At 40.0% G+C, this 250,078-nt stretch overlaps 7 protein-coding genes across 14 annotated transcripts; 2 read left to right on the top strand and 5 right to left on the bottom strand.

Moving 5' to 3' along the window:
• Nucleotides 1-40,276: 40,276 nt before the first annotated feature.
• On the bottom strand, nt 40,277-99,736 carry EGF (epidermal growth factor). 3 transcript variants are annotated; one of them, XR_011697890.1, is made up of 26 exons: nt 99,113-99,736; nt 89,874-90,005; nt 86,148-86,347; nt 84,973-85,154; nt 81,013-81,243; nt 79,238-79,440; nt 75,817-75,942; nt 74,758-74,880; nt 72,759-72,881; nt 71,488-71,613; nt 70,379-70,515; nt 68,370-68,518; nt 66,672-66,776; nt 64,753-64,976; nt 61,736-61,903; nt 60,851-61,000; nt 60,279-60,425; nt 59,506-59,622; nt 58,373-58,498; nt 55,970-56,089; nt 53,924-54,074; nt 51,195-51,359; nt 47,631-47,733; nt 44,600-44,702; nt 42,129-43,110; nt 40,277-41,548 (listed from the first exon to the last, which is right to left on the bottom strand). XR_011697890.1 is itself a non-coding variant. In XM_071555997.1 (25 exons), exons 1-25 carry the CDS (start codon nt 99,237-99,239, stop codon nt 42,887-42,889), a joined length of 3,762 nt encoding a protein of 1,253 aa, XP_071412098.1. In that variant the 5' UTR covers nt 99,240-99,736; the 3' UTR covers nt 40,277-42,886. The 3 variants fall into 3 exon arrangements, 2 of the variants coding, with proteins under 2 accessions (XP_071412098.1, XP_071412099.1); XM_071555997.1 differs by having other exon boundaries at nt 40,277-43,110; XM_071555998.1 differs by having other exon boundaries at nt 40,277-43,110; nt 72,759-72,797.
• An 18,041-nt stretch (nt 99,737-117,777) lies between these two features.
• On the bottom strand, nt 117,778-130,101 carry LRIT3 (leucine rich repeat, Ig-like and transmembrane domains 3). The gene is made up of 4 exons (XM_071555130.1): nt 129,971-130,101; nt 128,309-128,787; nt 120,050-120,355; nt 117,778-119,332 (listed from the first exon to the last, which is right to left on the bottom strand). Exons 1-4 carry the CDS (start codon nt 130,084-130,086, stop codon nt 118,269-118,271), a joined length of 1,965 nt encoding a protein of 654 aa, XP_071411231.1. The 5' UTR covers nt 130,087-130,101; the 3' UTR covers nt 117,778-118,268.
• A 358-nt stretch (nt 130,102-130,459) lies between these two features.
• RRH (retinal pigment epithelium-derived rhodopsin homolog) lies at nt 130,460-142,707 on the bottom strand. The gene is made up of 7 exons (XM_071555129.1): nt 142,453-142,707; nt 137,731-137,921; nt 136,069-136,168; nt 135,220-135,373; nt 134,690-134,858; nt 132,486-132,664; nt 130,460-131,605 (listed from the first exon to the last, which is right to left on the bottom strand). The coding sequence occupies exons 1-7, from the start codon at nt 142,556-142,558 to the stop codon at nt 131,500-131,502; spliced, it is 1,005 nt and encodes a 334-aa protein (XP_071411230.1). The 5' UTR covers nt 142,559-142,707; the 3' UTR covers nt 130,460-131,499.
• A 4,667-nt stretch (nt 142,708-147,374) lies between these two features.
• GAR1 (GAR1 ribonucleoprotein) lies at nt 147,375-154,224 on the bottom strand. Of its 3 annotated transcripts, XM_071555996.1 has the most exons (7): nt 154,125-154,223; nt 152,600-152,784; nt 152,364-152,518; nt 150,913-150,972; nt 150,376-150,511; nt 148,280-148,384; nt 147,375-147,935 (listed from the first exon to the last, which is right to left on the bottom strand). In XM_071555996.1, the coding sequence occupies exons 2-7, from the start codon at nt 152,769-152,771 to the stop codon at nt 147,922-147,924; spliced, it is 642 nt and encodes a 213-aa protein (XP_071412097.1). In that variant the 5' UTR covers nt 152,772-152,784; nt 154,125-154,223; the 3' UTR covers nt 147,375-147,921. The 3 variants fall into 3 exon arrangements, with proteins under 3 accessions (XP_071412097.1, XP_071412095.1, XP_071412096.1); XM_071555994.1 differs by lacking the exons at nt 147,375-147,935; nt 148,280-148,384 and having other exon boundaries at nt 150,185-150,511; nt 154,125-154,224; XM_071555995.1 differs by lacking the exons at nt 147,375-147,935; nt 148,280-148,384; nt 154,125-154,223 and adding an exon at nt 152,985-154,098 and having other exon boundaries at nt 150,185-150,511.
• Nucleotides 154,225-154,647: 423 nt separating this feature from the next.
• On the top strand, nt 154,648-170,514 carry CFI (complement factor I). Of its 2 annotated transcripts, XM_071555992.1 has the most exons (12): nt 154,655-154,809; nt 156,379-156,697; nt 157,936-158,080; nt 159,383-159,561; nt 161,159-161,269; nt 162,794-162,910; nt 164,029-164,067; nt 164,565-164,668; nt 165,277-165,392; nt 166,126-166,403; nt 167,503-167,604; nt 169,551-170,514. In XM_071555992.1, the coding sequence occupies exons 1-12, from the start codon at nt 154,750-154,752 to the stop codon at nt 169,766-169,768; spliced, it is 1,788 nt and encodes a 595-aa protein (XP_071412093.1). In that variant the 5' UTR covers nt 154,655-154,749; the 3' UTR covers nt 169,769-170,514. The 2 variants fall into 2 exon arrangements, with proteins under 2 accessions (XP_071412094.1, XP_071412093.1); XM_071555993.1 differs by lacking the exon at nt 167,503-167,604 and having other exon boundaries at nt 154,648-154,809.
• Nucleotides 170,515-172,056: 1,542 nt separating this feature from the next.
• Nucleotides 172,057-191,912, top strand: PLA2G12A (phospholipase A2 group XIIA). 3 transcript variants are annotated; one of them, XM_071555988.1, is made up of 10 exons: nt 172,057-172,426; nt 174,358-174,434; nt 176,154-176,319; nt 183,467-183,508; nt 184,231-184,273; nt 186,297-186,443; nt 186,852-186,928; nt 187,361-187,536; nt 189,684-189,840; nt 190,462-191,912. In XM_071555988.1, exons 1-10 carry the CDS (start codon nt 172,177-172,179, stop codon nt 190,698-190,700), a joined length of 1,374 nt encoding a protein of 457 aa, XP_071412089.1. In that variant the 5' UTR covers nt 172,057-172,176; the 3' UTR covers nt 190,701-191,912. The 3 variants fall into 3 exon arrangements, with proteins under 3 accessions (XP_071412089.1, XP_071412092.1, XP_071412090.1); XM_071555989.1 differs by lacking the exons at nt 172,057-172,426; nt 174,358-174,434; nt 176,154-176,319 and adding an exon at nt 181,877-182,014; XM_071555991.1 differs by lacking the exons at nt 183,467-183,508; nt 184,231-184,273; nt 186,297-186,443; ... (2 more) ...; nt 189,684-189,840; nt 190,462-191,912 and adding an exon at nt 177,316-178,892 and having other exon boundaries at nt 172,061-172,426.
• Nucleotides 191,913-192,252: 340 nt separating this feature from the next.
• On the bottom strand, nt 192,253-243,761 carry MCUB (mitochondrial calcium uniporter dominant negative subunit beta). The gene is made up of 8 exons (XM_071555987.1): nt 243,475-243,761; nt 201,319-201,394; nt 200,885-201,055; nt 196,062-196,166; nt 195,689-195,849; nt 194,824-195,027; nt 193,396-193,512; nt 192,253-192,458 (listed from the first exon to the last, which is right to left on the bottom strand). Exons 1-8 carry the CDS (start codon nt 243,580-243,582, stop codon nt 192,381-192,383), a joined length of 1,020 nt encoding a protein of 339 aa, XP_071412088.1. The 5' UTR covers nt 243,583-243,761; the 3' UTR covers nt 192,253-192,380.
• Between the last annotated feature and the right edge of the window lie 6,317 nt (nt 243,762-250,078).

The raw sequence follows: 250,078 nt of genomic DNA, 5'->3' as shown, positions 1-250,078 counted from the left end.
AATCCTAGGTGTATTTTATTTTTCTCTCCTGGAAGTAAAATCCTGTGACATTTTAGCTGAAAGCAATGGTACCTCAGGGATCAATATTCACATGGTTTCAGGCAACAAAGGGCATAAGAGAGCAGCTATTGTGACAATGAAACAGCATTTGTAAGCAGTGTGAGATAAAACACATTAGTGCTGTAATATTTCTAGTAGTTGTAGTCTGTCGTGTACTTCAGAACCAGTAGCAGAAGCATAACATCTTTATATACAAATCATAAACACAGACATAATTTAAGTAATAAAGGCGGCTTTGATCAAGGAAGAAATCAAAGCAGATTTCAGACTATACCATGTAAGTTCAGGACTTGTTCCAGTGCCTGCTGAAAGTGAGATTGTTGGTGAGATGTGCAGTGACTTCAGGGAGCTTTGCTGCAGCCTGCTGGAACCCAGCTGTAGAGGGTGATGCAAGACCTAAATACCCTTGTTGTTTGCTTAGTTGTGACATGAACCACCTGAGGCATTACTCAGGCTCTGACATGGGTCTTCAGTCATATTTTCCAGCCTAGCATCAATGAGCTCTCTAAAAGCAGAATTGTCAGTGTGTTTCCACTGTTTTATTTCAATACATTTTCCATTCCATTTATTTTATTAAAAGCAAGCTAAAGGACAAGTCCCTGATCCTGCTATCATCAACACCCCATTGCAGTCCATGCAGTGATAGATGAGCACACAAACCTTTTGCTTACAGGGGTAAAGGCAGGACCAGGGCCTTGTTACTGACTTAATTTCTAGCAGCGCAAACATCACAGTGTAGGATTTGATTTCTTAAGTTAATTCAACCATACCAACACAAATAACATTGGATCTGCACATTAGTTTGACAGCTAAGGGGAACCACGGCCCTCCCCAGAACATCATAATGTAAAATGCTGCATGAGGAGGGGTTACAGTGTTATTTCCCAATGGGTATAAAGTAATATTGCCCTGCAAGAGTGTCCTTCCTGAGAAATCTCGTATCTGTCCTGTCCTGGACAGTTTCAAACAGGCCTGTCTGCTGAAAAAAAACCAGCTCTGATTGACTTATCTGCTTTCTCAGAAGGGCCACTACATGCTTTAGGCTTTTTGGAGCCTTAAAGCTTAAGGTAGATTTATATTCAGAAAAGAAACCAACCTTAAATATGTGTATTATAACTAGAAGAGAATAGTATGATAAATATCTTTATTTTACCATTTTCAAATGGCTATTTCATTACATAAAAGGAAGTTTTTATTTTTATTTTTTGGGGTATACTGATATTCCAAATAAAATTTTAACTTTTGGTTCTAAATAAAATCTGTCTCTGTGTTTTATTAATCCGTAACAGCCATTTCATTCTCTATACTGCCACCAAGTCAACTATTGAAAAAGAAGTGATTCTCCAGATATGAGACTACAGCATGACAACTGGGTCAATTCCCAGCAAAGCTGTACCAAAGTTTGTATTTTTGTGTACCACATAGAAGCATCATATGTTTTTTTCATGTGTGTGTCACGTGCATCTGTATGATAGGGTTGCAATATTATGCAGGTAATCAGTGCTTAAATATTCTGATTCTACATGCTTATACTTTGGAAGTCCTAATCTCTGTATCTCTGGCAAAAAGCAAAATCCCTGCCCACCATGGTACCTCTTGAACAGGGGGATCATGTGAACACAGCAGCCCTTGACAGTGAACCCAGCCAGGACTGTCATACTGCTCCTGATGGCACTGTCATTTCTGCATCAGCCATTTTCTGGACAACCTTGTGTCCATTGTTCCCTGAACATCCCTGTTAGCAATCCTTCTGCCTGCAGCACAACTTGTATAGACAAGTACCTCTGCTAAAGCAAGAGCATTTCATGGTTTGTTTTGCTCATACTGTTATTGTAGTTAAACCATAGCAGTCTAGAAAGAAAAAGCAAAGCTTTGATAAGGTGACTTGCATCTACTGCAGGACAAACCAAAATCCAAGGATGAACCCAAAGTGGAAACACCTCGGCTTCACTGAAACTCCACCACTCCCACCGTGGACAGGCTTAAAGCCCCACAACAGGTTTCTGAGCAAAGACAGCACAAGCTGGAGGCAGAAGGAGGAAGGTAAAGCAGAGTGGGAAGCCCACAGTGGGGATGCATGGGGTTGTGAGAGACCCTGGTGACCTCCCTGAGGTGGGGACTGGTTTGGGGAATCAGGCTAAAGAGCAGCCTGGAAGTAGAAAAGCAAGAATAGAGAATTGGATATATGTCCCAGGAACTGCTGCCTACCATCTTCAGTATTACCACAGGGACAGTGGAAGAACAAACGTAGCAAAGCAGAGGGAGATTTCCAAGGTAGGTGCAGCTCTGCTGTTGGGAAAAAAGTCTAATAACTGGGGAGAAAAGAGACAGAATGTGGGGAGTATGGGATTTTTTCAGGCTTATGGAAGAAACTGCATTTCTTTGGCTCCACTACCCACCTCTCTATGCTTCTGACAGCTATCTGTGACCCAGGCTAGAGGACAGCTATATTTAAGGTAGAAGTAGAGATGAAGCATGTAAATAAATCCTTCTTTTATTAAGATTCCAGTGAAAGCAAAGAAGTACAGCTTTTGTGGATGTACTGCTACACATTGCCCGTACCTTTGGCAAGGCTATGGATAGTGAGGGTCATTGTCTATGACCTTGTGCTAAAAATCCCCAGCAGAATTGGTCATCCTGACATCCCACAAAACAGGGGCTGTCAGAAGTATGGTATCAGGGTGAAAAACATTGCGTCATGCTTGTTCTTTAGCACTGTGTGGCCAGGTAGGTGTCCATTCCCACGTCACTCTAGCAGCACTGCATTGGTATCCCAGCAAGAAGAAATGTTTTCAGGTCCAGAGAAGATGTCAGGCATGAGTGACCTAAGCTGACCCCATGCAGGAACACAGCCATAGCAGCAGGGAGCAGCAGGGCCATAGCTTACACTCTCCTGCCAGTTTGTCCAGGGGAGTACAGCACAGCCTTACCGTCAGCGACACTTTGTCCCTTGTGTAGTGATTGCCTCAAAGACAAAGCTGCAACACCTCATACAGCTCACAGTTAAGGCCATGCAAGCAAACACAGATTCTACAGTGATGCTGAACTTGGCCAAGGAGTTTCTTCAGTGTTTGACACATTGCTTAATGTGAAAATGCTGAATAAATATTCTCTATCCATTCTCCTCCAAGCAGCTTGGTGACCTCTGTGCTTCCTCTGAGTAATTTGCCCACAAAACCCTGCCAGAAAAACCCACACAAATGCCTTCAGCTGTGCCTGCTCTGCCAGCTTCCAGCCCTTCAGGAGCCTAAGAGGTTGGCAGGAAGCAAACCCTTGCTACTGCTCTGTCAGAAGCTCACTGGAGAAGGCTTAAAAGGAGTTATTTATAATGACTTTCACAGCAAAGGACTAGGCTGTGTTGCCAAAATTATTGATATGGGGAAGACAAGTGAAGCCAGAAGAACTCTGCTGGGACACAGTGCTGTGTCTTACCTCTTCTGTAACCCACTCTTCACCTTTCCTCTCTGCTCTATGCAGCCCAAGGCCCTGCTGCTTCAAGGATTTTGATGGTCTGTCTGTTCAGCCCAGGCTGAGTTCCACTACTTTGCTTAACAGATTTGTCCTTGTTCCTGGGCTGGCTGCAGAGAAGGACTTTCCTGTCCACATGTGCAAGTACCAGCTCCAGTCCCCATTCTGCTGTTGCCAACTGCAATTTGCAATTCATTGCTCAAACCCTTTCTGCTGCTGTGGTCATTGTAATTCTTTGTGCCTCAGCAGTGCACCTCAGCTGCTGCCACCCAGCACTGCCAGCACCTCCACAGGGCAGATGACAAAGAAAAAATGGCTAAGCTTTCCACATCCTATTTTGCACCTCCAGTAGGAATGAAATTGCAGAGCATAGTGCCACCTGTTCAGATCAGACTGATTTAGGAATGTTAATGTGACTCACCATTAATTGAAATACTGCATTTCCATGTAAAATTATTAATGAAATGCCAGCACTTAACTATGTCAGCTGCAGTGTCAAATGATGCAGAAATTTAGCTTTACCTGTTAAAAATGAGCCATGTTGCTTCTTGTATATTTTACATCTAACTCATCTAACCATCGAAATGGTAGTAGGTAAAGTTATAAAAAGAAAAACCATAATAGAAAATACTAATTTTGGAATGTTATATAGAATAATTTACTTTTGCTAAAAGGACCTTAAGGGTCACCTATAAATAATTTTTTTCTAAAAATGCGTGTGTGTGTGTGTGTGTGTCAGTATTTTTTCCTTTACAATTTTACTAGAAATGCCAGGGATCCAAGGTGTGTTCAGTACAACACTGGCACTTGCATCCAAATGGTGGCACTAGAAGGCGAAGAGCATTTAAATCCTTTTTCCTAAATATTCATTAGACAATGAAATACAGTTGACAAAGGCTTTGCTGTTCACCTCATCTGCTTTCTCACTACAGCTTTTCTTTCAACATGGCTTATAAGATAAACTAAGCACACGTAGGCTGATGACCATTCAGGGTATCTATGTGTAAGACAGGTAAGATCAGGGCTGTCTGGGGGTGTGCTGTCTGCTTGGGAATGTTTTTTTCTGTTGTGTAATGGAGTCTGTGTCTAGGGAGATAAAAGTAGTTCAGGTCTGCTGTCACTGCAGAGGATTATGCATTTCATGAAGGCAATTCCATGCCATTTTAGTTTAATTCACAACTATTGATGTCCATAGAGTTTTAGGCTGGAAGGATGTTAAATCAAGCATAGTTCATAAAACTGTTGCTTCAGAAAGAGCTTTTGCAAGCCCTAATCAAATATCACCTCCTTTGTCCCATATCTGGCATCCAGTATGATGCAGGTGTGGGGCCTGAGCCCACATGCAAAAGTTAGAGAGAGCATCTGCAGATGTGCTGGGCTTGGCATCCTGCAGTTGTGAGAAATAGCCATCCCAGAGGTCCCTGGCCCTGTCTGTGGGCAGCAAGTCTCCCACTGAAAGGATGCCAGTGCTCCCAGGGAGCTTGGAGAAGACCTAGTCAGCCTTGGCTATTGGGCTGACCGCAAGATGCTGTCTGGGGCTACTCTTTGGGGGACTTTGCTCCTCAACTTGCCCTGTGCACCTGCTTTTTTAGGTTGGCAGAAGAGGACCTTGACCCACCCATGTGGAGTGCCTGAAGCTATTAGATGCAATTAATTGTGTGGCTGCTAATGGTGGTAGCATGTTGAGCATGGGATAGATTATCATATTCTTCACAGGGCCAATTTAAAACAGAAAAGGGCGGTACATCCAGGCAACTTGGCTTCTTACCTGCTGATTTTAGCTGATGAGACATTCAAGAGAAAACTGGGAAAACCTCAAAGACTCCAGCCATAGAGATCCCTGACATGCAACTTACACAGGACTTACACAGACTTAGCACTGGGTTGTTTTCTTCCATGCAGGTGTAAGCAGTTTTGACCTCCCTTGACTAAATGGCCCATTTCTGCTACTGTTGGAGCACTCTGGCACCCAGGAGCTGGTCACTTCCTGCACTGCCTTAACAAAATGTTACTTACTCCCTGCTCTGCAACCCCATGGTGTGGTGGTGAGTGAGGGAATGGGCTTTTATCTGAGCAAAGGAAATGATTCATTTGGAGCAGGGAAGGAGATAGCTGCTTTGTTAAAGCTGTGTACTGTCCTGAAGGGCAGCAGGAATGCCAGTGGCAGGTCCTGCACACTGCCTGTGAGACTGGTATAGGCTCCACGTCATAAGCAAAAAATGGCATAGCTCAGATAAAGAAAACTTGGCAAGGCAAAACTGCATGGGAGCCTCAGAAACAAAGACATCTCTGTCTCCTAACGTCATACAACACCACAGGGGGGACTGAGTGGAGGAACCAGCAAAAATTGGACAAGAAACAGAGCGATGCTAATGAGCTTGACGGTCTTATGCTGAGAAATCAAAGCACTACACTTCTGAAAAGTTAAACAACTTCAGATGTAAAACAGAAAGAAAGAGTTGCTGGTATTTGGAAGAGGACAAACTGATTGTTGTCATTATCCAGACAGACCTTCCTAAACCTGCCTTTATATAAAAATTTGTATAGACACTGCACACCTGACCAAAAGTCTGCCACAGCTTGGAAAACCAGCACATGCTGTGGTGTCCCTGGTGCTGTGCACTAGTACAGCCAGAGCCATCTGCTCACCCTCAAATCCCAAAAGGACTGATCAGCACCTGTCCTGGGCTCCTTGGCTGCCCAGGGCTGCTGGACATGCATCGCCCCTTGGCAGGGAGAAGTTTCCCATCTTTCAAAGGAGTGAACTTCAATTGTGTACAGCTTCAGTAAGTCCAAACTCTACAAGGTCTCTAGAAAATTTAATTGCTCCCAACTGTGTGGGGGTTTTTAATTTTTTTTCCACTTTCTCACACTCCTCTATGTATGATTGTGACAGTACAAGGCACCAGGAGCTAAGTTTGCAGCTCGAATTCTGTCAAAATCTAGAAAACTCATCAAAAGTATGTGCGCATTTGTTTCCATAAAATACTGATATTTTAAATGCAAAGGTCTCATAGGTGAATACTTATTTGATGTATAGAACTCTTTGAAGTTATTTTCTTAAAAGGTAGAAACTGAGGGTTTTTTTAAAGTCAGATTTTTAAAGGAACATGTAACTTTCATTATGAATAACAACTCACTGCTTGAAAGTATCCTATGCAAACTTTGAGCTTGCAGTGTTACAAGCCGTGCTGGGAAATGGCAACCAGCTATAAAGTAAGTTTACAGAATACAGTTTGGTTCCTATTGCTGCCTTGAAAAAGGGCTTATATAATTCTGTATGCAGCATGCACTTTCCAGTCCTTCATGAACCCATTCATCCAGTGGGAAAGTTCTCAGTAGTTAAAATACCACAGCATTGGTGAGATGCCTGCAGAGTGAAATATAGTATCAGACATCAACAAGTTGGTAATTCTGGACCTGTTATTTTCTAATTTTGAAGGTAAGCTATAATACTGGAAGCAAACTATTCTTCTCTCCTACTGATAAGCTTAATGCTACAGTATGGCAGACACTCCAGGTATCTACAAGATACCTTTGTTTCATCATTTGTTACTCCCTTTGTTGACATGCTCTATGCCTTTCACTGCTTCCAAAAGGTAAGACAATATTATCCATCATCTTTCATAATTCTTTACAAGGGCTGCAAGCGTGAAATTTCCAGTCCTGCTTGCTGTTTGGTTGAGCTATTCCGAGTTACACTTTCCTCCCTGTTCCTACTGACGTCCATGGCAGTAGTCATAAATTGTGCAAGAGTAGTACAAATAGTCCTTCTTTATTTCACAGAGACTGTTTATACTGTTAAGTAATGTATACCTTACAGGGATTACAACTCTGTAGAGGGAGGAGTAGTTAGAATAAAAAAGTCAAGTTAAACTATAAAACTTTAACTTTAGAAAGTAGCAATCATTAGAGTGACTCATCAGTTCTTTCTTTAAGTATCTTCTACATTTACAGCTTAAGCTGAGTACTGTTATAGTTATTATTAACTGGGAAGAGTTCCAAAACAAATACAATGAAAGATCCAGGAAAAATATTTTTGTATTTTAACTAAAGCTAATCTCTATATTGGTCATGTCAATGACCATGAATGGGAGCCAATGTTTTGGGGTTTTTTAAATAGATATCTCACCAGCGGGACTGTTACAAATCCTAAATTTGGAGTAATGGTTGCATCAGAACTTCTTGAACTTGTTTTCAAAGGCACAAAATTAAAATCTTGATGTCATAATTAGAGGGTAGTACATAATTATAGGATATCTGTGACTGACTCTCTAGGCATGAACCATCTTCTAATGAAGTGCTTACCACTCATTCTTTACTCATGTTGTACTTGATTATGGATGTCCTCACTTAGCCTGAAAGCTCTTCATTTGGAGACAAGCTAGAAGATGTGCACACTAAATGCCTTGAAGAACCTCTTCTGGTTTATGAGAGATCATGCTGGTATTACCAGTCTCTGCTCTGCAGTACAAAATTACCACAGTCCATGTGCAGATTGTCTACTGACCTGCCTTTCTCTGGTTCTTCCAGTCCTTCCCAAAATGGAGTTTGAGAAGTAAAGGCATTGTGCATGTTGCAATCTGCATATTCACGTGCTGAACAAAGGGAAGAGTAGGATCTACAAAGGCCTGCAAACCTAGATCTGAATTGTACTGGCTGACCAATGACTATTTGCTCTTCACAAGTTCCTTCTCTCCAGAGGTGGCATTTTGGGGAATGAGGGGGTATTTGACTTCCTTCCGCCAGATGGCCCTGGAAACCATAAAAACATTTTTTCTTCTTAAAGCTTTCTGGAATCTGACATTTCAGGAAAAGCACTTCACAGCTTTCATCAAAAGCTTGGATACTAAACTACTAGGTTTGAACTTAAAGGGAAACTTAGTTTTGTTCTTGTACTAACCTCTTTTCCAATTCAAAGAAAACTTTGAAAAAATTATCTTTGTTTAAAATTGAAGGGAAAAAAATCTCTTTTCCTGCATGGAACAATCTTCATTCCCATGAAGGAAGCCATCAAGTAGCTGCTTCTATTTCCTTGCCAAGGGAGAGCATGACTGAGTGAGAAGCTAACAAGTAGGGTGACAGATCTGTAGACAAAGACACTCACTTCAAATTCAAAGTGTGTGGAAAAAGTTTCCCTCCACAATTTTTTTTTTCTGAGTTGCTTTCAAGTAAGAAATATCAGGCCCTTCCCAGTATCAGCTTGCTTTTTGCCACACAATATGATGGTGAAACCTCTGTACCAGCCTCTCATTGCCTGCCAACAGTACATGGATTGGGTTGACTGGATAAGCAGGAAATATACTTGGAAAGCCTTGTTTCTTGCTGCCAAGGCAGTGTGTGCTGGGGAACTGTCCATTGCCTGCAAGCAGAGTCTGTGTCCCTGAGTCCCTGAGCAAAGAGGAGAAGAAGCAGCAGGAGCTGGGCATTTCACAGCCATGGGGACAGGCTGGAATAGCAGCCCTCAGTTTTAACAGCCAGTACTCTTTCTTCCTAGAAATACATTTTAATACTAAACTCTTATCTGAGAATGGAGAGTGCTGACTCTGAAATCACAGTGTGCCCAGGGTTTGGTATTGCAGCTCAGGAGAGGAGGAAGGAAGTGGTACAGCCAAACCCTGGAGGTAGTTACTTCAGAAGCATCAGGAGATCAGGGGGTGCAGGTAGAGGGGGAAATCAGTAGCCTGGGCAGGCCAGACTGAAAGGGGAGACCAACCAAGCCAGCGTTCAAACCTCTGGAGTAGGTATCAAGTAGGCTTTAATTTGCCTACCCTGGTGTAATTTCTTACTCTATCTCATGATACTCAAAGGATGGAGGAAACAACACTTCCTCAGGCCCCAGAAAGGCATTGTCATATGTTTGCATTTGTACAGGCTTTCAAGTATGTAAAGGGATAATCATGTGAAAAGTTAACCCTGGTGGAAGGAAACATGAGGATACTCATGGGGAACACAGCAGGGAGGAAGGGGTGTTTTCTCTTACATATTCCTTTTCTTCCTTCACATGTAAGTCTACTTGAGGTTTTCTGGATAGAATATGAAGGAAAGGAAAACAAACAAGTTTCCATCAGACAGACTGTGTTATGATGAATCTGTACTGGGGAGGGTGTGGATGAGACATAATTCTGAGCATGCGTCCAGAATGCAGCCATGGCATATGTTAGCTATGCAAACACTGGGAGAGAAAATGACTGGGACAGTACCTGACTGCTTAAAGCTGCATAGCTTCTAGAGGAAAAATACCTGTTTGACAACCCTCTCAGTCAGTCTAATATGGGGGGAAACCTCACATTCTGAAAAATTCCTGTTTTCTAGACAAGAGAGGTGAAATCAGGTGGGAATTAGGAAATGACTGCAAATAAGTGAATAACAAATATATATGTCAATACATACATGATTGGAAAAAGGTATCTCTCGGGCTTTCTTGAATCAACCCTGTATGTAGCCCTTAAGAGGAGCACAGTAGATATTTTGAGAGGGAAGGAATCTTTATGTTGTCTTACCATGAAAATTAAAAACGAAAACCAGCGGATGCTTCATGTTTGCAGTTCTGGACTCCAGATGGGCAGTGCAGGGTGGGCAACCCTGGGCTGCCAAGCACTGGGAATGGGCGCGACGTGAAGTATATACCTCAGTATTTGTGCTAGGAAGAGCCCATAGGCTTCCTTGCTTTCCTGTTGAAATAAGGGTTAGGCAAGCGGTGATGGAAGGAGTCACATGGGGCACCTGAGGGCAGTCCCCAGAGAAGGTGGGAAGTGCCCATCTAAGCTGCATCTCTCCATACCAGCACAGTGGCTCACAGGCAGTGCAAACACAGCCCTGCATCAGAAATAGGACCTGCTGTGGAGTCAGGCTGCACAGCATTCCCAGCGTCTGCCCAGCCAGTTGCTGAACAAAGCTGGGCCACAGCCTGACTCTGTTACAGCAGCACAGCTGGTTGCACCATGTCATACTGCGAAATAGGAGAGAAATCACAACAGTAATTTGGATACTCCATGGGACACCAACCTGAGTGCAGAAGTAACCTGCTAAAAGTAACATGTGTCTGAAAAGTGACTGCTGCCCTGTTTCTCTTTAGCACAAGTGAAAGGCTCCTGAATTTCCTAATCAGCCTGCTTCACTACCTAGCAAAACTTCATTTCCTTGAATAAAAGCTTACAGACTTCAAATTAAACAAAAAGTTATGTTCCTCCCGCTGCACTTTTCTTAATTGAGTTCTCAGACATTCTGCTGGGGAAAAAAAGGTTAAATAAACTGATTTTCCTCTCTAAATCTCTATGTAGCAGAACAAGGTAACAGGCACTGAATGTGACAAATCCAGAGAAAGGGAATGGGCTAAGTGGTGACCCAATGCTGCTTGTCCCACAGTTTCCCTAAGCACTTTTGATTTCCATTTTTTTACACACATTAAATTCTGCTGGATAGTTAAAATTTATTTCTTGGAAAACCAGAGAGAATTTATCGGTGACTCACTCAGTGTCCTGGTGGATCTGGTTTTCCTGGGTAGATGACATTCCTGCTCCCATAAAATATTTTGTATACAAAAGGGAAAGATTGTGCATGAAGAAGCTGTGAAGAAATCCTGTTCTGCTCACTGTCTCTTCAATCAGTGTACTGGAGATTTGTCTAAATGATGAGTAGTCTTCTCTTACCAATTCTGATATGAATCAAGCAGAGCAGGGTCTGGAAGCAGCATTTCCCACACCTCTGGGAAAGCCCTGCCCAACAGCTGTGCTGTCTCACTCCTACTCTCACCCTGTGTGGTCACACCTAGCAGCCCTGTGTTGCCTTTCTTTGACAGGTGGAGGAGACAGTGGGAGTACCATGAATTTCTCTCCACTCATGCCTGAGAAGATGGATCACCTGGCAGAGCTCTGGCAGTGGGAAGTGTCTCTAGTGACCCCAGGCAGCATCCTTGGCCCATTAAGGAAAAGGACAGTCTGATATGGATGCAAGCATAGGATACTTGCCCATAAGGGCATGGACAAAACCATTCTCCAGGGACAATCATGGCTTTGTGATTTCTTTGGCAGCATTCAGAGCCCTAGAGGGACACCTGCAAGCCAAGGTAACCTCTATCAGCTTAGAACTGACACCATGGTGAAACGTTCTCTCAGCTGATCTGCAGGTGTGTCAGAGTCAGGTGTCTATGATTCCTGCTAGGAATCGCTCCCACATGTTGTACCTTTCATCCTTGCTCCTGATGCCCAAGGGGTTTTTGTTCTGATTTTCACATTTTGTAGATTTAAGAACACAGTAGTTGTAGATTTTTAGAGGGTTAATATTTCTAACAGTTTAAGTTTAATGCCTTTCTATCACTACCCCTGTCCCAGAACAGGGAGCTCAAATTCCTTTAGTTAATTAATCTTGTTTAGACTCCTTTCCAAGGTAAAGAGCTGAAGGATATCAGAAGGCCTACAGAATGAAACATAAACACAGGCCAGAGTGACCCAAAAGCCAAGACTGAATGAACTCCAAGAGACCTTTGTGTGGCTGAAGAAGAGCTGATGAAGACAGAGGGTCTTGACGACCCCAGACCCAATTCCAGGGGGTTGGACCAGGGGTGGGACTGGGGTTGGACTGAGAAATGTGTAAAGCAATGATTGGAGGGATCTTATTATAAAAGCCATGGAAACAAGAACTGAGACACATGCATGTCATCCTGTATTCCTGTGGGCTGTAGGCCCTGTGTTATTAAAGGACCTTTACTTTTTATCTTACCCTACACTAACGTGGCTCGAAGTCCTGTTTTTGGGGGGAAGGGTCATTCACGGCATCACTCCCTTCTCACTCCTCTTGTCCATTGTCCCAGGCAAGCAGACCAAGAAGTGATTGCACATACATGTAGGTGGATCAACCCAGTGGTTCTCTTCTTTTGTCTGATGCATATAAATCATTTCAGACGTTACTTGTTCTTTTGAGTTAATCCTCCACATCTACAAAATATGAGCTAGCGTCAGGGGTTTCTCTACATTAAATGTGGTGTTTCTGTGATCTGTGGGAGAGTGCAGTAGAGTGCACATAAATAGTACCCGCCAGCCAGCAAGTCAGTGGGAACTGCTCACCCATTGCAAACGGGCAAAGAAGGCAGCAACCTGTTGAGAAGATTCAGAAAATTATATGAGGCAAAAAGCTTATTTTCTTTCCATTCACTAGGGACTAAGTGCTCCAGTGTCACCTTTTGTCTAGAAGGTTTTTTAAAGCATAACTTTGTGATATTTCATAGATCAATATTACATACAGCTGTTAATGAGGTCTTATGAAACTTTGTCCTTGAAAGAGCTGTCCAGAAAGTCAGCAGTCCAAAGGGACAGATTAGCCCTTAAGAAATGGTCAAGCCAAAAGGGGCCCAAAGCTCTGAAACTGTAACACTGCTCACCCAGAGGCAGGATAGATGCTCCGAGACTAGAATGAATGTGGAGATGGGCAGCGTGAGGAGCAAACAGAGGTTTTAACTAGAACTTGGTCTTCAGGTGAGCATGAGTTCATCTCACAGCAGGAAACCAGCTAGCTTTCCAGTGCTTCACATTGCTTTTCGTGGCAGAGAAGAGCAGTTATGCAATAATGTAAGGAATTTTATCAGGATTAACTAATTTTTTTCTGAATTGAGAGAGTAATCTTTGATCCTTCCTCTACAGAAAGGATCAGTACAAGCATGGTGATGTGTCTGCAGAGTAGCATGAATGGCTTACATTGCTATTAGGCAATATATCAGCCAAGAGACTAACCTCCTGAGAAGTTAAACACTTGATTTCTGAAGGTTTATGCTTTGCCACTAGAAGAACTGTCATAATCAATTTTTTTTGCTTCAATTCACAGTGCCAGGAGACCTTTCAGAATTTTCTTTCCTTCTCATTTTCCTTCTTCTCCTTTCTGAGAAGTCTTTGTTTGTCTCACACAGCTTGCAAAGTTGTTAAGGCCAGAACAAAGTAGAACAAATCAATCGTTTCTCCATCTTAAATGAGGTGATCAAACAAAGAATGAACATACACAATCAAAGTGAAGTGGATGCTCAGAGGTTTCAACAAGGCAGACTCTTGTTTGGGAATAGAAACCACTATTTTTCTGTCTTATGATGCAGTTATTAATTTTTCAGGAATCTGACATAAAGTATATTGAAAGAAATATATCTTTCCTAATGGCCTGACTACCACATGGAATTTCAGCAGCTGCATTAAAAAAAAAAAAACAAACCCAGAACCAAACCAAACTGAAACAAGATAACTCTCAAAAATCATCTGGTAATTTTCCAGTGGTCACCCCTGGCCAGTGACAGTGGCAGAATTTATATGGATTTTCAAAAGCAAGCTTTAGAGTATGGGATTAGGTCTCTTTACATTTTTTTAACATAATGGGCTCTCTTGTTTTTTCATACTGAGATTTATCCTGGAGGCAAAGGATTAAACCACTACCACAATTTAGATAGTGTGGGACTACTCCTGAAGAATAGGTTCCAATATTAAATAACCATGTATGGTCTTTGTGCATCACTGAATATTTACTATATTAAAAAAAACCATAATGAATAAAGCTCATTTACTTAGTCACGCCAGAAGTTTTGGAATTTTGTTACTTGTTATTGAACATGCCTGAGAAGGAAGTCAAAGTCTGAGTCAAAGAAAAGAAGCTGTGAGAAGCACTGTCAGATTTTAATTACTTGACCAAACTATGCTGTGATAACGTGTTATTCTTTGTGGCTGGGCTATAATTCATACCAGTATGGATTCCACTCTGTCTTGGGGAGTCAAATGCTTTAAAAAGTGCCAAAGAATCAAATTGCTCAAGGGTTTTTCCCAAGCAAGCACATTTCCTCTCAGTTCAGACATCATATCCTTTCTCCATTGTGTAAGAAGCTCACAAACTTAACCTGTATTGTCTGGTATAAATCCCTCTGCCTTGCACAATCCGGGGGTCCAAAGTCCCAGATAATTGCCTGGATTTTTTCATCAGTATATGGACCTCTTATGAAAATTTTTGTCAAACTGATAATAAATCCAATTCACAGAAATGTTGAGCACAAAATGGTCTCTCTGAGAGTTGCAGGGAGAGGTTCTCACAAAATGCAATTTCTACCTATCCATCAACTCTTAAACATTGCAGCAGTCATGTCCTTCCTACAATGCTCTTGGTACAACTTTAAGGATGCCCCACACTTTTCTCCTTCTTGTCCTCCTACTTGGTTGCTAAAATACATTTTTCTTAACACTTATCTGTTAATTTATACTTTCTTCTTTTTGAATGTTATTTGATAATATTCTATTTAAGATTGCAGAGCAAGTTGCAAAACAGTTCAAATTTAAAGGCTGCATTTACAACAAGAAAAAAACCAACAAAATCCACCCAGCCAGTACAAAAAAATTAACACAATTAAGATGGTGAGATGAGCCTGCCAGAACACTTACTGCTATATATGAGCAGTATACAGAAATCTTAGAAGATTAATAGCTTACAAACAGCAGCAGATTAAAATATACATCGCACAGGGACATACAAAGCCAGTGGAAGTCACATCTGGATTTCAACAGCTAGAGTCACTCCACAGTAGAAGCAACCTTAGCAGAACTTTCATTTCTCACTCTGCACCTGATACTATCTATATCAAACCTTCAACCATGATGGAAATACCTGAATATACTTTTTTTTTTTTGGGGGGGGGGGGGGGGCGGGGAGGGGGTTGGGACGTTTCACAACTCTCACATATACCTCTCCATGAAAGAAAATAGGAAGCTATCAGACTAGAGAGGGAGCTAGGAGCTGCTGTAAAGCATGATTTTGGGATGTATACATGAAATTTGAGGAAGGTAGTGTACCCACAGCGGGGCTGGCTGCAAGGAGTTGGGCTTAGTGGTCAAAAATAAGGTGGTAAGCTTCTGTTATTCACTGAGGCCCTGCTTTCACTAATGACCAATTTTTATTTCACGGAGTTTGAATTTTCCATGTGTAGTAAACCAACTTAACAATCAAACAAGACATTTCAGAGCCATAAATAAAGCATTTTCTATGTTATAGAGGGTCAATTACAGGTGCTGCATAAATATAATTCTAAAATATTTTGAAGTATTATAAAGCTTTCTCCAAGATCATATCACTACTGCAACATGTCATCAGTATGAGCTTATTTTATAGCAGTTATTGGAACACCCTATGATTTGGAAGGTGGAGTGACAACAGGGGAACATTTTGTTAACACACATATCAATACTGCACCAGCTGCCTTGAGATGACTGGTCCAGGCACAAATAAAAATGTGAAATGTCTTCTGCATCACAAATTTAATCTAATAAACCCTTCACTGTGTTTACACACTAAATGCTGTAATTGGATTCTGGTCAGACTGCTGTTTCCTGCTGCAGGAGTATTTGCACCTGGGTGTTGGCAACTGCACACACAAAGCTGTCTCTTGTCTGTGTAAAAGCCCCCTTTGGTGGACCAGCCTGGCATGTAAACAATACATAAAACCAGCAGATGGTCCCACATACTTCCCAGAAATGGACAGGTCAGTGAAGCAATTCTCCATCAGCTGTCCCTTCTGTGGAGAGCCCTTTTCCCGACTGATGCAATATGAGTCACAGAAGTGGTTTTCTAAAAGGCATCATGGTCTGATGAACACATACCTTTTCTATCCCATACATTATGTGAGCAGAAGGTCTTTTCTCCCAAGTGGGGAGGACTCCCAAGATTCAGGCTGTTTCCTGATGTCAGGCTGATGCCCAAGAAGGTCTCACCTGGTGAAGGGAGATGCCAGCCTCCAGGATATATCTTGTATTGCAAATAATTTTATCTTTGTGTAGGTGATCCTCCTAATACAGAGGAATGACTAAAACTAGGTGAGATGTCAGAAAGATGGAGTATAAAGGAGAACAAAACAGAACTGTCCCAGAGAGTTGAACAGGCTACTCTGACAGACTAAAATCACTCAACACCAGAGAAGTGCTACAGTAAACGTAAAGATTATGTGATGTTAAAGACTTGTTTACTCCATTCAGAGAGAGCTACAGAGAAATAAATCTGTAGCATTCCAGTTTCCTTGCTCTGATTAGATAAGTATTGTTCCCTTCGCTCCAGAGCAGCTGAAGACAAAGCAACTCCACAGCTGCATTTAGTATGTCTTCATGGCTATCTGATTCTTTAGACAAACTCCATCATCATGAGCTCCCTTCTTTCAGCTGGATCCCGACTCCAAGGAAAGGTTCCCGATTGCCCCTTCTCCGTACTGGTGTCACACCTAGAGTAAAAGCTGCACCTAGGGAGGACTCCTGTCCAGGTGCTCAGTAAGGCATTAGGACAACAGTTATTATGGCTTTTTTGAATGATCTGCTGCCCACAGCAAGAGTGACATTTAACATGCAAGCAGTGGAAGAGCTGTGGGTGCTTGCTGGAGAAAACTGGATGCCATTAACTACCAGACTTCATGGTACATTGAGTTATGCTATGCTGTCAGTGTGAATGTTCTTATCAGACACTTTTGCTTAAGCAGTTAATGATGGCACAAATCTATGAGTTCGGCATCTAGCCTGGCCATAGCCAACTCATTTACACAACCTGTGTGAGGTTCTTTCTGGTGGCTGGGGAGAGGGGGTTCGTGTTTCACAACTAACAAAATGGATTAGCTTCACCATGCAGTGTTTTATAGCACATGCTGAAAATGACATTTAGCACAAGCCATTAAGTGAGAGGCAGTGATGCAGCCACTCACTCTGCCTTGATGGAGACTAAACATGACAGCAACTCAAATAAACATGGGTGTTATCATTAGTTTGCAATAAATCTCCCCTACACATGGCTTGCCTTGTGACAGCATCTCACAAAGACAAAAGAGGAAGCATCCCCAATAAGCAAAGGGAAGAATAGGAGAGAAAAGTCCACAAACCATTGAAAGATGAGAGTAAAAAGCAGCTGAAACACATGACTGACGAGAAAGGAGCACTATAATTTTGTGATGACTTAAGTGAAAAATATGTGAGGCAAGGTATTTAAGGAAAGGCTTACAATTGTATTTTTGCAAATGGAGTAACTAGAATAGCAATAAATGTAATCAACGTTTTCAGTGCAGGTAAAAATTGAAGAGAGGCATCAAGATGTGGAAGAAGAGACAGGCATTAGTGTAGAAGAGGTGGCAGAGTTTCATGGAAGAACATCACAAGGTTGGAGGAGGAGCAATCCATACAGCTGTCCAAACTATTTGCTGTGAACTATCATACCTGGAAAGCAATAAAAATAAATAATGTTCCTTTCTTTTGAAAAGCGTGTTGTAAATCAATATATTAATCTGAGGCCTCAGTTGACTTACTGGCGTGTATTTCATGTGGGCAAACTGTGAGATGATGAGACTCAACTTTCTGCTTCAAGTATTCTTCTGTCATAGTGGGCAATAGTTACTTTCTCTTTTTGATTCCCCAACCTAGAAAATGAAAATAATAGTACTATCCTGCTTTAGCAGATTTTCTCAAGGACAAATGTTCTGAGGTTGCAAGAGCTCAGGTACAGTGGTGTCCTGAAAGAGACGAGCACAGAGCACTCCTACCAGGCCTTGTCCTCCAAACATGAACATCCTACCCCTCTGAATCAAAAGAAGAGGCACTGATTGCTGCTTTGCTATTGTAGTCACTGATTCTTCCTGATGGTCAGTCTCCGAACCCATGTGAAAATCAAACAGATCTGTAAAACCCACTTCAAAGTGTACTTTTAAAACTCAATGACTTTTTAAACAAGAAAACCCCACAAGTCTCAATCAGCAGTGTTAGCTAACACAATATTTCACAAGTTTCATCTTTAAATTCCTTGAAACAGAAGACAAAAGAAAAATCTGGTAGAAGAGGGTATGATCAAAGCTTTCACAACTATCTCCTTGACATCCAGAGGATTTGCTGAGGTCTGAAACAGTGCAGTTAACTTTACCCTTTTGTCTTCTCCTTCTCCCTATGTACTCTACAAATCTGGCCCTTTCTTCTCCTCTAGACAATTTCTTGCTTGGAGCAAAGCTGTGTCAAAGGAATCTCATCCCAAGTTACTATCTCATTTCAGCCATGTGGAAATAGCTCTTTTTCACTTCTGAGCTTTCACCTACTTGAATTTTAAACCTTACAGTTACTGCTCCGTGTAATTTTTGATCAGTTTAAATTTTGTTTTTCAACTGGAGCTGGAACAACTCATTCTCAACAAACAGCACATCCTATGATTTAAGAGTTTCTTTCCGTCTGCAGAATATCTGAGACCAATTGTAATTTCCTCAAAAATATTTTGCTTTCTACCACTGCCAAATGAATTATTTGGTTCCGTAAAACTCTAGTTGCAAACACCACCCTGCAAACATCTATGAAACTGTTCAATTTGCCAATTATTTCAATCAGTACATGTGTAATTATCTACCAAGTCAGTTTGTAAAGAAACACTTAATGTTCCATACTGAGGTTTGCTCAGCTATTATTGGTCATGACTGGGACTGGTTCCAGCCCTTGCCTGAGAGAGCAAAAATAACTGTATAGTTTAAACACATTTCTGTTTCACTGAATACTTTTGCATTTAGAGTTTGAATGTAGCTCCTCTCAGATATTTTCCAGATAAAGTTTTTTATCAGAGAACAGATGAAAGCAGACATAAAGCTAGCTGCCAAAATTCACTCAAATGTTAATTCATAGCAAACATTTTTGCAATACCAACTTTCAAATGTATGCCTATACACTCTCAGCCAGGAACAAGGCCTCCCATTGATTGTGACAAGGTCAAAAGCTTTATGATTAAATTACAGTGTTTATAGCACCCTCCTTCAGAGAGAATAGGAAGGCTTGTTAACAGGTTCATAAATCAAGGTGGAAAGATTAACCCAGTCATCCAGGTATATATGTCATTACTGAATATATATGTTTTTAGGACATGGTAAATAAATACTGTTACGTGCTGAATACAGACCAGAGTAATCTTTTTCCTGTATACTATGGAATATATAATAGATCCTGAAAACTTATCAGCATTCTACTTCAATATAGCTTTTATTCTTCTGAGTCAGATTAAACAGTTCCTGGATTCCTGATTATATCAAATAGTGAACAAAACTAACACTCGAAGAAACCAGCTCTCCGTGTTAGCATGCTGCAGAACTTGCCTTCACACTTATCTAAAGTGACAGCCCCTCTGGGTATACACTTGTTACTGTCTTTTACTTAAATGCTACAGCTTCTTTTCTTTAAATGTACTTACTTTTGAATGGACAACTAAACAACGACTGTTATATCCTAATTTAGTCCGTGTAAAACCTCACATCTAAAGGGGTTGGAAAATAAAATGAAAGGAGATGTTAACACTGAGTACAAATATCCAAAACCAAACTCCAGTACACAATTCTCTCACAAATAAAAACTACATGACATGCCTCCAATGGAGTTTAGAGCCCAGTTCCTGATCTCTCTGCAAGATACTCATTCTGAAATCCAGGGACACTGAACCCCTTGGCAATTTAAAAAGTTGGTTTTATCAGAGTTACAGTTAACTCCTGGTTGTCCATGGACAGATTATACAAGTTGCAGCTCAGTGGGGTCTTGTTTTCCCAAAAAAGTCTTTGGCCACCACACAGACCCTAGAATGAACCTTCAAAATTTCCTGCAAAAGGAAAGAACTTCTTTAAAAACCAAACTCCCCCAATCTCCCTTTTTTTTCACTCCAGTTTCATATTTCTGCATAGAAATCAAATCAGATCTTTATCTCTTCATCTTCACATCTGTCCCATTAAAACAATGGTTCTAGTTTCTATTCCTCTTGCATACAATTTATCAAATTTTTTGACAGTTGATAATCTGGGGAAAATATAACACAAAATAATTTGCTGTAGATACCTACTTTCCCAAAAAGGAAAAAAAATACTTACAAATTCCCTAACATATTCAGGGCTGTTGCTATGCATTTTCTCAAATACATAGCCATCACTGTCAAATTCTCCCAGCATGACACCAAAAGATTTGATATGAGCTTTGGGAGAAAACACTGCACAGGTTTTTAAGTGTATACAAATGAGTTCACAACCCTATTTAATGACACTGTCTGGCAGCAGTACAGGCTGGACTTTTAATAATACCTTATTTTACAGCTCTAAAGTGATGCCGTGAATGACCCTTCCCCCCAAAAACAGGACTTCGAGCCATGTTAGTGTAGGGTAAGATAAAAAGTAAAGGTCCTTTAATAACACAGGGCCTACAGCCCACAGGAATACAGGATGACATGCATGTGTCTCAGTTCTTGTTTCCATGGCTTTTATAATAAGATCCCTCCAATCATTGCTTTACACATTTCTCAGTCCAGCCCCAGTCCCACCCCTGGTCCAACCCCCTGGAATTGGGTCTGGGGTCGTCAAGACCCTCTGTCTTCATCAACTCTTCTTCCTCAGGCACACAAAGGTCTCTTGGAGTTCATTCAGTCTTGGCTTTTGGGTCACTCTGGCCTGTGTTTATGTTTCATTCTGTAGGCCTTCTGATATCCTTCAGCTCTTTACCTTGGAAAGGAGTCTAAACAAGATTAATTAACTAAAGGAATTTGAGCTCCCTGTTCTGGGACAGGGGTAGTGATAGAAAGGCATTAAACTTAAACTGTTAGAAATATTAACCTTCTAAAAATCTACAACTACTGTGTTCCTAAAATCTACAAAATGTGAAAATCAGAACAAAAACCCTTTCGGCATCAAAAGGAAAAATAAATTCCCTGGGTTTGCAACTTGCATTTGTGCATTTTGACATGATAGGAATACTTATTGGGGTAAATGAAAGAGAAAACAAGGGAGGAAACTGTATAGGTGTAAAATCAATGGGAAACTCACCTGAGATGTCACTATCTGTATAGTCATCCATCAGTCTGCTGTCTCAGAACAAGATTTCTCATGCTTGAGCTGTGTAGCAGATGCAAAAATTAGAGAGGTAACCCAGAAACTAGCAAGCAGGATCTAGAAAAGAAATAGATACCTTCTCAATAACAGTGGTTTACAAATGATTTTCATTCTGATTCACCAAGCTCATGGAAAACCACCTGCTGGAAGACAGCCTGTACCATTCCCTTGCCAAACCGTCCTCCATAGTCTGTGATTCTTCCATTCCACCCCTTGAAAAGATTCTACAAGCTGCTACTAAACTATCTGATTTTGCTCATGTTTTCATGATCTGAGGATCATATTGCCCTCATAATTCATGCAGGGACCTGGTGGACACTGTCACAGGATCTTTCTCTCCTGTGCACTTAGGTTTCCATCACTCAGCTACCAGGTGCCAAGCAGTAGAATGAGACGTGCAGGTCTCATTCAGCAATGGGGACAGGTTTGGCCAAGGCAAACAGGTGACCTGGAAGCAGGGAAGTGATCCCAGTTTAGACACAAGTCCCACTATTGTGAGTTACTTTTTTTCTACTATGTCAATTTGAGGAAGCCCTGGCCCAACCAGAAACAGCTGAGGGCAAGGAGAGGACAGAGGAGGGTTAATGCTGACATCATCCATGAGGGAGCTGCTGAGCCACTGGCATCAGAAGTCACCCAGCTTTAGTAAATGCAGCCACAGAGGAGATCTTGTTGTACAGGTGGAGGTAAGTGCCTTTCTGCACTCACAAAAATTACTCGCTCTCTCCATGCCTCAGGTGCCCTGTTCATGAAGACAAATAATGTTTCTCTCCAGCCAGAATTCATTCATGTCAGTGAACCACTTAAGAGTAAGGATGGAATAGTTTTCTCTATATGTGGCAAATAATAATATACACTGAGCCACCATTCCTTCAAGAAACACAACTGAAATGCTTTTAGCCATGTAGAGCAGCTTCTGCAGGATCTGTATACTTTCAGGAATTTCAGAAGGGCTCAGAAAGCAAAGGATATGAGCTGGCTCTGCTCCATTTATGTAAGTCTTGCTTTGTTAATTTTAGTCTCACTTTAGCTAGGCAAGTTATGTAATTTTTCCCAGCACTGGACATGTAATCCAAAATTTTACTGTCTGACTTAACAATAGCAGTCATTTTTGCCAGGAGTCCCTTTAAAATGAACACTCAAAGAAAACAGTAACCAGTAAATTAAAAGGGGATGTTAGACAACTCGTAATAATAATAAGCATTTTGTATCTCTTCATATGTTGAAAGAAACATTCACAATTACCCAATTAATCCCAGCTCCTTGGGATTCCCTTGTTCCACTGCACTGCCCAGCTCCACACCCAGCTGCATGGCTCAGCAGCCCATGCCAGCAAGAAAACTCAACCTTGCATCTGCTGGCCATCTGCCTCAAGCCCACCTGGACATCCATGGTATTCCATCAAGCCACATACCACCTTTCCCAGCAAGTTTTTCCAGGCACAGCTGCCTATGAGAAGCTGCCCCTCTCTGGGCTGCAAAGCAGCACTGTAGCAAAGCTCAGCAGCTTGCAGGACCCATAGAAAGGGCAAACCCTAGTCCAAGCCTCAGACTCAGCAAGCAGGGCAGAATGGGATTGTGTGACCCCAGTGCCCTACCCCCAATTTACAGCTGAGGATACTTCTGAGAGCCAAAACTGTGATGTGCCTCCATGTGTTCAAAGCAGTGGAGGAGTGCCTGGTTTCCTCCAAGTTGCCCAGGGCCTCTCTGTGGGATGAAAGATCCTTGAATCTGCAGCAAAGCATGATTTAAAATTCAGTCTCTGAGACCACCCACAGTCTTCCCAAGGCTTTTGCCACTCTAACCTACCACTAAACACAAAGTTTCATTTCCTAATGCAAAATACAATCGTAAAAAGGCTAAGCCAAACAAAGCTCAAGTGTCTTTTCCTCTCCTCTGTGGAGAGAGTTTCTCCCTTCTCTTGACAGACAACTTTGGGCAGCCAAGTGGTTTAATGCCAAGTGGTTTAATGGCTGTACCACAGGGACCATCCACATGGGAAGTGAAAGGAAAAGATTTTAGCTTAAATCTTGGCAAAGGAGATTTGTCATGCCAATTAAAATCTTGACAAATATGTCCTACGCTCTTCCCTTAGTCCTCCATTTCACTGCCAAATGCACATCACTCTGAAGCATTGCATAAAATATTAGTGCAAGTCACTGATCTCTGGTTGGGTCTCTGCATCGAATACACACATAGAGCTACAGATTTTTTTTTCTTTTAAACAGAAATAATTTCAATAACTGAATTGATAGTCTATCAGGATCAAGGGCCAAATTATCTTTGTTATTCACAGGATCAGGCCTTCGTGACACAATTTATGTTAATCAGTGATAAAGGTGCATGTTTTAATGAAAGAGATCAGTTAAAGTAGGAACAGCTTACCTGAGAACTCTAAAGATTTCTTCAATATGGGTCACCAGATCCCTGTTTCTTGAGTTAGAACACTGTGATATTTCACCTGCCTCTGCTTTAATCTTCACTTCTCCGAGGACACCGCCGTGTCGCGGGGGAGAAGCTTGCGTGCCCTTATGAGGTTGAGAGCTATGCTGGAGGTGGTTTGTGCCGCCGGTAGGGTCTCCCAAGCCAGACAGATCTCAGCTGAAGGGTCAGACAAAGTGTGTCCACAGACAGGATGGGCTCGCTAGCCGTCTGGCAACCATCCTAGGAGAAGGACAACTCCAACCCCAAACCCAGACAGATGGAGCTCGTTTAGCCCTGTAAGGCCATCCATCTAAGAGAAGGATACTCTAACCAAACCTACGTCCTGAGGTATTCGCTGTCACCGTCCAAGCTTGCTAGGCCATGTCAGATGAACCTTAGGAGTAAAGGGTGGGGCCAATTCTGCACACGCTGTGCCTCACCTAAAAAATCCATTGCGCAGGCTTGAAGGGTTCACCCGCATTGCAAAGCCCTGTAGCGACAGGTGAGGGTCGAAAACGGCAGGTGGAAGCCGCAGACCCAACCCTGCATGCAGGCGGTTCAGGATATGGGTCATTAGAGACTTGACCCCGGAGATGACAGTCTCTTGCGGCAGCATCCTGAATGACCAAGCAGCCTTTTCTAGGGACAGCACTGCTTGCTCCACACGGAGAGGGGCCTAGCAAAGGTGGCCTAAACAAAGCTCATCTCCACACCCAGTTGGATAACCGCGGCCAACCGGCATCTTTCATGCGGTCAGACTAAAACAAAGAGATTTCAAAAGCATACACCTGCCTGCAAAGGTGTGCTCAAACTAACACTTGCTCAAACTAACACTCGCATGTTGGAACATCAGAACCATGCTTGATACTGGGGATAGTGAACGTCCTGAGCATAATTCTGCTCTGATTGCCCACGAACAGTCACGGCTCAACATTGACATTGCTGCTCTCAGTGAAGTTCGTCTTCATGAGGAAGGCAGCCTTAAAGAACATGGTGCTGGCTACACACTCTACTGGTCAGGCAAACCCAAAACCGAAAGACACCTTTCAGGAGTTGGCTTCATGATTAAAAACTCCATTGCCTCCAAACTTGAAAATCTGCCGACAGGTCATTCCGATCGCATTATGTCCTTATGCCTCCCTCTACACAACAGCAACATGTTGTTCTTTTTAGCGTATATGCCCCAACTCTCCAAGCTGACCCAGTGGAAAAAGACAAATTCTACACAGACCTGCACCGCCTCACCCAAAATGTTCCTGCAGATGATAAGATCATAATCCTTGATGACTTCAACACCAGAGTAGGTAAGAATTCTGAAGCCTGGAAAGGAGTCCTGGGCAAGCATGGCGTTGGAAACTGCAACGACCACGGACGCCTCCTGCTAGAGTTTTGCGCAGAACGGCAGCTCACCATCACCAACACTATCTTTCAACAGAAAGACAGCCTGAAGACAACCTGGATGCATCCTCGATCCAAGCACTGGTACCTCATTGACTATATCTTAGTACAACAGAGAAATGTCAGTGATGTCCGTCATACTCGAGCGATGCTGAGTGCAGAATGTCAAACAGACCACCGCCTTGTGCGCTGCAAACTTAACCTCCACTTCAAGCCCAAACCTAAGAGAGGCGGCATTCCAAGGAGGAGGCTCCAAGTCAGCAATCTTCAAACAACCACAGTGAGAGACAACTTCCAGGGAAACCTTCAAACTAGACTTAAAGATAATCCCATAGATCCCTCTCCTGAAGCGCTTTGGCAACATATTAAAAGTTGCATCCTGCAGTCCTCTGAAGAGTCCCTAGGGTTCTCCTCCAAGAAAAACAAAGACTGGTTTGATGAGAACAATCAAGAGATCCAGGAATTGCTGAAGAAGAAGAGAACTGCTCACCAAGCACACCTTGCTCAGCCATCTTGCCATATAAAAAAAGCCACCTTTCATTTTGCATGCAGCAAGCTCCAACAGAAACTTCGAGACATCCAGAACAAATGGTGGCTCGACCTAGCAGAAAAGACACAACTACGCGCAGATTTGGGTGACCAAAGAGGATTCTATGAGGCCCTGAAAGCAGTGTACGGACCCACACACCAGGTTCAAAGCCCCCTACTCAGTGCAGATGGTCAACTGCTTCTAACCTCCATCCTGAACCGATGGTCTGAGCACTTTCAGACTCTCTTCAGTGCCAACCGTGTAGTCCAAGGCTCAGCAATTCAGCACATTATGCAACAACCGGTGAAACATGAATTGGATGCAGCCCCTACTATGGGAGAGATACTCAAGGCCATACAACAGGTGAAACCTGGCAAGGCAGCTGGGGTTGATGGAATTCCACCTGAAATCTGGAAGCATGGAGGTCAAGCACTCCATGCCAAATTCCACGAGCTTGTTGTGCGTTGCTGGGAACAAGGGGAACTACCACCAGATCTCCGTGACGCAGTCATCATCACCCTGTACAAGAAGAAAGGAGAAAAATCAGACTGCTCAAATTACCAAGGTATTACTTTGCTCTCCATTGCTGGTAAAATCCTTGCAAGAATACTTCTGAACAGATTAGTACCCACTATTGCAGAAGATCTTCTACCTGAAAGACAGTGTGGTTTCAGAGCCAATAGGAGCACCACCGACATGGTGTTTGTTCTCAGACAACTGCAAGAGAAGTGTAGGGAACAGAACAAAGGTCTCTATGTAACCTTCGTTGACCTCAACAAAGCTTTCGACACTGTGAGCAGAAAAGGCCTGTGGAAGATCCTGGAACGTTTAGGATGTCCCCCCAAGTTCCTCAAAATGATCATCCTGCTACATGAGGATCAGCGTGGACAAGTCAGATATGGCGATGCACTCTCTGAGCCCTTTCCAATAACCAATGGTGTGAAACAAGGTTGCGTTCTTGCACCAACTCTATTCACAATCTTCTTCAGCATGATGCTCCAAAGAGCCACAGCAGACCTCGATGAAGAAAACGGCATCTACATCCAATATCGTACCGATGGAAGCCTATTCAACCTAAGGCAACTGAAGGCCCACACCAAGACCCTGAATCACCTTGTCCGTGAACTGCTTTTTGCTGCTGATGCCGCCCTCATTGCTCACACAGAAGCAGCTCTGCAGTGCTTAACATCCTGCTTTGCAGAGGCTGCTGAGCCTTTTGGGCTGGAAGTCAGCCTGAAGAAGACGGAAGTTCTCTACCAACCTGCACCTCAAGAAGTCTTCCATCATCCTCACATCACCATAGGCAATTCAGAACTTAAGTCAGTCCAGCAGTTCACCTATCTGGGAAGCATCGTTTCCTCAGATGGTAAGATTGACAAAGAGATAGACAACAGGCTGGCAAAGGCATACAAAGCCTTTGGAAAACTCCATAAAAGAGTCTGGTCCAATAAACACCTGAAGAAAAGTACAAAGATTAGTGTCTACAGAGCCATTGTACTGTCTACTCTTTTATATGGGTCTGAATCCTGGGTCATCTACCACCACCACCTGCGGCTTCTCGAACGCTTCCATCAGCGCTGCCTCCGTTCAATCCTAAACATCCACTGGTCTGATTACGTGACCAATGTGTCTGTTCTTGAACAGGCAGGGGTCACCAGTATCGAGGCCATGCTGATGAGAACGCAGCTGCGCTGGGCAGGGCACATCTCCAGGATGGAGGATCACCGCCTTCCGAAGATTGTGCTCTATGGTGAACTCGCCACCGGCTGCCGCAAGAGAGGAGCCCCGAAGAAGAGATACAAGGACTCCCTGAAACAACACCTCAGCCTTGGCCATATTGACTGCCACCAATGGTCCACTCTGGCCTCCAATCAGGATTCATGGAGACACACCATTCACGACGCTGCTGCTTCCTTTGAGAATGCATGGAGAGTCAGTCTTGAGGAGAAAAGACAACGCAGAAAGAACAGTTCCTTGCCAATGTCACCTAGGGAGACGTTCCGCTGTGCCTTTTCTGACTGGACCTGCCTATCCCGTATCGGCCTTTTTAGCCAGCAGCACACTTGCAGCAAGCGTGGGTAGTGCCCTTCTCAAATCTTCGTTTGCGAAGCCTAGCCATGATGATGATGATGATGATGCTTTAATCTTCTAATAGTCAGTAGTACTGTGAGGTTTTGTGGTGGGAAATTGTCAATGTTTGGGCTTTTTAATTATATTTAAATAAACATTAACTGTATTAAAACCTAGGAATACCTGGAAAAGTTATTTAAATATCCTCATTCACAAACAACTCAAGCTGCACTAAATTCAGACCTTCAAATTAAACCTTGAAAGATTCTTGGAGTTTCAGTTCAGATGGCTCCATGACCTGTCCGGCAGAGCAGATCCCAAACTCAGAAGCAGAGTTTCTGCATACCAGAGTACACCACTTGCTGGCAGCGCCCCAGATACACTGCACATGCTAATTCAGAAGTGAGACCAAATCCTTAAGGTGCCCCAATCACAGAAGGATCAAATTGTGTCCCTTGGTTCATCTCTGGAAGAAATTACCATAGGTGAGTTACACCAACAGGTCTTGAATAGGTAGACTGAAGAAGACAACTGAGCACATAATTGAAATATTTTAACTGCTTTATACTCTTTTACGTACTAAAACCTTCTTTTCAAATTAGTGCTTATCCAAGCAGTTTCACCCCCTGCTCTATTTTTTTCCCCACACAAGTAGGAGAATACTTGGTTCAGATTACAGAAAAAAGTCTCATTTTCTCTTCACATTTTCATTTCTTGAGAGAGACTTTTTCTGAATGTGAAAATATGTAGCCTGGCTGTTTAGAAAAAGAAAATCATAGAATCACAGAATATACTGAGTCGGAACCAACTTTTGTTTTTCTTTTTCCCATTTGTCTTCTCAATAGGCCAACCAAAAGCCCTCAGCGTAAGATTCTACACCTGCCTGTAGCACCACTGAAGAAACTGCTGGCAGCACACGGAGTTAAACATCTGCATAAACCTCTGCAGGGCTGAGGACTGAGCCCTCTCTGGCTTCTAGTCTTCTACAGTTCAGCCTGACACTGACCATAGGAGGCAAGGTGAGTGATGAATGGAGGCTGACAGAAGCATCGTTGCACCACTCTGCTGGGAGCTGTGCACTGGTTTCAGCAGGATGCTCAGCCACTACCATGCAGAAGGCCCTCAGAGAGCTGTTTCTGCTGGCAAAGAGTCTCCCCACTGAATGACACTCTGTTCTTAACAGGGCCTCACATGTAACACTAGAAAGTGTTGTCAGCTCTTGCCTTGCTCAAAGCATTTCATGCCTCACACTTCCCTTCAGGATGTTTCTTACTCCTTGTCACTGGTGGTAGGTGCAGCCCCACCCCTCCAAGAGACTGTTTACCAGACATCATGGTGCAGTCTAGAGGAAAATCATGAAAAATTGATTTTTGTAGCTCAAAAACAGGTCTGTCCAACTAAAGCCTGATAGTAGATTTGCCTACTAGATCATGCAAGAGTTCTTCATTGCAAATGTATGTGCAATGAGTTGCAGTGGTCATGCCTGAAGGTACCATCCAGGTGTAACAGGTCCATATCTGGTTGACAGGACTTACCCACTTACAGCAAGTCTAAAAAAACACAGGGAAATTCAGCCTGCCTCTAGCCACACTTCATATGATCTATAGATACACATCATATGTAATTAATCGTGCTTACAAGAGCTTCATATTCATTACTCAGTGATATATAAAATATTTCTTTATCTATTAAATCTTCACTATCTGCAATTATTCCCCAAGGCACAATAGACAGTGAGTCAGCAGGCACAGATTTAATTATCAGCTTTTACTGTAAGATGATGATGTTTATTGATATCACTATCAGACAGACACTGAAATGAAGCAGATGTTAATCTGAGGTTAAGCTCCAGGAGGCGCCTAGCAGTCTGACCAAAGGGACTGATGTTCATCAGATAATAAAAGAGGAGACCTCCCTCCTTTCCTCCCTCCGTTTATCCAGAGGCCTGCACAGAGCTCACAGATATACAGCCTTGTTTTGCAAATTCCTCCTCGCACCATTTTCAACTTCCTCTAACAAGCAGCCTGCCCTTATTGCAAAACTTTCAGTCAGTTCTAGCAGACAGTTTAACCCACCATCCTGTTTTGCTTACACAGAAACTCTGTCACTGGGTTTGATTTATTTTTCTCCATCATGTCCTAAAGTGTGAGGCCAGAGAAGTTGAAAACAGAAGCGATATGATCACAAAGTTGATGTGACATCACAATTGTGAGCAGAAAGTCTCTTGCTGGTTTTCATCACACCAATGTCTGCCTTAGGTAAACCCATAGCAAGGTAGAACACTGCTCTCAAGTTCAAATGACACCAGGCAATGGAGAGGAACTTTCTGTGGGGAAGGAGAGGATGACAATACCAGCTTTCTATGTTTCTCAGAATGCCATCACTTTCTAGTGCTGAGAGCAATGATGTGACAACATATATACTAACAAAAAAAATGTTGGTACCTGACACTCACTGAAATATATTAACGTTTAACATGAAAACCTGAAAAAATTACCAGTAAGCTGGTGCAAATAATCATTCAGAAAAGTAATTTTCATAGGTCTTTCAGTGACACACTTTTTTCCTAACAAGAACATATCTGCAAGTTTCAGTGGAAGATGAGTGAAAAAAAGTACTTTCTAGAAAGACACTAGTTCTGCATCCTACAGCAACACCACACTTTGTATTTTTGTTGTTACCATTTGTGGATCAACTAGAGCTCTATTAAGCCATACCACATTGCAGCAGGATCCAGACTCTTCTGTTCTGCTTCCAGCCCAGCAGTGGCATGGTCCAGCCACATGCCCAACCTGCCACACTAAATGGGTGATCTTGCTCTGGCCTTGACTTGAGTAGCCATAGACAAGCCTCTGGGCACAGGACTGCGGGGCATGGCATAAGCAGGCTTTGCACGGTAGGGATGTCTCACATGCCCAAAGAGCTGTCTGTCTGTCTCAAGAGGTACAAACAAAGCAGAGGCACAGAAATCGATTGTTGACCAACATCAAAGAGCAGTTAAGGGGTGAACCTGGAACCAGAACAGAGAGTTGCTAGATTACATTGGTTCATGCAATGCCCCAGGTCATATTTGATCTGTTAAGGTCAAAGTCAGAGTTTGACATAACAAGGTCATCTCCTTGAGGTCCTTCTCTTACCATCACCCCAGCTTGATACTTGGATGCAGGACCCTCAAAGAGCTGACATTGGAGCATGTTTAAGATAATGTAAAAAGACTGCTTTAAATTACTAGGAAGAGAGATTTAGTACCCCTGGAGACTTGGCAAAGTTAATGAGATGGGGGAACAATGATCCTGTTTTTCAATTAAAAAGAGAAAAAGAAAGAGAGAGATCGACCTTTGGAATTTCAACATGCAAGAACAGATCATTTGCAAGAGAGTAACACTCAATCTCTGTGCCTAGCTGAGGGGAATTTGTGGTTTCATTTTAGGCCCTTTTGGACTGTTTTTCATGTCAAAATTACATATTTGTTATACTTTGTTGCTCTTCCAAGATTTACTGAAACAAAGGAAACATTTGAATGAGATTTGAGACAGCTTCTTTCTCACCTGTCAGGAAGGTAATCCCCAACCTTCAGATAAATGTGGGCATGCGGTTTCCAGTATTCTCACTCCATATGTCTTCACAAACACCAAATAGATCTAAAGTAAAAGGCTGTGGTTTTCCCCCCATAGATCAAAAGGTTACAGTGATGGACCTTGCCCAGGATGATCCAGACTTTCATTCATAATGCCTTCATTTGCACTCCCTTTGGAAATACAGACAGGCTGGCACAAAAATCAAGACTGAAGATACCAAGCCATTCCAGCACTACCAATCTCAGCTGTATCAGCAGTAACTGGAACAAATGCATAATGCCTTATTTAGGAATTGAACTTTACAGGTGAAGCACTGCAAGATTTTGACCACCAGAACTCTGAAATGAGGTAGACACTCCATGGTGGTGTTTTGTCCCAACTCTCATTGCTAAAGAAAAATGGTTTTTAATGTTTTGGGTCAACTCTCTTCCTTCAATATTTTGGAGTGAGCACTATAGAGAAAACACTGTAGCTCTAATATCTGCTGCCTATATGAAACCCTGTGGGCTTGAAATCTGCCTTCATGTACTCTTGTTCTTACTGGATTTGGGGAAATATCAATGAAAGCAGAGGGAGTGACTCCATCAAAACAGAAAGTAAAAAAAAGGTGGACATAGAAAGCCGGGTTTGCACCACACCACACCTCCAACCCCAATTAAAGGCAAGTTTAATCTGTGTATGTGTATAAGGAATTCTTGTCAGTACAGCTGTTTCAGTTACAAATCACGTCTCTTGGTACTCTGGCCACTGTCTGTACAGTATGTCCAGCCCTTGCCTTACCCCAGAGGCAACAGTTTCCTCTCCTATAAAATGTAATATAGGTGAAAACTTGAGGTACCAAGCTCAAGTAGCCCTAACACAACCAAAGCCTCCTTATTTCCTGTATGAGCTATTTGGTGTGGCACTGGCATGAATGGGTCTGTTGCACAAGCAACAGGTCAGGCATGGGAAACAGTAACTGGAATGACAGCTGCCCACTTGGCTCCACCACTTGGGCTAGGAGTGCATCTCTCAATACTTTGCTTTTCTTGCTACATGGCTGGATTCATTTCCAGAGCAAGGAAACAGAGGGGCTGGAAAAGAAACGGAAAAAAGAAAAATGCTTTACATGTGATTTTTCCATTGGAGAAGGATGTGGATGTGCAATTCATTCTTTCCAGGAAGGCAAATACTGAGCTAGACAAGATTTTCTTCAAAACATCATTGACACACCAATATATTAATATGTAATGTACCAAAACATTTAGTTGGTAACATAGGAAAGTCTGTATGACACACTGTGATGTTTCTTTCTGATGTAAATGGACAGAAGTTATACATAATGCAAAGCCCTAAATGCTGACAGACATTTGCAAGAATGTTTACATTTAATTTTCATAGCCTCAAGAAATCGATCTGTAAAGACTTCCCACAAGAGACTGCATTTGGCCATGAAATACTGTCCTGGGAGACTGTGTTTCTATCTTCCATCTGACACATTTTAAAGGGGGTATCAGCATATGGATTTGCACCTCAGCTGTGTCATTAGCAAAGAAATGCTATTATTTTAATATATTACACTGGGACATTTAAACATTGATATTGTGAGGTACTACTTTACAATTCCCATTAGATTTGTTGTAAAGCACACATTTATGAAACAAAATATTGGCATATTCACCCATAAAACTCTGTGTTATAACAGTACGGAGCATCTGGTTTTAATCAGAAGTCAGGAAATTCACTGTTCTAGCTGGAACTCCCTCCTTCCCTAAACTCACTGAGTTTAACTTCTGCAACTCAGATGTGAACAGGTTCTATAAAAGTCTCACTGCCACTACTGAAAGATAAGCACAACAGTCATTCAGGTTTGGAGTTAAGTGATGTTCAGAGACATTTCTACTTTTCTGGGTCTTTCTGATGGAGCAGCTTGAACAGCAGTAGTGAAGGAGGACAGAGACAACACAGAACATCACTGCTAATAGTCTATACAACGGCATTAGTGTTGTAAACCAGGCACATTTGAACTCACCTTTCAAATTTAATCTCTATCTGAAAATGGTTCAATACTTTTTAAGGATTTATTTGAATTAACTTAATGCTTCCTTTCTCTAAAAGTGCATTAGGGATTTTGCCAACTATACAATCAGGATTAAGCACCAAATTTTTTTTTAGTGTAAGTCTTTTCTAAATCATTTTGTTCTTGAATAAAGCAAAAATCCATAGGAAAAAAGAAAATAAACTAGTTTAATGCACATAAAGTGGTTGAATGAATGTTGTGTGAACAGTTTTAAATGCACTATTTAATAATTTTCAGTTGATCAGCTTACTAGTAAATAAATGGATTTTCATTTATGGAGGGGTTGTAAGTGTTCTACAATATATCTAGTATTCTCTCACTCATTTCAATCTTTGTTTTTGAGGCTTTTCTCTGCTCCTAAAGCTGAGTCATACCTTCAGCTACAAGTTTGATTAAAAATTGGGCCCCAAAGCCCTTCCCAAGAAAATAAATGTAGTATCAAAGTATAGGAAGAAAGTTGAACTAATGCAAACACTCTTAAAATCTAAAAACAAATTGAAAATTCTACAAAACCAGGTGCTCCAGCAGCTTTCACCAGATAGGTGGAAGGTTCTTTTCAGCTGTGATCCTGTACATTCATGGGACTCCTCTGAAGCTTGGCCAAACTCTTGTGATCTGCAAAGTTCTGCAAGGAAAAACTTCTCAGAAAATCTTGAAGAGGGAAAAAAAGTCCTAACTAAAAAATGCCCCCAACCCTCTGAACATCTCATACCCTGCAGGGCTCAAGCTGTAACTGGAAATCTTGCAGGTAATTAGTCAGTCTCTCAGTTTTTTTCAACACTGATTATAGATATTCATCAATAGGGAGACGCTACCTCAAGCTCACAATCACTTCTCTATCCAGCAGACAAGACAAATCATACACTCACAACTATATTTACCTCTTGGAGTTTTAAAGAAAAATGTGTCACACTGTTCAGAATACCAGTAGACAGATGTTACTTCCATCTAACATCTGAAACACTGAAGCAATTCACAACTGCTGTGTCCCTTTCACCAGATGGGACAGAAAATGTTACATTATTTCTGTGAAAATCTAAATTCCTTTCTGGGAAAGTGTCAATGGTTATTGCTTCTTAGCTGTGGTGGTTAAGAAGATGAAGGGTCTTCCTACATAAATCTCAGTGTTTCAATAGGGCTGGGTGGTCACTGCAAGATAGACAGTGTATGATAAGCAAACACAATTCAGTTAGGTAACCAACAAAACAGTGTCAACATTCAATCTAGATTCCCTGTTAGCTTGACTGCAACAGTGAGCATGTGTGTAAGGCACAGTCCAGCGTATATACATGTTGCAGGTTGGATCTCTCACCTCCCTTCCCTAACTGAACCTAACCCAGAGAGGTAGCTCAGACCTCATTCAACCACAGGCTGGGGCAAGAGTGAGGCTGTGCACCCTTGGGAAGAGTTTAGTTCCTCTGAACATTCCATTCAGCTTTGTGCTATTTCTTTTATTTATTCATTGTTTGTGAGTTTAATAACACAATCTATTAAATGTTTAATTCAAAATATGCTACTGTAAAGACAGAAACACACAAACATGCATACAAAGGAGCCTCAAAACATTGCACTAGAAATGGTAGTTTCAAACATAGAAATAACAGGGGGAAATATCTGTAAACAAGAATGTAAATTAATTTATGTCACGTGAGCTGTAGTCTAAATTTGTCTTCAGGAAAAGCTATTCTGATGAACCGTTGCCTTAAACCACAGTTTCTACATTCCCTCTGTCTCTTCTAGACCACTTACAGAATGAATAAGAAATTTCATTTTTATGATGAGAAGATTCAAAACCTGCCACCCCCTGTCATTTAAGATGCTTCCTGTCCTTGGGGACATTTGTTTGGCTTTTATGTATTTGAAGAAGCAGACTGTGGGTGGTTGTTATCTATGCACAGCACGCAGGGTAAATTCAAATGCCTGATGGTGTACCAAATACGACCCTTTGATTTTGCAGATGAGAAGCAGAGGGATACTACCCAAGTTGCAAAGCCATCTAAATGTAAAGCTGAATGACCTGTAATAGAACAATGGATGTTGGAAAAAATGTAGCCAAAATGAAACCAGAAGAAAAAATACATATTAAACTGGAAAAAGGTGAAATGTGAAATCTATCCCTTTTCTATAAACACATGTGGAAAGAATAACACCTAGCCTTTTCATTGTTGGCTTCCCCCTCCACCTTCTTTACATTCCAAGAGAAGATCTGCCAACTTTTGCCCATATCCGTTTCTCTTCTGTTGTTTGCCAGTATTAGTGCACTCCAGCACACATTCCTTCCTAAGACTTCAAAACGAGCCAATTGTTAGGTCTAACTGTTTAAAGAACCCAGCCACCCATCCCTGCTTTGCTTAGAGCAAGCTGGGTGGTACACAGCACACTCACATACCCCAGCTCACACGCCATGAGTTTGGCTGAAATCTCTAATTGCAAAGGCTCTTGAAGCAGACTTCACACTGCACACCTTGTGTTATTGTAGGACAGAAGATCTCGCACCAACACATTCCAGTGCTTCTAACGCTCCCTTTGTCCTAAAATATACACTGAGGCAAACATACCTGTGTTTTGCTTATTGAAGCTGCTGATGCAGAGCTGCAGTACTTCTGTTCTGTAAAGCGTTTCAACAATCTTTGATCTGGATCTGCTTATCATTACATGTATAAACACAGGGTGAATTCACCTCTACATAAAAAGATTAGCACAGTCTAACTTTTAAGATTTAAGATGGACTCTATGGCAAACAGGCTGTAGACAAAGGGCTGAGATTTACCAAAAATAAAGATGAATTAACACCAATAAAAAATTAATATTGAATAAGCTAGGGTATACAATGCTCATTCTTTTCAGATAATAGTGCAAGAATGGGGTAAGATTCAGATCTGACATAAAATATGCCAACATGTTGCTAAAACTGCATACACTTCAAACAGGTCTTAATCTGTCTCTGGAACAGAAAGAAATATAAATCACAATCAATTTAAATCAAAGTCCACTGATTTAAATGTTAGATTTGTTTATAAGGTAGACTTTCTATGATTATTTCTTTCAAAGATCAAAAAATACCCTGTCACACCAAGAGCTTTAGAATGTAGGCAACAATTGTTGTGCTACTCTCTTTCTTTCTTTCTTTCTTTCTTTCTTTCTTTCTTTCTTTCTTTCTTTCTTTCTTTCTTTCTTTCTTTCTTTCTTTCTTTCTTTCTTTCTTTCTTTCTTTCTTTCTTTCTTTCTTTCTTTCTTTCTTTCTTTCTTTCTTTCTTTCTTTCTTTCCATCTCTTTTTTCTTTTAGTTGAGAGAGTGGAGAAGCTTGCAATGATCTGCTGAGTTACTTGTCTGATGTCATCCCATGAGTAGTGGGGTGAGGAAGAGAACCAAGAGCTCTTGAGTGCTCACTACCACTCTCTAAGGCAGTAGCATCCTCAGCCACAAGCCCTGAGTTTATATTTTGAGGGAACATTTTATGGGATGCAGAAGAAGAGTAGTCAACCACTGGCTGGCTGAAGACTTTAGGTTTGGTTTATTATTACATTCAGCCACTAAGTAGGTCAGATCAAAATCCACCTACCTTAACATTTAATAGTGTTCAGTTCTGGGGCATGGTTCCCTCTCTATTACAAAAATGTGCTCATAATGTGTTTTGATGTTCTTCCTACAATTCATAGATTATTAGGTATGAGAAAAGACCTATTATGATTACAGCATATAATAAACAGTACTGGGTGCCATATATCTTTGTTTTCTGAAGGTGGCGTTTAGCACATTTTTGATTTAGGCAAATAAAACTCTCTTAGGTGTCAAAAACCATTGTATAGTGATTAAAGATGCCAACAAAGCCAAAAAATTGGCAGCTAATACCATGTTTAGGCTCTCATTTAGGAAATTTTGAAAAGTGTTACTTAAAAATAACTGCTGCTGACCATTGGAGAAATGAGGAAAGATACTATAATCTCATGCAATCCCAGTTTTGGTCTGTTCCCTTGACCTGGATTAACCTTTTTCCTTTTATCTGTATTTTAATTCCAAACACCTCACTTGAATGCGACTGTATCCACATCTGTGCTAAAAGCTTTAATGAGCAACACTAAGGTCAGCGGAAATGTTTGAACTTTATTATTATTTCATACAAATGCTATAGGGATCCTTGAATCCCCCATAATTATTAGAGGTTTTGGTCTCCAGTGAGAAGTTCAGCATCTGGCTGTAGTAGTTTATTGATTTTTTTAAAATGGTTGTCTTTCAAGAGCCATTTAAAATACATGTTTCTTCTTAACTTACTGTCTACAGGCACAGACACTGCACAGAACTGTGTCCAACTTTATTTTGCAAACAAGAAGTAAACTGCATAACGGCCTTTATAGTCTTAATGTAAATATTTCTATTTCTTTCTTGAGTGAAAAAGATAAATTTATACATAGCACACTTTCACTACTCTTATTATATTATTTAGTACTGTTAATAGACCAATGAAAAATCAGTTGGTCATTCTTTCAGTTTATTACATCACAATCAAATGTATTGTTTTGCAAAATCAATACTAACAAGGACCATGTCCATTTGAATGTGCACACTGTTCTGTAGACTGCATACAGCACATAAAACTTGTTAGCTTTAATCCATGGAAAGCCCATAGCAGCTAATTATTTTATAAATTGTTAAGTATTCTTTTCATTGTTTGTATCCCATTAATACCTAGGCAACTTGTTAATGGACCAGGACTCCAGCTGTTCTGTTCCAGTAGCTGCTCACATAAAGTGGGTAATTCCCTTACATGGTGGCTTTGACTTACTTTTAAAACCCACTTAAATCGGTTTGCATAGAGGCCATGTGGGTGAGGCCAATATTGCAACATGGACTGAAAATTGACTGTCAGGCAGGATCCCAAAACATATAATGGGTAAACAGTGAGGGTCAGACTGATAGGGACAGATTAGGGGTATCATGGGCACGATTATCTGTGAACTGAAGTTCCTGGAATGTATGTGGTATAAAACTGCGTACTAGAAAGGTAACAGTGTCGTGCAGCAGTGAGTGCGAGCAAAATCATGGGTCTAGGACTCAGACTTTCTTAAAATTAAACTTGGAGATTATACCCTGCCTTCTTACCTGGAAAATAGACAGCTGTCAGACTACGCGGTCTTGATGTTTGAAGTGTAGAAATTCCTTCTAGGCTTTGATTTAGCTTCAGCTTGCATCTAATGGAGTGGAAGAGCCATAGCCAGCCCCTCCAAAAAGAAAGTAGACAGGGAGAAGACAGTTTGATTGCAACAACTAGGCTTCAGGAGGAAGATGTGCTAGTGGCCAGGATCCCAGTACAAAAGGGCTTCTGCATTTTTATACATGATTATTGCAGTAGTTGCCTCAAAAGCCAAGTTCTAAAGTCTTGAAATTGCAGGATATTAAGGATCGCTGAGACTGGTTAAAAGGGACTAAGGCTTTTCACTGCTCTGAATCTAGTCCACTTCAGTACTGAAGGAGTGCCTGAAAGTTAATCCCATGATGAATGGTCTTCACAAAGTTGGCTGGTTCTGGTCCACATCAAAACTAGCATTAAACAGCAGTCTCAATAAAAGATCAGAGCCAACTTAGGCTATCACCCTTGCAGATTGTGTTTGGGGTGCATTCCTGGGGCTCTGGGGGAGGCTTCTAATGCCACTAATTTCTTTCCTTTTCACATGCAAAGAGATAAAGATGGCAAGTTATCAGAGAGTGAAGCAATAACACCAAGTGTGTCCTGAAGACTAATGGAACAGTGTAGGCATCACTTCGAAATAACATGAGATAAAATTACTCTCAATAAGACAAAAACACTATGTATGTTAGAAGACACAGGCTTCCCCTAATTAATCCCATTCTGAATAACTTTGTACTTTTTCCACAAAATTTTTTTAAAATATTTTCATTCTGAAAGAGATTAACAAGATGAAAAGTTTTTGCCTGAACAGATAAATCTCTGAAAAGCTGCAAGTTTCTGCAAAAGGAACTTAACATTAAATGTGTCATGCAGTTCTATGACCAGGAACTACTGCATTGCCTGTGTCCATTATGAATTAGAATTAATAATTCCTCACTTGCTTACAATTAAAATATGGCTTTAGAGAATTGAAATACAAATTTCAATAAAGTCAAGTTTTGCTAAACTAAACAAACTCCTTTTCTCCCTTACTCTTTAAAATTACCCATAGTTTTCTCACTTTGGACTTGTCAAGCTTTTCTCTCATTGTGTTTCTAAATTCCTCTTCTACAGCTTAATATAACACATGTTAATTTCATTATTAGAAGTCAGAGTACACCAATTTAAGGTCAATACTAAGTTTGTTATGTACCCAGAAATACTAACCATTCAAAAAGCTTTTTCAATGAAGAAAGTTTTGCCTTGAAACCTGAGGAACCTCCAGGATTCAACAATTTTACTTCAAGAGACCTGCATGTCAAGCCTGAGAATAACATCTTGGCAATCAGTTTGAAAATGTAGTGAAGACATGGTTAATAGTTCTATATAAATAAGCAGCAACATTCATAACAGTCATTTAAATGTTCATAAAATGGTTCATGGGAATGTATAACTATAATAATACAGAAAAACTTACCATATTCAAGCTTGGATCTACTTGTGAGCTGAAGCAGATAATATTCACTAGTGTAGATCCTCTGGGCAGAGAAGAGAACACCATCATACCTGCACATGCTGCACCAACACATTATACACTGTGGCTGTATGAAACCAGTGGATCTATCAACATACATGACATGGATTAACTGAAACCAGAGCTCTGCATTCTCTTCTCTTAAAACAAGAGGGACACCAGGAATTTTTTGTTTATTTGTTTTATTTTATAAATCAATAGCTTTATGAACTTACAAATAAACCAAATATATTATATTTGTGTTGAAATATCATTTCAAAGTTTTACACTAAAAATTATTTTTAGTTTAAAGCTAAGTTTAGGAAACATTTAAAACTCCAAACACTGTAATTACAAAAAACAGGTATCCCTATCTTGTTCTTTAAAGAATAGTATCAAATTTAAAATTAGATCCTTGGACTGAAGGAAAGCAAAGTAAACAAAAAAACAAGATAGAATAGTAATGTAATTTTTAAGGTTCTGAAACATCTTTATTTAGTCAAGGTTCAAAGTTACAAATCTTTATTTTCTTTGATTGGGGAAACTTCTGACTAAATGTTGACTGTCATTCAAAATACTACTTGGATTTTAAGCACAAAACCATACTTCACCGGGGAAATTCAGAGTGCAGGGATCAAAGCCTTTTTACTGTGTAGCTCTCATGGAAATAAAATGCTTTTCTGAATTGGGGCTTTTTTTTTTTACTCTCTTCCCATCAAAATACACCAGATCAGTAATGAACTGAAAGAGCAAGAAATCCAAACTAGATGCTTTTAACAATGTTAATTAAATTAAACTATATGCAGCTTAAAATCAATTGTACCAAATAGTAATGATTCAACACAGTGGTTGCCTGGTTCTGAACACAGTTTAGTATGCCAGCACTTCTCAACCATTTCCATGGAAGTACCCTTGTTGCCATTCACACAAGAGAATGAGTGAGTCTTCATTGCTATTAGTTCCACCTAACCTCTGGAAATGCCTATTTTCTAAGTTTATTCTGAATTCAGAACAAATGTGATTAGGAAACTGACTCAACAATTCAAAATGACAAGAAATCACTTTAGAAGATAAATAAGCAATAGCCCTCTACACAACAGAGCACTATCATTTTTGTAATTCTGACACTGTGGACTCAATGTTCTTACAGTTTACACCAACATAAATCGAACTAACTTCACAAAGTTTCTCAATGTGTAACTGTTTTAGCTAAGAGGTAAGGGCTTTTCAATACTCTTTCCCATATTGGCCTACAGAGCTGGTAAAAAACTTACAATATCCCATACCTTTCTGTCAGGATTCAAAAAGATCTCATAAAAGCAGAATAGTGAACACACGAATTAATAACATTTGCCACTATTATCCAGCTAATGAATTACAAGGAACATTAGTGATGGGCACTGTAGCAGAATTTAAAGGAAGTGTCCAATAGTTACAGCAGCAGGCTTCAAAGACAGGAGGACTGAGAGATCCCCTACAAGTAATAAAAACATCATTAGTAATTTAGCTGATTTCCAAGTATCTTCCAAAACATTCTGAAAAAGGCCTTAGGAGGTCAGGATAAGTGGTGAAAATCACTTGATGTCACAGAACATTCTGAGTAGGAAAGGACTCACAAGGATCATTTTGTCCAAACTCTTAAATGAATGGCCTGTAGAAGGATCAAACCCACAACCTGGGCCTTCTCAGCATCACACACTGAGTAACTGAGCTCATCTCATTATAAACAATTAAGCTACAACTCTGGATACAGGAGAGCTTTATAAGAGAGTTAGTTCTTAGTAAATAACTGGAGGGGAACTGTAGCTGTTAGAAAGCCAGTTACAAGAATAATTGGTTTAGTTTTCCAGTTGTTCCCTTGGATTTGACAGCCAGCATAGATCAGTTGACTGGAAGTCAGTCCAAACTGAGGTGTTCTGGGGGTTTTTGACCCACTCCTGTTCTTTTGCAACAGTAACTGGCTGCACTTCTGTGCTCACACTAAGTCCTATATAATGGACCAGGTTTTGGTGCCAGACACACTTCTGTGAGGCAAGGACAGCTCCAGCACGTACCTCTTCATGGGGCTGAAAGCAGACACAGACCCATCTCCTCAGTCCAGAAATAATCCTGTTATGCTCTGAAGGACCAGTGTAGACTGGGAAATAAAATGGAAGAATCTCCTCTCCCCTCAAATGTCACCCACCATCAATAACATATGCCCACAAATCATCTTCCAGCACACCAAGTCTAAAAAATTCAAGATCCATTTGGTACTTGCTCACAGAAGCAGATATAATAACAACTCAGGTGAAGTCCAAGAAGTTACCCTGGCCTGTCAGCAGCACTGGGGAAAGGCATACAGCATCCATGAACAGTATCTAGTAAAAACATTCATTTTGAACTGATTTTTCTGCATCTTCTTCCATTCCTGTTTTTCTGCAGCTGTCCTTGTGATCCATTTTCTAGGCAGTTTCTAGACTCCATGTGTCTGTGAAGACAACTTGACTACTACTCATAACAAGCTCCATTAGAAAATATTTATCACTGATAAATTGCCCACTTGTCTTTTTTTCCCTCAGTGTCCTTTTAGCAGGCAGTTAATGAAGTTAGCAGCAGTGATAATTTGTAGAGTACTCATTGCTAATGTGTTGCTCACAGTAACTCTTCCAAGCAGAGATGACAGGGAAGGAGTGGCAAGGATTCCTCTGGTTTGTTTTGAGTTCTGGGGTTTTTTTCTAAAGCAAATTTTAATGAAAATATGTTGTTTCAGTTTTGTGAGTTCCCATTCTCTGCTGACTTCCTCCTTTTCCCTCTCAAACCCAGGCTGCTTCTAGTCTGGCTGCATCAGCAGGCTGGCTGGGGCAAGATTGCAGGCCTCCCTTTCCAGCAGGAGCTTGGGATGGATGCTCCAGGGAACCTGGGGAGGGCCCTTCACCATTCCCATGGCTTGACAAGATTTCTCAGCAACAGAGACTTCTTTTTGATGTCCTTGTTCTATTTCCTCTTCTGCCAAAGTTTCTGCTGCTTTGTCATATGTTACAGGTTGTTCTTCCACTGGAGAAAAGACAGATCTGTGTTACTGAAAACCATTTGAGAAGAGTCAGAACAATTAAGCTGAAAGAAACATAATGGCAGCTTTGAGAGAAGAAAGCTATGAAAGAAAGCACAGAATCAGGTCCTGAAAAATTGCAATACCAACTCATGTCAAAAGAACAAAAAAACAGGCAAAGTCAAGAACTTGCTTCAGATTTTTAGAAATTACTTGTCCAAGGCAAATGTCATGGTTTTCTCTTTTAATACATAACAGGAAAAGGTATGCCCATAACAAGAAGACTACCCACCTGGCACAGTTAAAGTCCCTGCTTCAAAGGCAAAAGATCTTAGAATTATTCACTGACATGGTATGAGAATTTTCTTTACCATGTTAGAAATAATATCAGATTATTCACCAGTCTTGTTGTCTAAGGTTGTTGAAACACTTTTGCTAATTTTTTCAGGTAAAAATCAAACAGCTGTGATGGGAAATTTCTGTTCCAATATCTGCATGTGATAAAACTGTAAATGAAAACAGATTCTCATAATGGGAAACATCAGTCTTCCTTCGCTGGACAGTACATTTCTACACATGTTCACAATATTAGTCCAACTAAGTAGATGTGAGGCATATTGTCTACTGATGAATAAAATTACTACCCAATGCATGTTTAAGGACAGGATTGGCAATTTTGAAAATCTTGAAAGATGCCTGCCCATTCGAGTATCTTCAAACATTTGTCTTTACATGTTTCAAAGTGACTGAGGCAAATTAGCTTCTCTAGTAACTTCTGCAGTTAGGAAGAATATATGGTACATCAGACAAATGGTTAAGGATATCGGTCTTTCTCCATTAGTTATCACCATCTGAGCCATTAAGAGATTCAGGTGCCACTTGTAAGGCAATATTTTCTTAAAATTCAGAATTGTACGGCTGGTAACTTATGGGTCATGCAAGCCTGTTGCGTGCTTCATGCTGCCTGCTGCCTCTGGACCAAGGATGGGAGGCACATATCCTTCATTCATCTCATAATTTTTTAAGCACCAAACACTCCCCAGGCAATCAAATACCCTGTTTAATACAAAAAGAACTGCAGTGGCCGCCACCTGGACTACTCACACCTTTTCAGTTATCCTGCTTGAATGAATATGGACTGTCAAAGTACACTGTTCCATGGATATACATTACCCAATAGTATAATGAGCATAACCTCACTTGCAAACCTGTGAAGGTCTATATGGATGCAAAAATCCAATATTATTCTATCACAAGAAGCATCTGGCTTTTTCTGAGTGTTAAAGCACTATTTTAGTGTAGTTTCCAATGACTAATTTGCAAATTGAAGGACTGTGTGGTCTCTTAACAGCAGTACAAACACGGCATCTGTGGTACACAGCAGCTTTAAACAAGCCAGAAATAAAGTTTTGATTTCTCCATGTTCTTTATCAGCCACTACTCCTGCTGGTACAAGGTGAGAAGAGATCTAATACAGTAGGAAATCCTACTCACCAGATTCTGAAGGACAGGCAGGATGAGGATCTGTTGTCTCACACTCGATTAGATCAATGACTTTAGCCTCCAGAGAACTGTTACACTCCTTAACAACCGCAAACTGCAAATACATACAATATGCAGAAAATATGCAGAGCCCAAATTAATATAAAATTCATTGGTTTTCTGAAAACCAAGAGGCAAGCTGGAATGGCCATACACTTCAGAACAAGCAAAAAGGTCATCCTGGCTTCTGGGGTGCCCCTTCCCCTGCAGATAATTAAGCATTTGAGTTGATGACAGCCCTAGTCTTTCTTCAGAAAGCACACAGTCCCAGTCTAGCAAAGAACTATCAACTCTCTTGCCTTGCAAATCAGCATTTCCAGGTGCAAGAACAAAAGTGCGTGATAATCAACCCTCTCCATAGTACTGAGGGCCATTTTTAAAGTATTAAATAGTTCCACAGGAATCCAGACAGCAGGAAACAGTGTCAAAGACAGGGAAAGATGTAAGCCTCCCTTTCTGGCTCTTAACACCACCTGGGGCATGTGGTTCAGTCATCTCATAGCGACAGTGAAGTCTGAATATGAGACCCTCTGGAGGAACATGCTGAAAAGACCAGGGGGAAAACAGAAAAAACAGGGGTAGAGGAAAGCAATGTGAAGCACTGTGAAGAAACTGTACAGAGAGAAAGAGGAAAACCCAGTAAACAGGCGAGATTTAAAGAGCAGACACAAGGAAGAAGGGAAAACATCTGTAAATAAGATGTTTCAACAGAAGGACTGACAGATTCAGGGGTTCTGGTGGATAACTGGTGGATTTATGTGGATAGAGCACAGATGTAGCAGGTATGCCTTTTTAGGCATCAGTTCATTTACATAAAATCTGTAGGTTTACAGCTGCTAACCCACATGTGACAGACCCTCAGAGGAGATTCAGCTACACATAGATCTGCAAAATATGTTTGACTGTAAAAAGCAAAACACTTGGATGAAAAGTCGCAGAAAAGCACCAAAATCCAGGCATATGCAGAAGTTTATCAGTGCTTAAATATCAGGCTTACATACCTGTCCTGGCTTATGGCACTCTAATATGAACATGGAAGTTATATTTAGGCATACCCTCTGCTAAATGTACCCTCACCTGGCAGAACAGAAATAAACAGAAAAGTGAATGATACTTGGAAAATTTATAGATATGGTTTCAGTATCACAGTACCTAATGTTTGCTCTGTGTGACAGTACAAAAGTTTTTTATCCTCTATATTAACCTAGATAGGTAAGAACAAGAAAGACTTTGCACTCTCTCTCACCAGTCTCACAAGTGAGCAGCAGCACTGTGAACTACCAAAGGAGTAAAATTCATTTCACTCATGAGTTCTTTACAGTTACTGTATAAACATTATCCAATCCAAATATAAAGTCCTTTGTTAAGATCATTGATGTTGTGTAGATCAATAGCACCCAAAACCCTATCCTAGTACCTTAAGAGTTGAGAAATTATAGAGTTTTCTGTCCCGGATGTAGTATAATCTCTGTTTTAAGTAAAGCTCTCCAATCATTCACTTGAAATGAACAGTAGAAATGGACAACTTTCCTTCTTCAAGCAGTTTTTGGCAGCTCTACCATTTCTAACCTGAGTGCATGCAGGCATGAAGCCCTAGTGAACTTATTAATGGCTACATCAGCACAGAGAAAATCACATGTATGAAAACAGAGGAATCCATTACTGTGCAAGCAGTAATAATTAGCAAAGTGTCAGTGATTTCCCCTTCAAGTCTGCAACAAGCCATTTACAATAAATTACTTCATTAATGTATTTGGTGTCTCCCAGTGCATGTTGAAATGTAACACAAGCGTGTAATAGATGACTAGGTCGAATTTGGTTTTGTTGATTCAGTCCATTGCTTAGCTGTTTAAGTATCCCTATATTCAGCAAAAATGTCATTGGCAACTAGCATTCACTGCAGGGTCAACAGGAGGTGGGGGCACAGCTGATGGCCTGCAGACCTCCTAAGGCACTGCTCCCAGCAAATGTTTCTGCTTTTCCCAAACTGAGGTATTTTGCAAGCTGTGGATTTTGTCTCTGCTGTGAACAAACGATGGCATCACCATAATTCAGCACATTTGCTGTCCAGTATCTGGAGGAAAAGTGCTGAAAATAAAAGGTCCACAAGGGTATGCAGTTGACCAGCTAAGGAACAGTATGTCATAATCAGGGTCAAAGCAATTCAACACTACCGACATATGTTTGACAGTGTCTTTCAGAGGCTATCAACTCACAAATCCTGCCAGACACTCTATCTAAACCATTTGTGAGGCCGTTCTGAGAAAGGAGTCTCAGACTGGGCACAGAAGTGGCCACAGATGCCAGTTATGTCACTTGTCAATTTCAAGTGCCAATTGCAATCCCCCAGCAGTGTAGTGGCATTCTAATGCCAGTGAGAATCAGATCCTTAGACCAGATTTTATGGAGCCAAATGCAACCTCAAAAGTGACAAGAGAAACAGGCCTGTACAACCAGAGCATGGTGGCATTTTTACTTAAATCAATATAATATTAGTATTTCATATATCCTCCCAGACTGCCCAATAAAATCCTGTTTTTTCTCTACAAGGCAGAAGATTCTAATACAAGACATTTAATTTTATCAAACCCCAAAATAAAAGTTCAACATCTCATGTAGCGCAAACAATACTTGGATTCCAAGAAGCCATTTTTACAGAGGCCATACTTTCCTGTGAAAATAACTCTGTGATATGCCATGTCATCACATTGCCATTTCCTTAATTTAGAACACAGTTCCCCAACTGTTGTGTTCAAAGCTAACAATAACACTGGCTAATGGTTGCAATACATCCAGGCAGCTGTGAACTTTGAGGGATAACAATGAGGTAAGATGAACTGGGGTTCACAGCAAAGCACTTGATGACTCTAGCAGTTATTTAATGTATTTAAGATGTGAATTATTTGATGGATAATCCCAAGTGGATCCCTAACAGTCTTTGATCCTTCCTGATTCTCTCTCCACTCTACATTAATATAGTTACCAGAGGCTTGTTGCTAGTAGGTGTCACGTTCTCATTGTCAACACCGCTGCTGGCATCTCTTATCGCTTCTGCATAGAGATTCTTCTTATACAAATTTTGACTTCTGCACCAGAACAAAAGATGAAACAAATTATTTTGCTTTTGGAGGAACAGATGCTGGGGGGGTTTCACATATTATTCTTTCAGTATTTACAGAAGGGACATATATTTTGTTTCCTTTCAGTAGTTTGAAAGGGTACATTCCTTTTACCACGATTGCAATTTACCACACAGTGGTTAAAACAAACAGCTTGTCAGAAATAGAAGTCAGTAAGACGTGAACAAAAGCATGTTCCAATGTGCCATCTGTAAAGGATCATTCATTAGAATGAACAATAGGTCTCATAATTTTAACTAGACCCTTCCATTTTCTCATACTATTCTATTTATAATACGTTCCTCTTACAAAGACTTGTTTCAGCCAATACAATGAAGAGCATTTCTGGGTGAAGCTCAGAAATAAAATTCTAACTGTATTTTTGTACAATATTGGTAGTTACAATTATGAAGGTCACTTCTGTATTCATCTGCATCATTCATGAAAAGCAACCCTTTCAGACATTAATATGAAATAAACAGAAAGCCTCAACAAGCTTGGAACTAAGACCTTCCAGGAAAAATGCATTGACGAACAAAATTAGTGTAAGGGGGGAAAGCCACGAGTTCAATCTGGAGTTGGAAAAGGCATGAATAATCAGCTCTAAGTGGCTAGTTCAAAAATTGTTACTTTTGCAGTTAAACAGCAATCACTTACATGGCAGTATTAAAAGCCCATATAGGCCCAAACATAAAATTTTGGTTTACGCTGCTTGAGATCCAAATCAGTACATCATTATTCAGTTTGCGCACCTGTTTTTTTTCCTCCTAGGCATCAGCTAACAAAATTAATGTAACATTTTTCAAACTCTGGAAGTCTCAGGTTATAACATCCTTTTACTTGATCTACTTAAAAAAAATTCCTAGAAATGTACCAAAGAAAATAGGAATTTTCCTTTTATTTAAGAATTTTTCTTTTCTATAGCTTTTATATAGTAACTGGGAAAGGGCATACACCGTCATCATCATATGTTGCTCTCTTCACGAAAATACTGTGTAAATAAACTTTGATTTTAAATGGAAATATGAAAGGCCTGTTTCTACCATTGACATTCTGCAAGATTCTCTATAACGTATTTCTGTCTATTCAAACATTAAAACAAAGTAATTGTCTCCAGTAGAGGATAAAACAGGCGCTGCTAATATAAAATCAAACAGATGTCAGGTCTGAGAATATATCCACTGAGCAGAATGCTGAGAAATAAGGCAAATTAGTCCATTTTCTCTTTTCCTGACATTGTGCCAAGGCTGCTGCTCATGTTTTGCCATTCAGGTTCTGCATTGCAGCTCACAGTGCTTACAAAACTCAAGCCTGTTACTCAAGAGTTATAAAATCCATTGCATAGAGCTCACATACGGGCCCAGTCCTCAGCAGGATGCCTGGCTCAAGAGGATCACTAGTTCTGCATCTTATTACTGTAGAGTGCCCAGAGTGACAGATGTCAGAAAGACTTGGTGGGCACAGGTATCTTCATGTTCAACTGAGCACAAGCAGATGAGGCAATGAAATCTAGTTGACCAAGCATGGGCATGTGACAAAGAATTTCTCAATCCTAATTGCAGTCCTTCTGTCATTTGAGGTGCAGGAATTGTCAGTGTTAAATCTACGATTTTTTTTTTCCCTGTGAAAAATAATTTTTTCCTTGCTTCCCAAGGAAGATAAAAAGCTTGGCATATTATACAATCAGACTACATAAACCTAATATTAAGAATAACACAGTGCTCTTCAGCAGGTGACAGTCATTGAACAAAACAACACAATACTTCAGTAAAGCTTGGCCTTCAGTTCACACATCTTTCAGATTGGCAGGCGCAGACCTTCAGCTTCATCTCCTTCAATTAAAAAGAGATAGGCATCTCCATTTACAGGGGAAGGAACAGGACTACTGCTGACTTAATCAGTACATTTCAAAATACAGTAGATTATGTGGAAAAGTGTTATAGCAATTTCAACCCAAATACTGATTTTCAGGCTCCAGTTAAATAGGGATTTTAGATCAGTGGTTTAATTTTGATCTAGTTATGCTCGTAATAGCTGCAGTTCAAGTTCACTCAAGCATGTAATTGAAAACTTGTTGTTGTTGTAAATAGTTATATTGATCAAAAGCATTTGGCAAGAAAGAAACACAAACCAGGAAGAAATGACAAAAGAGAGAGGAAGGGAAGAAATCCAGTATCTTTGGAGCTTAAAAGAAGTCATATCCTAGTTATTTTTTATGACAAAATATATGAAATATAAGGGAAATATAAGAATCTCACTTTTTTTTTATTCTGTATGCATCCACTGATTAAAATCTGAATCCCAGATTATGAGAACAAACAAGACTGCTCTTAGCTTTAATTCTGGACCTCTATCACTAGTTAATTGAAAATAAGAAACACTGGCAGTTTCTCTACTGTTATGGAATAAATATGCCAAGAACCATCAAATAAAAATGAAAAATATTAGTTTCCATGGTCAACTTCTTTTGTCACTAAACATTTCATGTTTAGGAAAGTCTAATTTGAAAATTGATTTAAAGCACAAACAAAAATCCTGCAGCAGAGGGCAGGTCAACATGCAGCAGGAGACTCTTGATTTGGCTGCTGTCTGGCTTTTTGTATGTCTACTTTTAAATATAAATATGCCTTTAAACAAGCCTCTGAGAACAGCTGCCTGCCAAGGTCATGGCCAAAAGACTCTAACTTATTAAATGCTTTATGCTTTCCAGTCTAAGAAGCATTGATGACATTTAATTTCACATCAGACTGGGTTCTTAAATAGTGAGTGTAGGGATTCTTTTTGCCACAAGAAGAATCTGAAACCTGCACAATTCGTTACAGCCATGGAAAATGCCAGGGAGTACTTTTACAACAGATGGGCTTAGGCTCACATCACTGATTTTACTCTTTCTACTGCCAGGAAAACTGCTTTCATGTTCATTGCTAGAACCATCACTGTGGCAGTTTGTTTTGTAAGGTTACTAGGCTGCTTTTCTCAATGGGAAGGAAACTTTCAGGTGCCACGCTACACTGAAAGGGAAACAAAAACAAACTAAAGGGATAGGTAGCAGTGAAGAGCCAAACCCCATCAAGAAAATTTCAGGCATCTAGAGCCCTTAAGGGAAACCAGGGAGGAAGCAAATAACATTCTCCTGAAGTCTCTCATCAATACAAATGATGGCTCCTCTGCAAACCTAATAAGTCCTGTTCCTCTTCCTTCCAGGTACATGTTGCTCACTAAAACGAACATGAGTTTTGCAATTCTGTCAGACCTTTTTGCATTATTCATAGAATCAAAAACTGAAAAGCAAAATAATAGCAAGGATGATAAGGCAATTTCCATCAGCTGAGGAACAGCTCACATCCTTCACCATGAGCACTCTCTGAAAGTCAGCAGTAACTCAGTGCCTATGCCACAGAATCACAGCACATGTTTGGAAGCAGTACCTGTGGCAGTAGGCAGCCAGGAACCCCAGCAGCAGCAGAAGGACCAGCACTGCTATGCACACGGAGATGGTGATGTTCCGCATCTTGGCCCTCTCAGCATGCTGCTGCTCCCACCACTCCAGGTCGCTGAACTGGCACCGCTCCCCCACGTAGCCCGTCACACAGCTGGCAAAGGAAGGGAGCACACTTTGCAACTGGTAGCAGAGGAAAAACCCCACACCATCACTTCAGTTGCCTTGCGTATTGATTTACCATTGGCAACTGCTACAGAAATATCCAGTTTAATATAGTAGTGGCAAAGACAAAAGTACTTTAAAGGAATCCTATAGGATTATATAGTGAGATTATGATTTTCAGATTCCACTGGGTAAAAAGTAGGAAAAAATAACTTTCTCTTAAATCCTGCTGTGTGGTTAGTGTTTCCCTAAGATTTTCCATTTAACTGCTTCCAGCATCAAGCTTCCCTTTCTTTCAAGTAGGCAATATAGGACTTATATTTTCAGAGTGATCTGGTTAAGGAAATTGAATTTTAATCTGAATATTTATTTTAAAATAAAAGGTGAATGAAAGTGTTTTTAAAAAACTCTCACACTGGTTAGAAATATCCTCAAAACCTAGTTTTACTACAAGCTTCTTCTGTAGGCAGTGTTTGTTTATTTGTTTGGTTTTACCACTGTAAACAGCACAGAAATAACAACGCATGAAACCCTCAAATCAAAATTACTAGAAAGTGAGAAATACATCACAAAGAATCCCAGCCTAGTTTTACTGTGTGAGATGAGACATATAAATAATAAATGGAAAAAAATGAGGAGTCTGTTCAATCCATAACAATCTTTCAGCAACATAGGTTCAACTTCTCACAATTCTTACTAGCCTAATTTACTTAAGTCCAAGAGCTAGTCAAATAAGCAAAGAAGTAGGATTTGACCAGCAGCAGCTTTTACATAATGTTCTGAAATCATTTTAGCAGCAGTCATTATTAAATCAGGCACATTCTGTCGCAGTTCAGAGTGTATACATGCAGGAAGGCAGAAAAAATGCTGGTTTTAACGTTAGATCACAATGACTTTCAAACAAGCTGAAATATCTACTTTCTAGTGAAATATCTTTTATTAATTTAAATGTGAATCACATTTGGTACGTAATTTTTGCTAGATATTTTGGCTAGATAACATTTTTGCATTACTTCGTATTACTAGTTAATGTACTAGAGCCTACATGAATGAATGCTGCCATCTAGTGGGAATTCATCAAGGTCAGAAGCCAGCAAGGTACACACACAGACCCTGGCCCTCAAGAGCACAGCTAAGCATGGTTCCTCCTTAGTTTTTTTAACTGCTTCCACTTCAAGAACTGAATAAAACGTACATTTAGATTCTTATTATGCACTAACAGCTAACAAACAAAAGAAAAAATGTGTGATCCAATTTGAAAGTTGTGCAGTTTTAGACTCTTTAGTTTCAAAAGGAGAAACTCTATGAGGTAAAAAAAGACAAGAGTTTTCAACACCTCTAAAATGTACAACAAAAATTCACAACAAATACCAGAGGTGACTAGGAGCCCATCTCCTGTGATGTCTTCACCTAAGGGCTTTGCTGAACTTAGGAAAGTCGTGCCACAAAGCATCTACTTCATTCCCTTGTATGTATATGAGATACATTCTTCTCATATTTCTTCAGATACAGAGGTCTATAGGCAAGGAAGACCACTCATATTTGAAAATAAAAAAGCCTAGGATGTGACATTGCTTGCAGTGAGGGGAAGACCTGGGGGGCATGGTAAGTCAAAAAAACCATTCAGCATAAAGCTTGCTCTCCTCACTCCAGTTATACCAGGACCACATGAATAACCAAGGCATAGAGGGAGATTTGCCTCCTATGGGACAGCATCCACCCCTGCACAGGTCCTCACTTGTCAGCTGAGGTCTCAGGGGAGCAGACAGGTATTTGTCCCACTGTAAACATTTTTATGCTTGATTTTGAAGAAAGATACAGCACCGATTCAAATACAGTCAAGTTACAGACTTGAACTCCAGCATTAAAAGTTTTGAAGAAGTGATTGCCCCATGGGACTAGGCTGCCACATTGACCAGGCCAAGGCTGACTTTGCAGAGATGAGATTCTCCTTGCTTTTATCACCTGCATTTGGGGAACCCAGAATTAGGTTTCATAAAAGTACTGAGGGGGGAAGTAAGTCTCATTGCTGCTCTCCCTGTTTATAAGAGGGCCATTATGTTGTATCCTTTCTGCCAGGGACCAAGACTCTGCAAACTGTAAGGGAAGATACTGACACTGGAATCTCTGGGCTCAATCAGAGCGGACAAGTCAGAGCTGTCCTCTTCCACCCCATTGAATGCTACACATGAACAGCAAGACCAACAGGGAGGTACAAGCCAGCACAGTATATACAGGAGAGACAGCAAGCACCTCTTTTATAAAGCCATGAGCATTAAGTCATTTAACAACTTACCTCCCATTTCCAACGCAAAGAATCAAAGGCTTAGGAAACAAATCCAATCCTACTATTAATTGAAATGGGTGTGAACAAAGTGGCTACATACTGAAAAGTACAGCAATCACAGAAAACAGGAGAGTCTAATTCTAATTGCTATCGTGAGTGATGAACAGATACTTTATGGACAAACTCTTCACTGCCTGCACTTAATTAAGGGTAGCACCAAATGCGTGCCATTCATTAGCACAGAAAACAAAGATTTCTGTACTTACTTGCAGGCATAGTCTTGTAGATCAGACACATAGTTGCACACTCCACCATGAAGGCAATATGACTCATATGAAGGAGGGCATCCTACAATACCCCTTTGCACAGCATGTGTAGAGTATTCATTGCTGACAGCAGTTGGGGGAACAGTAGATTCTGAAACAGAGAATTTCACAAAGACATCTCGAACCTTTGGCCACAAGGGCAGCAAAAGAGTTCCAGAACTTCAAGGTAAGAAAGTAGGTAAAAATATCTAATTTCTATTAATGACTTGTGTTTTACCTTTTTGGTTATGTTATCAAATTTAGGCACACAGAAACTTAGATCAAATTATTAAATTTATTTTATTTTAGATTTGCAATGAAAGAGCCGCAGACTAAATTCTGTATGTTTAGATGTGTGAGTACAGCTCTGAAGAAAAGCTACACCAATGGTCTAGTTGGTTACATTTAAATGATTTTTGCTGCTTATGCAGCTTTGAGGTATGGTAAATCTCTACCATGCATGAAGTACCAGAGTCAGAGGTACAGGTGAAGGGTGACTGTATTTCATGCCCTTGGATCACGGACTCAGAAGTTTTCACATACAACTTGTCATTCTTATGCAGATTACTTCTAGACTGTTGCCATCCAGTTGATTACATCTGTGTGATGGCTGATTACATTTTTTATTATTTCAGGCTAGCTCAGGTACAGATAACAACATCAGTGGGGAAGCAGGGAACTCAGTTCTCCAAAGGGTTCTGTAGCCTGCTCTGAATTGCACACGCTGTCACCTACACAGCTTACCAAACTAGCTGGTTTTAAACACAGCACTATATGTCTGCACACCATGACCTAGAGCGCAGACATGCCCTTACAGAAAATGAGTGTTTTCTTGCCTACATTGATGATATATCAAATCTATAGGACAGAATAAAACAGCTACATGGCAAAGAATTTCTAACAGTATGGCTTAGAAGAAACACACCTATTTGCTTTCATACTATTATGGGATCAGTTTTATGAATCACACAAGTTTTATTGCATCATGACCTTCAATGACATTTGTTTTTTAAAATTTCATTTGCAGGAGAACTGCCATGGCAAAGAGCCTGAATGGAAAGGATGAGTGGACCCCAGGTGTGCGTGCATTCTGCAAAGGAAATTGCATCTTGCTGTAAGAGCCAAAACTGTAAGAATAGTGTATTAAGACCCAAGAAGACATGGGATCAGAATGACAGATGAGGGACCTAGAAAGCATTACTTCCAAGTCATTAATCATTTAAAATCATCATTTTCTGAGTGACACCTGAAACTACTGAAAGTTTAAGTAACTGAAAAGGCGTTCTATGTAAGAAAGCCATAATTTCCTTCTGTGACAGTCCCAGTGCTCCTCCATCATCAGACAGTCACTTATCTGAAGTAAAATTCACCCTGACCAAGGGAGTTGACACAGAGCAAGACAATGAGTTGCTTAGCTCCACATTTTCTGAGAATGCTGCTGCCACATTGAGGCACTGAAATGAGGGTCAGATAGTCACTAGTACTGAAACTTTAGCAACTCTCTTTAGAAAGTCTGATTGCTGATTTACTGAAGAGTTTCAGAGCCCTTTAGAAAAATTAGTAACTGAATCTGAAAGACAAGCTTTTTCTGAAGAATCAAATGAGACTTAAATTATGTGCAGTTTCTGTGCTAACCTTCTGCAGAAGGAAGAAAGGCACAGAAAGTTTGAAAAATGACACAGGTTGAAATTACCTCCAAAAATGTTACTTCGAAGGAGCATTTACTTCTGTTGTTGATTGTAAAGGCCAGTAGATAGATTGTTACACTTAAACAGTAAAAATTAGCACTGGATATCTTAATGCAGGTATTTCCAAACTAAACTCAGATCTAGTCTCCTTAGTCCACCTCAAAACAGCCTTCTCCTAAAGCAATGCTAAATGGATCCACAATCTGGTCAGTATGTCATCATATAGGGATACCTTAGTTTCCTGGTACAACAATTTATCTAAGAACACAGTTCTTAATGAAGGGTCACATCATTTTATTTGCTCACTCCGTTTACTCACTGCAGTTGATGCCAGTTCCTGAAGCATGATCAGCACACGAGCAAGTGAAGTGTCCTTCTGTATTTGTGCAGGTCATGTTCTCTCCACAGGTGTGGGACCCCATCTTACACTCATCAATATCTGTCACCCAAACAGTCTGCAGTTAGAAGAATGAAATGACTCAGAGCATCGGTTAAAAGGGCAGCAGTTGCAGCATGGCAGTCCCCTGGCAGTGGGGAAAAGCACCAACTTCCCTCTGCAAATATGCCTTCATGGAGAACCAAGCGGAAACGTAACCAGTGTAGCAAGTGATCACAGCCTCACCAGCCTCTCAGAGCATGCTATGATGCTGCAGAGGCTCTCCACTTGAAGAAGGAAGGAAAACCTTTCTTGTGAAATGTAATAAGTACAATAGAGTTGAAGAGAAGGCTTATTTGTACCAGATATATTCTCCTGGCATCACTAGCCATAGCTTGTACCTTGGTATTCTTGCAGTAGCACAGCACAAGGGTTTGGGAGTGAGGAGCTGCCCACCCCGGTACCACTCACATAGTTCGGCCTAAACAAAAATTTTAGGCAGAAGGAAAGGGTCTGGAAACCTACAGATTTACTCAGTTTGTGCAAACACTTCAATCCAAATTACTATGAAGAGGTTCCCTGATTACAAGTTTTCAGGCTCATATATACCTCTCAACCTCTTCTGCTGCACACCCTCTCCTTGCCTCCATGCTTTCTCTAGCAAAGCCCAGGGCAGCAGCTCCTGCCAGGCTGGCACCTGCCAGGCTGGTTCCTAAGTGTCCAAGCACCCTCTTCAAAGATAGAACCTTTGAAAGGGTTCACATACCAGAGTTTATCAGCTTCTGATTCATTTTATTAACTGTCAGTAGAATACATGCACCAGATCTACTTTGGGGAATCACAGATGTACTACCCCAGTTTTTGTGAAATGATAGCTTAAACCACTGGGAAATTTTCTACAGTAAAAGTAACAGGATATGGCTCAAAACTGTATAGGAAAAGCATTTTTAAAAGCAAGAAGAATGAGGAACAAAACTGTTGCAGCATATTTCAAGAAATGTGCTTTCAACAACACAACATGAACTCATCTTGTGTTATCGCAGTGTACTGACGCATTCCTGGACACTGTTCATTCATGCAGGCATCTAAAACTGAAGTACCAAATCACTTATCAGTTTCTGGGTTTCATAGTACACTTCAAGGAATCAAACACAAAATTAGTTCCAATTCTGTTTACATCATAATAATATTGCATCTTTAATAAAATGCTCTGAATCTTACTATTTTATGAACTTCAAGAAGATTGTTTTTCAACCATAGCGAAAGACACCACAATCCTTCTAGCTGAGCAACTATATCACAGACCATAAGTGGCCAGGGCTGCCTGAGGACATGCCTTCTGTGTGGTGCTGGGACAGCAAGAGGAGTCTGTCACTTCTGTGTGCACTTCCATCTGCACTTTCAAACATCCTCAAAGACATGACTTTTGTCTCTGACCATTGCAGGCAAAAGACCTTATTGAATCTTTTGCCTCTGATACTTTCTACACTCTTCCCATAATAATGATACTGTTTTTCATTTTTTAGTCTTCCTAATCAGTATTGAAGAATCAAAGTCCAGCAAAGATTATGTAAGAATTGGTTTAAATTTAATGGCTTTGAATTAGGCTATAAAGGAAAAAAAAAAAAAAAAAAAAAAAGAAAAGGAAAAAAGAGAAGCCAAGACACTCATAAAGCTCTGAACCAACTGTGTGCTAATCAAACACTGGAGAGAAAACGCTTCCTGTTCATATTTACTGCTAAAATGGATTAAGAATTAAGAGATGTAAAAGAATGAACTAGAGACCTGGCAGAGCCTGCTGGGAAAATCAGTGGGTCTGATTATTAACAAGATTCTAAATGTACTCAAGTTGTCAGTGTCACACCTTGAACCTCATGCCTATTAAACAGCCCTGAAATTATTTGATGAGTATTATGACACACTCAATACCTGCTTTCGTTTATATTCATGGCAACGATTTCCAATAAAGCTCTACTGCTTCACTTCCACTTCCCTCCTCCCCTTCACTTTTCCTCTCTTTGCTCTATAGTTACTATAAAGAGTGCAAACACTGAGAGGAGATATTCACTGACAACTACAGGCTTTGCATATTGATCAGTTGCTGAGGTTGCCACACTTCAAACAGGGATGAAAGAATCAAAAAGGCAGAAATGATAAATGTCAGCTATCTGAAGAAGTCACTGTTGGGATCCATGCACCTACCAGATTGTTCAAAATGAAACAGAACAGCTCAGCTGACAGCTTCCCAGCTTGTTCGAAGGCTAGCCCAAATCATAAGATACATCTCTTGCTCATTCATACTGCCCAGCCTTCCAGACAGAGCACAGCCCTGATGTGTGTCCATACCATAGCAATGGACTCCATCTCCAGTGTAGCCCTCCAGGCATTTACAGACGTAGCCTCCTTCTGTATTGATGCAGCTCGACACATTTCGATCACAGCGGTCCATATTTACAACACACTCATCAACATCTGTGAGACAAAACAAGAAGACAGGATACAGGGGCAATGAAACCATCAAGTGAATCGATTAAAAGAAATATCTACATCATGAATCTCCCTCAGACTGTGCTGTCACTTGTCATTTGTGCACCTGAAGAAAATCGAAAGAGAAGGACTTTGTGCTCTTTTTTGGTATGAAATTTGAGGGGGTTGTTCTAAAGATCCTAAGACAGTCAAGCAGGTACTACCAACTGGAGATATAAAGGCTTCACAAATACCACTTGCTTCAAAAAAAAAACCTCTTTGGAGGAAATGATCCAATTCCAAACAAAGCCTTACATTAAAGAATCATAGAATCCTTTAGGTTGGAAAAGACTTGTAAGGTCATTGAGAAACTCTGTTTTGTGAAAGAACACATAGGCTTACAAATTTTTTTCCCTTTCTACAGCAACATAGATTCCTCTAGTATTCATGCTTAACCACAAAATCATATTTTTCTTTCTGTTTTTATCACTGTCCTCTCCTGGACTTTATGAGAGAACAAAGTTCTTCCATTTATGCTGCATGTAAGTCCAAAAATTTTAAGACCACCATGAGCAATGTGTTGTATGGTTGTTAGTCTCTTTCTAGTGCTGGAAGGAAAAAGGAGCAGCAATTTTATATAAATATTACATCAGGTATACTAATTTTTAAGAGATTCCTTAATACAAACTTCTAAATTATACATCAACTATCATGCCTACGGATCAAGCTTTTATAATCAGGCAATTTTTACAAATAAATACATGATACTTTTATTCCTATTTATTTCCATTATTTCTTTTTATTATTATTAGGATTAACACTCCTTACTCAGGGAAAAATAAGGCATATGACAGGCATTTCATCTCACATGCTCTCTGTTCATCATCCCTTTCATAGTATTGACCTTTCTGTCATGGCTCACACAGCAGAGATGCCAATGTGAAAGAAGATAGATTTCCTTCCTCTCCCACAGTTGATAGCTTTCCAAAAGTTATATTAATGTCTTTTTTTACCATAGCATGCATTCCCCTTCCTGGTAAATCCTTTCAAACACTGGCATACGGCACCATCTTCCAGCAAAATACACTCTGCATTGACATAACATTCTAGTGCAGTGCAGTCATCTTGATCTGTAGCATAGACAAAGTGAAACAAGCAAAAAAAAAAAAGCTAGATATATTTGGAAAGATCAAAAGAAGTACCGCATATGTTTTAAAGAAAAAACCATACTAAACCTCAAACTAAACTAAGACAGCAAAAACATACAGTCAAGGTTCAAAACTTAGCTCTCCAGGATTATTGATGACAAACCAACACAATCGTTAGGGCTGTTCCCTTTGTCTAGATAGAGTTGACATGTCATGTAGTAGCAGGATTTCTGAATACTGTATTCAAAATCTAGTAAAATTTAATGATGTAGTGTCATCAAACATATATAGAATTCAATGGTTTTACTTCAGTTTTGTCCAGAGAAACTTAATAGACTTAAAAAATCTAAAGGAGAGACTTTCCCAAGTGTTCCAACTTAGAAATGTTTGTTCTCTAAGTCAAGATAATATTATCAGGTTTTTTTGACATAACAAAGGAATGTGGAAACAAAGAAAGAAAAAGCAATCCTACCTGGTATAACTCCATAGACCCAACTTCTTGTAAGAAAGTTAAGATCATGAATGCCACCAGTTTTTACACTGAGCCTTTCTCCATTTAAGGTCTATGATTTCTTTTTTTCTATAAACCTGTTCAGAGCATTACAGTAAATATAAGGAAGACAACCATCAGATTCTACCTGATACCATGATTTCAGCCATCAAAAAAATTATTTTCCGCTTTTCCCCACTATCCATATCGTTAAAAATCCCACTGCTCTGTGTGCTCTGGAACATGATCTCTGGTGGTGGCATTGGCACTATCTCCTTGTGCACAGAGACACTTCCTGAAAAAGACAAGGAAAAAAGCAATGTAGACTATTTAAATCTACTGAAGCAGCCTTCTGATTTCCCATCACTTGTCTTCTTTCCAATAATCTTGGTGGTTTCCTTTTAAAATAAACATCAGTGTTGTCCCAGTCTGGTCTGTTTCTGATCTCAAATTATTCCTAAAGCCACTCACTGGTGGGTTTTCTCAAATACAAACAAGAAGGAATGGGACACATTGCTCATAATACTTGTCAGCACTGCACACTTCTCTTTCGCTGCTAAAAAGCCAAGATAAAAAATTATAGTGGTCAGACAACATGTTATTGTCCCAGGATAACACCCCATCACTCCTCATGTTAGAGCAAGGTGAATTTTTTCAATGCTATCTCTGAGAATCTTCAAAAGTTTGAGAATGGTCTTTTTTGGAACTGGAGAATTGTACCTTCTGTTGAGTTGGAAGAATCCAGAGCATAACAGGTTTTTGCATCTTGAGTTTTCCCAAATCCTGGATGGCATTTGCAATGGACAATTCCAAAATTATTTTCACAGATCTGATCACAGCCTCCATTCTCATAAAGGCAAGGATTTGCCCCTAATGCAGAAAAACAGGAAACTTAACAAGCTGCTTCTTCAGTCAACATCTCCATTTAGCTGTGCAGAGTTGGAAAAAGAAAAAGGACTGACAAAAACTGGAGCATTTTTAAAAATTTTTTTATATAACAGCAGATGCATATAGTAAAGCACAGACATTACTACTTAGCCTCTGGCAGGTAATCAGATTCACATACTCTGTATCTATGTATCATATTTTTTATTATTTCATTTATTATTTCTCCTTTAATATTCAGAAATGTAACGTTTCCTGAAAGAACATTACAAGAGCATAGGGAACCTGTGATTACCTTCTCTCAGTCCTGGTCTACTGAATTACTTTTTTCTGCTTACAGAAGGGTTGTTTCCAATAGAAAACCAAATTATTTGATCCAAAACTAATAAATCTTAGAAAATCTTTGTCTATGTAATTTGTTATTATTAGTGTGCGTGAGGAATGCCAATAAAGTAGGATAATAGGAGTTTAAAGACTGGTAGGCCTGTGGCAATTGACCAACATCTATTCTTGGGCATGAACATAAATTGACAAAATCTGTTAGCATTCCTGGGACACAAGCCCAGATGATGCTTTCAAGAAATGCCAATCTGATTATGCAAGGCTCTTTTAAAGCCTGTTTCTGAGAAGATAACCCTCTTCCCAAGGACATCTATTCTATTGATATTAGTGAACAAGAGGAGGCTGGAAGGGAATGACTGCTTAGTTTTTGCAGTATACCTGGTTTCGCCAAAGGATGAACTACAACCATTGATGAGGGTCTCAGCATGCTGCCTCGGAGACGTACCCTGTTTAGGCCGGTCTTCTTGTCCACCCTCATTAGTGATGGCCTAGCCCAGTCAGAAAACCACAGGTGGTCCTCAAACACCATTACAGCAAAAGGGTGGCCTACAAAAACATTAGATTTATCATTTCCACCTCTGTAGAACATACACAAGAAAACATGTAAACAAAAGCATTATCTGCACATAAGTCAACTTCTAACACAGGGACATAGCCATAGCCAGTTCTCCACTCCGTTTTCTCATGGGGAGGGATAAGTGCTCATGAATGATGGCCCATGGGCACATGTTACTTATGCTCTTGGCAAAGGAGGCTATGACACTTGCCTGGCTCTGTACAGTCTCTAAACTTCTAGTAACCTCCAAGCAGACCAAAATCTGTCAATAAGTGGCCCAGCACAGAGCACATAACAAGGAGGAGAGGAGTTCATGCCATTTGCCATCAGGCATAAATGTACTTACACAGTGTAGCCTGGGAGCTACAGTCACTGTAGCCACAGACTCAAAGCAGCACCCCAAAGTCAAGTGTGTGTCTCTGCAAGTGCCAAAAGTACAGACAAGGACAGTACAGTGGTCCACATGTGCATATGGTCAGCTAACAGTAACAGCTAACACAAACCACAGGAGTCAATAGATCATCCAGGTAGCTTCCTCTCTTTCCACTAATGACAACAGGATTCTAGACAACAGTTTCGACCAGGTATCTAACGCATAATGAGCAGTAGGTATGAGAAATTCCATTCCCAGTTCAGAGTACAGGAACTTTTCCTTGGTACCACAACATTATCTGCACGAGGAAAATTCAAATCCCTAGTTTTCATTCTGGAGATAAGCTCAGCAATTCAGAATCCAAAGGACACTTTCATATGTAACAGCAGACTCTTTTTAGTATCTCTTTCATGATAGAAAATGATCATTAGTACACTTAGAAATCTCCTGCTTTCAAACTAGCGTTTGGGCAAGCTTTTTGCAATGGAAGGTAAGAACACATGCTGTTCTTCCATGGATGTCCACCCAGTTTCAGAGTTGTTGTTTCCTAGCTTAAGCAGGTTTGCTTTGTGCTGGTCCTTACTCACAGTCTGAATGTGGACCACACTATATCACTGCAGTCTGAGTCCCTCTGAAAGGTGTGTTTTGTAGGCATGAGGTTTTTATGATCTTTGTTTTTGATGTAGACCTCATCTAGATGATGTTTAATTTTGGTAATGAAATTGGGATCCCAAAATGCATTAGTTAAAAAAAAATTAAAATAAAAAAAAATCAAAACTAAGCAAACAGGCCAACAAAACAACAGATACATTAGAACTCTGAGGAAGGATTATGTGTTGGTATATCTTAAATACACCTCACAATAAAATGAAAAAACCTCACTCCTATATAAAAAAATTTCGAAGACACTGTTTAAGTGTTCTTTTGTTTTAAGTAGAAGAGTATATTGTTGGCACTTTATTACCTCCACTGAGCCATGCTTAATCACTAGTGTTGGTTCTTAGCTTTTTTTTCCTTTAAATTTGAGCAATTAGCCCAAGATCTAGATACTGTCCCCACCCAAACATTTGCTCACAGTTTTAGGACCAATAGATTGCACTATCCACAAACAGAACCCCGCTTTGACCAGCATTTTCTTAACCTCTCAATTTATAAATATGTTTAGGATTAAGACTAGAAGCACAGCGTCAATCAATGGAGATAGCAAGAACAAAAAAATGAATAACCACATGAACATTTCCCAGAACAATGCAACCCCAAAACGTTGCATAAAAGTAAGGAAGGGTTGTGTTGTTCATTGTCTTGGGCAGGTGCTTACAGACTGTTTTACTCACAGCTGAAAACGAGGTTAGCAGAAGAGCAGAAATAATTTATCTATTTGGCATACTGTTCTACTGAATGAGCACTCAGTATAGGAGCGCTAGAGGGAGCTGCTGTAATAAAAAACCACTACACGGCAGAATGCCTGTGATGAGGTGCCACTTTTCCTTCCTCCAGTTGCCCAAGAACACAAGCTGAATTCTGGTCTCACCAATAGCATTAGTGAAACATCAGGATATCAAGCCTCTCTGCCTCTCTAAATTCATACCTCTACGGGCCTTCAATTCTTTCACTTCTTTGCACAAGCGTATTGATGTCCTTTTCTCCTATAACAGCCGTATCACTGCTCCAAGCCATCCTCTTTTCTCATAGCCTGTGTTTCTACAGTGCTCCTGGCTTTCCTCTGCTTTCTCCCTGTAAGACATTGTCTCATTCCTTGTGGAGGAATAAAGTGAAACTTTGTCCAGGCTTCAAGGTCCTACTTTGCAGAGCAGTTGCAAAGTGGAGCACACAGCAGAATATGTGCAGCAGGGGAAAGAGGAGGAGTCTGGAAAGTCACTCTGCCGAGGCCTTTTGATGTCTCCTGAACTGGAAAACACTGACTCCTCAAAGACCTCACTCTGTTCACCTTCAAAGCCATAACAACTACCGGCATACTGTATAAGTAATTTTTCCATTTGGTATCCTGTGTGTTTAGAACTATTCCAGTGTTCAACAGTGCAGATGCAGGTTTGCTGCTCAAGGACCTTAACAACAAAGATTAATTCTCTTTCAGTTTATGTCAAAATAACTCACTGATACAATAAACACAGCAAAACCTGAACTAAACAAAGCACCAATGCATGAAACAAGGAAACCATGTTTTTAACTTTTTCCTTATTTTCTGTGTAGGCAGAGAAGCCCTCTGTGCAATGCAAAGTGACTGATTGGTGAAAACAGAGAGGGTTAGAAAGACTACTTCTGCTAACATGAATAAAAGTCAGCTGGGTCACAGAATGAAGAACTAAAGTGAGACCATTAACCTCAACACAGTGTTGCACAGGATGAACAACACAGCTGTTGGACAGTAATTCACATACACATATGCAGGTACATACACACACTTTGGCAAGCAGCAGTAGGTAGTTATCAACCCCAAAACCTCACCTACATCATTCTGTGCAAGAATTCGACGACCAGAACCATCCAGATTTGCGCTCTCAAGCACTGACTGCTTAGCATCACACCAGTACACTCTGTCAGATAAGTAGTCAAGAGCTATTCCACTGGGCCACACCAGACCAGTGCTGGCTATAACCTGGCGATCGATGCCTTCTAATGAAGAGCTGTCAATCCGGGGATTGACCCCCATGTCAGTCCAGAATAATCTCCTTTAGAAAACAAAATGAATACAGGAAATCAGTAAGTAAATGTTTGTCCTCCTCTCCATGGAGTTCTTTCAAAGCAGAAAGGTCAGATCAGAGCAATACAGCCCTGAGCCACAGGAGAAAAAGTGCACACTTCAAGCAAACATATTGGCTTCTGGTCTTTTCACATATGCCATAAGACTCCAGGTGATTACACTGGGACTTTATTCAGAATCCTCACTGTTCACTGGCATGAAACCTTTGAAAAACAACTCCTTGCCTATGCGAACTGCCAGCTCTTTATATCTGCTTTTTGATTTTCCATGACAGCTGATAGTGGTTTCGCAAACCCAGACAGCAGAAGACAAAGTATTAGCCAGCCCCTTGTCTAAACAATGGTGTAATAATACACAAATGGAACCAAAATTATCCACTGCCCATGGAAAACAATCAAAAGTACACAGGTTATTTTGTTTCTAAAAAATAAACCAGTATATTTTCATCTTTTAATAAAATCACGATTCTGAAGGTCTACCTGTTGAGTCCTGTATGTTAGTCACTGAGTGCTGGCTGGTTTTCAATGAACAGACAATGCTAGACGGCATCTTAAAATGGGAATACCAAATACACAAATTACTTCTGAAGTCTGGGCTCCAGCCTTCCAGGCATAAGTTGCCTCTCTCAAATTTACTGAAATAACCCATAGATTCGTTTAGCTTTATTTATCAAAGTATCCAATGCAGGGATGAGTATTTTCAATAGTCTTAATTGTGTTTCAGATCCCTTTCAATATCTACAACTATGGACATTGCTATAATGTCTTTTCATTCTTTCACTATTAACTTTCAATAAAGGAAGATTTTAGTGATGTTTCCTCTTCCCTTCCCCCTTGCACTCTTTGCAATCTCCCAGAACCCACCTGTTCTACAAAGTTTTCCTATCACTTTCAATCTCTATCAATCTCAATCACTTTCAATCTCTATTGAAAGACTCTTTCAGGTCTTTTATGTCCAGAGGGAAGCTAACAAAACACGTCCCCCAACTTTGTTTCATTCCTTGATTTATAAGTACTTAGTTTTAGCAGGATATGAACAAAAAAAAAATTAAAAAACTCCAAACATGCAGATTAAAAATGCTCCTACTACAGAGATATTGACTGAAATCCATGGCACTTTGCCATTGATTAAAATAAACAGAATTTCATCATGAGTTTAAACACCCAGAACTCGTGCGCTCATCTCAACACTAGTTAAGAAGATATAAGGAGCATTTAAACCAACAAACCTTAACAACAGTAGATTAGGTTTAGTTTCCTCAGAAACTGAACCATGGCCAAAGAACTCCTTTGTAAGCACTACTTATTAAAAGTGACTACCTTCTTTGCACTGATAGCTATGGAAACACTGAAGTTTGTAGTGTGGTGCTTTCAAACTGTCAGAATGACTTCAGATGCTCACGCTTTTCTTTAGCTTAAACTGCTTACAATATCATTAATGCTTCTGGTATTTTCTTTTAAATATGTATGAGAAATGAACACGTCCCAGCTCACCAAAGAAACCCAGCAATAAAACATTGCAGTCCACACAACTCTGCAAGGCAGTGACTAAACTAGCAGAAGACTAATGCACGTTTTGACTGCCAAAAAGGCAGGGCTGGCATGCTCATTTTTAAAAGGGGGCCCGAAGTATTACATGATTAACTGCATTTTTCACTTCTTACTGAGCAAACGGGTGAATGGCAATCCCTCGGGGCTGGGAGGTATCCTCCCAGATGATCATTTTCCTTTGCATTCCATTCAGATTGCTCCTTTCGATGCATCCCTTCCTGCAACACACAGACCACTGTTAAGTCCTCCTTTCTAGCTTTTTAATTACCTTCTCAGGTCAAATGTACTAAGATTTTGCATCACTTTAGTTTAGCTGTAATAAATAAATTTTAAATGACAGGAAATAATCCTGCTGATATGGGGAGTCTAGTTGTTTTATCAACCAGTAATTCATGCTACAGCCTCATTATTTGGTCTATGGCATGATGATAAAGAACCTGCTGCTCTGCAGAAGACATTAAGTTCTCCTTCTTTGCGCAAATAATGAGTTGAAAAGTATATTCACTAATAGACAAATGTTGGCTCTAAAGGGAGTCAGGAGGAAAACCAGCTCCTAGCTGAATGCCATTATCAAATGTATAAAGAATTTTTTAAAATAGTACTTTTACATAGCATTTTTCATCCAGAAGTCACCAATCATTTTACATATTATATCTATTGCAGAAAAGAATGAGGCTAAGGTTCTCAGGATCACTCACAAAATCTACAGCTGAGTCAAGTATAGAATCTACATTACCAGTCTTCCAATTCATCTTTTTTTCCAGAAAACTGATTTTATTGTTTCAGTCTTCACCTTGCCAAACAATTATCAGCCTCTACCAAAAACCAAGCCTACTGCCTTCCATGCCTATCTGAATCTTCAAAAAAAGGCCACACAGAGATAGAAAGAGAAATATATTCCTTGAAATGTGGAATACAAACAGCTGAATACAGTGAGTGAAAAGAAAGTGGCAGATTCCATTGCTCATTTTGCCCCTGGACTCTTGTCTTACAAACACCATGATTAGCCGTCTCACAATACTGGCATATTTCTAGAGGAGCACAATCACATAGACAAGATTGTACCTGTTAGCAAGGAAGTGGACTAGGAGCTTATGTCTAAGGGAGAAGAAGGGTGATCTGAACATTCAAAATTACTTTCTATTGACTAATGAATTGTAGATCATACTGGTCATATTGAAACATTATGAGCACTCTTCAAGGAGTCTTCATTGTGTGTTTTGATCTGACACTGCCTTTTTACCAAAAGTCAGTTTTGTGCCTCTCTGAATGTAAGTTTAGGTATCAGCTGAAATGTGAAATCATATTGTCATTCCTTTTATCAGAGGTAATTGACAAGAACTGTCCAATAGCTTAAAGGGGCATGATTCTAGCTGCCAACAACAACTGACTTCTGCCCAAGATGTACTCAATAGAGTAATTTTTTTATATGTAAAAATACACCTATCTCTCTACATATACACATATAGTGTATGTATAAAAAAAGAGCGTAAACATATATATTCACATGCATATGGGCACATACATACATGTATATATACAGTACGTGCTTTACATTCCTTGCAACTGAGTCCAAATCTGTGTTTCTTGGAAAGACAAAGATTAAAATACAATAGCAGACTCAAAGTGAACTTTCAGCATTTCAGTTTTAAAGAACCTTACAGCTGTATATACTAGAGATTACAACTACCCAATCAGAATGTGAAGCACTACTGAATTAGAGTGATATCTCAGCTATTTCTGTATCACCGGTCATTTATTCCAAATATTTTATGGCATGCTTCAACATAAATGCACTGTGCAGCATGTACCCTCTGTCTGTCCAATACAATTTACGGTTAATCCAGTCCACAGCAAGGCCTTCGGGTGTATCTACAGCTTCAGGAATAACTTTTTCACGATTTGAGCCATCCAGATTAGCTCGTTCTATCCATTTCAAGGCAGTGTGAGCAAAGTAAATCTGTAAATAAATAACAGGCAAGATGTTATTAGTTCCCATCTCACTTTCTATTCTACTTTCCTTGTCTAGTAGTTCCACTTCTAAAACAACTTTTTCATCTTTCAAGTTCCCTAAACTGCTTATTCACAAAAAGCTGCACAGGTAACCTGTGATCCCTGATCAAATAAAAAGGCACTTATCCTTCAACCAGGATGACTTCTACAGGCAGATTGTGCTTAGCTGTAAATCCTGGCTGCCCTATATACAGCCCTCTGAATATCCTATGGGTTTGCTTCAGCGAGCAGCTACCTCACATGAAGCACAGCTGAGGAAGTAAAAAGAAGCATGTTTTTATTTCACTGGCTGTTCATGTTAAAATGGCAGAAGTAGAGAGAAGATAGTAGCAGTCTATGTGTATCAAGGAGCTGGGAAGGGAAAAAGGACTTATTTAAATTCCTCCTATATTTTACTCTCTTTCAGCCCGAAATTAACTTAATATTTTAGCAAGTATCTATTCTAATATATCCAGGAGAGGCTTTTTAGTTTTGAGTCAAAAGAAAAGTTCTCTGTTGGTGAGAAAACTAGGTTTGTGGTTTCCAAGGATGAGGAAAATAATTTGTCTTGTATTCAATACCCCAAGGAAGCTGTACACTGTATGGCAGAACCATATGAGAAACGATGCTGCAGCTTTCTTTGGAAATGATAACAGCAAAACAAATAACTTTGTTTTGATGCTAACCACGAGGCCAAAAAAACAGAGGGAGCGTGTAGCATTAAACCAGCTGGATCAATACCATGGGAGCACAAAGGGATGCTTCCTTGCCACTCAGCTCTGTGCTGAGCAGACCAGGACTTCTGCATGTCCCCTCACCTCTGTATTGCCCACCCCAATGCCATGCCGAGCTCCCACAGGATGGGAGCACAGGTGCACAACCAGTGTCACTGGCACAGCTGATTTACACTCGGCACAGCACAGAACAACTGCTAGTTCTTCAGCAGGGCCCTATTTCAGGAGCAAGTGGCAATGTTCCAGAAGTGTCTGAAATGCTCCTCCTGTAAGTGCAGGTCTGGGTTGTTTAGCTGTGTCCATCTGGGCCTTGAGATACTTCCAACAAAACTGAGTTCATTATCAACTTTCACTGTACCAACCAGTATTTCTTTGTAACATTTTACATGTTAACAAGTCTCACTATAGGAAAATACAACTATCTGCCACGGAAGGTTTAGCAAAGCATAGCTGAACTCCTATTCTTCCCAACTCTGCAGGCAAGGACTAGAGCAATAGGATGCAGCCACAAAAACAGCTCTTTCTGCAGAGAGGACTCCTGTTTCCCAATAGTTTCTTGTACATGAGGAATATATTTTGTCAAAGCAACAAATTTAGTGAGTATTAAGCAGTTTTGCTCACTAATATCAGGACATGGGAAGTAATTCTTGTTGAGATTGGTCCTACATTTAGTAGGGATTGTGGGCTTTACCTGTACAGAAAAAAAAAGATACTATTGCTTTTACTGCTACAGAGTGAAAGAACCCCCACAATATATTTCCAGAAAACAACACTGCAATCTTAATGGAGAAAACTTATCAATCACACAAAAGTTCTTTGAAATCGAAATCATGCCTAGACTGAAATTAAAAATCAAAATTCTCTGTAAATTATCATTGTCAATGTACAAAGCTTATTCAATAAGTAAGTAAAGGATGAAACTCTTCAACTAGTGTTTGTCAGCCTGTACCAGTTGTGCTCCTAGGCAGGCAACATAACAACAAACAGCACTACGTGTAATCCAGATCATTGACAGCAGAAAGGTTAAGGCACATGAAAGCTCAATCCATTTGTCCTTGCAACACTTCAAAATCCTCTCGTTTTTAATGCCTTACCTTATTTTCCACTGGGTCAGAGTCCAGTGCTAAGACTATTCCCATCTGCCAGTCAAGTAAACTTGTATAATCTGTTCCATCAAAACTGATCTGGCGGATATCTTGGCCATTTGCAAATAATAAAAATGGCTTAGGACCTGTTGATGAAAATTTGCCGTTATGTTAATTGCACTAGGTTCACAGTGATCTCTAACTTGCATTGCTGCCTACCTAGTGTTGTAAGTAAGCAATAGTAAAAGATAAAATGAGGAACAGAAGCACAAAGAAATTATGGCAATTTTCTTAATTCCACATGCCTCAGAAATTAAAGATAAAAGTGAATATAAGTTTTCAACATCAGCCTCAAAATTTTTGATAAAGGCAACAACTAGCCCCAATGTATTTCACTCTGAATGACTTAATCTCAAGTTAATCATCTCTCTGCATTTCATAGCATCATAATAAATGCCAGAACACTTGATTTTTGCATGTGAGAAGTCTTTCAAACTAAAATCAAGAAAAATGCTGTCCTCCAAAAAAATAAAGCTTTTGCTTTATTCCTGAAACAAATCACAAACTTCTCTTTCCTTCTCTCTGCTTATACCTGGCTGTTCACCAAGGTGTGCCCTTCTGTCAGAGGAAACAAAAGGGTCTGAAACCCAAATGCGCACATTGAATACCTAGGCTTTCTGGGGTCAATGGGGAAGAAGTATCTTTGTAGGGAAAGTCCTTCAATAGTCCTTCAGACTATTCCCTATCCTCTTCTCCAAAAATAGGGACCTCAGCCCCAGGTCTGTAACACTGGGCAGAAACTATGCCCACATTTATATGAAGGCACAAAATCCTGTATAGTGCAGGATGGACCTCTGTCACATGGGAGCCCAGAGAGAAATGTTGAAGCTGGATCATAGACTGAACCTTCTGTGAGGTGACTGAACCAAATACTGGTGCTTGTTCTGGCTTATTTCCAAAATAGGTTATCTTTCCTAACAACTACTACTTCCCAAGTTTCCTTCCAAGTAACCTAAACCAGTGCAAAAAGGGATCCCAGTTGTGCCATCACTTTAAAGGACTCAAAAAAGTGGTTTTGTTTTATTGGCAGAAATATGCAGGCATACCAAGACACCAACCTATGGCTGTGCAGTGCTTTCTGTCTCGCTGAAGCTTATATCCAGGATAACAAGCACACTCCCAGGAGAATGGGCTTAAAGAAGAGCATATCTGACTGCAGCCACCATTATCTGGAGATGTACAACCTTAAACAGAGCATTTGTAAAATTTTACTGTTCCGTTCTAAAAAAAAATAAAATACAACACAATCAGAGGTATAAGAGAATGATTCACTCTGCTCAGGATTACTACGGTGCAAATCATCTCAGTGATTGGTAGATTTACCAAAAGGCCTCCTGCTAAAAGCAGAAGGTGAGCGAAGTGAAAACAAATTAGTAGAAACTTGTTATGGAGTTTTTCCTGAAAATTTACAACACAAGATAGGAGGTGGGAGGATGAGACACATGAAAAGAGAGGTCTTCCATGTGTTCATTATTTCAGAGAACTCTTCTCCCATGCAAATCTCATCTCATCTACAACAGAGTAATACATTTTATCAAACTATGCACACCATGCAAAGAAACAGCAAATTAAAGCAATTCTCTTCTCAGAATTTAATCAGGCTAGGATGACAAATTGTTATTTTCTAATACAACAAACCAAGATTTCATATAAAAACAAACAATTCTTATTCTTTCTATTATATTCACAATGCCAACCTGAGCTTACTCAGTGGAGTGTCCCTAGAAAAACAGAAATAGTGACTAAATCTATGTATATAGTACAGTCCACGATACAAAATGGATTAAAAGGAAAAGGGGATTTTTTTCAAGCTGTAAGGCTGGCAGTAATGGAGCTATCTTGATGCCTGAGACTGAAAAGATACAGGTGAAAAGCTATAGTCCCCTGAATGTGGAAAATTGCTGGAATGGGGAATGACAGATTCATGAGTGTCGCAGCTTCAAGTATTCTAACGACAAAAATTCTATTTTGGGGTAAGTTAGAATGTCTCTGAACCTGGGCTGTGTAATATCAATAAATTTGTCTTCAGATTTCACCCAAGCCTTAACTTTGTACATATATTTCCCGTTATACATAAATTTTAGATGTCTCTTGCAACAAAAACCCATGACACGCCTTGATCTGTTAAAATAAAAGTCTATTAAAAAAATGAAGCTGAATATTGCTCATCTCAGCACTCAAAGCACCTGACATTCTATTGCCTTCTATCTTGTACAATCATTTACAGCTGTGCAAAATGAGTGTAAAATGCCTTCATTCACTTCTGGTTCTCAGTGCCAAGAATGATCAAAGTCTGGCATTCACTCCTGCTAGAAAAAATGTTACTTACCAGTGCATGCTTTGCCATCTGCCTTGAGTATAGATCCTTCTGGACAAAAGCAAACAGGGCCTTTAGATGTTTGAAGGCAACCATGACTACAGTCAGTGTTGTTACTTTTACAGGAAATTAGCTCTACAGTAATTTAAAGAGGAAAAAAATCTTAAATTATTATAAAAATAAATGAAATATATAAATAAAGTGTTATCTTGTGAGTACAACACATCTGCAGTCTTTCTGACATTTGTTTTGCCTTGTTTCTCTTTTTCCAAGAGTTTTTTCCACATACTCTCCTAATTATAGCATAGGAGAAAGTCAAAACTTCTGAGTCCTGAAGCCATTATATTATTAGCCTTAAATTTTCCAAAATGCTATGCAGAAGTGTTGTCAAAATATAATTCTTTCTTACCTTTCATCAAAAATAAATCAGTTTTAGAAAAATACAAGAAATTTATACTGCACAAATAAGTATAAAACACAGACTGAGGAAAAACTGCTTTCATACTACTCCAAATGTAACAGGCAGGAGAGGAACCTTCCTGAAACAAAACTATGTCTCTTACTGTCAATTTTAGAAGCTGTACAGCCAAACCATCTGAGAACCTGGCAATAGCTTTCCTTTACTTTCCATTAGAATTGTTGCAGTACCAACATTTTTTCAGTATTTCTTTTATGCAATTTCATAGGAAATGCTTCTTTCACCTTCCGTGTTGCAGTGCTCCAGCTCTTTATCCCAATTCTAGTACCATATGACAATACCAGCTGGAAGACTGGAACTAATGCAAGTTTCCCACAGCTGCTTCTTTGAATCAGCCGCATACACTGGCTTAAAAGATGCATACCTGTTGCAAATATTGCTTCTCCAGGGCAACTGCAAACTGGACTGGACTGTTCTAGCTGCTTAAGCACAGAGAATAGGGTCAAGAAACTGATCCTGAGCTCTTTCTGACCAGAGTTTGTGGCAACAGATGAAGAGCCTTGTAAATAACTTGGAGAACAAAGCATCAAAATCTCTCTCACTCTCCCCCTTTGCTCTCTCAAATTGCATAGTGGTGGTACATCTTGCCTTGTGCTGTAGCAGTTAAGGAGTTACACTGTCCGGGTTGCACCTCTAGCCTGTGTTACAAAAACTATCTCGTTTGAGCCACTCAAAACGTAGCCATATAGATTAAGTTGGTCATCCAACATACGACTGAGTTGCACAGTGTCTAAGTGTTATTTTGGACACAAAAGGATATCCCACCTCCCACTAACTTCTGGCTACAGCACTCTCACACATTTTCTGTCACAGCTGGCTGCCTTCTGCCTTCTGATTCAATATACCCGAGGTCCTGATCCTGCCATGATTGGTGTGCACTGGCACTCCTATTTGAAGCTTATACCAGTGTTTTATTTCCAAAGAAACAAGATAGAAGGACATTTGTCTATGAGTAAGTTTCACTTCAAAAGTGACTGGGAATATCCTAAGACCTAAAAACTTGGATGCTTTTCACACTTTATGTTCTAGACTTACTTTAGAAAAGCCTAATTCATTTTTAGGCTGTGTATACACATTTAATTCCATTAATGTCATACACATTAGCAATGCTATCAGCACTGATCTGAAAAGAAAAACAATGATCCTGTAAGCTGATGATTCAGAGACTGGGAGAATTCTTATGCAGGATAGTCACAGTGAGTCAAATTCAGAAACCATATTTGAAAAGATGTAACTGTTTATCCACCTGGAATGTGTCTCAGAGCCTAATGTGAGCAAAGAGGCAAAGAGGTCTCTCTAGAGACTTGACTTTTTTTTTCCTCCTGAAGTGGCCTATATGATTACTCACGTGTAACTTACACTTCCTTAAACATGATATCTGAAATTGGTTCACTCAGTTTAAGCTGATCCTACTTACATAATAAGGGATCGGAAGTGAGCAACGCAACGCACAAAACATTCAGCACTTCCAGTGTTAAATGAGGACTCTCTCCAATATGATGCTACAAGTGTTTCTGTATTACAGCCCCTTACCATGACATGTTTTCCTATCAGGCAGCAGAACAAAACCTCTCGGGCAGGTGCAGTAGTAGGAACCAGGGATGTTCACACAGCCCAAAGTACAGCCATGATTCCAGAAGCCACATTCATTAATATCTGCCAAAAGAAACACTTACTGTGTCAGAATAACATCAACCAGTGTGGAGGAATAGATTAATGAAACAAAGAAACAGTCTCCATTCATTTTACAAAACTATGTTTTTCTTAATAAATTATAAAAAAGTGAGTTTGCAGACCTCATTTAAATCAGTGTTAAAAAACTTCCAGCAAAACATACTCAGGCTGCACATGTCCAGTAGAGGTGCCTAGAGGACTTTCAAAAATACTCATTTCCATACAGATTTCAGTGCCATTTAAATCCTGTGTGCATCCAAAAAAATCACATTGAACATCTTCAGACAAAAAATCTTTTAAAAATTCTGGCTTCAACATGATTTAAGTAGATATCTCAAAATGCAGAAGTGTATTAGAATTCAAAATTCAGAAAGCAATCCTCAAATTTCCCAAGAACTGGAATGCTGCTGCTCAGGCAGGTTTGTAAATCCTATAAGCTAGAAATCTTGATCTGGTCATGCATTGAAAAAAATGCTTTAAAAAGTATTATTTTGTCTATTACTAATAGTAATTTTATATTTTTAATAAAAAAATCCAGAATAAAACATTTACAAGCTTGTTAAGAATTTCTATCTTTTTTGAAAGTAGTAATCATCTTGTGGGATTGTTTAATGTTTCACCTTTGGTGACAAATCTGTTTTCATTTTTATTTAAAAATTAAATTAGGAGACATAGACATGTCTATTTATCTGAAGCTGCTTTACCAACTCAGGCTAAGACCAAAATTTCTTACCTATGACACATTCATAGGTCTCTTTTTAGACTATTGCAGAACCTGGAAGGACACAAAACTTACATGGCACAGCTGGAATTTTTAAAACCTCATAGTGTTTTTTCATTCTCAATATAAAAAGTAAAAGAACATAAGAATTTTCTTTCATCTGATGGAATAAAGCTGAAGAGGGATTCACAAATTACCTTCACAAAACTGTTTATTTCGACTTAAAATAAAGCCACTAGAACATTTACACCGATGCATCCTTGAGTCTGGCCTGCAGATTCTTCTTCTGCACTTTTCTTTGTTCAAATCACAGATTCCTTTTTCTGGAAGACCAAATACAGTGTAAGTGTAACAAAGTTCTTACTATGTCAACCTTCATTAGAAGGATGATCAGAGACGTATTTTCTTCTCAACATCTTCTTGCTTAACCCAAGGAACTTCTTATTAATGGAAAATAACTTCTATTATTTTCTTTTGGTAAAATCAGACCAAAAGATCACTGCAAAAATAAAGTACTTGGAAGAGAGAGTAGGTCTGTGCAAACGCCCATTTCCAGCTCTGTGTCAGCACATGCAGATCTAGAGAGAGGCTGAAGTAAGGGATGGGTTGGCTTGGGTTCATACCTATAGTGACTATGAAAGAGAAAACTGCATAGCAGGATTCATACACCACCAGTCCTGCACATTTTACTCTGTTTTACCGAGTATATTTTACTCTGTAAAACACTCAGAAATAAGAGAGTGACAGACAGAGTGTACACATGCAAAATAAGAGAGAGAGGAGAGATTTTTAAAAGACAGCATATGAAGACTGAGAATTATTATCACATTATAACTCACATTATTTAACAAAAAGAATGGCTAGACAGATCATAATGACCGTATGTCTCATTTGGACAAAATGTAGTAACTTAGTCTAGAGAATCCTTGTACTGGAGTGGATCTGTGAGAAATATAAATGTTATAAATGCTGAACTTAGATTTAAAACTCAGAATCTTTCTGATGTCCAAGAAGATATGCTCAAAGTTTCTTCAAAGGAAGCAGAAAAGAAGTACCCAAGAGATCCTCATAAGCCTCTCTACTTCTGCTTCACAGGAAAAGCTGCTCAAGTATACTTTTTGATGTGAAAGAAATGTACTGAATACCATTATAGTGTTAGAAAAGATACCTTAAAGAATTCCAGAGGCAATCTTTAAGTTTTTAAGACATTAGGATATTATATGAGCCATTAATAAAAGTGTGACACTGCTATACTAAAGTTCTGTGGGTTACAGCAAATCCATAGCTGAATTAATGCTCTTTATTTCCCAGTCCATGGAAGTTGTTTGAAAGAGAAAGGGAAGAGAGGACATGAGGAATTTTAAGTAGCAAAGTTAATAATTCAAATTGCAGTAAAAAAAATCAAATCATGACAGTTGCACACTTCCCATCAGTTCCCCTTTCATCTGAAGGAACACACTAGTTATCTGCTTTAAAAAGGGCTTGATAATTCACAGCTGACACTACATTGCAGCATATGTCTCTTAGCTTGTACAGAGCATCCAATTAGTCTAGGTATGCTTTTATCTCCAGGTTTCTCTGTTGTAAGATCAGCTATAAATCTCATTTGAACTCCAGGCTCATTAGTCCTCCTTTCATCCCCTTTCTTGCACTGGATAAGCCAAGCAATGTACATACAAAGTCCAAAAGGTTCATTTGGATTCAGTCTATTAAGCCTCTTCCTACTCCATCACTTCCCAGACATCTTTACAAGTTATTTAGAATTTAAAGAAGGGCTTATGGTTGACAACACTTACTGTCATACAAAAAATCACTAAACATATGGGAAATATAGGGGTATATACTGCAAGGCATTTGAAAACACTGGTATACATATTTTACATATATATTTATATATATATGTGTGTGTGTGTGTGTGTGTTTGTTTCATATTTTAATAACAGTGAGGAAAGCCTTTTTCCAGTGGAAAGATAAGTATCAGAAAGGACAATGCACTGCTGGAAGAAGTGGAGTTAATCTTCTGAGAGAAGAATAAAAGCTAAGTGCCCATAGTCAATGAAAATTTTCATTAAAATTATGCTGCACATTCTTGTGGAGAGGACATGTAACACAACAGACAATCCCTGAGGTTCAAGACACCACTAGCATGAACTACCTTTCTCAGTCACTGTGTCTTCCTCTCCATCTTCATGTGTAGGTAAGCATTGTGACAAATACCCGAGGAGACCTCATAAGACCTTTTGAATCTCAGTGTAACAACCCTGAGATATGTGGACATGCCACTGTCTGCACCACAAACATATCCTACCCTAGTTACTCTCTGTGAGAGTACCAAATGTGTCAGTCAAAGAAAGTGCTTCCATTTGCCAGGATGACTGTTTTCCTCAGTAAGCACACCATAGGATATTGTGTCTGAATAGACACTCCCCCTTCTTATAAGTGTAAGCTTGATTTCCATGAACACCCGGTCTTCTGCATCACAACAGCTTTTTGCACTAAAACCAAAGCATTTGAATGGGAAAGTTTCTTTGAAGATTTTGATTTTTCCACTCAGATCAGTCTTCAGAAAGGTACCATATGAAGCTGTTGGGTGGCATGCAGAAAGACAAAGCCTATTTTACAGTAGATATTTAGAAATAGTTCAGGAGAGATATTTACAGTAACATTTTTGCTCAAACAAACACTACATTCTCCCCATGTCTTTATATCACTTATAACTCTGGGAACCCCTGGGAACCCATTGCCATTCTTCCCTTTGGAGTCCTGCAACCATTGCTCAACACAGAAATGCCTTTATCCTGTTCTTTGGTTGTTCTTATCCAAGCAAAACTGGTGACAAAAGCTATTTAATTAAAGCAAGAATGCTCTGTCTGCTTTCCAGAGACCAGAAAAAGGGATGTTATTTCCCTTGGACATCACCCACTTCCTCCTGCCTCAGCAGGAATCCTCAAGGAGGGTGAGCTATTGATAGTCAACTACCTCCATTTTTGGATCCACAGTGAAAGGCAGCAAGATGACCAACTCAGACTGCGGGGTGCAACTGATATCAATTAAAGAGACTTGATGCTCTTATTCCATAGCTATTATGGCAGCTTCAAGTCTTTCTAAGACAGGCTGACTCTTAATTGAGCCATTTCACAGCAAAGCTGAGACACCCACAGTATCATTTGTAGGACATAGTTTGTGCTAAAGTCGTTCCATGCCGTAATAATCAGAGGTATTTAGATGCACATTAGACTAAAACTTCCAGAATGAAGCAGACATTTGATGAAGATAACGTAGATGGAGAATTAAAAAGCTGTATGCTTTGTGCATTTAGCAGGAAATGGTAAAAACATCTTTGTATAAACTAAGTAATGAGAAGAAGAAAGTCACATTTATCTACATGTGTGTTTAGATCAATGAAATAAGCAGTTGATGTTTGGCACACCTCTAGCCTGATGCTTAGCTCAATTTACAGACACAAGTAGAACTGTGGATCACTGAAATTAAAGGAAACTTTGTCGTTAACTTCACTGAGTCCTGGAATTTTGCCAAAGAAAAATATTACTGTAGAGAATCAGAGTGCATGGCATTATTATTTTCACACATACAACTGTACCATTACATTTTACTTACCCAAATCCTGAGAAACAGTTCTTGCGCCTGGTTGTTTAAATGGATGTACTATTTTTATCTCCACTGGTGGAAAAAATGATGGCTTCAGGCTAATTGTGACCACAACTTTTCCAGTGTATTTGTTGGCTCTCCATATCATGCCAGATTTCAACTCTGAGTAGTACAGGTGCTCAGCAAAGAGAGACATACCAAGCAATTGATGTCTACAAGAGTAGATAAAACAAAGTGGCACATTACCTGATCCCCATATATTTACTCACCTGAACATTTTCTGAGCACCTAGCTCAGTCAGTTTCAATGTAAATAACTTTTCTTTGTATTCTTATACATAGATTGTGTGTGTGTGTGTGTAATGTGTGTACATATATACAGTATTATCTTCTACATATGAGAATCAGATGAGGTTTGGGGATATTACAAAAATAATTCAGTGCTAATAATCCTGTAAATTTGCAAGAAATAAACACAAAATGGATAACATACATTTCTCACAAGTTTTACGAACTATTGTTCAGGACTGACTCAATTGGAAGAGAAAGCTTGGGTAGCATCCTGCTTCTGGTGATCCCAGCAACTAAAATAGACACTGGCTTTGTTGCAGGATGTAGGTCAGCTAAATTCCACCATTTCCCAATATCCAGTGCCTGCTCTGACAATCCTGACTGTCCAAGGAAATCAAGGTGGAAATGAAGATATAGGAGTAGGGCATTCCTAAAATCCGTCTTCTGCTGCTTCTCCTACTGCTGGAATGTAGTTTTCATTACCTGATCAGTTATAACAGCTAGCAGGAACAACAAAAGGGCCCAGTTTTAAATAAAAGAAAGCAGAAAAGATACTGAAAGAAGTAATTTTATCTTCCACTTTCCAGCATGTAATCCAGGTGGAAAACAGAATCCGCACCATCCAGGCTAAAGGGAAAGTGTTGATGCCCTAGTGAACAGTAGCCAATTCGACAGAGAGGGGAGAAGGGGAAAAGGGTAAGAAAAAATCCAGTGTGATGGCTGGCAGTGTAGGGAGAAACCAGCTTTGTGTTCATCATATGCAAATGGCATGCAGCATATTTAAAACAGCAGGCCAGTGAAATCCAGCCATACTGACAGACGCTGCAGTGACACAGGGTAACCTTTTCCCAAGCACCTCACTGAACACATGACCAGCACAGAGCATCTATATCCCTGCACAGCACAAAGGCCAGAAGCACATTGGTCTAACAGCCCTCTCAGGAGCCATGCTGAGCCCTGGCATTGGGGATCAGAGGCAGACAATTCTCTTGCACAAGACAGTTTTCAATACATCTGCTGTTGCTTGCTGGAGAGTCTGAGCACAGAGCTGAGCCTCCCCACCCAGCAGCTGAGAATGACAACAGGCTTAGAGGAGGCAGGGAAAAGGCCTGATCTAGTTCAGTCTCCTGAGCACAGCTCAGACACCTGAGCTTACCCACTGTAACCTTGGATAAATCATTTAATCTCTGCTTTTGACTCCTCTAGCTGCAGAAAAAGGCCACTGATAAACACTTGGACAGGATTTCTAAGGAGTTAGTTATCATTTGCTCAAAGCTTGGAAGACGGAGAGTACTGAGTGGCAGTATTATCTTTACAATAGTGATATTTTTCCATTTCCCTGTCACTAATTTTAGATTTACAGTTTCAGGCTATTTGCACTACACTTCATACTCCTCATGTTATGAACTAACAATGAAAGGGAGAACGAGGAAGAGACCTTAATGGCATCCCTGAAATGAGTGGTTTATTTCCGGCAAGCTGAGGAAAACTCACCGGAGAGAATTTTTGAGCAAGCGAACAGCTCCACCATCATAATTGCATGATCCAATATGGGAAATCTCTTTCTGGGGGTTGTGTTGGATCCAGTAGAGTCTTGTGTCAACCAAATCTAGTGAGATGGCCTTTATTTTTTCTGTGGTTCTTAAAATGTTTATTGTATCACTTCCACCGATGAACACTTGGTGTATGCTGGAAATTGTACCATCTGAAGACCAAAATAAAAGCCTGGAGGCAAGAACAGGCATGTTAAGAAAACAAAACAAAAAACCACAAAAGCCCACAATAAACAAATCTACATTTTCTACATTTACAAAACAACATCCCTGCTATACACTCCATGTTTAGTTCTGGATACAAAATTTCTCAGTATGGTACTAGAGCTACTAGTACTACTAGAATTCTCTCATGTAGGTCAAGCAGGAATCAGCCCAGCTTAACCACAAAGCGCTATTGTCTGCCTCGGCTTTGTTCAACCATGCAGTCACACAAGGAAACTGTAATATCCTTTCAAATCTATGGGGAACACCTGCAAACTTGAGGAAAGGCAGATATTTAAGGCACATCTGCATTGCTCTTTGCCTCTGGGAAGGTATCTCCAGAATTTCTGCTTGAACACACCATTTAAGCTCTTAACTTAAAAACACCATTTCTATTGTTGCCCTTATTTTTATCTTCCTGCTGGTTATAGCAACCAGATTATGCTGTTATTAAATTAAGACACAGGCAAAATACAGCTCCAATACTCAAACCAGTTATGCACTGAAGCTAATTGTATGTCAAGATATTCATGGATCAGAACCCAGATTGACTGATGTGATTAAGGGTAACAGCAGCTCTTCCAAAATAGCAAGTTATTCCTAATTCATGTGTATTTTATTTTTTAATGTTTGGGTTTAGATTCTTTCCTTGGGTTTCTTATGGACAAAAATTCCAAGAAACATAATTGTTTTGACCTATCATCAGAACACTTCAGGATTTATATGTACAAAACAATGTAGCATAAAATCACCTTTACTGCACTTATGTTAACAATTTTTTTAAGACCCCAAATGTATTCGATCTCATTGGCAAGGGGCTATACCAAGCCAGTAGAAAGAATTAGCCTCTGCCTCACAGTTTTTCCTCACTGTTACACAGTCTGTAGTAATGACAGGTATTAGTTTATAGGTGAAAACATGTTTCCAGAAGGACAGTCCAATTTTGTTATGCCATTTTAAAGGTTATTAATATTTGCTTCCATTTCTCTAGCACCTGTTGTTTAAGAACTGTCTCTACTCTGAAAGTTAGGACAAACATGAGGATTCACTTTTTACATATAAGGGAAACCAAGAAAGCAAGATACAATCTCTATGCATGGGTTTTGCAAATCAGTGTAGGGATAGGATATGTTATGAACAAATAAAAAGACAGAAGAAAAGATTACAAAACACTTGAGTAATTTTCAGTCTTTATTGCATTTGCCCTCTATTTTTCTTTAGACTTAATCCCTAATTTTTGTCATTTCTAAACACCATTGAAAATGTAAAGCAATCTACAGCAATAGTTATATTATTGCTCCTAAAAACATCCTATCACTGCTAATATCCAGACATATATTTCAAGAAAAACTCTCTTATTAGGGTATAACATTGACCTTCATTGCTTAAGAGTTGCACATGTTTGGAGAAAAACATTGTTAATATCAGATTTAGTCCATGTTTATTCCTGTGCATGTAAACATACTGGGCATTTTCTTTCCATTCACAGTAAAAATAGAGCCTTCAGTAGTTTTCATACAAGCAAATTGCCAAAAGGCATAAAAAGTATATTACCATTCTTGGAGTCTACTTCCCTTATAGTTTGTTACTGGCTTATTGGCCTCCTTGTAAGCACGTGAGTACAGTACTTATACAAGGACAAGCACACCCAGGTGAATATCCACACTTGAGTCTCCCCACACTTTCACATACATTCAACAGATACATCCCTATAATGTTATTTGTAACATGTGTTTCAATTACATTTGAGAGTGGGTTTGAGGAGTTGTGAATATTTCCAAGAGGGATAAATGCTACATTAAAAAGTAAATCAGAGGGAAAAAAATACACAGGCTGATGTCCAGGCCTTAAACCCCACTCAAATGGCAAGACTCTGAAGAATATTAGCAATGCTACTATTATCAGAAGATTTTTTTCATGTACAAATGTGGTGGCCTTAATATTAAAATAGTTTCACGTATTGATGAGCAAATTCAATGCAAATCAAAAGTGGCAGCAAAAACATGCTTTTGCTGCACAGAACAGAATCATCTCAAAGTCTCCTCAAAACCTTTATATTTGCAACTTCAATGTAAAGAGAAATTAGCATGGAGAGACCGCTGTGATGATTCATGCTGATAACCCTTAAGAACCCAGGACTCATGTGGGCATGGTTCTCAATGCAAATGACTTGAAGCTGAAAGGAGCATCTTTATGAGAGCCAAACTACTAGTGATTCTAAGTAGAAACAGTAGATTCAGAACCAATATTCAGAGCATCTGATAAACAGACAAGTGAAACAGGAGCAAAACTGTAAGTTTAGACTCTTTTTTTTTCAGAAAACATACTGATTTATATTCTAAATGTGCCAGGTTTGGAGTGCAATTTATAGGCATCATTCCCCTTGCTTCTCCAGCACTGCTTTACTGCACAGAAACTTTGCTATCTTTGAGAAAGGACCAACAACGCCTCTTTTCCCTCATCTCCTATCAGCGATACAATTTTCCCCAATGACCAAGAAGTATAGACTCTGCATTAGACCTTGGTGGGCTTTTCACACACATTTGTAGTTATCTCTTATATGTTTATCAAGCTTTTGCCCTTGTTTGTCAAAGTTCAAGGAGGTATTGGACTATAGATGATACACTGGGCACAGACTAGCCCAGCAGCCATGCATCTCATGGGCACCAGTGATGCATCCAGGAGCAGTCAAGTGTTACAGGGCCCTGGGCGTGGTGATAAAGGTCTCTGCACTGCAGGCAGTATTTTCATCAAGACTTTTTGCAAGAACATGTTGTGACAGAACAAGGGAGAATGACTTTAAACTGAAGGAAAGTAGATTTAGATTGAATATTTAGGAAGAAATTCTTTACTCAGTGGATGATGAGGAACCGGAACATGTTGCCCAGAGAAGCTGTGGATGCCCCATCCTGGAAGTATTCAAGACCAAGTTGGATGGGACTTTGATTAGTCTGCTCTAGTGGAAGGTTCCTTGCCTATGGCAGGTGGATTGAACTAGATGATTTTTTTCATCCCCTTCCAATCCATTTCTATGATTCCATTGTCCTGGGTTTAGTTAAGCCTAGATTTAGGCTTTGATTTTTAGACCAGGCCTTGAATGATTAGCTGACAGCTGATTCTACTGGCCAGTGGTATTCCATACCATATTCTGACATCATCTCAAGTATAAAGGAATGGGGAGGAGGAGCTTCTGTCTCTTTCTGATCATGTCTGCAGTACTAGGAGGACGTGCTGCTGCTGTTCTGCTGAGATTAGGTCTCACTGCCACCCCACCACTATGTTATCTTGAGAAGTAAACATTTTGTTGTCAGTTTTTCTCCTCTCTTGCTGAGTGTCTCTTGGGAGGTGTCTTTTGGGGTGTTTTGTGTCTGGGGTAGTGGAGTCTGTATTATTGGGTAGGCGACTAAGTGTGGACTTATTGTTGTTTGTTCTTACATTTATATATATGTGTTATATTATAGTTTGCTTTTAATTTTCCCTTTTTCGTGTAAATATATATCCCAGTTTCTGTTTCAAGTTTAAGTTTCCAAGTCTTTTTCCCTTTTTCCTTGGCAGTGGGAGGAGAGAGGCTACACTGCTTTAGTTGAATACTTGGTATTTTGCCAAGCTTTCAAACCAAAACATCATGAAACCACAATCATAGTATTTTACATATTTGGAGTCCATTTCAATGAAATTACTGATTCATTTAAAATACCTTTGTTCAGCATCAATGGCAATCCTTGTGAGATGACTAACACCTCTTAGAAGAACTCTGCGTTTCTTCCCATTCATGTCTGTTGCTTCTATTGTTCCTTTCTGTCTATTGGCCCAAAGAATGTCTTGATTTATCCAGTCAATAGCAAATCCTGAAATGCCTTTGTCTATATAACACAGTCTCTGTAAACAAAAACAAACAAACAAACAAACAAAAAGAGTTAGTTGACAAGTGGCATTCTAATGATTACTCCTAACTTGCCTTTCATAACAGGGAAGAGAATGTCAGACCAAAACTTTCTGTTTCATTCCTTTGCCTGCTTCATTTCCTGTCAGACCTGTAGCTATTTCTTTTTCTTATTCTTTCATCACTTCCATTTGATCTTTGTACTTACACATACTCCCTCTGAACTGAATGACTGAACTCCTGCAGAAGGAGAAACTGTTTTGCACAAGACTAATCTTTTAGCTACTATATTTTGCATTTGACACACTATGAAGCACCCAAACCTGTGCTCTTACAGATGCAAGATTCCTAACAGACTGCTGCTGGTATCTGATCCTTAAAAATCAGTGAAAATACATCAGTGAAGACTCCTCATGGGTACATGAACACCAGCAATCTCTCTCAAACTAAACAAGGCCCTTATAGCATTAAAGTTCAGCCACAGCAGACTGTCTGCCCTTCTTAATCAGCCAGATGCAATGAACTGCACAGCCTTTCTGGAACAAAGGATGAAGTGCTAAAAGAAGCATTTACGCAACCATAGAAACCAGTAAAAGGTTTGAGAAAGAAAATTAGTAGGAATTGAAGCACATTCTTCTCATAGCTTTTATGTCAGCTTGTGTTACCATAATCTGGAACTCAAAGTTCCATAATGCCAGAGATTAATTTAAAACTGATAGAAACATTAATGTCTACAAAGCTTTAGCCCGTCTGAATTTCCCCTCCTTCATTCTTAACTCTCCTTCACTTGATCCACAGAAAATACTGAATGTACTAAATGTGAATGCCAGTAAAACAGCCTAGGCTCTGGATCAGAAGTATTACAACAGCAAAAATAAAGTGCTAATCAATGGACACTAAAGGCAGAATTGTACCTAAAGAGCAGATGGTTTCCATAGAGGGTTTTCCACCCATTAACTTGGAGAATTTCAGAGAACTGAGTACTCTACCTCTCGTTTTGTGCCATTCAGGTGAATTCTTTGAAGTAGTCTCCTTTCAGAGTCTACCCAATACACTTTCTCTTCTATATAATGAAAATCCGTAAGCGTTGATGGACCAGTATCAGCAACCAATCTTTCATGATTGGTCCCTTCAGTGTCAATTCTAAAGATGGCATTTCCATGACTAAAAAGTAGGAATGGTGCAGGGTCTGGTATGGAGAAAACAAAAAGAGACAAATTAATTGATAAGAATTGCATTTTTGCTGCATTAAGTTCTCACCAGTAATACACTACTCAGAGAGAAACTTCAGGATCAAACTATCTCATATATTTTGATAATAACTTTCTAGGTGTGTCACAAAGAACCAATAAGGTAAAAATGCAGTGGTTCTTTCACATTTAATGCTGAAAATTAGGTAAAAAATCTCAGTTAGGAAACTGACACTGCAATGGTTGTTACTCCTAATCCCAAATCCTACAGCTTAGTCAGAGGTCAGAACAACCACTACATACTTGCCAGCTGGGGCTGGAAGAATTTTATCATGGATGAGTCTCAAAGTGGAAGACCACTTCAAACTACTGTGCTATAGCAAGATTTTATCACACAGAGGTGGCCTGGAGTCTCACTTTAGCTATCCAAAAAGGGTAATTAAAGATCCCAAGACAAGGCAAAGGAAGAAGCTAGAGACTGTGGAGATTTCTTTTGCTGCACAGGAGTGAAGGAAAACAATAGACCTGTACTTAAAACTCCTACAGCTCAACAGCATCAACTTCTTCCAGACAAAAACTGTATTCATACTGAGTGAAGGCTAAGAATGTATTAGTAACTTAACATAAAATATGTTAAAACAAAAGATGCCCCAATTATTCTACAAACCCTCAAACACCAATTAAAGTTCAAAGTGATGAGCAACTAGGGTGGTCCCAATACCCTTGATGTATCCTTAAGCTAGTTGATATGTATAGAAATACAATTAGTAGGCCATAATAATTAGTGCTGCTATTTACACTACTCCAGTTTTGTCAAGTCCTTAGTTATTTGTAAGGTAACACCACAGAGCAGGGTTAAGGTTGCCCAAGGAACATTAATGCATTTTCAAACCACAAGGTTTTTTCATCTAGGAAATTGAATATTATGGATGTTTGCAAAGTGTGTGGCAGAGGAAAGGAGCTTTAATGTTGGCAGAAACCTTTTAGCCTTCATTTCAAAGAGAAACATGGGTTTGTTGTTTTTTGGTTGGTTTATGTGTATATATATATATGTGTATATATATATAAATATATATATATAAATATATATATATGTGTATATATATACACACACACATACATATTTGGGAGTATCAAATCTAGTCTTTAATTTGCCACTAAAAAACATTCAAAGAATAAATTCCATTGTGGTAGTAATGGCAGATCTATAACATGGTTGCCTAAACAACAGATCATGGCATACAAGTAGTGGTCTGAACAAGAGACTTTGAAATGCAATTATTGATGTAGATACAACCGAATTACAGCTTTCAAGTCTGTGTAATCACTTGATGAATTAAACTTTCTACAATGTAGAAGTAACTCTCCATTTATCCAGGATGGATGTCATCAAAGATGTGCTATCACCAGTTTTCTTGCAACAAACTTTGGAAAATTAAACTGCTTTTATCGACAAGGTTCACATCTATTTTAATTAAATATCTTTACTATTATCATGAAGCCCAAGGATTTAAACTCAACAAGCAGAACTTCCACAAATTTTAGACAGATGTTCTGCCTTCATCATCGCCTTCATCATAGTTGCAAGGTTGTTTGATTCAACTCCTTTCAAAGCAGAGGAATTTTGATTTCCTCATGGGAAGAAAGTTCTGACGAGTACTCAGGTTGTAATTTTCTTTCATCCACAGGGAAGATGATCAGCATATTGTTTCTATACTAACAGCCTGGTTTGTATCTCAAGTTTTAAAGCTATCACCCAATTTTAGCAACTGCTTCTAGGATTTTAATGACTCCCTTCTTCTGCTGCTATTTGCACTGAGCAATACCCTGTGAGCATATTTGAATTATGAAGACTTGCTTCACGTAAATGGTCAATGAATGGTGAAGCATGGTAAGGTTGAATTATCTAGGGAATTTGACAGCTGTACTGCCTGCATTTTTGTCATTCAGTTGACCAAGAGCATTTACACCTTTGGTTTTCTCCTTTCCATTCTCTGAATTTCCTATCAGGTGCCTGTGAATGAGGACTGTAGGTGGAACAGGAACTGATTTTTTTTTTAATTGCAGAGGCACCTGTCAGATTTAGAACTTCATTTTTTCAAGGACTTAATGACCAGATAATTTCTACACTAAAGAGCCACCTGTCTTGAAAACATGAGGGTATTTCAGCTGGTGTATTCCCCAGAAGGGTTTATACCTAGCATAAGGACTCCTCATCCATTATGGTAGTTCCATCAGTCACTTTCTACAGTTGCTATAAACATTAGTAATAATATGTTAAAAAGTTGAAGTCCTCCAATATGAAGGACTTGTCCTTTGAAAGATACCTGTGCACAAATAGCACAGTTAACAAACATGTTTGTTTTCACTTCAGAAGTGAAGAGTTCACAAAAGATCTGATATTTTTAAAAAGGAAATTTCTCTTTAATGGACTAGAGATGCTTAGGCAGGACTATAAAAAATCTAGTTTGAGTCTTTGTGAGTCACACATAGCTGATAATTATGATGATTCTAGGGGCTGACTGAAGTAATTGTGTTGGTGGCAATTTGGGAGCTATACAGAATACTTTTGGTTATGTTCATGGTCCCGAAGGCTACATGAACAGGGACTCAAGTCCATCTCCTACTTCTCAGACCAGAAATATGCCTTATGACATTCCATCTCTGCAGTAGCAAGAATCACAGGTAAATATTAGTGAAAAAAAGAAAACCTTAGACTCTAGATCAGAAGGGAGCTGTGGCATATTCCACACATGAACCAAAGCCAGGCATTCAGGAAAACAAAGTAGAGAGATGAGAGGAGAACTTCAGAGTAGTCCCACCACATTATATTGATGAGTTAAGCCAATCAATAAAACATAGCTAGATTTTTTTACCAGGGGTAACATCAGTTGAGGACAAAAATGAAGGTTATTTAAAGGCCATAACTGTGAATATTTTCCTCTTAGGAGAGCTAAAAACTTTGAAATATAAATGCATCTTCCACATTTAAAAATAAATTTATACACTCAGGAAGGAGCAAGGGAGAGAAATAACTCACAGTAGCACTAATGTTTTCTAAGACACTGCCAATGGATGAAACCAAAATTAAGGACTTCCTGCTTACAACTTCATAGCACTGTCACTAAACATACTGGAAAGACATCAAAGCAAAGGCAAAGATAGCAAAACCTTGTGTACTGCCACATCTTCCCAGAAGTAGTAAGTACGGGATAAGAGACTTTGCAGTTCTGAGCATGCAGAGAAGGCTAAACAGAAAGTAATTATTTAGTTTTATTTGTTTGTTTTCATATTTTCATTTATCTTTCCACCACCATACTTTCCATTCTTCACCATCACTCTTCTGTGGCACTTACTGTTGGCCTTACCACTTACCCACAGAGTAGAAGAAGCAGTTTTTTTGCCAATGAACAGCACCTCAGTCAGTATCCAGTAGGGACCAGCAGGCATGGCTCATTTTGAAAAATAATGCTAATTAAATCTCTAAAGCTCTTTTTCAGTGATCAAAAAGTAAAATGACCTTACCATTCACATAGCAAGACCGTTTGTCAATATCCAAAGAGTAGCCAGGTAAGCAGGAGCAGATGTAGGATCCTGGAATATTGATACAGGTTTGGCCACAGGTTCCCAAACCACCTTCAAGGCACTCATCGATATCTGAAACAGGTATTTGAAAAAGATCAGGAAAATTAAGCTAGCAAAAGCAGCATGAGTAAGGAGAAAGAATACCTTTGACATAGTTATCTAATAATAAATTGGTCACAAAATTTAATATTCTGTCATTAAAAAAATGAGATGAGGATGGCTGTATTCCACCATGCATTGGTTTCAGGATTATTGTTTTGTCCATTGTCATACTCACAGTGATTTTGGAGGGTGTTGGGGGTTTTTTTGTTGTTTTCTTTGACTGTCCAGGGAAATCACCCTTCTCTCTGATGGCTGGAAACTCTGGTCTCTAATTGCCCAAACACAGGGAACACACTTGTCTTGATTTGTGTTATTATTTGCTATGCAAATGCTGCTTGCAGCTGCTTCCTTCTATCTTTATCCCTTTATCAACAATAATAATTTTGCCAACAAATTAACAGACTTTGCAAAGCAACAAACAGACTGCCACAGCACTTGAGTTCAATGTTGAGCTCATTTTGGTTTGAGTCAAATCTCAAACACACACACAAAACACTGAAACTCCCACTGTATTCTGACAGCAACCAACCCAAACCAAAGCAACAAGCAAACTAATTAGAAACTTGGCTTTTAACAGGCAGATTAAGCTAGATCCTTCAGAAATTAAAAGATATTTGATGTATTTATGGTGTTTTATCAGGGTTGAGGCAGTAACTATTAATTAAGTCCTAAATTAAGAAATTTATTTTTAATAAAAAGTATTACCACTAAGGAGCACTGAGGGGGAAAGAACACTAAGGGGAAAAGAAATTAATCCATGGCAGTACCATGGATAATTGTCCCACAAAACAGAGATAAATTTGAGTGCCTGCTGAAAACAAATGCATCTGATAGAAACTTCCCAAGATACTTGACATCTGGCAGCACAATATGTTGGTGTATTTCTTGTATACTTTCTTTCTTCAGCTACTGTGAAGGTTGCTCTAAGGAGCAGCTTTTTTCTTCCCTAAGTTCTATTAGATATCAGTGGCTTTTGTTCTGGGTTTTATCATCTGACTTTGCACATGCAGGAATAAAGGAATCAACACATTTTGTTTTAGAGAGACACCTTTGATTAAGTCACCAAGGGACATTGATTCATAAGCAGAACTAGGTCTGTGAGTGCTATATGAGGATTCCCTTAGTTTAAAGAAGGGCAGAAATGGCACCTTAACTACAATGAACAGAAATTAAGCCACTCATCAACGACGCAAGAAAATTTCTTAGTAACTTAGGGAGAACTAAGCAACCAGATCTGATATTGCATGGTTTTGGGGACCTGTATCCTTTAACTACTTTAAGAAACTATATCTAGCAGAAGTGTTTAGGAGTTTCTTCTGTGTCAGGTATCAAAGTTGTTCAAAAAGAATGTCAAGACTTTGTAGTCATTTAATGTGTCTGAACAGACTAGGGAAAGTTTCATATTGTTTTGAGTTTTCCCACAACTTTATGTTCCAAATAGCAGATGAACTAATTTGACAATGTATGAAACGTAATCAGAGCACATGCAACTGATTTCGATTTAACAAATTACAAAGATAAAACAGAAGAATTTTAAGCAATGTAATTTCACAAAGTATTCTAACACACAATTTTCTTCAATCAATCAGCTTTCAGGAGCGTATTTTCCCCTCAAGTACTAGGATTGTACATTCCATTCTCCACAGCATTAAAGGAGTAACTCCTCCAAATCCACTCTCAAAAAGTCTGACTGCCTTAGAAGTGTTAATGGGCTACAGAAACTGTGAGGTCCAGGTCATCATTTTAAAACTAGATACTCCTGGCTAACATTGCCTGGATATTATTAACACTAAAGGGCTCTTTCATAGCCCATATGGGAGGGCTTTAGTGATCCCAGCTCATTGTCCAGGTGCTGTCAGTGTCAGATATGAAAACTGTTTGTTTCACTCTGTCTGAGCTCCAGTTTTCCAGTCAAGTACCTGACTGACTAAGCTGTACCTGATCTAGTCACCAGTACTGCAGCAGGGGCAAGACTGTGTTGATAAAGACTACAATGTAGTTTCTGTTAGTCAATATACTTCTATGACAATAGGAGCTTTTAAATGAACTTGATGTTATTCCTCTGTGCACATCACAAATATGGGTGATAGAGACAACTGTGTAGATGTGAGATTGCTAAAGAGAGAGGTTGTTTGATTAAGCAATGTGAAGCACTGCTGAGCTATTATTCAATCACAATAAAGAGTACATTAAATAAGACTGAAAAAGACAGACTTGACCTACAGATTGTATATGGAACTGCTTTCTCTGAGAAGGATCTGTGTTCATACTGGACAGAAAGCTGACCATTAACATGGGCAAGAAAATTTGAATCACAACACATATAAGCACAGGAAAAATTATTGACTGTGGGGGAGAAAATTTACTTCTGTATATGGAAGTGCTCAGACTCTATTGGCATGCTGTTTGTATTTCTCAGATATACGTTATTAAAGGACCCCAAAAAATTAGAAGGTGTGTACAAAAATGACAAAAAACCTGATTTGAAGGTGAAGAAAAGTGTCTTTCTGTGAGACACTTAAAGAGCTCAGAACGCTTAGAATATCAGAAAGAAATTTGGAAGAAGGATAAATTACCATAAATAAATATCTTCACAAAAAAATTCTAAAGGATAATATAATCTTTTTAGGAACAATTTAACAAGGACTGATGGCTCATAACTGAAACCAGGGAATTTAAATTTAGACATTAAATTCACATTTTAACGAGAAGAGTGATTCACTAAGGGAACTAGCTACCAAGGAAAACTCTGAAGGCATGGAAAACATCACAGGATATTCTGAAGTCAGGATCAGACTGAGAAGACATTCTTTAACCAAGCACAGTGTTACTGAGCTACATACCAAGGTATCAGAACAATGACCTTTTATTTACAAGATGGATTTTCCTGCTTTATATGAGTTTACAAAACTGACACTCCAAGAAAAAGCATGTTCACTGATCTGGCTACAAGAATTTACACTGTCTCCCCAGTAATTGTCCTTGAAGAGAAGATTTCAAGGTTATCAACCTGTCCAATTTCATCATTACCAAAACTCACATAATAAAGCAAATACTACACATACTGAAAAGCAAGCCATCCCTCCAGCTGAAGAACAGCTATCATGGAAGAATAACAGCTCAATAGAAAACATGGGGCATGGTAGCAGGCCAGTCACCAGAGAACGCCGCTTCAAGCAGTAAACAGAAAGAGCCAAGAGACAAAATGCTGTTCTGAAATGTGCCTCAGTGCTGTGAATGTTTGGCTTTTATGCTATTAACTAGGGAAGAGGATCCTATGTTTGATATCCTTTCTTCTTTGCTTAAAATGTAAACAAACAAAAAAACACAAATAAAATTTCAAAACAAATCAACCAACCAAAAAAACCAAAACCAAAACCAAAAACCAACAAACAAAAAACACAAAACAAGACCAAAAAAGCTGTTTCTGAAGGTTTAGGAGAACTCAATCACAAAACCATCCATCAGGTGTAACTAGCAGTGCCTTTATCTGCATTTTAGTGCCAAAGAAAAGTATGGAATTGCATCCTGCTGTAGCTGTTTTACGTGTCCTGGCAACCACATCCCCCAGTGGGAACTTTACCCTGTGAAAGAAATCGGCTTAGTGAACACAAAAGCTGTCTGCAGTGCCCTGACAGCCAGCCTTGAAAGGAAGAAAGAGGTTCTGCTCAGTTCTCAAAGAGTTCTTTATGCAAAAAATGCCTTGAGAATCAGCAAAAACCATGAATCATGTCATCACGATGTTGGCAGCTCTCAATGACTTTGCATACAAATATACTACTTTATTGAGAGTCCTGAGAAAGGCTCCGGCTGCAGAAGGTTGAAGCATTAGTATGCCTGGCAAGGATACAGAGAAACCTCAGTGAGCCAGAACTTGCATTTCATTATGGCCCCAAATGCATACATTATATACATAAAGTGTATGTGTAAATACATCCACTCAAATAACCTCACATGAATTTAGTTCCTGTTGAGTTGGACTGAGGTTTAATTCATTTTGCTCTGTGTGGCCAGCACCATGATCTTTTCAACAAGGTTGAAAGTGAATTTTCATCCGGGTGACAAAGAAAGTAGCCCATCCCTCTTACCTGTTTTGTTTAAAGCATATAGCTCAAAGAACAGAAAATCACTAGAAATGGAAAAAGATACTCCAGCTTTTAGGAGGTCATAATATATAGATGATGCACAGCTCAATATCTTTTCTCCACAGTTTTAAATGAGGTTTAAGATACAACTTGATCACTAACAATTTTTGAGAGGATAGAGGTGGTGAAGTGCTCATATACTACGGTAAGAAATTCAGTATGAATATAATAAGGTGGTAATCAGCTCCTGGACTCTTCCAGTCCAGAGTCACAAAGATAATCATACCACAGATATGACAGGAAGACCAAGCATATGATTTATCAAGTATAAAATAGAATCAAATTCAGAATTCAAATACAATTTAGAAACACCTGCAGACATCTCCAAGAGAAAGGGCAAAAAAGATCTCCAGGAACCACCATATCTTCTTTCTTTTTTTTCTTTTTACTTTCTAGACTCAGATCTCAAGTGTTTGCTCAACTAGAATGGAAAAAAAATTGGGTTAATCTTCCAAATAAATTCTATGTGTAAATTAGTAACTACCAAACGGACTTCTATTTCCCAGATCATGCAACTTTCAACATACTATTATTGACTTGTCTTTCAAAGATAAAGCTGATGAGGCATCATCAAACACTGTTGTACAGCTCTCTTTAAAGTCAGATTTGAAATTAGATACTCGAAAGTAGTCAGTTTTGTTTTAAAACACAACACAAAATTAATAACTGCTATTTTCCACTGAACAAAATATTAGTTATTGGCCCTGGAGTCTGTCCCTTAGCTCTCTTCAGGATTAAGAGTCATGTGATGTGTCATGCCATTTCTGTCCTTTCGTGTACATATTTGCCTCTTATTTTGAATTAAGTTTTTACAGCTGAAGATAGTATTTGTCCACATTTAGCTGCATCCAATTTTCAGATAATTCAGTGTGAATCTTCTCATGAATAGGACTCGGTGTTCAGACCCAGGTTCATGAATTCCTGAATACCATTTGGTAAAAATATTTGCAAGCATCTTTCCCCAGGGTAGTATTAAAGGAAGTGAACTATCTGAAAAACAGCTACTGAAAACGGAAAAAAACACACCTCAACAGCAGCTCTTCTGAAATACAGAGGGAAACAGTAGCATCTTACCAGGTTTATCCCTGTCACAACAGGGGTAGAAAAAACAGTTCCCCATTTCATTGGCTTTTACAGCTCCTTATGAGCTGCTTGCAAAGAAAGAAAGGGGAGCTGTGAATTAATAAGGTTTTGGTATTTGCTATTTATCAGAATACCAAGAAGTTTTAACATCATGTCTTCAGAAGCCTGTATGGAGCAAAGTGAAGCCAGGATTTAACTAATTAGGGTGTATTTGAAGTTGTAAACCAGAGTAACAACTTAATATTTCTCATCTCCAGTGCTCCGTGGCAGGAGAGAGGTGAAGAGTAAGAAAGAAAGAGGAAAGCTTGAGACACAGGAAGAAGTATCTGACCAAAAGAGCTGACCTAGATAGCTACAGTTGTCACCTTCAATTGCAGGCTCTAGCTCTGTAGGAATGTGCAGCATGTTAATCCTGAAGAACTGACAAGGGCTGAGCAGTTAATGTCGGGATCTGGTAGAGATGTGCAGAGTTTAAGAACTTATGATTGGGCAAAAATTTCAATAATGTTTTGTTTTGCCTTCTTCTAAGATTTTTACAATACTGTTGGCATTTTAAAAAATAGCTATTTTTCTTCACTTTTAAAATATACATAGTGAGTATTTAATGTCAGCCCTGAAACCAAAGTACACCTCTAGTCTTGCAGTATCCAGAAGATAATATATTTACCTGGGGTAGCCCAAGTCTAACAGGCATTAGTATATAATCTAGAATTGATAATGCAAGGAGCTGCTCTAGGGCCTTTTTAAGATAAAAAATGTCATGTGGAAAACTTTTTTGATCTTGAGTAGGGAAAGCATCTATACACCATAAAAGAATAAAAAATACTGCTATTAAAGTGGTATTTCAGGAGGGCACAGGCAACAGGTTTCAACAGGCACAAGCCCATTCCCTGGTGTACCATCTATGGTACAAATATTGTCAAATATGTTGGAAATCAAAGCTTTCCCAGAACCAGCTATGCACATGTTTTTTTCTTTGTAGGGTCCTTTGTAGGCCAGATCATTTTTCTTTAGAGGTAGAAGGATCTATGTTTTTACTGGGATCTAAGCAGATGAGTTATCTAAAGGTGACTGAGTCCCCAGTCCTGATATCAGCTTAAAATAAATGATTAATTCAAAATGGCAAGGTCAAAAATTGCAGAAATGCTTCCAATTATACCATAACTTGTCAATGAATTGATGCATTCATTCATTAGACTAGTTTTGTTCTGATCTTGTGATGTCTTCTCCCATACTTTCTCTCCTATAAGCCTTGCTGTTGTAGGACACGCTCCCCCTGAAAGGCCTCTCCTCTCCTGATATACCAAGTCTGGATTCAAATAATCTCTCTTAAAATAACTGTATAAAATTATGTGAGACATTTAGGCTTAGATTTCATTATACTTCCACAGGATGAGGAGGTCTTTGATATTTGAATATCCACAGAAATCAAAGGAACTAATTAAGAAATGAGCTATTTAGCAATGTAAGAAGAGCACAACCAATGTAAGAAGAGCACAACCAAGACCTTCATCTGTAGTGGCAGTGTGGAAAGCAAATTGAGAAAAGGCTACACACTTTCTAGTAAGTCACGTGTAACAGAGAGCAGACACCTTAATGCAGGGTAGTCCTTATGGCTGGCAGGTTGCCCCCACAGTCATAGATGATTAAAAATATTTTACAATGGGTATCTCTATTACAGCTCACCAAGAATGGTTGCCAAACCACGATTCAGCTTGCTGTCATTGTTCACAGGTCAGTGCTATGAGTCACGTCTCCCACTTACCACTTTGATCTCCGGGATTCCCTTCAAAGCCTGCCTCCAGCTTCCTATCACTTGCTTTCACTGCACCCTCTGTCTCACATAATTATTGAACTAGAATGCCATACATCCGGTCTTCTGGTCAGAATACCAGTGGTGTATCCAGTACACAGAGGAAAGGGGAAATCCCTTACACCAAAGCCTCCTTCAGTCTTATATCTCATGTCAAGATTTCACCTTTGTTTAATCCCCTGTAATTCAGTGGTTTGTAATTGAAAAGTTACCCTAGCACATCTCATTTTTCACTTATTCTGTGTCATATGGAATTGTTCAGAGTATGCCATAGTAACATTATCTTTATATGCAGATTTCTGCTATTACTATTCCTTGGAGACCTTGCTGAGCTTCAGACCAGTCTGTTTTGGCGTTTTACCTAGACTCCTCTGTTCACACAGCAGGTAATTTTCAACAGAAAAGGCAAAATTCAGGGCAGGCTATGTCTTTATTAATGCAAGAGCAATTGTATCAATATGCAAAATCTGTCCACTGAAATAAAAAAATATGTCTTTGAAGCCTTTTTCGTGTTAATATTTAGAGTGCATTTTTGACTCATGAAACAACAGCCAAGCAATCCTCTTCATCTCAGTGGGATTCTCCTGTTATACATGACCTCTTAATCGAGCAATTGCGTAATGAAGAATTCATAAATAATGAACATCCTAATTAGCTGTTGGAAGTAAAGTACATATTAGCAAATAGTATCATGTAAAAGAGAGGCTGTGTAAAGTGAAACAGTTGCTAACGATACAGCATACACACTGCCTGTATTTCAGATTGAGGTTATGGAAAACCAGGTCCAGTCTGATCCCATGGACTTGAATGGCCACCCACAACAGAGAGGGTAGATGCTTTTCCACAGGAACATCCTCTGGTTTAGGTTTGCCTAAAGGAAATCCAGTTTGTGCATTTTGAGAGTGTTTTTCAATGTGAAGCAAGCGTAGTAAGAGGTGGTAATATGGAGACTAATTTCAGAAGTATACTTCTTATTTGAATTGAAGCATCAGGGTGGAAGCACCACAGGTGTGTTTGGCTCTCAGATAAACCTTCATTCAGGTTTATAATTTGTACACAAAAAATGCCTAGCTTCTCCTCTCTCAATATGACAGCATTTAATATGCATTCTTCCATTTTCTGCTTAGGAGATAGTATTTCTTGGCAGAATGCACAGAGAAGGCACCTGTTATTACATCACTAGAATCATGACAAGAACTGTCAGAGTCTCTGAAGCCCAAAGAATCCAAGGCAAAAGCATTAACTCCAAGTATTAGGTCTGTTTGTTTGAATCCCTACAGAGCATTTCCTCATCTCCTTACTGCAAAGCCCATGACATCATTGGCTCTGTATTTCTTTAAAAAATTGGACCTCAAGGTAGCATGGGAGAGAAAAGAGTTTTGTCATTCTTTGCCTTGCACTTTGTGAAGAATAGGAACCTGCATTTTACATGCTCCAAATCACTGGAGGTGATTATAGCAATATTAGTGCCATGCATTTCTCCCAGACTTCAATACTACAGAACAAGCACACCTGAAACCCATGCATTGTATGAGACCTATTAGCATAAGCACACACATCTACATGCACTGATTAGCATAGAAAGAATATTTTTAAAGTTATCTAAATTATGCTAATACATAATCATTAAAATACTCTTTCTATATGCACATAGAAATAAAAAAAACACATCTGTACACAAATTTTGCATATATAGAAGCATGAATTCATGCATGCCTATGTACTGAAACTATGGAGACACTAAAGCTATGGCAAAGAGTTTTGGTAACTAAAGAAGAGTTCAGATCTCTTAATGATCATATCAAAATTTATCCTGTTTTCGAATAGTTAAACTGACAGACAAGTGCTGATCTCTGAAAAAAGAAATAAAATGCATTCTTTTCATTTTGAGAAGCAACAGATATTAAGAAGCTGATTTATCAGTTCTGCCAGTACAACACAAAAACAATCTGTAAAAAAACCCTTTGAGAATTATAAAGTTAAATTAAGAAAATACAAATGCAGTTTTCTTTATCTGAGAATATTTAGGAACTTACCTATACAAGCAGAGTTTTCAGGATTAAATCTGTATCCATTAGGACAGTTCCAGTGCTGCAGAGCTGAGAGGCTGACAAAACCAATTTTAAAAACCACTGGCAAAAAAGCAACAAGGAAGGGAAACATAATCTTGAGGGTTTTTTTGAGCTTCCACTAGAGAAAAACTAGCTTATATTGAGTCATATCCAGGACAAGATGAGCACATGTAATCCAAAACGGTTTCTGCAATCTCCCACTTTACACTCAGACATCTTATCACAATTCCAAGTTTTATCTTTGCCTTGCTTTTCTTGTCACTTTAAACCTTACTGTGTCTGACTACAACCTTGAAGAAATTCCTGGGAGATTTCTTCCCCACACAGATCAGGGCTTTTTTTCTCTCTCTCTTTTGTTTCTTTTTTTTTTCTTCTTTTGGAAGCCAAGTACGAAATGCCTGACACTCCTGCCACAAATTTAACACAGTTTAAAAGCAATGCTAGCAAGGATCACTACAAATTTCCTCGCAACAAGCAAAGCTGCCATTTAAATCTTAAAAGCAGAGAATTTGGAAAACTCTTCACTACAGCACTGAGTGCAGTGCAGGGAGCAAGATCTCCAGGTACTTTCCTTCTTCAAAACGCAGTTGCTCTTTACATTCAAACTTGGACGGACTCCTCTTTTCTTTTTAAAGCTCAGCTTGCCCCACCTCTTCTCTTTTTAGTACCACTTGAGTGAACCCTGTGTTTGCAAATAGTAATGTGGTCAGTTCCTTACTACAGGGAACTGAGCCAGCATGCAGATAGCCAGCCACCCATTATAAATACAGCCTCTTTAGAAAAGCAACCCCTCCTGCTTGAGAAGTACCTGCAGCTTTCCAGCTAAGTATTTTTCCTCAGAGACTGTAGGCAGGTTTATATTATTCTTGTTCAATCATTATTAGTTGCATTCATTTTAATATCATCATGTGTTTTACCACCAGAAACAAATTTTGTCATGCAAAAAGGGAAGGGAGAAAAATCTTTCTGGTTTCTCTATTTCAACTGGAAATTCAAATCGGCTTAAAGTCAAGTTCAAATCTAGGGTATGTGTTTGTAGTTCCGAAATTGAAATCGTCTCCCTTAGGTCTGAATTTGGCCCTTGTGTATTTTCAGGAAAATACACCTGCTGTCAGAGACTGGGGCAACATGTTCTGAGCCTGCATATCTCACAGATATTGCAGTCATTTATAGGTACCCCAGTGCAGCACAAGGCTACTGTTGGGATGCAATGCCCTTTTATACCTGTTCTACTGAACTATAAAAACTAGACAAATTCCAAGTGCATCAAGCTCACAATGCTTCATTATTGAAAAAAATATCCCCTTTTTCCCAGTCCACCACCCAGAGTACCAAAGCTCTGGAACTCAAGCATAAGTTTGTGCTTATAAGGTTTGCTGAATTTTGAACCCACTGAGATATAAGCAGGTGTTTAAATGGTTGACTGCACCAGGCTTTGTTGAGCTTAACTACTGTGAGGCATTCTGGTTCTGTCACTTTTTTCTTTCCTTTAATTTTTTTAATTTTATTTTTGCAGTGTTGTGCAGAATAAATACTAACACAACATCTGGATATAGCAGCAGCATCACATGGTAACCTACAGCTGTATGAGTTCCATCTATGGGAATTCTCCCCCTCCCCTTCTTTTCACTCCCCATATTTGTCTGAATCGATAAGAGTCTAGACTTGCACTGTCAGAAAATAGAAAGCATGAAATTGGGACACTCTCCATTAAAAGTAACTGTTTCTTGATGATTCTGTCCAGGTGCAGGCACATTCAGGTTGCTCAATCTTCACTGCTGCAGCTAATGCAACTCATTAAATCCAGACTGACAAATGGCAGCCACATTTCCATATACTCTGTTCAGAACATAGTCTCTATCCCACGTGCTATAAAATACAATAACAGTAATGTAAATTATGCAGAGCCAGGCTCATGCCAAACAGCATTTGCTCCTCCAAATAGTCTCCTGGAATATAAAAGGGCAAACAATGTAAAAGCACAATATAATGCCATCCCATCTAGGATTACAGGATCCTGCCCAGGAACTGTGGTATGTTCCACATGAACCTCTTTTACTGATTCTGCAGCCGTTGGTTCCTCCTCACGCAATTTTCTTCACTGTTCAAGCCAGGAGCAGGCAACCTAAACAGTTTAAAAGGAATGTGTCACTTCTTTGTGAGCCACCAGCAGAGTGTTTGCCAGACCATGAGGGTGGCCGTCAAAGCACAACCCTGACCTGTTCCAGGGGGGACTCAGACAAACTCACTGAAGAAGACAAAATGAATAAGGTCTGCCTTTCCTTTTAAAACCCAGAAACAATTTATTTCTGACTCACATTCTTTTAGTCTCTCATTTACATACATTGTCTTTTCTGAACATCTCCCTCAATCTTCCCCCTGCTCTATTTCCCTTTCTTCTTGCCTTTGCACAAAATAGAGTCCAAGGCACATCCCAGTGTCTTTTTCTTTTTTTTTCCCTTTAAAATAAAAATTAATGTCTGACATGCCAATACCACAACTATCTTTTCTGAAAGCAGGGATCTCTTCACTTCAGTCAGGTAAAGAGTAGTTAATAAAGTCATTAATTTTACCATCCTAGAAGTATAGGAATGGCTTAAAAATAGGAAGAAAAATCTCTTGATGGAGGGATTAATTTTTTTCCCCTCAAAAACCAAACATAAGTCAGAATAGAACTAGCTATCACACTCATAATATGATATGATATATATGATATGATATAAGATGTATGATATGATATAGGCCTAAGGATGTAAGTATCCATTTGAAAGTGGATAGAATGAATCACATCCCCTTATACCAAACCAGAGATTTTTCAACAAGTTGTTCAGCATCCCATACACAACAATTCCTTTTACACCTGAAGTCATTTAGCATTTGAGAAGTTGTTCAAATATATTTCTACAAAGTAAACTATTGTGCTCACCTACAGGTATTAAGAAAAGCAATTTACATTAGTCTGGAACTCATATGACAAAATAGTCAAAAATAACACAGCAGTCTCATTTGTAGGGCTCACTGTTGAATCGGTACAAAAGAATTACCCCAGTTCATCAAATGTGAAGAACTTAGTTGAATTTGACTTGCTGACTCAAAAGACTGATGAACTAACAATAAATAAACACTTTATTCCTTTCTCTTGGATTTACCATTATCTTGGCTGGCTTAGGAAGGTTTTCTTTGCCAAAGTAGGTAAAGACCAGCTAGAGATTTAAATGGAGGGGATCTTCTTCCCTACCTTGGCAAGCAGCTGCTGTTAACTAGTTCAAGTACAGTACATTCTGGCTGTTTCTACACTTTGAAGGAAACAGAGCCCTTCCAAAGTTTCCCAGGGCTTTCAATATCTATATTACAATAATTAGCACATTGTTTAAATAATATATTGTTTTTTATTCTTGCTTACTACACATTACATTAGTTTGTCAGCCCTTGGACTTTTTCTGTCAGCCTCTGAAAGGCTAATTCTGGCCTTAGGCATGTCCTAAGCTGTTTAAAGTTATATTTTACAGTCATCATAATCCAAATGACCACCAACACAGGTTAAATATTAAAAGTGAAAGTTCAGCGATATAACAAGGGAAATGTGCAGTGTCTGTCTCTAGTACAAATAGCACAGAGCAGCGAACAACACTCAGACCCCACAAAACAGCTTCCACAACCACTCTGATGGTCCCAAGACATTTGCCAGCCCCTGGGACAACATGCTCATGTACGCGTCATTCTGTCAGAAAAGGTATTGCAATAAAACTTGGGATTTCTGATGGCCCTCAAGAAAAAGCACCCAACATGCCTTACACCTACCTGCTGCAGCATGATCTCAGGGTCAGCATGGGGATGTCTGACTGATCACCATACCTTCTCTGACATGACAGTGCTTGATTCAGTACTGTCAACATCATTGCAGCAGGTTCAGCCTGCATCATCTATAATTCTGACAAAAGGGACATTATCCAATACCAAACTGCCTGTCAGATATAGCAGGGGGAGGTAGAGCATGAGACAGTGGCATAATCCAGTGATCTCCCAAAGACAGGAATGCTTGAAACCTTCTGCTGAGGTATGATGTCCATTCTGGCTCTGTCCTCAAGCATGTTACACATCACTTCTACAGTCTGGAGATGATACTTGGTTGGCAGAATGTTTTAGTTTAATGTACTAGTAAAACTAATGGAAGATCGGGGCTTTAAATCATGAAAACGTTTTGAAAACCAAGTGTTACCATAAGCAATCTCTTTCCAGTTGTCTGTTTCACAGCGGCAATTACAACAAACATCTGCTGGGTGGGGGGTTGGTAGTTTGAGTCCCATACTTTTTTCTACTATGGTCACAATTTTTTTCCTACTGCAAAACTGATTTTTAGTGAAAAAAAGGACAAAAAATATCCACGTTTAAACTATACTGTTAATTATAGGCAATACTACCTTTTAAAACAGTGTTACATTTAATATTTTAACAGGCACTTTTCACCAGCTGCTATAGAGTTCATACTTATTTCATCAGCTAGACCACACTAGAATCCACAGAAGGATCCAGAAAGAAAGTTAAATATGCAACCTCTTGTATCCAGATAGCCAGAACAAGAGTGAAAAATTCTGGGATAGCCACATAGCACATTATTGACTTATGACATTTATCGATGTTACATGACTGCATCAGATCTCTATGTTAACAGACATAAAGGAGTAGTTAAAATAGTATGTTGACAGTGAGTTGGCTCTCTGAAGAGGAGATAAAACAGAGGATAAAGCAAGTCATTTGTTACAATGAATGAGATATATGCAGCTTGCTATGTGAGAACATTTAATAAAGGATCGTACAGGGATGGCATGACTTCACTATCAGGGTCAAAAAATGTATCCTCCCTGTGTTTTTTCACTGTTTCCATCCCATGGAATGGGATGCTGTTGCCCAAAGAATCCTGTTTCCCCCACAGCAAAATGATTTCTAGTGCATGTATTAGAACAGCTGTTCTAGGAGATCTCTCAGAACAAAGGTACTGGCTAAAATCTGATTGCACTTGGTTTTAGAATTCCTGAGCACTCACCATTTACATTGATATCAGTAAGAGATTAGGAATTTATCTGTTAGTCCATAGATTCTTATTCGAAGTCCACCTATCACAGATATTGCTACTTTTACTTTTTTAATCCCATTAGTTTTGGTCCAGGAAGGTGAATAATTAAAATTACTTTTTCAATCAACTTTTTTCTCCTCATTACAAACCTTTTCAGGTCATTCATTCTTCTCGAGACTTTGATGCTCTTTAGAAAATGAACACCAGGGAACACTTTATGGTTTTGTTTCATGACTGCTTTGCTTGGCTATGTGGAAGAGAATAACTGTATTTACCAATCCAATTAATTTTGTCCAATTAACCCCATTTCACCTGGTGCATCTATTACACCAGTCTGGCATACCTACAGAAATACGTATCTGCATAAGCTTACATCCGTTTATCACATCTCCAAGACAGAATCAAACAAGATGGACAATAAATAGGAATAGAAGAAACAGCCATTGTTATAGTCTGTTTTCCACAGCAAAAGCATCTGAGGTGAACTGAAAAGACTGGAATTACCAGAGATGTTGTCAGTGCCCAGTACTGAGCTCCTGAAAGCAGGCTGCAGGATGCTCCCAGTTCCTGCCAGATTCAAATACTCTGAAGGAGGCCATGATCTCCTGAGCACATTGCAAGCCACATTCTCTTCATGGAAGTTTATTATTTTCCTGTGCATGGCCATGCAGCTGAAGTCAGAAGGATTTGTCACGGAATTGGTGGGCAACTAAGAGCATATGTAATAAAATACACTGCTAACTGTTGGAAATGTTTATTTTCCTACAATTTGTTGAACAGATTTGAGAGATCTCCAGAAGCAACTTTGTCCTGATTAATATGCATTTGAGCATTGAGCATCTCCTGAAGAATTTGCTCAGAACCTACTGAAAGTAAGCTTGCACTGCAAGTGCAAGATTTTGATCTGATGTCACTTTTGGTGTGAGAATTTTACAGGTGCAGTACAGAACTAAAGCAAAACAATGTATGAGAGTCGGATCCCACCCACAGTGACAACAGGAGTCCTGCGTGTGGATTTCTTAGACCATATCAGGAAGCAGTTGGCACAGAACGTGGCAAGTGATCAGCAAGGGGCTCTGCCACGGAGGAGGCAGCTTGACCTGACACCACCTTAGAAAGCCTCACAGCTGCAGGCAGTGCAATGCCAGAGCCTATCACAGCCCCAAATGCCGCTGTGAGTGATATCCCAGAACTTGGCATCCAAATCCTGCAGCTACCAAACACACCCTGCTTGAGGCCACAGCTGTCAATTCTCCATCTAAACAGGGACAGGGATAGAAGAGCAGAGGAGAAAAGGGCAGTTGTACCAAGCACAAGCAATAACCCACATTATAATTAGCTTTTAGATAATGGTTCTGTACTTCAAAGTTTTGAACTGATACCCATTGTGCTGGTGAATATGGAGGCTCTGGAGTTCTGTAAAACACTGCTGCTCTACAGGAATCCTCTGAGATGACCTGCAGGAGTCAGAAACTATATTATTCCTATGATAGTTTTGAAGAAAACAAAACGGCCTAGCAAAGGGTTGGTCTTAGGGATTGATTGAGCAAGTAATAAGCACTGCATTAAGCATTAAGGATGAGGGAAAATCACTTTGTAGCAGTGCAGTATATAAGTGGTTGTATAACCAACAAACAAACAGCAAGCAAAGTGCTCACTAATGCTCTCGTACATTCTTAAAGAATGTCTCCTTGCCTTCATGTAACAAGTGATGTCTGCCCAGCCAAAAGGTGAAGGAACAGATCTCTGGAAGATTACAGATACCTCCTTTGGAGTCGCCAGCAGGTATTGGCTGGCTTGGCCTTTGCCTTACACTAGGCTGGGCAAAGTAAAAGTGAAATCAGTCACAGTGCAAAATAAAATGCCTATGAAAACACAGACAAATCCTGTGGATGCTATAACCATATGCACAGTGTATTAAAACATTTCTTCATTCCATCTACATCCCTGCCACAGGTGTCCTGCATGATCTTGGCAAACAGTGCAAAAGGACGAATACTTCCTTAGCTTGAAGGAGAGTTACCTAATTTAATAGCTGTTACAAAGTGCACTCAGACTCCTGGATGTAAGCTCGTATTCAAAATTGCAAAATAGTTGTTAATTTATTCCTGCTAGGATCACATAGAGAGAACAAATTAGGCTGCAAAACAGGAGGAAGAAAAGAAAATTAATTTGGATTTGTACATTGCTTATATTGGAAACAAAACTCCAATCTTCTTCCCAAGTGATGCTGCAAAGGACTGGAAACTTTTAAAAATCATTTGTTATTCTCAAAATGCATGTTTACTTCTATACGGATAAAAGAGAGCATTTCTGAGGCTCACTGCCCCATGCACTATATGAAAAATGCTTCACAATCTCAGGTCACTTCACAAGTTACCAAAATAAAATCACGATATTGATGAAGACAGTAGCTAATCTGAAATCACCATCTATAAGATGTCCCCCAACTTATTACATTAAAAAATCGAGTATAATGTTACAACTGGGCATTAGGACAAAATTCTAAAAAGAAGCATCCACCTAAATCCTCTTCAGCAATGCCCATAGGAGAGGGTTTGTTGCCCCTCTTGGGCAGTGCTTTGAAAATTAGCCAGAGGTGCCCAGTTTTCCAAAATGAAATAAGACTCTAGTAAGTGGAGAGGGGCACAGGAAATCTATTCTGAGAGTCTGCAAGTGCTTCCCAATGGTAAAGAGACTTCTCCATTTGCATGTTTGCGTTTGATTGCCCTATTTAGAACTGGGCTGGCAGGCAAGGCAGAACGTGTCATAAGAAGAGAACTAGCCACCTAAAATATCTGGAGCAAACAGTAAAATTCTAACACAATCTATATATCTCTAGAGACTTACAGAAGGACTTACCTTATGTATGTCAGCACAGAAGTCAAAGACTTCTCAATGGCTTCTCAGTGGTCACGACCACTCATTGCTGCAAAACATACAGATCAAGGGCAGGGACTCTCCTCAAATGTTGCTGGATCACAGGCTTATCTTCACATTACAGGATGAAATACCCAGGGTAACAGGTCTTGGCTCCCAGACATGAAGGAGAAACTGATCCTGAGCTCACTGAAGTCAATATCAAACTCCCATGGACTACATTAAAAACATGGGACCAGGTCTATCTTATGGAAATGACAGATTCTTGTCTTAACAATCAAAACAGCTTAAATATGTGCATTTCTTTTTTTATCCCACAGAAATCAAAAGAGATTAGGTGCTTTTGAAAGAGACATCTCTATCATATGCTCCCCAGGGCCTGCTTAAGTATTTTTTTAAATATATATAACTTTCACCTGATACTATGAAATAAGAGAAAAATTAAAAAGTATTTCTAAGATTTTAGAAAATATTTGTAAACATAACAGCATAATAAGAGGACAACTTGATTAAGGCTTCAGGATATGGTTTTCATGCCATGCCCTTTTATACCTGCTCCAAACACAAGTTGTCACTGTGTGAGCATATGACATGGACATTTCTTTCCTCAATCTAAAGTCTACAGGAGGTTCCAGGAGCAAACATTAATTAGAAATTGACATCAGATTTCCTTTTCCTCTACTGCCAAGAACAGGCATCTGCCTACTATTATCAATAAGCATTTAAGGCTGAATGGTTTGCCTGTACTGCTGCATGGCTACATGCTACAGTTGCACCCACAACAAATAAATGACAACATTCATTTTTCACATCGCTCTGGTTTTGCCAGGACCCATCAGATTAAACCTGTTGTATAGTTTAGACAAACGTGCAGACAGAAAAATACTGCCATGCCTTCACTTCATGTGTTCAATATAGATCGATTTACTAAGAAAACTTACTTCTGAAGTTGTCAGGATTTCTCCTGACTAACCCACTGGACTATTCATAAAAGTAATGTAGTCATTATTCAGTAGCTTAGGGAAAAAATAAGAAAAAATCTTTTTGATGCAGCAAAGCTCTTGGTAGTCAGCACTCAGGCAATGTGGTTAGGGCTTGAAGTAACACTCTTGAGACTGGAGTGCTGAACCCAAAGCATTTTTCTGTGACCAGTTGAATTGCAGAGTTACTGAGAAGCATCATTTCTACAAAACTAGAAAATGTAGTCAGCCAACACCAAAGAAGAAATTGGCAAGCTATGTTGCGAATGGCAGTCACTTTTTCTTTCTGCAGCATCATTCCTTGGGCAGGGTATATGTCAAGTTCTGTGAGTGGTGACTTCATGGCAGCTGGCAGGGCTGTATCTCATAAACTCCTGAACTTTGAGGATGGTGGACCTGCTATGAAACTCCTACAGGGAAACGAAAAGCTCCCTTCTCTTGCACGAAAGTGCTAGGCAGAACACAGGTCCCTGAAGGCTATTGAGGCCAATTCAAAAAATCACAGATAGTTTTCATTTGTCTATGGTCATCAATCGTTATTTACACACACCGGATTCATACAGTGACAAAAGGAGACCATTCAGTTGCATCTCCACAGGCTCCTTTGCCATGCTGAAAACCTTAATCATCTATGGTCTCCTCAAGAGACAGTCATTCATTCTTACAGACTTTTCTGCTATAATATTTTTGGAGAGGTTCAAAACATGTTAGTAAAGGGCGCTTTTTCTATTACTATTTTATCAATGCCTCAAGTGGCTTCTGATCTACCTGTCATATTTCTGAAATTATCAAGATGTGGAAGCATCTGCTGAATCTCTCACATGTCCCAGGCTCTCTCCAGACTCCCTCGCTATTTATGCATACTTATTCTTGGTGTCTGAACACTGCCTGAAACAACGTGTGACAGGATTCATCTCACTGTAACCAGAGTACCATCCCACCAACTCTTGAGCTATTGGCATTTGCTGAAATGACTGTGGGCTCAGAAACTGTCAAATGTCAGCTCCCAGGATGTGGTCAATAAATCATTTAGAGCATCTTTTCTAAACCTATTCCTGTGTTTTATCCCCAGCCCACACAAGGTTGGCATCATACAGTTCATAAAGAGCATGGCCTTTCGTGGAATTTACTCCAGACATAGAGGAAGAAATCTCATCATTTCAGTTATATTTTTAGGTGGTGACATTTGACTTCAACTTCCTCCAGGCCTGTCCCCCTGCCCTTTTGATGAATCACAAGTTATTTGCACTGTACTGGGCTTCCTATGGTTAAAGTTTTTTCAACCCACTCTGCCCAGAACTTACTATAACTGGGAAGAATCAGAAAGATATGCAAGGATACGTTTTGAGTATGACAGAGACAATAAAATGATATCACCAACATAGCTTAATTCTCTCTTCTGTTTCAGTATTCTACTCAGTAAGACTGAAAATCATTCAGGCAGCACTGTTCAGGTTCATTCCAACTATCTTTCTAACTGGCAGCTGTCATCAAATACTGTTCTAGCTCTTCCCACTTAATATGTGGCCCAGCTAATTTTTACAGTTCAGTGGGTCTCCACTGATGGCAAAGGTGTCAATATCACAGCTTCTTTCCTGTGTAGACTCATTAGAGTCAGAAAGCCAATCTCTTCTTCTGCTTCAGTCTAAGTCTAGGTTTTTTCCCATCCACAACTCTTGTTGCAAAGCAGTTACCTCAGCTTCTGAATTAATAGAAAATAAAATTTAAAAAAGCATGTACAACAATACAGTCGTTTCTCCCCCAGACCAGATTTCTCTAAATCCTACTGCAAATCTCTCCTGGATCCATTATTGGAACTGGTGAATTGTCACTATTCTTTCTGCTTGCAGTTCTTGCCCACAATTTTATAAGCCAAACAATTGTAAAAGAGGTCCTTCCACTCAGGGAACTGTGTAGTGTTCAGCACAGTATTTTTATTCTTTACTTAATCTTACTTGTATGTTTTCTGTAGGAATTTCTCCTTTGCTTCTTCTATATTCACCTCCACCACAGCCTTTTTGTTAGTTTAGAATCTGTGTTTGATCAGGTGCCAAGTTAGTGCTCTCTTTCAAGGCAGGCTTGCACATAGAGAATTATAGTAAAAATTATTTCATGTTCCAGCCACCAAACTATCATTTATATGTTGTGCTTGTAGAGAGCACCTTTCTAAATGTTTATCTGCTGATTCTGGGCTTTTCTAGTCTTTCATTTAGAAAAGAGCAATTGTTTAACCATTATTCCTTTTTTTGGCATAATTTTTTTGCTGATGACTCTTTAAAAGAACTTTCATGACCATTTTTCTGGTTTCTTTATGAAGGTCAATGAGCTCTAAGAATCACCATTTTTCCTCTCATATAATTTGATTCACATTTCATTTCTACATGAATCTTCAGTAAGTGAGAAATTGAAAACATAATCACCTTGTGACAGGACAAACTTTTCTCTGTATCAATTCACATTCAGGCAATCTCTAGTTAAGCCATTGTCAAAGACACAAGAAAATGTCACTTTTTTCCTATCAATGAATAAAGGACTTTATTAGTTACCTCTCCGCATGAAGTCCCTGTTACAGTTTGAAAAAAATAGTTCATATAACTACTGGACATAATGTCTATTCAATCATTGTGCCTGACCAGAACAAGGACCGTTATTTTTCTGCCTTGAGAAAAGCGTTGCTGCCATTGTTTCTGCTGCGGATTACCCTATTCAGAGGGAATGTCTGCTCCTCTGTCAAAGAGTAAAGAATGCACAGGCCAGCTAAGGAACAAATAAACAGCACTTTTGTGCATGAAACTGTGCCTCCACCATTCTAGAGAGTTCCTCTCTTAATGTTGAGAAGTTATTTAGCACAATCTTCTAACAAAAAATGCTATGCTCAGATTTAAGGCTGAACTCCAAATGATTGACACAAAACTCCAGGAACTGAGTGCTTTGGTGATATTGCGGCAATCCAGACACAACAGCAAACACCACAATTGCAAGGTGCAGTGCTTAAGTTCATGTGGAAGGTAAATCCCACAGGGGAAAGGGGGCAATATAAGAGTATGGCAAGCAGACAGTTATAGAGCATGACAAATTAAGTTCAGAATATCACTTTCTCTGATCTTCATCCATGAAGTATGATGCTCAGAACAAGCAGGAGTGTTATGATTCCTGTTTTCACATTCCTGTTTCAACAGGAATGAAATCAGTCCACCATGTCACTTCTATATTAGAGAACAAGAAACACCAAGCAGTATTCTTTTTTAAACTGATCAGTGAGAAACCAGAACAGGTCACCCAAGACCTGAGCGCATGCTCTGGGAAAATATCCACAGATAATGCCATTTAAGTGCAATCTGAAGCTAGCAATATGCTGCGGGATTAGTCTAATATTGAAGAAGGCTCTATCCAAAGTCAAGTAAGGATAAATTTAAAATACGAAGAAAAAAGAAAAGTAATATTAAAAGAAGAATTAGTATTGTTCTGAATTTAGTTTGCCATACTCTATAGCTGGCTGATCTTAAAGACAAGGGACTGGGCTATGAAACAAAAAACATAATTAGTACAAGTTATTTTTGGAGGCTAAAGGTTTAGCCAAATATTAGCAGGATAAAATTCAAGACACGTGACTCAGAAGCCCATCTGACCAGCCCATGGCATTAGATTTCAGCATCATTAATTAAATCAGGTTCTTAGAGAAAAAGGTACTTACCAGTATTGGATTTAATTTTCTTTTCCTTTGACAAGGGTGTCATTGTTTTAGAGAATGGAAAATACAAAGCAGACTATACATACTGCTCCTATTTTCAAAAAAAATATTGAACTGGAAAGAATAAGTGAGAAAGAATCAAGCAAGAACATGATCTGGAGATTATTTTATGAATTTAGTTTTTGAAGAATTAGAAAATTTGTTTGAGGATGCTAAAGGTTTCCTATGACTGTGTGCCTAAATGAATGAAAAGACTAAAAATATATCAACAAAGCACTTGTTTACTTGACTGAGCAAGCAATCTACTGAATTTAAATTATACTTGCACTGAATCTACTAGTAATTGCCATTTTGGATTGTTCTTACTTTCCAACTAGTCCAGTAGCATTCTCAGGTACTAGCAGCCCATATCAGAGGCCTTAGAAGAAAGTGCTCAAACTCTGCCTGAGGCAACAACCCTGTGATGCTGTGAATGACCCTTCCCCCCAAAAACAGGACTTCGAGCCATGTTAGTGTAGGGTAAGATAAAAAGTAAAGGTCCTTTAATAACACAGGGCCTACAGCCCACAGGAATACAGGATGACATGCATGTGTCTCAGTTCTTGTTTCCATGGCTTTTATAATAAGATCCCTCCAATCATTGCTTTACACATTTCTCAGTCCAGCCCCAGTCCCACCCCTGGTCCAACCCCCCAGAATTGGGTCTGGGGTCGTCAAAACCCTCTGTCTTCATCAACTCTTCTTCCTCAGGCACACAAAGATCTCTTGGAGCTCATCCAATTCTGGCTTTTGGGTCACTCTAACCTGTGTTTATGTTTCATTCTGTAGGCCTTCTGATATCCTTCAGCTCTTTACCTTGGAAAGGAGTCTAAACAAGATTAATTAACTAAAGGAATTTGAGCTCCCTGTTCTGGGACAGGGGTAGTGATAGAAAGGCATTAAACTGTTAGAAATATTAACCCTCTAAAAATCTACAACTACTGTGTTCCTAAAATCTACAAAATGTGAAAATCAGAACAAAAACCCCTTTGGCATCACCTGGAATACTCTGTTCTTGCACTTAATACTCATACACACACACACACACACACACACACACACACACACACACACACACACACACACATAAAGCTCCTTTCTCCTGCATTAGAGTAGCACAACACATTCCATTTTAGGCTTCTCCAGGCATAAGCACTTCACCAAGTCCTCTCTCGGTCACCCAAGTCATCCCCATAAAAGAACATACTTAAAACAAAAGAAAAGAAAACAAAAGAAAAGAAACCACATCTCTGCCAAATATTTGACTCCTTAAAATGGTGTGCCAAATATTTGATTGCTCATCATGTTTTAGAATAAAGTATTTTCTTGTCAGAGCATCTTCTACAAAATATAGATATCCATACAGTCTCAATAAACTGGTATCCCACTAGTATGAGATATTAGTTATAGTTGTTTGTACAGTTAGCTTCTTTCATAATACTCTTAAGCCAATCAAGTGTTTTTTCAAAAATACCACACCTGAAGTTAGAACAAATATACTTAAAATATATCAGGTGCTACTGAACTTGCTGCAATAATTTGAGCAATTGCACATTCTTTCTAAACACAAGGTTATGATGTCACTTTATAAAAAGTGGAAAATTGGAAGAAAGTGCTGGGTATTTACTTCTATACTGGGAAATATTATATCCTTTTGTTCATAGCTGCTTTCCGCCTTTTTGATTGAAAAGCTTCCTATCTTGAACACTGTTGAATAATACTGATATGTAAAAAAAAAAAAATTCTCCTTGCTACAGGCTTTCAGACTGATATTTCAGCTTGATTTTGCCACTGTTAAGCAAGGGATTCTTTCAGACACATAAAAATGACACAACAATCATGCCTCCACTCTGAAGGGAACTTTGATCCTTTGAAATTCAGAGGAAAAAATTTTCAGTGATTCATACAGAAAAGAGAAAGCATCTATTCTATCGAAAACTCCTCATTCTCAACAAAGGAAAGTGACAGTACTAACCTGGAGCTTCTGTGGCTTTCTGCACCTAGCACAAAGTAACGAATTCTGTGAGAGAAGGCATCCAGGCCAGCATGTTTCCGGTCTACACCCAGTTAAATAATTTTAAAAAGGTTCACTTTGAAAACTTATCTGTGGCCATGATGGAAATTCAAGTTGGTCTACCTCCTAGCCACAAATCTAATCACAGAATCATAGAATCATAGAACCAATTGGGTAGGAAAAGACCTCGGAGATCATCGAGTCCAACCCTTGGTCCAACTCCAGTCCATTTACAAGATCATGGCACTCAAGTGCCATGTCCAATCTCCGTTTAAAAATCTCCAGGGACGGTGAATCCACCACCTCTCTGGGCAGACCATTCCAATGCCTGAGCAGTCTCTCTGGAAAGATTTTTTTTCTGATCTCCAACTTAAATTTCCCCTGGCAGAGCTTGAGCTCGTGCCCCCTTGTCCTATTGCTGAGTGCCTGGGAGAAGAGACCAACCCCCACTTGGCTAGAACTTCCCTTCAGGTAGTTATAGACAGTGATGAGGTCACCCCTGAGCCTCCTCTTCTCCAGACTAAACAACCCCAGCTCCCTCAGCCTCTCCCCATAGGACTTGTGCTCCAGTCCCTTCACCAGCCTTGTTGCTCTTCTCTGGAGCCGCTCCAGCCCCTCAATATCTTTCCTGAACTGAGGGGCCTAAAACTGAACACAATACTCAAGGTGTGGCCTCACCAATGCAGAGTACAGGGGAAGGATCACTTCCCTGGTCCTGCTGGCCATGCTATGAATTGGTTCTTTTTAAAAGAAAATTATAGATCATGAAGGATGCTTGTACAATGTTATATCTAGGTTTCACAGTCTAGACAGAATTGTTGCTGATACATACCCCTCTCTTTCTTGCAATACATTCATAAGCTACTTGCTTCCCCTTTTTCAGTTTAAAGGCAATGTCCTCCAAAAAGCTCTCACAACTCTCACTGGTACACATGCAGACTTTAAGACCATCTTCAAGTACATTTTTCAAATTCCCGTGGTGCCTTTGTTCCTCACTCCAATTTTATAGCTGCCCTCACCTTGTCAAAGCTGGGCAGGTGTAGAGCTCCAGACAATGCAATAACCTGGCTGTATCTTCATCCATCCTTTTATAGATAACTGTCTGCAGATGCCCCAGCACCCTTGCCATGTAAGTAGCAGAACTGCAAGAAAAAGACTTTGTGGCATACAGTCCCACCATTGTCTAGGATATTACCCTTCTGTTCTTTCCCAGTTTCCTTTTTGTATTCTTATTTCTTTTCAGATTTCTTCTTGTCCCCATAGCTACACCCATCACATATTGTCTGAAGTTATAAACAAAGAGAAAAGGGTCAGGCAAAGACAGTGTATTGTATAAAACCAATTTATTTTCACATCAAAACAACTTCTATTTTAATTATTTATTTGAAAAGTAATGAGTTTAAAATGTCCTTTGTTTAGCCTCTTAGATAGTCCAAGTCTGAATGGTTTTGCTATTACAGACATATTCATAGTACACATGAAAGAGTTTTCTCTCTCAATTGTCTGCCTGAGAAAAGTATGAGAATCTGATGATAGTGCAAGGAATACAAAGTCCACTCTGAGCAATGGTAAGGACTAAAATAGATGCAGGGATGCCTTAAGTTTGGCTTAGTAAGTGCACATTGAAGCCAAGATTATGGTTAAGTATGTTAAGTACTAAGGCCCACTAAAGCCCTAAGTAAAAGTGAGGTCTGTTTAGAATTCAGCTCACACTGATCACCATTTCATTAGCCATCCCCATCCACTGAAGGTAACACAAAAAGAGGTCTAACCTTTCTGGTGAAATGCAGGATGAACTGAGCTAACAAAGTGCAAAATATATGAAAGGCGATATATAAACATTGGTTAAATCCTCTCCAAATTCTCCTACCAGGCAAATAAAGATTATAGTCATCATTATTCATAGTGATGACAAAACCTATCACACAATGATTCCACCATTAAGAATTGACAGTATAAAAAATTACATTTGTTAGCAAAATTATTTCTTCAGCTCTTTAATTAAACCCATCCTGTGTGATGCAGCGTACATGCCTTTATTGTGTGATTTGGCCTTTGTATCAAATTCCTGTCACAATTCCCCAGCAAGTTTGCTGTTTTGACATGAGGTACAGAAGCACATATGGGTTATGTAAGTCTTCTGTCTCAAGGACTGTGGAAAAAACATCTCTCATGTTTTCTTGAAAGAATATGCTCTATATAATAAACTATGTCTCTGATACACTGATAGCCCATGTGGCCAGAGATTAATTTCTAGCTTCAGGACATGCTAATTCCACCAGGATTAGTCAAACCAAAAGGTTTAACATTCACAAGTGAGCTCTCTCAAAAAACTGTGCACCATCTCAATTCAATATATTGATGTATCACCTACAAGGCAGGTGATAGTACCTTTGAACTCCAGAACTAGATTCAAGTTTCTTGCAGAGCTTTGAAATGTGAAATCAAATATTCTCCAGGAATTAAAAGATAAATGTTAACACAATGGCTTTCCTTATAACAACAAACATGGTGTTTTTAATTGGAAACACCTTCAACAACCTCCATCAGCTATACTATGTGTAAGGAAAAGAGAAGGCAAATATTTAAACACTTCAGGTTCAGTTAAAATCTTAGTTTATCATTAACTGCTTGTAAGGTGAACCTTGATTTGACACAAAAAGAATCTGCTTTTCCTAAAAAAATCCTAAAATAAAAAAAACAAAACTAACAAACAAACAAAACCCAAAGTATAACATTACACTTAAAAAACAAAACCATTTTCACTGCAGCCAAAATTATCCATGGAAAATGAAGAAAGATTGATTTATAACCACACACACTAGCACCACAGAAAGGAACAGCAAGGTTCATTCTAAGCAGGTTAGCTAATTTTTCACTTTTGAACATTTCATTGTTTCCTTACTACAGATTCCAAAGTCTCAAATACTAATTCTATTAGTCCTGGTCATTGAATACAATTGCGTAGATACTATGGAGATTTTTCAATGTGTTCATTTCCTGACATGATTTTATGTTGGAGGCTTTTGGACAAAGTGTTTTTGTCTCACCAGCCTATGCCTTACAAGATAAGCTCATCAGCATTCCAGCAGATAAAATTTAACCCTACACTAGTGACACTGAAAAACACTAATATTTTGCAGCTGAAAAACTAAGCTTTGGTTTGTAGCTTTGAGTAATATATCTCCCTCTAGAAAACAATTCCCAATTTCCTAGCAAAACAAACAGTTCTTCTAGGCATAGAAAGGTCCAAGAAAACAGCACAGTTGTAATTTTTAGGAAAAACTGTGGTTCACAATTCATACATACTTCTAACTATATCTGAACCTAAAACAATAAAAGGTCTGTTATTTACTTCAGGCATTAAAAAAGTAGCCTCAGAAAAGACAAATCATTGCTATCATTAATAGGCTACTCTGAAATCATTATTCCTATTAAATCCTGATTTTTAAACTTTAGGAACCATGCTCACAATTAATTGTGAGCTCATTGAACCTCACATCCAACATGACCTGAGGACAAAGCCTCCACTTACGCTATCTCAAAATATGTTATATTACTGCAGTGCAGTACATAATATTGTGCAATATCTGTGTAACATGTAGACATATAAGAGTGTATGTTGCATTACACAGTACCACAAAATTCTCTGTACTGAGATTTCTGAAATTGAGGTATATAGACAGACACATCCAAGTAAATTCTAAGGCTGAGATTTTGTAGTAAGATCATTTATGTAAAATAACATTATTATCTAGTGTCTCTCCCAGAGTTACTCACAATATCTTACCTGAGTTTAAGAATACTAGTGAAGTTTCTTTGACCTTTGCTATAGCATCTGCAAGATGATAATATGATGTGTATTGTGCCTCTCAAGGGCCCATAAGCTGTGGATACCTAGCTTCAGTCTTGACTGGCCTGGTAACATCTTCCATCCAAAATACCATACAAACAGAGCTGTATGATGTCTCAAAGCACAAGCTGATGTAAGAAGAAAACCTGTATTTTCAAACAAAGTTTTGACCATGACACAAGTAGTTTAAAATGTTTGCCTGTTACTTTTAAGTGTATGATTTTCATGAAGACTGTGATTTATGTTTGATACGTGCAACTAGGTCATCATATGATAAAACACGATTAAACAACATTTTAATAAAAACAAAAAATAGAATATTTTTAACCACAGAACCATTTCAAAACTGTATTTATCTTTTGAAGAATATCATGCCTTCACATTCAAGGTCACAAACATAAAGAAAACAAACAGGAAACATTTTTCTTCTATTCTCCCTCCTACCCACCACCCTACTCATCCAGTAGACTGTATTACATCAGATAATATATTCTGACCCCAACCTAGTATCAACCTGTTTCCAGATGCAGTATCATTGTTTTGGATTAATTTCACCTATTGTTTATTCCATTTCCACCCTCACCCACGTTCAACACAGATACTCTGACCTAGAACCCTCACTTTTGAAAGTCATTTGAGAATCCATGCTTGACCTAGAGCAAAGGAGAAGTCTTTCTGACTCATCTGTGTACCTTCGTGCCCAGAGCTGCTCTCCTGCACTCACTGTTCGAGGCTTCAGAGATAGTGTTTCAAATTTCACATAGGTCTCTCTTGCAAGGTCAGCTTCCTTTGCAGTTTTTGGTTTCATATGAAGTTTTAAAACTTTGTAAAGTAAAAAAAATATCAAAGGTAAAACAACCACACATGCTGCACTGCTGGCCACTATCAGAATAGAAAACTGAGAGCTGTTTTCATCACTTAACCCATCAGTGGAGAAAATAACGCACTGTTCTTTTGTAGGTGGCACACCTTTGGGCGAGACACATGCCATATATTGAGTACTAGGTTCCAAACCATCAATTGTGACTTTGTTTTTGTTAGAATCAGTGCTCAGAGGCAACATCTCTTTCTCACCATATTTGGAGTATAACACAGTCACTGCAGAGTTGCTTGTGGCATTGATGGTTTTCCAAGTTAAGGTCACTCTTTCATCAGTTTCACTGATCACTCTTAGGTTCTTCACAGTAACATTTTGCTCAGGCATACCTGCTGTATTCAATGGAGTGTCCTCACTTTTCTTGCTTATCTCCCCAATCTGTTTTTTGTTTCCATTTGTCACTGCCTTTGAACTTCTCTTTCCATCGAACATGGGCCTGAATTGCTTCTTGTCAGTATATGTGATGCTCGTGGATCTTTCACTGCTAACCAGAGCTGTTGTGGTTGGTGTGGTGGAAAGAGGTGTGGTTGTCATCCCTGGTTCCTGCTTGGAGTCCTCCTGAGTTGTATTCTGCCTCTCAGCCTCTTGCTTCCTTCCATACTTCTGTGGTGACACAGTTGTAGTAACTACACCAACCACTGTGACAGTAACAGCAGCTTCCGACATTCCTGCCAAGTTCTTGGCTTTACATCTGTATTCTCCTGCATCCTTGTACGAAATTCCTGTCAAGCTTATTATGGACCATCTGACACCCTCTCCAGGACTTTCTTGAATTACTACAGGAAAATGTAAAGAGTAAAACATCATGAATGGGAACTAAAGAGAAAATAAACATTATTAGACTACTTCTTCCTTTAAATTCTTTCTGCCAAAAGCAATCGCATATATTAAACTTCTAAAAATGAAACACAAGCAAAAAAAACCCACAACAACGAAAACCCCAAAACCAAATCAAATCAAACTCCCAACACAAACTATAGAATTCTCTGCCATATTATATTATTAAATAAAAGTGCTCAGCTTGGTTCAAAGTGAAAATGAATGTCTAGAGTAATTACAATGTAATTTTCATGAATTTGGAAAATCTTATGTTTATAATGCTGAGATTTCACTGGCTCAGTTATGGCCTCACTGGCTTTTTTGACATGAACATTTTGTAATGAAACAGAGAGTCCAGCAACAAATTCTCCTTTCTGCTTTACAGCTTCTGAGTTAGGGTTCAACTAACCCAGCCTCAATTTTCCTTTATCCTTCCCCTGCTTCATTCATTTCTCCCTTCCACACACATTGTTCTTATTACAGACCACATCCAGAATTACAAGTCTGTTTGACCTGTCAAAACCAAGAACTAGACAAAGAATTTCATAACAGTAGTTGCACAGATACAATTGCCAGCTTGATGCAATATAAGGTTCATTGTTACTTATTACAGTGGATCTCAAAGCACAGGCAACCCAAGAACTTTAGGTTTTCCCATAAAAGAGCAATTATACCTGTATAGTTCACTGGTATATTGTCTGACCTAGTCCAAGTAAGCTGCGGTGTTGGGTACCCAGTTGCATCACAGCGTAGCAGAACATTGCTTCCCAGAGGGGAAGTGATTTTTGTTGCTGACGTCATCACAGATGGTTTCAGACATTGCTCTAACTCAGCTCTCTGGAATAAGATTCCCGCCAGGCTCTCAGGTCCACTACATGAAATCAATGGATCAAGAAGTACAACTGAGTTGTCCACAATTTTGGAAAATTCAATTAGCTTTGAAATGCGACAGTCACAGAACCATGGGTTGTCCTGAAAACCTGAAGCGGAGAGGGAAGAGGGGAAAGAAAAAAAATGTTGTCAGGAAATATATGGATATTGGGATCGCAGTATGATGCATGACTACTGCCAAATACAATCAAGGACAACTGTGGACCTATTCCAAGTTAATCTTTTGTCTTTCCATTTGTCTTTTTTTTCAGCTGATTGGTGGGGGAGTATTTTCAGAGGTGAGGGAGTACAGTATGAATGTTCATTAAGCTAGACATTTTCTTTACAGAAGTTTACAGGAGCATAGTAATGTACTGGCACTACCTTTGCTTAACTTTGCTATTTTTTTAGGCAAAAACACTTTGAAAAGAAGGCTTAAGACTGATGATACATTTTAACCTGCCTGTGCCTTCTGGAAAGACATCTTTTCAGGTCTATTTTATCCTATCACTCTCCTCTGCACTTGGTCCTTCTTTAGGCTCTTACAGCTTGATCTTCTCTGACCCTTTTTTCAATGCTTGCAGAGAACATGATAATTTAAGGGTTCAGAGTTTATACCACCATTTCTGCCCATTGAAAAAAAATAAGAAAAAGGATAAAGGCTAAGGAGGAAAGGTTTTTGGCCAATAAAATTCTTATCTGGCTCTGAACTATAGCAATATTGTTAGAAGTTTCCTTCAGTCTAGTACATCCTCTGAAATACATTCAAAAAGAATAGTAAAAGAGTAGAAAATAGGAAGGAAAACAAAAACCCCTTACGACTACAATATTTTTATGATGGCACACAAGAATGCTATCTCTCTTCTATCAAAGGCAATAACATTTTCTTCTTGATTCCAGTCTTTGAATGAGATGCTTCTCCATCTTTGTGAACTTACTGTGATGAAAGAGAATAGCCATTTCTGAGGAATATCAGTCTAAATCCTCAGTTGGTATTGATTACTCCACTATGTTGACCTTCACAGAGCAACAGTGGCTTCACCAGGTAAAATACCATACAGTATATCACTCACGAGTTCAAATACTTTCTCATTTGGCTTATACTTTTGGGTATACGTTTCTCATTGGTTTTGAGTACACAAAAATAAACAAAACTTACAGTCTGAAACAAGGGATAGTATGCAAGAACCATTCACTATTGAATTTACTGATGAGCACAGTAGGCAAGTCAAACCAATATTAAAGGGGAAAAAAGGCCTGAAACACCTGCTAATATTGTTCAGTGTGTATTGTTAAGAATTATGAAAACAGCTAATGGAAAAATATTTTGTTGTGTTTTTTCTGGAAAAAACCTAAAGATGAAAGAATACATGGATAATTAACTACTGCTTCCTTTTATCGCCAGACCAAGATTAGGTTATTTTAAGCACAATGGTAGTGATTGGTTAAAACTGTGGTAAACCCAAATTAATCCCCACTCTTTAAAAGAAGACTTGACCTGAAGAGATTCCGTGACTTTGACATCACAATCCAATTTCACCTCTGCTAGACAGAAGAGATTTTACATCTATTCACTACTTATTGCTTGCTGGAAGAGAAGAAGAAATCAAGAAAAAGGAAACTGTATCAGTATCAGCTTCCTTAAAAAAAAATTTAAAAACTCACTGTGAATGTCACACATATATTTACAAGGAAAAGAGCTACCATTCAAGTGTTTTCCATATCTAGCTGGTTTTGCTTATAAAAATGCTACTCAATTAAGCACATATATGTAGCTATTTGTGCTCATCTTTTCAATTAGAGGAGCTTTGTAGGTAGAGACAATACTCCTGAAATACTCCTCTTTTTTTAATACTGAATTACTTATAAGGAGGTCGATTTTCCTCACTATGTTAGGAAATAGAACATATGAGCATTTGAGAACTAAACTCCCCTAAAGAATATGAGGAAAAGGAAGATTCCCTTGAAACAAGGCCTCAAGTGCCAGAGTTCCTCCATAATACTGTTAAAACGCATGTGAACTCCTGGCATGCCTCCTGTGCTATCTAGAGGACAAAAGCAGAGGACAGCTGTGCTCAAGCAGGGAGCAGTGCCAGGAGCTCTGGGTCTACAGGGTTAACCAAGACAGATCTGCAGCATCAGCAGAGCTCCTGTCCCACATACTAGGCAGTGAGTCTCCCTTACATTGAACACCACTAAAAATATTTCTTTTGTCACCTTTCTGCAGCCTACAAACTTTGCTGTAGGAAAGGAAGAGGTTTATTATTGTTTCTAACCTACTTGAAGCAGTCAAAAGGCACAATTGAAATAGAATCATTGAATGATTTATGTTAGAAAAGACCTTTAAGACCATCAAGTCCAACCATTAACCCACTATTGCCAAGTCCAGCACAAACCATGTCTTTAAGAGCCACGTTTACATGTCTTTTAAATACTTCCACGGTTGGTGATTCCACCACTTCCCTGACCATCCTTTCAGTGAAGAAACTTTGCCTAATATTTATACACACATGGATTTCATATTCTCCCAGTGTTCTGAAATTGTTACAGTAAGTATCAGAAACTGACAAAATAAAGGGGATGAAGCAAAGACAAACTCTCCTTAGACTGGATGGCTGGTTAGTCCAGTCTGAGACACAGGTTTGATCATCTCAGGCCATTCTGAATTCCTGGTTTCAACTTCAGGGTAAAGCTGTAGTCCCAGAAGGCTCTGTACTTCTGGATGCAGTGTAAAGAGAGAGTTATATCAGTTAGCTAGCTCACGTCCCCCATCCATCGTGCTTCCCAGTGTAACTGACTGAAGAGGCAGGACTTACATAAATATAGATAATATACCCAGCTACAGGATTTCCACCATGGCCTCCATGGCACATCCCATCTATTTACTTAGGTCTTGCCAATATTTAGCAGTATTCACGTTATTTTCAGCCATTGTAAATCATCAAGTCATGTGAATTTCCAAAATGAAAAGATGAAAGTACTATTGAGTTGGAAGTAAGGATAAAACACTGACATTTATTATACTTCAGTTAGATACTGAAGAGAACAGAAATGTGAATTTAAACCTAGTTTCCAAGCTACAAGAGACATTCTGAAATTTAACAGCTTGTGTTTACAAGATGTTAAAAGTGAGACCAAACATGTGAAAGAATAAAGAAAAGGTTAAAAAAGGGATAAAACCCAAAAAATTAGAAAATAATATGGAGCTTTAATAAAGGAATGAGATGGTATCCCCTCAGGAAACAATTTCTTAAGAAGCATAAATAAAAAATAAGTCTTCAGTGGCAGGTGTATCTGAAGTTTTTATAAACCCTGAATTATTTTGTAGAAATATTAGGGCAGCTTGTTGATCTGAGAAAGAAATACTAGCCAAGGCAAAATAAACATTGATAAATATTCATGCATTGCACTATACCAATGCAGTGTTATTTTTACATTAAATATTTATTATAAATTGCTCTTAAAATCTTTCTTTTTCTAGATTTAGCATATTTTATATATACTATTTAGAAATTTTATATATACTCACACATTTATATGTATGCTTGCATGCACAATGGCAAATATATATATGTGTGTGTCTATGCATGCACATTTTTGTAGTCTTCTTAGTAAGCAGTGTTTCCTCATGCTGTGTCAATATGGACTTTAGCATTTGGAATAGCTATGAGCAAAATTTCCTGTGTCAATCAGTAACCAGACTCAGACCATAACTTGTGTAACTGCTTTTCCACTGCTGCAAAATGGCCAGATGTAAAATATTCAAGTTTTGGGCTGCTAGAAATTTTCACCACAGCTTGGGCCAATGAAACCAAGGCTCTTTCCAACTGAAGCTACAAATTTTGATCCATGGTTCTAAACAGTAAAGTCCATGCCCAACACTGTATTGCAGTGTTTTCTATACAGGACAATTGCTAAGGAGTATATTCAGGAAAAGCAGTATCTATCCAGTGGCCCAGCTGAGAACCTGAGGGACCTGCAGCATCCCGAATTTTTGGCACTTCTACATGCAACAGAGGCAAGATCTCATCTAACTGCCACTCTATCAAATCCTGGATTCCTCTGTTCCTCACAGTGACTCATTAGAGATCACAACACAGAAAATGCTACTGCCATCATTCTTGCCAGAAATTTCAATCCCTGTACAGCAGCCAGTGCTGAAGCTTTTCAGTGATTTGGATCAAAGTATTAGGCTATGGCTCCAGAGGTAACCAAGAGAGAGCCAAAAGAACTCACTCACTGGCCCCTCAATCACTTGCATTGCTTATCTGTCGACTCCCTCCACAGCTTTGTTTTGAGCTGTTCCAAAACCCATTTTCCAAGACAAAGCCAGACGTGGCTCCAGGGACAGTTTGCACTCCAAGGTTTGCTCCCTGAATGGCATATGGAAGAGACCACACACACCAAGGATGACTCTCTCCATCCTGTTGTTGCCCCCAGTGTAAGTGCAGCAGGTTTTGCACCTCCAAACTACTCTGCATGCCAATCACCTCTTAAGACACACAACATATCCCTGCTATTTTATATTACAAGAGCACAGTTGTATGCTTTGCAATGCAATTCTCACAATACTTCAGGCAAGTCAGAGGGATGGAAAAGCACCCCTGACTCACAGAACTACATTTTAGAGTCCCTGCAGCATCCTGTAGAGTCTGGAGAGAACCAAGGGGTAAGTATTACAAAGCGTGGAACAGACAGTCAGCTTTAAAGCGGGCTGGCCCTAAACTGTGTGGATGAGAGCCAGAGTGGGCCACTTGGCCATAGGGCCAGGAATAATTCCCTATCCCTCTTTCATTTAACATAGTGAACACACAGAGGAGCATCATACAGACAGAGGTTGTTAAAAATCCAAACCTCTTAGTACAGAGATTATGAAGTGGAATAAGGAGATGCTAACATAACAGTCCTCTGGCAAAAGTAGTCTTTGGCTCCTCCAAGAGTCCTTGAGGTAAACATGAGGAACTTGAACTTTCTCTTACCTGCAACTTTCTTGATGCTCTGTCAAGACACTGAAGACAAAATTACCTGTTGGTGTTAAAAAGTATATATGCACAAACACTTGGTGGGAATTTGGGGGCTTTGCTGGTGTTGATCTTGTCAACGAAACACAAGAGGCAACCTTGTTTTGCCAGAAACAGAAGACAAGACAGCTCAAGCTATAATTGCTGATACTAATTAAAATCTGGCTGCTGTTCCCCTGACTAGACAAAAACAGTATTTATTTGCTCTGGGTTCCATCTTCTACCAGAGTTCTGGCTGCAGTTATCATTCCAAGCAGGTACATAGGTCAGGCTAAATACTCCCACAGAGAACAGGTGAAGTACACAGTACAATCTCGAGCATCAAAGCATGCAATTGTAGGTGTCACATTTCATGAGAAACCTTTTTTTCTAAAACCTAAAGGAGTCCAAATGGAGACAATAGCTATGGTAGAAAATGGGAAACACACCCCATCTCTACCCCCTCCAAAAAAAAAACACTAAAAAAAACGTCACTAACCAAAAAAAAACTCAAAGGCTTCACATTATATTAGCAGCTGGTGAAAGAAATGGTGTGATTAGTTAGGAAGGCAAACAGGGAAGGAAAACATGAAAGATTACTATGAGAGATGGTCATTAGTTTTTCTGTATGTCCATCTCCTGTAGGACAAGGGGTAATCAGCTTAGTTTGCAGTAAGGGAGATTGAGGTTAGATACTAAGAGAAACTTTCTCACTATCCTGATAAATAAGCTCTGGAGGAGGTTACCACAAAAGGCTCAGGGATGGTCTGGCCACAGGCTTTAAGAACAGCACTGACTACCACAAGGGCTCAGGTCCTCTGGATTTGCATCCTAGCAGGCTAGATCTTTCCTGATCATATACCTTATCTTTACCTCCAGCTCAGGGGAGGAGAAACCTATGGGATACATTTCTTCTCCCTCAGGCTCCAGCAAGACCCATAGAGACAGGAGTCTCAGAAACAAGCCAACATCTCCTTGGAGATGGTTGGAGCATTATAGTGACATCTCAACTCTTAAGTCGCATTTCTACCCTGATAGTTTCTATCAAACATTCATTCCTGAAAAACAACTGCTTTGTAACAGTGTGCCAACAGTGCCAGTTAGTGTGAGTGCTGTAGCTACGACTTGCAATATACAAAATAAAACTAAGTATTTGTCAAAATAACCCATGACATAAACAGCATTGTACTTTCTAATTTCCAGAGGAAGGGGATTTTCTTATTCACTACAGAGTTTCTTATGTACAAGCACTGTCTGTCTGCATTGGGGTATATTCATCTGAAAGCTGTGATGTCAAGGACAAAAAAATTCAGCTAATTAATTCACAGCTTACCTTCAGTACATTTATTTAACACAACACAATGAAATTACTACCTGGCATTTCGCATTCTCAGATACAAATCTGTAATGGCTACACAGAGCCTTCCTTAGCATCTAACATTAAAAAAAGAGAGAAGCAAGGTGCTGTTTAAACTCAACGTGTGCGCCCCTCTGGAGACCTGTATTAAAACCCAGTTGCAATTAGTAACAGAAAACGGTCCAAAGGTTACATCCCAGGTCTCTGGAGAACTCCATGCTGGCAGCAGAGGGTTTTCCAGGACTAGAGGAGGCTGGCAAAGTGCCTGCACCAAGGAAGGTTGCAGATGGTTGCCAGGGGTGAGGAGAGGAGAAGAGCGAAGTGTGTGTGTGGTTTTAAGATTTTTGGTGCTTATTTTTTGGGTTGGTTTGTGGGCGTTTGGTTTTGTTTTGTTGGTTTTTAAGTGGTGAGGGCTGTGTATGACAAGGAAACCAATTAACCCCTGGAACTTCCACATGAGATCATGAGGAGATTAGATCTAGCACAGTCAGCTCCTACTTTACAGCCTCCTGTAGCCTTCAGTGTGGGGACAGGGAAAGGAGTACGGAGATGGACTTACTTTTACAGTTTTTTCTTTTCTTTTTTTTTTAAATCCTGAATAAATGAAGACCCTTTAATACTGCAAACCTACAATTACCATGCATATGAAGGAGTTGTTCTGCCTACTTGCATATATTTTTACTTATATAAAATTGCATCTGAATTGGAGTTTCAAACTGCATCTTCCACTGTGAAACAAAGCAGCTGAACAAATGAACACTGAATAGTGAGGGTTTAGATCAAGAAATTGGAAATACTTGGCAGTACAAGATAGGGCAGATATTTACTAGTGCTTACAGAACTACTGCAGTAGAGACAGACAGCTGGTTTTCCTCTCTTCCACTTGCTACCCCACAAAAATCTCAAAATATGCACTTATATGTTAACAGTGACAGAAAAGAACACTAGTGATAGACTTGTTCCAGGCAAGTTCTGAGACTGCAGAAGAGGAAAGGGTTCCTCCAAGACTAGGAAGTAGAGAGAAAGTGTAAGATAAAACACAATCAGTCTGACCAAATTATTCTTATACACTTGCCTTAAACACAACAAAAAGTAGTGTGGAGTTGTAGGGATCATTTTCCTCATCTCTCTCATATCCGACATGTAAATTGGGAAAAACTTTAGGATGATCAGTCAGCTTTAGAACAATGGAAGGTCAATAGGGGTCCTGGAGAGAGCAGAGTTGCCCTTTTTTGAGCCAGCAACACTATCTGCAGCGTGTGTCACAGGACAGGCTTTGTATGAGCATCAGCTCTAGCTGCTTGCTTGGGTTGTGAGCCACTGGAAAAAACAGTGGCCAGTGGACATGCTTTCAGTTGCAAACACATACAGAGATGAGGGAAATGTCACTGGAAACACAATGTAAGCCCTACATTTACATGGTTACTGAATACTCCCTGTGTCCTGCATTCCTGTAAATGGGATTCTCTTAGCTTGTACTTCAGTTTTATAATCTTGAGATAACAACATACATGGAGGTCAAGATCTTCATTTTATGGTTTTCTGTCACCACAAGAAAACAAATAAATAATCACAGAGCAAACCAGAAAACTGACCTGGATACAACCCACTCTCCTGAATCCCAGGCTGGTCCCCTACATGCTCTCATTTTCAATTTTATGTTTAGATACATTTTAATAAGGAATAAAAGAGGCTGTTTAACATACCCAAAATGACTCTCTGTGTCACCAGAATGTCCGTGTTCTTAGACAGGCCAGTTCCTGAGAAGGGGGGCCAAATGTCCATCAGGTCTGATGGCAAGGTGGTGAGCTTGTTGCTGGATATGTCCAGGTAGGTGAGATTCCTCAGGTACCGACCAGCATCAGCGGGAATGCTGGTCACTTTATTGTTGTGTAAATCAAGGGTCCGCAAGTTGGGCATCTCTGCCAGGGATTCCCAAGGGAAAGTCGAGAGCAGATTGCCATCCAGTCGTAACTCATGCAGTAGTTTCAAGTTATAGAAGCTGCTGATATCAATGTTGGCTACACAGTTGTAAGTTACCCACAGGTATTTGAGATCTACTAGGTAGTAAAAGGCTTCAGTTGGAATCCTTCGTATGACAGTTTTCTCTATACGAAGTTTTACAGTATCCACAGGAACATTCACAGGGATTTCATACATGTCAGGATCATTACAGAGTACAGACCTAGCATCAGGGAAAAAGTAGGGGAAAAAAGAGAGATACTTTCATTTATGTATCAGAAATTTGAATTTCAGATTTAAATGCAATGCTATTACTTTCTGCAACACTACTATCAGATAAAATAACAGGGAAATCAAGAGCAATTCTCTGCATTTAAAAATTGAACATACTCCACAAACATGGAGCCTCTAAAGTGAAAAAGAACATAAATTATCCTTTCACATGAAATCTAGATTTGCTTTATTCTAAAGCATGTAAGCATCATCCTCAAGCAATCCCTCACTCTATTGACAACTGAAAAACAGAAGCCATTGTATAAGGAATAACGCATGTATGTGCCTCAAACTGCATGCCACCTAATTTATTAAAATTCAGAATATGAGATTACTAACCTCATTTTTCTGTATGATGAAGTATGGAGTATTTTCTATACTTACCTTTCAGAATAGAATAGAAATTCAAAACACACCAAAACATATTGCCCTCTTTCTGATGTCTGCATAATTACTTGCTTTATAGACATGCTAGGGACTACCTGCTCCCATTGATTTCAGTGAAATGGGATTTCTCAGCATTTTCAGGAATCACTGTGTTTTCATTTCTTTGGGGTATATTATTTGCACATACGAGCTTGAAGATTCCCCTGCCCTCCATAAATCTATCTATAATTTTCTCCCCTTTTTATCTAGATTCTTCCTCTCTGTTACTTTTTCCTCACGCAGCTGTATACCAGATAGGCTGTGACAATAAGTAGCAATGACAAAGAGTATCTCCTAAAATTGACATGACAATACCAGGTCACTGCATTTCAAATTAACCCCCTTTTTATCAAAAGTAATATTATCTACTGCAAACTAAAAAAAAAATAAGAAACTAGTGCATTTTATTTAAACCCAAAACACCTAACTACTTTGTAGAAATATAAAGGACAAGCAGGAAAATCACGGAACAGAAAGAAACTGCACTCTGCAAAAAATGAAGATTTAGAAAAGCTATTTGCTAAGTGCAAAGCCATAATGACCATCTGCTCCTATTAAGGAATGCTGCTAGCCATAGAACCAGTGTAAAACATGCATTTATTTAAACTATGCTAGAATTGATTTGCAATGTATGAGAATGTTATCTCCAATTTCTTTAACCCTTTTCCTTATAAATTGCTCTGTATGACAAACAATAAAATATTTACCTTGTTCCAGTGCCATCACTTCTGCCATGGTAAACGCAAGTGCATTGTGAAGGACAAAACCCAAGAACTTCTTCAAAAAAGCTCATTAGGAGGCAGAAGTACATAAAGAGATACATGGCTTCCTCCTAGCAGAACTGATATGAAAAAATTTGAAAACTTTATTCCTAGACACTCATGTGCAGGGTGCTATGAATGTGAATGTAGACATCCATTTAGTAACAGCAGATTACAACAGATTAGCCGAGATCTGTAGTTGCTTAACCTTCAAATGTATCCTGAATGGGATCAGTTAAACCACCTCATTCCTTATTCTGTCAGAACACACTCTGCTTCAAATCACATCCAGCATGTTCAAGGCTATTTTAATATGCAGCTTGTAGACCTAATGTGTAATAAAATATCTCTTTTCTTCTATTAGGAGGCAGTGCATTAATTATTGTCTATAAAGCGTTCCAAGGTTCATGAAGGAATTCTAGTACACCATGAGAATATTGTGTGGCATTTTCTTTAATACGAAAAATTACAAATTAATAAGAAGCCTAGATTCCAGAGCTTTCAAAGAATCCTGTAAAAACAAGTTTTTGCCAAAAATACAGATATATTTTAAATAAGTTACACACTGCAAAGCCAAACTTCAGATGCACACATACATAATAATAGAAGCTAGAGCTATACAGTCATCTTTTTCATTCTGAATAAATCCATTGCTCATATTGCCAAAGGTATTCTTGAAAATTACACATCAGACCTATATAACTAAAAGAGTGACTTAAAAGGGATGAGGTATTACCATAAATATTTACTCAGTTTTATGTGCCTCCCAAGTGTGAAGCTTTAGGGTACATTTTGTCTCATTTTCAGGATTTGCTGTGCAATCACAATCACTAGAAATGTACTACTAACAAAAGAAAAAAAACTGTCTTTCACGCAAATTTATGTGGCTCTCTGAGTAAAAATTTTAAAAATACTTTAAATATCCTGAAACTCCTTCAAAACCCTAAAAGCTGTTAAAAGATTCCATAGAGTTTGGCTAGATATTTTGACATCCTAACATATTCACAGAACTTTGCAAAGCATATCAACATGGACACTTGGTATACAAATATACAGCCATAGGGAGAATCCAGAATATTTCAAGTCTGGAAAACTTTCAAGGGAAGTTGGTGGAAAGTAATTCATGAAAGGAATTACAAATGTAAAATCTAGGGTTACTGAAGCTAAGCACCTCCTGTTTCAGTCTCTCCCTTCCCCTTTGTCACCTTGTCCAACCCTGTAAGAGTCACAGTGGCCACTTCACCAGCCTTTTTTGTTTGGGACAGACATATTGGTCCAATAATCCTCTCTCAAAAACTAAAGTCTTAGTGGATTTTGTCTTTCTGTATTCTTATCTAAAAGATTACTGTGACTAACACAAAACAGCTGTCTGGGGCAGATTTTTATTCCAAAAATTAATCATCCAAAAGACAAATTAACTTTAACCCAGATTTCACTCCTTTCCATGTAATATTTGCAGGAAAGTGAAAGGAGTTTTACGATGTCAGTGCACTTTGAGATACACTCATGGGCAAAGCATTGTTTATAGTTATCTCCTGTCTTGTCTGACATCGCACCATTGCCAGGATCGCTCTCCGAAACCTGCAAAGGACAAGAAAGGGCAAAAAGAATGATCATTAGCAGCAGAACCAAATACAAAGAAAGACTTGGTAAGATGGCCTTAGCTACTACAATAGTCTTCAATTTTAGTAAAATTAACTTAATAAAAAAGTGTATTTGGAATTTAAGAGTCTGGGTCTTTTTCACTGCCATGTACAGGAAATGTACAGTTAATTTCAGTGTTTCTTGTACAATAGGGATCACAACAGCTTTTGCTTATCCCAGAAGAGGGTACAGCCACAACAAAGATGAACTTACAGAATGGGAAAACCCCAGGTGTTTTTTCATTGATTTAGCAGGATCAGGAAAGTTCACCTAGACAGAGATCACAGGCTCTGCTTGAAGGTTGGTAGCAAAACCCAGTTCTCAGCCAGAGGCACTGGCTTGATTAGAGCATATGTTATGCTTGCTCAAATTGGAATAGGCTTAACTTACTTACTTTAATGAAAAAAGTCAATCCACCCAAATCAGTCAGAATATGATACGTCCCAAATCAAACAAGAAAGTCTACACAAGTAACGTCACTAAGTCACACATATTTTGGACCCAGTCATTAAAACCAGTCTACTACTGATGCAACCCAAATTTCATTATGAATCCCCTTGAGAAAAGCAAAGGGACTTTCAAAACTCTTACAAAAGCCATGTTAGTATGTTCTCAAAAATATTTATTAATTCAGTATGTTCTGATGATAATCAAAACATTTTATTTTAGACTTCCCTTTCCAAAAGGTCATATTTAATAAATTAACAGTGGCTTGCCCTTTGCTTTTCACTGATCAGTTTGTTATATTTTACAGATGATCCTTTTATAGTCAGATGATATGCTAAAATCATGAAGTAGGCTGGTTAGGTACACTCACTTTTTGTTTGCAACAACATAAATGCAGGGATTATAAAATGTGGAAGATTTTGCGAATAGAGGAGCTATGATGGCCATTACAGGAGAAATTTTCTTTGGGTCTCCAAAGGAAGACCATAAACACACAACAGAATACGGAGACCATGCCACCAAGAACATTACAATCATCACAACAGACATCTGTAAAACAAGAGGAACATAGCCAGTATTACCTCAAGATGAAGACCTCATAACAAATGCATATGCACCTGTGTGAAAATAGAGCTATCCTGAATGAAACAATATATGAACAAGCACATCTGACACATTTTAACAGTTACAATGAAATCTCATTGGGGGATTTAATTGCACACCTCACTGCCATGTATCTGGCATACTGTCATTTCATTACATACAATCTTCCTTGGGAAGTCAGCACTACTGATTATGTTAAACATCTCCATCAGCAGTTTAAATGACCAGAGAGAACTTCACACAAGAATCATGACCTCCATACCAGGTCACTCTGGGATGTTATTACAAACAATAAACACAGAGAGAATAATCTAAGTCAAATGTTTTATTATGCTGTGGATAAAAACATTTCATAAGGCTTAATTATGGTACAGATAAATAAAAGAAAGTAGATGTTTTAGGACATATACTGAAGGAACCCAGAAGTGTCTGCTTGGTTTAGTGAAGTATGACAGCCATGTTCAAGTATCACACAGAGGAGATACCTGAGCAGTTCTGTTTTCTCTGCGTGCCTGTCAGAAAGAACAACTGGGGCGTGTTGGGGCTCACACCCCAGAACACACCGTGTCACAGCTAGACCAGAATAGTGACAAACTGAGGGTAGTGGGAAGGCAGGAGAGGTATTAACTGAGGTGGACTTTTCTGGCTTTTATTATGGACATGAATCAGTAATGGAAACTGGAATGGAAATCTAGAATTAATCAAGAGGACAAAACAATCCACTAGAAAACCAAACAAAACTGCAGGGCTCTTTTTACGTACAGGATTCCCTAGTGCTGTTTACCTAAACCCTTATTCAGTCTTTCAGTGATGAACAAAATGAGAAACAAGTAAACAACTAGCTTTTATGAGCTGCTATAGACCATAACCAACAAACAAGCAGTGACTTTCTTACAGAAGACTCCTTTTTAAATACAAATGCAATACTCATTGATAATAATGTTAGAAAGAACCCTTTCATTTAGAAGTTTGGTGCATAGAAAGTTTAGAAGATGCTAATTTGTGAAAAGCAAGTAGTCCAAGTCTAAAGAGGGATACTGCTTAACTCCAAAGCTTTAATCTTTTTTTCTTTTTAAATATACCTTAGTGTCTTCAGCCACAAAACAGGAACAATGCATTTTCTTCACAAACACAGGTCTAAATTTTGACCTGAATCCTGTTTCAAGCATTTTGAAAGTTCTTCGTAAAAGCAAAATGCTCAAATTCTTTTTAGGTGAAAATACTATTTTCAGAATTTAGCAATGAGAAAGTTTTCCAAGGAATGTTAAGTTTGCAGTGACAAGTAATTCAAAAACATAGGTACATACTCTTCTGTCCAGTTCTCTCTCATTTTTTCATCATGCCCAACCATCAATCACATTTTTACACAAAATCAAAGAAGCTAGCAAACTTCAAGATTGCTCAAGGACTTTTAAACCTTAAAAGAATGTCAACCTTCCAGGCAAGATATATCCTTTTATGCCATAACTCACATTTGCTACTGTTTACATAAGAAAGAGATAAGCTCCACAGAGTGAAAAGAACAAGGGATTGGAATCACACAGCTTGGATGCTGGAAATGCACTTTCATTCCTAGGCCACAAGTTCAAATCAGAATTGACCATTCTATTCCAGACCCGACACACCTGTGAACTGAGCAGAAAGCCTAAGGACTCTGCAGACAGGGAGTAAAAGCTCTCCTAAGGTACCTCTGAGATATACTTCTAGGTAATTACAGAGGGCAAAGGCAAGGAAAATTCACGATGCTTCTAGCCTTCAAAGTAACTATTCTAGAAAGAGCATCAGAGCACAAATAAAGAATCTAGTGTTAAAAGCCATGCTAGTGTTCACCAAGGCTCAATTTCAGTTAGTATCTAGTACAAATGAAAAGGAGGAATGTAGGAAACAGAAATGCTTAAAAGGCTGCACTGTTCCTTTGCTGCAAGGACTTTAACACGAAACACTTTTAAAACAAAACACGCACTCATTTACCTTTGTCACATCTACTTGGTCAGACCAATCTATGTTAATGCTCTCCAGGCAGTTACTGCTGGCATATTGTTTCATTGTCCGTGAAACATTGTAATAACAGTAAAACATGACTGTTAAGGGCACAACAAAATTAACAGCAATTACACTCATTGTGTAGGAAACAAAGGACCTGATAAGACAGAAAAACAAAACAGAGTAACTTACAAATAGCCATCCAGGAAAAGTTACTAAAGAATTTGGTATTTTGATTTGATTATGAAATTTTATAACAAGCTTTTAAATAATAAGAAAAATTTTCTTTAGCTTCAATTTTTTTTATTAGCAACTACAAGTCTTGCCATTTTGAAGCATGGCTCAATTCCTATGGTTTTTTCTTGACTTGCCATATATTATTTCCATTATCTTAAATAATTTTTAAAAATTAGGCGTCATATTTCAGAAAGCAGGTATGCTTATATGGTGGTGAATTAAATAATCTTAGACTTCAATGAGACAGCAAAGTTAAAAGAAAGGGTGAGGGGGAATCTTACACATCGTTTTTCCTCCAATTTACTGTGCACGTTGCACCAGTGGGATCCGGAGCGTAGCTAGCCCAGCCTACAGTAGGCATGGAAGCCCAAAAGACTGCATTTAGCCAAGCAGCAAGGATTAGAGTGGCATAGCTTCGGGTAGTCATTCTTCTTCCTGCAGCCAAGCACATACAATCACAAATGGTTGTCATCTATTGCTCCTTTCCAGTGTCAAACTGGACTGACAAGTGGCTTCCAGCAAGCACAAAATGGGTTAATAATGACCTCTTCAAATGTTTAAGCTCCCAAACACTGTAGCATACCTGTTTCATACTGCTGAAGGACATCTCAATCTTTCCAGCCTTTTAAAGCCACTTAAATACCATTACCCATTCTAACTCTCAGCATAGAGGCAACATCTGATCCTGACCCCATGCCAAAAAATTATGCAACAGTGCATTCAAGTACCTCCTTGGAAGACTGCAGGGGGAGGAATTAACTGTTGCAATACAGCTGAGACAGAGGAGAGAAAAACACCCCGTGTGGTGCTTACACAACACTAGAGCACACCTGCTCCACAGAGATCAAAGCCTCCCTGGGCTTCTGTAGGTGGATGTGGCCCTCTAAAGACTGAAAACAGCCGTGAAAATACAACTTAAAAACAGAGTAACAGCCTAATTGTGATTTTTTTGCTGTCACAAGTCATACTATCCGTACCAACTAGATAATTTACTTAACAAAATACTGCAGGTTCAAATTATGCCCAGCACTGTAATAATGGAGTCATTCGTGAGAAAACAATACAATCAAATCAGACTTTTATTTCTTAGAAGCCCAACAGGGAATGACTTTTGGCTATAAGTACAGTACCTATATCAGGCCTGCAGATTGTCAGATAACGATCAACTGCAACAACAGTGAGCAAACCAATACTCGCCATTCCAAAAAAGATATTTAAGGCAGCATAGATCTGGAATTAAAACAAACAAACAAGAAAGTCCTTGCTGAGAAATCTTTCGAAGGTAAAAGCACAAATTTGTATACTGAATCAAAGGCACTACAACACATCACATTGAGCCAGAGCTCTCTTCCATAAGCAAGGCCTTGAAGGCATTAATTCAGTGCAGACAATTCAAAGCTGGTTCATTAAAAATTAAACATTTCAAAAGCAACCTGCTTGTGTGCACATCAAAAATCCTGAAGGCATAAGCCTCAAAATCAATGAGATTCAGAGTTTAGAAGGGTTCATTTCATCTTTTCAATATATGTTAAGGAAACCTGAAGATCATTTGCTTCACCAAAAAGTAACAGCTTTAGCAAATGTGAGGCTCTGAATTATCAGTCTTTCATCTGTTGTACAACTACACTTATCTCACAGATATGGCACACTGATTTACCCCCTCAGCCTCCATTCTTATGTGTGTCGGATTTATTGCACAGATGCCGGAATTCCAGCATGCTCCAAATGCATTTGCCCCATCCTCCCATGGGAAGCCTGACCAGGAAGGATGACTGGGAGGGCTGTGTTACCACTGGCACCCCAGAAATACAGAGCCCTGAGCCAGACCACATGCCACTAGCAGTTATAATAGAATCACAGGACATTCAGCCATCTCAGATCACAGGGTTCATTTGATTTATGCTGACATGAGTTGTGCTTCAAGTGATCTTAACTCTCAAAGCATTGGTAGCAAGATTTCACATTGACATGAACACACTACAAGTCAGTTCAGATCCAAATATGTTAAAAGTGAAGTTTCCTGTCAAACAGTGACTGCATTTTGAGCTTGAAGCAACTGCCTACTGAGGCAAGTCATGGTGGATTGTTATAAGCATCCATTATGTAAAGGTCCAAAACGTATGGTGTTGCTAATGTTTGCCTTGAGACATATTGTCAGCATATGCCTTCATATTACTACTCATCTTCCTGGACACTTAAGCCAAACAGTCTATCAATAATGTAAATTTAAATCACAGCAGATAGTGAGCAAAGGGCACCCTCTCTCTGCTATGAAAGTATAATTTTTCAGTCAAGACAGCTAATAAAACTAGGCTAAGTCTTTAATGGAAACCAATAGCCTTGCAGGCCTTCATTTTGGATATCCTAATAGTCCTATCCAAAAGAACATGTATTTGCCAAGGAGAACTCATTAAGATCCTTTAAATCATCATCCAAACATTAGCTATATTCAAAGTCTTGTAAGTATCAAGTAAGTCATCAAATATGCATGTGCTACTATAACAATCTTCATTTGGGGATTTCATTTTGTAAGCCTTCTTAGAGCTGTTTTAAAATCTCTAGCTGATGGATACAAGGCCCCTATTTTAATGTTTGCAGATTATAAGTTTAAAGTGAAATTCATATGAAATACTCTCTCCAGAAATTGATGACATTACAGAACATCAGAACATCAGTCAAATTCTGCATCTTCATCTTATTGCTTAAAAGAGCTAATACCAAGTAGAGCTACTACTTATTTATCAGTTTGCTTTTAAGTGCTCAAAATTTTCTCTCTCATAGAATTGCAATACCTGGCATCCAGTATATCCAAATTTCCAGCTTCCATTCAGGTCTGAGGCAGCAGACATGGGGTAACCAATGCCACTAACACCAATGTCAGTAAAAGCCAAGTTGATAATAATTGCATTAGTTGCTGTCCGAAGCTCTTTGTACTTAACAAAGATGCCTAACACAACAATGTTACTGAAAATGCTTATCACTCCTGTAAAAACAGAAAAAGGGAAACTTTACAAAAGATACACATCAGCCAGCAATACACATGCCGAAGAAAATGCAGCCTATTGTAATACGTAAGTCCCAAACAGGCAAGTAAGTCAAGTGCAATTTTGCAAGAAGAAAAGACACCTGAAAAGGAGAGAAAAGTTTTTCCCATTAGGAAACTTTCACTTGGATTCAGTAAGCACCAACACTGGAGCATTTGCCACACCTGGGACTTCTGATGCAATGACAACCCTAGCAGAAATTCAAATGCATCTAGGATTACATTTCAAACACTCTGGCCATCAAGTATAGTGCTGACTTCCATGCTAAAAAATAATACAGTTGGTGATATGCAGAAAAAAAAAAAAGAAGTGGGGGGGGGAAAATATGCACCTTATCTAGCAGAAGGCCCTGGCATCACCTGAGGTCTTCCATTCTCAACAGATAGTTTTCACTGTGCATTCAGACAATAATCCTGGGCAAAAAGAATATAGAAACTTTGACTTTGGTATCACTGTACCAGCCAGACTAACTCCTCCCTTTGTTCATTTGGTCCCAAAGCTTCGCCAGACTCAGAGTTGCCTCAGGTTGCTGTAAACTGTATTTTGTAAGCCTTGCCAAGCAGTCTGGATGATTCACACAATGAACCACAGCGGCTTGATGGGGCCCGCACCAGGTACTGCCTCCTGGCAAGCCCTAGGACCATATCATAGCCATGGGAAAAGTCCAGCTCTGCACTGAATTTGCTCCTGCCTCACTAATCTGTGTATTTTCAAACATTTTTGGCCTGGCTTAACTCAAACTGTGTCTGTAATCTATCATTAGGCAACACAAGAAACAGTCAGGAGTCAAAGAGCTGTAATAAAATGAAAGCTAAAATTATCCTCTCTTCATGTTCAATCCCTCAAATTTGCTTTGGATTTAATCCTCTTCGAGGTGCCCAAGACATGCTTCAGAACTCTGAGCATCAGGAAGCTTCTTCTGAACCCAGTGACCTATATTAAAATCTCCACATCCTCCTTTTCTCCTGCCATTCTCCCTTCCTAGCCTACTGCATGATTCTGGGAGTGAGTTTATATGGCATTCCCAAAGACCAATTTTTTTATTGTTGTGGTTTTATACCCTTCAGAGCCCAGCCTCTTGTGGAGGTATCCAGGTATCCAGGTATCTCATCCTCTAAAATTTTACTAACACACTATTAATACAAGCTTTAATAAACAGTAAGGTTAAAAACTCACCTTGCACCTCAGCAGAGACAGACCCACAGCCCTTACCAATACAATGACAATTCAAACATGTTCAAGCAAATGCAGACATTAAAAAAATAACTTGCAGAGAAATTAAAGAAATTCTCTCATCATATTCAGTAATTTTAAAATCAAGTGAGGAAACATTATAACTAACTCTTGGCTCTCTCTCTTTTAAAATCACCAAGCATGCCTGTTCTCAGGTGCTGGTCTCCTGCTGAAGGTCCAACATCTATGGGCCACACAGATGCCATGAGCTATCATATTCACCATCCCTAGAGATTTTAAAACGCAGATTGGACGTGGCGCTGAGTGCCATGATCTAGTAAATGGACTAGAGTTGAACCAAGGGTTGGACTCCATGATCTCGGAGGTCTTTTCCAACCCAATCAATTCTATGATTCTATGATTCTATATCATATATCCACACATTTCAGGAATGACACTGTGATGATCCTAAAATTAACCAAAACAAGTAGCTGAGGATTTGATCTGAAATGAACACCACAGTAAAAAACACTTGCAGTGACAGTTCTGCCAGCTCTCCTATTGACAGATAGTATGTCATCTCTTGTGAGAGAGGTAGCAAAGAGGAATTCCAGTTTATAAAATAGTACAGGCTTCTTATGAGGTATTCTTTAATAGATACTACAGCTATCAAGAATGAAATTACACATTCAACAGGACTGTAAACACGTCCTCAGTGTGAAGGAAAGATCCTGCTAGACAAACTTAATGATTCAGAGTCCAGTCTTAAAATTAAGAAGCGGAAGGGAATCAAGCTAAATCAAAATAGGGAAGAAAAAGTGGAACTTGCTAAGCCTATATTAATTTAAAATGTTAGCATCACTAATACAGATTAATAATAGGGGGAAAATGCTTTGAGGAGCAAAATATAAGACCGGAGATGGATTCCATCTTGAACAAAGTGAGAAAAGATCATGTAGATATAAGAAATGCCACCTTCTCTGTTTCTGAGGATCAGGTCAAGTAGCTGAACAAAGTTTTTGCAGGCAGCAGTTAAGCAGTGCCCTTAGAAAGGCAATGAAGCTGGTGCAAGAACAGGAGCACAAGTCTTAGGAGCGGTGGAGGGAGCTGGGGGTTTTTTAGTCTGGAGAAAAGGAAGCTCAGGGGGTACCTTATTGGTTTCTACAACTGTATGAAAGGAGGTTGTAGCCGGGGTAGGCTGGCCTCTTCTCCCAGGTAACAAATGATAGGGTGAGAGGAAATAGCCTCAAGTTGCATCGGGGAAGAGTCATTTTGGATATTAGGAAAAATTTCTCCACTGAAAGCGTTATCACATGCTGCAACTGGCTGCCCAGGGAAGAGGTTGAGCCACCACCCCTTGGAGCCATTTAAAAGATGTGTAGATGCAGTGCTTAGGGACACTGTTTAGTTTGGACTTGCAAGGTAATAGCATCAAAACAATGAAGGTAAGGTCCATGTATAACATGGACATAATTTACTTTCCTAGTTAGCATTTTTAAATGATACAGAGCATTTCAGCACTGTAAGCAGAGAGATACTGCTTCCTGCAGCCTGCGTATCCCTGCTGTCATCACAAAAATTCATGCACTGACCACTGCAGAGTGCAATATTTTAAAATTACTTCCTTCTCAGAAAACAAGAGAGAAGCGTTCAAACCTTTTAAAAAGCAGCATAATGAAGAACACTGTACCCAGACTTCATTCCTTTTCCTAGACATCTGCTTATTAACACGGCTTAAATTTTCCAGATGTGAGATTTGCTGCTATATGGCATTTGCAAAGCAATCATACTTGCAAATATATTATAGACCTTACTGTCAAAAACATTTCTTATTAAGGAAGTCAAGTGAAATATTTACTAGACTATCCCAATTTAAAAACACAAAACAAACAAACAAACAAACAAAAAACCCAGCAAAGTACTCCAATATTTTTGTTTGGATTTTTTTAAGACATTTCATTTCCATGTAAGATTAAGAAAGAAGAGCTGGGTTGATTCTGGCTAATTTGATTGATACCCTATGATTACCTATGATAGCTTTGATCCCTACACCAGATGGTCAAAGCTATCTGAAAAAAATCATATTATATACAATATAATCAGTTTTAATCAAAATATTACAGGCATCATACTTGCAGCACCTAATAGATCCAGTTATCTGCAAATAGTGTGACCGTACTGCAGAATACATTTAGCCTTTCAATACTTGACCACTGGAAAAATCAGCTTCTTAAAAAAAGTCTACTGATCTGTGTAGCTGTTCTACAAATTTCTCTAAAGACTTGAAATAAATTATTGTCTTTGCAACTAAAAATAGCCTCTTTACTAGAACAGCAATTTGATACTCCCCACTTCAGACAGATATGCTAAATAAAATGTGACCATCAGCAATACCATTTCATATAAATGTAAAGTAAAGTAATATTTTAAAGTATTTTAAAATCTAACTACAACATAGAAAATTTATGGCACAGTCTATGAATAAAGTATTGATAAACTGATTTGATTTGGTGCAATAAAGATACAGAAGGCCTATTTTCAAACACAGTAGTTTTCAGGTTTGGGTTAGGTGGATATTTCATTGCTATAGCACTCAGTGCTTCAGTCAAGCACAACTGAAGCAGTTGTGGTCACACAATGAGAAAATTTTTAAGGGGAAAAAAATAATTCTGTAATCTCTCAGGTTTAGCCAAAGACCACTGAAGTCACAGGGGGGAAACAGGATGTCAAGCCTTATAGCATGCTTTTCTAATGTGTCATTGGTGAAAAATACAGCTGCAACTGGAGTCTGCTCTTCTCTGATTAATGACCAGCTCCCTCCCTCTAAATCACATTCCAACCCTTCCCCTTACATCCCCCTAACAGACACCCACTCACATGCTCAGACTACACATATATTACTACAAACATGTGGCCCAGGAGAAATCTCAAGATAGGTTCAAGCACATCACAGAAAAATGCAAGATGTGACAGCTATGCCCTATTTTTATCTCTTTTGCAATCTGGCAGAAACTAATTCTCACTCTCTTCTATAATTATGTATCAACAAAATATATTTTTGAGAGACAATGCTGCCTTCCAATATAGAGCAGAAGACTTAGATGTTTCTGCACACTTCAGATGTTTCTGCATATTTCAGTCAGGCAGTTGATTGCTAACTTGTCAGTAAATATGGAGAAAAGCCATCAGACAGTTGTCTAATACAAAATGAAATACCATTGCTGTTACTATACAAAATGAGCATTCAGATTTACAAGGTCTACTTTAAAAAGTTATGCAATTTGCCGATGCCCATACCTGCTGTTATTAAGTAAGCTGCAACTATGTTGTGCTCCATCTGTGTAAAGGCTGAATGAGCTTCATTGTCACTTTCTGAGGAATTGGATGAGTCATTCCAATGCATTTTCGACAAAAGACTGTCGTCTATTCTCTGCAATAATTCATCAAGACGACTAAACACGACAAAACCCTGTCAGGCAAATTCTTTCATTATTCAACAGACTCATTGAACAATTAAAAGAAGGGGGGTTGGGCAGAGTTCCCCCACCACTGACAGCTTCCAAGCACAATTTAATTGGACTACAGTGGAAAGAAGTTTACCCTCCCAATCTATGCAGGAGATTGTTAATTAAAACAAAGAGCAGCACAGAACTGAAAACATTTCCAACAGTGTGCTTAATTTTCATTCTTACTGCTAAAGAGATTAACTGTCACATGCCCCCAGACTTTTTTCCTCAAACCTCTTGTGCAATGCTTTGGAAACCTCAACAAAAGTTGACTCAGTTCAGCTGATCATCAGCCTGGCTTGGAACTAATTCCCACCATCACAGAAAGCGGAAAAAACTGCAGTACAACATGAAGACACAAATGCCAATTTCTTTAAAAAGCAAGATATGTTCACTCTAAAGCCCATTTCTTCAAATCTTTAAAGACCTACTTCTTCAAAATTCTTTGATTTAAACTCTCAAGCTGACACAGACACAAGAAAAACACATTCCAGTAAGTGAAGCATGACTCAGAAAACTCCATTGCTACATTTCTAAAGTAGCCTGCTCTGCAGAAATGATTGTTGAATACGCCTGACGAGCCTGAACACTCTCTCTCTCCTAAACCCAATGCATGTAAACTTTGAGTAAATTTTCTAAGACACGTTACTAGGCAGAAAATTACTGGGCATTTTCCAAAGGTCTGAGCAGCAGAAGCTCACGTGTGCCTCTCTTCACTGATGAGGTACCAGCACATCACAGTAAAGGCCTTTTAAAAAATTCTCCATATTGGCTGCAATAAATCCCTGCGCAAAGAGTTTGTATCTAGTATCAGAAGGCAGCTGCTTCCCATTAGTCCTGCTTCACAGTTTTTGCCTCCAGTTAGTATTCATACTGGGTATAAAAGTGACAAGGATGAGCAACCAGTATTCTTCAGTTGTATGTGATTCACAGGCAGCTCAGGCAGGTCCCAGACTCAGGCTGTCTCCTGAGCAGCAATAAGGGTGCAGTGACACAGGCAATATTGAGGAATACAGTCATCCCATAATGAAGTATACCAGAAGAACTCTCCCTTCCCCAACCTGTCAAACACTCATAGAGCATTCCCTTCCACTCCTCAGCTCTCCAAAACAGCCACCCTCCATCTTTCATCCACTTGAATATTAAAGAAAGAAAATTTTTATATAAAACTTGTGCAGTCACATAATTTGTCATTATTACTATACACAATGATGAGTCACAGTTCTACCAGGAAACATTTGCTTTAATGCCCCAAATCTACACTCACTCTTACAGCTTTCATGGTACTTCTATTATACAGTATTTTTCCTGTCAGAAGAGGATTAGGCAGGATCAGAGTGGGAGAGTTCTAAAAGATGATTTGTTCAGCAATGAAGCCACTTCCTTAGTGCACTACAGTCCTGCCTCAAAAGATAAAAGCATAGTGATAATTTGATATCTCTGCTTTCCTCCTCTGACAGTTTGGCAAGATTTTCAGAAGTACCTCTGATCTTGCAATTTCCACAGAAGTCAGACTTTGCAATGCTGAATGTCTCAGAAAAGCAAAGCATTACTATTTATATTCAGATAGGATTCCAGACATAGTTAACAAGACCATAGACATTTTATACTTGTTGATTAAAACACAACTTTCTAATATGTGCAGTCCATCCTATGTACCATCACATTGTCTCTCTTTTCTCAAATTAGACTAATTTTACAGCAACTGGAATTGAGAGAAAAAAAGGGCTCTCTAAGGTGCTTTGCACAACTGCATATAACTGCACTAGTATGTAAGTGACAGTCCAGCATTGCTTCAGGCAAATGTCCATAGCTGTGAGTTAGTGCCAGAGAGAATCTTTTCTGTTCCAGAATGGTCAGTGCTTCAGATTTACATTAAAATACCCCAATTATTTTCTGCACTTCATCCAGTTTCTCTGACCAAGTAACACAGCACATCTATCCCAGCAACTGCAGAAAACACAACATGAATAAACATCCCTCCAAGAAGGAATGCAGAGGCACTAAAGTCATTCTCAATGGGAAACAACTTCAGCTTTATAAAACACCTTCATGCATTACTCTGTTTAACAGATCCCAAATAGAATACAAATTTTTGGTGTGGAAGGAATAAAAGGCTCCAGATCTTCCAAATACTTTTAAGCAATCAGATCCTAGTGATTTACCAGCCACCATTTTAAAAATTAGCTGAAAACAAGACCCTATGCCTGGGTCAAACACTGCCATGGCCAACACATTCAATTGCAAGCACATTTTGAAAACTGGACTCGGTCACTGGATGCTCTGCCTCTGCCAACAGTGAGCACGTGCAGCCACTGGCAAGTGAAGGAGGACACAGGTAGGTGACACCACTACAGCTGTGTCCTGGGTAGGGAGCCAAGCACTGTGGGGTGCACAGAAGCCTGCCTGAGCTTCAGAGGAGTATTGCAGGACAGCAACTCTCTTAGTGCTGCTGGAGATGGCGGGTGAGTAGCTACTTAGACACCCCAGCTATTTGTCCCAAAGGCTGCCGCTGAGGGGAAATTCAGGGAAACCAAACAGTCATCAAGAACCTACACCACCACTAAGAGCTGACCCCCACTCTCCTCACTTCAGACTGCACTGTGACTTTTCTTCCCCAGACATTACCACTTCTGCTAACACACCTGCTTCTGCCAGGCTGCCAGTGAGCTCCCTTTCCTATTCTGTGCAGAAGCAGCCTAGGATAACTGTAAGCACTTATGTAAAACTGAAAGATTCCCCTTACTAGGATCAGGAGCACATGATAGAGTCCTAGATAGGATTAGAGTAAAAAGTTCAAGACAGAGTGAAAGGTGTCATATAAAATTAGAGAACCTGTATTTTAGTTCAATACAGCATTACACTGCAGACAAGACCTCCCATTTTAATTTTTTTAAGAGACTGAATTTTCATCTATTACAGTTAGCACCTTACACTAGGAGGGCAGGGTCCCATTATAGTACAGAGGGGACAAGGCCGAACAGGGACTGGATGTGCCTTCCAAACACCTTCCCAGAATGGAGAAGCAAAAAGGCATCATCATATGGCAAACTCATCCAGACAGATTCCTCATACTCACACCCAATCACTGAGGACATTCTTATATCCTAGTATCCTACAACCTCCACAATGGGTATTGCTCTTTAGCCACTCTGCACACAGATGTCAAAGCCTTTGCTTCAGCCTTGCAATGCTCCAAGCTGACTCACTGCTCCATCTGCTGAGAGACTCAAAGCAGCTTGCAGCTGTCCTGAGCTGCAAGGCGGCACTGCCTGCAACCACATCAGTTGTCACACCATGCAATTCAACAGTGACGGCAGGAGTCTTCTGACACTCTAGGAAAAAGTGTGTTCCTAAAGCATGCAGGAAGAATAGCAAAAGCAGAGCATGGATTTGGGTGTAAGAGTGAGGATTGTGTTACATTAGTCTTCCAAAGTCAGATAAGTAAGGAAACATCTGAGTCAGTGACTCACAAGTAGCTGCTGAAGCATCAGTGAATACAGAACAGCAGCGGATGCAGCTACAAATATGACAGAAGTACCAACAATTGCAGTTGCACTTGGTCTGTATGGTTCAAATGCAATGTGGTGCATCCAAAATGCAACAACTTACATAGGATTTTGTCCAGTTAAAGGGCAGTCAAAGCCCTAAGTCACTTAGGCCTAGCAATGCATAGCAACAACAGCCTGAGTTCTGGATTTAACTGACCTGGCTAAAGCTAAGTCTGTAGCAATACCACAAAAATAACTAGAATCCCCCACTTTCTGAAAGTGCTGTATCTAAGCACTAGACTTTTTTCTCACAAAAGCAGATGTAGCAGAAATTCAATGTTTGTGGTTTTCTTTTTTTTAAGATGAGCAACATATTTCTCTATTATCTTATGCAGCATCAGTTCACACTTAAGTGAATTCTTTAATATTTTTTCCACCTTGTTTCAAGTTTTGTTCCAGAGATTAATAAAACTAATTGTCACACTTGTTAAAATTACCAGTAACTGTCCAATCCCAGTGCTGAAAAATTACCTGTTTCTTTTTGTTACGCAGAGGGCTAATAGAATTCATCTGCCTGTTACTGCATTCATCAATTAAAAGGTGTAACAGTACGATCAGTTCTGAAATGTATTATTTTCACATGGAAAAAGTTGTTCAAAATACCTGCACATACCTTACTCTGTAGATCTCTTTTCAAAGGTGCTTGGTAGGAGAGTCAGTGAAGGGACTCTTGGCTCCAGATGAAGTTCAGTTGATTCTACATTTTACCTCCTACTTTATTTCCAAAGTCTAAGAGTAGAGGCACCCTGCTCTCCTCCATCCTTAGGAAGAGACAGTCACCAGCTTTTCAACAATACTCATAATGCATCCATTTAAAGAGACCAAAGACTCACACTGATTTTTTCATGCGTTTTAAGCAATACATAACCCAAAGAACTGTGTGCGGAGGAAGCCAGTGACAGGCTATTTAATCTTAGCTCTATGCAAGTTCAGAGCACCACAAAGATGCAGTGCCAGGACATCAAAACCTCAAGAGAAACAGACTAAGGGAGTATGCAGGGACAGTTAAAAACCCTTAGCATTTTAGTATCAGTGTAGTTAGATACAATTATGTCACTCAATTGTAGTACTAACCTTGCCTTATTCATTAGACAGCAGCTGCCAAGAACATATCAATGCCTTTGGCTTTCATCGAGATTTATACAGAAAATTTCACAAAATATACTTTGCTATCTTTTCATTTATACATTATGTATTTTTAAAAAAAAAATCTATTAACACAAAATTTTCAAGTTTAGTTTATAAAAAAAAAGATTTACAAAGGTTGTTTAAATGGCATGTCCATTTCAGAGCAACCCAGAGGATTGAATATAAAAGGAGGATGAGAATTAGGGATCAGTCAACACACGTAACAGGTTCACACTGATGAATGTGCATGTAGTGAACCTGGAAGGTCTTCTTTCAATTGACAATTGTTTACTCCAAACTCCATCATGAAGTCAAGCATTGACTATGCTGCTTGTCAGAAACAAACAGTTAAAGAATAACATCGAATCCTGGTTTAATTTGAAAAGTTTGCATGTATTCTGAGCGGTCTTCAGTATTTTGGCTGGGGCTACACGCCTTGTGTGTTGATCAACAGTCACTAGCAGTAAAAATAATTGTCATTTTAAGCTTCAAGTTCTTTATAAAAACTTTTTCGGGGTCCTGGTTTTTCCCTTCTGCAGATGACATGGTAAGACTGCGGGGAGATACTCATGGCTCCGTTTTTAATGTCCTCTTCCTATTTTAAAAGGAAAGAAAAATACAGCAAACAGTTCACATCTTAGTTGCATTTAAAGCAAATTAATTATATACATAAAGCTGAATGAGCTGATAAAACAAAATAATTTATCATCATTATCTGTTCTCACAGACCTTTCTGAATGCAAAAAATTAACACGTTCTTACAAACAAATCAAAAAATGCAGAATACTGTGCTTTAAACGGTGGGATTCACAGAGACGTTTTGTGTAAAACTATAAATACCCACAATACATTAGAAATCACAACATTCTGTTTAATATTTATAAGCCTCAGAAATCAGGAGCCATTCTTATTACTGAATGGTAAAAACCAAACACTCACCCCGAAAGCCTCCTCCACCACCTCTTCCTCCTCTGAATCCTCCTCCTCCACCTCTGCCTCCTCTGAATCCTCCTCCTCTTCCTCCTCTTCCTCCTCCAAATCCTCCTAAACATGAGAAAGAAATTACCCTCTGAGTAGCACACAGATTCTTTGTTATGGATAACAATTTATTTCACTGACAGCTTCTGAAAGGAAACGAACAACAACAAACACAGAAAGTTTCAGCTGCTGAACACTTACTGTCAATTACTACTTCTTTCCTGGGACCATCTGCAGCATTTCCTTAATATCTGATACACCATATCCAAAATACTAAAGACACTAACAGAACTCCACAATTAACTTCTTTCACAAGAGCACAAAATTAATTACCTATATTAACTAGTAATTGATTACAATTATTAATAATTATTATTTATTAATTTAAAATCAACAGAGCATTAAAGCAAACAAACCAAACCACTCTGCAACAGTTGTGCCTTGCTGCAAAGGGGCAGGATAGGGAGAAGAGGCAAGAAACTGCCACGTAAGAAAAAACTGACTACAGGTTTAATTGAGGTATAAATACATCACAGATTATGTTCAAAAAGCAGTGGATGAGATTTACCAGGACATTGACCTCTCGCTCTCAAACATTGTATTTCAAGTATTTTCATATCCAGACTGCATTTTTAGAACATAAAGATATAAAGCTATTAGAGTGTCCAAGGGAGGGTTATGAAGATGGTGAAGGGTCTTGAGGGGAAGCCGTATGAGGAGCAGCTGAGGGCACTTGGTCTGTTCAGCCCGGAGAAGAGGAGGCTGAGGGGAGACCTCACTGCTGCCCACAGCTTCCTCAGAAAGGGAAGAGGAGAGGCACAAGACCCAAGGGAATGGCCTGAAGCTGTGTCAGGGGAGGTTTAGGTTGCATATTAGGAAAAGGTTCTTCACCCAGAGGCTGGTTGGGCACTGGAACAGGCTCCCCATGGAAGTGGTCACAGCACCAGGACTGACAGAGTTTAAGAAGCGTTTGGACAATGCTCTCGAGCAACATGGTGTGACTCTTGGGGTTATCCTGTGCAGGGCCAGGAGCTGGACTTTGATGATCCCTGTGGGTGCTTTCCAACTCAAGATATTCCACTTGATGCCAAAGGGTTTTTTGATTTTTGATTTTCACATTTTGTAGATTTTAGGAACACAGCAACTGTAACAAATGTAGATGTCATGTGCTAATATTATGGCAGCCTAAGTTCATTGTTTATACATCCTAACCCTTAGCATTTATCAGTAAGCTCAAATTCTCTTAGCTGCTTAGTCTCTTTTTCAAGGTAAAGAGCTGAATGCTATCAGAAAGGCCTACAGAACGAAACATAAACACAGGTCAGAGTGACCCAGAAGTCAGAACTGGAAGAGCTCCAAGAGACCTTTGTGTGCCCAAGGAAGAGGAGCTGAGGAAGACAGAGGGTCTCGACAACCCCAGACCCAATTCCAGGGGGTGGAACAAGGGTGGAACTGGGGCTGGACTGAGAAATGTGTAAAGCAATGATTGGAGGGATCTTATTATAAAAGCCATGGAAACTAAAACTGGAGAGCACATGCATGTCATCATGTATTCCTGTGGGTCGTAGGCCTGTGATATTAAAGGACCTTTACTTTTTATCTTACTCTACACTAATGCGGCTCAGAGTCCTGCTTTGGGGGGGGGGCTCTCATGGCAACACACCATTCTATGATTCTAAACATACTAAAAGTATAGATGTCAATGACAGTTTTGAGTATGTATTATCTACAAACTTTTGCAACCAGTTTGCTTAGTAGTCACGCTTTGTCATTGTTAGAAATCAGCCTTCTCTCCTTCCCTATGCTATGGAGTTGTTATTTAGCTACCTACAGAAGCCTAGGCCTTCCCAATGGAAAGATATCGCTGTCTTTTCTAGTAAGTCAAACAGAAACATGAATAACATTTTTCTTTGCAATACAGCTGTTGATACTAAAGTACTCAACAGCAGCTTGAAAACACAAAACACTACTACAAATACCCCACAAACTAAAAAAATCCCACCTGTGCCACCCCAAGTAACTCCAACATTCTGCAGTTTCCAATCCTGGGATCTTACCTCTACCACCGCCTCTTCCTCCCCCACGTCCTCCCCCACGTCCTCCTCTACCACCTCCTCTGGGAGCACCTTTTTCTCCAGGGGGTCTTGGCAAAAATCTCTGAAGAGGTAGCAGCTTTGCTGGATCAATGTAAAACTGTAGGAAGAGAGTTCCATTAGGCTCTCAAAACACCAAGACTACAATGCACATTAATATCTCCCTTTACAAATATCCACAATTTTTCTTACCCCTTTATGTCAAATTTTCCTCTGTAAATAGCCAAATAAAGAAAGCACAGAATACATAAATGACAGAGTTCTAAAGTTACTACAATATAGATATTTGTGTGATTTTTATATCTTTTCTTGTGGGGCAGGAAGGAGGAACAACAAAGCAGATACAAAATTGAAAAGGAAGAGGAAATGAATGCCTATGTTTACAAAGGCAAATCAGCTTTTGAAGTTATTTAAAATAAAGCTTTTCCTATTTGCAGACATAAGACCAGATTTGTCTAACTGCTGACATACAACAAAGTGCTGTTATTGAGATTGGCTGACCTTTTGCAGTTTTTTAAATGAGGTGGCTCTCATGTTCTCGGACAGTTTCACTGAAAAATACTAACAGTTTCTTTAAGGAGCATAGCAGTAAAAAAACATTAGAAATTGTGATTTTGACTGTTACACATTAGGTACATTCAGACATTTTCTAAATTACTATTTTATATATTAATCTAAACCATCCCAATTGCAATTGAAATATTTTCATCATTACAAATACGGTGTTTTGTGGTAAGATAATTTTTTCCTTCTATGTTTTAAGGCATAAGAAAGAACACAGCAGCACAAAGAGTACATAAAACATAATAAAGAAACAAATCAGCATAGCAAGTGATGAACCCTTTAACCCCAGGGTGACCTCAAGGCTTATCTGGAATAATTCACATGCTGCTGCCACTGCTGGATGCCTGGCTGTGGGAAGGTAAGAGCCAGCAGGGACTGCTGGACCAACCACATGCCCAGCCTCATCCTACAGGGAACTGGTAGACACTCTCTGTAATCCCACACAAAGTTTTGTACAAATCCTCTGGCTCTCCAATATGCAAGGACTTTGGGATGCAGTTCCCAATATCAAAAAGAGCTGCTGGCCAACACTGCTTAATTAAAAGTCAAGATTAAATGGGGAAGCAAGAAGTTGCAAAATCCAGCAACATACTTGCTTCATATGCTATTGCAGGAAGAAAACAGGTCTTTGCAATTCAAGTAATTCTGATACAAAAAGTAAATCTGTAAGTTGATAGATCCAGAGCACAGAAGTGCTCTAAAACCTGCACATTTTACTTCACATTTAATGTGGGAGAGAAAGATGCATTTAGCTGGTGACTGATGCCCAACCAACCAACACAGGCTGTCTTACTGCCATGTCACAGGATTACTACCCCACTTTTCTCACGGATTCTGTCAATCTGGCAGTGAAAACTGAATGGAACTAGTGCCTGTGTCAATAAGCTTTTTTGCCAGAGGACCTCCTAGCACAAGCCCACTTTTAGTAATAAAGTGGACAATGAGCAATAGGGCATCCTAGTATAAACTCACTTTATAATTAAATAATGAGCTGGGCTATGACCAAGGTCCCATGATATAGAGAAAAAAACCAACACCCTTGATCCTACTCTACCATGGGTGAACAACCTATAGCAGAAAATGTGGTCAGTTAGCTAGAAAAAGTAAACACTTGAGCCACCATGGATCGAAAACAATGTCCCAGTACTGCTACAGAGTGAAAACCTCTGCCTGACCAAAGTATTCTGTCATATCAAAAAGGCTTTAAGACAGGCCCTTAATGTGAATGAAGCACCCATTGACACCAACAGGTGCAGCCAGACTTGTGTCTGTTCACGTATAACTGGTAGTCAAGGCTTGAACTATTTTAAAATCCTTCAGAAATGCCATTTAATATCCAATTAGCTCTTAAAAACTAATACTGTACATCACACGTTTTTGAAGGATACAAAATCTCTCAGCTGTCCGAAGATTTCATCCACTTTGCCAATCTGTTCCTTATTATCCAAGTACACTGGGGCATTGAAATAAGGCACCTTGTTTTCTTCTGTTTTACATTTACAAACAATGTCCTCTTCACAGGGATGCATGAACTCTCCCAACACTGAAACAGAGAACAAACAAGCTAAAAATCTGGAGCAGTCATTCTAAATTAAATAAACACCCCCCTCTCCATGCAACTTACAAACGACCCTTTCCGGAGGGCCCTGGTCATATCCGCCTCTGTTGAAGCCTCCTCTTCCACCTCCCCGTCCAAAGCCACCTCGTCCACCACGATTAAAGCCACCTCTGTCACCACCACCTCCTCCACGGTTGAAGCCACCTCCTCTTCCTCCTCCTCTGCCACGAAAAGACATTCTCTACTGCCTCCTAAATTGTGGACAAAAATCAGTTGTTTGAGATGCAAAAGATATCTCACATTTGATTTGCTGTACAAATTTGAGTCTCCTGTCAGCCCTGTGTGTTAATTTAATGGTTAGTCCTTTTCAATCCTCACTAAAAACATGCTGTGGTTTTAGTCCATGAAAAATCAAGTTTACAACTAAGATGTAATACCTGCAAATACCCACCTGCACAAACAGACTAGCAGTGATCAACACGTTTTTCACTTGTCCATATGAGGGTTGAACCTGACACTTTACAGCCCAAGAGAAGACTGTGCAGCTCTACAGCCCCACAAAGGAGTGGGACAGAGTGAGAACATTATAGAATCATAGAATGGTTTGAGTTGGGAGGAACCTTCAAGATCATCCAGTTCCAAGCCCAATTTCCACTAAACCAGGTTGCTCAGGGCCGCATCCAACCTGATCTTGAACACCTCCTGGGCTGGGGCAGCCACAACTTCTCTGGGCAACCTGTTCCAGTGCCTCTCCACCCCCATAGGAAAGAATCTCTTCCTAGTATCTAAGCTAAACCTGGCTTCTTTCAGTATAAAGCCATTTCTCCTTCTCCCAACCCTACATGCCCTTGTCAAAAGTCCCTCTCCAGCTCTGTTGTAGCCTGCTTCAGACACTAGAAAAGTGCTATAAGGTCTCCCCGAAGCCTTCACTTCTCCAGGCTGAACAAACCCAACTCTGTCAGCCTGTTTTCAAAGGAGAGGGCTTCAGCCCTCTGAACATCTTGGTGACCTCCTCTGGACCAGCTCCTAAAGCTCCGTCTTTCCTGCGCTGGGCTCCCCAGAGCTGGAAGGAGCACTTCAGGTGAGGTGTCACAAGAGCAGAGCAGCAGAGCTGGGTCCCCTCTCTCGCCCTGCTGGCCACGTTGCTTCTGGTGCAGCCCAGGACGCACAATGAGGTGTCTGGGCTGTGCGTGCACATTGCCGGGCCACGTCCAGCCGCTCACCCACCAGTACCCCAAGTCCTTCCCGGCAGGGCCGCTCTCCCTGTGTCCATCGCCCTGTGCCAATCGCCCCAGCCCTTCCGCTCGGCCCCGTTAAACCCCGACAAGTTCCCACAGGTCCTCCCGCTCGGGCTCGTCCGCATCGGGCGGCGCCTCTCGGGGCTCTCGGGACGCGAGTGCGGGGCCTCCTGGCGGAATTCGCCGAGGAAGGGGTGCCCGGTGGACACACGGACGGACGGACGGACGGACGGAGAGACAGAGGGACGGACGGATGGACAGGCAGACGGACACGAGGACAGACACACGGACGGGCAGACGGACACACGGACAGACACAGGGTAGGCGCCCGCGGGGCCCGGACCGGGCCGTACCTGCACGTGCGCGCCGCCCCCGCCGGGAAAACGCCCGCGCTGCCGCAAACGGCGCTGCTGCCGTAAATGAAGCCGCCCCGATCGGCTGCCCGACACTGTCGCAGGAGGAGAGCGCGCGCCGAACTCTCGGGAGTTGCGGCACCAGAGCCGGGCCGGGAGTCGGGAACGGGCATGGACACGGACGTGGACACGGGCACGGGCAGGGCCAGGGACACGGACAGGGCCATGGACACGGAGGCTCCGCACAGGCCCCGCACACGGCAGCATTTTCCTCCAGTGGTTTGGCGGAGATGGAGCCGCAATCGGAACCGCCGCGATGTTCCCATCATACTCCGCTGGCCAAATAAATGTGTCTCCTTAATGGGTGCTTCCTTTTAATCATTTACTTCAAGCGCTTTGCTTTTGTTACCTCATCGTGCACTTGGGATAAAACCAGTTGAAGCGGGGCGGGATCTTTGGGAGGGATCAGATTTATCAGGCAATAGTTGAGGCTCCTGCACTTCATTTCTAAGTGCACTTCGAAATATTTTACTTATGGTTAAAAATTAAACACAGCCCTAACAGCTGACATTCAAAAGAATCCCAGCCAGAGATATTTGTCTACACAGGGAGATAAAATTTCATCATGGGAATGCTCCCAGTTTGCTTGGTTTTCTTGTCTCTCTTTTGTCTTTGTGGATCAGAGGTAAGGCGTGTTTTATCATGGTAGCAGTAATTTATTAAAAAGAAAAAAGTTTAAAATAGTTTGTTGTTACTAAAGCAAAACCAGGTTTTTTTAATGTTTCCTTTTATAGTATTTGTGTTACATACATTTGTTTTAGCCAGCATGAAAGTTTGAAGCTTGTTTCATGTATTGATCCTATCTGGGGCTTGTGCTACAGACTTCTGCAAAAGATTTTAATCACGATCCTATCCTAAATCAGATTTGCGAGCATGGCTGACCACATAAAGGTGCTGCAATTTTCTCTGCCCCTCCTTTTTGAGAAACAAGATTGCAGTCCTGTGACAGGGCAGTGTGGTGCATCCTGCGCCAGGAAGGTTTGCTGCGGGTTGGCTTCTGGCAGAGGTGTCCTGGAAAGCTGATCCCAGCTGAGCATTCAGCAGGACCCAAGTCTTTTATCCAAGAGATAAAAGTCAGCACTTGTTGTTCCTGTTCAGGAGAAACATCAAGCACAATATGGTAGTTATGCCAAGCCGGATCTGGCTCACACTTGGGATTCTACTGACCAGAGAATACCGGGAAGAATTTGGTAGGATTATACAACCATTAAATGGAGGGTTGTCGGATTAAATTCTGCCCCAACAACATCCTCACTGACTTTACTATGGCCAGGATTTCTTCATGAGAACTTTAAACTTCAGCTCTCTTGTCTCAGTTGACACAGTCAAAGCTGGTAAATCACATTTGAGGACTAACTTTTCTCTCCTATTTTTACACAGAGTCCACCCATATAATATTTTTCATGTTTCATCATTCATCCCACCCACAGATCTTAGTGAACAAAAGCACTCAGCCAGCAGCAAAGTCACCAGAGAGCTGCACAAACACAGGTGCAGAGCCACTCACCCAGAGGCTGTCGGAGGGAGGGCTGGAGTCTGTACTTGCAGCAACCACACTGCAAACCCACTGCTGTGCAAGATACAGGAAAAGAGCTGATAAAGAAAGGCATTTATTTCATTTTCAAATTTCTTTACGATACCTGTTGCTTGGAAGTCACACAGTGAAACAAATAATTAGTTATAGATTTATTTGCTTCTAAGTAGTTCATAAATATTTATAGATGACATTTAAAACCAAAGTCAACCAAACCAATAAAAAAGTCTTAGAAAAAACTTCAAATTGCTATTTTTTTATTTTTCTGGTGTTTAAATCCCCCTATGTTTTAATCTGTTTACAGTCCCATTGGTGGGATGTGTTATAAACCAGTGGCTTAAAAAATGTTTATAATTTGCTGTGTGCCTCAGCTGATGTTTGAAGACTGAAGAGTATAAAGTTTGTGGGAGACCAGTAAGAGCAAAGATCACATCAGGTAAATGATCCAAAAAGGGGGAAAAAAAGCTCAGAAAAACTGAGAAAGATGAGATGGCCAAAACCAAGGGGATAAACACTATAAGTGATATTCAGTAACTCTGTGGTTGTTAGATAGGGAAAGGCTTATGAATGAACACTTTGTTGAGGGATCTACAAAACTCCTGGTACAGTCCCTAATCTTACTCCCCCTCCCCCCCCCCCCTTTTTTTTTGTGCCTTGCAGAATGCAGCATCTAATGCTGAAGAAACCCAGATTCAGCAGGTTGAACCTAGTCAGCCAGCTGAGCAAAACCCATACCTCATAGGAGAATGCTTGAGCAACCAATACACCCACAAGTCCTGTAAGAAAGTTTTTTGTCACCCATGGGAACGATGCGTGGAGGGGAAATGCCTTTGCAAGCTTCCCTACCAGTGCCCAAAGAATGGCTCTTCAGTTTGTTCTACCAATGGAAAGAACTTCCGTACTTACTGTCAGCTGAAGAGCTATGAGTGTCAACAACCCAACGCAAAGTTTCTGCACAAGGGAAAATGCATGTCTGAAGGTATTAACACCTCCTTTCCCAAAATTTATCAGACACTGGTTGTTAGAAAGACTCTTCATTTTCTTGCACTAGTAACAACATGATGCAGAAAATGAAAAGTCATTGAAAATGGGCACTATCTGTTGATTTTAGTAAAAAATAAAGTGATTGACAGGCCCTGGTCACCCTGCTGCTGATAGGTTGCTCGAATCATCAGGTAGAAAGGGAAGAAACAGACACAGGCAAGAGCCCAAAGGTGTCCAAGCAGTGGGAGGGGCCTTCTGTGAACAGTAGCAGAGTGTATCTTTCGAGAGGGACAAACCTCAGAGGAGTAAGCCTCCAAGAAATGGAGTCAAGCTGCTGAGGTGTGTGTGGGAGTGCATGGAGGCAGGTTAGTCACATTCACCTAAGTCATCTTTGCGCTGTGGATTTCATCAAAACAGAAAGCGATTGTCCATCAAACCAGCAATGGTTTGTACAATGACAAGCAGGTGTTTGTACTCACCTGCTTTTTATGCTGCCCCAAGCTGTTTTGCTGGCTCAACATCTGTCTGAGTACAGGGAGAAGTGGCTCCTGTGAACTGGACAGGTGCCTCTTTTAGCAGAGGCAGATGCTGTTCCTATCCATCTTCCAGACCCAACTCCACTGAACTCAGCAGAAGCAGCAAGCCAGCCCAGGGCTCTCCTGCCCCGTGTCTGTCCCACTATCATCACTCCCTTTCCTCACAGAAGGAGCAGCTCAGCCCATCACCTTCAGGGTGGCAAAACTTGATTCTGCCTATTCCACTGAAAAGGTCTGGAAAATCTCCATGTGTTCCTGGTGCACTCTCTATACAGCTTCACTATGTTAAGCCGAAGACTTTAGCTCCACTGTACACAGCAGACATTTTGATACACAGGTAGTAGAAGCAGGATCTGATCATCTTACTTCAAGTGTTATTGGTTGGTTATCAAAAGTCGCCTAATAAAGGTCATTACATTAAAATGCAGCCTGTCCTCAGTAGACCTCCAGGTACTCTTATGTGTCCATTATCCTCATTTGTCCTTAAACTGGTATATTTTGAAAAAATAGCAGGCTCAAAGACACAAGGCCAATCTTCAGAAAAGTCACAAATAATACCTGAAGCTTCTGATTCCAAATCTACTTTTCTTTCCATATGAACTTTGGCTGTAAATACAAAATTAGTCATGATTTGGTTTTGTGCTGTATTTCCGCTACATGCTTCTATATAACATGATATTATTTGGGGTTTTTTTAGAAACATTTTCAGTCTCCCTGGATCATGGAGATTCAAGCTTGCTTCAAGTAAAACCTGTGAATCAAAAGGAAAACAGTTTTGTATGTGCCAGTGAATGGACTATGAACGAAGCAAATGTGGCTTGCAAGGACCTTGGCTTTGAATTGTAAGTTTGGGGAATTTATCTCTGGATAACTGCAAGGGATCTGAAAAAGTAATAATGCTTATAGAATTGTCAGTCACACTCAGCCAGCAGTTAGGACAGAAACTCATGAGCAATATATTGATTCCAATATTCTGATAAAAATTCTTAAATTGACACCTCAGAGTGAAAACCAAAACACAGAATTCTGTGTTCTATTACAGGTTCCAACTGTACAAACCATAATTGTTTTACTTATTAAATAAAGCTGAAGACCAGTGTGTTCTCTCAGGTCTGTGTAAGGGAAAATACATGGATCCCCAAGTAGCTCTGAGCAATCATCTGTCTGCAGAGAAGGATTTCTCAGGCTGGCTGACAACAGGTACAGCTGTTTTGCCACTTGCACCAGCCAGATTAACAAGAACCAGAACATGTGGGTTTTTTCCTTCACCCCTTGCCCCTGCTGCCACTTCTTCCTTTGCCCCAGGGAAGGCTGAAGCCACACACAGCTTGTTCTTTTTTCTGTGACCACACTAATGACCTGAGTTACATATTCAGCTCCTTATAAAGAATCAAATCTATATTCTGTACATAATATTTTTACATCTGTATAACTAATTAACTTAGTCAGGTAGAGCTGCCTCCCCAACCCTACCTGAAGGCTAAAACTGCTATTGCAGTACCTTAAATTGTCTCTTCTAGATAAGAAGTGAGTATTTCCTAGTCCTGATCAGAATCTCTTTAGAGAAGGATTTGCCCTAGGACAGAGCACTCAGTCCTGGAGTCTCATTGACAGCATCTCTAGTTCCTTATTTACTCAATCCATATTCCTGTAAGGAAGGGGACACATACACTAGTGGGTGGATACTGCTGAGGTAAAACCACAAAGGTAACATTTACTAATCCCAGCCTTGCAGTGGCCTGAGCTTCCTCAGTATGCACTGGTTTTGGATGACACCAAGAATATTTGGCCCCATGCAAGATGGTTTCCCATCTATGACTCACCTGTGTCCACAAAGAGATATCTGAGCTTACAAGTTTTGCAACTTAAGGAAACTTTTCTATCCATCATGGTACACAGTGACTGTCATAGAGGTATATATGGATTTGGGGACGGTTCTAACCTGCAAAAATTAGGACTTTTTCTTCCAAAGTAAACATTTCCTATTTACCACTAGACAACTCTGTGGGAAGTCTGCTTTTTTTCTTAGGCATGACCAAAGTTCTTTAACAATGAGGAAAATAATATAAGTTCTAAACAATAAAAGCAGTGGGCAATCCATTGTGAAATTATTTAATTTGTTATTATTATTTGTATCTTCACAGAGGTGCGGAATATTACCAAGCCACTTCCAACATCACAGGATTGGCCTTAAATTCATTGCACTGTCTGCAAATAACTTGCAGGGGCCTAGAGACAAGTCTTGCTGAATGTCACATAGAGATGAAATCAAGAGATAGTAATGACGGACTTGTTAGCCTCCAGTGCCATGAAAATATCAGAGGTTAGTAGGTTTTTTTAGTTTAATATCTATTTGGAGTTCTTAAATTTTAAGTTTGTTTTAAATAATGAGGACCTAGTTTGCTGAACTCTCAGCCACAGCAAACCTGCAATGAAACCTTTTGATTTTTTTAAATAATGATTTTGCTGTCCATAAGACAATAGAGACAATCCTAAATTAAGACAGTCTTGAGTTTATGAGTTTGGAAATCACTGTTGCTCCTAAAATATTTTACATGTATTTCATCCATGGCTCTGTTTGTTCTCCCATCCCTTCCAAGGGTACCAAGATATATTCTACCCCACAAGTCTTATCACTCCCAGTTTAACTGCTGAGAAGACAGGTGACAACATCCTACTCACTGTTTTCTCCATGAGGGAGATCAGTTAGCACATGAGTAACACTGCAGCTAGACAAGCATGACTATAGTGGAACTGCTGGTATCTTCTGGGGAGTTTCAGGATTCCTCAGTTTCTCATTGATAAAAGGAAAATCAAGGACTTGTTTTGAATTCTAGCAGCTTTTCATTTTCTGTAGTAAGCTTTCTTTGGATCTGATGAATATTAGTCTTAGATACTGCTGGTTAGAAGAGCTATGAATTGTCTCAGGGTCTTTTTACAGAAGTAGTTATTTACATACTCTGATGAATTCTTTCTAGAGGGGTAACATCCATCATCTTAATCACTTGAATCATCTCTGGTTTAGTCCTTGCCTAGAAGAAATTAAATTCCCTTTTGCCAGGCTACTGCAAGTCAGAGGAGAAAAATCAGTGGTAATGCCAAAACCTTGACCAGAAGGCAATCAAGATGTGCTGGTTTAAAGGCGAACCAGCAAGGGAAATGAACTCACCACGAGAGAGATTATAAGTCAGAGCTAAAATTTAATGATAACATTACAATAAAAACACTGACACAAAAGGGAAATTGCTTTCAACTCACAAAACCCCAGCAGTATAACCCAGTGTCCTGGGGCACAAACCCAAGGGGGTTTGTTAGCCCTTGTGCTGAGACCCCTGTGGCTCCCCCAAGTCCAGAGCAAAAAGAAATGAAAAACCTGTTGGTGCAGGCGAGGGCTGTGGTCTGGGTGAGAGCGGTGATCTCCTCCTGTCGAGGTCCTGCTGCTCCTCTGGATCCAACGAGAAGTTACCAAAGTCTTCTTACCCACCACTTAGGTACCCTCAGGGAGCACCCAGTCCCTCCCCCTGGGTGGGGACTCACACAATGGGTGATTAACTCTGGGAGCCAGGGGGTATTGAAATGTTGATGGCCCATTTGCAGCTCCGCCCCCTCAGGCTGGGTGTGAAGATGATAATGACTCCCTGGGCAGCTGCTGCTAATGGCCCATTGTCCTTGGGGAATGAATAGAGGGGGTAGAATACACAGCTTTGATCACCCCCACACAATGTCAACTGGTCCCTCCTGCTCAACTAGGACACAAGACAATAAAAAAAGATTTCTGTTTAGGTGATTGGGCCCCAGCATGCCTACTGTTGAAAGGCCAAACTGCTGACAGAATAAAATATGCAGGCAGAGTGTTTCCTTAGGCAATTGTGAACCTATAGTCAATTCCCCACTAACTTCATTTTCATCTTGCTGCACAGCTTGTTCAGATAGTGAGTTTCACTGTGTCAACAAGAAGTGCATTTCTCTGACTAAAACCTGTGATGGAATCAATGACTGTGGAGACCTAAGTGATGAACTGTGCTGTAGAGGTAATACTTTCCTTTCTCAGGTGTTTCAAAATCATTTCAGCAGAAAACCACAACCAAAGAATTTTTACAGTGGCAGCTAAAGTCTCTTTTCCAATAAATCCCTACATTAAAGCAATCAAACCATAGTTTACGTATAGGCAAGTGCAAAAAAAAGCAGGCATAATATACTTTTTTGAAGCAGACAAGTGATCTCTGAGAATCTGGATATCCTCAGAGGATGAGAAAATACAATGAAATTATTTAGGAGGCTGTTAAACATTGATACAAAAAAATGAGCCATGTTGAAATGAAAATGTATTTTTAGTTGTGAAAAATCAATAGTAATTAAACAATGACACTGTTTTTCAAATGAACTAACCTTAAACCAAAGTAAGATCTCTCTTAAATTTTTTACTAATGCAAGATTATCTTTAGAATATCTGTGAACAGTTCCCATCACATTGCTTGTTCATTGAGCAGTCATTCTTTCAGTATCTGCAATTCCAGCTGTAAAAATGCTGATTAGAAACATGAAGTGGATCTAGCATGACCCAAATGCAGGAGAATACTTTCGAAATTTTGGTTTCAGATGCCAAAGAGTAATGTGGGTTACAAATGCCATCATTATCCCTCCGTAACCTTAATTTTGTAGTTTTGCAGTTTTAAGTAAATCTGATAATTGTGGAAACACAGTCACAGGCATCTTAGGAAAAAAGTGATAAATACCTGTGATTTCATATATTTTGATGACATTTATTCAGATTCCACTTGACAAAAAACAGGCTGAAAGTGATGATTCCTGGAATCAAAAGGAGTGTCTCAACTGATTTCAGAGGTCATTGGATCACACTGGGATAACTGGATACTTTTAGAGAACTACCTGATCTTCTATTAGACACATATATCCTTAAATAGTAGATTGACATGAGAGTTTACAATAGCTCAAAAACCTCTGTCATAAATTCAAGCACTGCTTTGCTTTCAAAGTGATCCCAAAAATTAAAAGGAAGAGGGTTCTCAGCTTTGTAACACTTATTCATGTGAGCAACAATTTTAGAAGGACTAAGTTATTACATCCAGTATCTTCCTAACAGGATTCTTGGTTCCTAACCCTGCATTTGGGCATTTAGCTCACTCAACCAAAAGCCAGCTGGGTCTCTGATTTGGGATTTGGCACACAAGCATCATCAGTTCCTAATGAGATGATCAGTAATGCTGGCAAATTTGGAGGTTCTTTGGCCAAGGTTGAGCGTGGGCATGTGTTCTGGATGCAACTGGTGTGGAATGACCGCAAGTCTAGAAGAACAATACTGAAGTGGTAACAGAGATCCACATTTTTTAAGTTTTAAAACTTCAAGATTATAAACTAAGGAGAGCCAAGTACTCAGTTTGTTCACATGTACAGAGCCTGCTTTTGTGATCTATTTATGAGCAGCCAAGTCCCCTGCAACATGGATATTATCTGATGTTTATATTTTAAAAAAGCTCTCTGACTATGTGAGGTTGCCGAATCATATTTACATTTGTAATTCTCCTGTGTTACAGAATGCAGAGACAACAGTTTCCACTGTCGGTCAAATATCTGTATTCCAAATAAGAATGTCTGCAACAAAGAAATTGACTGCCTCACAGGAGAGGATGAAGCTCGAGTTCTCTGTGCAGGTTTCCTTTCTACTCAATTACAACTTGAGATTACACAATGCATATTATTAAATTATTTATCTGATTGGCAGAACCAAGATGCATGCAAGAATTAGTCTTCCCAATGTTATATATAGTAGGAAGAAAACGTTATGTAATTTTCTTCCTTTTCCTTCTACAAAAGAATAGCGTGAAAACTAAAGGAAGTAAGAAACAGATGATGTTTTGGGAGCCTTAAGGCAGATTATGTCTTTTGTTTACATGGCCATCTATCAAACTGGTATTCCCTATTTATGAAGAAAATGTAGAGAGGGCAAGCAGGAATATATTTTTCACAGATGAGGAATTCAATTAGTTTGTCAGTATAATAATTTGTCTGTGCTGTTCCCCTCTCTGTTGACAAGACTTTGCTTTGTTTTGAAATTAGGATAGTTTTCTTTGCTCTGATAAAAGACAAAGTCTAAAGCTAAAAAAGTAAACACTACCAGTAAATGGTAATTAGTACAGGTAAACTGAACTCTAAATGTAAACATTGCTGTCAGTGATATGAGAACAAATACAATTCTCAGCTCCTGTTCAGGAACTGAATTTAATGGGCACTATTTTGAATAAAAGCTGGCAAACTATATTCAGGGAGTATTTAATTTACATCTCATGTTGAATACCCTCCCAATACCCTCCCTTACCTTGTAAAAGGAGGCACATACTACACAACAGCTTAATCTAAACTGGGGAAAAAAACCCCAGACCTGTTAACATTCCTTTGGTTTCAGAAAGCTTCAAAAGGAGAAGGAGGAGGAATTTCTGTTGTTTCCTGGTGGAGGAGAATGGGATATTACTTTAGAGATGAAAAACAAAAAAAAAGGCTGTTTCTCAGGGTTTCCTTGCAGAAGGGCTCCCTAGGCTTGGAAAGTAAAACAAATGTCATGGAGTTGCAAATTAGTATCTGCTATTGTAGCTCGCTTGTAGGCTGAGGCACCAAACAGTGCCTGGCAGAAAAGGAAACAGCAGGCACCAGGCTTGAGAGTATTGCTCTCCATGTGAAGCAGTATGCCCTTATGCATTTAAAACCTGGTACACAAACATATATTCAAGTAAATATTTGCCAATAAATTTAGTATTTTTTTATTCTACTACAGGCAAAGAAAAAGGTGCTGAAAATGACAGTATGGATGAAGGTAAGTGTAACTAGCTCTCCAAAAACAACAGCATACCCTCTTATTAGTGACTTTCTAGCTACCAGCCAGCTGGTCGGAGCCAGAACACTCAGACACTTGGACTTTGCGATTTAGTAATATGGACTCTGGGGATTACTATTTGTCTCGCTTTTCACCAATTTCAAGAACACCATAATAATTCATCCTGGCTGATGACCCACGTGTGCATGTTTTGGCAAGTGGTGGAGGTAAACTCTCAGCAAATGTAGGGGAACAGCTTTAAAATTATTTGCTTGAATGCAAGCAGCATTGGAAAATGAAGAGAAGTAATGTCATGCTAAGACATGAGCAATTTTCAAAGCAAAAACAGATGCCAAAATTTTTGGTCTTTGCTTTCCTGCTATTTCAGCTGCTGCCATATTCACAGCACTCAAATTTTCAAAATAAAGATAAACGTGTCTCCAAATAGAGAGAATGTATACCTGAATTCTGAGGTACATTTTTCCTTTTTGTTAAAGAAAGAAAAATGATAAAGACACTTCTTTCCCAAGTGCACTGCGGTGTTACAAATCACCCATTAACTCGACGGAAAAGAATCGTAGGTGGAAAGATTGCAAAAAAGGTAAAAAAGTAAACTTACTAGATATGTTCATCATTGATTTAAATGTTCATTATTTGCTTTCTGTTAAACTTATAAAAATAACAAAATCAGCTACAACGTTTATTTCATGTTTTGCAGCAGTATTGGAATCACAGTGAATTAAAAGTAAAGAGAAGCACAATTTTTATAAAGTAAAATATGGAGGTGCAAAATTGAGCATTGTACACACTGAAAATTACTCAGATAAACACTTAATTAATTAGAAAGAACAATTATGGCAAAATGGAATTAAAATTTGCATCTTTGAAATAGAATACAGCAGAAATGCTGAACTTGATCCAACCAGATCAGATCCTGTATCTGTTTCTCTGGCTAAAAGGGGTTTCCTGACTGAAAGCCGAAGAGGAGACTGCACAAAGTCAGAAGATAGAATAAAATTACTGAATTTTATTATATATACTCTTTATATCTGATGGAGCCCAATTCACAACTTCTGAACAACAAATCTTTAATTTACAATGAGACATAGTCAAGAAGATGAGGTAATATCAAGAGATTTGTTTCCCTTTATGCACTAAAATAGTACAATTATAATGACTTCTCATTATTTGTGTTTGCTGTTTAAACAGGGTGAATTCCCTTGGCAAGTGGCAATTAAAGACACCAGCAATGAAGGTACAACAGTGTACTGTGGAGGGGTTTATATTGGTGGCTGTTGGGTTCTGACTGCTGCACACTGTGTCAGGTAAACACAACAAGCTATGAAATTATTTTCTTATTGCAAGGCAGAAAGATTGAATTGGATATTATTGTGCTTCTCAGCTACCTGTTTGCTAATTTCTATTTGTCTGTTGAGTAGAAAAATTTAAAACACTGACTCACTCACATTAACGATGAGGAAGATTCAGAGAATATTTTGACAGTGAATAGAAAGATGAAAAAGTAACGATAAGTTTGAGAGACATGGCATACTTCAGTCAGATGGCAAGCACGCAGGAAAGGTTCAATGTAACGACTCTGCCTGAAATGAAATAAAAAAGACCTCCTCTCTTCCCCATCTCTACCTTGGGGAAGTTCAGGATCTGTTCCCTGAGAATGTCCCTGGGGTCATACATTCCCCAGAACAAGCTGGAGCAAGCAGGGAAGATTTGCCAGTCCCATCTCACTCTTTTTTCAAAGCAGCATAAATAACTGGTTTCCTCTTTGTCACAGCATGAAACACAGAGCCTGGGTTTTAACAATTTTTTCTGTATTAGTTGCAGTGCTCAGCATGGGTCATCTGTCTTGAATTTTCTGTACTTCAGAAAAACATGAACAACATCAAGTCCAGAAACAAAATATATGTATATTACATGAATTTTTATTCTAGAGAAACTTTGATAAAATGCAGAAGTTTACAGCTAGTAGTTTAAACTAGTTGAAATGTACAGATCTTGTGTTTAATATCAAAATGTATTTTATTTCACTGTTTTTTCCAGGGCAAATCGAGTCCATCTCTACCGTGTCTGGGTTGGACTGTTGAATGCAATACAGTATGACAGAGAGACACATACTGTAAGACTAAAACAAGTGATAATTCATGAAAATTACAATGCAACAACTTATGAAAATGACATTGCTCTGCTGGAGCTGAGTGGTTCTGGGAATGGAGAATGCACCCTGGACCACAACATCATACCTGCCTGTATCCCCTGGTCAGAGTACATGTTCAAGACTGGTGACACATGCAAGGTTTCTGGATGGGGACTAGAAAAAGGTAATTGCTTTAGTGCTTGCCACAAAATGTACTATTTGTATCACTCCTTTTCGAATTGTGGTGATCTTTAATTTTGAAAAGGCTGAAGAATAATTGTGCACAAAGCACTCGGAAGAGTACAGAAAACATTTGGTGTGGTTCAGCATTGAGCTATTATCACTGTTTCTGTACTGCTTCCTCTGCTGTTTCAGCCACTTAGTAAATTGATATGGTGCACACCCCTGGAGGAAAACTATCCTGATGATAAGAAATTTTTCTTTTATCCATCTAACATTTATATTAGGTTTGGAGACCTGTTAAGGATATTATCAAGCAGCAGCTTACACGGGCCCATAGTCACAGCTTGTCCTCTGTCCCAAGAGGATCTGAGCTGCAGCCAAATTACCAAACTCAGCACATCCTGTCTCAACCATGTTTGAGTTTAGCCCAGAGCACTTGCACACAGACAGATAAGCCAAATGTAATCACACTTGGAAAGATTTGGGAAGCGTTTGTTCTGTATCACAGTGCTGCAGCCTGGTGTTGGAGCTACCACATTCTGGTTGAGAGGTTTCTCCTGTCCATACTGAGTAGCAGCCCCAGCTGGGAATTGCAGGTAAAGAGACAGAGAACAAACCAGAGCATCTCCTTATACTTGTGGATACATAGTTCACCAGTATTTTCAGTAACAGCTACACTCACCCCAAAAAGACAGAGCCAAATTGGAAAAAAGGTAACAAGGATGAATCACTGCCACATGTCCATTATTTCACAGAAAACAATATACCAATCTCCAAGTGTCTAACAATCCTCAATATGGAAAACACAAGAAAAAAAACCTTAGAAAGACATGGAAATGGAAAGGATGAAAATGTCACAAATTGAAACTACTGTAGTTAACACTGTAATTAAACCAGTGTGCTTTTATTTTGAATATATGGCCAATGTGCTGCAATTCATATGGGGTAAATGTTACTGGCAGTTTAAGGTTTCTTGTTTATAATATTGAGTATAATATTCTGTAAATAATTATATATATGCTTTTCAATGTATTATATTAAATGTATCTAATATTTGCTACCATTTTAAACTTAGAAAATTTTATTATTTTCTTTTCTAGATTATGCCAAACAATTTATTCTCAAGTGGGGAAACGTTAATTTATTTCAGAATTGCTCTGAATTGTATCCAGGACGTTTTTTTAAAAAAATGGCATGTGCAGGCAAGCATCAATTTTCTTACTATAATCTCTGTACCATCAAATTCATAGTTTAGAAGATCAGACATTATGGCTGGGAATCTTCTAGACTTAGGAAAGACAAAAAAACAATTACCACAGTATCACTATGGGCAAAATGCTATGGCACCCACCATTACATACCTATTTCTAAACAGAGTTCAGATGACAGTATGACAAGTTTCTATGATTATGTGAACAAATTCCTGCATGTAATTTATGTTTTCTAGACACACAATCAGTTTACAGTGCTCTGAACTTCCCACCTTTACTACATTTGATTCTGATTCAGCAACATATTTCAGCAAATGCTTGTCCTAGAGAACATGAGTAGCCCCACTGAGTAGAATTTAATTATTCATCTGTTTAGACATTTGCCTCGACCACACTGCACCCTCGGAAAATACAATTAACTTTTCAAAGTTAGATTAGTCTGGCCAGAAAACTGGTTGTCACTCCCAGTATTAAAATAAGGATTTTCAATACACGTATTTTGCTTCTCAAGTAATGAAACGTATTGCCAAATACATGACTACGAGAGCAATGAGTATTCAACTTACAAGCCAGATAGTTACAAATGTTTGTTAAATCAAAAAGTTAAGGGAATATATAAAGAAATCACTTAACAAGAAAATAAAAAACAGATATAAAAGCCAAATAATTTATGATAAACTCAGCAGGACACCTGTAAGATACTGGGTTAATTACTGTGCAAGTTTCATAACAAGTTTTGCATTTACTGTGTAAGTTTCTTTTTCTTCAATGCATTTCAAGTGATCATACTTTATCAGGAGAGGACAAAGGCAGTATCACATAGGACAAATTCAGAAACGGAGTATCTGGGGTTAGCTTCCCCTCCCTGATGCAAACACAAACTTTGTAATTCAGGACAAGTATCCAGAGTAGTTAATTACACAAGCAAATATTAATTAAACTGTATAAAGGCAATGAAATCTTGTTTTATAGGATTAGTAATCCCAACTCTGCAAAGTTCACATAACTCTTTCTCAGGAATGTAGAGATTCAAGAAAGAGGTTCCATTTTTAGTAACCTGGAAACTCATGCTTAGTGTGGGCTCCTTCATACTAAGACAGTCAACCAAGCAGAAAAGTGTATAAGGGAGTTAGAAATTATTAAACTTTTACTGAGTCTGTAGGAAAAAGCATAAATCATATTCTAGCTCTGTAGCAGCCTTTGTTTATATCACATCTTTTTGATTTTTTCACAAGCACTGTATTTGCTGAATTGCAAACAAGTAGGTTTGTGAACACTGAAACATAAAGAGCACTGGATCCTACACACTTGTGCCTCAGAGCTGCTATCTGATGTTGTAAAAGGTCCACACTGAGACAGACCTTGCAGTGAAGGGCACTTACAGACAGCTGCTCTCTCCCTCTCATCCCAGGATTCATGTGCTCTCCTTCTTCTACCTGCCTACCTATTTTCATAAAGTGGGTAAAGAAAATAGTTGTACACATAAAACTGGACCATGAACGACTGAGTAGAGAGGACCCCAAAGGCAGACATGGAGGAGTACACATATTACAGTATCTTCACTTCTGCAAAATCAACCTACAAATGTTTTTACCTTTCCCCTCCAGCTTTCGTTCCATTTTTATGGGCTACTTATTACGACACAATAGGCAATGTGGCTCAATTCTTCTCATTTGCACAAGATAAAACAAGACTCACATGACTGACAACAAAGCAAGTGAGGAGAACTTGGACCAGCCACAAGTATAAAGAGACCCAGCACTTAAAAAGAAATGAGAAGTAATAGACTGAAGAGGTTCAGAACCTCCCTTACTGGTGACCATTAGGCAAACATCTGTCAGGAAGCAACACGGACCTGAAAAATCTCATGAGCTCTGCTTTGTGTTCTAGCTTGCATATGAACTTATTTTTGCTTTTTAATTCCTCTTCTGCTTCAGGTACTTACGACGGTTCCACAGACAGTTGCAAAGGTGATTCAGGAGGACCCTTGGTCTGTTTTGACGCAGAAAACGTGGCGTATGTCTGGGGCATTGTGAGCTGGGGTGAGAACTGTGGGGAGCCTGGTCACCCTGGCGTGTACACACAAGTTGCCAGCTATTATGACTGGATTAGCCACCATGTGACAAGGAGTCTCATTGCACGGTACAACATCTGAGCTTATGTTCAATACTTCCTTCATATCACCCACGCAGAAACAAACACCAGTCCTTTTTCACAATCAGCAGTCATGCAACTTAGCAACAATTACTACAAATCTTTAAAGAATATATTTTGAAAATCCTTAACATTCTATGAATACCATAATTTTGCAGAACCTGTAGGAAAAGAATTCTACGGACATGAGTACACAGCAAAAGTCTCTAATAAAGCCAGGATATTAAAGTATCTTTTTCTTGTTATTTTGGATTCTTTTCCACTTTTCAGGTTGCATTTCAATTGCCATTGTTTATTTAGCTAAAATAGGCAGCCATTCTGGAAGCAGTGGCTGGAAAATGACTACACTGGCCTTATATGAACTTCACAGAAAGGACAGCAACCAGAACAGTTTAAAGGACTTACATCATAGTGAGGTCTAAGTCACTAGAAACCCTCAGGGTGCTGCCTTGCTTGGTAGTTGATTCTCTAGGCTTATTGTGGAAGTAGAATTCAGACCATCTATTAATCAACAGATTGACTATCACCATGGGATTTGTAGTAATGCAAGAATTACTCAAATATTAAATCTGCTTTTTGGTAGTTTTTTCAGTTACAAACTCAGACAATTTGATCATCTGATCATCTAGCTTGGGACAATTTTTGTAGCTCTGCATTTTATTAATTTAACAGCTGGACACAAACAACAAAGTAATTTTAAAAATTAAATCTTCAACCTAAATAAAACTGTTGCTAATCAATACTAAAGTAAGGTTGTGAATTGCTTCTCTTCTCACACACACACACGCACATGCACACATCCTCACCAAGGTTTGCTATTTAGAAGAGTATTTAAGTATATTCCTACACAGGAATTATTTTGTTGAATTCGGGTTTTGGTAACGTAATTATAGAAAAAATGTGGACAGGTGTACAAAGAGCTCCCTCTTTCGTTTCACTTAATTAACTTCTGCAAATAACTTTTCCCATCAATTTCTTCAGTTAACTACAAATAATATTAAAAGCTGAGGCTGAAAATAAATAAAAAACCCCAATCAATAGAGTATTTATCTTTATACTCTGCCTGTTGATCTGAAAGTCTCTTGGTCTTCTTTCCATTTCCTGTTCTTCTTTATATTAACTTTTGCCCTGAAGCCAAGTATTACTATTTTCTGAGGGATTCTGCACATCCTAAATCAGTTTTCATTACAAAAATTAAAACAATTTCCACATGGTTCCACTTCAGCTCATCTGTAAAGCACCTAAAATTAAAATAAAATGTTAATTAAAAAGAAATCCACAAAACCAAACAGGATGTATGGCAAGCAAGTTCATTTTGGTCTGGTTTTTATCTTCAGTAAATCAAGACTGGACTTTTAATGTTTAATAGATATACTTTCTTTTACTCTGTTTTACAACCTCATCTTGCACTTTTCATTATGTTACCAGAAACTGAATCACTTGCATGTGTAAATGTCACCAGATCAGTTTCCTTCACACTGAACATCATGAAATTAGGTTAAAATTTTAAGTCTTCCATCATATACTCCTTTGCCCTTTTTCCCTTCTTCTTCAAAATGCACGTGCTTCCCAAAGGGCCATGTTTTTCTGGCTGTTTTAATGCAGGTCCTCCCCGGGAATGTGATGGAGAGAGCGCAGTGTGAGGGTCTGGGCATGCTCCTGCCGCAAGCGGCGTGTGATCCAAGCCCCGACGAGGCTCGCACAAAACCTTCCATTCAGCCCTACAGACACAGAGACACAATGGCTGGCTCAAAAATCAGCCTTTCTGCTTCTCCTCCAAAACGCAGAATCACAGAATCAAGTAGGTTGGAAAAGAGCGCTGAGTCCACCCAGTCCAAACTATGACTGATACCACACCAACTAGAACATTTCTCTTACCCCGCCACCAGCTGCCTGGGAGAAGAGACCAAATCCCACCTGGCTACAAGCGCCTTTCAGGTGCCTATAGGGAATGATAAGCTACCCTCTCCGCCTCCCCTTCCCCAGGCTGAACACCCCCCGCTCCCTCAGCTGCTCCTCACAGGACATGCACACCAGACCCTTCACCCGCTTCACTGCCCTTCTCCGGACGAGTATTGCTGTCTCTTTCATGTGTAGCAACGCCAAGTTCTCCACTTCTAGCACAAGCATCAAGTAAAGGTTTTCCCAACTAGCAGACTCCTGCAGTTCCGCTTCGCCACAGCACCTGCCAGGTCCCTGCTCAGCTGGGCAGGTTCGAGACATGTCCCCGCCCCGCACAGAGGACAACGTGACCTCCCTCTGCGGCAGCGCCGAGGGCGCGGGCCGGGCGGGGCAGCCCCAGCCCCTCCCCGCGGCCGGGAGGGGCCGGCGGTGGCGATGACGGCGGCGATGGCGGCGGGCTGGGCCAGCCGGGCGGCCGAGGCGGCCTAGCGGGTGGACGGGGGCGGCATGGCCCTTGTCCTGCTGCCGGGGCCGCCGCTGCTGCTGCCGCCGCTGCTGCTGCCGCCGCTGCTGCTGGTGCTGGCGGGCGGCGGGGCCTGGCGGCCCGCGCGGGGCCAGGAGGCGCCGCACAGCCCCGACTGGCGCATGACGCTGAAGACGATCCGCAACGGAGTGCACAAGATCGACGTGTTCCTCAACGCGGCGCTCGACCTGCTGGGCGGCGAGGACGGGCTGTGCCGGTACAAGTGCAGCGACGGTGAGCGCAGGGCACGGGAGGCACAGGGAGCTTCCCGGGCCGGGGAGGCAGCGCTCCCGCCGGGAACGGTGCCGGGCAGGGCAGCGGCGCTGCCGCGGGGAAGCCTCGCCAGCCACTCGTACCGGTGTCTGTACGTACAAATACATCAGCTTCAGCAAGCACGTTCTTACGCGTGTGTGTATGTTTAATAGGCAGTTAAATGTCACCTGACACCCGATCCCGTCAGATCTCGGGAGCTAAGCAGGTTCAGTCCCGGTTTAGTACTTGGGTGGGAGACCTCCTGGCAATACCGGGGACTGTAGGTTCCTGGTCTTGAGGACTTCACTGTCACTGTCCAAGCTCGCTCGGCCGTGGCAGATGAACTTTAGGAGTTAAACGGTGGGGCCAGTTCTGTGCACGCTGTGCCTTACCTAAAAGATCCACTGCGCAGGCTGGAAGGGCACACCCACCTGGGGAGAGCCCTGCCCAAATCTTCCTTCGCGAAGCCCAGCCATGATAATGATATATCTTTAAATACATGCGTAACATGTATATAACATATATACACATAAGCAGTTCTCTCAGTGTGATTTTTAAATAGCGACGTTTGCCTTTGACTGATTGTCAAATGCGTAGCTGATGTGCACAGTAGTAAAACCCTGGAGGGGAAAGAATTGCTCCCTCCCAGCTGGTTATTTACAAGTACTCCTGAACATTTCACTTTGGAACAGAAAAGCATAAATCTGAGCAGTGGAATTTGTTGCTTCACAGCCTTGTTTAAATAACAGCTTTTGATGGCAGCCACCTTTGCCAGCGGAAGGAATGCATCCTCCTGTCTGTCAATCTTGCTGCTACCAGCAGAGGACATCCGTGCTTCTTCCCTGCGTTTTGACTTCCTAGTTTACCTAAAATCTAATCTAGGCAGCTCAAATTGGCATGACCTGATAGATTATTATTATTGTTAAGATATTAGACTACTAGTACTATATTAGACTATTGTTATTAGGATAACCCTGCTTGAGCAGGAAAATTGACCAGCCACTGTGGTCCCTTCCAGCCTGACCCATTCCATGATAACCTGCCTGGAGGTGGCTCCTCAGCCATCCCTGTCCCAAGTGCCATCTGGGAAATGCTCCAGAAAGGGGGTTTCTTGCCAGGCTTTTCAGTGGTGCTCCCAAAGTTGGAGGCTTACCATGGCCTGCATCCACTGAATTGCCTCATGCCCATTTAAATGTGTTGGATTATTTGTTAAGTCAAGAAATTGGTTTGGTGCTGGCACCCTGGCTGGTTCCACAAGAGTGGTCAGGACAGCGTGACATTTCCTGCTGAACCATAATATGCACCTTTCAAATGTGTTTTTTCTTCTCCATTACTTTGAATTGTCACCTTAGTTTGTTTCCAATATCAAAACAAGTTGGAGGGTAGTTTTTCAAATTAACTCCCCAGTTTTCCTTAACTTTGGATGCAGAATTCCTTGGCTTACTGAACTAGTGAGTATTTAGGGAGACATGACTTTAACAGTCTCTACTCATTTAAATTCTATTAACATTACAGCTATAGAAATAAAAACAGTGTTTCATTCCAGTTAATATTAAAGGTTAAGCTAAAAAAATCACAGCACTACTGTTGATTGCATATAAACTATTGAAATATTAATGACGTTACACTAAAGTACTCTGTCCTGTAATATAATCCTACATATTGCATACTTAACTGACACAGCAATTTTAGTAACTCAAGTATTTTTTTTTTTTAAACTTGTGAAACTAACATTGACACTCGTGATTTGTAATTTTGAAAGGATTATTGATATGCAGGTGCCTGAATATATGTTTAAGTTAAAAATATGAGTGATAGTGTCTTACCCTCTACAAATGCCAGTGGTGAGTTTTGACAGTACAAAAATTCTAAGCAAAAAGCCTGTTTGAGACATGATAAACCACCTTTTTCAGGATCAAAGCCCATTCCTCGCTATGGATATAAACCATCACCACCAAATGGCTGTGGATCCCCTCTATTTGGAGTTCAGGTAAGTATTTCCATTTTGGGGCTTCTTTGTCTGTCTTTCATACACCAGCTTTCCTCAGTGTAATGATTTTTTTCCCTCCCCCATTCTAAGAATGAGACAGCATCGATATACAATGTCCGTGCTCTCATCAGCTCCAACACATGCTCTAGTAGCAACATTTGGAAAATGTTAGTATTGTTAACAAACATAGTGTAAATATTTTCAAACAAAATGTAATGTTGATGATTAATTTCTCATTTTGTTTATGTTTGGCTTAGTGTTTTGTTCATTACAATCTTGAAAGCCTTGAATAACCACAACCGTGAGAGTCAAGGGTTTGGCTCTGACTCTTGCTGTCCTTACTGACACTAATCCTTTTTCCTTAATGCTAGAAAGAAAATGAAAGTTAGCTTATTGTCCTGGTTTTGGCTGGGATAGAGTTAATTTTGTTCTTTGTAGATGGTGTGCAGTGCTGGTTTTAGGGATCACAATGAGAACAGTGTTGATAACACACTGGTGGTTTTGGCTCTTGCTCAGTAGTGCTTACCTTAAGCCAAGGACTCCGCAGTTTCCTGTTGTCTGGCAGTGAGGAGTTGCATAAAAAGCTGGGAGGGAGCACAGCCAGAACAACTAACCTGAACTGGCCAAAGGGATATTCCACACCACAGAACATTATGCTCAGTATGTAAACTTGGGGGATTGGCCAGGGTGGGCTGATCCCAGCTGGGGACAGGCTGGGCATCAGTCAGTAAGTCTTGAGCAACTGTATGGTGCATCACTTATCTGTCTTGGGTTTTATTTCTCCTATCTCCTTTTCATCATCATCATTACTATTAATACTATATTTTACTTTGTTTCAGTTATTAAACTGTCCTTATCTCAACCCCCAAGTGTTTTTTTCTGAATCTCCTCCCCATCTCACTGGAGGCAGTGGAGAGGAGGGAGGAAGAGCAAGCAAGCCACTGTGTGGTACAGTTGCTGGCTGGGGTTAAACCATAACACTTACGTACAGTGTCTGGGTGGGATGGAGTTACCTTCCCTCATAGCAGGCTGCATGGCACCATGTTTGGGATTTTGGGCTAAAACAGTGCTGATGGTTTTGACTGTTGCTGAACAGTGATTGCACAGCTTAGGGACTTTCTCTTTTGCCCCCACTCTGCCCATCCACCACCCCAGAGCATAGGCTGGGGCTGGGCAAGTTGTTGGGAGGGGACAGCTGGGGCAGCTGACACAAATTGAACAGAGGATATTCTATACTACATAGTGGTGCTCAGCAATAAAAACTGGAGTAGTGGGAGAAGATGGGATGGGGATGGTGGTAGATCCTGTGTATGGCTTCTGTGGAGGCTGTTGCTCAGAGACTGGCTTGGCATCCCCTTTACTTGTGAGATGTGATGAATGATTGCTTTTGTGCTGCTTGTTTTGGGACATATTTTTCTTGTTCTATTCATCTATTAAACTCTTTATCTCAACCCACATGTTTTCTTGCTTTTGCTCTTCCTATTTTCCCCTCCATTCCATGAGATGGGGCAGGGGGTGTGCAAGCATCTCTCTGGGTGCTTCGATGCTGACTAGGTCAAACCACCACACCTTACCAGAGGTGAACAGCAAAATAGATAAGTGAATGACAGCTGGATTGATTGCAGTAGTTCTTAATTTCTGTTACAGTCTATTCATAGGCTGTATCTTTCTTAAGTGGAATACCAATGGACTACCTCTGTGTGTGTGTTTTCTTCACAGTTTGACATCGGTATCCCTTCAATGACAAAGTGCTGCAATCAACATGACAGATGCTACGATACTTGTAACAATAAGAAAAATGACTGTGATGAGCAGTTTCAGTCCTGCCTCTCAAAAATTTGCAGAGATGTGCAGAAAACACTTGGAATCTCAGAGAGTGTCCAGGGTAAGTGTGAAAAAGCCTTTGTGCTGGGCAGTAAGTCCCTATTTTCATAAGCTGATGCTGTTACTGAAAGAAGCCTTGTTCTGTCCCTCTGCTGTGCAGCCCAGACACTTGTACTGACATCAATGACCCAGCATAGGAAAATGATCGGGGTTAAAACTTACCGTCAGTTAAGGTTAGTTTTAACTTTAGGGTAAAAAATAATGCTTCCCATTTAGGAGTGAGAATATGGGAATACAGCTTAAGCAAAATTGATGTATAATTCTTATATTTACTCTAACGTAGCTGAACAACTATTCTGCTGGGTGATTTCTACATATGATTGCTAGTAAGCTGTAGGAAAATATGGAATCATTTCGAATCATTTTCTTTTATGATTAGAATAATAACACAGTCATAGTGCAAGTAGTTCATGCTGTCCCATAGTGAATAAATGTTAGGTTCCTTAGTAACAGGCCGTGTGATACTCCTTCTGGTTGTTGGCCTGCATCTCATGGACACATGACATAACCACATTTTAACTTAGACAATGTCACTTTCACAGTAAGTAGTCCCACTGACAGCAGTGAGTTTTTAGAACGAGCCTGTGTTTGAACTTCCCAAATTCATTTAACTGCAATCGCATTAGTCCTTAGAGTCAAAACTGCTGAGTATTTGTTCTGTTCTGTTGAGCCAATGTTAAAAAATTGAAACATCTTCATAAACTGGGATGCAAAGAGTGAAGGCATAAACCAGGTCTTTCATCTTTCCAAGGCTCAGTATGTTTCTAATACAGGTGACATTCCGTATGCACTGAATATTCTTGTTTGGCGTATGAAAACTGTTTATTCAAAAGTTACATGACTCTGTATTGGTTCAGTCTTTTGTTTGACAATCTGTTTGCTATGCCCAGAGAAGATTGCTTCTTTCTTAAGTCATTCTCATTTTGCCAGAGTTATTTCTGTTAGTTTCATATTCCATTCAAAGAGTACTTTTAACTGAACTCTTCTTTGCTTGCAGCTTGTGAATCAGCTGTTCAGCTGTTGTTTGATGCAGTTATACATTTAGGATGTAAACCATACCTGGATAGCCAGAGAGCTGCATGTATGTGTCATTATGAGGGTAAGACAGATCTCTGAAAGAAGACTTGGAGATCTCACGTTGCAGAATACAGTCGAAAATTCAGCTGAAATGAAGCAAGTCTTTGGTTACAAAGCCTTATGCTTTTCAGACAGTCATATATTAAACACTGACCTGAATACACTGATTTGAAAATCACTACGATACTCTTATTAATGTAAAAAAGAGACAAATATTTCTCTTCCATTTTATGACAGAAACTTGGAAACTGAAATTAGTTTCCTTTGGCATAAGTCTGCTCAGGGCATGTTACTGTACAACACTACAATACTAGTATACAACAATACTAGTGCCATTTTAAAGAAAACTCCATAATGGGGATGTCAGAGGCACTGAAGAGTTATATTGAATTCTCAGATGATTTTTAATATAGATTAAATTTTACATTTACTAGATGCACCTAATGGATCCAACAGGAGAGTGTTTTGTGTGCATCAACATGACATCTTAAATAGCCTGTACTTCCATGTTTCTGGTACCATTGCCTTCAGTTCTCTCTGATACATCCTGTCCTTCGGGTTTGTTTTTATAAAAACAACCAAAATACCCCAAGCCCATATACACCTGCACTACAGATTTCTACCTGATTCTGTATCAGCCTTATTTCTGCAGCACTTTACAGAAAGAGTATGTTAGTCCTTACAAGGCTTGACCAGTAAAATGAACAGTTTGCAACCTAAGGATATGTTTCTGATTAGACAAAATGGTGAAATGTAGTTTCTATGTTATTTTAAAAAATTTGTCAAATGTCTATTTTTAAATAAAATATTTTTGTTGTGTATTATGTGCACAGAAGGAATGTAATGTTTAGACTTGTTGATTTATATTTGTCTTGTGGCACAAATGTATTCATCTTTGTTTTCATTTAGTACATTGTGATGAAAACTAAAAGCAAGTTCCAGAGTTAAGATCAGTATGCCCAACAAACGTTTTTATTTAAGATGTCCTCTATGAGGCAGAAAGATATTTCAGCCTATATTTTTGTCATCTGTTCCCATGACCTCTGTGAGGCTGAGCAACATCTGGGCCTGTACTGCTGTCATCTGTTCCCTCTCTGACTTCTCTAGCTAAAATCACCTGATATCTGAATTATTTGGGGTTTGGTCTCTCTACTCAGTTTGCATTGCTTATCTACAGGTGTCAGTCCTTATTCAAGTTCTGCATGAGGTCCTCTATTATAAACATACTGATTGGCTTTCACACTGCCCTGATTCTGCTTTAGATATCCACAGGAGAGGAATGAAAATTAAAATACTGCATCTGTGAACAGAGAATAGAAACCATGCTAAATGCATAAAATTTACTGGACTCATGAACTATAATGTGATTTCTTCTTTGGAAGGACTTTTATGTTTTTTCTTTATCTGCTGTATTTTTGGTTTATTTGTCACTGGACCTTGTAGTACATAACATTGAATCTAAGTGCCTGATTAAAAAGTTCCTGCTACAGTTCTTCAGCCATGCTTCAGGGTTTCTTTTCTTATTTGTGGATATGAAATAGCACTGCAAGAGAAGTATTACTATAGTTTTTCAAAACTGTGCTTGATGAACTTGTGGCTCCTCCAAATTTGGTAAATTTGGTATCTTCTACCATAGAATTGAAACAACTGTGAATTACCCTGGAATTCCACAGTTGTAACCCTAAAAATGTTTTAACACCAAAGCAGGGAATGATAACGAATGACATTGCTTGTTTAAAATGAGAAAAGTACCACAATGAGTCCAAAATGCAATCATTCAATTAGATAGCTATTGAGTTCAGTACAGATGGGCTTAAACCAGATCCTTAAATAAACACGTCCTGGTTTTGGACAGGATAGATTTCATTTTCTTCCTAGTACCTGGTGCAGTGCTGTGTTTTGGATGTAGTGTGAGAACAATGTGGATAAACACACTGATGCTTTAGTTGTTGCTTACCTTAAGTCCAGAACTTTTCATTTTCCCATGCTCTGCCAGTGAGGAGGTGCACAAGAAGTTGGGAGGAAGCATGGCCGAGACTGCTGACCCACCCTGGCCAAAGGGATATTCCACACTATAGAGCATCATGCTCAGTGTATAAATGGGGGGCAAGTTTGTATTTTGATCAGCTAGGAAGCATTGATTGCTGCTTGGGAACTGGCTGGGCATTAGTTAGTGGATGGTAAGCAGTTGTATGTAGCGTGTGACTTGTCTGTCTTGGGGTTTGTTACTCTCTATCCTTTACACTTTTATTATTTTTATTTATTATTTCAGTTATTAAAGTGTTCTTACCTAAGCCCATGAGTTCTACTTTTTCTGATTCTCCTCTCCATCGTATGTGTATGCATACATGTGTACTTAGTTGTAGCAGGGTTTAATTCATGACAGCACAGAAAATCTTTACTGTTGGAAGGAGCTGGGTTTTCATAGAATCATAGAATCGATTGGGTTGGAAAAGACCTCCAAGATCATCAAGTCCAACCCTTGGTCCAGCTGCAGTCCATTTACTAGATAATGGCACTCAGTGCCATGTCCAATCTCAGTTTAAAAACCTCCAGGGATGTTCCCTTCTGTATTGACCTGTAATTATACCATGAAAGCATTCCCGAGTTTCCTTCAAATTATGTGTAACTCTCAAAAGAGCTTTAATACTGCTGGATAGCACTTTGATAGTTCTGCTTGCAAACCACAGGAAACATTTCACATTTTCCAAGGAGTCCTTGCTTTGTGCAAGCTTCTTCTGTAGCAGAAATTCTTGATTGTAGTTACCTGCAAATTATACAAATTATGCAGACCACAGCCTTGAAATGAAGGCTATCTATCACCTCCAAGATTAATCATACCATTTGAGAACTTACATATTTTTTATATGTGTGTGTTTTTATATATACGCATGTTACATACAAACATATGGAAAAGATTTAATGCCTATCCTGGTTTTGGCTGGGGTAGGTAATTTTTTTCCTAGCAGCAGATACAATGTGGGTTTGGATTTAGATTGAGAATAATTATAAGACACAGCTCCTCATACTGCCCTGCCAGCAAGGAGGCTGGAAATACACAAGATGTTGGAAGGCAACTCAGGACAGCTCTGGCTGGGCATCCATCAGTGGAGGGTGAGCACAAACAAACTTCCTTCTTCAGACTGCAGTTCTAATTCAATCCATAATGCTTTCTCCAAAAAATACCCACTTACGGTGAAGCAACAATCTGAAAGCATTTCAAAATGTGTATAGGCACATATATCAAAAAGCTATCTTATAACGCACACCAGTCAAACACTACCTTAGGCTTCATATGCTGCAGTCAAGTTCCTGATGACTCGTGAACACAGTGGCTGACTGCTGAGTATACTCTAAGCCTCAAGCAAAACAAAGCTGAGAAAATGTTTGTCTTGTTAGGATCTAAGCAAAGTGTTGGACTGAAGAACGTGGCTGATAGGAGTTCAAACTGCTGAACACAAAGCTCTTTCAAAGTTCTGGATACACAGCTGCTACTTCACAAAGGATTCTCTAGAGTGAGCTGAGAGGGCTGGGATAAGCAGTTGCAAAAAAAGATGAATCTGCTTGATAGGAGCCTTAAATACTACACAGTGGAAGATGCAAAACTCTTCTGATAGTATCATGTTCTAACTAAAGTAAACACAAAGACAATTGAATCAACAGTTTTACTTTGATCCAGCTGCCTACTTGGCAGGCTGAAGGTAACCAGTCCAAACAAGGGGGAAACCAAGGAAAGGTAACTGGAAATACCCATGGCTCCCTTAACCAAAATGGAGACATCTTGTGTAAAAGATTTACCCGTGCAAGATGCCTGTGCAAAACGAGACGAAATGGACTGGGTAAAAATCCTTAAAATCCCACTTTAAATCTGCCTGGTTTTGTGCTGGTGGCAATCTTGTAGCAATCTCTGAGTATTCACATCCGAATTTATCCTAGAGCCTACCGAGAAACAGGCTGGGTAGAAAATTCAGATCCCTCCAACTGTACAAATCTGTAAAGCTCTTACATAGAAGAAAGTCTTTTTGTCATTGGCTTTAGTTTAGAAACTTGTTTCTCACACAATCGACCCAGCGAACAGTAAGTGCTGTATGATGGACAGACTGGCGATAGCAGCACTTGCTAAGGCACCTCGGCACTCTCTTCTACACCTTGTCACTCTCCTCCCAGTTGTGCAATCGTCGAAGAGGACTGATGCAATAGAGACCATGCATTTTGAGGAGGAGGAGGAGTCTTACAAGAAAGGAGGCTTACAGTAAGGGGGCTTTGAGGGCAGCTTTGAAAAACCTCAAGCTAGTAAATACAGGAGCTTCTCACCACGTTTCAGAACGATGATTTTGTGTATCGCGATGCAGTTACTCACACACGGTCGGTGATGAACACAAGTAAGGCAGGGCACACTTTTTCACACATCACCCTTCGGCTGTGTCCGCCCCGCGGCCCCACGGCACTTCCCGGTTCCCGGCGGCGGCCAGAGCGAAGGGCGACAAACGCCCGCCCCGAGGGGGCGGTCCGGGCACGGCACGGCAAGGCAAGGGAGAGCTCGGCTCGGCTCAGCTCAGCGGCAGCCGCGTTGCCTTTGTTCGCCGTCATGTCGGGCTCGGAGCGGCGGCCGCCGGCAGGTGCGGGGGCGGTGGGGAAGGCGGCGCGGTGGGTGCGGGTCCCCGCGGGGCAGGATGCGCAGTGGATGCGGGATCCCGGCGGAGGGGCAGGATGCGCTGCTTGCGAGGGGCAGCGGGGAGAGGGTCCTGCGAGGGCCGGAGGGCTCTCCCGGGTTCGTGGGAAGAGGGGCCTCAGCTCCCTTGCCTTCCGTGCGGAGAAGGCAGCAGGGAAGGTGGTACGTGTCGGGGGGGAAGGACGGCGGCGACGGACGCGGAAATAGACGGTGCGGAAATGGATCCGCACGCCAAGCCCAGCGCTCCCCGCCGGGGCAGTCGCGCCGCTCCCGGCCCAGGGGCACAGAACGGGGAAGGTCCCCGATGTGTAACAGGAGGTCAAAAGAGAGGGCCGCAAATGCGCGGGCTGAGTTCCCGAAGATGCAGCTTGGCTTACAGGGACTTTTTTTTTGTGCTACTTGGTTACCAGTGTTTTCCAAGTGCCGTGTCCTTCGTCCCACATGGTGACCTATTGAGACTAAAAGTATCCAGGGAAAGATGCTGTCAGATCCCAGTGTAATCCAGTGCTTACCTGATTTTTGATTCCTTTGAAACAATCCATTTTCACGAGATCTAAGACAGTCCCATTGAGAGCAATCAGCTTTGAGAACAAGGCTGTGTAAGACAAGCAGAAAACTTTATGAATCATGATAATTCAAGTAGTGTTTACTTGAATAAAGCACCAGTATGAGAATGGCAATGAAAAGGTAAACCCTGGGAGCTCACTAAAGAGAATTTAAATAACAGGAAAACCATAATTCCCCAGTTTTCTCTGGCCCAGGAATTCTGTTCATCCTATGTCTACATGACAGTATTTTCTGTCTTAAAAGTTTGATGACTGTGACATTTTATGATCTGTTTTTGGGGGGAGAGCATTGCCCCTCTCTCCTTGGGCTGAGGCAAAAGCATAAGCCGTATCTCAGTTACAGAAGCAAAAATACCACGTAAATGTAACATAAAGATGCACTCTTAAAAGATCTTTGTCTTCCTGTTATCAAGAAGCACAGGTGTTCTTGCAGTGTTCTATCAACACTTAATTTAGTCTGACCTCCATGTTATGTTTCAAAGGAAAAGAAGTAGCTTTTTCTGTGCATTCAGGATACCACCCATAATTGTAAGACACCGCACCTGATCGATATTTGCCAGTGGGAAGCTTAAATGTAAGGAACACTTGTTACTGCCTTTGAGCCACCCCCCCTGCTCTCCTGTGCTGTTCAACATTAAAGCTGCTAAAGCCAAGTCCAGATTTCTGAAAGTTTATTCTCATGTCTTTATGAACTTTTCTCCTTTATCAATACACAGTTATGTTAGTTTTGCAAAAGGCTTTAATAACATGGGGAAAACATGTGAAAAGGTAGTATCATATATATGAAGTAGTTTGTAAAATCTATGTATATGTGACTCCTCTTCTAACTGCAGGCCACATCCAGTTGGACAGCAGACCTACACTGACCACTGCAGGTATAGTAGAGTATATAATTTTCATAATGTGGTGGTCTCCACCAATAGTAGCAGAAGTTGTGATTTTCATTGATTAAGTGAAAGGAATAAATATTTTGTTCTAAGCTTCTGCAAGTCTGTAGTTCTGCACACTCTCAAGATGTGCATGTTCCCTGTTGTTCCCATGTTGTTATCTTTGTGTCCGTTCTGTTACCAGAGATAGTTATGTCTATAGTTTAACAGAACAGGTATAAATCTTGCATCTTCTCAGTTGTCATTAGCTACGCATACTGTTACACTACTCTGATTCAGGTGCTGCATCCAACCTCAAAGAGAATGCTCAGCTTTGTATTAGCAGCATTATTGAAATAAAAGGAACACCACTATTTTTAAATTATATAAAATTGTAACTATTGAGAGACTCTAAAAAAATACAGCCAGCTAGTTAGTTATATAAAATTACTATCTCTGAATATGGATGTATAGGTATAGACACACAAATAGCAAATATGCATGTCTTGACCATCTGAAATTCAGATGCTGGAATTAGAACTTTCAGGACAGCCTCCAAAAGCTATGGGTGAAGACAAATGCTAATGAGGCTGTTTAAGTGCATGCCTACTTAGTGATGTGTAAATGAGCTTTTGGTTCACATTAACAGCTAAAGTTTATGAATGCATAAGTTCAAATTGTTCCTTTTTGATGAGTGATTTTGTGGCTAATCACTTTTTGATCTCTAACAGATGGAAATCAGAATGTCACAGAAGTAGATGCATTCGACATAAGGTAAAGTTCTGATGGCAGAGAGAGATGGGCCATGGCATTGAAATCCGTGCAGGGTTTTCTGATTTTTGTTAAGAATGTGATGGAATTATTCAACTCCGCCAACTCACAGAACATGTTTCTAGTTTTAGCAACACCAGATGCAGAAGCACCCTTATCATGAAGGCATGTGCAAGGGACTATTAGGAGTGGAATCCTTTTATGTTAGGCAATGTGGAGAGACTGTGGCAAAAATGCCATCACAATCTAAGGAACAATTGGACAGACTAAGTAATAGACTGTAGCACAGGAATATATTCCTCTAGACAGAGGGTAAAGGGACAACAGGATAGCGATTCCATAGATTTTTCCTGTTCTACCTTGCAACATCATCTAGCCCTGGAAACAGTAAAGTACCTGCCTGATAACTTTATCTGCCCACTCATTCAGTGAATACAGCTGAGCAGAGTTAGAACTGTTTAGAAAATCACACTTTAATGGTCATTCATAGCATCCGGGCACCTAATGATCCAAAATCCCTCCTAGCCTTGCATCTAGCCAAATCCTAGGGAAATTTTCAAAATCTGAATAAATTCTTATACTGGCACAGGTGAAACATCATTCATAATTACAAGGCTAAAGTTTATAATCTTTGGATTTTTTCATGTTAAGTACTCAAACTGGGGAGAGCGTGATAAAGCACCCAACTTCTTGTATTTGTTATCCAGCCAATATTGTTGAAACGCCCAGACTTTGAACAGTCATCCAAAATTCCTGTTCTCTGAATTCTTACGTAGTTGTTACCAAAAGATGTTTAATTAATGGGCTTTTCATAGTGAAGTGGAGAAGCAGAAATTGTTCATGGATAACTGTTGTATTTTGTTGTGAAAACAAAGCATTTTGCTGATGAAACTGTGATCTTCAAGTAACGTCTGTAGGCAAATACTCTAACCAACTTCTCCACCAATTGCACCAAACCTGAATATTCTAAAGCAGGAAAAAAACAGTAACATGGCAAAAATGACAGCTCTGACTAGAACCAGTCCTAGGGCAGCACAAACTGGACTGTCATTCTGTGCACTTACAACACTGTCCTTGTCTATTGCCAGTGCTGTTGCCATAAGCATTTTAGTTTCTATTTTCTGCACTCATAACTGTCTGCAAAAGCATAAAGATTGTTTGCTAGATCTCTCAAAATACAGCCATGTCAGTACTTGAAAATGATCTTTTGGATCCAAGCATTGGCATAAGTGTGGGTCTACAACCAAGTCCAGAGCATGCTGTTACACACTTCTGTGTTGTGTTGCGATCATAAACCAATAAAATTGCTGAATGCTACTCCCAAACACACAGGACTTCATGAGTTTGTGTTATGACAAAGTTCTCTACTTAAAAGGTGGTAGGCCATTTATTCTGTCCTTTAGAACACCTCTATCCTTCAGCTTTAGGATTTTATTGATTAGTAGCTAAAAGCTTAGATGGACAGTTGTATTGTCATAGCTTTCACTTTGTTAGTATAAAAATAAATATTTGTTATCCTTTTGCAAGATACACCACTCTTAGCACCTCATCACCAGTTTATAGTCTATTGCTTATGACGCAGCACTTGATTTACTTAGAACTTGAAGCAAATTGCAAACAGCTACAGTTTCAAATAAGTACATGTGTACTATTCACTTATGTTAAAATAATATTTTGCTAAACACATAACATGGAGATATTGTCTAAAGTGCACTGTTGCATGCCTTACTGTGTTACTAATGAGACGAGAGAAAATACAAGTGCATTGTAGAGAAACTCTTCGACCTGTCTGGTGGAGCCGTAGTAAACACCCAACCCTCATTTTTACTTAATTGCTTAATGTGCCCAAGCTTTTAAAAAAGACCTAGTGATTTAGGGTCTTCCTAAGATATTGCACATTTTGAGGTCTTCTGAAATTGGATCCTCCTCTAGTCAATTAAAAGTTCTTACCTTGCAGAAGTACAGGAGGGTAATTCAATTAGCCATTAACTCATTTATCAAGAATGTTTTCCATCTTTGGCAACAGACAAGCACTTGATCCTGCAGCACAGTACAAAATGAACTATCAAAGAAGAGGGATTGCATTAATCTTCAACCATGAACACTTTTTTTGGCATTTAAAACTGCCAGACAGACGCGGGACTTTCGCAGACAGAAACAATCTGAAACGCAGGTAAGAAATTTGGTTTCTTTAGTAATGCTTAAAAAAATCTAAACTTCAGAAATTACGGTCAAATAAGCAGTTACCTAAATGTTACAGACATTAGCACCTATGCAACTTTAGTACAAAGCTGTAATAAAAAAGCTTCAAGGCACATTCCTTCACGTCACAAAAACTGCTGGCACAAGTCCTATGATTGCAGTGAGTCCCCAGCCTTTGGACAAACTTTTTGAAGTAAATTTAGGTATAAGACCTGTACTTGACACCGATTTGAGTTCAAAATAAACTTTAGTAGTTTTTTTCAAACATAAGGCATAAACATGAATATTCATTCTCTCATAGGGAAAGCAACTGAGTTGGTAGCAACTGACATATAATTTGAGCAAGATTTTTAGTAATACTGATGTGTTTTAATAATAGTTTGACAGACCTTGGGTTTGAAGTCCAAGTTTTTGATGATCTGAAAGCAGAAGAGGTGCTGCAGAAAATTTTTGAAGGTAGGAGGCTATACTTTGATTACATCTATTTGTAGCAGAACTTCTAGGTATCTTTGCTTCCATTCTCTCTGTTCATCTAACTTAAAACAATTTTTGTGCACAAGGAAGTTCTTCAACATTACAAGGACTTACAGGTTAGACTGCAGATTATTTTATTGCAGTATAAGGGAAGCTTCTATGGAGAAAACTAATGAATTCAATAAAAGATGAAAGAAAGTACTTGCTGGGAGAAGTTAGTAACCTTCTTTTTACATTTAGTGGCCCTTAAGCCATGTTGAATCAATGGACCTTCAAACCTGCAATATTTCTCTATCTGAAAATAATTTCATTTACAGAAGGACAGATCAGGGATTAAATCTGATACAACTGTACAATGTTTTTTAAACCTCAAGATCACTATTTACTCATTCTAACACCATTTGACTATTTCAGCCTCTAAGGATGACCACAGTAATGCTGACTGCTTTGTTTGCGTGTTCCTGAGTCATGGTGAGAATGATCACATTTATGCATATAATGCCAAAATCAAAATTCAGACAATCACAGACATGTTCAGAGGAGACAAGTGCCAGAGTCTGGTAGGAAAACCAAAGATATTTATTATTCAGGTAAGATATCTCTTTCTGAATTCAGTGGAGTAAACACACTGACCTGTGTCTTCCTGCAATACAGGACGTCAGTTTTCCTAATAGTCTTTCCACACGGAAAACTGTTCTTTAAAGGCATTTAAGGCAAGGATTGTTCTCTTTGTTGTTTGTTTGGTTTTTTTTAAGAAACCTGTAGGTACACTAGTGTTATTATAGCTGTATTTAGTAAGTAATTTTATGAAGAGACACAAATCAAGCCCATGTCAGATTTGACTGTCAAGTGTACATTTAATGGCAGAGAAGGCAGTATCATTTTTTTGGGAAAGTTCTCAGCTCGTTTCCTGCAGTTGACACCTCACAGCCCTAGACCAGGCTGTAGAAGTCTATCATGCACTGTTTCTTTAGGGGCAAGTCCTTTTACTTGATCCTAACTGAAATTGGTTTTCATGTTTTGTTTTTCTGGTTGTGTCTTTTCGGTTTTTTGTGGACTTCTGGGTTGGTTGGTTGAGTGGGTTTTGTAGTGATAATGATTTTTTGGTTGTTTTCTTTGTCTATGACCAATACCTGGCATCTCTGTAGAGTCTAAAGAATCGATTTAAGGATTTATTGTCTCAGAAATATTGTTTGTGCTACATGGTCAAATAAAGCCCATATGTAATCTCATGTTTCACTCCTTGGTTCACAGGATAATACAAGCTGGAAGGTACCTCAGGTCTCTCTCTGTTCCAGCCTCCTGTTCAAATCAGAATCATGGGGTCATGCAGGGCTTTATCCCATCTTATCTAGATTACAGTTAGCAAACTCACCTATGAAACTGGCCTTCAGCAGATTTTAATTGTAGTAACTTACAGAGTAATTCCAAGTATTACCCTTTTTTCCAAATGAAAGATTCCTTAGGCACAGGGCTGCTGCAAGAGTCAGCACTTTATTGATTCATCTTTCATTAGGACTTGTTCAGGTTTCCTTTTTTTTTTTAACCTGGTGCCGAACATGGAAAAATATTTTCATATTTCAATTTTAAGTAATACTTAGAAACATCTGTAACATATACTCATCAAAAAGCTAATTAACTTAGGTCATCAGCTGACTTCGTTTACAGCACAATTGTCTTAGTATTTACATTTGGAAATCAGAGGAAACAGCAATATGGGACTTCATCACTGTAAAGATGATTTTTTGTGTTTGCTCTTTTTAGTGACAATTCTTAAGTAATGTGTCTTACATTTTATATTTTGAGTGTGTTCCCACCTTCTTATCCTCCACATGTGTAGCCTTTCTGCATCACTGACAATACTGACTCACTTACTGACTTCTCACACAAAAACCCTCCCTCAACTAACACATTTGAGACTGAACTAAGAGCAGAAGTGTAACAGCATGTAATGATGGCTGTGCATCAGAACACGAATTCAATGCTGCCTTGCCAGCAGGTCTCAGGGAGGCAACTCTTCCTAAATACTCAGCACTTGCAAGGTTGCATCTGAAGTACTGTGTCCAGTTCTGGGGAGGGACCTCAGTACAAGAAAAATAGAGACTTACTGGAGTGAGTCATGAAAAGTCCTGAAATCATCCACAAAGATACTTAAGGGACTGGAGCATCTCTCATATGAGGAGAGGCCTGTTCAGCTTGGGAGGAGATGGCTCAGGGGAACGTTATCAATGTTATCAAGAGCTGGTGGGAGGGAATAAATAAGAGAGAGCCAGGCTCTTTTCAGTGCTGCCCAAGTGACAAGAGGCAACTGGAACAAATTGAAACATACAGAATTCCATCTCAGCAGAAGAGAACACTTTTTCACTGTGAGGGTAGTGAAACACTGGAAGAAGTCACCCAGGCAGATTGTAGAGTCTGCATCTATGAAGATACTTAAAAGCTGACTGCACATAGTCCTGGACAACCTTCTGTAGAGCAAACCTTGCTTGAGCCAAGGGCTTGGACTAGGTGATTTCAAGAGGTCTCTTCCAACTCTGAGATCGTCTCAGAGCTTTCAGTGAACTTCATTACCAGTATTTTAAATGATAGAGATTTAAATGGGTCTTTATGGTCCAGACTCATGGTAATGTGGAACACCTAGCTGAACAGAAGTCCCTTCTGATTAGTGTCAGAAGTAATATATTAACATAGGTGATTTTGGCAGAGGTGGAAGCCTAACAATACTTCTCACCAACAGGCATGTCGAGGTGATAAACATGATGATCCAGTTATTGCTTATGATTCAACAGACACTGGCAATGAATCCACTGTCAATGAGACTGAAGTTGATGCAGCTGGTGTCTATACTCTGCCTGCTGGTGCAGACTTTATCATGTGCTACTCTGTGGCACAAGGTAAGTTCTAATATTCTACATCCAGTGTCCAGTACTTCAGTGTAACAATCCTGAGCACTTCTTTATTTTGCTGTCAAAAAAAATGAGACTAGGTCCATGTAATCTGTTTTACATGTCTGATAAGTGACTTTTCTGGGAAAGAAGCTTATGTGTTAGAGAAAAAGTGAAAATAAACTATCAAGGTTGCAGTTAATTTGCCAAACAGAAACATTCTCATCAATCTTGCTGCTGAGCTGTCTTCTGACAGCAAGCATTCCGCTGTATTCCAGGATTGTAAGATTCTGGTGGCTTATAACTTTCTCTGCACTACATGGCTGTTCTCTCCAGTTCTTCATTACCTTCTCTTCAATCCCATCTGCTCTCTTGTAATTTGCAGATACAGTCTTGTAAGCTACCAATCCCTGAATCATGTCCCTCTTAGCTGAGCACTGTGAGTGATCTCAAAAGCCACTTCCTGTCTACAGTTTTCCAGCAAAATTACATGATTGGCAAAGTGAGATTTACAGCCATTACTAATCCCATACAGATGGTACCTAGTGAACAGTGACCCTCATATATATTTTTTCAAGAGTCATCACTACTTACATTTGGATATTATTTGATGTTTCTATTCTACATTAGGCTACTATTCTCATCGTGAAACTGTAAATGGGTCCTGGTACATTCAAGATTTGTGTGAGACGCTTAGGAACCATGGATCTTCCTTGGAGTTCACAGAACTTCTTACTGTCGTTAACAGGAAAGTATCACACCGCAAAGTGGATATGTGCAGAGACATGAATGCTATAGGAAAAAAACAGATTCCTTGTTTTGCCTCAATGTTAACTAAAAAGTTGTATTTTCATCCAAAATCTAAATAGATTGTTATATAACAATGATGACTATTAACTTGCTGCAGAAGTTAAAACATCTTGTTTCAGGAGACTAATATTCTACAAGATTATTCGCAAAATCACTGGGATCAACTGTTTTAAGTTTGTACACATAATAGTTTCTAAACCCTTAAAGCAATTTTAAAGCTAGTATTACAGCTCTGTTCATCTCAGGGAATTTGGGAAAAGTTGACTGGTGCTCAAATTTTATTGAAATTAAAATTCTAGATTACATTTTCTAAAAAGCCTTTTGCTTGATTTGCCATGGAAGTATGGCACATTTTACTATTTCCAAAACATTTCTCATGTTGCATTAGGTTAACTTACCTTGCTCAAAGATCACAGCTTTCAGGGAATATGTTTGCAAGGCATCTTTTTAGATTTGTGGACGGCAGTATCCACCTTGCACTTTTTGTAGCTTTATTGAGCTTTTTGGACACTTTTTTATTTTCCCTCAATACTGAAAAGGAACTTAATTCCTTGAGTAAATTGTAGCATTAATATAGCATTAATTAAATAGGGTTAAGTAATAAAGGGTTTCTTGCTGCTTGAACAGCATTTATGTTTGGGGCACAATCACAGATTGTTGGTGCTTTGAATCCTCAGGAGAAAAGCAAGCAGTAATGAAATGAGACCATGTACACCTTGCTTAGCGTGACTTGGGATAAGCGTGCCTTTGACATATCTCTAAAGCTACAGCTGCTGGACATCTCTAGGGAGATCTGCAGAATATAACATAATTCGAACCTTCATACTTCAGACCTTGATGTTGGATCAGCCTCTTCCTCATCTTGGCTCTGGAGAAGATCAGCCATACTCTGTCATCGTGTACATAAAAGTGATAGGGCATTGTCAGCATAAAATTGGTACATCAGCAATGGCAATGACATTGACTATGATACTGACTAGAAGTGAACATTTTATTTCTTTGTTTTTCTTTTTTTGTTACATTATTGGTACATATGCTTAACTCTGAGGGACAATGGAGAACTCAAACTGAGCAAAGTGTCTTAATCCACTTTTGTGGGGATAAAAGAATTGATTTACTGCCTTTGTTTTAGTTAAGTCTTTCCCTATTCTATGTTCTGAATCATAGATGAGAAATCTTACTATGGCTACTTTTAAGTTTTATATAAATCATGTATGTTTGAATGTTTTGATAAGTTCTTTTAATAAAATGCAACAGTGAAACATAAATGATTTTATAGTAAGTTTGAGAATGTCTTATTTTTCCAGCAATATTTACCGAAAAAGCTTACCTATGGTACAAGTCTAGTCTCCAGAGCTAGGGAAATGAAAACAGTAATTGCAGAAAAAGAGTCCTTAATACTCAGTGCAAGAATCCTATGAGCTACTGCTCTTCTATATTAAAGGGTACTAAAAAGACAGCCTTTGTTCTATAAGACATCCCTGTCATTTTACTAGTAGTCAGAATGCCTCCTTTGTACTGAGATTTGACAAATATCTTGAAGAACTTTGCTTCAAAAGCTTCTTCAGAGGATTTAAAAAAAAACCAAACCAAATAAACAAACCCAAACCATCAAGTGACCAAATATATTTATTGCAACTTTCAAAACTATAACGGTCAAAAATATCCTGGTTTTTTTTGAGTAACTAAATGTTCATATTAGCTTTGAAAGGGCAACTCCAGTATATACAAAACCAAAGTCAGTCCTTGTCACTGATTTCCTGGATGGGAAGCCTCAGGTGCAGAGGTTGGCGCAGACGCCTCAGGGATTCTTCTGCCTGCCAATGCGAGAAAGAATGAGACGTTTATCCTTCTGCAGCCCCCTGTTTTCTCCTCTTTAACACATGCAGTCTCTTTCCCTTCTAAGAAGGCACTGGTCTTAGGCAAGAAACCACACCAATCAAATGGAGGATGCTGAACATCTACAGACCTGCTGAGGTCATTCCGCCAGTCTCCAGAGAGAAGCCTGCTCCCAGCAACCCACTCAACCACACACCCCAAAGTATTATTTTCCTGAAATCACAATTACAAAATTCATACTGAAAAGCTACTGAAAGAGCATCAAACTTCAGCTTTACATCAAATGTTGCTCATGAAATTATGCCCTGAACTACAGGTTTTGAACTAAAAGTAGGGGTAGGTTCCATTTTGTTTTACAAGACATTGAACACAGGGCTGGCAAGACGGGGTGGAAGAGTAAGAACTGAGGGGTCAGAGATCTGCTAGACTTCTTCACGAGGGCCAAAAAGTTTCTCCCACACATACTACCCTTTTCCATCCAGTTGCCCATATTCTGTAAATTTAAGCCATTTACCTAAGGAACAGGATTATGCTGTCAAATGCTGAACTCTGCTAGACAATCTACTTCCAAGGAAGGGAAGAGACTCTCTTACCACAGTAGTTCAGCAAACATACTGTTTTGAAAAGCAGTGCAACTATTCTATTAAAATGGTTAAAAAATGCAACATTAATTAGAGTATACAAAAAATGGGCTGATAAATTGACTTAAGTTAAATTCATGAAGGTCTCCCTGAAGTAGTTTATATGTCAATGGCAAACACTGTCGTTATATGAACAACTGAAACTGGCTGATAAGCAATACCATGTTTTGAATGTAAGTAGCAAACCTTGAGGTACATTTTCTTTTAGCTGAGAGTTTACTGAAAAAGTCTTAAGCCAAAAGCTACCCATTATTCAAAGACTGTGTTTAAATACCTCTGCTAGGTCGTCTTTGAGCTTGTTGTATCGTTCCACATTGAAATGCTGTTTTTTGGATTTCCGATAGAAGTAGTGGAGAAATTGCCTGTCCTTAGCATGAGGGTAAATGTAGTCCTGGTGAAGAAAGGAGGACACAGAGTTACGAAGAAAACTGAGCAGTCATCAGATTATTAGAAATTCAGCCTGTTTCAGGAACATTATCTAGTTCAACACACACCTATGTTCTGTAAAGAGGCTATACCTGAAGTTACACCCTTACAGGTCCCCAAGGGCCTTCTAGACACATGGTTGGAATCATTTCTATGACATCTAAAGGCATTTTCAATTATAACAAAGACATCACATGATCTTCATGATTGGAGCCACTGGACTCAGTAGACACTACTTTCAGGGAGTCAAAGTTCAGCTACTGTTTCTCATGGACTTATTTGAAAGTCTTAAGCAATGGCATCAGCAGTTGTTCAAAAGAGCCAAGCAGTAATCTCTTATCTACTCACAAAAATTAGGAATGCCTTAGGCCTTAAACAACAGCGAGAAGGAGTAAAACTGGCATTCAGAGGCAGCTTGTCATAAAAACCAGCATGTCTGCCCTTCTCACTAGAGGAACTGAGCATCTCACAAGGTCTATAGATCATTGGTATTATTGAAGAAAGCATAGGTTACCCTTCCACAATACCTCCACAATGAAAGTTTTGCATCATAGAAAGTTTAACATCAATATGCTCACTTTAAAGTACAGAGCTAAAACAGCAAAAAGAAACTTTTCTCCAAGTCTTACAGGATTTCAGATTAAGTCTGTATTGTGAAGCTCAGATAAGATCTGAGAAAACGTTTTTTTTCCTATACAGTGCCTGCTTCCTGATCCACTTCAGCTGTCCTAAATTTACACCTCCATTCATTCAAAGTCACGGAAAAGCAGTCAGATTAAAAAGAGCAAAGCCATAGCTGTTTTTCAGGCACTAAAAAAAAGTGTATTTCAGTAATGCAACTGCCAGAGTTCCAAATGGTTTGGTACCCTGCACTGTTTATACATATACTCCAGCAACTAAAAGGTCCTGTTCAGTGATACTCTTCTGTACAGCAGCATTCACAAATTGGAACAGCACTAGTAGTTGCTCTCCCTTTACAGCAACAAGTAAGGTGCCATTTACTATGCATTTTAAAGGAGAGACTTCTTTCATTACTTCTTACTCCCTATGAAATCTTAGATAGTAGCTATGCTCAGCAGCTGGTCTGCAGTTCATGTGTAACAGCACCTGCATAATGTAATGTTTGTATCCAGCTCCATTAGGGATCAAACAAGTCCCTGTCTGATGGCAAGGTCACTTACTAAATTCTATTTTCATGAGAGCCCAAGCATTGTGATTTTCAGAGTCAGTTTTCCTACTTTTCAGTATTTCAGATACTTACAAGACAAGGACTTACTTGCTTAGTGAGAACAAAGTAGGCATAGAAAGCCATGGCACTCCCGTAAGTGATGAAGTACGTGACTGGCTCCATGATGTCCCACGAATAGACCCACCATGTGAGCCACGCCAACGCTCCTCCTTGAGTTGACATCAGAGCCAAGCCAACCCATAGAAGCCTGGAGGTCTTTGCATCTGCATTGTCCATGATTCTGGTTTTCACCTAAGGAAAAGAAATACAGAAACCTGTTCAAACAAACATGACTGCTCCTCTGATGAGAAGCTCATCAACTATGTTTTCTCCTGCTCCGCTAGATCCTTTTTCATGATCTTTTATTGACTTACCCTGCTCAGAAATAAAAGGACTGAAATTCAAGAGCAGCCAGATCTTCTCGCCTCTGTGCACCAAGAAATCCTGCTTTTAGTTTGCCCTTCCAGCTACTAGGAATCTCTGTCTACTGGTAATCTCCATTTACCATTCAAGGCAGTTCTGGGTAACAAGGAGGCTGGACCTCATAAAGCAGGAGTTCTTTTGTCCACTAGTCTAAGGTACAGATGATGTCAACCCCACTACTGCTTTTATTTTTCAGAACTCATACAGCAACAGGTGATTAAATTGGCCTTTCAACCTCAATGCTATCTCTGCTGAGGCTTTTCCTGACTGCTTTCTCCAGGTGTTATTTCTACACAGTGAATAACTCCAACAAGAAGGAAAAGAACTGAATTGAAAATAATTTGAATCCTATTTGAGCTGACATTCATTTACGTAACAAAGGAGACACACCCTAGCCATTCATGCAAATTTTCTTCTATCACATGACTTACTCTTGATGAAAGGAAATGCTTCTGAGTTTAAAAAAAAAGAAGTTACCCCACATTCCAACCTGTTCAAGAGGCAGCAGCTCTTCTTTCAGGTGGTCTAGTTTCTGCAGCAATTCTCTCTCTTTCCTGATCTGGTGATCTTCTAAATGTAGAGCCACAAACAGTCTGTGAACCAAGGATTTGATATCTTCCATTTCGGTGGCATGCTCATTACTCAGCTTAGCTGAAAAGAAAATACTTGTCATATAAACCATTTCAGGAACCCACCCTTCTTCATTCTCTCCCTACCTTCAACCCCAAATGCAGGACCATCCAATGGTAAAAAAACAAATCCAAAGAGAAGCACCTTTGTCCAGACAGGTTCCAGTTTTGTTAGACTTCCCATGCCTTTCACTAAATGAAGTGAGATAATCAGTTATTAAGGATTGCTCTTACCTTTTACAAGAGGTGACACACTGTACACTGTGTTGTTGATAATAAGTTTAAAGTCATTCATCAGTAAGATCTCCATTAAAGTTGCATCAGAGACCTTGCTACCATCTGCAGAAGAAAGATTTAAGTTCTAGATCACTTATCATAAGGAGTCTTAAAAATTAGCAGATAACACTGTAGAGAAGTGTTAGAGTTCTTCATTAATAATGTTTAGAAGGGAAATGTACTTCCAGGAAAACTAGCAGCTAATACTAAACAGTAAGGAGGAACACATGGTGTGATTCTTGGGGCTGATCTGTGCAGAGCCAGGAGCTGGACTTTGTGGGTCCCTTCCAACTCAGAACATTCTGTAATTCTGTGACATTCACACAGTGTACCTGAATGCTTTCTTTAGTGGTGTCATTTGGAATTGTCCCTACTATAAGCAGACTTGCATATTCTTGTGCGATGATTAGGACTAGAATCAACCTATCGGGGAGAGCAGAAGAAAAAGAAGTGTCGACCTGCTGGAAGGCAGGAGGGCTCTGCAGAGGGATCTGGATAGACTTGAGAGATGGGCTGATTCCAATGGGATGAAGTTCAACAAGGCCAAGTGCCGGGTCCTGCACTTTGGCCACAACAACCCCCTGCAACGCTACGGGATGGGCACAGAGTGGCTGGAGAGCAGCCAGGCAGAAAAGGACCTTGGAGTACTAATTGACAGGAAGCTCAACATGAGTCAACAGTGTGCCCAGGTGGCCAAGAAGGCCAATGGGATCCTGTCCTGTATCAAAAATAGCGTGACCAGCAGGACCAGGGAAGTGATCCTTCCCCTGTACTCTGCATTGGTGAGGCCACACCTTGAGTACTGTGTTCAGTTTTGGGCCCCTCAGTTCAGAAAGGATATTGAGGTGCTGGAGCGGGTCCAGAGAAGAGCTACAAGGCTGGTGAAGGGACTGGAGCACAAGTCCTATGGGGAGAGGCTGAGGGAGCTGGGGTTGTTTAGCCTGGAGAAGAGGAGGCTCAGAGGTGACCTCATCACTGTCTAGAACTACCTGAAGGGAAGTTCTAGCCAGGTGGGGGCTGGTGTCTTCTCCCAGGCACTCAGCAATAGGACAAGGGGGCATGGGCTTAAGCTCTGCCAGGGGAAATTTAAGTTGGATATCAGAAAAAAATTCTTTACAGAGAGAGTAATCAGGCATTGGAATGGGCTGCCCAGAGAGGTGGTGGATTCACCATCCCTAGAGATTTTTAAACACAGATTGGACGTGGCACTGGGTGCCATGATCTAGTAAATGGACTAGAGTTGGACCAAGGGTTGGACTTGATGATCTTGGAGGTCTTTTCCAACCCAATCGATTCTATGATTCTATGATTCTATACCCCAGCACCAAATTGCAGCATAAGGATCTGCATTTTTCTTTCTTTACCCATATACAAGTTTGCATCCTCACTGGAGCTTAGGGAAATTAACTTCAAAAACTTCATCTTCAGTTACAGATTTACATATTTACTTAAACAGGCTCTTCAAGTAAAAAAGAGGAATTCCTGTGAGTAGTGATATTCATATTTTTATTAATGGTCCTTAAAATCCCTCTGTTTCGCTATCAGTGATGGGGAGTTAAGAACTAGATAGCTACACTGTCCAGTAGAGGCAGACCAGGAGCCACAGAGGGTATAGCTTTGAAGAACCCTTTTCTACATTTCTTTTTAAAGCAAAAATTTATGTGAATGGTACCCCATGGATTTTACAGCAATTTTATAGCTCCTGCAGAAAAGGAGCTTCTGGACTTGTTAGCAGTAACATTTAGCAGTGGATGCCAAGAGCACACTGGGTTTCAGATGGCCCAAGAATCCTCAGAGCCACACACCGTTGCTGCTGGACACATCACTGTGGCATGGGGGTCTGAAAAACCACAGAGCAGCTGCTCCATGGTACCTGTTTGACCTGATTTTCATATCCTATGCATAAAAAGGACACCTTCCCCTGCTCCTGCCAAGGGCTAAAGCAGCAGTACAAAACAGCAGCTTTACTCCCAAGACTAATAATAAACAGGGTACAAAATACCAAGATTTTTGTATGTAAATATCTGTTACTGTGTTACTGCCCCAGGTCCTCCATCATGCCCCACTAAGAAAGGCACAGTAGAGGACCCTACACCTGCAATTATTTATTCACCAGAACTCTGTCCTGGGGCCCCATCTGCTGAGGCTGAGACTGCTGAGCTCTGCGAGCTCATGCACCAGCTGGCTCACCCGCCCACAGCTGTGTGGGTAGCAAAGCAAACCCAGAAGGCTATCACTTTCAATCCAAAATATGAAATTTTAATGTGCCCATCCGCTCATTTCTTTTTTCTTTTACAGTGTAATAAAACATCAAAGCTCATTAAGGTGACATTTATAAAGTGACATTTAAGCAAAAACTGCTTTTCAAAAGAAGTGCCAGACAGGCTCTTTGTTCTAGATGTGATACACCACTGATTTATTAAACTGTGCAACCTTTTCTTAACTGTAAAGAAAGGTTTGGGGGAAAAGAGGGGTTTTTTTAGAGTATTTCCCACATGCTTTCAGCAAAGGCTACTTTCAATCCTATACCTAAACACGAATGTTCCCATGTGGATGAAGGGCTATTTTTGTTTACATAAGTTTTGCAAGGCCAAAATCAAATCCACAGAAGATGAAAGCAAGTCATCATACACAGCACTGACATTATCATTTAAGGTTAGCTTTTGTTTAATGGCTAAATGACACAGAAGTGTCTGCACTAAATCAAGGCTTCATGTTTTTTCTTTAATAATAAATGTTTAAAATCAACACTCAGCACTTGACCAACAGTTTCTCTTTACAATATCAGTTTCCTAATAAATTAAACATCCGTGCTATTCGCTAACAATACAATTGCCCAGCACTTGACAAATGCAGAGCAGAGAACTGCTTGACAATCACTATTTTAATCAAAGTGGGCATGTTTCTATTCCAAAGTCAGATAGGGGAGGGTGTGTGTTTAAACAGATGAGACCAAGGGAAAGGGCCCAAATTCCTCTTCACTTTGGAATTTGCTGCCTGTCCATGCCAAAAATGCCAGACCTTGTGATTCACTGCTGAACCGAATTCTCCTGTGGTATGTCAGCAAAAGCTAACTACTCCTGCTTCAGTGCAAACATCAGTCACTTGTGAAGCATATACTTCACAGAAGAATGTGAGTTGGCAGTAAATCACAAATACTCCTGTCCTGGATGTCTCTGCACAATAGGAGTACCCAGAGGTTAACTGTTTGCTGGCACAAGTTCTGCCTGCCCCCAGTTAAGAAATCCTTTGTAGCGGAAAACTTCCACGTTAAGGGGAAGACCAGTTGCTGACAACAGCTATTTGTTACAGTGGCTTCTGAAGAGAAGAGTATTTTAGGAAATTATCTTTTTCTAAAGAATTTTCTGCTTTTGCTGCCTAGCAGACCCTAAAAAAACCCCTGAAAAACAACACCAAAGCTCCTGAAGCTCATGCACACACTGGGATCCACACAAATTACATCTCCATTGCTCCAGAGGATCTAAAAAAATTGCTCTGTGGGATATTTTCCTGTTTTCCTAAATGCACTCTCAAAGGCAACTAAAGCAGCTTCACCTAGATCTGTGGCTTCCCAGTCTTCTGAGAACATCAGTCTGTTTCAGTTTCTTTAAAAGTCCCTGCAGCTCTCTGGAATATCAACCAGAAAGAAAGGGAATTTTATGAATGCACCCAGCTATGAAATTCTGGACCATTTTTCTTGACCCCATCCTTTCTTCTGCTTATGTGTTACTGATGGAAAATAAATATTTGCACAGGGATGTAGCTATCCTTTTTCCTTCTCTCTCTCTCTCTCTCTCTTTCCCAGGGCATGAGTGGGGAAGGGGAGAAGGAGATGCTCTAAGTTATCCAAACTCAAGTACCTATTGTACCAGATTCAGACAAAAAAACCTGTATCCCAATTCTATTTTTGAGATTGAGTCCTTCTCTGGGAGCAAGAAAGGGCTTGCAAGACGTTTCAGAACTGCTGTGGAAAAACACCAAAACACAAAGCAAGTTGTCTTGGAAATAAAATAGAGAAACAGAATAATTAACTGGATGTTAGCTTTTATCAGCAGGAAAATCAAAAAGACAAAACACAAGAAAACAGTGAGTAGAGCTTGAAAAAATTACCTTAAGACTTGGTACAATGGGATAAACAGTATGCTACAAGGAGGAAAGAGCACATCAATGCTAAATATCAGTTAGCCTTCGACCCTAGCAAATCAGTTTCCTTTCAACTCAAGGTCCTGAACTATTGCGCTCCACCTGATAAAAGAAACCTCCCCAAAGTCTCAAAAACATGCCCTTTCCTGTTGCACTCATTATCTGGTTACTTAGCTCTTGTAAGTTTTTCATATGATTTCAAGTTTACAGTAAAGCAAATGGATCCTTTCAGCTCTGGGTAACACTGAACAGACATCACATTCAAGAGCCCAACAGGTTGTCTTTAAGAATGATCATGGAGGACAAGGAAAGAAAAAGATGTCAAGGAAATCAGAAGAGATACTTATTTAAAGACAGTGTTACAAACTGAAGCTAAACTGAAAAAGATAAGAGAGGACACTACTGGGATAAAAGGAGAGTTACAGAAATATATACAATTGTGCATTTTTAACCAGCCTTTTCAAGAAGACCCAGATAGTAAATTTGAAAAACCAATAAACCCCAGAGCATTCAAGAACTACCCCAACAGCTACATCAGCTAAAGCTGCTGGAGGACTGAACTCATGCTTCAGAAGGGAAGTACAGTCCATTTGAAAAGCAATGCATTTATTTTGGGGAATAACAGAAATATAAGATACCTGTTGCAAAGACTTCTGCCCTCTCAATTCCTTTATCTTCTCTTTGCACATCCTGCAAGAATGCTCCTACAGTGGTCACCACCGGCTTAACAGTGAACTGACAACGTTCACTTCTTGTGGGCAGCGTAAGAGTTATCACAGGAAGACCATGTCTGTAATTAATAGTTACTTCTGCAGAGTGAAAAAAAGAAAACTAAGTGAAAAAGTTGTATTGTAAGTTGTAGTTTAATTTAAAAGCTGTTTTTAAAACACAGGATAAATTAAGGGAAGTTACACAAAACTTTCCAGATTTTTTAAATTAATATAGTCCTCCTGTTTCTGGGATATATATATAAAACCATGCAACTAACATCATCTCACCAGACTCTCAAAAATAAGTATAAAAGCTTGTTGATATTGATGGGAAGAGGGGAAAACCTGCTGGGAAAGCTTACCATCAGATGGCACCAGCGTGCTGTAAGGTGCTCCTTCCCAGCCCCTCCAAGCTCCGGTGTGCCTCCAAAGCCACACCTGCAGAAGGGACACAGGGGAGCTTGCTTTAGAAAGGTTAGGATGCAAGATTTACTTGGTTAATGGCAGTACCCAGCTTGTCACAGTGATCTGCTTTTGTGTGATCTGACATCAGAGGTGTCTGTCTGTAGAAAAAAACCCTCACTTAGCAATTCTGTGTAAGAGATTAAACCACCCTGACAGAAAGCACAATCACTGCCAAAAGTATTAAGATATTGCCCATAGATAAACTTTTTGTCTACTGTGCTTTAACTAACTCAAGGAAATAAAGGAAGTGGAAAGAAAAACAAAATGCAGCGTTTCTGAAGTGTTTCATGCAAATCTTACAATTAAACATCTCCTCCCTCCCTAGAACAGCCACTTGAAAATCTCTATACCGTGGTGCCTGAAGGCAGAAGTGCTCTGCAGCACTTCAGAGCTCACACTGTAACTTCCAACAGTGGGCATGGTTTCAGTGAAATCTTTTACTGCTGACTCATAATCCCAAATAAAATATAAGAGACTGAGATCACTACTCTTTGTTTCGTAATTATATACCACATACCAAAAAGTAGCTGTTGACATTCATGCTGTTAAAAGACAGTAATAACAATACAGCTTGCCCAAGTATGGAAGATTTTTTATGTTTTAAATAGAAATGGCCATTTCAGCTCCAGGTGTAAAGTACGATATATGCAGGTATCCTCCAAAATGCCACAGCAGTGAAAGGAATTCAAAAGGTTTATCTGAAGGCAAGAACACTAAAAAGCAGAAACTGGCCATGCTTCCAGAGCACGTCTGAGGAAAGGCATAAACTTCTTTTTTGTTTCCAGGCTTTATCATTGCCTCTGGGCTCTCTCCCCCAGGCTCACTGCTGGCACGGCCCATAACACTCTGAGGATTTATCTCTCCTCAGACTAGAGAGATACTGCGTTTTAATTCTTGCATGCAAAGAAGGGGAAAAAAAGCATCCAACTATTTATGGGAGAAGTACTCTGAGGCAGGAAAGGCTTCCTAAGTGAGAAATGAGTTCTGGCTTCCTGATAAAAACTCTTCCAGAAAGAGTACTTATCCCTGCACCAGGTAAGATGCTGCTGCAACTAATAGCATCAGAAGCCTCTGGTACCCCACTGAAGAAGACACACAGAGATGTAATAAGTATCCTCTATGCCCTGGGACAGGGATGACAGCAGGGTTTTGAACCTGCACGGTTGCATTCCCAAGTTCCACCCTTTCACACATGTGAGAACACAACACTTCAACAGTCATATAAAAACACAGAAAACAAACTGCTCTGATTAGACCCTTTGTTTAAAGGAGTCAATCCACACTGTGGAATGTGCAACTAGTCTAACACAAAAGTCCTTTGCTGCTACAGCTAATCCCCCCGCACAAGGAGGAAACAAGTTTACTGCAGTGACTCCACACAGCAGCAGACATTACTGCCATAAACTAAGTGTAACAGTCGTAGAAGAAGGGAAATCATATCCCTGACTAAACTCGTTACAAAAATTATGTATGGGCTGGACCAAGGCCTGGGATTTGAAATACGATAGTTGGGGGAAGTGAAAAACAATGTGGAGAGAGATGACAAGCACTGATTCTCCCTATGCTGAGCTTTATAGCTCATCTTTCTGAAGGTCAAAACACTTCAGTCACCAAGATAACATCCTTTGACAAGGCAGGAAAACAAAGCTACAAATGCAAGAGGCCCTGCCCATTCAGTATGCCAAACATTGCTCACCAGTTCACAGGATTTATTTGTAAAGAATCACAAGCTTGACTGTGTAGGAATACATTATTAGGTTAAATAAAAGAATCATCACTAAAGTGAATCTGTGTGTTTCAAAGATGCTAACGTTACCCGAGCTTTTTTTCTGGAACCAAAGGCAGTCAGCAACCTAAACTAACTAGCAAAATACCTTAAACACAAGCACATTAATTCAAAGAAAGGTAGACATTAAGAGTGCTGGAATGCTGAACAGCCACTCACAGCCAGGACACATGTGGTAACTTGTCTGGTTCTTCCGCAGAGCCAGAGACAGGCAATCAGTCCAGCTCACCAGTTCTCACCCCATTCACAAGGGACACCTATATCAACAAAACACTGAGTAACACACAGCCTAGAGTAGGGAGATAACCTTCAACATCCGATCTGCTTTCTCACAAAAGACTCTGAAACACATGGATTAGAACAGCCCATAGTAAAACTCACTGTCTTTGAATATAACAGCAACTGTGTTGTTTCTCCAGAGGGATATAAAAGGGATAATAATATGGAGCTAATGTTTTTACAGTCTCTTGATATGTAACTTTGCAATCAATATCTAAATATCAATCATCCAATGTGCCCCAGGCATGGGGCCCCAGACAGCCTGTATTTGAAGGTTATTTAAGTTTCTTTTGTTGTGAATTTGTGTGTCTACTCTACTTACTGAAAAAAATATGCTTTCAACAATTAATATATATTAAAATATCTAGAGATATTTAATATACTAAGTTAAAAATACTTCTTGAATTAAATTACATTTATAAGATCATTAAGGTAATTCATTCTATTGTTCTTTAGATTTTGACATTATCATTCATGATCCACTGAAAGAATATCTACATACTGGAGCTTTTTTTTCCTATTTTAGATTGACTGTTAATGCAGCCAACCCATTAAAATAAATTGCAAAGAATATATGAAGTATAAGAAAAGCAAAAGCCACAGAGCCATGGAGTTGAACTGATTTTCAAGTAATTAACTCTTTCCATATAAGCTCTAGGTTGATTAATTGGGAAGCAAGAACAGCTGGGTTAACTTTCTCCCCATGTTTACATCTCCAGTTTCAGTGAAGTTATTAAACCATTAACTTGTGCCCTACAGCCAAATCACTGGGCCCCTTTTGAGATGTTTGAAATGACCCCTATCCAACCATTGGAAAAGAAATGTTAGTCAGCAAGCACCACAGCTAAAAGGAACATTTGGACTACAGAACCAAAATGACGAGACTGTACCCACAGCAACATCAGTAAGAGATGGAACAGGAACACATGGCCCAAATTAACCTGCAGCACAACTTTAACTTGGGCACACTGTAAGGAGGACAGCGTACTACTCTTATATGCCAGTACATGCACCTCTTGGCTAATTCATCTAACCACACAAAGGGCTAAAGAAAGCTATTCTATATCTTTCTGCAACTTGAACACACATGTGGCAGGACATCTGGCTAAACCCCATCCAACACAATCACAGTTATGTTCAGGAATTGAGCTCAAGGCTCATGAACAGCATTTAGCTGTGAAACACCCTTTCCCCCTCAGCTGTATTTGCTTCCCAATGCAAAATGCCTGGGATCAGCAGCTGGCCACAGACCACATCTCTTTCTGCAGATCACAGACTATTCTGAGTTGGAAGGGACCCACAAGGAACATTGAGAGTCCAACTCTTAAGTCAATGGCCCACAAAGGGGATTGAACCCATGACCTTGGCATTACTACAACCAAGTTTTAACCAGCTGAGCTAATCTCGTGACTCAGTTCAAGGTATGGACTCTTCTGTGAGTGAAAATTCATGTCAATTTAAGGCACAGTGTTAACTGGGATAAAAATAAACCAACATATCCTGTTTTATACCAACTGGTATTTTAACAGAAAATACATACCCAGTTTAAAGAGGTACTTCCTCTGTTAAGGGTATCCCTGATCTCTTGCAGCAGAGAAGTTGCCACTGTTAAAGTCTGAGTGGAAATTTCAACAATCTGGTTTAAGCACAGCTTTAGGGACTACTGTAGCAGCATAACTGAGCTGGAAAACTAAGCAGCCAGACATGAAGAGTGGGAGAGACTGGAATAGAAATACAGCGTTTTTACTTTTGAGAGTGGCAAATGACTGAACCTACATACACTGTAGTTTCTGGACTCAGCTGTTCCAAACTAGTAATCTCTTTCGATTCTGAGTGACTGCTCCTGCAAACTTAAAATCAAATTTACTTTTGACCACTTATGTGTAAGACGTTGGTATCATTATCAGTACATGAGATGACATGAAAGCCTCTGATATTCAGCACTACATATAGAAATAGTAACCTCATCAGGAACCTTAACTTCTGTTCTGTAAAGACTGTAATGTGGGTGGGAAGAGAAGGAGCAAAAAATAAAAATATTTTTCACATGAAGAAGTGACTTTGAAAAAGGAATTCTACAAAAACATGTCATTAGCACACTTTCTGAGAACTATTACCTTTGACACTTAGTTCATTTTTTTAATTTTGACTTGCCATGCCAAAATGTTGTAGCAAATCTGAACCAAAATGCAGCTAGCCAACAATCACATATTTGAAATTGTTTTCTTTGCTTATATACATCTTGGAAGATATGGCAGTTTTTGTATTTCAACAGCAAAACGACTGTAGCACTCCTTCAACATTTGAGTGCCCATTAATTTGCATTTTTTACTAGAAAGCTGTTTATCCCAACCTAAAAAGAGTCAGCTCAACTTTATCTGCCCTCTTCTTGAAGAGCAATGCAATACTACAATTGAAGTATTATATTCCTCCAGCATGAGATCCTGTCGAGACTGCCTCAAGTCAAACTCAGGAGCAGCCTTTACAAAAAATTATTATCCAGGCTGTTACTGTGAATGCTGTGGTCTCCAATATTCTCATTTCCTTCTCTCCAAGGCAATGATAAGAATCTGACATAGCAAAGCACAATAATAAAATACACTACTCCAGTAAGCAAGGTTTTTTACCCTTAATTACACTGCAGCAAAATACATTCTAATTAAAACATCTTGCAGTTGGCCACATTTCAATAGTAATATAGGGTTACAGTCTTTCCCTCGGCAGAAAACGAAAGCTCAGTTATCTCCTGGAGTCCTTGTCCAATATCTGGTACAGCTCCCTCCACATAGCTGCTGAAGGACCCGGGGAAGGGAACAGAAGGGAGGAAAATCATGGGAGAAACTAGTAGTTGCAGTGTCTAAAAATTAATTTTGAGACCTCTGTTTCAGAGTGGCACTAGATGAGCCAACATCACCAGTATCCATCATTCTCCTCACGTGCTGATCTTGTCCAGTTTGTGAAGGAGAGGGCAAGACAAGTTACCTTTCTGGATGCTGCTAGCTTGTCTGGAGCAGGAGGAAAATGAAGGCAGGTATGTTCAGTGAATGCATGTACTGTAAATAGATATTTATATTTTCAGTACTGACTTCTACATTTTTCTGTCTCCAATAAACACACTTAAGAAGTTCTCTGCATACGAATGATGTTGGCTCCCATCTGATTTTCCAAGGCAAACAAACTGAGATGAATTAATTATGGACTTACAATCTGCAATTTCAGAATAAACTATCTACAAACATTTCTGAATAGCTTAAAATTGAGGGAAAGAAGGAAAATAGCAGGTGCTGTCACAGTCTACTGAGTCTGTAGATCTTGCAAAACGATTACCAAAAATCAATCAGTATTCAGACCAAGTTTACAATAAGTACATATAAGGTATTTCCCTTTTTAAAATGAGTCACAAGGGTAATTTTGGAGATATCTGCAGTTAAATTTCTGTGCTGTTTTTATATGCAATCCCACACGATTAGGAAAATAAGACATAAGGAGCCCTAACAACCGCCTACAATCATCTTACAAGTGCTTCTCTCTAATTAATTTTTCATTTGTCTTCGCTTACATTGAAAGGCTTGTCATTGTTTCTCCACTGATCCTACAACCAATTCAGACCGTCATGAAACAACAGCCTCAATGAAAACAGCAGCTTCAAGGTACATTGCTGAGATTTAGCAACATCTTCTGGAAGCCCAACTTAAATTAAACTCACAAAATCCCTGCAACAGACACATCACTCATTCTGCCACAACATCCTATAGCCATTTCAGCCAGGGAAGATACTTCAGACACGTAGGAGCATTCAGGATTTATTTCTCTTTCCTAGGCCAAAATAATGGTAACAGATTATTTTATTTTATTATTTTATTTATTTTATTATTTTATTTTCCTGGGACACAGCTTTCTTGTCTTGATATGGGCCATGCAGTGAATACCTTCTCCCAGCTGCTCTGCAAGGCACCACAAGAACAGCGCTGCAACAGTTACATTTCAACCCTGCAGCTAATTCGAAAACTGCCAATATGAATTTTAACCCCTTCTTAACCCCTTCTTAAGAAAGTAACCAGCAGGTCTCTTCCAGCAAAGCAGTAATTCCAAAACAAGTATGCACGTTCCCATGATCTGGATGAAGCAAGGGCAATACAGCAGTCCCGTGACTTTTCTTCAAAACTCACTTGCCTTACAGCACTGTTAAAAACCAGTAAAATAAAGGGCCCAAGCAATCAAAATTTTGTTTTCATGTGCCTGTTGTTCTTTGTGCCTTTATCATCCGTGATGATCTTTCATTTCCTGCCTCTACTCAGGTTCCAAGAACCACTGGCACTAGATTTAAGCAGCCAGACACTACCAGTGACCAAAATGACAGCTGTGATAAGAAATGCATCAAGGCAACTGACCACCAATAACCTCTTTTATGAGAGTCCAGCTGCCCAAATCCACCACTGTCAAGGTTTTTGCCAGGGAGACCTTCCCCTAGCCTCCACTGAGCAAGTGTGCATCCTCCACCTAGCTTCTAACTATTCCTTTGTGCTCTCTCACCCAATCCCTGCCCAAACTCTTCCTCCTCATGTGCACACCCCATGTGCACGCAGGTGAAAGAAGACATGCAGCCCCTGCAAGTCACAGATGATTACAGGGAGAGAAAGTCTCTCCTTTTGCATTGTATGTCAACGAGGTCATCTGACTCTCCATCAGGCAGCTGTGGATGCATAAGCTCCAAGGATCTGGAGAAGCAGCAGGAATTGCATCCATATCAGTTTTAAAAGACATAAGAATAGATGCTGAAAAAGCTGACATTTAAAGCAGGCTGAAATTAAGCCTTGTCCTCCTCAATCCAAAAGCATGATTTCAGTAACACTGATCCCTTGCTGCAAAGAAGCAACACCAGAAGTGCTGAAGGAGAAGCATTAACACAGCTGACATCATATGCCTGCAGTGTCTTCTGGGGACTATTCTAAAGGTACAGATAATCCCAGCTTTTCAAAGCAAGAAGAGTTCCAAACAAATGTAAGGACAGACCTAAAACCAAGACAGCTATGCAGACCAAGGGCATTTTTAGGAGCAACACCAAAATTTGTGTCTTATTATCAAACCTTCTTCTTCTCTTCCTACAAAGAGAATCAGCCCTAAATCTCCTCCAAGTCTGAAGCTGTACAATATTTGAAATCTCACATATTCATCTGGTTTCAATAAAGTCTGCTTGTCTGAAAGTTGCTGTTCTTCCCAGTCCACTTTATTTCAGAAGGAAAGGTGGGATTCAACACCTGCAAGGAAGTATGCAAATCAGAGGGCTAAAAATTTGAGCAGGAGGGATTATAGCATGAAGATGTATTTGTGCTTTATCAAGAGCAAGCCCACATTCAAGAGTTGTGCCATCTGTTCCCCAGAACAGTCTAGGTCAAAAGACTAATTTGTCAGCACAGACAGGATTTTTAATTTGTCCCATGGAACAGATATTTGTTCTTGTGCTGTGCCTTTTGGGACAGGCATCCTCATCTGGGAGATGCTGCAGAACTTTAAGGATAACAAGAATGACTTTGCTTTCAAAAATACACTTACAATACATTTCATCAGATAAGAAAATGGCCTTGACGTACCTTTTCCTACAAGAGTCTTAGAAAGAGTTAAAGATGCTCAGACTCATCTTCATGCATACTTTACAGAACAGTTTCAACAAGCTGGCTTTAGCAAGACTATCACATCAACAGCAACACTTTACTTGAGAGGACAACTTTGTTTGAAGTCCCCTATCAAAGGTCTACGTAAATATTTTAAGATTTAAGCAGGAAAACTCAGAACCATCTATTTGTTTTCTTGAAAGAGAACTTTGCTGGGAGAAGTATCTTCAAGAGTATTCCTGATAAAAGAGTAGTCACAGCAGCAATGCCTTGAAAATCCAACCACTCTGGCATGACTCTGACTCATGAGCTGCTGAGAGTGCAAAAGCCCAGTCAGCCCAATGGTTTAGTAAAGGTCCCATGAGCATGTAGGTCCTGGCACTTTATGACTTGTGTCTAAGGATCTATCACTCTCAAATAATTGTGGAGAGAGGTCTCAACATTGCTACCCCCAAATAAACACACCAAAATGCTGTCAAATGTCAAGAAAAATATTTTGTGCTTTATTTTCTATTTTTCTTTTGTAAATCTATGTTCCCCCACTGCTGTTCAAGAAGCTATTTTGATACAAAAACACCAAATGGCTGCAGCTTTGCTGACGCTGCCCACTTCCGTGTTTCAGCTGTCAACATCAGTGTCCTAAGAACATACCTTAACTGAACTAGTGACTCAGTGAACTCAGTTGCAACATTCCTCATCAAATCCATCACAGTAAGATTTTCACCTTCTTCCTGTGAAAGTAAAAGCACAAAGCATACAGACAGACAATGATATTTTGAAATCAACAACCAATACTGACTGTGATACACTGAGCTGTCACCCTTCCCTCCTCAGTCTTGTTCCATACAACATGTCTGCACATTATTCCTTTCTATTAAGCAGGCAAAGCAAATGGAAAAAAAAGATTTTCTGTAGAGGGAATCTGTAGACGTTTCCAGTGAGTTTTTATAAGGTTTATTATCACAAGAAAAACCATTACAGCCAGTAGATCATGATGACAGGCTCTGTGTGCCCTTGCTGGTCCAGCACTTGTGTTCCGATGCGACTGTCATGCCTCCCAGGGGGCAAGTAAGCAAATCTGCAACTTTGCTGCTTGCTTTTCATCCCAAAGCCTTTGAACTCCAACCAATTAAGAGCTGTTCTATTTCCTCTTCCTCTATTAATTCACTCGGATACATATTTGAAAGACTGATGAAACACACAGGACCAGAACATGGACTTTCTAAATGTCAAGGTTTACCAAATGTTTTTAAGAACCCCTTTAATGCTAAAATAAACAAGAATTTCATGCCATGCAGAACAAGCAACCAGTAGCCAAAAGCTGGATTTTTCTCCTCAGGTCTACAGTAACATGAATACAGATGTTCCAGATGTAGTCATCTGGTCTTCCACACAAGCAGATTCTTATAATGCAATGACTACAACACAGAACGTCTTACCCAGCTCTGTAGTTTGGGATACATTTAAATGAAGGTGCCATCAATGACAGCAGAATCTCTAGCCTGCAGCACCAACAGAAGTCTCTTCTATGGTAGCAAGTTTTCTCTAAGCTCCCTCCAGTAAATCCTCTCACCTTGTTAATGAATGAAGTTAAAGACCAGTTTTGTTCTTAGACGTGTTCCTAATTGAGTGGAACCATATCATTCAGAGAAAGCATTACTAAAGGAAAACTCTAGTATAATGTAAATAAATCCACAGAATGCTCTAAATCAGGTTGTTACATTTACAGTCTGTACTCCAGAAAAGCCACAACACTGTCCTAGAAAATGAATGGTCTGTGGTAACTCTATTCACCTCACTCCCAACATGTACCCAAACTCATACAAGAATTTGGCTATGTAAAGTCAAATTTCAAGCAACTTCTAATTACTATGGGTTTGGCACACTCATTGTTAAGGCTTTATTATGCAGAGCAAGCAGTGGAACATATTCTTGCATTCAAAGGAGCTGAAAATTACTTAGCTTGTTATCTTGGAATTTTAACACAGTGGCAGAGCTAAAGGAAGAGGTCGATAGGCTCAGAAACATAAGGGAGAGTGAAAGGGAAATTGACTGGTGGAGTCACACCCTTTCCACTCCTAAGGAAGCCCAGCAGGAGGTGGTGAAGCCCAGTCCCTCCTGCCATCAGGCAGACAGAACAGACCATAGGGATGGAGATGAATGGAAACAGGTGCCTGGTCATAGAGGCAAAAACACCCCCTCTCGACCCCTTTCACCTGCCAGGGTGCCCTTAAAAAACAGGTATATGGCCCTGGACTCGGACAGTCTGTTGGAGGACAGTCAGGAGGAGGATCTATCTACAAGATCTTCTGGTTACCACCAGCCTACCGGACGGGTTACGACTACAGGTAAGAGGAAAAAGAGAAGAGTTGTTGTAATCAGTGACTCCCTTCTGAGGGGAACTGAGGGCCCTATATGTCGGCCAGACCTATCCCACAGGGAAGTTTGCTGCCTTCCTGGGGCCAGGGTGAGGGATATTACCAAAAGACTTCCTAAACTTATCCAACCCTCAGACTATTACCCACTGTTGGTTGTCCAGGTTGGAAGTGATGACATTAATAAAAGGAGTACCAGAGTAATTAAAAAAGATTTCAAGGCACTGACCCAATCTCTTCATAGGACAGGAGCACAGGTAGTAATTGCCTCAGTTCCTGTGCTAGCTGGGATGAATGAGGAGAGGTTTAGGAAAGCCCAGCTTACCAACAGGTGGCTTAGGGGATGGTGTTATCGTCAAAATTTTGGGTTTTTTGATCATGGCGCAAACTCTGTGTTGACCAGTCTCGTCAAAGCAGATGGGCTTCATTTATCTAGGAAGGGCAAAAGAACTGTAGCCCATAAGTTGGCAGGGTTGGTTAGGAGGGCTTTAAACTCGGTTTGAAGGGGGAAGGGACGGCAACTGGGCTCTCCAGAGATAGGCCTAAGGGCATAGAGCCCGAGTTGAGAATGAAATCAATGGCCCAGCTGGAGTGCATGTACACCAATGCACGCAGTCTGGGAAACAAACAAGAGGAGCTGGAACTATGACATAGTTGCTGTCACAGAAACGTGGTGAGATGAATCACATGACTGGAGTGCTGCTATGGGGGGCTACAAGCTCTTCAGAAAAGACAGGCAGGGAAGGAGAGGTGGAGGGGTGGCTTTATATGTTAGAGAGTCTCTTGACTCTGTTGAAGTTGAGGTCAGCAGTGACAAGGTTGAGTGCCTGTGGGCCAGAATCAGGGGCAAGGCCAACAAGGCTGACACCCTTGTGGGTGTCTGTTACAGACCGCCCAACCAGAATGATGAAGGAGATGAATTGTTCTACAAGCAGCTGGTAGATGTCTCAAAATCTCCAGCCCTTGTTCTTGTGGGTGACTTTAACCTGCCAGATATCTGCTGGGAGCTTCATACTGCAGAGAAGAGGCAGTCAAGGAGGTTCCTGGAGTGTATAGAGGACAATTTCCTTCATCAACTGGTAAATGAGCCTACCAGGGGGAAGGCCCTGCTAGACCTACTGTTTACAAACAGAGAGGGGCTGGTAGATGATGTAGTGGTTGGAGGCCGCCTGGGGCATAGTGACCATGAAATAATAGAATTTTCAGTTCTCAGGGATGTAAGGAGAGTCACCATTAAAACCTCTACCTTGGACTTCCGGAGAGCAGATTTTGGCCTATTCAAAAAACTGATTCAGAGCATACCCTGGGAAACAACCCTTAATGGCAAGGGGGTCCAGGAGGACTGGACATGTTTTAAGAGGGAGATTTTGAATGCACAGCAACAGGCTGTCCCAGTGTGCCGAAAGGCCAGCCGGAGGGGAAGACAGCCAGCTTGGTTAAATAGGGAGATTCTGCAAGAAGTCAGGGATAAAACGAAAGTTTACAGACTATGAAAAAAAGGGATGGCTACTTACGAAGAATTTACAGATAGAGCTAGGTCATGCAGGAAAAAATTAGGGAAAGAAAAGTGGAATTTGAAGTAAATTTGGCTATTTCAGTTAAGGATAACAAAAAGTCCTTTTAGAAATACATTAATAACAAAAGGAGGGGCAAGGAAAACCTCCATTCTCTGTTGGACTTGAAGGGAAATATAGTTAAGGAAGATGAGGAGAAGGCTGAGGTACTTAACACCTACTTTGCCTCAGTTTTCACCAGTAAGACAGGTGGCCCTCAAGACAACTGGCCTCTGGAGCTGGTGGACAGGGAGAGGGAGCTGAATACCCCTCCTGTATTCCAGGAGGAAATAGTGACCGACTTACTGAGCCAGCTGGATCCTAACAAGTCTATGGGACCAGATGGGATCCATCCCAGGGTGATGAAGGAGCTGGCAGAAGAGCTTGCCAAACTGCTCTCCATCATCTTCCAACAGTCCTGGCTCTCTGGGGAGGTCCCAGATGATTGGAGGTTGGCCAATGTCACCCCAATCCACAAAAAGGGCTGCAAGCAGGACCCTGGCAACTCCAGGCCTGTCAGCCTGACCTCCGTGCCTGGCAGGGTTATGGAGCAGTTCATCCTGAGTGCAATTACACAGCACCTTCAGGGTGGACAAGGGATAAGACCCAGACAGCATGGGTTTAGGAGGGGCAGGTCCTGTCTGACCAACCTGATCTCTTTCTACGATCAGGTGACCCACCTGGTGGATGAGGGGAAGGCTGTGGATGTGGTCTATCTGGACTTCAGCAAGGCCTTTGATACTGTCTCCCATAATATACTCCTGAAAAAGCTGGTAGCCCATGGCCTGGACAAGTGTACCCTCTCCTGGATTAAGAGCTGGCTGGAGGGTCAGGCCCAGAGAGTGCTGGTGAACGGAGCTGCATCCAGCTGGCGGCCGGTCACCAGTGGTGTTCCCCAGGGGTCTGTATTGGGTCCAGTCCTGTTTAACATCTTTATTGATGATTTAGATGAGGGGATTGAGTCCATCATCAGCAAATTTGCTGATGACACCAAGTTGGGAGAGAGTGTCGACCTGCTGGAAGGCAGGAGGGCTCTGCAGAGGGATCTGGATAGACTTGAGAGATGGGCTGATTCCAATGGGATGAAGTTCAACAAGGCCAAGTGCCGGGTCCTGCACTTTGGCCACAACAACCCCCTGCAACGCTACAGGCTGGGCACAGAGTGGCTGGAGAGCAGCCAGGCAGAAAGGGACCTTGGGGTACTAATTGACAGGAAGCTCAACATGAGCCAACAGTGTGCCCAGGTGGCCAAGAAGGCCAATGGGATCCTGTTCTGTATCAAAAATAGCATGGCCAGCAGGACCAGGGAAGTGATCCTTCCCCTGTACTCTGCATTGGTGAGGCCACACCTTGAGTACTGTGTTCAGTTCTGGGCCCCTCAGTTCAGAAAGGATATTGAGGTGCTGGAGCGGGTCCAGAGAAGAGCTACAAGGCTGGTGAAGGGACTGGAGCACAAGTCCTATGGGGAGAGGCTGAGGGAGCTGGGGTTGTTTAGCCTGGAGAAGAGGAGGCTCAGAGGTGACCTCATCACTGTCTATAACTACCTGAAGAGAAGTTATAGCCAGGTGGGGGCTGGTGTCTTCTCCCAGGCACTCAGCAATAGGACAAAGGGCACAGGCTTAAGCTCTGCCAGGGGAAATTTAAGTTGGATATCAGAAAAAAATTCTTTACAGAGAGAGTAATCAGGCATTGGAATGGGCTGCCCAGAGAGGTGGTGGATTCACCATCCCTAGAGATTTTTAAACACAGATTGGACGTGGCGCTGGGTGCCATGATCTAGTAAATGGACTAGAGTTGGACCAAGGGTTGGACTCGATGATCTTGGAGGTCTTTTCCAACCCAATCGATTCTATGATTCTATGATTCTATCACTGAAAAACTGAAGTTACTCTGTTACATAAACATGTATATGCAAAGAAATTTCCTACCAGGAAAATATTCTGCCATCATATTTTGTATTAAGTATCAGAGAATATCAAGTTTATCTTATTTTGTAAAGCCTTATATATTTGCAGTTTGTGCAGGGAAAAAAAAAGGCTGCAGGAAGCCAACATGGGGCATCCAATTTCTCTTCAAAGCAGCAAAGTAATTCATCTTACTAAAGCAGAAACAATCTTTTGATACACCAATTAAACCATTTACTGGAAAGCTATTAATTGTAAAGTGAAAAAGATATATAAAATAGAGTTCAAAATTACACTTAGTCCTTAAAAGCTACAGATCTTGTTCCTCCCTTGTATTAACTTTGATCTGAAGGAAGCTGTGGAGTACAGGTTGTATCAACAGCTGCAAGAACTCCTTGTTCCAAAGGAGTCTAAAGTTTTTGCAGCACTTTTACCTTCTAAAAAGATTAGCAAGCCAGGTCTCTGCCATGTATCTCACTATCTAGCACTTCTGAATCTCCAAGTGATCTGGTATTTTCCAGATGAAGTTTTTCAGTTCATCATGGGCAACTCAAAGCCTTACTAATTCTGCCAACAGAAGAAGAGGGGAAAACGCCACCATTACCATCCCACTTTGTCAGGACTAATATGTAGACTTTGAGATGATGTGAACTTTTTGTTTGCTTCAGTAGTGTGACTTCCTAGAGGGACAAGACACGCAAATCATACGGCATATCTGTTTACTAAAGTAAGAAATGTCAGTTTTTGAGCTCCCCAGGTTTCGGCACGAGAGTAAAGACGTAACCTCCATAGAAGTAAAGTCAGTGCTCTGATTTATTGTTTACATCACACACACACACATCGCATATTTTCTGAGTCCACGAATAGTACAGGAATATCATTGGTCAATGGCTAGGGCGTGCTACCAGCTGGATTGGTACTTTTCTCAAATCTATGCCCTTCTGTATCAATTTGTTTATCTGCTTCTCCTAACAGCTGCCACATTCCTTCTATTGTTTACTGCTCTTCTTGAAGCAGGCTTAAAGATGCAGGGGCCTCGTTTCCCTCTCCATGGCCTGGGCTGTGCACATAGGCTTCCAATAACACACTATGGCCTGTGTTATTGAAATATTCCTCAACAGTTTACCAAAGTCGGTTTCCACTAAGTTTTAAGATTATTTAATTATACAACTACCAGCCACTCGCAGTCAAAAAGGGTGATCCAACAGCCTACCAGCACCTCTTGTAGGACACAAACCTTCAGTGCATTAGTGATGTTAACTTTAAATTAAATGTGGTTAGAGAGAGGTTACTCAAAACTGACATCTAACATCTGCCTTATGTCTGGGAGCACAGTTGCTGCTCTGCACCACCAAAACAAGAGGGAGGAGCAATGCTGTTCAGGAGCAAGGCTGAGCTGCTCCACCAGTACAAAAAATTTGTATGGAAAATAGTTTTAGAGTATTATTCTGTGCATATGAACAAAACTACCAAAAATCAAACAAAAAATTCTTTCAGCCTATTTACCCATGTGGAAAGACTATCATCTTCCATACTGGTCAGAGCAGCCTGCGGCATCCAGAACATGTACTGGAGCATTGCAAGGAACACCGTGCACAGTCTGTGGTCACTCACAAGCCTAAATGCTGGCAAGGTAGAAGCATTGCAGGCATCACATTCAAAGACATGTGGCCTTCTTGGAACAATCAAGTTATAATAAAGGTTTTGTCAGAAGCATGGAAAAGATGTGCAATCTACAGTGAGAAATGACTGTTCTGTAGGAAAATGGCTTTATAAACTGCTTAATGTATTCTTCATCTTTTATGCCCTTTTCAGTCATTTTTCCTAGTGTCCTTTTGCAAATTCTTCTCAATCTAATCTGCCCTCAGACAAAGATAGCACAGACTGTTCCAGGAGTCTATAACAGGAGTATATCATTCTTATCTCAGTAAAGGTACCAATTTTAACATCCATAAAAGTGAAAGAACCATGCTGATTACACCCTAACTTCCACTAGCCTTTACATGTTATAAGGGATGACAAGGAATCAACTTCAGCAAGCACCTACAGTTTCCTACCACTGACTTCTCCATTAATCAGCAAAGCAACTGGTAAAACATATCATTTAGGTAATCTGTACATCTTACCAATAATTGTATTTTGCTCTAGATGCTCAGGATACTAAAAAATCAGCAGCTAAGAGCTCTTACACAGCTGCCCCAAACATGTGGCATTACTGCATTTGCAGTTAATTTTGTGCTCTCAGTTTACTGGCATCTTATTTATGAATTGAAGACATGTAAACTTTAGTAGGTATTACTAACTGGTATGTTGGTAGCTCTGTTAAGCCTTACTTGTTCCCACCTCTGGTTTGTCAAAATTTAGAATTTGTAACGGATTACTGTACCTTTTACTGTGCCAGAGATACTCCTTGTATAAAAAGGAGAAAGACAGCTTTCAAGTGAATTATAAGGACAACTGACTTCAAGAATAGAAATTAAAGATGAAATGAACAGATGCAACAGCGAAAGGTTTCACACAGCACAAGCCTAACGATTGCTCAAGAATCCCCTGCAATCAGAACACAATGGAGTTTTTTCCTTTCTTATGGCCAAGCTAACCTGCCATCTCATCCTTCCATTACATTATGTGTGATTACCTATCAAAGCCCAGCCTTTGTCAAATGCTGAATAGCTAAATTCCTTTCCTTTCAGTTCTGAAATCCCAAGCTGTCAGCCACAGGCAATTTCCAAGGGAATCAGTAAAATGTCTCTACCATCATAATTAAAAAAAAATCTCACTTTTATTTCATAATTAATGCCCTACAAGTAGGAGCAGAGCATTCACATGTTCGTGAAACAGAGTTAAAAGTTTCTAAGTAAACCATTTACTGCCTTTAAGGGACTTAATGACTCAATTATTTTTCCAAGGAAAGGGAGGCAAAGTCTAAAGCTAAGTGTTATCTCTACAAGATTAAAGCAACAAATCGAAGTAATACTTATCAGCCAGAGCTTCATGTTAACTGCTAAAGGTGAATGTCAGGTCACACTGTAGAGACTCATACTCCTATTCTGCCTAGAGTCAAGATAAGTACCTCAAGCCCTCAGCTATGGGAAAATGATATCGCTGGCACTTCAGCTAGCTATTTCAGATCTAGATATATATGTGTCTGTGTGTGTGTGTATATCTGTATCTATAATCTATATCTATACCTACATCTATATACATCCTTCCTGTCCTTGACTTAAATTAAAAAAGCATGAAAAGAGGAGGATTATGGTTTGTGAGCCCCCCAGCTCATTTCAGAATTCTCTTCTGGTAAGAAACATTAATATCACTTTGGGCTGATCCAACTTGATCTATTTCTGTTTTGCTGCTAAACATTGCTCATGATTTTCCAAAGATCAAAATTTGCATTCCACCCTCACTATCTGGAATCACATCCTGAAGGCCACAGCAAGGAGAAAAACTTGTTTCAGATCCGCTGAAACAAGAGCGAGGCAACCAGGCCAGGGACACACAGGGCTGCCGATCCTCGCCAGCCAGAAAGAAGAGCTGGCTCCCAAGCAAGACTTCCTGAATTTTCAGTAGCTTTCCAACAGTTTGTTCCATGAGGATAAATTAAGCACTATCAAAAGAGGATTCATAAGCAAGTTAAATTCCCAGACTGCTTAGCTCTTGTTTTTACCTAGCTGAACACCTACTTTGACAGTGATGGTAAGCAGTTCTCCCCCCATTCAGCCTCCCTGGTTTCCAACATGGTCTTCCAGTGCCTGCCATGCCTGCAGGAGATCCTCACTTTCTTACCACTTGTGTTACTTCCACAACATATCAAAACATGTAGCTTTTTCTTTGGTATTGGTAAATTGCACATTACACTATTGTCATTAAACTTTCTGTAACTCCTGGACATGTGGCACCCAGCATATTATTTATTCATACCAACCAGGAATACAAACACAGGCATTGAGACCACAATCATGGAGCTCCCAAAGGGCTTTAGTAGCTTGAAAATAATTTTCTGTAAAGGAAGTCTCTTACACTCTTATCAGCATGCTGAACAGCTGTTTATTGGGAGAGATCCATCATGTATCCCAGCACTCACCCAAATCCACCTGACCAAAGTTATCAAAATAGTAACAATTAAGTTGGCAGAAGGAAGAGAATAATATAAACATAAAATTACAAAGATTTCCCTTGCCATCTGTTCTGCTTCTCCAGCACACCGCTGCACTAAGCAAAATAGATTGTCCTCCTCTCTGCCTATGAGATTAAACCCAAACAAAAATCCTCTGGCTAATGAAGTTTCCTTCATTTCATAAAATTAGCAACACAACTGTACTTCCATGCAAAGAGACACTGGAAGATCAGCCAAAAAACATGGATTTAAAATCACAGAACTGCCTGTGCCTAGCCAGAAATGAGTATTCAAAGCATGCAAGTGCACAGAGACATCACTTTTCCTCCTTTCCCAGCCACCCACCATCTGAGACCACAAAACATCAAATCCCCCCCAACAGCATCTCTTAAGATAAATTACTCACTTTTTCCCCTCATTGCACTGTACCTACGCATCATGACCATAGCAGAGGTTCATAAGGAAACCAGACTTGTGTAGGAGAGTTGTCTTGACCTCCTCACCTTTCAGGCTCCTGAACCTGCTAGCTAATTTCAGCTCCATCTTGAGAGATGGTACAAGTCCGCAGGCTACAGAGGTTTTGCATATTAAACAGACTGTAGGCTGGACGAGAGAGATGCAAATTGACAGCCCCGGGGAGGAAAAGGCAATGGCTCACCCATTCCCAAAGAAAGGCACACAGGCAGTCCTTGCATTACCAACTGGAGACCCAATGACACTTTCTACTCCCAGCTCAACATGGCATTTCTCGTGGACAAGGATAAGGATGACCAGGGGAATATTTGTCACATGTCTGCAGAAAAACCATCATGTGAGTCTGTGAGCCATCTAACTATGACAGCTTGTCCTACGCAACCCATAATCACATCACTACAGGCCACCTGAATATATACATCAAGAAAGGTTATTAAGAGATCTTTTAACTCTGCATTGGTTTTGCACACATCTCAAATTTACATAGAACAGACAGTTCCTACAAGGCAACACAACACTCACATTTCCTGGTGTTCCAAAGCAATTCAGCCCCAAACAAAGCAGATGTTTCAGAGAAAGCCAATCACCTCTCCAATACTAATTTAAATAAGGAAAATCCCACTTCCTCACATTCCAAAAAGTGAATCCAAAACACTTATGGGTTTAACAAAACATTCTCCAAAACCTAGTAGAGGAGGTAAGGGGGCTGCTGTAGCTATAAAATGGGTCAAGTTTTCACAACATATTACAGGTATAAAGGTAGAAAATCAAAGTACATTAGATGTAAAGCTGTTTCAGCAATGTTGTTTGGATTTTCTGTACTGTTTAAGCCTGGGAGCTCACCAGGGCAGATGTGATCAGCATCATAACACCAAGCTACAGCACCACAGACTTGCTGCTTTTCTCTCCATGACTCCTTATGTACCTTAGTCTTGTAACCTACACTAATGCCACTATTCCTGTGGTGACACCTCACTCTCAATTTGCATTTAATAATTCCAGAGATCTCACCTATATTTTGCTATTACCACCTCAATTTTACAGGTATTCTATATAGGCTACATTTTTTCTAACAGTATCTGAGATGTCAAAAATACCCCTGAAAATTAAAGCCTTAGTTTCTTTGTATCTAGACTTAATATTTCACTGTTACGAGCAATCCAGGGTGGGCAGGCCCCACAATTACGGTAAGCAACCCTTCTGCTGGACCGTTACAGGGACAAGGGACTGACCCCTGGGGCAGAAAAAAGAGGTTTTAAGGAAGCTGTTGCAATGACTGCTCTAGATCTTCAACACTCCTCCAGTTCCCTTAGCTCACCTGGAGGTGCTCACAAACATATTTCCTTGGCTGAGCATTCAGGAATATCAAGACAATTTCATGATCAGCTGTCTCAGCTTCATCACTACAACCAGCTGATCAACTACAACAGGAAACTCAGCCGAATGAAAAAGAGTCCATAGAGAGTGAGGAAAAACCAATGAAAGGATAGAGCAGGGAGAGGAGAGAGAGGCAGGAGAGATTTCAATCGGACTCATTCTGTAATCTGACCACAGAAAGCAGTGGGAAAAAAATTAACCCGGGAAGGAAGCCTCCCTTAGGAACCAGATCAGAAAAAAGCCCAAACCAACAAAAAAAAAAGAAAACAAGAAGGAAGTCAGTTGTCCTCTGAACACAAAAAACCAATTTGGGTCCTAAAAGGAGAGCCACAAGAACTGCTGAATTTTGCTGCTGTATTTTAAGCATATTATATTGAAAGTATTGACTTCCACCTGGAGTACAGATACAAGAGTAATTTAGTGGCCCATGTAACAGCAAAGTTATGGAACAGGAGCTCACCTCCTGAGGGACTGAGAGGCCCACACAGCTTATGCAGACAGTGCAGGATGGCCAGAGACTGGCAGGGTATGGAGCTTGTCCTCCAAGCTCTGCTTCATCCTTCTGTGCCTGAATCTTCCTCTGCCACTGCAATTGCATGTGTTTGTCAGAGATACCCCCAATAACAAAAACCCTGCCTGGTGACCTTGGGTAGGTCACCATCTGAATGCCTACCAGTAGCCCACACACTCAGACCAGCCCAAATGAAGGTTTGCAGACAAGGATTTAGAGGGCTGGGACATGCACAAGTACAGAAACTTGAGCAATAAAAAGAGGAGGAGAGCTGACCACAATCTGCATGCCACAGGGAATGCTGACCATGTGTTGCTTTCTCATCTGATCTGTTTGCTTCCTCAGGAGCTGGGCTTTCTCCTAAGTGTCTCTGCCTCTTGCTTTTCTCATCTTTATAGTTTTCATTTGAAGCTACAAAGATCAGGCAAAGGAACTTAAAATTACTGCAATGGAACAAGGAAAAGCAGTCAGCAGCTGTTTTTGAGGAGGACACTGGATAGTGGCAGACAGAGACTTAAATTCTCATCCCTCCTGAATAGTTTGCAGCTTTGACACATTTCTCTAAGTTGCCCTTTTTTTCAGTGTTCTGTTCCTTTCATAATACACTCTCACTTGTGTATTCCAGATGAGACCATTTCCACATCACATTCCTATTATCAGGAGCATGAAAGCAAGACCTTCCACATGGAGCCAAGCAGATCAGCACAACAGCACCATATCCTCTCATTTTCTTCAACTGAGAAGTAGACCTGTGTTTAAGAAATGAGATGGGAAATGGCTGACCTTAACTGCTGTGTTTCTACTTGTCAGTACTTATCCAATACTATTATTAATATGACAGTCTCTTTTGAAAACCTTAAAAAATATTTTTAAAAAGATTCAACCACTGGCCTGCAGACCATGGGGTCAGGCAGTTAAGCTGTATAAATTCATCCATTACTGTGTATGTTTTTTATGTTTTTATAACACAGTCATTCACCTTTTTTATTTTTTTTGCAAGGAAAAATAGTCAAAACTCATTAAAAAAACAATAGCCAGATGACAAGCTTGAACATTTCAAAATTCTTAAAAAAACCCGCAAATGGATTTTGCACATTATGCATTTCTCGGAAATAATATACAATGCAAATGGTGCTGAAATTTCTGAAGTGGAACACTTCAGCAGGGAAGCTGCCTGTCACTTCTCTGATAGCTATTTCATTGCCATTATCAGGCAAGTTGTTTTGAAAGTTTCACTTCTATGCTGACTATAAATCTGTGAATATTTCATGGATGATTCAGCTGGAACTACCAACAATATCCATCAGCTTGGAGCATGAAGATTTAGCCAGGCTCCAATAGCTCATTGCATACCTGTATATGAGTCAAAGTGCTGAAAACCCATATTTACTTTGCATTGTGTAGTTCATTTGGATTTTACAAAATAATTGTAAACTATAAGATTAAATTAATAATGTGCTGCCTGAGCTCAGCTCTTCAAGGTACAGCTGCATTTAAACAAAAACAAAACAGCTCAAATATAGAAAAGAATAAGACCTTTCTGAAAATTAAACTGGAAACAACAGCAGAAGTTTTTATACAACTGCAGATTTCCCAGGTCTCCATGGGCTGCTGCTGCTTTACACCAAACCATTAGCTTTAGTCCACATTGCTGTTTAGTTCCTATCCTGGAAAGAAGGTCATGTGCCTGTCTCACCACAGTGGATGCCTGAGAAGCAGCTGCTCTGATAGGTCCTGCACTTTTAGCCTGTGACAGACAGCAGCTGGCACTTGCCAAGAAAGGATAAGGGAATGCCCTGAGACAGCCCTTTGCAGCTCCTCATTTCCAAGTTCTTTGAAAGATGCCTCTGCTTCAACTGTCTGACTCTACATCACAATCACAGTTGGCATCCTAAATATGAGACAGAATGAGTACCTGGCATCTTAATTCTTTCCAAGGTTTTATGTTCAACTGCTGGGTGTTTGGCCACAGGCTGCAGCGAGCACTTCTGCCCAGAACGTAACAGCTGTTGGTATTTGCTGCCCAACAACAAAGCAGTGAGCCTGCCAAAAGACGTTTTTGAAAAAATTGCTCTGCAGAAGAAAAAGGTTGGAGTGGAGGTAGGAAAAATGTTCTTATCTTTTAGAGCCCTTACAGATAATTTGATTACAAGACTCTTCTTCACAGTATAATGGAGCATCTCTGTCGCTAATCCTCAGACAACTGCTGCAGGCACAGAAGAACAATTTTATCAACTTTGAAAAAAACAACAGAGTCTAAACAATTTAAAGTACTTAAAGGTAACATCGAAAACTTCTGGTGGCACAATGAACGAAATGTGTTTGAGTATCATCTCTGCCTTGTTTGTGAAAGAGTGCTCTGTGCTCCCCTGTCCTAGGACTCAGCTGAAAAAAACCCCTATCAAGATAAACATTACATTTTAAACTATCCATCTACAACTTTTGATTTTAAATCTGTAATGTCTAAATCCCACTCTTTTGTTAGTGCATATTTTTGTTGACTTAAATATTTATCAAAAGACCTTGGAGTGTTGTCGTATCTGCTGCCTGTATTTTGATGGCATAGCAGATCAGCTGTCAAGAAAAACGAACCACACTGAAACCAAGAACTGTTCTTAAACCCTACAAATGGCCATCATGGTCCAACAGCAGTCCTGCTAGATCAACATCATCCCACCCAATTATGGGTGGGCAAATCCCTTAGGGATACCCAAGGAGGAATGAGAACAGGGCAAGAATGTTTTCATTCACTTCCACAGCACATTTTATGTCTCCTTTCTGAAAGAGCAAAATAGAAATATCTTTTTTGTAGGTTTCAGAAAAAAATACAGCAGCTTGACATCCTCACCACACTTAATTCTGCTTTGTCTCACAACTATCACTGCAAAGATGAAATGTATGAAAGATGCTCAGCAACTTGGTTTTAAGAGATCCAAATCCTTAGCCTTCTGCTATTTTGCTAAACGTAGAAAACACCTGCACCAAATGGAAGAAGTAAGTACAGCACACTGGGGCTTCACACACTGCAGTCAACTCAATTTTGGACTCTGGCCTGCTTCAGGTAAACTTCTGTCATGCCTGCATACTTCAGTCACCGTAGGCAGCAGAAAATGCAACATTCTCAAAGGGGAACACCAAGGAAGAGGAGAAAAGGTCTATGAAAGAGTCTCTGGCAAAGGAGGAGGAGTTGTTACCACAAAGCTTCAGCCTGACCATCAGATGGAGAGGCAGGTCTGAGAAAGTCTCTGTGCCTGCACTCTGCTACTGCTCACATTTTGGCTGAAAAGGAGTCCGTCCCAAGGCCTCACATATGCTGAGAGCAGTGCCATTAAGTCAAAGCAAGAGCAGTGCCCTGGGAAGACACTGGGCAGGAAAGGCTGAAGGTCATTAGCTGTAGCTTGCTGTCTCCTGCAGGCACCATCCTTGCATTATGATTGCCTGGCATTTTTTTCAGAATCCTGGGGAAATTATATAGCCCCATATTTCACAGCTGACCCAAAAAACTTCAGAAACAGGTCAAACAGCAGCCGCACAGTTGAGAATTTTGTGCTTCCCAGTGTGACACAGGGATGCCTGCACCACATGGAGAAGGAAGGATGAGCACTATCAGTGAGGTCACTGCTTTGCTCACCGGTGCACAAGTTATGAATCAGAGAACTTGGGAATGCTACCTATGTTGCCTTTAAGGAACTTAAATTACATAAACTGTGTTGGTTTTTCAAAGTATATAAAAAAATAATTGTTCTTCTCTGCCTGCAGCAGTTGTCTAAGGATCAGAGACAGAGATGTTCAATTATACTGTGAAGAGAAGTCTAACTAAATTAGCTGTAAGGGCTATAAAAGAATGAATGAAGTGAAATCATGATGATTCAGTGAAATCATGTTAGACTAGTCTGTACAAAGGGGACTGAGCTCAATTGATATATTTGTTTGCTTTCTTTCATAATGAGCTCATTAAATAAAACTTAAGTTTATAGAGTATATTGTCATGTAAATTTGAGAGATCGAAAAGGACTGTGACATTCTCCTTCTCCCAGCCCAGAGTTCAAGGATGAGAAGAGAGGGAGGACTTTGTCAGATTTACATATCAGCATTTGTCTGTAGAACCCAAGGCACTATAGTTAACTCTTGTTGTGTTCTCCACACTAGATTCAAACAACGCTGACAGCTCATGTGAGTAATGTTACAGGATAAAGCCAGGCTCCATACATACATCTAATCACCATAAAAGGTCAGGATTTTCCTTGCTACATATATATGTGTTTAGTGTAGCTCTGTGTATATCAAGTCATGACTTCCTCTCCTCTCCCTGAAGAGTGTATTTAATGTTACTCTCAGGAAGTCACGCATAGGATACTCAATTCTTTCATTCCAGACATATCCCCAAGTATAGGCATAGTTCTTTTCTTTTTCTCTGTTCTCATACCTCTCATGCTTGTTAGATTTATGGGCCCCAGTATTCACTACTTTGGCAAGTTATACATATTTAATTCTTAAATTTTTCCATATAAATTGATCTCTACAGCTTCTACTTATTTACACTGCCTTTGAATTCCCTTCAATGATCAATATCTTTATAACAGGAACAGTAGAGCCTACTACAATATTTCTGGTACTGTCATACCAGTGCTCTTATATTCTTGTCCCCTGAAACAACTCATACACATGCAAAACAAGTACACTGATCTTTCCTACCACACTAGCATACTCACAGGGTTTCGACATTTAAATTTTTTTTTCAGGAGTGTCAAAATTCAGTGGGTTTTCTCACAGGGAGATGGACAGGAGCAAGACAAAGGTATTACATTTGCTCTTTTTGTCTAGCACTGAGATAATATCTAGTAAAATGGAATAATCAAGTGAATTCAAGTTTAATTTATTACAACAACAATTACAAAATAACTATGTCAAACTCCAAAAAGCCTCTCACTTTTATGTTGCTCTTCAGGTGCCTTTCAGGTTGCCAAAATCTGTGCCATTGGATCTCACTGGGACACAAGAGGAATTCATAGTTATTAATCTCTTTTATCAAACAGCTTTATGTTTTCAGCACCGGTGAGACAGCCAGGCCTGGGAGAAAAAACCCCAAACCACTGTCCACTTCAGATATTCATCCTGTATTCTGCATATGCAAAACGTAAGGTACACACAAGCACCGTCTCTATTCAGTAGCAGCAGCTGCAGGGTTATGGCACCAGCTGTGTTAAGACACAGCAAGTGTTGCTATAGTGCTGCTGCTCTTTCCCTTTCATGTAACAGATTTTGAACCTCTGTAGGCACATTAAGCATTGCAGTCCAGAAGGAGAAACCAGGGGGAGCATGTAGGGAGCTGTGAAGAAGAACATCAAATCAAATCTGCAAACTCATGACCATGCGTTCCAAAGAGGCATGTATATGATGTATATGATACAGAGAGGCCTTGCATAATCACTCTACCCAGTGATACAACACTAACACAAATTAACATCGGGTCTGCAGGACTCTTTCCTTTACAAATGGCAGGCTAGAGAGAGATGAAATCGACTGCTGAACTTAGAGCTGATAAACAGCAAAATCCAACCACATCAAACCCCTAAATGCATGTCCACTTTCATAACCACCCTATTACGGCCAGCAGAAACTCGCAGAAACAGAACACTGTTATGCTGTGCTACATCAACTCTACAGCTCAAGCGAAACTTTGTTTTCCAATGACTCTCAATAAATACTGTATTCTAGTTTCTTTTTAAAGGAACCAGACATTAATCACCCTTGCTCAAGAAGCAAGACTCTTTGCAGCCATTTCTCTGGAAAACTATGTTCTGTGCATGGTTTATTACCTTATGATAACGATGGCTGAAGAAAAATGAGACTCCTAAGAGCTGTCTGCTTCTAGTAAATATTTAACTACTAGAATAATGCCAATACACTTCTCAGCTTGATTTTCCTTAATCTTACTTAGCATTGTGGTTTCATCATCCCCTATGGCCTGAAGCTGAGAGTGTATGATACCTAGCAACGTAAGAATCCTTCTCCTCTAGGACATGAATAGATCGTACTAATGTATTATACTTACCATATCCAACATGTTCAGATCTCCCTAGAAAAAAGAGTCAATTGAATCCTCTAAAGCTCTGTTCCTCCTGTCAGCACTCAAAACTGAAAGCGGCTCACTGGTACAGCTCACAGAAAAGAACAGGCACCAAAAATCCCAAGCCCTGGAGTTACAGGTTCCTAATCTGTAAATCTATTTGCTAAGAAAATCAAGTACATTAATAGTGATAAAAAATTATTAAAATGATACAAAGGTGTCAAATGCAAAGGGTCAATCTGAAGTGCAGTTCTGGACACATCTGTGGGTCTAAGCAACATTGGAATTTCTTTTTATGACTTTCATGTGTCACTGCAAAGATAGGACAAAGCAGCTTTCTTTCATATCTTTGATTTGGAGCAAAACTCTAGATTAGACCGTTTTCAGCAGAATAAATATTTGGGGCTTCTGATGAGGATTTCAAGCATCATTTATCTCTGTAACTCCAGTTCAACTGCCACTAACACCATTACAAGAGTAATGCCAGGACTGCACTCCCAAATATACCTTCAGATCAATGGCAAGCAGATCTCATTATTACATCAGTTGTTTCACTTATGTATTTCACTAAGAACACAGGAATCACACTGCAGTATTTTATGAGCATGAGTTCAATTTACTTTGGCATTAGTAGCAACAAAACAGATGATTATGTTACACTTGGCAGCGGGCAAGAAAAAACAGCTTCCAGTTTGGCCTCTGTCCTTTCTACAAAGTATATGCCAGCATCCCATGGTGCTGGTGAAAAAAGAAGCACTATGGCTGGTGCTGAAGACTGTGCTGACAGGCTGGCACAAGGCTGGCGTCCCAGTCCACTGGAAGTCATCAGCTCCCAGATCATGACTCCCACAGAGCTCTACACTGAACAGAAACTGAGTGTCACTGCCTTCTTTAAAGGCAAGATATGCCAATTAACTGGCTGGCAGCATCATGCCCCTTTGAGAGTCAGCACCTCTGCCTTCCACTGAGTACCCATCAGAATGCTTAACCTCTGCTTTAGCAAAGAAAAAGACAATTGGACATGTCAAAAGAAATTTGGTATCTTACTCCTGACAAGCTGCTCACCTTGACTCACAGCATCACTGAACAGACGTGATTAGCTTCCACTGGCTCAACACTGGATATAGCTCTTGACTCACTGCAATTAAGATCTTAAAGATGAAGTTATACATTTTTAAAATCTTTTCACATTAGCTCTGCTAAGGCATTGTAAGCATTAGAAAGAGCTTATTCATACAGCTGTCATCAGGAAACTTCATCTCTACAAAGACACAAGGTGTACCTATGGTAGTGCTTTAGCTATTGCTACTGGCTCTAAAGTGCCTCATTTAAAAAAAAACCCACTCAACTTTTCTTCCCCACAATTAAACGTTATTAGCTGCAACATAGAAAATTATCAATTAATAGCAAAATATAGTGGCAATTACAGAACTAGGTATTGAGAGTTCCCTGTATGTTTATTAGAGCATAATCCCAAACATTCTTTTCTATTTCTTAGTATTTTAGGTACTGTACCCTAAATTAAAAGTATATAAGCCTCTCAGTATAGCAATATCTCATATATGCAGAACAGGTAAATAATTAAACCAATTCTTTTTCCTTCAAAGATGTTGAACTAAGATTAACAGTAGTTCCTTCTTGTCTTCTACCACATCTGGGACATTGGCTGTTCATTACAGATTTCAAAAGGCAGAACTGCTCAGTGCTTTCACTGAGATATCTTAATTCAAGCAGAGTTTGTAAATTCTACTAGCAAAACAATGTCTGCTCAAGCTACTTTTTTAAAATCATGCTAGCACAATTAACTGACTCTTTTGTAGGACAGGCTGAATACCAAAATTGAACGTATTTTTAGTTTTTGAATGAGACCAAAAACCACTTTGACAGAAAATACCTGAAAAAATACCAAGGTAATAATCAAACTTCCTTTGTTGTAAAATCAATTGGATCCTGAAATCCATTCCCTCCTGAAACAACACTGTTCACATTCAGCCAAGACAATTTTTAACTTAGGTCCATACTGCTGACCAAGTTAAAAAAAAAAACCAAATTAAAAAAGTCCAATCCCAGAGCCTAAAACATAGCCATCAGCAATTCACAGACACACACATGCTTCAAATCCTTGCACTATTACTCTTCTGTAATTGCTTGTCTACAGGATAAGAATCTCAGTTTTCATAAAAGAATGCATTATCCTCTTGATTACAAAAGAGCTTTAAAAAAGTCCACTACTCAAATACATCTCAAAGGCTCAAATCTCAATGGAAGACAAGTACAGAGAATCATAGTATTTTGTTTAGAATAAGTGCCTAATGTTCCTGAGAAGTTATAACATTATAAAAAAAATACACACACAAAATATTGAAGGACTCCTTGCTGTCAAGTGACTGAAGTGAACACAGAGGACATTGACTACTGGGAATACAGAGAGGAGTCTTCCGTACCCTATAACCTACTTTGGTTAAGGAATTTTTTTTTTTTTTGCTTTTCATTATCCTGTCAATTTGACATTTGGACAAAAAGCTGCACCCTGAGGCAACAGCCTGAAACAAGCTCTGGCATCGATGCCCTCTTCCCAGCCCAGTAAGAAGGTACACACTATATGCACAGCACACAATACAGAAGGGTTTTATGGTCCAGGTGCACCATCACACTGAGCAGCTATACGCTGCTTCCAGGTTCCCAGCTAGTCTCTCCATATGGACAGTTTTTTCTGGATATAGCAGCCCACTCAGAATGAGCCACGCTGAAAAGCATAATCATGCCCACAGAGCCCAATCTGCATCCCAGACCATCTGCAATAGGAAATGCAGATACCCAGGCCTATTCAGCTCACTGTCTTTCTTAGAGAAATGGAGAAAATGGGATCAGTCAGGCTCTCAGACTGCCTGTTGCTTTGTAGTCAGGAAGAAAGACAGTAGGAGTTGAGCTGAGTTTCCCACAGTAAAAGGATTCTTGTAAATCTTCAGTCACACAGTAAAAGGATTCTTGTAAATCTTTCTCATATTATAAAACTTCTCAAGAAAAATGCAGTCTGGAGAAACTGCTGTGACTTACTGCGTCCTAAAAGTCTTTGTTAGAAGCATTTTCCTGGAGGGCAAAATAGTCTCTGAACTTTTTCAGTGGTGGCTTATTAAAAGTCTGGAAAATTAGAAAAAAAAAATCTGATTAACAAGTGAGCAATAGAGACTCATAACCATCTTTGCAACGTGTTAGCCTGGAAGAAAGTACAAGGGAAAATACAGTCACAATCTCTTTGACACCACAGAATTTTTCTGCAGTATGTTTTCACGGTGAGCCAGTTCCAAGTGTGAGGATTTGATATGGACTAATCAACATACTGAAAAACTCCTTTTGTCACTTGTTTGTGGCTACACAAACAAGTATATATGTATTTATGCAAGACTATAAAGAGACCGATCAGTCTATGAAGGTTGTTTCTCCCATATGCTTACTGTCTTTTGCTCTCAGAATGAGATAAGCGAAAATTCATTTAAAAACCTTCTGTCTGCCACATTTACCTCGTGCAAATGCAGTCTCTGAAGCAACATGCAAACTACTGGAATTTAAACAGAGGCATTAAGTAACACTATCAAACAAGAACTTAAAAATGGATAGCCTAAATAGCTCTGCACTGAGGGGTTATAAATACCACAGAGTGTATGTTACACCAGACAGAGCACACTACAACAAAACAGCAAAAACAAAAACTGCCCATTAAATATTGATATTTTGGGCTAAACTCAAGAGTCCATCCATCCTGTGCTTTCACCATTTTCTTGGAATAAATGTAGTTCAACATTTCGCTCCATCGGAATACATCGTTGTTCTGCTTCAAATGTATTTCCTTTATGTCAGACACCGGATTTTTCTGCTTTCATAAATGGAGGTCTGACAGGTATAGAGAATGAAAGCAGGGAACCAAACAAAAAAAGCTCCTCCAACTCCAGCTTTCCCCTGAAGTGGACCCCTTGAGAATGCTGAAAACCACATCACGACCCAACAAAGGCAGAGAAAGCAGCACTGCAGCAGTGTGACCCTCACTGTTCTGCAAGGCTCTGGGCTGCTCTGTATGGTAACCTCTCAAGTGAAAGAGCAGAGAAGCACCTGGAGCAGGAGTCAGAGACAGACTTGAGGGCCAGCATTGCACTGGGCTACCTCTGCTGTCACCATCATTAAGTGTGATAAATTCAGATTTGGTTTTTTTTTATTTTAAATAGCACACACCAGTGAATTTCTAACAGCAGCAAGGGAGCCCCTATGACACCAGCAATCACCTGATTTAAATACAGTGTGTGACTTGCCATCCCTGGTTTGAGTTTGGCTACAAATGAAATAAAAAAGGCAGTAGATGATAGGATTTCCCCTGTCAGCTCCAGGCCTAGGAATAGCTGCTGCCTGGCTGTTTTTTATGATGGCCACTCCCAGAGCTTTGCATTGCTTGTGCATAGGAACCATTTCAAATTTGTGTCACAGAAATACATCAATAGTCTCTTGCATGCTTACAGATAAGATTAGCTTGTGCCACAGCAGCATGCACTGACCTGTGAACCAGCATATTGCTTCTGGCTTCTTCTAGAGCTCTCCAGTCCAACTGCTGCCACAGGGTGCTGTGTATTTTCTTAAAGCTCAAACCCTCGAGTCATAGGACTATACACCATTGCAGAGACTCACCCAAAATCTAGAAACTATTAGAAGCATCACAAAGGCCAATAGCAGTACTTAAGGGTTTGAATTCTAAATGTTATACGACATTCAAAACTTTGAACAGCATATCTACATCAGCATTTTTGTTTAAGCCTGTTAATAACTTTTGATAGTATCTACCTTATTACGGACTGAAGTTGGACCAAGAGTTGGACTTGATGATCTCAGAGGTCTTTTCCAACCCAATCGATTCTATGATTCCATGATTCTATGATATACCTTTATGCAGTTATTTCTTCCATTAGTTATTAATATTCATAAGTTACATGAAAGTTGTTGTAATATGTCATGACAACTATTAACTACTGTAGTTAATACCAAGTGAGACAAGACGAGCTATAATTGTTAGATAGAATGCACGGTTACAAGATCTTACTTCCCAACAACACAAAGCTGTATTTATATTTGAATGCCAGTGAGATTACAGTTTTCATCCACTGGCTCGAGGGAATCCCCAAAGACAGCTATATCCCTGCTCATGAGAAAAGTAACATGGCCATGGCAGCAGGAAAGATAACCAACTCACAAGGAAACAAGCTACAGTACGTGCAGCATTAGGAAATGCTGAAGAATGTCACCACTATGATCATTTGCTCAGATTAAAGTTGTATCAGGGTCTGACCTATAGCAAAATATACTCACTTTACACTTCCACTGCCATGGAGAACAACTTGGGGTCGGTACTCCAAGGAGCACGCATGGTTTAACAGCTATAACTTAGTTTTAGGGCCTGGCCTATTTGACATCTCTTTAAATTACTCCAGTTCAGTCATATTTCCAGTGTGCTTACAGTCACAGGGCACTGCAAGAGCAAGCCTCAAATGTCAACCTTCAGACAGTAATCTTTTCAGTGTGACTGATTTTATTATACCAGAAAGGCTACAAACACTTGAGTACACACCTTTGGCACACACATGTAAATATGAATTACAGTTTCATATCCTATAGCATCTCAAACTCTATGGCTTCAGAAAAATAATGTTATTTAAAATACTACAATAAAGAGTACTGAAGAAGGCTTTCAGAGCCAACAGATTAAAATGGGAGAAAAAAGGTAGACAATTTAATACAGCTATTTCAATGCCTGCACATTAAACTGGGACTAGCTCCAGCTCTACAAAAAGAATAGTGTCACCTGCCTCACAAAACACTGCTTTTCACTGAAAGCCATTGCAGCCAGCTGACACTGGTGAGAACTGACTGCAAAAGACACTGCTGTGGTGTCGGTGTTTGGGAATACACTCTGGCAGGAATCTTGTTGCAAGGTTTTTATTAGAACTTTGTTTAAACGTGTTTCAACTCATCCTGCAGCAGGTCATCTCCCAAGTCAACTGAGGGCAAAGCCCCCAGGAACCTCCCCATTCTGAACCTGGAGAGCTTCTTTGTGTGCCACCTTTAGCAAGGCTCATGCTTTGCAATTATTACAGGAAACACACTATGACTTTAAAAAACTTTTCCAAATCAACAAGCAAACTGCCAAAAGGTGTGCCACAAACATATGTAACATGATGCCTGAATAGTTCAGGACTCACTTAAAAGCAATCTCTGGGAGGGTGCTAGTAGGGATTCAGGATATTGCCAGCAGCGTACAAAACTAAAGGGGGAAGTGTAAACTAAAAGCAAAGTACCATCTAACACAGATGCCAAAATTCACCCCATACTGTATTTGTTTATTAAGCACAAAAGCTCCTCACAAAAGGGTTTCAATGACTTGATTCAGTTTTCCTGTTTCAACACAGTTTGTGGTAATCCTGCAGTCAAATCAAAACAGGGGAAGGCAGAAAAGACACACTCACCCTCTTGCCTCTGGCAGCAAAAGGAAACAGATTGCTCAAAATCACCATTTGCTGTGTTTCCATTTCCTCCCTCCCCAAATGAAAGACTTCCTGCTTTTAGCTAAAAATACTAGCATGAGTGTTGCTCTGGCAAAGTATTTACAGAGCTGGGGAAGTCATGATCTCCATCTAAACTTTAAAAATTATTACTGTTTTAAGAAACTAGTGTGTTGTTAACAACTTCCTCGTAGTTTTATCTGGAATTTTAGAATTCTGAAAAGCTGCAGGGGCAGAGAGGAGAGGGGTCAGTCAACTGAAGCTGACAGACTGAGAAGCTAAGATGAACTCCCCACCTTGCCATTTCAAAGGTATCTGGTCTACCTAAAACACAGCTCCTAGGACACAGTTGTGAAAAGTGGCTGCCTTTAAGTGTCAGCTGTTTTACTAATCTTAACCATGCCGAATATTCACCTGAGCCACTGATCAAGATCCTTGTCTTCCAACATTTGGCTGATTCAGTATTGCCAGTCTTAGGTGCAGCGTTCAGGTCAGCAAGACTGTTATAACTTTGACTTCTCATACTTTTTATTTTTTTTACTCATTACTTTTGTTACAGATATATTTCTTCTATTTGGCTTATATTTTTGTAAATTGCTTTCATGTTACTGCTTGTGAACAGTTCTTTCAGCTTATTTCCTTGTCTAAGACATGGCAGAGACAGCATGTGTAGAAAAGGAAGCTGAACTACTCTGTGGTTATGCGCTGGGTTTGCCACCTTCTCAAACACCTTGAGGCAGGTTAACCCATATTTACCATAATTAACTTGATAACACATTTATTCAACCACATACCCTACACTAGCCAAAATCTCTGCTCCACTCCCAACTGAATTCCTGTCAATGCAACCTTCAGAGGGGCCCCAGCTGCAAACTAGTGTTTGTGCTTGGTTTGCTGTGCGGATCAGGAACTCTGTCATGACTATGTTTCACATCAGTGACTCCAGCCTAGAGGGGCTGGATGAGGAGCAGCTGAGGCCACAGAAACATAGAACAGAATCGATTGGGTTGGAAAACACCTCCGAGATCATCGAATCCAACCCTTGGTCCAACTCCAGTCCATTTACCAGATCATGGCACTCAGTGCCACGTCCAATCTCAGTTTAAAAACCTCCAGGGATGGGGAATCCACCCCCTCTCTGGGCAGCCCATTCCAATGCCTGATTATTCTCTCTGGAAAGAATTTTTTTCTGATCTCCAACTTAAATTTCCCCTGGCAGAGCTTAAGCCCGTGCCCCCTTGTCCTATTGCTGAGTGCATGGGAGAAGAGACCAACCCCCACCTGGCTAGAACTTCCCTTCAGGTAGTTCTAGACAGTGATGAGGTCACCTCTGAGCCTCCTCTCTTCTCCAGACTAAAGAACTCCAGCTCCCTCAGCCTCTCCCCAGGACTCATGCTCCAAGAAGTCCCTAGGGGCATAGGTGCTGCTGTGTCTGAGGGGCTCGGCACCTTTATATTTCTATTTTGAACAAACACATAAATGTGTTTTATAAAAAGGACTCTCTTCCACAGATAGCACAATGGAACAAGTTCACAGCTCTGCTGTCACAGACAGAGAGTGGAAGGTTCAAAAAGAAAGTACAGAATACAAGCAATGAATAGTTTGCATGAGAAGGTACAGAGAAGGTCAGATCAGGCCACAGAAAAAAGGAACCTCAAACAAAACCATAGGAACACTGGTCTCTGAACAGTATGGCACAAGCACTTCAACCAGTGATTACATCATACATTCATTTTGGAGTGGAAGATTGGAACAGGTTGCCCAGAGAAGCTGTGGAGTCTCCCTCAAGATATTCAAGAACCATTTGGATACAATGCTGTGCATTTGCTCTAGGATGACCCTGCTTGAGCAGGGACGTTAAACCAGATGACCCAGTCTGGTCCCTTCCAACTTCACCCATTTTGTGATTCTGTGATCTCCGTCCCACAGCACTCTGGCCAAAGTGATATCCTCATGATATATTGAGTTTGATTTGCCAGGAAGAAAAGCAATGTAATTTTTCCACCACTCTGGCAAACACACAAGACACTTAAAGATGCTTTTGTGATCTCTAAATCAACTCTGTGATGTCTTTACTATAGTTTTAGGTAACAACAGGGAGATGATGGGAAGATGAAATCACTGCTTACTTGGCAGATAAACAAAATATTTCTTAAAAGAAGATAATTCATTTCTCTCCATCTGACTAGAATGAGAAAACTGAAGCAATTTTGATCTCAAATGACCAGACAGTAAATGTGAAAATAATTGCTTCAAAATTGTTTATGTGAGGTAAAATAGAAAAGCAGATTATATCTTGCCTGTCTATGATGTACTCATTTTTCTGTCCCTTTGAAAATGCACTGCCTGTGCTTGTGATGATAAATGCAACTTTTTTAAAGATATAAATTTCACATTTTTAGAGTACATATCTTTTTTCCATTTCAGTTTGAGAGACTACTTTTCCTTATCAGTAAGGGAAAGTTGTGCTTGCCAGTCCTCATCACACAAGCACAAAGCTATTTGCTTATGTACGCACTGGCTGTTGACACCCTAGAGTGCCACCTGCTTACCCCCAGCCTCACTTGAACAAAGAAGGATTAGTTTATGGACTACAAAAGCCACCATCCTTAGTCGGCAGGCAGTCAAACAATGTTCATTTTAACTTCTGTCCCCTTCTTCAGCTGCTGTGCTACAGAGTCATTCTAACATGAAGGACTTATTTGACCAGTGATGGTCCTGATCTTCAGCGTATAGATCCGCACTTTCCCAACACTTGGGAATCATGGACCTTAGGTCACACATTCCTCGTAAGCAAATGATCACCAGGATCACACCAGCATCCTCATGGGCTGTATCAGGTACAAATGGGTGTACAGCAGTACTGGTGAAGACCAAGCCTCTCTCCACACACTGCAGGAACTAAAAGAACAGTCTTCCTGGCAAACACAAAGTATATTTGGACAGCACATATGAATATCTGCATTGGATGGCAGGTATTTCAAGATGATCTAGGATTCATGTGACAGCTGAGAATGGAAAAAGTCACAACAAATAATTTGCAGGGGCCTGAAAACTATCCTCTTCTCAGCTTCCCTACGCAAGTTCACAGAAGAAACAGTTTAATTTTGGTTGGGCTTCTCAGATTAGCCTGGGATACAGAAACTACATAGCAAGCAGTCTAAAGAGTGGCAAAAGGCACCTTATAAAAGGCCACCTCTAACCCATGCAAACCTCATCACCAGGTTATTACACAGTATCTTGACAGCAAGACAAAGGATGAGGCAGCAACACAGAGAACCTCTTTCTTTCATCTTTCTGTAAAATAGCAAAAGATGAGAAACCAACCCAGAGCAAGAGCTGCTGCCACATGCCCTTAACTGACATTTAATTAACATCATTTTATAAAAAGGCACATGAAACGTTTCTAGGCTCAGAAGAGCTTGCAGCCTTCTCATATGGATGTAGGAACTCCCTCACCAAGGAGAACCCAATGAGAAATTCACCTTTGATGCTCTTTTATAAGTACATCATTAGGGTGAAGATGATTCTAGAGAAAGTAAGCCTAATTCAAGTCCAGCTATTCCATTCATTTTCCTTCAGTTTGTTTCCCCCAAGGGGAAGTGAGAAAGAAAGATTTTACTGTTTAACTAAATGTTGAGAATATGTGTACTGTTTGCTTCCTTTCTGATGCCAGAAATGTTCCTGTGTAAGAATTACTTCAGAAGGTGAAACCCCAAACACAAGAAAACAAAAAACAAAAAAACAACTAACCAAAACCAACTCAAATCTCTGTTTCTGTTTCCTTCCTCTCCTACCTCTTCAGAAATGGAAATATTACAAACTCTAAAATAGGGTCTACATTTTTGCCCTATAAACTTTAAAAGATAAAGCTGTGAAAAGCAAAAAGAAGAACAGAGGAGACTCATATTCTTAAAACGTGCAATAGGTTTGTCAATAGCATTAAGTACTCAGCACTTCAGTGATTTGTGGTAAATCTTCAGAGCATCTAAGACACTTGCAAAGCAATTTTCTCAGACATCCTCTAGAGGTTTAGTCTGGGCTTTTTATACAGGTATATAAAGACTGTGAGTAAAGGTCTTGCCAAGAATGCTAGAAGGAACACTGCCAGACTTAAATGTTCTTCATCTCATGAGCAACAGAAAAATTACTAACAGTTACAGCACTGTTTGTATGACCACAGCGTCCACTACAAGTGAAATCACATCATTATCTGCCATCTACTTACTAACCATAAAGCACCCAAGATAACTATCATTTCATGGTATGACTATTTCTATTGCCGTTCTGAATTTAAAAAAAATATAAAACAAATAACATCACTATGGTTACAAGCAGGAAATTATATAAATATTTATTTTCCTTTACGATAAGACTGTTGCATAAATTTGGAGTAACATATTTCCCAACCTTGGGAAACACAGACCATTACTCCTGTATCACATATGAGAAAGGTCTTCAAGAAATATGTTAAAATACTATACTTATTCTGCTAGAGACAGTGATGTTAGACCAGCATTTCAGTTTTGGGGTTTCCTTGTATTTTCTGCAGTATCACACAGCCTCTACTTAGCATGCAAAAGCTCCAACTTCTTTAAGCTTGAGAATCTGAAGAGCGTGACCACACTCTTTCCAGCCTTGCAGGAGCTGTTTTTCATTTCTTTTTCTTAGAAATTGCCGTATTCACACAACCATGAAAGACTCACATCTGCTGACATTTACTCAGAGTAGGCAAAAAGCATCCTATTATGCCATGCAAGGACAGTTGATTTGATCGACACATCTCAATTTGCGGCTTTTCTGTCATTTGCCCTCTTGGAAAACAACACCAAGAATTTCAGGAAGTCACACTGTTGATGCCAGTTTCAAACCCTGAGTGAGGCTGGCTATTAGAAATTCCATAAACTTCTAAAGAAACGAGTGTTCTGCAGGTAATTGTACATGCATGTACATATATGAGGATCTCACAGCCCACCAAGTCACTACAGCACCTGTACTGGAGAGGGAAGACACAAAAAAACAGTACTTGAGAGTATCTGTAGAAGTATAAAGAATTATGAATTTCTGTGCTACATATACATCACATCTCTCTCCAAAAGTGTATTTATCAGGGAAAACATAGCCAGCTCCCAGCTGAGAAGAGACAACAGCAAATAGCTAGCAGCCATCCCAGTGCCACCCTGCTATTCTGGCATAGCCACAGAAACAAGAGAAAATAAATGGGACAGGAACATTTCCAACAGCAGAAGCACCAGAGATCTTCTACATGTTTGTTGAGGGGTTTTTTTTAAGTAATTCAGAAATTAGTATTTGTAAGAGTGAACAGCACTTCTATAAACAAACAGTTTAGCAGTTTGTATGTTTTCGTTGACATATGACAGTTTAAGCAGGAGGTTGCTGTTTAGAAAATAAGACTTGGAATCAACTAGCTAACTTCTGTTATGCAAAGCTTTCAAAGGGAAGGAAAGACAAGAGAAAACCCGCCCAGCGGCCATAAATTACTGCCAGTTCTTGGCTCCAGTGAGATACCAGTTTCCAAAGCACCTGAGTAGGTTGAAAATACAAAGCAGCGACTTAAACCATATTTATGTGAGATATTTGGCTGCATAACACACTCAATGACAATCTGTTTTGTTGTAGCTGCCTGGGATATCCTGGGATTGCTGCTTTGACAGAGTATCTCAGAAGTCCCAGGAGCAGACTGTGCACAAAAGAGAGAGGCAAAATAAAATACCTACATTAAAAAACACATTTATAATTATCCATTGGCTATTAGCACATATTTAATCCTTCCTTACAAGACTAGAAAATTGAAGGAAAAACTGGATAGGTATAATGCTGGAAAAATTATGGTGATTTGGTAGTAAGAATAACCATAAAAACTAATAGGAAGGACAGGAAAACATTCAAGTCAGGCTGAAAAAAAAACTTGGTAGTCAAAAACTTACCAGCTGAGAGCACTGAAACAAACATTTTGACAGATATGGATGACACTGGAAACTGACAAAAAAAGTCCAAAAATAAAACCCTCTCTACTCTGCTTTCTGCAGATAAACCCAAGGACTCTCCTACTGGCTGCAATTTGCAACTAGGAAGAAAATTCCCCTCAGCAACAAGCATATGCAATACCCCAATTCAGGAAGAAAACAAATCCTTAATAGTTTTCACAGAAGCCTTTGCAATTTCATCTTGCCAGCTTATACACGATCTTTTCCCTTGCCAATGTATTCCAGAGGCACAGTGTTATGAGACCTTTGCACATAGAAATGCAATGCATTCTGAAATAATGATGTTAAATAACTTCACATTTTGAAACCAATTAAAGTTTTCCCATTTTACTTCCCTCACTAATACAAGCCCCTCTGCCTTTTGCAGAGGAAATGTCACCATTCCAGCACCTTCACAGAGGATAAAAACAGTCTAAGGTAGACACAGAACTGTGACTGCAAAGAAACTTTATTTTAAGGTAAGAGAAACCCGGCCTTCCTTTTCCACAGTTGCCACCCATCCCAAGCGACGTGGGCTTGCTGGTAGAGATCTCAGCAGTATGGACTAAACTAGAAATCTCACATACATGAATAGCCAAAAAAGAAACACAATTTTAGATCAGCAGGATGCAGCACTACAGAGAAACTAACTAAAACCATCTGAAAAAAAAACCCTAAATCCGGTCCCTTCAATATTTTCTGGCTTAGAAAGTTTATGAATTTAAAAACTCTCAAGTAATTTAAAGCTTTAATTCTGTGTTAACACATGCATTCTCCACTGCAACATGGTGAGGGGAGACTTTCCTCACAGAGAGCGGTGCAAACAGGGCATTGCTATCCATAAGAGCAGAAGGAGTTAAAATGTGCAAGTGAAGAGGAAGTGAAAGAGCTGGCAACGTTTAGGTTTGATCACATGCAAAATAACTGCAGCATTACAAGTCTAGGACTCCAGTAAAATGAACTGCACTCTTTTGGGAACAAAACTATGTGCAATAAGAATGCCTGTCCAAAGAACACAATATAATATGCTTCACTTAGCTTGAAAAACTGCCTAAGCTGCTAAGCCTTTTTCTCGTTTGCACATCTCCTGCTTTCCAGATTTCTAACATACTCTTCTCAAAGCAGCAATACCAGGACATCCCAAGCAGCTGAAGTCCCTGCGTCCGGAGCCCACCCAAGAAAAAAACGCAATTTTACAAAACAGAAAATTTGTATAAGCATCACTCCAAAGGCAAAGCATTTAATCACAGCCATAGAAGGAGTTGCACATTTTGTTTAAAAGTGGAGCTGAGAAACTCACAATTAAGGATACAGCTTTTACAGAAAAAAATCACAGCCAATTAGCAATAATGGTTCATGTACCCTCCAGCAGTGTATTTATCAATCAAAAACACAGCACACAAACACACTGTGTATTCACACACCTGCCCATCAACACAGCAATACTTGAGTATCTCTCAGTATATGATGACAAAGTGCACGAAGAACACACACTATAGCTTTGTGTAGCCACTGAAGTACCACCTCCAGCTTCACACATGGAAACCTACAGTCAAGGCCCTAAAAGGTACAAGGGAAAACTGATTCCCAACATGGAACACAGCACCAAACAAGCTGCAGGGTGCAGCCCAGAATGGCTCCAGACCACCAGGCACCAAGGCAACAAATAACCAAGCCCTGCTTTCCTCAGCCCTACACAAGCACTCCAACCTTCCTTCCCAGAGCTTGAGGCAAAACAATGGTGCAACCAAATAGCACTGGCAAAGAGCAAAGGTAGCAATACTGAACAGCAATGGTGGAAAAAAATGAAACAATCACAATAACACTTGCACTGGATGAGATGTATGCAATATGATGTTCTGCATTACACCAAAATATAAAGACCTAAATAACTGCACTAACAATTGTGACTTTTTAAAAAATTTTCACTAGCTTGAAATTACAGCTACAAGTCATTCATTTAAAGTTTACACGAACAAATATTTTAACTACCTGAATTGTTCCGCAGACACATAGTCAAAAAAAATTGAAAGGAACCCAAAGATGAAAACAGTATGGGGGAAATCACTAAACCTGCTTCATTAACTATCATGCTATCAAATCTGTAGGAAAAATAGATCTATCAACTGCATATATAAAAAGAATTGTATGTCAATTTGTTACAAAGATTTCCACTTAAGAAATAAACAAAATCTTGTATTAAACACTTTTGCCAATTAGATTTTTCATCAACATTACATCTCTCTGCCTCAGCTATTTGGTGCAAGAATTTAATTCCCAAGGCACGTCACTGTTGTGTTCCATCCCACGAAGTAGGAGAGACGATAATTTTTCTGCTCTTTCTTGAAATGACAGCACTGTCAAAGTAAGAGATTTGCCTCCTCCTCCTCTCATTTTTGGTGTCTCTTTTTGAAGCTTTATCAGCTTTCAGTCTCATTTTAGAACCTTAGAAAAGAACGAAGCTTGTCTGCAAAGCAGTACCCTGGAGAAGTGAGAGGTGACAAACTGAATAGGTAATGTCAGTCTGTGTTGAATGACAGTGTAAATGCTCTGTGAGGAGCAAGACGTTTTTAGCACACCGCACTAGAACCTTAGAAGACCAAGAAGACCATGTCAATATTTATCTTAAATTCCCTTCTTCAATGTCCTCATATACACGCATGACAGAGCAAAGAAGGACTACTGGCAATAACAGAGGTGACGCAAACTAGTGAAACAGAATTTAGTAAAAGGGGTTTTGAACAGTTTGAGAAAAAAATATTGGGAAAAAGTAGCGCTCATTTTGCGCAGCTCAATTCCACACGCGGTGCCGAGGCACGGGTCGTGGAAGCTGTTCAGGAACGTGTCCCAGAGCACCCTGGGATGTCCCAGAGCTTCCCTGTGTGGATGTCACCACATTCCCCGCCACCTCCTCTCTGTGGGTGCGCTCCAGACGCAGGGACGGGGTTTTGTTGTGTTTCATCACAGCAGTGTTCCCAAGCATATGTATATATGCGCAAAACATCTCTATTAGTAAAAACATAAATGATCAATCTGCTCCTCTCCCGGCAGGCGGTCGGTCACGACTCTCACCACCACTCTGCCTTATGCACCAGCAGATCCCTGAAGTCATTGTGCCCTCATGCACAGGATCCCCGGGACTTCCTAAAGCCAGGAGAAGCTCTGAGGCAGGTGGACTTCAGCATTCCACGTACAAGGCAGTATCACGACAGCCCGCAAGGAAAACTTTTTTCCTGCGCTCCCGTTTTATTTCCCGCTGTTTACACAAGCAGCCCGTGAGTCACCCGCTGCTCCGCGCCCAGCCCGGGCAGGGCCCCCGTCCTGCCCCGCCCCAGCCCAAGTGCCGCTTCCCCAAGTTTTGTCCCCTTGCCCAGGGAAAGGCGGGCGAGGCGCGAGGGGCAGTTCCGCCTCTTTCCGCCGCTGTGCCGCGGGAGCCTCGCCCGCCGCCCGCTCCCACAGCCCGCCTTACCTGCGGCGCCGAGCGGCCACCCCGCCTGCCCAGCGGCACCGCGGGCAGCCACCCGGCCGGCGCCCAGCCGCTCCGCACCGCCCGCCCCAGCCCCGCCAGCACGGTCATGGTCCTGCTCCTGGTCCTGCACCTGCACCTCCTCCTGCTCCCCGGGCCGCGGCTCAGCCTCGGGGCGGGCGGCGCCGGCGGCCGCTCCGGGAGTGGGCGAGCCCGAGCGGAGGGCGTCTCCCCCGGCGGTCGGGGCGGCTTGTGCGGCTTCCCTCGGCTACTTCCCGCCCCGACGGCTGCGCAGGGGCCGGGCTGGGCAGGGCCGGGCTGGGCTGGGCTGCTCCCTCTCCCCGCTGGACGGGGCGGGCCCGGCGGAAGCCACAGCGGGTGCCCGACCGGGCGCCGTTACCGCCGTGGGCGAGACGGGGCCCCGCCGGGCGCAACTCACCACCCCTAGGTTACAGGTGCTGTCCTGTCTTTCTGTACATGAGATTAAAATAGCCATAAATGTCTGTCCTACCAGCACTCCTGGCTTTTCTGTCGCTGAGTGTTGCCTTTTTTTGAGGGACACGATCATCGCTACTCCTGGGTTTCAGCGGAATGAAGGCATTCTGGTGCCACAGAAATGAACAGCACAGCACAAAAGACAGACACTTGGAGTTCGCTATTTTATTTTACATGAGAGTTTTGTTGACAGCAGCAGAGCAATTAGCAAGGCTTAACCTTTTCCTATTCAGTCATTTGCTTGATCTCAACTGTTTGATCTCACCTCACTGCCCACAAACACAGGTCTTCACGTTCAGTACAAGCCATGGAAGTGCATCGGCCCCATGGCAGCAGATTAAGGAAACATGCAGGGAAGTGTTGTACTCCTGCGCTTTCTCAACCTTTTATGATGTTCCTCCAAGGCATTGCTGCACGGAACAGAAGACCTTTACCTGGTGATAACAAAAGGATCTTAGCAAGTGGGCTTTTGCAGATCTGAAGGAGTGTCACTGTCGTGGAAACATCCACAACTGATTGCACGTTTGATGGCTCTGGGGAACCGAGTAAGACCCCATTTGTGTCCGTCCTTGGAGCTCTGGAAGGGAAACCTTAGGCAGCCAAGATTGCACGGACATTCATTCACATTTTGGGGTCACTGTGAATATGATCCCAGGAACCAGCAGAGGAAGAACAGTTGCACTGTTACCTGACAGTGACTCCCAAAGGCAACAACTTCTGATATAATCAAAATTAATATTTAACATAAATATTTCCCCAAATTTTATTAGAGCAATTTTCCTTTAGTGAAAGTAAGAGTTAATTTCTCAACCTGTGTACCTTACTACATAGTTTATATTAACATTCACAAGTTGCCAAAGGTGACATAAGGATTAAATCGTTAACTATACTAATTCAAAATATAATACCTTTGGTTTTATCAAGTAGAGGTAACTAAGTCATGGCAACTGGCTTTTTTTGTCACTAATACTTTTATCACATAGTGATGGCTTTATCAAAGTTATCTTCTTTGGGAAGGAGAATGCAGTGTCACTACTAGAAAACAGATCGTTTAGTTTTGTTTTTTGTTCAATGCTACAATTATTTTTTGTTCTTTGTCTTAAAAGGTCAATAAGGAATAAAGAAACACTGATGCTCACAGCAACTTGTGGATATTAGCTTCTGCAGGGGACTGTGAATCTAGACTCATGTTTTTATCTAAAAGTAGGAGAAACTAGAGAACATTTTACTAACATTCTCATGCCAAGAGAACATTAGTCACTGCCAAGTTTAAAAAGATGACTTTGACTCTTTGAAAAATTACACCTCAAATCTATCTGTAACATAGTTTACTTCTAAATTAACATCATATATAACTAACACTTGACAAAGAAAATTCCACATAAAACTGTCATTTATCTGTTCATAACCACTGAATACAGTAAATATAAAAAAAATACTGTAAAACATCGCTATGGTCACAGGTACCATTGACATAGCTACTAGAAGGAAGGAAAGGCAAAATTTCTTGAGTGCAACCACTAAAACAGCAGCTGGACTTGCAGAGTATTCAAGGGGGACATTTTAAGATGACTTGCTAGTTCTCAAATTTTTGCCTGTTGTTGCCCCTCACTCCCCTGCCATGCTTACAGTGTAGTTGATAACAGATTATTATATTAACTTGAAACTACTTTTGAATGAGCTTTCTTGTTCTATGAGTTGCAATTAATGTCTTCCCTTCTGGTGTCTATGTGCTCTACCAATAAGAACTAGCACTTCAAGGGAAGTGATTTATGCATGCATGGAATCAGGGTTCTCTTTGTATCATGCATCCATGACTGGCCTCAGTTCCACTAAGAAAACGACTAGGAAAACAAGCGGATTATTACAGACTTGAGACTTATGTTTCAGTTGATATTTTCAGGGGAATTTTTTTAAGAGAAAAGTATTTACTGAAATAAAACCAGATGGGGTTCTAGGGAAACATGAAACTAAGGGGGAATAAGAGGGATCCTGGTCACAGTGCTTCCAAATGGCAAAGGGTCTCTTTTCTAAGTCTCAGAGCATTCATTTCAAGTCTTTGTCAAGGTAAAAAAAAAAAACAAAAATAAACTTTAAGATAGGACAAAAGGACATGGGTAATCTTCTGAATTAAAAACATTTTCCCAGGTCTATAAGAGCACCCCAACTCATGCCTCATCAATTGGATTGTCAGAAGCACATAAATGCAAGAGCAGAGATGTTGTTTGTGAACTGCCTTGACAAGTCATTAGTAAACAGTGTGAATTTTCCCAAAAGTCACAAGAATGAGACCCAAACTTCTTTGTTTTCATGAAGAGGGGGGCATATAAAGTTCCTTTGCTCCTTTTGGATATTATATCAGCACTGTGCCATTCCATGTGAAGACAAACTTTTTCACCAGGTAAAACTATGTTCCCTTCCTGGGCACAGAAAGAAAAAAATTCTGTCTTCAAAGTATAGAAGAGCTCATTTCAAAATATTAGCTCTGCCAGTACTAATATAGTAATGCTCCTTCTCTAGTAAAGAAAGAGATGAGACATATCACCAACTTATGCAGACAAAAACTCTGTATTTTTTATAGAGCAGGGGATCATGCTTATAAGATTTCCTAAATATACTGCTGGAAGTCATGACACTACATAGGGAAATACCTGGACTCCAATTACAGAGATAAATTCTTACTAAAGGAATGAGAAATGCTTAGACTAGGCAGAGGACTATAAATTACACTCTTATTACAGAGTTGCCAGCCTGTCTAAATTGTACTGGAGTAATAAGTCAGTAGAGCAGAGGCCTAAATCGTGATTCACGGTTGACATTTTTCCTCCCTTTTCTCAGTCTTTTTACTGTATCTCCTCACTTGCTTATACTTCCTTATATGCTTTCTCTGCCTTGTAAATATATCTTTGATGATTCTTACAAAAATAATTATCACAAACAATACAGGAATGACACACAGGATCACTTGTGTCTTGATAGGCACAAAGCCTCAAGAAACTATCGCAGGCTAAGCAGTAAAGATATTATTCAGGTTAGGATTGCACACACAAACATGGCTTACACTGGGCAAGAAATCAGTGCAGCAAATAAGGTTCAAAGCTGATCTCTAAAAAAAGTTCTGATGAAGAAAGAACTGGCCTAAAAGGGAAAGGCTGCAGCTTGACATGTAAACTGTTACCTCAGTGTGGTAACAGGCCAATTCACTAAGAATTCACTTAGAATAGCATCTATGGCAAAGACTACTGTTTGTGCATGCTAATGAATACTAAGTATTTGCAGTACAACTTTAGCAGCCCACTGGGGCCTCTGTGCAGCAGGTACCAACACCAATGCAGCGTTTCAGTGAAGAGCCTTCCTTACAACCTCAGGGTCCCAGAGTCTTTCCAGTTTGTAAGTCCCTGTCACCAACATTTTTCTGGGGGATAAAATGAAGTTTATATTCCCCATCCCTCAAGGTGCTGAACACTCACAACCTTGCAGGCAGCTGAAACAATACGGATGGTTTGTATAGGGAGATATGAATGTCACAGGCATACTTTGAAACCTTGCTGAGAGTTTATTTGCGTGCCCAGTTGTGAGTATTTGTCTCAGAAGCAGTGCCATGACTGTTGCCGCTGATGAAATGGAGGTGGTGGGAGAGTGTGGGGTCAAGGCAAAACTTCCCCTGTGGACACAACTAAGCAGGGAAATCAGTCTAACCCGCCACTAGAGCCACAGCTCCAGTGAGAAATACACAACCAACACATCAGAAAGATATGGGTGGAGACATCCCGTTTAGAGTTTTAATTCTGGAGTCATTCCAGGTCCAGCTTCTCCTTAAGGCAGGACAATCTGTCATCACACAGCAGCAGCACATGTAAAAGTTCAGCTGTTCCCTCTTCCCTTGATAGACCAGCCAGCCAGAGTTTCAGCTGTTTTCAGGCTCTTTCCCCTGTTGCATCAGTCTGTCAGAGACAGAGCTCGTGTCTTTGGCTTGGCACCTGCAGTATTAAAAAGAGCGTAGAAAGTAGCTGTCCTCAGGCAGCCTTAATGACCTACACTACACCTCTGAGTGACTGGTGGCTTAACATATGAGAATAAGCAAATTTAATGTTATCTGTATTGGATAATAAGCAATGGCTGTTCAGATCACAGCACAGTTGCTGGGGTGAAAGCATCTCAGTGAAACCTCTGCCTAGGCACTCAGTGCTAGTATCTGAGAGTAACAGCTATGCACCGTTTGACACGCTTCACTAAATACACAGAAAAGCGTAACCAAGAAGTGTAATCAGAAGAGTGGAATCAAGGTGAAAGAGGGGAACTGAAATATAGCTCAAAACCTGCAAATAACACGAACAAATGACTCCTCAAACATGCATAAACATTCACTATACTACAGAAAGTCAAGCACACCTCAATACAAAGGGTTTTTTCTTAGTTTATGCTGCTTCACATTGGTCATTGCAAATGACCACCAGAGCTGAGCACAAACAATATGAGTCACAACCATATTCATTCTGAAAATTCTGATACCCTGTTTTATTCAGGGATCTGAGACCACGCTCCAACACCCATCCCTTCCCAGGACACTGTACTCTACTAACCTGTTTTGCAGAGTATGTTTGTGCAAGGGATTTGTGGTTATATTCTTTGGATTGGTAATAGTCTTCCGTCCCTTTGAGACAGTATCATGTTATCTGCCCTGTTACTGTTTTAGGCTAAAGAAGCAAAACTACCAGAACATAGGAATGTATTGGAGAAAAGGCTTGCTTGCCCCTAAGCCATTTTACATTTGAATCACATAAAATTCACAAGTTAAAGCAGAAGGACATTCTCAGAAGTTCTAACTATTGCTTCAGGAAGTCATGCAGTCTTGCCTACACCTTTTCCACAAGATGCAGTTTCTAAGCCAATTTGGTTACTTTCAGTTGTTTTTCTAAGGCAAATGCTAAACTTTGAAGTAAGGAGATGAAAAAATCTGGTCATTTGAGGAAACTGCCACTGAGGAAGGCCAACAGCTCACAGGTTTTTGTTTTTTTTTTTTTTTTAAACTTCTCTAGGAAACCATAACACAGAACTTACTTTTTATAAAACACAAACAAACATATTTAAAGACTTGAGTATTACAAAGTTTGTGGCTCCAAGAAGTTAGGATGAAAAGGAGTAGAAAAACGAAAAAGCCACTGATACCCACCTTTATGTAAATCAGTTCATGCAACATCATTTGTGATACGTTGCATAGTACCATGCACCTTGTCTCAAGTATAGTCCCAACAGGTGGTGTAGGAAGACTGATGAACACCATCAGAAATTTGAACACACTGAGAAACCAATAGCCTTTGAAAGCAAATTAAGGAGAGGATGTAACAGTGTACTGAATAAAGAAGGGTATAGAGCAGTTTGCTACCTCCCATTCTCTCCAGCTCAGGAAGCTACAGTGCATTTGGCATCTTTCAGAAAGAAAAAAAATACTTTTCTCCACAAGTAATTACACTGCAAAATATTTCATTAGAAGAAATTATTGAATCTAAGGTCAACAATACTCACTTATTCCAATCAGCAAAAATGCTGACAGGGTTTTACATATGAAGCTGATCTCTAAATATGTAAGGTAGAAATGTGGCTCAGAGTAGGACAACTTACACACTAGGGATTTCTCATGTTTCACTCCGACCATCGGATATCAGTCACTCTTAAAGGAGACAAGACTTTGGAGCAGGTGAACAGGCACCTCCACTCAGTGATCCAACTGCGGCTGGGAGGTGATGGAGCAGCTGACAGAGCCCTCGTGTGCTGCTTTCCTCAGTGGCTGCACGCCACCTGCAGAACCAATCCACCTGCACTAATAGAGATGCCAGAGTTATGGCTGCAGAAGAAGTTTCCACTCTTTTTCCAGGAACTTAGAAGTTTCAAAACATGTTTGTAAGGCTGAAAGATTTCATGTTTGCTCTCCAAGGATAAATTACTCTTTCATGTAAATAGTATTGATAACTAGAAATAATAGCTTGGATGAGGGAAAAGGGGAAGCTTGAAAACTCAAACGACTTTTTATTTTGAATAAACATAAAAGGCACTTAGAAATACAGCCATATTGCAAGAAATTGCTAAACTTGGTAAGACAGTAAAAACACCA

Source organism: Pithys albifrons, chromosome 5, assembly GCF_047495875.1.
Source record: "Pithys albifrons albifrons isolate INPA30051 chromosome 5, PitAlb_v1, whole genome shotgun sequence".
In the NCBI taxonomy this organism is placed as follows: Eukaryota; Metazoa; Chordata; class Aves; order Passeriformes; family Thamnophilidae; genus Pithys; species Pithys albifrons.
Note: the sequence above shows the minus strand (reverse complement) of the source record. Positions and strands in the feature narration are given on the sequence as shown.

What these genes read in the sequence shown, in the direction of transcription:
- EGF (XM_071555997.1), bottom strand. Translation starts at nt 99,239, where the DNA reads ATGTTTCCCTTCCTTGTTGCTTTTTTGCCAGTGGTTTTTAAAATTGGT. An exon ending in TTGTATTGGACAGACAGAGG is followed by an intron (nt 66,777 to 68,369) that starts GTACATGCTGCA and finishes TGTGTGTTGCAG; the next exon opens with GAAGGGATGCATCGAAAGGA. An exon ending in GGCTGAAATCATGGTATCAG is followed by an intron (nt 59,623 to 60,278) that starts GTAGAATCTGAT and finishes TCTATGCTACAG; the next exon opens with ATCAAGATGACTGCACTGCA.
- LRIT3 (XM_071555130.1), bottom strand. Translation starts at nt 130,086, where the DNA reads ATGTATCTCTTTATGTACTTCTGCCTCCTAATGAGCTTTTTTGAAGAA. An exon ending in GACACAGAGAGTCATTTTGG is followed by an intron (nt 120,356 to 128,308) that starts GTATGTTAAACA and finishes TCTCCGCTTCAG; the next exon opens with GTTTTCAGGACAACCCATGG. An exon ending in TATACCAGTGAACTATACAG is followed by an intron (nt 119,333 to 120,049) that starts GTATAATTGCTC and finishes ATTTTCCTGTAG; the next exon opens with TAATTCAAGAAAGTCCTGGA.
- RRH (XM_071555129.1), bottom strand. Translation starts at nt 142,558, where the DNA reads ATGCATTGGAATGACTCATCCAATTCCTCAGAAAGTGACAATGAAGCT. An exon ending in TTGGATATACTGGATGCCAG is followed by an intron (nt 136,169 to 137,730) that starts GTATTGCAATTC and finishes TTTTAATTCCAG; the next exon opens with ATCTATGCTGCCTTAAATAT. An exon ending in AATCTGCAGGCCTGATATAG is followed by an intron (nt 135,374 to 136,068) that starts GTACTGTACTTA and finishes GCTTGGCTGCAG; the next exon opens with GAAGAAGAATGACTACCCGA.
- GAR1 (XM_071555994.1), bottom strand. Translation starts at nt 152,771, where the DNA reads ATGTCTTTTCGTGGCAGAGGAGGAGGAAGAGGAGGTGGCTTCAACCGT. An exon ending in TCGGACAGCTGAGAGATTTT is followed by an intron (nt 150,973 to 152,363) that starts GTATCCTTCAAA and finishes AGAAACTGTTAG; the next exon opens with TATTTTTCAGTGAAACTGTC. An exon ending in CATTTAAAAAACTGCAAAAG is followed by an intron (nt 150,512 to 150,912) that starts GTCAGCCAATCT and finishes CTCTTCCTACAG; the next exon opens with TTTTACATTGATCCAGCAAA.
- CFI (XM_071555992.1), top strand. Translation starts at nt 154,750, where the DNA reads ATGGGAATGCTCCCAGTTTGCTTGGTTTTCTTGTCTCTCTTTTGTCTT. An exon ending in TGATGAACTGTGCTGTAGAG is followed by an intron (nt 161,270 to 162,793) that starts GTAATACTTTCC and finishes CCTGTGTTACAG; the next exon opens with AATGCAGAGACAACAGTTTC. An exon ending in TAAAAAAATGGCATGTGCAG is followed by an intron (nt 167,605 to 169,550) that starts GCAAGCATCAAT and finishes CTTCTGCTTCAG; the next exon opens with GTACTTACGACGGTTCCACA.
- PLA2G12A (XM_071555988.1), top strand. Translation starts at nt 172,177, where the DNA reads ATGGCCCTTGTCCTGCTGCCGGGGCCGCCGCTGCTGCTGCCGCCGCTG. An exon ending in CCCCTCTATTTGGAGTTCAG is followed by an intron (nt 174,435 to 176,153) that starts GTAAGTATTTCC and finishes TTTTCTTCACAG; the next exon opens with TTTGACATCGGTATCCCTTC. An exon ending in GTAGATGCATTCGACATAAG is followed by an intron (nt 184,274 to 186,296) that starts GTAAAGTTCTGA and finishes CTTTGGCAACAG; the next exon opens with ACAAGCACTTGATCCTGCAG.
- MCUB (XM_071555987.1), bottom strand. Translation starts at nt 243,582, where the DNA reads ATGACCGTGCTGGCGGGGCTGGGGCGGGCGGTGCGGAGCGGCTGGGCG. An exon ending in CACGCTGGTGCCATCTGATG is followed by an intron (nt 201,056 to 201,318) that starts GTAAGCTTTCCC and finishes TTCACTCTGCAG; the next exon opens with AAGTAACTATTAATTACAGA. An exon ending in TCAAAGACGACCTAGCAGAG is followed by an intron (nt 192,459 to 193,395) that starts GTATTTAAACAC and finishes TCGCATTGGCAG; the next exon opens with GCAGAAGAATCCCTGAGGCG.